This window comes from Lynx rufus, unplaced genomic scaffold (assembly GCF_022079265.1).
Source record: "Lynx rufus isolate CCGP_SWC_20201006 ecotype Redwood Valley unplaced genomic scaffold, mLynRuf1.p SCAF_2, whole genome shotgun sequence".
NCBI classification, from domain to species: Eukaryota; Metazoa; Chordata; class Mammalia; order Carnivora; family Felidae; genus Lynx; species Lynx rufus.
In genome coordinates this window covers 6,788,788-7,051,861 of record NW_025814834.1, presented here as the reverse complement: position 1 = coordinate 7,051,861, position 263,074 = coordinate 6,788,788, and the positions used below count along the sequence as shown (strand labels likewise).

The 263,074-nt window shown below is 49.9% G+C and overlaps 3 protein-coding genes, 1 long non-coding RNA gene and 2 other non-coding genes across 10 annotated transcripts; all 6 read left to right on the top strand.

Annotated features, from left to right (window-relative positions):
- Positions 1 to 45,366: 45,366 nt before the first annotated feature.
- NEU2 (neuraminidase 2) lies at positions 45,367 to 47,893 on the top strand. Its single transcript, XM_047083224.1, has 2 exons — positions 45,367 to 45,567; positions 46,883 to 47,893. The coding sequence occupies exons 1-2, from the start codon at positions 45,367 to 45,369 to the stop codon at positions 47,891 to 47,893; spliced, it is 1,212 nt and encodes a 403-aa protein (XP_046939180.1).
- A 15,473-nt stretch (positions 47,894 to 63,366) lies between these two features.
- INPP5D (inositol polyphosphate-5-phosphatase D) lies at positions 63,367 to 186,633 on the top strand. Of its 2 annotated transcripts, none has more exons than XM_047083386.1 (27): positions 63,367 to 63,634; positions 80,526 to 80,589; positions 116,282 to 116,432; positions 118,967 to 119,138; positions 123,047 to 123,187; positions 133,374 to 133,461; positions 137,503 to 137,583; positions 137,752 to 137,823; positions 138,771 to 138,894; positions 145,993 to 146,099; positions 148,248 to 148,350; positions 150,631 to 150,827; positions 151,290 to 151,407; positions 156,189 to 156,285; positions 156,810 to 156,948; positions 158,663 to 158,771; positions 158,958 to 159,046; positions 163,016 to 163,097; positions 166,600 to 166,689; positions 169,142 to 169,255; positions 170,552 to 170,634; positions 172,101 to 172,188; positions 174,837 to 174,986; positions 177,012 to 177,111; positions 179,299 to 179,565; positions 184,000 to 184,600; positions 185,486 to 186,633. In XM_047083386.1, the coding sequence occupies exons 1-27, from the start codon at positions 63,501 to 63,503 to the stop codon at positions 185,486 to 185,488; spliced, it is 3,564 nt and encodes a 1,187-aa protein (XP_046939342.1). In that variant the 5' UTR covers positions 63,367 to 63,500; the 3' UTR covers positions 185,489 to 186,633. The 2 variants fall into 2 exon arrangements, with proteins under 2 accessions (XP_046939342.1, XP_046939343.1); XM_047083387.1 differs by having other exon boundaries at positions 63,390 to 63,634; positions 184,000 to 184,613.
- A 27,506-nt stretch (positions 186,634 to 214,139) lies between these two features.
- Positions 214,140 to 262,793, top strand: ATG16L1 (autophagy related 16 like 1). Of its 4 annotated transcripts, none has more exons than XM_047086093.1 (18): positions 214,140 to 214,402; positions 218,100 to 218,193; positions 222,242 to 222,347; positions 223,078 to 223,151; positions 223,934 to 224,185; positions 228,371 to 228,436; positions 230,463 to 230,549; positions 231,207 to 231,263; positions 232,176 to 232,278; positions 235,126 to 235,231; positions 238,365 to 238,435; positions 239,551 to 239,622; positions 245,014 to 245,134; positions 245,406 to 245,511; positions 247,500 to 247,649; positions 247,792 to 247,839; positions 248,189 to 248,290; positions 262,600 to 262,793. In XM_047086093.1, the coding sequence occupies exons 1-18, from the start codon at positions 214,288 to 214,290 to the stop codon at positions 262,790 to 262,792; spliced, it is 1,923 nt and encodes a 640-aa protein (XP_046942049.1). In that variant the 5' UTR covers positions 214,140 to 214,287; the 3' UTR covers position 262,793. The 4 variants fall into 4 exon arrangements, with proteins under 4 accessions (XP_046942049.1, XP_046942051.1, XP_046942050.1 ...); XM_047086095.1 differs by lacking the exon at positions 262,600 to 262,793 and adding an exon at positions 249,068 to 250,617; XM_047086094.1 differs by lacking the exon at positions 231,207 to 231,263.
- LOC124516642 (uncharacterized) lies at positions 224,626 to 225,259 on the top strand. The gene is made up of 3 exons (XR_006963080.1): positions 224,626 to 224,713; positions 224,889 to 224,951; positions 225,073 to 225,259. It is a non-coding gene; the product is annotated as an uncharacterized LOC124516642 (long non-coding RNA).
- On the top strand, positions 233,217 to 233,491 carry LOC124516838 (small Cajal body-specific RNA 6). The gene has a single exon (XR_006963226.1). It is a non-coding gene; the product is annotated as a small Cajal body-specific RNA 6 (non-coding RNA).
- On the top strand, positions 244,265 to 244,490 carry LOC124516839 (small Cajal body-specific RNA 6). The gene has a single exon (XR_006963227.1). It is a non-coding gene; the product is annotated as a small Cajal body-specific RNA 6 (non-coding RNA).
- Positions 262,794 to 263,074: the final 281 nt, after the last annotated feature.

Here is a 263,074-nt window from a genome sequence, read left to right as displayed (position 1 = left end):
GCTGAAGTCGGATGCTCAACTGACTAAGCCACCCAGGCGCCCCTAGGTTGCTTTTTTAAAAATGGTGGTATAATTTACACACAGTAGATTTGGCCCTCGTTAATGTGTGGTTCTAGGAGTTTTGGCGAATGTGTACATTTAGTGTAACCACCACCCTGATCAAGATACAGGACACATTCTCACCCCAAAAGTTCCCTGTGTCCCACTACAGTTGCCCCCCCCCCACCACCACACTCACTGGTGACCACCCATCTGTGTACATTTCCCATTTGCCTTTGCCTGGCTGTCCTGGAGATAGAACTACGCGGCAGGGAGCCTCGGGCATCTGGCTCCCTTTGGTTGGCACGATCCACTGGAGATTCAGCCTGGTTGTATCAGTGCTGACTGCCAGTGTTGGCCAGGCGTTGTTGTGAGCTCACGGAAGCCTGCACGATGTCCAGTGAAGGGCATTTGGCTGGGAAGCAGGGGACTTGGGTTTGAATATCCATTTTCTGCTGCCTGTAATCACCTGCTTACACTGGGCAAGTATGGGCCTCAATGTCTCATCCAGAAAACGTGGGTGCAGGTGCGTGTTGTTGTGGCTCCTAGCTGGCTCTCCAAATCTGAGATCCAGGGCGGCTCAGAGAGCCCTGAGAGGGAAGCTCACGGCATGGTAAGAGCCCTGGGGTTGTTCTCAAACCATCCGTATCATTGTCTGTAAGTGGCAGGTCTCTGAAACCCTGAGAAAATGTATTCCATCTTTAAGACACACACACACACACACACACACACACACTGAAAAATTGTGGAACTCTGAAAAACAACTCTGATTCCACCTCAATTATCGCCTATTTCAGGCAATGTGTTCTACATCTGAAATATTTTTATAATGACTCCAATTCTTCTAGATCCATTAACTGCTGGAGAGCCCGGCAGCCCTCCTCCCATCTCCTCATGATTTGCTTAAACTCCTCAGTGGCCTTAAGCCAACATCTCTCTGTTCCAGGTGGCTTCAGGGTGGACAAGCATGGGGTACCTTTGTGATTGGAACAGGGAGGGCTTGTGGAGAAGCTGTATTTGTGTCATTCATTCATTCGTTCATCCACTCACTCAACTGAGCCCTGCTGATGTGTTGTTCATGCCTGGCACCTGCTGGCAGTGTTTACACGTCTTTGCTCCGCGTCTGCCCACATTTCCTTCTTAGGAAGCTCCTGAAGGACAGGATATGGTCTCTTCTGCTCAGTGCTGTCTCTGGTGCTGGGCACACACAGCACCCTGTAAACCGTGGTCATTCACAGCAATGAACAAATGGATGAATTACCTCCCTGAGGTCCACGTGCTAATTACCACTGCTTTACAGATAAGGAAGCCGCAAGTCGGAGAGCTCTGGCACCTTGCCTGGGATCACACAGCCAGTAAATGGCATGGCGAGGACCACACCCCCATCTGTCTGACTTGTTTGCTGGGGGAACCTGGACTCCATGTGATGTGGTTAAAAGATGCCGTTGTAAAGATTGGTTGAAGGCTGGCAGGGATGAATCAGAGGCAGGAGTGGGGGTTCTAGTCTGTTCTCTGTGCTAGCTGTGTGGCTTCGGGCACGTGAGCCAAGGGTGACTGTTAAACCTCCCAGCGTTAGGCTGAGGGCCAGGGGGCCTCCCCACATGAGTCGGTAGCCTGGGAGGTCAGGGCACATGGGAGACGGAGGTGGGGAGGGGAGGAGAAAGCTGGCTGCAAGCCCAGCTGTGGCAACCCAAACCAGCTGCTGGGGGCGGGGGCGATGGCACGGTGGGCAGGGGCAGGTACGTCCCCTAGACCGGGGCTTTTCAGATGCTCATGCAAGGAGTCACCTCGGGCTCTTGTTAAGACACAGAGTCTGACTCAAGACATCCAGGGTGAGGCCTGGGATGCCAACACAGTGAGTCCGCAGACCAGCCTTGAGCAAGATCCTTATGGAGGAGCAGAACTGCAGCATCTTCAGCAGGTGTGGGGGCAGGGGCCACCCAGGAGCTCAGCCCCGTGCTGCCCCTCGCTTTGGCCAGGTTGGGTCATGTCAGCTGCCTGTCGCAGACAGAAGTCTTGCTGGAGAGCAGAGCTGGGTGGGAGAGAGGAGGGGGTGTCAGGAGACAGTCGAGGGGGGAGGAAGCAAGTGCTGTAGGGAAGAATCTTCTACAGGGGTTGAGGGCATGCAGTCCATCCAGATGAGTCATCTGGGCACTTGCTCTGAAGCAGACCCACGGGAGCACCAGGGACAGCCCGGAAGACCAGGCCTGGCCTTCGCATGGCTAGTAGGGGCCACAGGGGAGAACAAGTACCACGAAGAAGAGAAGGCAAACTATGCACAGGGACGGCGGGGGAGGGTATTTGCAGGGAAGGGTTGGGGTGAGCAGCAGATCATGGGGAGCCCTGAGTGGGGGAGCTGTGCTCCCTGGTCAATCAGAACATCACAGAGGGCAGTTCAAGGTCACTGCCTGGAGCTGGGGGCAGAGCATGGGTTATCCAGCAGAAGGCCCCGGCAACTCCAGGAAGAAACACTTGGGGAGGATTGTTAGTAGGACCCCGCTGAAGACCCCACCTTGTCTTCAGGGAGGAACCCAGGGTGCTGGTGACTGTGGGGTGTGTCAGCCATCCAGGCAGAGGGTGGGAGGAGGTGGCCTAGAGGGAACAGGGCTTGAATGCCGTCACAAGGGACAGGTGGGCCTCCACGAGAACATGGGCTCCTTAGGAGGGAGGCAGGCCCGGCCTCTCCCAGGTCAGCTGCGCCATTTCAGCTGTTATTCCTGGTCCTAGAATCTGTGTCTTAGAATCCCGAGTACATGCAGTGCTTGCCTTGTTCTGTGAGCACTCCCACAACCCCACCCCCACCAGCAAAGTAGGAAAGCCGGAGAGGAGGGATTCAGGTAGTAGAGGGAAAACGATGAAGTTTCTGGTTTGGTAGAAAAGCCCCAGCAAGAGAAGGAGCTCGTAAAGCTGCCTTAGAAGACGCTCTGCGGTCAGGGTGACCTGCCACCACGCGTGTGCTCGTTGTAGGAAACGTAGAAAAGCAGAGACCAGGAGGAAGACACAGGTTGCGCTGCTGTGGACGTGCCGCTGGGAACATTTAGGTGTTTTCAGCAGGAACAAAGGAGAGGAAGGGAATGGAATACCCAAACAGAGGAGAGACGGACCCTAGGAAATTTTGAAGTGGAAATTCAGAAATTGGGGAGTCAGTGGTGGGAAGGGCAGGATCAGAAAAGTGGCAGGAGAAGGGCGATGGGGGGGGGGGGGGGCAAGGCACAGGCACCAGCCGGCTCTGCACATGGGGCAAAGCCCCAGTGCATCATGGCCGCATGGGGGCAGCACTAGCTTCAGAGGTGGTGAGGGGAGGGGTTCTCTGAGGTCCTGGTTCTTGTGGAACCCAGACGGTGGCTGAATAGGAAATATAACTGTATAGAAATAACTGAGGGGGAGGGGGATAGAAGTAACTGAGGGGAAAACCCAAACAGTCTGCTACTGGCACAAAAATAGACACATAGACCAATGAAACAGAATAAACAGCCCAGAAAAAAAACCCATGCTTATATGGTCAATTAATCTACAACAAAGGAGACAAGAACGTACAATGGGGAAAAGGCAATCTCCGATAAATGGTGCCGGGAAAACCAGACAGCTACATGCACAAGAATGAAACTGGACCGCTTTCTTATGCTGTACACAAAAGTAAACCCAAAATGGGTTAAGGATCTAAATGTGACACCTGAAACCATAAAAATCCTAGAAGAGAACACAGGCAGTAATTTCTCTGACATTGGCTGTAGAAACATGTTTCTAGATATGTCTCCTCAGGCAAGGGAAACAAAAGCAAAAATAAACTGTTGGGACTACACCAGAATAAAAAGCCTTTGCATGGCAAAGTAAAGTGTCAACAAAATGACAAGGCAATCTAGTGAACGAGAGAAGCTATTTGCAAATGACACATCTGATAAAGGGTTAGTATCCAAAATATATAAAGAACACATACAGCTCAACACCAAAAAACCAAACAACCCAATTAAAATGGGCAATTGACATTTCTCCAAAGAAGACATCCAGATGGCCAACGGACGCATGTCAAAAGATGCTCAGCATCACTCATCATCAGGGAAATCAAATCAAACCCGCAATGTGATATCAACTTATACCTGTCAGAATGGCTAGAATCAAAAAGGCGAGAAACAACAAATGTTGGTGAGGATGTGGAGAAAAAGGAACCCTTGTGCGGTGTCGGCAGGAATGCAAACTTGCGCGGCTACTGTGGAAAACAGAATGGAGCTTCCTTAAAAAATTAAAAACAGAATTAACCTATGGTCCAGTCATCCCACAACTGGGTATTTAGCCAAAGAAAATGAAAACACTAATTCAAAAAGATATAAACAGTCCTATGTTTTTGGCAGCGTTATTTACCATAGCCAAGATCGGGAAGCAACCCACGTGTGGAAGCTCGGTGACCCCAGCAAGCCCCTGTCTCTCCAGCAAGTGGAGACACGGTTTGTGCTCTTGAGCTCCTTCGCGATTCTCCCCACCCACGCTCCCTGACTTTCACATCCTAATTCCTGGTTGTCTGCTTACACCGAACACCTACTGAAGCAGAAATGGTGTACCTCCAAATGGTTAACTGATGCGGAGGGGGTACAAATAACTGAAAGAGAAGGGAGGGAGGGTACTAGACGCAATCAGCTGCCTTCTCCGAGAGGAAGTTGAAGCAGAGACCTGAAGGAAGCCAGAGAGCAAGGCCCTGGGGATGACAGAGGCAGAACTTCCAGACTGGATTTGTTGGTTTGCTTTTGGCTCGAGACGGAGAAAAGTGAAGATGAACCCTGGTTTTCCTTTAGGGCTATTGAGCTGATACGGTGGGAAAGGAAGCAGGAATTCGAGGGGAGAGTCGGGCCAGAGGTCAGGGAGAGGTGGCACATTGGCAGGAAGCTGGATTTGAACACGGTCCTTGTAACAGGGTCTGAACCCACCAGAACCTGGAAGGTTAGATACCAATTACAGTGACAGCTCATTGGGCATCGGCTTAGTGAGTTTCCAACCCAAGCAACATTTCTTTAGAGGCGAGATGAGGAACGTTCTCAAGGCCACGTAGCTGCTGAGTTCCAGCTGGGCCCTGAGTCCTCCGGAGCCACGTGCTTCCCGCCACGCCACCTGTCAGTGATACATCCTAGCAGCCCGGCACACTCGCACAGAAGACAGGAAGGGGGGTAGGTCCTGAGACAAGATCTATGCCTAAGACGAAATCGATTGTGGTGGACCAACTGTGAACAGCACTGCTTCCCTGATGATGCCACAGAAATTGGTGAAATTAATTTTAAACCTGGAAACTAGACAGTGATAAAGAGGGGTTGAGCACATTTCTTTTCCACAGGCAGTTGTTCAAATGACAGAGTGGTGAGATATTCATCTATATTTCTATCTCTCTGTCTACCTACCTATTCTGTCTATCTACCTATCATAGCTATCATCATCTATCTATATCTATCTATCTATCTATCTATCTATCATCTATCATGTACAGAATCTACAACATGAAGAAAGCCCTTGAGAGAAAAAGAAAACCAGAGGCCCAAAGGACAAACTAGACGTTCCTATTGGCAAAAAGCGGTAAATGACAAGCACCAGGAGAAGGGCCGTGGAGAACAGATGGCAGAGGCCAGAACACGACTGAACCGTGTCAGAGTGTGTGATGGAGGAAGGAGAAGGTAGTCTCGAAGGACCCCAGATGAAGAGGCCTGCGGGTGATGGCAGGCACAAGGGAGGGCAGAAAAACCTCGGCTGTTGTAAAATAAATAAATAAATAAATAAATAAATAAATAAATAAATAAGCCTTTTACTTTAGATTTCTGGAAAAGTTGAGGATGATGGAATTTTTAAAGCAGCCCTTCAAGGAACCAAAGCACTCTGAGAACAAGATGAAGTATTTAATCTTTTGGAGGTCTTCCCCATTTCTTTTTTTGTTTATTTATTTTGAATTTTATTTTTTGAATTTACATCCAAATTAGTTAGCATATAGTGCAACAATGATTTCAGGAGTAGCTTCCTTAGTGCCCCTGACCCATTTAGCCCACCCCCGCTCCCACAACCCTTCCAGTAACCCTCAGTTCTCCGTATTTATGAGTCTCTTCTGTTTTGTCCCCCTCCCTGTTTTTATATTATTTTTGCTTCCCTTCCCTTATGTTCATCTGTTCTGTGTCTTAATGTCCTCATATGAGTGAAGTCATCTGAATTTGTCTTTCTCTGACTGACTAATTTCACTTAGCGTAGTACCCTCTGGTTCCATCCACATAGTTGCAAATGGCAACATTTCATTCTTTTTGATTGCCGAATAATACTCCATTGTATATGTATACTACATCTTCTTTATCCATTCATCTGTCGATGGCCATTTGGGCTCTTTCCATACTTTGGCTATTGTTGATAGTGCTGCTATAAACATGGGGGTGCATGTGTCCCTTCGAAACAGCACACCTGTATCCCTTGGATAAATGCCTAGTAGTGCAATTGCTGGGTCGTAGGGTAGTTCTATCTTTAATTTTTTGAAGACCCTACATACTGTTTTCCAGAGTAGCTGCACCAGCTTGCATTCCCACCAGCAGTGCAAAAGAGATTCTCTTTCTCTGCATCCTCGCCAACATTTGTTGTTGCCTGAGTTGTTAATGTTAGCCATCCTGACAGGTGTGAGGTGGTATCTCATGGTGGTTTTAATTTGTATTTCCCTGATGATGAGTGATGTTGAGCATGTTTTCATGTGTCGGTTGGCCATCTGGATGTCTTTGGAGAAGTGTCTATTCATGTCTTTTGCCCATTTCTTCACTGGGTTATTTGTTTTTTGGGTGTTGAGTTTGGTAAGTTCTTTATAGATTTTGGATACTAACCCTTTATCTGATATGCCGTTTGCAAATATCTTCTCCCATTCTGTCGGTTGCCTTTTAGTTTTGCCGATTGTTTCCTTCGCTGTGCAGAAGCTTTTTGTTTTGATGAGGTCCCAATAGTTCATTTTTGCTTTTGTTTCTGTTGCCTCCAGAGATATGTTGAATAAGAAGTTGCTGTGGCTAAGATCAAAGAGGTCTTTGCCTGCTTTCTCCTCTAGGATTTTGATGGTTTCCTGTCTTACATTTAGGTCTTTCATCCATTTTGAGTTTATTTTTGTGTCTGGTGTAGGAAAGTGGTCCAGGTTCATTCTTCTGCATGTCGCTGTCCAGTTTTCCCAGCACCATTTGCTGAAGAGACTGTCTTTATTCCATTGGATATTCTTTCCTGCTTTGTCAAAGATTAGTTGGCCATATGTTTGTGGGTCCATTTGTGGGTTCTCTATTCTGTTCCATTGATCTGAGTGTCTATTTTTGTGCCACATTTATTTATTTATTTTGAGAGAGAGAGAGAGAACTGGGGAGGGATAGAGAGAGAGGGAGAGAGAGAATCCTAAGCAGGCTCTGTGCCACCAGCGCAGAGCCTGACATGGGGCCTGAACTCATGAACTGAGTGGTCATGAACCCAGCTGAAACCAAGAGTCAGACACTTAATCGACTGAGCCACCCAGGTGCCCCGGGCCTCACCATTTCTGCACACAGCAGGTGTTCAGTGGAAGCAAGCAACAAAGAATTAGGATGTGAAAGTCAGAGCGAGTGGGTGGGGAGAATTGAGAAGGCGCCCAAGAGCCCCCAGCCTATCCCCGCTTGCCGGAGGGACAGGGGCTTGCTGAGGTCACAGAACTGACACAACCAGGAACGGAACCTTCCCCCATTCCTTGATGTCCACTCCGTGTGTACTTTCCTGCTCTCTGTCTGGCCCGTGTGGGGAGTTTGAGCATTTGTCCTTTATCAGCAGGAGACCAGAGTGAACTCTTGGGTGAGGTACCCTCAGCTGTCAGCTCCCACTAAAATACCAGTGACAGGTCAGAGAAAGACAAATATCATATGACCTCACTCGTATGTGGCATTTAAGTTACAACACAGATGAACATAAAGGAAAGGGAGCAAAAATAATATAAAAACAAGGAGGGGGACAAAACAGAAGAGACTCTTAAAAACAGAGAACAAACTGAGGGTTGCTGGAGGGGTTGTGGGTGGGGGGGATGGGCTAAATGTGTAAGGGGCATTAAGTGTGAGCACTGGGCGTTATACATAGGGGATGAGTCACTGGAATATATTCCTGAAGTCATTATTGCACTATATGCTAAGTAACTTGGCTGTAAAATTAAAAACAAACAAACAAACAAACAAACAAACAAACCAGTGACAGCCACCTCTGCACCAGAAGCTGAAGTTAAGTATCGAGCTATGGCAATGCCAGCAGGCTCATCCACTAAATATACTAATTAAGATTAAGAAGCATCACCGATGACTGACTTGTACTTTGAAGTTCTTGAAAAACTGTGCACATGGTTTACAAACCAAAAGGCAAGATTAGAAGGGGAATATATAAAGGAGAAAGCTCAGAACAGGGTGATGAAAGCCTCGGAGGCTGTAGAGCAGGATTTTTCCAGTTGTTCTGGAATTGCTGCTTAGTTCTATTCAAATTTCTGCTGCAGCTTAGGGCGGCCCCCTCCCTGCACCCTGCCTTGATAAAAGGTAAGGAGGAAGTGGGGAGGAGCTTGGGTTTTGGGGGTGCCACGTTCCATGCAAAGAGGGCAGTGGTTCCCAGGTTCCTTGGAAAAATCCCTGGGCTCCTGCAAGAACGGAGGCTCCAGCCAGGAGTCACAGGGACTCCTGTGGAGCCCGTAGGCCCGCTCCCAAGTCTCCTGGGAGAGGGTTCTGAGAGCAGAGGCTAGGGTGTCTTGTCCTTCCTGTTGCGCTCCCCCTTCCCCATGCTTCTCAAGGCCTGGGATACACTGAATATGGGACTGGTGCTGCTTTCCGTCGAAGAATTTCTGAAGGCAGGGGCCTGCTGGGGGACTTCATGCTGTGAGGTTTGAGGGGAGTATGGCCTGGTGTGCCCTAGAAGATGAAGCATACTGACCTCCTCTTTGTTCTTGTGGCCTTCAGAACAGCCCTTGCAAAGAAGAGCCCAGAATTCCTTGAGGTTCCCTGGAGCCCAGAGGTTAGCAAGTGCTAGGGGTAGGGGGCCGCCCAGGTGGCCAGGTGCCCAGGGGCTGCCCAAGCTGGAGAAAGGGTTGGGAGCATGTATGTACCTCTAGGACCAGACAGACATATGGTGGCCTCTCTGGGAGGGATGGTCTCCAGTGGGGGGAGGGCGGGAAAGGGGAGGAGGTGCAGGTGAACTCTGGCCCAAGGCAACCTTAAATACCCCATCAGAGGAGGCATCAGAGCCAGGCTGAATCAGAGGGATGCCTCCGACCAGGGACACACAGGCAGCCATGGAAGGACACCTGATCCCTGCCCCCTCCCCCACGGCTGAGGAAGGGGAGGAGGGTGAGGTGGTTTCTTTAGGGCCAGTCTCCCACCCTCCAAATACCCTAGCCTGTGCTAGAAAAACTTGGAATCACGTGAAGTTGGATTTTGGAAAATCTGCACATGACAAATGGGCAAAGGCTACGAACAGTGCACAGAAACTGAAATACAAATCACTCTCAAAAACCGGGGAAAGTTTCAACCTCGTGTCTCGTAAGGAGAGAGGAAATCCAAAACACACTGAGATCCCATGTTTCACTTCTTAAATTGGCAAAAAATCAGAAGTTTGAGAAGCGATTGGTGAAGCCGAGGGGCAGGCCCCCCGAAATGGCTGGCGGGATCTTGTAGGATTCCGCTTTTAGGCAGGCAGTTTGGCAATGCCTATCAAAGCTCCCGCCTGCAGGCATTTGGCCCAAGGACCTGCTGGCACAAGTGAGGAGGGGTCTGTGCAGGTATCTGACAGCAAGTGGTTGGAGACGCTACAATGTCTCAGTAAGGAATGGGTCACGCCAATTAGAAATTTCTGAACATTTCCAGGGCGCCTGGGTGGCTCAGTCGGTAAAGCGTCCAACTTCGGCTCAGGTCATGATCTCACGGTTGGTGGGTTGGAGCCCCGCATCGGGGTCTGTGCTGACAGCCCGGGGCCTGGAGCCTGCCTCGGATTCCGTGTCTCCCTCTCTCTCTGCCCCTCCCCTGCTCATGCTCTGTCTCTGTCTCTCCATAATAAATAAAAAATTAAAAAAAAAAAAAGAAATTTCTAAACATTTCCATCTATGGAATAAGATGCAGTTGTAGAAGCAAGAAAGAGCTCTAAATTCTGATAAAGAAAGGATCCTAGGGGAGCCTGGATGGCTCAGCCAGTTAAGTGTCTGACTCAGGTCATGACCTCACGAGATGGAGCCCCAAATCGGGCTCTGTGGTGACAGCTGGAAGCCTGCTTGGGATTCTCTCTTTCAGTTTCTCTCTGCCCCCACCCCCAAGCCCCCCATGCTCTCTCTCTGTCTCAATATAAATAAATAAACTTAAAAAGAAAAAAAACAAAGGATCTAGGATATTTCAAGAAAACAAAAAGAGTAGAAGAGTATGTATGTGTGTGTTTCCATCAGTGTAGAGGGGGAAATATATTCAAATATATTTGGATGTGCCTAAAAACTTCTGGAAGGAGTTAAAAGAAATGTGTCAACAATCAGTTAGAGGAGGGAGCCCGGGCAGGTGAGGAACAGGACTGGGAGGGAAGGAGACTTTAACGTACATACCTTTTAATATTTTTTTATTTTTTTAAAGGTATGTATTCATACATTAAATAGATAAATCTTTTGAGAAGAAAAATGAATAGGATAGATCTTAGATGCAGAAATGAATCACTTCTGGGGTGCCTTGTTGGCTTAGTTAAGCGTCTGGCTCTTGCTTTCGGGTCACGTCATGATCTCACGGTTTGTGGGATCGAGCCCAGTGGCGGCTCTGGGCTGAGAACATGGAGCCTGTTTGGGATTCTCTGTCACCCTCTCTCTCTGCCCCTCCCCGCTTGCACTCACTCTCAAAAATAAATAAATAAACACTAAAAAAACAAAAAAAGGAATCCCTTCTGAAAATGGAGTCAGAGAAGTTATGGAATCTGACCAAGGGGCCTCTAAGAATCCTGCTATACAGCTGGGTAGTGAGTTTGGAGAGGAAAACTGGTAGCCATGATGGGAAAAAATAAAGCTGTCTTATGTTTATACCTTCAAAGAATCCAAATTTTCCCCCCCAGAAATCAGATACAGAAGAAATGGTTATATGCGATCTTTTAATTCTCTAATTAAAATGTTCTCGGGGTGATTTAAATAAAAGAGGCCATTTTGTAATCATTAAGCAATCTTAATACAATATAGCACATCCGTGGGTTAGTGACAAAATTGAATACCAATCTCTAAGAAAGACCTTTAAAAGTGAGACTCGGAGGAAAATCTATCATGAGAAAGAGTACTGTGCACATCAAAAAAACAGTGATGCTGGAAAACCAGGCAGGATCCTGCTCTCCTCATTATTAACATGTTTCATGGGGATTGACCAACGTAATGAGACATAAAACAAATGTTATCAGAACAGAAGTTTAAATAATCATAATCTGGGGGTGCCTGGGTGGCTCCGTCGGTTAAGCGTCCAACTTCGGCTCAGGTCGCGATCTCGCGGTCTGTGAGTTCGAGCCCCGCGTCGGGCTCTGTGCTGACAGCTCAGAGCCCGGAGCCTGCTTCGGATTCTGTGTCTCCCCATCTCTCGGCCCCTCCCCTGATCATGCTCTGTCTCTCTCTGTCTCTCAATAATAAATAAATGTTAAACAAATTTTAAAAAATAATCATAATTTGCAGGTGATATGATTTGTGCGCCTAGAAAACCCAAGAGAACCAATTGAAACTATTGAAATTACAGAGAATTCATCCTGGAGCCAGAATAGGATAGATACACTACATGTCAACAATAACAAGAAAGTAGAGAGATATCAGTCATAGGAGTAACAAAACCAGAAAACAAAGAATAACCATATTAATAAACGCAAACAACCTGTATAAAGGAAAAACTTGAGAGATACAAGGAGACTCACATCTTTAGAGAAGCATGGGTTTTTCCTGGATTGGAAAATTAAAAACATGTCAATTCTCATCAGGTTAATATATAGTTTTAGTGACATTACAATTAAAAAATCCAATTACAAAAAACCTGTTGGAATGTTTTGATGAGATGATTATGAAATTCATTGTAGGATAGACAGGGAAGATTAGCTCAAACATTTTGAGACATATATGTAGTGGAGAGAGTCTACTTCTCCTAAATATCATGAAATGCTACAATAATACAAGGAATGTGGTATTACCCCAAGGCAGTCAATCAGTGGGACAGAATGGCCAGCCCAGAAATGAATTCTTATCTATAAAAACGCTCTTATAGAAGAGGCATCACAAACATAAAAAATGGAGGGATTAAGAAAGCAAACTAAACATCACAAGAAAACTACACACCACTATCTCTTATTAGCATAGATGAAAAGACCCTAACAAAATGCCAGGAAACTGATATATAAAAGGATTATACACCATGACCGAGTAGAATTTATCTCAGGAATGCAAGGTTGGTTTAACATGCAAAAATCAATTAATATAATGCACTATACCAATGAAATAAAGGACACAAATTATATGATCATCTCAGTAGACATCTGGCATCAAAGAGCATTTGACAAAATTCAACACTTCTTCACGATAAAAGTACTCAACAAACCAGGTATAGAAAACTTCTTGAACTTGATAAAAGACATTTATGAAAACCCCACAAAAATGATCTACTGGGACCTCTGCACAGCAGAGGAAACAATCAGCAAAACTAAAAGGCGACTGACAGAATGGGAGAAGATATTTGCAAATGACATATCAGATAAAGGGTTAGTATCTAATATCTACAAAGAACTTATCAAACTCAACACCCAGAAAACAAATAACCCAGTGAAGAAATGGGCAAAAGACATGAATAGACACTTCTCCAAAGAAGACATCCAGATGGCCAACTGACACATGAAAAATGCTCAACATCACTCATCATCAGGGCAATACAAATCAAAACCACAATGAGATACCACCTCACACCTGTCAGAAGGGCCAACATTAACAACTCAGGCAACAACAGATGTTGGCGAGGTTGTGGAGAAAGAAGATCTCTTTTGCACTGCTGGTGGGAATGCAAGCTGGTGCAGCTACTCTGGAAAACAGTATGGGGGTTCCTCAAAAAACTAAAAATAGAACTACCCTACGACCCAGCAATTGCACTACTAGGCATTTATCCAAGGGATACAGGTGTGCTGTTTCGAAGGGACACATGCACCCCCATGTTTATAGCAGCACTATCAACAATAGCCAAAGTATGGAAAGAGCCCAAATGGCCATCGAAGGATGAATGGATAAAGAAGGTGTGGTATATATACACAATGGAGTATTACTCGGCAATCAAGAAGAATGAAATCTTGCCATTTGCAACTACGTGGATGGAACTGGAGGGTATTATGCTGAGTGAAATTAGAGAAAGACAAAAATCATATGACTTCACTCATATGAGGACGTTAAGAGACAAAACAGATGAACATAAGGGAAGGGAAACAATAATGTAAAAACAGGGAGGGGAACAAAACAGAAGAGACTCACAAATATGGAGAACAAACAGAGGGTTACTGGAGGGATTGTGGGAGGGGGGATGGGCTAAATGGGTAAGGGGCACTAAGGAAGCTACTCCTGAAATCATTGTTGCACTATATGCTAACTAATTTGGATGTAAAGTTTAAAAAATAAAAGATAAAATAATAATAATAGTAATAACAATAATAATAAAAGAAAACCCCACAGCTAATATCATACTTAATTATGAAAGTCTGGGTATTTTCCTATAAAATCAGGAGGATGATAAGGATGCCCATCCAATGGAAAGTCTATCCAGGATGATTAGTCAAGAAAAAGAAATAAAGGATTGGAAAGGAAGGAATTAAACTCTCTCTATTCGCAGATGCCATAGTCTCGTATTTAGAAAATCCTAGGGAATCTCCTAAAAAACTGTTGGAAATGAACAAATTCAGCAAGGCTTCAGGATATAAGATGAATATACAAATATCAACTGTATTTCTATGTGGTAGGAATGAGCACACCCAGAAGTGAAATTAAGAAAAGAATTCCATTTATGATGTCAAAAAAGATTTCAAAATATAAATTTAACAGAAAAAGCACAAAACATATTCTGAAAACTATAAAATATCATTGAAAGAAATTAAAGAAAATCTAAATACATGTGAAGACATTCCATTTTCGTGGAGCAGAAGAATGAATATTGTTAAGATGGTATTACTCCCCAAATTGATTCAACACAATCAAAATCAAAATCCCAGCTGGCTTCTTTGCAGAAATTAATAAACTGATTGTAAAATTCATATGGAGATTCGAGGGACCCATGCAAAAACAACCCTGAAAAAGAAGAGTAAAATTGGACCCATTTTCCTGATATCAAAAATTACTACAAAGCAATAGTAATCAAGACCGACATAAGGGTATATATATCTATAGGTTAATGGAATAGGATTGAAAATCCATAAATCAACCCATACATCTATGGCCAGTTGATTTTTTAAAATGTTCATTTATTTTTGAGAGAGAGAGAGAGACAGAACACAAGCAGGGGAGGGGGAGAGAGAGGGAGACAGAGAATCCACAGCAGGCTCCAGGCTCCGAGCTGTCAGCACAGAGCCTGACGTGGGGCTCAAACCCACAATCTGTGAGATCATGACCTGAGCTGAAGTTAGATGCTCAACTAACTGGGCCACCCAGGTGCCCCTATGATCAATTGATTTTTGACCATAGATGCCAAAAGTTCCAAGACAATTCAGTGGAGTAAGGATAGTCTTTTCCACAAATGGTGCTGGGGCAACTGAATATTCACACACAAAAGAATGCATTTGGATCTCTACCTCACACCGTATACAAAAATTAAGTCAAAATGGATCAAATGCCTAAATGTAAGAGCTAAAACTATAAAACTCTTAGCTGACAACATACGTGTAAATGTTCTTGACATCAGATTAGACAATGGTGTTTTAGATAACACCAAAACATGGCAAAGGATCTGAACAGACATTTCTCCAAAGAAGGTATACAGTTAGCACATGACAATTTGCTCAACGTCACTACTAATTAGGGAAATGCAAATCAAAACAACAATGAGATTGCATTATATCCATTAGGATATTGCATTATATCCACTAGGGTGGCTATAATAAAAAAGACAGATAATAACAAATACTGGTGAGGATATAGAGAAGTTGGAACCCTCATACACTGCTGATGGGAGCATACAGTGGTGCAGGCATTTTGGGAAATAGCCTGGCGGTTCCTCAAAGGGCTAAACATGGAATTACCATATGACCTAGCAATTCCATTCCTAAGTGTACTCCCACGAGAAATGCAAACGTATGTCCACACAGAAAGTTGTACATGAATGTTCATAGGAGCATTATTCATAACTGGCAAGAAGTGGAAATAATCCAAGTGTCTACCAACTGATGAACGGATAAACAAATATGATATTTCCACACAATGGAATGTTATTCGGCCCTCAAAATAAATTAAATATTGACACATGCTATAACATGAACCAAACATCGAAAGCATTTTGCTACGTGAAAAAAAGCCAGGCACAAAACACCACATTGTCTTATTTCATGTGTAAGAACTGTCCAGAACAGGCAAATGCATAGAGGTGGAAAATAGATTGGTGTTTGCCTAGGGCTGGAAGGATGGTGGGGTGTGGGGTTGAGGAACCGCTAATGGGGGCGGGATCTCTTTTGAGATGATGCAAATGTTCTAAAATTGGTTGTGGTGGTGGTTGTACTTTAAAAACCGTTGAACTGTGTGCTCTAAAAAGGTGAATTGTGTGGAATGTGAATTATATCTCCATAAAATTGTTATTAAGAAAGGAGGAACGTCAATAAAAGTTTGGAATGCTAGTAAGCAGTTTGGGAAAAACATTTGAGTTTTGATCTTCAAAATAAATTCCCTAAATAAACAGCAACAGAATTAAAGCATTAAATATTTTCTTCAAACTAGAGAACATTAAAAAAAATTGCATATGGTTTTATGACTTTTTCCTCCCCTTAAACAACTAGTTTTGGAAAATGTGGCATTCCGATGAACTAGGTATATACATCCCCCTTTTAATATTTGCATAATATTCTACGATACATCATTTCTATTTCCTTTGTTTTACTATTATTTGCTTTGTTTTCATTGTTTTTTTTTTTTTAATGTGTGTTTAAGTTAGGCTCTTTTTTGGTTAGAGAAAGAGACAGTTATTCAGGTTACTTGAAGAAAAGATACACAAGGCTGAAACTAGGTCAAGGCAGCGTGGGGACAGGCCCCTCCACCTGTCAGGGGTCAGAAAATAGAACATTTGGAGAAGGAAGTCCACGGTTTCCAAATCTTGCTATGGAACGCTGGGGAAAGCAGTATAGGCACTAAGCACCGTGGTTCCCTGGCACCAAGCAAGCATGGGCTGTCAACCCTGTTCAGTCCCTTACGGGTCGCACGGGCAGTACACGTCTCCTCCCCTTGGGCCTCCTGTTCCTCTACTGTCAGGGAGGCAGGACAGATCTTCGCTAAGTACTGGGACTAATGTGAGGATGCACAGTGCTGGCACACAATGTGTGGTCGCTGTTTTTTCTAAGAATTATTATGCAAATCAACACAGGTAATATTTCCATCTATAAAAATAACCATATTCCTACTTATGTCTCGCTCATCCAACATGGCGTAAATCAAAAAGGGGACAACAGAAAGAGGAATGAAGGAGTGGAGACATAAAACTCAATGGGGGATAAGTTTTAAAGAATTCCTATTACAAAGACTTTTGCTATGGGCGTGGTCAAATTGTGCCTAAGCTTCCTAGGAGCCAAGGTGAAAAGGGGGAATGTGTCAGTGACTCATTCTACTGCAGTCGGGGATAAAAACTGACCACGTGCTCAGGAGAAATTGCATTGGCACTAGGACGAGCTAAGTGATCTCTCTCAAGGGCTTTTATGGAAGAAGGAGCTTCGTGCAGTGATTTTTAAACTTTAAAGAGTTCCTTAAATACATGGATTCCCGGATTTATGTCCCATTTGGGGCAAGGTTCCTGATCCCAGGAACGTGCATTGTAGAGGAAGTCCAGGTAATACATGGACCCTAGTCTATTCCATCCAGTAGAGTCTCTCTCCTGGACCCACAAGGTTTGCACAGGCACACGCCAACAGGCTTAAGACTCTTCTGTGCTTCCTTTGCTGTAAACTGGTGGCTTCTCGTAAAAAACACAACCAAGCACAAGTCATTCTGCAGGGTGACGTGGTTCAGGCTTCTGCCTGAGCAGGGGAGGCTCTAGAGGGGTTTAGGAAGGAAACATGGATTCTCCGTCTCCCCCGTGGAATCTCTGGGGAAGCTTTGGTGGAATCATCTTGGGACAGAGCTCCTAGATAAGCCACATAGGGGTGGTGTGTGTGTTGCCTGTTAACTACCCACTCCGAGTAGACTGGGGGTGGGGGAGAATCGACATCCTTAAGGAAAATGAGCCCACGGGATCCCTCCAGGTGGGCCAAGATTTTCCTCATAAGGGACAGTGTTACGAATCTACTCTAGCCCACAGGCAGATAGACAATGGAGCCACAAAGCTCCATGCTGTGGCGTCAAGGCCTTGAAACGTCTGGCCTGGAAAAATTCCTTGGCAAGTGAGATGAGATTCTTCTTTTGGCCCCCATCCCACCCCCAACACCGGAGTCAAACATCCGCAGAATGTCTTGCCTTGTGCAACATTACTTCCTGGTATCCCTTCCAAGGTAAACCCTTTGTGAAATAGCCACCAAGGTAATTGAAAGAGGCGGCTTGTTCTCTGAAAACATTATCTCTAAACCCGAGACAAGGTCGGGGCAACAGCATTTACCAAATATGGCAGCGTTACTTGTGGATGTGTGCTTTCTGGTTTTAATTAGCCTGCTTCTTCTGACGTCTGTTGAGGCCGTTTTTTAGGTTGAATTCATAAGACCTTTTTGGCCAAGGATAAAAGAAAGCCCAGCTTTCTACTCTCTGGATTAGAGGGACAGAACTCCGGGTTATCCCCGCGCGGTTGCAACCGAGCGTTAGGCTAGTCAAGAAGAGGCAAGTAGTGGTTCTATTTTGCCTTTCATGGAGTTAAGAAAAAAGTATTTTTAAAAAATTTTTTTTGATGTTTTTTTATTTTTGAGACAGAGAGAGACAGAGCATGAACGGGGGAGGGTCAGAGAGAGAAGGAAACACAGAATCTGAAGCAGGCTCCAGGCTCTGAGCCGTCAGCACGGAGCCCGACGCACGGCTCGAACTCACGGACCGTGAGATCATGACCTGAGCCGAAGTCGGACGTTTAACCGACTGAGCCACCCAGGTGCCCCAAGAAAAAAGTATTTTTTAATGTTTATTTATTTTTGAGAGACAGAGAGACAGAGACAGAGTGTGAGCAGGGGAGGGGCAGAGAGAGAGAGAAACACAGAATCCGAAGCAGACTCCAGGCTCTGAGCTGTCAACACAGAGCCTGACGTGGAGCTTGAACCCATGAACCCCAAGATCATGGCCTGAGCCGAAGTCAGACGCTTAACCAACTGAGTCCCCAGGCGCCCTCCGAAAACATCTTAATATAATCCTAGAATCATTCCCTTGTGTAACCAGCACCCGCACCCAGAAGGAGAACGTCACTGCCGCTCCAGACAGTCTCTCTGCCCTTTCCCCTGCCCTGCTCCTAAGGGTAACCTCTGACTTCTAACAGCGTGGATTGCTCCTGGCCTGGTTCGGTACTTTATGTAAATGGAATAGTTCAGAATGTTCTCTTTTGTGTCTGACTTCTCGTGACATCGGCTTGTGAGATCCGTCCACACTGTTCCACGTTATTTCGTGTCTTTGCTGGAGAGTTTGTTCTCATGGCTGGGAAGCAGTGATTCTCACAGTGGAGCGGGCCTCAGGGGGTTAAAACACAGATTGCTGAGTGCCCCCCTCAGAGTTTCTGATGCAGGAGGGCTGGGGTGGGGCCGAAAGTTTGTATTTCTTCCTTTTTTTTTTTTTTTAATGTTTCCTTTTGAAAGAGAGAGAGTCAGAGTGCGAGCAGGAGAGGCAGAGAGAGACAGAGAGAAACACAGAATCTGAAGCAGGCTCCGGGTTCTGAGCTGTCAGCTCAGAGCCCAATGCAGGGCTCGGACCACAAACGGTGAGATCGTGACCTGAGCCACCGACTGCGCCACCCGGGCGCCCCAGAGAGAGTTTGTATTTCTAGCACGTTCTCAGCTGTTACCGCTGGGCACGCCTTGAGAACTACCTCTTGGGCAAATCCCCTTTCCTCTGGAAAAGGAGTCTGGGCTTGTTGTTACTGTTGTTTCCAGAAATCACTGAGGGGCAACACCGAGTAGCAGGAGGGGTGGAGGGACAGGGTGGGGTGGAGGCCGGAGCTGGCGTTCCCAGGGCCAGGGTGGAACCCAGGACACTGTCCTGAGCTGACGCTGGCCTCTGTGGTGAGTGGTCAGCTGGGGTCAGAGAGGATTTAGTTTCTCTGCTGTCCTGTGCCTAATAGGAGGCTGTTAACGATTTGAATTCTCGTGGCCTCGCCAGGGCTCTCTGGCTCCCTCAGGAGTGGGCAGGATACGGTGGGGGCTTCCAGAACATAAACTGGTCGGATACCAGAGGCCCCAGGGTCCAGCTGCGCACAGCACCAGCGGGCTCACTTTCTTCTTCTTTCCAATGTCTGCCATCGTTCCGGCTTCAGACGCAGGCGGGCAAGGCCCCCGGTGCCCTTCCTCTGTGTTGCCCCTCACCCTGCACCATGTATCATACACCCTTGTTTTTTAGCCTGGGTCCTCTGCCAGACCTTCCCACTCCTTCTCTCAGGGCCTCATCTGCTTCAGGGGCTTAACTGTTTCCCACGGCCACGCCCTCCTCCGAGACGCTCAGCCATCTGCCTGAGATCACACGGCCGGTAAGTGGCCGAGGCTGGATTCGAACCCGGGTCTTGCGGTCCCGGGGCCCTGCCCCACGGCTGAGGGGAAAGGAGTGACTGCGGCGGACACAGGGGAAGGCCAGGCATGAGCCTAGGAAGCAGCGTAGCCCTAACCAGAGAGCAAAGATCAGGCGCACGTGGCAGGAGACGAAGCCAGAAGCAAGGCCAGACCAGCCCTGTTCTCTCTGGGGGCTGGTCTATCAGTTCCCGGGGCCCGTCCGGCAAGCCCCTCGCTCCACGTGGTATGGTGGCTTCTTCATGGGGAGCCCGGGGCAGTTTGGCAGCAGGGGCTCAGGCCAGGTGCAGGGGCCCTCCCCACAGTGGCTGCGGCCTGCAGGTATCCCGGTGACGATGACGGCCAGTCCCAGGCTTCCTAGTGAGTGGGGGTGGGTGGCCGCCCGAGCAGCTCACCTCTTGTACTGCCCGGCAAGTGTTGGGCGGTCTTCCTTCTGTAGAGCCCAAGTCAGGCTGAAGTCAAGGGACCCGGGAGTGGAGGGGACCCCGAGGTGTGGCTCGCCCTGGCAGGCTCTCAGGATGGGTCTCCTTGGGCTCTTGAGATAGCCTCGATCCTCAGCTTCCCATGTGAGGGTGGGCCGTACCTAGCTGGCACGGGGTTGAACTGGTCAGCCATTGTCCTCGGTGGGTTCCATTTATTCACCCGCCGAGCGTGGCTCTGTCTGACTCTGCACTGGGCCCCGGGGGAGCAAGCGGGGGCCATATTCTGACACCTGCCATCGTCCGAAACATGAGAGCACCCCATCCTCAGGCTTCTCTCTCCCTCTGGAAACATCTCTCACTTGTGCGGTGGTAAGGCAAGCATTCAACGAGATTAGGGTGCCTGCCATCACATCAACTTGCCTAAGCGTTAGTGACACTCCCTAAAAAGGCTACACTTTTTACTCTTTCCAAGTAAAGAGTAAAGGACTGATCCACTTCTTCAAATTGTCTTTACTTTTTAGTAAAAAAAAAAAAAAAAAATTCAAGATGGTAAAATGTTTATAATTTTCAATATAAAAAGCAGGGATAGGGTTTGGAAAAAAGGAAGCAGGGGTCATCAGAGCCTTGGCTGTGTCCCAGTGAGTGAAATCTATGCCTTGTCCCTGGGGACTGGCTGGTGGCAGTTCCTGAGAGTCCTGTCCCCTCTGGGCACCTTGGTGACAGCAGTCACTCTCAGCTGGCTGGGGGAGGAGAAGGCTCAACCTACTTTCTCAAAGCCCCAGCAGCTCCTGGAGTGTTTCCTTTATTAAGAGAACTTTTACCTAATTAATGGAAGCTGACCCTCTTTCACTGTTTTCCAAATCCAGTCATCAGACAGGCTGTGAGCGAGAGGAGGGAGTGAGCTGGGGACAAGGACCACTCCTTCGGGGTGAGTGGCCTCAGCTGGCCACCGCCCTTGGCAAGCTCCCGCCCCGCCAGTGGGCCAAGGTCTGCTGGACGCAGCCAGAGGGACGCCGGCCAGGGCAGCCAGGCTCCCCGTCACAGAGCAAAGCAGACGCTACAGAAAAGTGGGCATGTCATTTCCGTAGCCAAACAGGGATATTTATATGCAGGAAGTTGCACACTCAACACTGGGTCTTTGTGGAGTTCTAGTTGTGGGGCCATTTGCATGTTGGAGTTGCTGTGAACTCATCTATCAACCCACATTCGAGAGGATTTATAAAAAGGCCTGCTAAAAATGACAAGACCGGTATTGATGTCTTAGTCAGCTCGGGCTGCCTTAACAAAATACCACAGACTGGGTGGCTTCAACAACAGAAATTTCTTTTCCCATAGTTCTGGAGGCTGGAGGTGCGGGGTTCTGGTGAGGGCTCTCTTCCTGGCCTGTAGACAGCCACCTTCTAGATATGTCCTCACATGGCCTTTCTTGGTGTGTGCCCAGGAGACAGAGGAGGAAGGAAAGAGGGAGAGAGACTTCTTCTTAGAAGGTGACTAATATCGTCATGAAGACCCACCTTCTTTTTTTTTTTTTTTAATTTTTTTAATGTTCATTTATTTATTGAGAAAGACAGACCAAGCACGAGTGGGGGAGGGGCAGAGAGAGAGGGAGACACAGAATCCGAAGCAGGCTCCAGGTTCCGAGCTGTCAGCACAGAGACTGATGCAGGGCTCGAACCCATGAACCCTGAGATCATGACCTGAGTCGAAGTTGGGTGCTTAACTGACTGAGCCACCCAGCCCCCACAACCTTTAAAAAAATTTTTTTAAGGCTGAGGACCCCACCTTCTTGACCTCCCAAAGGCCCCATCCCCAAATGCCATTACACTGGGGGTTTGGGCTTTAACATGAATTTTGGGGAACATGAATATTCGGCACATAACAACTGGCAAAGGAACAAAGGGGGGTGCGATCAAAACGGCTCCGGGGATCCAGTCCTTTTGCCAGAAAGCGGCCGTCCTTCCCTCCTGTTCTAGAACCCCTTCCTAGAGAGTTGGCTTCATCCTCAGCCCTGGAAGGGGAGGACCCTGAGTGCCCCTGGTGCCAGCCCCCTGGCCACAGCTGCCCAGAAGAGAGTGGACCTTTGACCCAGGAGGAATCAAGCCAGAGGCTGGGGCTGAGCGAATCAGATTTGCTCTCCCAGTGATGAAGATTGAGATGAGGACCAGGCCAGTTAAGCAGGGGGGCTCCGGGCTGGATGGCCATGGGTGGGGGGCAGCGCATTTTTAATTGTCCAGGACAAGTCATATATAGGTGTAGCAGTGCAGCCAATGTGGAGAGAGACAGAGACAGAGACGGAGACAGAGACAGAGACAGAGAGACAGAGAGAGAGTGTGCAAGGCAGAATGAAAGCCCAGGGAGAGAGACATGCGTGGCATTCCCATCTCCCATTTCTGGTTCCCAGCCCTCGGCAGGCTGGGTGTTAGTTTTGCCCTTCAGTTCCTTGTATTTTCCCAGTAAAATCTCTTAAAGTTGTTTTCTTACCCTGGTTTGAAGGGATTCTAATGCATCACTTCCCAGTGGTCCAACACTGGATGCCCTATCTGTGGTGTGTCTGGTTGAGGACGTGAGGTTGAGCTGGGTCCATTGTGACCTTGGGTCGCGGGTGGTTTCTGTCCACCCACACGTTAGTATCCGCACAGTGCTAGGCCCTGGGGCCCCAGCAGAGCAGGCAGCAGGGAATTCCCCAACATGGCTCATCATTCCAAGCATGACTCCTCTGGCTTCTCTCTTCCTTCTAGAACCTTCTGTCATCCGTGCAGTGCTGGAAGCATTCTAAGCGACTCTGTGTGCCTCCTGGTAAGTCCTGTGATCTCCCCAGAGGCCCGCAAGTGGGAGGGAGGTGACTCAGGCCCTGAGGAAGGTTTACCGAGGAGGTTAGGTAAACTGAGGTTTATGGAGGTGTGCACTGTCACAATTAAGACCCATTTGCCTGTGCCTGGGCAGAGAGGGGAGTAGGAATAGCCAAAAATTGCAGAATGCTAGAGGCCTGTGGAAGGTGAGAGAGCCGTGAGCTAACAGGGGCAGAAGGGCCAGGGTTTGTTTGTTTCTTTGTTTCTTCCTTCCTTTCTTTTTTTCTTTCTTTCTTTTTTTTTTTAAGTTTATTTATTTATTTTGAGAGAGCGCACGTGCACACACACATGAACGAATGTGGCAGGGGCAGAGAGAGAGGGAGAGAGAGAATCCCAAGCAGGCTCCCTCCCGACTGTCAACACAGAATCGTGAGATCGTGACCTGAGCCGAAATCTAGAATCGGATACTTAGCTGAGCCACCCAGGAGCCCCAGGGCTAGGATTTCTGTGTTGGTTTGGGTAAGTGAGTTATTCAAGAGGGAGATCTTAAAAAAAACAAAAACAAAAACAAAACAGCAATAGTGGCAGAGAAGTTGGGGGGCCTTTGGTTTCCTTCAACTATTTCTCCCCTAAAATATCCAGAGCATTGGGATGAACCTAGATAGTCCCCTGTTCTCCTTCCAGCTGCACGGGATTTTGAACCAGTGGCTGTGAGCTGATTTTTAGAAGTACAACCAAATATCAAAAAATTAATAGCTACAGAGTTGATGCACCTTAGAAAAATTCCAGTTAGCACATCAGACCTGCGATTTCATAGGAATTAATACTTAGGACGAAAATAAATAGAGAATATCCTGTAAAGCCAATCTGTGGAAAATATTAACAGCACAGGTGGTACACAGCTATGTTAACAATCGTAAACGTGCAGGGTAGATGAGCGACATTCCAGAAACACTGGATTGAAATTACCTGGATGACCCAGACACCACAGAATTCATTTGTCTTCCCACCTAAGGCTCTCTTCCCTCTCTAGTGTGGCAGGGCTTCCCAGAACGAGGCTCACTCTGAGCAGCTGCGATATCTGGGAGCTCTTAAGACGTGCAGAATCACGGGCAGCCCTGGGCAGGCTGGGGTGGGAGGGGACAGCGCTGTGTGGTGACAAGCCCTCCGGGGGTTCTGAGAAATTCTCCTCTTCAGCCTTCTGCGACAGGACCTCAGTGAGGCTGAAAGTCTTTTGAAACCGAGGGTAGGAGGGTGTGTTTGTACGTTGTGTGGGGTGGGCTGGGGCGGGGCCGTCCACGGCTTTCCTCAGGCCCCCAGAGGGCGAAGACCACCGCTCTGATGTTCCTGCACCCCGTTTCTCTGCCGCTTATTGCCGTGTTCGTGAATCCGTGCGCTTTAATCATAAATAACCCAAACCTTGCTGGGCCATCGGCTAGGGACATCCAGCATGAACAAAGTGGCCGGTGGGTACGTGGGACCTCCCCACACCAAGGAGACCCTCGAGGACCTAACCCGGGGCTGCCCAAACCCCCCAAATCACAGCAGAACTGGCTGGCGCTGTCTCCTCAGAGCCTGGGTCTCTTTGTGTTTGTGCCCCTTCCCGAGTCCATGCTGTCTGTCCGTCTGGGCTGCTCCTTTTATTCCTCCTGACAGGGCTCTGGGTGTGGCTTCCAGCTTAGACCGACCGTTGGGTCCATGCTGGTGCCCCACGTGGTCCTGCCATCTAGCTCCTCAGAGCTCTGTCCTCCAGTGCTCCACCCGAGGGCCGGGCCCACTCAGTCCACAGTGACGCCCACAGAGACTCCTGTTCATCCACTGACCCCTTCCTCTATCCAGCGACTGCCAAGCACCCACGTGCCCCTGGCCCTGCGGTAATGGATGAGTGGGTCCGATGGTCATAGCACCCGACCATAGGCCACGCTGAGGTCTCCTGGGGCTACAGCTGGCCAGCCCCCACTCCAAACTCCACCTGGCGGGGTTCTCTGGTCCTGCAGAACCTGGTACATAGCACAGATGCTCAAATCACAGACCAGGGTCTGCTTCTCCAACTCGGCCACTGCTGTGTGGCCACCCCCCCCACCCCGGTGTAATCACCAGGGTCCTTATAAGAGGAGAGCAAGAGGGGCAGAGAGAGATCTGCAGGTGCTACCATTGGTGGCTTTGAAAAGGGAAGAGGAGGCCACGGGACAAGGAATGGGGGCGGTCTCGAGAGGCTGGAAAAGACAAGGAAATGTCCCCAGGAGCTTCCAGAAGAAAAGTGGCCCAGATGACACCTTGATGTTAGCCCAGTGAGACCCATTTTGGACTCCTGTCTTCAAGAACTGAAAGGTGATGTGTCTATATTGTTGTTAAGTCACTAAGCGTGTGCTCATTTGTTACAGCAGCAACATGAAGCTAATACACTCTTTCCAAGTGGAGCCCTAAATCCTGGAGGTTCACCCACCATTGATTTCCTCAAATTCTTTCCTTCCTTCCTTCCTTCCTTCCTTCCTTCCTTCCTTCCTCCTTTCTTTCTTTCTTTCTTTCTTTCTTTCTTTCTGAGAGAGACAGAGCACGAGCATGAGCCGGGGAGGGGAAGAGAGAGAGAGAGAGAGGGAGACACAGAATCCGAAGCAGGCTCCAGGCTCGGAGCTGTCAGCACAGAGGCCGACGTGGGGCTCAAACTCACGAGCTGTGAGATCATGACCTGAGCCGAAGTCGGACGTTTAACAGACTGAGCCACTCGGGTGCCCCATCCTCAAACTCTTTCCATACCAGCAGTTACCAGACTTGGCTTTTTAAGATTAGAGCATTATGGTTTTGCCAGAAAAAGTACCTTCACTTGTCAAGAAATACTCACTGGAGGGAAATAATTACTGGGTCAGATGAGCTGAGACCTTGGGCAGGTGTACCGTCTCCCCCGTGGACAACAGGCAGACCTGAGTGGTGCCATCAGGGGAAGGGAGTTTCCCAAAGCTGGTTGGGCTCCAAGCCCTTGTAGCAGGAGGGCAGACTTGTCCGAAGACATCAGTTCTCTTTACATTTGAGGGTTCTCATGTACACCTTCATGCTGAGTGCTCAGTTTTCTATGTGAACTGATACATCTCTACTGCTTTAAGTCAACTTTTATATTAGAAAAGAGGATCTATTCTTTTTTTTCTCTATTGGGATAACAGTGAAAACCAAGCCCGATAGAGTCATCATCTCACGGAACATTCAGGGCAGTCCTAATGATCATTACTACCTTTGCCCCATGTCCTCCATGTGTACCATGGAGGACGTAGAAGTTCAGAAAGGTTAACCAACTCAGCGAACGTCACACAGCCAGAACGTGGCGGAGGCAGCCTGGCTCTGGCAAAGAGCAGGATTTCTAAACTATTCCTTGCCACCTTTAACTTAGGACATTCTGACGTGGAGCAAACAGCCTTTCCTGAGAAAACAGCCTTGTAAGATTATAGAGAATTCAGAGAGAGATAAAAAGGAGACAGTGACCCAGCCTGGGGCCAAGCAGTTAGAGTATGGCCACCTTGGCCTCCAAAGCCTGTGCCCCGCCCCCAGTTAAAAGATGCATGCACATGTACCCATGCTCCTTTATTTTGACAATTTCTGTGATATTTCTCCAAGGGATACACAAATAATAATGTTTTTCCAAACACAGCCTAGGTGGGTCTATTTATATTAGATTCAGCATCAAGATGGCTTCCTTGTGACCCCCAGCTAGAATCTCTCCGTGTCTCACCGTTGACTTGGAACCCAAGTTTGCCTAATACAAGGGACTTCGGTCTTTGCCTCTGGACAGGTTCCCAAGAGGCCAGAAAACTGCAGAAACAACGTTCCAGGGAACAGTTCTGATACCGCAGGCACTAGGAAAAATTGTCCAAGTGCCAGCTGCCTTTTCACTCCGGAAACAAAAAACCTTACCATCATTTTGAAGTTCAAAGCTAACTGCCTTAAAAAGGAACTTCAAGAAAAGAAGGCTGTCCAGCATTCAAGAATCCACCAAGGAATGTTTTTATCACTCAGATGAGAGCAAAAAAAAATATCTTCATAGACATACTCACTTTCACGAGTGGATTTAGGTCTATAGAGCATCATGAAAAATAAAGCCCATTATGCCAGGGTTTTATAAACGTAAAAATGCTTGGAAGTTTTTTGTCCCATTAGTGGGATTTAACGGGAATCTGTTTTGGCTCAGCAATGCCGAGTGAATCAGCTGTGAGTGGAAATTGGGTTTTCTTAACCTACCTGTTTGGACAGCAGTAAGGAGGGGAGGAGAGGCAGCCGAGGGGCCCTGGGAAAGGGGCAGGGGTTGTCCATCTTTGTCACATCTTAACGGCCCAGGGCAGGCGTGCAGCAGACACCGACTGGCTGAAGGCAGTGCTAACAGGTCAGTGTGGCAGGAGCTCACCGCTGGTGGCGGGGGGGGGCGGGGGGGGGATTGAAACACTGACACAAGCAGGTCGTATGAACTTGTACTCGGGATTGAGCAACACTTCCTGAGTCAGCCACAGAGAAAAACCCTTGCCGCTTCCAGATAGGACCTGGGGGTCAGGGTCCTCAGGCCCAGCTTGCCTTCCTTCCTTATCCCAGCTGGTCCCTGCCCCAGGGGATCCCAAGCTTCTCTGAGCCTCTGAAGGCATCATCCGAGATGCTTGTTCTCTGGGAAGCCTGTCCTGGAGGCTTTGTCTCTGGAGGAAGCATACTCATTAAATAATAATGAGTCAGCGCCCCATTTTTAGACTCATCAAAGACCTGGAAAACTGACGGGCAGAGCTTCTAGCCGTGGGAGACACCGGTGCTGGTGTGTGAACCTCCAGCCGAAAGTGAAGGCAACTGAGGCAAGGCCAGCTAGTGCTGGAGTACGAGTGCAGGGTGAGTTCCCCGTGGGGTGTGTTGGCCATACAGACGCCCCACTGTGATCTCCAGGAGGCTTTGGGGTCCAGGCATCGTGGGTGGCGGACCCCCTCCACCCACCCTCCCTCCTCTCCAGCACACCTGTCCTCATGCTTCACCAGGTCCACACCTCTGCCTCTTCCCATCCCATGCCCTGGGGGGCTCCCTCTCCACCTTGCTGAAACTCTGCTGTCCCTTTCCCGAGAGTGTGCTATTTGAAGAGCTTGCGACATTCAGTTAGAGTAAGTGTGAAAAAAATGACCTTATTTTCAAGTTAGAGAGCCTGCTTTATAATACATGAAACCCTACCCATCAATTCTCCTCTTGTAAATAATTAAGAAGTGATGTAAGGTTGTTTAATGACACTCAGCTCCAAGGCCACTTCTCCACGCATCCCTTTGATGATAACCCCCACCTTCATTCCCCCATCCCAAAGGGTGGGCCAGTTGAGGGAGAAAGAGTGAGACATGGCCTGACTCAGGTTCCCAGACACCCAGGTTCTTAATTAGCCACTTGAGCTATTCTCCCAAAAAACACGAAGAGATGTTCCAGGCAAACGCCCCCCCCCCCTTTTTAACATTTATCTATTTTTGAGAGAGAGAGAGAGACAGAGACAGAGACAGAGCACGAGCAGGGGAGGGGCAGAGAGAGAGGGAGACACAGAATCGGAAGCAGGCTCCAGCTCTAAGCTGTCAGCACAGAGCCCGACGTGGGGCTCGAACTCACGGACTGTGAGATCCTGACCTGAGCTGAAGTCGGCTGCTCAATCGACTGAGCTACCCAGGCGCCCCTAGTGCTCAGTCTTTTGCCCTGACCCAGTGTGGCCTCTGGGGACTCTCAAGGACAACTGCCAATCAGGGAAAGGGGTGCAGGCTGACAGTCTTCCCTTGGGTATTTCCTCCATGCCTGGAGCTCCACAGCTCCCAAAGTGGGGAAAGGTGACCCCAAGGTGAGGAGGCTGAGGGGAGGTCCCTGAGACGTCAAGGAGAGTTCCAGAAAGAAACGCCGGTAGGCTCAGAGATGTAACCTCCTGGCTGAGCACACCAAAATGCCTCTGAGCCCCACAATCCACCCCCATCTCTGGAGTGAGGAGGGTATACTGTGCCCCCTTCCTGGAGGGAGTGCCCCTAACCTGGCCTTGGGGTTCTGATTCTCCTCTGTCACCCTGGTCGCATCTGTGCCCCCAGCCCCTTTGGGAAGCCTCACCTGCCCAAGGTGCTCGGCAGTTGTTTGATGAAGGAATAAAGGAAGGAATTGTGTCATTCTGCGGTGGTGCCAGGGGTAACTCCAGGCGACAGAGCTGACTCCTTACTTGGGGAGGCAAAGGGCTCATGTGCGTGGGGGACGCTGGACTTCGGGCTGGCGGGCCCGCTGGCTGCCCAGACAGGGTCTGCAGCGGAGCCAGTAAGGCCGGGCTGTTAGATCGGCCTCCGCTGAGCCTCTGGGCTGCTTTGTCCGCTGATGTAAGCCCCCTGGGCCTCCGAGCTGAGGCCAGAGAGGCCTCCCACAGGCAAGGTGGGGCTCTCCAGGCAATTGTCTTCCTCCATCTCGGGCCACCGGGGACAAAGCTGTGGCCCCCTACTCACACTGCCTTGGTTCTAGCCCCCCTCTCCAGGGGCCGGAGGAGGGGGTCCTCCCAAGGGAGGGGTTTGCAAGACACAACACTTGGGACTCCAGGAAGGGGCGGGGTTGACAGTGGGGCTGAGGAGATGGTCTGATGTCTGATTTCCCAGAAAGCTTAGGACACCCACGGAGACACTGGTTCCCAGTGCTGTGAGCTGCGCAATGCCAAGGGCACTGGAGAAGGGGCAGGAATGAAAAAGGAAGAGAAAGCCTGAGTGAGAAACGGAGAGGGGAGGATAGAGATGTGATGGTGGGCGGGGAGGGGGTAGGCAGTTGGGACGTTCCCACCAATGGTCTCACTGCATTGACACGAGCCTTTGCCCGAAAGGCAAACACGTGTGGGCAGTCGGCACAACACGGCAGAACGGTCACGCGTACGGGAGCAGCGGGTCCTACCTGAGCTTTGCCAATGACCGCGAACGTCCCGAATTTCAAACCGAGAGACAGAATGAAAGAAACTACCCCACCACATCCAAGAGCACGGTGTCCCCAGACATTTGAGTCACACCATGCTTTGGCTTGACGCCAGACAGGTGTGCAGGTCTGGAAGTTTGGGGGGAGCGGGCCTTTTGTCCTTTTGAGATGGGACCCTGAGCAGCAGAGGCCCCGGCAGAGGGGGCAGCATTGCGATGGGCTACCACTTCGGGGCTAAGATTTCCGTTCCCAGGTGTGCTTCCTGACCTTGAGATTTGAGCCACGGCACATAGTAATCACGGTTTGTTTGGCCCTTCACAGTTTACATACACGTTTTTTTATTACGGCTGGAGCCACGAGCAAGTGACCTAGGCGGCCACACAGGGCTCTGCTCTTAGAAAAGCCCCTCACTTGGTTTAATGCTCTACTGTTGCCATTCTTAATAATTTTTCATTCTTAATTTTTGAAATTCTTAATTAATTTTGAACCTAGGGCCTCACAAATTCATTTTTCATGGGGCCCTGCAAATTATGTAGTCAGTCCTGGGTTATTATTTTTTTAATCTCACTTGCCCCCCCCCCAGAGCCATCACAGGAGAGGAGCCTGGAATGGATCATTACCCCACTTCACAGATGGGGAAACTGAGTCCCGGGAGGCTGTGGTGAAGCCAAGACTAGACTTGGTCTCCACAGTGAAATCTGGGGCTGTCTTCTCTCTTGGGGCTGTCTCTCAATGAGTGGATGGGTGGTGGCCTCCTTCCCCTTCACGCACCTGCCTGGGGTGTCTCCAATCCTGCCAAAACCCCCATTCCATCTCTTATTTCATTTTCTTTCATTAAAAATACCAAGATCATTTGCTCACCTGCCAATGAGGTGCTCCTGGGGAGTTGGGCCCCCCTCGACGACTCCTTCACCTCTCCTCTGTCTTGTCCGGGGCCCCAGAGCAAGCCGCCGTGTCCCCAGCAAGATCTGTGCACCCTCCACCCCGTCTCAGAGAGCCTGCAGCCAGGCAATTTGTCCTCTCCTGGAGAAGGCTCCCTGTGAAGCATTTCTGACCTTCAGACCCACGTCGGCTCAGAGCTGGCCCCGTGCCCGTGACAATCACTTCCTGGCTGGGTGTTTACCTTCCTGGGCTCCATGGGCCCAGACAGGGTGGAGGCTGAACACCTGGCCAGAGGATACAGGAATGCAGGTGCTTACCCATGGTCAAGGCCGGCAACGGCCGTCACCAAACCCTGGTACAAGGTAACAGGCCCAGTGGTCCCGTGGCACACCTGATCCCTCACCCCTCAGCAATAGCTAGGCAGCCACACGGCACTAGAATCTGAAGCTTGGGAATGCGCTTGGTGTCCCCCGGGGTTCCGTTCACTTCTTGCACGTTGCCATCATGCCTCAGCTTGATCACTTCCGGGTGTGGGACACTCGCCGTTTTGTGAGGGAACTTGCTCCATTATCATTCTTGCTAGCACCTACCTTCTATTCGGGGACAGGTACCGAGCTAAATCCTTTATTTAAGCACTTCAAGTAATCCTTGTGTATTCTCTATGAGCAGAGACTTCTACCCATTTTAAGAATGCCAGAACAGAGGCTCAGAGAAGTTGATCATCTTGCCGAAGGTCACACAGCTAGTAAGTTGGGGATCCAGGATTCAAACTAGCCCAGTTGGTTCTAGAACCTGGATTCTTAACCACTACCATCATTTGCCAAGTTTAATTGTCAGAATGTTCATTTTTGTAAACTCAAATCAGCCATTGTGTTCGCTATCTCTTGCTGGCCACAAATTAATCCCAGACGGGGTGGCTTGAAACAGCACACATTTGTTGTCTCATAGTTTCTGTGGGTCAGGCATCAGGGCACAGCTTAGGTGGTTCTCTGCTCAGGGCCTCACACAGGCTGTAATGCAGGTGCTGGTGGGGCTGGGATTATATATCAAAGCTCCACTGGGGAAGGGTCTCCTTCCTTGCTTAAGAGGTTGTTGGCAGCATTCAGTTCCTTGTGGGCTGGTGGGCTGAGGGCCTCAGCTCCTCACTGACTGTTGGCCTAAGGCCACCACATGGGCTTCTCTACTATGACACCTTGTCACCAGGAAGATGGAAGTCACTGTCTTTTGTAGTCTACTCACAGAAGTAACAGCCCATCACTTTTGTTGCCTTCTACTCATTAGGAGAAAGCCGTCAGGTACAGCCTACAATCAAAGGTAGGGGATTACACAAAGGCATTAATACTGGTAGGTAGGGATCGCTGAAAGAAAGAAAAGGAGAGGAGAGGAGAGGAGAGGAGAGGAGAGGAGAGGAAAGGAAAGGAAAGGAAAGGAAAGGAAAAGAAAGAAAAGAAAAGAGAAGAAAAGAAAGAAAAGAAAAGTAAAAAGAAAAAGTAGGCCATCTTTGAAAAGCTATCTACACAGCCACCTGATTACCACAAACACTGGTTTCAGTTTTGCCTCTGAAAACCAGAGAGAAGTAGTCTCATCCATCCATCCGTCCATCCATCCATCCATCCATCATCCACTCATCCATCCATTCACCCATTTACCCATCTACCAATCCATCCATCCATCCATCCAAACATCCCTTCATTCAATTAACAAACATTTCAGCAGGATACTTTAAGCCAGACCCCACATTATTAGGCTCAGAAGATATCAGAATAAATATAGTTATCCCTACTCGCCTTCACTGTCCCCCACCACCAAAGGCTCCTGGTTGGGCTTCCACATATACAGGCATTTCAGGGTGTGTCCGCCGAACCAGCTATTCTTCAGGAGGACCTTTCCTTCAACTGGCCCTTATATGCTACACTTCTGCAACTCTTTTTCTTCGTGCTCACTCTCCTTTCATTGTTGCACTTGTTAAAAACCCTTATCTTAAGCATATCCTACGTGTGAAGTGTTATGGTAGCCGGGGCATGCATGCCTGTGTGTGTGAGTGCATCTGTGTAGGGTTCCATCTGATTTTCTTGGCATGCTTTCCCCCTTCCTCATTAGCAGTTTTCTTGTCTTCCCTTAGCTCCCAAGGGAAGTGAGCCTGAAGCTTTTTGGAGACACCCCTTCTGCCACATACGCCCAGTGCAGGGCTGTGTCTGCAGTAAAGCAGACATTTGGTGGGGTGCCTGGTGAAGTGAGGGCAGGGGTAGAGCAGGAAGGTTACGCTCCTGGCTGGGCAGGGCCAGAGGGGCGCAAGGGGAACGTGGGCCCTGGCTCTACCTGCTTATGTCCCCATCTCCTGACCCTGCTCCCCAGGGCCCAGGGCTGAGTGAGTGAGCTCTTAAGAGAGATGATGAGGTCTGTGGGATTTACATCTTGAGGTGGCCAGTGGATGTCTTGGGAGAGGAACTGTCAGATCTTTCATATGGGAGACAATTTATTTCATACCTTTGGTGAGCATCTAGTAAGTATAGTCACTGTGCTAGGCACTGGGGATACCATTGGTAGCATCTTGAAGGTGAATCTGATTTCTTTTTTTTTTTTTTTTTCTCCACCACTCCATCTCACTGCTTCAGAATAGGCCTCTAGCAGCTCTTATCCTGACTAGTGCAACGTCCTTTAAACAGGTCTCCTGGCTCAATTACTTCCAGTCCTTCCCACTCCATCCCACTCCGTATGCCTTGTGAATCTGCTAACAGCCCTGATCTTGTCACTTTCTTTCTCAAAAACACTTTACATAACCTCTGAGAACACTTTCATGAGCATTAGTCTAGAAATGTTCTGTCTGTATATAACCTCTCTCTCTCTCTCTCTCTCTCTCTCTCTCTCTCTCTCATACACACACACACACACACATCTGTATTTTCCTTAGGTGGGGTCACAGCATGTTCACACTGTTCTATGTTGTCTTGGTGTTTTTCCAATTCTGCACACGTTGGAGTCCTTCACTCTTTAATGGCCAGCTACTACTTCCCGTAATATATTCTGGGATGATACTGAGTGCCATGGACTCAATGTTTGTTTCCCTCAAAATTCGTATGTCGAAAACTAACCCCCAAAGTGATAGTATAGGAGGTGGATCTGTGGAAGGTGATTAAGTCATGAGAATTTGCCTATGAGGAACCTATAAAGTCTTTACAAGAGAGATCCTGGAGAGCTCCTGTGCCCTTCCACTATGGCCATCTATGAGCCAGGAAGAGGGGTCCCACCAGACACTGAATTTGCCAGTGCCTTGATCTTGAACTTCCTACCCTCCAGAACTGTGAGAAATAGATTTCTGTTGTTTATAAGCACCCCCAGTCTATGGTATTTTGTTATAGGAACCCAAATGGACTAAGGCACTGAGAAATCCCTTTCAAAACCTGAGATGTCCTTGATCAGAAGCTTTTGTGATGTTTTCTGGGTGATAATTTTTGATAGATCACTAATGGACTTAATACTCACAAAATAATCATTTTAAAATGACTATTATAAGTGTGCATTGGCAGAAATTGAATGTTCAAGTGTATGAAGTTGAATTCCTTATTAAGAGAATTTCTTTTAAGATTATCTAACTTCCTGTGTTGAGTTTGCTCTTGGGAGTGGAGAGAGGAGAGGACATTTCAATGTTTTAAATTTAAAAAATTGTAGTGGTTATTTTAAAAATACATTTGAAGGGCACCTGGGTGACTCAGTTGGTTAAGCATCTGACTTCGGCTCAGGTCATGATCTCCCAGTTCATGGGTTCAAGCCCCACATCAGGCTCTGTGCTGACAGCTCAGAGCCTGGAGCCTGCTTCAGATTCTGTCTCTGCCCCTCCCCCACTAGTGCTCTGTCTCTCTCTGTCTTTCAAAAAAATAAATTTATTTTTTTTTTTTAATTTTTTTTTTCAACATTTATTTATTTTTGGGACAGAGAGAGACAGAGCATGAACGGGGGAGGGGCAGAGAGAGAGGGAGACACAGAATCGGAAACAGGCTCCAGGCTCTGAGCCATCAGCCCAGAGCCTGACGCGGGGCTCGAACTCACGGACCGCGAGATCGTGACCTGGCTGAAGTCGGACGCTTAACCGACTGCGCCACCCAGGCGCCCCTCAAAAAAATAAATTTAAAAAAATGTTAAAATTTTTAAAATACATTTGAAATATATAAAGGCCTGATCAGGGAAGAGAACTGAGCAGAAGCATGAATAATTACCATGATATCTATTGACCACCTCTGGGCCAGGCTCTGTTCTAAGCACTTTACACTAATTAGTTTGTTTAACCATCACTACGGTCTTATGATGAGAGAGCCAGGTATACAGAAGTTCGGTAGCTTGCCCAAGGTCATGTGAAATTTCCTGAACATACAGAAATGCTGGAAAAAAATATATATATATATATTACATATATCATATTTGATCTCAAATACATATTTGATCTCAAAAGTAAGAAAGGTAAATCTCCAGGTGCCATAAATAAATAGGTAATTCTATATTTACCTATTTCTATTTCTATTTCTATTTCTATTTCTATTTACTAGCTGGTGAGCTAGTTTATTAGGGACTGTACAGACATAGCCAGGGTATATGCTTGTTTTAAGTTCCCAGCAGTGAGGGCACAAGAATAAATACTCTGGACCTGAATACAGCAGAAAGTTTAGAAAGGAATTATGTCTCAGACGTAAAAAAGAAAAGAAGTCCCAGGCCATGGGTAGAAAGAGAATCGCTGAAAAGAAAATAGAGAACAAGCTGGGTTTGTACATGGGGTTAAAGCTTTTGCCACTTACAAAGTACAGATAACTCTAAGATAGAAATTAAGAAAAAGTTGAGAAACTGTGAACCCTTAAGACTTAGGTTGAGACAACTGTGGGGAGGCATCCACAATCTGGGGCAATTCTGGGGGCATCTCCACCACCACCCCCAAAAGATAATCCCCAATGAGGATGAGCTCATACATAAAAATTATAAAACGTTTGGGGAAGACCAATATGAAGGAATAAATGAATATAAATGATTAAAACATTAGTGTAACAAATCATAAAACATTTGAGAAAGTCCAATATGAAGAAAAACGTTCCATAAAAATGAGAGTTGACATAGGAGGAGATGAAAACAATGGAATAATATAAAAAGTGACATTTAAAAAATAAGTCTGTTTCAAGTGCTTAAAGAGGTAAAGTAGTAAACTATATAAAACAAGAATAGGAAATTAATTTTTTTTTAAATTAAGACTTCATTTTTTAGAGCAGTTTTAGATTCATAGCAAAATTGAGAGGAAGGTGCAGAGATTTCTCATTTACCCCCTGTCCCCACCCGTGCACAGCCTCCCCCACTATCACCAACCCCACCAGAGTGGTATGTTTGTTACAATAAATGAATCTTCACAGACACATCATTATTATTCCAAGTCCATAGTTTACATTGGGGTTCACTCCTAATGGTGTACATTCTATGGGTTTGGATGAATATATAATGACATGTATCTATTATTTTGGTACATTACAGAGCATTTTCACTGCAGGAAAAAAAAAATCATTTACGTTTCCCCTACTTACTCACCCCACCTCTGCAATCCCTGGCAACCACTGATCTTTTTACTGTCACTATTGTTCTGCCTTTTCCAGAATGTCATAGACTTGGAATCACACAGTGTGGAGCCTTTTCAGATTGCCTTCCTTCACTTAGTAATGCGCTCTATGTCTTTTCATGGTTTGATAGCTCATTTGTTTTTAGGGTGGAAGAAAATAATTAAAAAAAAAGTAGTGTCAAAGAAGAGCTAAATAGAAATTGTAGAAATATTAAAATGTTGCATTAAAAAATGCTTAGCTATGGAGAACCTGGCTGGCTCCGTCAGTAGAGCATGCGATTCTTGATCTCAAAGTTGTGAGTTTGAGCCCCATGTTGGGTCTAGAGATTACTTAAAAATAAAATCTTAAAAAAAAAAAAAAGCTTAGATAGACACAACTTTAGATTTGGTCATTTGAGCAATATATCTACCTTCTCTGGCCTCTGTAGCTCGTGTGCTTGCCTTTTCCCCCCAGATAGATAATCAGCACTTGGAGCTCTGGGACCTCATCCATGACCTCTCTTCATCTCCTCGGTCAGCATGGTGTTGGCTACATAGGATGTATTCGATGAATACTTTTGAACAGTTAATCAATTGATCCCTTGGAGTCAAATGTAAGTTAAATTTGAATGCTGAATCAAACCCATTTTTAAACTTTTTAAAAAAGTTTATTTATTTATTTTGGGGGATGTAGGGCAGAGAGAGAGAGAGAGAGAGAGAGAGAGAGAGAATCCCAAGCAGGCTCTGTGCAGTGAGCGCAGAGCCCATCACGGGGCTCAAACTCCCGAATCATGAGATAATGACCTGAGACGAAATCGAGTCGGACACTCAACCGACTGAGCCACCCAGGTGCCCCAACCTCATTTCTATACGCTCTTTAGGTCCTTTTAAAACCATACTTCTGCACTCAATGGTCTGGCCAGGATAGAGTTAATAGCTACCCTTAAGCCACATTTTAAAGTCTTTCATTATATTACTTACCATTGGTTTTAAGATAATACCTTTTTATTTTTTTATTTTTTTTGAAGTATTTTATTTTTTTATTATTTTTTTTAACTGTTTTTAATGTTTATTTTTGAGAGAGAGAGACAGAGTGCAAGCAGGGGAGGGGCAGAGAAAGAGAGGGAGACATAGACTCCGAAGCAGGCTCCAGGCTCTGAGCTGTCAGCACAGAGCCCGACGCGGGGCTCGAACTCACAAACTGCGAGATCATGACCTGAGCCGAAGTCAGACGCCCAACCGACTGAGCCACCCAGGTGCCCCAAGATAATACCTTTTTAAACTAATAATATTCATATGCACCTAGAGGAATACAAGGAAGTAAATAAATATCATTGTAACCCCACTAGTTAAAGTTAATTAAAATTAATTAGTTTTGTTCCATGCAGTGTGCTAAGTTTGGGGGGTAGAGCAGTACGTATTTTGATATAATTTTTGTTTATTTTTATATAGATTCTTGAGTGTACAAGAAACACATTTACAAAAGTGGGATCCTACCTTGTATGCCATGTATCCTGCTTTTTATACTTCCCACCATCCCGGCATTCTCTCATGCGTTGCCTAATCTTTAAAACATGATTTAAAAAAAATTTTTTTAATGTCTGTTTATTTTGGAGAGAGACAGAGACAGAGACAGAGTGTGAGCGGGGCAGAGAGAGAGGGAGACGCAGAATCCCAATCTGGGCTGTCAGCAACAGAGCATAACGCAAGGCTCGAATTCATGAGACACGAGATGACCCGAGCTGCAGTCGGACGCTTAAGTGACTGAGCCACCCAGGTTCCCCTTTAAAACATGATTTTAATTAACTGGTACCTAATATTCCATTGTATGGATGGATGGCAATTGCATTCACCAGTCACTATGCCTACGCTTATTAACCCACTTTTAAAACGCCTCTTCTGTGGCCCAGTGAGTTAGCCAGAAGACAAGAAGGACTTAGTGAAGGCATCAGCTTCAAGGTGATTCCCAGACTTCCCACACATGGGGTATGAGTCAGAGCTAGGAGGCTGGGTTTACTGGGCTTTTCACATAGGCTGGCCTTCGGGCGTGGCTTTTTTCAAAGAAAAGTTCAAGGTCAGACCACGACTGTCTCTCTGAGAACACTGAGAGGGCTCTAGACCAGAGCAGGACAGGGAGCCCAGAACGTGCCATCCAGGGGACACCTCTGCTGTGAGGCAGCCAGAGAGAGCTGACCCCCGGGAGAGAATGTGCCAAGGTGTGGCTGCACCTGGCTCTGAGCTACCGGACCTGTCTGGAGCTCATGGTACTGTGAAAGGACTTTGTTCAGTGGACGGAAGGGGAACAGATTAGGAAGACCTCCCTCAGCCCTCCGTCCTAGACTACAACAGAAAGCGCACCTTGAACCAGCTGGACTGCCTTCTGATTTTTCCAGCTCCTTCAGCCTCAGCCACACAGTCTGGTGGTGAGCTGAGGCGAGGTGGGTTATACAGGTGGTCCCCGATGTACGACGGTTCAGCTTAGGATTTTTCAGCTTCGAGATGGTGTGAAAGCAGAATGCATTCAGTGAAAACCCTACATGGCGCTTGGAATTTGGATCTTTTCCCGGGCTAGTGATGTGCAGCCCATCCTCTCTCGTGACGGCGGGTCGGCGGGGGCTCCTAGCCAGCCAGCGACCCCCAAGGTCAACGACTGGTACGCTGACAGCTGTTCTGTGCCCGCAGAGCCGTCCTGTCACTTTCAGCACAGCATTCGATACATTACATGAGTTAAGCGACAGTTCATTACAAAATAGGCTTTGTGTTAGACGATTTTGCATTAGACGATTAGCCCAACTTGCGGGCTACTGGAAGCGTTCTGAGCACGTTTAAGGTGGGCTAGGCCAAGCGAGGATGTTCAGTAGGTTAGGCGTATTAAATGCATTTTCAGTGTGTGGTGTTTTCAACTCCTGATGGGTTTATTGGGATGTAACCCCATTATAAGTTAAAGAAGCTCTGTATTTTCTGGCTGTGCACACGCGGATGACTCATCCTTCTGGGAATGAACTCACGGTCCATGAGTTAGGCTTGGGTATGGTGGGTGCGGAAGAAAAGGGCTCTTTGCCAGGTACTAGCACCTAGTGAGTCCTTGCCACATGCCAGATGCTGGGCTAAGAGATTTAAATGGGTTTATCTTGTATGATCTTCACGGCATTGGCCCTGCCTGGAAAGGTAGCCTCATCCGTTTGCTCGTTTGATGAGCACTGATGGAGCACCGATGATATACCAGAAACTTCTCTCAATACTGGGTTGTAGTAGCAGATGAGGCATATAGTCTCTGCTCTCACGCAGCTTGGAATCTACTGTGATGTTTTTTCTACCATTTTTCAGAGGAGGAAACTGGGGTCCAAGAGGTCAAGAAAGCTGCCTTCCTTACCCAGCTGGCCCTGGCAGAGCCGGAAAAGGAGCCGAGTCCGGCATGGCTCTAGCCTTTGCTCTTGCCCTCCCTGTACTTCCAAAGTGTCCCAGGCCTTGGGAAGCTTGGTTCCTGCTGAGCACACATTTTGCTCGTTGCAGCCATTTCAGAAGCAAGCTTGATTCAGGCTGTCCATGGCTCATTCTGATTCACTATGACTATGCAGGGACCTGGACAGACTTCCTCCTGGTTAATGAGTACCAGCGTCCTAACTGGGCCAGGGCTGGGCCTGGAAACTGGCATCGCCCTGGAGCACATTGGCAGATGAGTGGGTGACAGAAATAGGGCCTCCCTTAGATATATATAGGCACTGGCACAATAGAGGAGGCCCTGAGACTCGAGATGAGCCCAGAGGAACTCAGGAGCCCCACTGTTCTTCTGGAAGCTGGATTGCCACTGCCTCTGCTACATACTCTGACTTCCCACCCAGACGCCAGGATCTGACTTGGAACACTCTCCAAAAGCTGACCAACAGCTTTTCTTGGAACTGACCTACCTGTTCCTTTGTTAACATAAGAGCTCTTCTGTGCAAGGTAATTATGAAGTGACAGCGATATGGGAATGTCTTAGACCATGGCAGTTCTAAAGAGCAGGACAGCTCATCACCCTCAACCCCCTGTCTTGGCACCCACTCTGTTCTTGGGGAGCCCAGAGTACTGCTGGATGGGGAAAGATGTGGAGAAAGCTCTAGTTGGTCAGCTCAGGAAAACTCCTCATCCTGGCCCCAAGTTATATAGCTGGTCTGGACTTCGAGAAGGCAGCTCAGTGGTCCTATACTGGCATGGGAATCAAGAAAGCTCTTCTCAGCCCGGGGTAGGAATCCCAGCAATGCACTGGGCCCAGGCTGAGTTGTTGAACCCATTGGAAACAGAGTTTTCTTGGGAAAAGAAGCTGCTGGAACTTCAGTCTTGTGGTCCCCACATGCTTGCTTTGCTGGTGCTGTGGGCAGTCCAGATGCGGGCAGCTTCCTGCTCTTTGGAGAGCTGGTATTTCAACATGGCAGCCAACAGGCAAACATTCCCCCCAAATCTAACCCCCAAGAACAAGGGCTATTCCCCTGGGAAAAGCTGCATAGAGTGCCTCTTGTCTTGTTCCCAAAATTATTGGTTCTCTCTTATTACTAGAGGTTCCTGGAGGGCAGGGACCAGCACTTATCTGTTGATCTGTTTCCTGGCACCTAGAGGGTGCTCAGTGCAAATCTAAGCTGCCAAGGTATCTTCCTGAAGTGGGCACATGGAGGCCTCTGGATGTGAAAGGCACCCATAAGGCTGTCCTCTCAACAAGAGAGAGAAGGCAGGCCGGACTGCTTGCGTTTTCTAGGAAAGCCTTTTCGATCTGAGTCTCAGCTATGGGTCCCATGACAGCAGAGCCCCGTGGTTAGGGGTGTGGGCTCTAGAATCTGGCACCTGGGGGGCCACCCACTCCAGGAGGCCACCTCCTGCCCCCCGACTCCACTTCTCAGTTTCCCTACGTCCGAGATGGCAGCACTAAGCCAGCCTCTCGGGTTGGGTGGGGAGAAGTGAGCTTCCTTATGTAAGATGCTTTGCTCTGGGCCTGGGCCCCACAAGACCACAAGCCGTGTCAGCCGCTGGTTCCTTTGTGGGACCGTCTGAAATCACTGCAATTCAACCATTTTTGACCTACAGTGTGGTGGTTTCTCATGGCTCAGCCTGACATTGTCACTTGGCTGACTGCCTGGATGGTGGCATCTGAGGCTGGGTTATGCTGAGGCCCCCTGCCCTCCCCTCCCCCAAGGAGTCAGCCCCCGCTGGAGATGGGAGGGGCCTGCATGGTCACCTCCTATAGCTCCCTTCTTGTCAAGTGGGGAGATGGAACCCAGGGAGGTAGGTTCTTGCCCAAAGATACACAAGGAGGGGACCTAGGACTAGAATCTGATCTTTTTTACTCCTAATTCAGTTCTCTTCTCCCTGTGTTGCTCTCAAGCTGCTGCCATGATATGGGAGCCAGAGCTGGGTCCAGATGGGCCAGCTACCAACACGAGGTGCTATAAAGCACCAGAAATGTAACGAGGTGCCGGAAGATGGCATTTTCCAGAACCCCTCCCAGAGTCAGTACTGCGGGGAGTTAGAAGTGTCTTTAGTCCCACCTCTGGCACTTAAGTGTTAGTGAGCTCAGTTTCCTCATCTGTACAATGGGATAAAAAAAAAGTGGCGATTTCGTAAGGGTGTCACGGGTATTAAATAAGTGAATATTTATAAATTGTAAATACTAAAATTTATAGGGGTGCCTGGGTGGCTCAGACGCTTGAGTGTCCGACTCTTGGTGTCGGTTCAGGTCATGAGCCCACGGTTCTTGGGATCGAGCCCCATGCAGGGCTCTGCACCGATTCTCTCTCTCCCTCTCTCTGCCGCTACCCCTTGGCCCCCACCCCTTGGCCCCCACCCGCGTGTGTGTGCGTGTGAGCTCTCTCTCTTTAAATAAATAAATAAACTTAAAAAATAAAATACAGTTTATAAATACAATTTACAAAAAAACTTTTTAAAATATAGCAGAGCACTTAAAAGAGTGCCGGCCCTACGTAAAGGCCGTGTAAGTGTTGGTTATGATGATTATGAAGACATTTTTGGATCGGTGTTGTCGGTGGGCGTGCCAGTTCAGGCGGGTGCTGAGTTGCCAAAAATGAGATGAGCCCTCCAGATTCTCTTTTTCCTCCGCACCTGCCCTCCTGTGTCTGCTTTGGCTCAAAATACACATGGGGCAAAGACTCAGCCTAGCAGCCCCTAGGGGACAGGGTTAGCACATGTCTACAGCCTCCCCCTCATGCCAGGCTCTTTTCCCACAGGGGCGTGGCTTTCAGCCTCACAGGTTTTCAGAGGGCAAGGCATTGGTGGGGGCATTTGTGAGGTCAGGTACGGCCATCCCTGTCCAGTGCTCAGACAGGTCCTGGTCCTAGTGAGCACTATTTGGTATTTGGCAATAAAGTTAAACCCTTCCCATCCTCACTAGAACACAAACTCCACCAGTCCACGGATTTATTTATTTATTTATTTATTTTTATTCACAAAGCATCCTGAGTTTCTAGAACAATGCAGGGCCCAAGGTAGAAGCACAATAAATATTTGCTATTTGAATGAAAAAATTTGTCCCCACCCTAAAGGAGAGCAGGGTCTAAGGAAGGTGTCTGGAAAACAGTGCAAACCTGGAAGCTTGTAACAAATTCATCTTCTGCAACACCTCCCTCCCCCCCCCCCTCAGCAACAGTTCCCTGGGGCCAAAAGAGGGACTTCCTAAAAAATAAATCGGGTAGATCACTGCCTTGCCTAAACAAATCCGAAATCTTCCCATTGCCTCCAGGCTAAAATCCAACTCTGATGGTCAGTGAGCACCAGCTCAACATCGTTAGTCATCCCGGAAATGCAAATCAAAACCACAGTGGGATGCTACTTAACCCCCGTAGGATGGCTGTTATCAAAAAAAACACAATAACCTGTGTTGCATTGAGAGATTGGAATCTTGACATGGCTGGTGGGAATGTAAAATGTTGCGGCTGATGTGGAAACAGTCAGGCAGTTAGTGTTACCATATGACCCAGCAATTCCACTCCTAGGTACATTACCCAAGATACACGCCCAATAAACTGTTGATCGGTTTTCTGGAGAACACTGTTTACCCTGCCTCTTTCTCCCCCATTTCATTTTTATTTTTAATCATATTTGATTCTTCCCCATCTACATTTCTTTTTTTTTTTTAATTTTTTTTTTTAACATTTATTTTTGAGAGACAGAAAGAGACAGCGCGTGAGCGGGGGAAGGGCAGAGAGAGAGAGAGGGAGACACAGAATCTGAAGCGGGCTCCGGGCTCTGAGCTGTTCAGCACAGAGCCCAGACGCTCAAACCCGCGAGCCACGAGATCAGGACCTGGGCCGAAGTGGGCCGTCAGAGGCTTAACCGACTGAGCCCCCCGGGCGCCCCTCCCACCTACGTTTCATAACAAAGTTTCAACGTAGCCACCCTTCTGTCTACTAAACTCCATGTTCCTGGATGACAGTTTCCAGGTCCAGATTTTACCATGAAGACTTGCCTCTTCCGCTCACGTTTAGGCAAACACACATTTTTACCTTGTGCAGTGTTTGCCCTCATTAGTTTTATTTTGTTATTTTGGCCTAGCAATAATATTCATTGTGGATTGAATAGAATATCGGTAGATTGCACTCGTTTCCCAGAAACGTTGAATTAACTTTTAAATAGAGAATCCCCGGACGTGGTAGGAAAGGGTGCAGAGGAGAGGCTGTGTGCTGCTTACTGCTCACCCCGCTTTCCATTTCCCCTCCCCGAAGGCCTGTTGCAGGCAGGGCTCCCCAGGAAGCAGGCTCCGAAATGGACAGGAGGTTTGTGGGGGCGCCTCCTGGGGTCAGCTCGGTGGAAGGGAGGGGAGGGCAGTAGGAGCAGGCAGGAGAGGGGGGCTGTGATGCAGTGTCTGGGAAGCCTCAGTGGAGCCCACGGGAGCCCTGGAGCTGGGCTGGTCCTTGAGAGCATCCCAGGTAGGACGAGGGAGCCAAGTCTTTACGTTCTGGGCAGGCTGACTGGCAGGTGGAGCCCTTCCTGGGGTATGACCTTGGTTCTTTTCAGCTGCTGGCAGTCCCGTCCCTCCCCTGGGCTGACAGCTGAGGCCCATCTGTTCTGCAGCCAGCACTCCCTGAAGCTGGGGGTGAAGTCACCCTGAAGGGGGAACCAGGTGGCCCGGCACAGGGACCACTGTCACCCACCATCACCAAGTTACCTCCAGCTCTCCCTACCCTTTCTGGCCAAATATTTATTTTTTTTCTTTTATTTTCTTATATGTCCGGAAGACCCTTCCAGCCCGGGTGGGGTGTCAGGAGCCTCTGTCTTTCATTGCCTGCACCCCCTCCCTGCCCCGGGGGGGGCGGGGAGCCCCCATGGTGGGTGCAACTGGGCCTCCCCTCAGGCAGCCTGGGGACGAGAGCCTTGAGAATGGAGCCTGGTTTTTTTCCCCACATTTTTTTTTCTTTTTGCTAAGGCAACTTTCTAGGGCTCTGCAGTTATAAAAAAAAAAAACTCCCATGTGTCATTTTCTGGCAGCCGGACAGCTGCGGAGAGCCCCTCGGCAAGCACTCCTTTCCCACTCAGGGTTTAGCATTTGATTGATGAGTTGGGTTTGGGAAAAGCAGTTGAAGGTTATCACAAATCTGTTGTAAGGAGGTTTGTTAACTTATAATAAAAATACGGCACAGAATACTCTTTTCCGAAGACCTCGTCTCCCATGTCTCACGCATACACGGCTGCCAGGCCCTACGAGGGGCATGTGCACAGTTGGCAGAAAGGGTCTTGGAATGTCATAAAGGGGGATGAGCCCCCACTGGGAAGAAGGACAGGCCACCCCAACGTCGGGTGGCTTGCCCGCGGGGTGAGCAGCCCCTGCCTGGGAGGGTGGCCGTGGCCCCGTCTCAGGATGTGAATGCAAGAGACTCACCTGCCTGTCCTGTGCCCTCCCCCAAGCCCCATGGAGTCGTGCCCCATCCTGCAGAAGGAGAGAGTGTTCCAGTCAGGAGCCCATGCCTACAGGATCCCCGCTCTGCTGTATCTGCCTGAGCAGAAGACAGTGTTGGCCTTCGCGGAACAGCGGATAAGCAAGAAGGATGAGCACGCGGAGCTGATCGTCCTGCGCAGAGGAAGCTATGACGCATCCACCCATCAGGTCCAGGTAAGGCAGGGCGAGGCTACAAGTGCTGGGAATCCAGGGGCCATGACATGCTTAGATGGCCGGCGTCTGGGGAACAGAGGGACAAGACACGCTGAATCCCAAGAGGGGCCCAGAGACCCATCAGAGGTGGGGCAGAGAAGGTGTCCCCAGTGAGGGTGACCCACATGGGGTCACCGTGAGCAAGTTCAGCTGGCCTGGCTGCTTCTGCTTTCTTGCATAACAGGACAAGTTGGACAGGGAAACTGATGTTCGGACAGCTCCCCGCATCCCTGAAAACCTGAGGGAGGGGTAGTTTAGTATCACATAACTGGTGGGGGGGGGAGTGTATCCTTTTAGTAAAATTAACCTGGGGAGCAAGGTAAAGGTTGGAACTTGTGTCTTGAGATTGCAGCACGTAGACCAAGTATTTAATTTTGATGAAGACACCCAAGGCTGGCTTATCACATTTGAAGGGGTTAATATACTATTATCATTATTCCATGGTCTTTATGACACAGTACCCAGCCGGAGCATGGGGTCTGAAGCAGATGGACTTGGGTTCAAGTCCTGGTTCTACCACTTATCAGAGGCATGGGCTTGGGCAACTCATCCATGCTGTCTAAGCCTCTCATTCTCCAGACGGCAGACGGAGCTGGTGACACCTGTCCCCCAGGAGTCAGGGATTAGTGTTAGACGGCATAACAGACATCGTGCTCTGGGCACGGTGTCTACCCCTCGAACCGTTCACTGGTGGAGGGCTATTAATGGACGGAGATAGAGGGCAGAGCTGCTGCATGTAGGCCACAGCCTCAGGAACCGTGGAAACTCCTCGTGAGTCCTCGGTGTTGTGGTGCTATCCCTCCTAGGCTGCATTAATAGACTGTGATGTGTGGCAAATGGGAGGTGATTGTCACATTCTGCCCCGTCATGGTCAGACTGCCGGAGCTACTCTAAGGCTTTATTTTTCAAGAATGGGAAACTGGACCGGGCTGGTGAGTGGAAGGGACCGGGATGAACCTGGGAACGGCTGTGCCCGAATCCTCTTCGCATGCTACAGTCTGGCACTCTGCGGGTGCTCTGTAACGTATGTTGCTGGAAACGGCAGCGGTAGCCCCTCGAATGAAGAGTGTGCCGCCTCGGGGGGAGTACGGAGGGGCCGGGCTCCCAGCGCTCCGGGGAGACGTTGCGCGGGTGGACGCGTGCCGCGAGACCTTTGACGTTTCTCCCGTGGGATGCGCCACCTGCCCGTCTCCCCACACTGCAGTTCCTGTCACTGCCGCTGTCACCGGCCATTTCAAAGTCGTTCTTCTCCTCCTTCCTGTCTCCTCGCATTCAGTGGCACGCTCAGGAGGTGGTGGCCCAGGCCCAGCTGGAGGGCCACCGGTCCATGAACCCAAGCCCCTTGTACGACGAGAAGACAGGAACCCTCTTCCTCTTCTTCATCGCCATCCCGGGGCAGGTGTCCGAGCACCACCAGCTCCACACCAGGGTCAACGTGACTCGGCTGTGCCAGGTCACCAGCCCCGACCACGGGAGGTCCTGGAGCCCCGCCCGAGACCTCACCGGCCCCGCCATCGGCACAGCCCACGAGGAGTGGGCCACTTTCGCGGTGGGGCCGGGGCACTGCCTGCAGCTGCGCAACAAGACGCGGAGTCTGGTGGTGCCCGCCTACGCTTACCGGAACCTTCACCCCCACCGGCGGCCTTCGCCGTTTGCCTTCTGCTTCGTCAGCCACGACCACGGGCACACGTGGCAGAGAGGGAACTTCGTGGCCCAGGACACCGTGGAGTGTCAGGTGGCCGAAGTCGGGGGTGCGGAGCAGAGGGTCGTGTATCTGAACGCGAGGAGCCCCCTCAGAGCCAGGGTCCAGGCCGAGAGCACCAACGAGGGCCTCGACTTCAAGGAGGCCCAGCTAGTGGAGGAGCTCGTGGAGCCTCCGCACGGCTGCCAAGGGAGCGTCGTCAGCTTTCCCGGCCCCGGGGCGGGGGCGGACGCCTCGGACAGATGGCTGCTCTACACTCACCCCACCGACCCACGGCAGAGAGCCCACCTGGGCGCCTACCTCAGCAAGCCGCGCCCGGGCCCCGCGGCCTGGTCGGAGCCCGCCCTGCTGGCCACGGGCAGCTGCGCCTACTCAGACCTCCAGAGCATGGGCACCGGCCCTGACGGGTCACCGCAGTTCGGGTGTCTGTACGAATCGGACGATTACGAGGCGGTCACGTTCCTCACGTTCACCCTGAAACAAGCCTTCCCAGCTGAGTTTTTGTCTTTGGGAGCCAGCCGTGTGCCATCCAGGAAGGACTCCCGCCGGCCTGGGGCCCCCTTTCCTCCTGAACACCCCGAGTGAGAGGCCCGTGGGTTTCCCTCTGGGCTCTGGGGGCCAGCTCTCGGCTCCCCTCGCTGAAAGTGTGTGGAGACGTGTGCCTCTTGGCTCTCTTCCTGCTTGGATGTTTCCGTCCTTCCGAGGGATTCGGTTTTCAATCAGAAGTTGAAGGAACCTGGCTTCCCACGGCCCCTCGACAGGGAAGATGGGGAGACGTCGCTCTGCATGGCTCAGCCTGCCTGTTGCCCCCCCAGCCCCGGCTTCCGTGCGGGTCCTGATAAATGGTCGAGTCCAGCCCATTTCTTCTTGGTAAACGCTCATCATGTTCCTGGGAGGAGACGGAGACAAATTAGCAGAGGGGTGTGTGTGCATGTGAGTGTGCATGTGCATGTGCGTGTGTGTGTGTGTGTGTGTGTGTTTGTGTGTTTGATGATGCTTTAGAGCAGACAGCATGGAAGACAGCTTTGCAGGGAGGTAAGCGGGGCTAGGAAAATTAAGGTAACTCCTCAAGCTGCCGTAGCAAATCAGTACAAACTTGGTGGCTTAAAACAACAGAAATTCATTCTCTGACCGTTCTGGAGGCCGGAAGTCCAAAATCAAGGTGTCAGCAGGACCTGGGGAGAACCCTTCCTTGCCCCTTCCGGCATCTGGTGACCCCAGGCAGCCCTCGGCTTACGGCTACCTCCCTTTAATGCCTCTGTCTTTGAATGGCTTTCTCCCCTTCCCCTGTGTTTTTTTCTTCATACCTGGGTAACCCAGGATGATCCTTCACTCAATTATATTTGCATAGACTCTTTTCCAAAGGATGCCACTTTCACCGGTTCTGAGGGTTAGGACATGGATCTATCTTTTGGAGCCACCACTCAACCTGCTACAGTCATCCATCCTAAGTTATTTTTGTACAGGTGATGCGGCTAAAGGTAGGAATGAAATTCAGATGAATCAGATAATTCAGAAGAGGGAAGTGGGCAAGAGGGACTGGGCTGTTGGATGTGCATCTGTGGCACAAAGCTGCTCCGGGGCGTTCAGCCTTTGCCATGACAGGTATGCCACCATGTGGAAAGAGAGGGGGGCAGGGGTGTGCTTGTGTAGATCTTGCTGTGTAGAAAGAGCAGGGAGAAGGCCGCTTCTGGTTGTCATGAGGGTGATAACCTGAGAGGGGGCCCGACCCGGGTGGAGGGGGCTGATGCTTCTTGTCATATGTCCCAAGTCCATTCGCCCCCTCCCCCCATCAGAGCCCCTCCTACTGATTGGATCAGTCTAATAGTTTGATGGCAGGGATCGATGACAACAGTCATGGATTCTTGCAACGGAGCCGAGTCTCCATGTGGCCAGGCAGTGGTTAAATGGAATTTTCACAGGGTAGGGAGCTGGAGGTGTGGCTTTTGTTCTGGGTGTTTCCCGGCCCTGGCCTCCTATCTGGGTGCTACTTCTCTGTGTGGGGTTTTGTGAAATCCAGCTGGAAGGATAAGGAGTTAGGGCCTGCTCGTTGCTGGGGCGGAAAGTAGAGCTCCTCTGCGTTGGGGATGTCACCTGCTGTCTTCTAAACCCTGCAAAGTTAGCTATGCAGAGGCCAGAGGCCTGGTCAGGAGAACGAGGACAGGGCCACACAGGCCAGGAGCAGTGCACTAAGAGGTTTAGAGGTAGGGTGGTGCCACAGTGTGTTATTCAAATCAGGACACTTTTGAGAGTGAAAGGAGAATGTTATTAATAATTACACCAAGACAGTGGGCATCAGCCAGGACCGTCCCAGATAAACTGAGAGCTTTAAGAGAGAAAGACCCACCGAGGATTGTATCGGGAGCTGGCCTCTGTTAACTCCTCTGGAAGAGTCAATCATCTGCTAAGGGTCTTGAGATGAGTCGGGAATACGATAAGACATCCGGACACTGCCAAGCTCAGAAAATTATTCCCTTAGACTCTCTCTGTTCACAAGTCAGTGGGTCTCCATTACAACTGCTTTTTAGAATTCCCTGGGGAGCTTATAAACCGTGATGATGCCTGGGCTCCAGCCCTGACCAACTGATACAGAATCTCTGGTGGTGGCGTCCAGGGATGAGTATTTTTTTCAAAAGCTCCTCAAGTTATTCTAGTGAACATAAGGATCAAGAACTGCTAGCACAGATGATCTCTAAAGTTCCTTCTACTTCTAAATGTATGCAAATATCAAAGTCTTCTGATTTGAGTGAAAAAAAGCAATAGTTGATTTGGTTAAAGTCGGACTTATCCACTCATTGAAAAACACCACTAAGAGAGTGAAAAGAAAAGCCATAGACGGGGAGAAGATATTTATAACACACATGTCTGGCAAAGGACTTGTATCCAGAATCTATAAAGAGTCCCTACAAACCAATAAGAAAAAGACAATCCAACGAAAATGGGCAAAGGACTTGAACAGGCACTTCACAAAAGAGGATATCACAAAGGCTGCTAAACACGTTTGTCAGAGAAATGCAAATTAGAACTATGAGATATCCACCAGAATGACTACAGTGAGAAAGATCGACAACAGCAGGTATTGGCAAGGACGTGAAGCAACCGGAATTCTCATGCATTTCTGGAGGAAGCGTACCTGGTATGACCACTTTGGAAAGCTGTTCAGTAGTATCTACTAAAACTGAACATGCAAATACTCTATGACCCAGCACTTCCTCTCTGCAGTACGTCTCTAAAAGACATGAATGCATATAGCTGCCAAGGGCACGTATTAAGAATGTTTCTGGCAGCTTTGTTCGTAAGAGTCCCAAAGGGGAAACGATCCAAATGTCAGTCGATATCAGAATGGATAACCGAATTGGGCAATATTCGCGCAAAGGAATATTTCACGATAATAGAAGAATGAAGTACTGCTACACACGAGAGCGTAGGTGGTTTTCCAGACATTATATATTTGCGCGAATGAAGCCAGATTCAAAAGACTACATACTTGATGACTCTATTTATATGAAGTTCAGGAACACGCAAAACAAATCCATGGTGTATAAATCAGGAAGGTAGCTATTTCTGGAGGAGGATAGCTGTTCATGGGGAGCTAGGAGGAGTCTTCTGGGTGCTGGAAACATTCTACTATTTGATCTGGTGCAGCTTAGGAGGGCTAATTCTCATGTGAGAATTCGATGAGCTGTACACACAAGATTTGCGTACCTTAAAAGTTCAACTGAATAGTGGATTTGCTAGTTAAACCTCCAAATCAGTATATTATATTGGGTTGTAATAAAACTTTGGAAATGAATTTTTTTAATTAAAAAAAAAATTTTTTTAATGTCTACTTTTTAAGGAGAGAGAGAGAGACAGAGCATGAGCGCCGGAGGGGCAGAGAGAGAGGGAGACACAGAATCCGAAGCAGGCTCCAGGCTCTGAGCTGTCAGCACAGACCCCGATGCAGGGATCGAACTCACGAGCCGTGAGATCATGACCTGAGCCGAAGTCGGACACCCAACTGACTGAGCCACCCAGGCGCCCCAGAAATGAATTTTTGTGATAAACTTTTTTAGGGGGAACCATTTTAGATTTACAGAAAATTTGCGAAGATAGTATGGAGTGTTCCCATATATCCCACACTCAGTTTCCCCTAGTGTTAACATCTTATGTAACTGTGGTACATGTATCAAAACTAAGAGATTAACGTTGATGCACTATTACTAAACTCTAGACTTCATTCGGGTTTCACCAGTGTTTCTACTAATGTCCTTTTTCTGTTCTTGGATCCAATCCAGGATACATTTAGTACATTTAGTGAAACTGAATTTTTACTATAATTTGTGTCCATGGAGACACACACGTATCCACAGACCGATACATAGCCCCTCCCCTTGCCGTGTGAGGCCGAGGAGACGAGAGGGCTTGGGGCACGTCCAGGGCGGTCGCCTCGGAAGGCCCAGAGCCTGGCCCCGCAGAGAGGGCAGGCAGGGTGGTCTGCTCAACCCAGCGGTGCCCGTAGAGAAGATCTGCCCCTCTCAGGAGAGACTCTGTCTCTGCACAGCGCGATGAGCTGAGGGCAACACGGTAGCCACAGAGAATTACTGGAACTTGTCCATTCTTAGAGGTAAGGCCACATGTGGTGAGACACAGCATGTTAGCCTGTAGAGACGGAAGTGAACTTGAAGTCTTTTAAGTCCAGCCTCCTCACTGAGGGACGGGAGGAGGTGACAGCAGGTTCTGTGAGGTCCAATGACTTCCTCAAGACCACACAGCCCGTGGCAGGGCCGGGAAAGCAAGTGGGTTTCTGACCCTTGACCAGCGTCCCCACCTCTGTTCTGAGTTGTCTCCATTGTCCCTGTCTGACCATCCAAGGAGTACAAAGGGGTCTGTGTGTCCAGATTCTGGGACGTGGAGCTCTGCTCGGCCTGTCTCTGGAGCCTGTGCCCTTGGTTAGCCCCGGGCGCAACGCCTCCCTCGCTGGCATTGCCTCGTGGCCTCACCAGAGAGGGCGGAGAGATGCCAGCCCGGGCGTCTGGGAAGGCAGCACCTCCTGCAGAGCCGAGAGGCGTCGGAGAGCTTGGTGCTCCAAGTCCCTGCTCTGCGCTGTGAGATTTTAGAGCCAGCACCACACCACCGCCCACACAAATCCCCATCCCGTGAAGAAGAAAGGAAGAAATCCAGTATTTAAATGTGATACTTTAATCACACTGCTCACAAGGTGAGAAAGCTGACTGTACTTTTGGCAAGGTGTTTCTTTTTCAAATTCCATTTTTGTACTGTTTTTAGGGGAGGATTTCAAGGGAATAGATGCCAACCATTTGGAAGTACAAAAAGGCAGGATAAAACCACCCGTAATCCCACTAGGCAGAGGCACATTTTCTTCTGGTCTTCTATCTGTGAGATTTGCTGAGATCATACCGCAGAATCAATGTGGGATGGTGCCTTTCCTCCCCACTTGACATTATACCCGAAGCATTTCCCCCATGTTATATTCTTGCAAAAGATAATATGTCGAAGAAACATACTGTGAATTATGCAATCATTCTTGGGTATTAGAAATTGAAGGTACTTTGACTTCTTTTCTGTTATAAAAACACTGAGATGAACATCTTTGTGAGTAAACCTCTGTCTTTATCTGTGATCATTCTGTAAACTGAATCCTCTAAAAGGAATTACTGAGTCGAAGATGAACGTGTGAAATCCCTTGAGATGTGTTGTTTGCAAATGTAAAGTGCAACTCTTCATTATGAATTAAAATGTCTTGAAATGGCTTTTTTCTTTTATATTTTTCATATTTTTATATTTGTATTCTGAGCTCCTGGAAAAATTGAATTAAGTCACGTATTTGTTCCTTAATTCATAAGTCATGGTTCCTACTCTCTCCCTACATGGTTTATGATCTGGCTTAAAGACCAGTGGTAGACACACATACAGGAAATTCTAGAATCACAGAGGTAAGAAAGCCCTTCCCCGAGTATTCTCTGGTCTAACTGTGTTCATCTGATGAAGGAAAAAGTCCTGGGAAGGGGGCATGACTTGCTCAAAGGCCCCTGTATATCCCCCCACCTCCCTCCTACTGCTCTGGACCGGAAGTTCCAGGGTCCCAGCAAAAGCAGGTGGAATCCTGATGGCTGTCAGTTCCTTTACTTTTCTTCGGGCCCAATGGGTCACTGGTTGAGCATGCAGGCCCTCCTTTCTGCCCAAGGAGGTGCTAGGTCAGTGGGAGCTCAGTGACTGGTACCTGAGTCATGCTATTTCCCCGTGGGTAGCATTTTTCTCCTTTCTAGATCTTTTAATGAGAGCGTGGCTTTGTAACACCAGGGCTACCTGGTTTCCACTGAGAACCAAACTTCCAGTGTGCTAACTACTTCTACTGTTTTCTTCTCTAATCCAGCCAGAAAACATGTATCGAGTACTCATTACTCAGGCACTGAGCTGATGGTAGAAAACAATAGTGAATGTCCCTTGAGGCCTGACTGTGCACCAGGCATTATTCCAAGCCCTTTGCAGGTGTCCACTCATTTATTCCTCATCCCGATACTGTAAGGCAGGTTACTGTTATTGTCCCCATTTTACAGAGGAAGAAGCTGAGGCAGAGAAAGATGAAGCCCCTTGACCAGGATCGTACAAGCCGGTAAGTGGCCGAGCCAGGTGGTCAGGTTCCCGAGTCTGCCCTTGTCCTGTGTGGCCGAAGGGGAATGACAGCTGGGGAGGAGTTCAACCATGAACAAGTATCATAGCACAGAGCGAGAAATCCCAATGCAGAGTGCAAGTCCAGGAGGACAGGGGCTGTGTCCCCTGCTACATCGTGGGGTCTAAGACAGTGTCTGGGTGTATGGGAGCTCTCAGTCATTATGTGTTGAATGAGTGAATGAATGAATGAACGAACGAACACATCAAGGTACCAATGTGGTCATGCTGGAGCCCAGAGGGAGTGTAGGGGATGAGACGATCAGGCAATTCCATGATGGGTCTTGAATGGCTTGGTACAACCTGCCAGGGAGCTTGCCTTTCATCCTGTGATAAAAGAAAGGCATCAGGAGATCTGATCTGGAAGAGACGCAGACTCAGAGGTGCAGTTCAGAAAGAGCTTGGTAGAAATTTGGAGGACAGAGTGAGAGATTGTGTGTGTGTGTGTGTGTGTGTGTGTGCGTGTGTTTGGGGGTCGGGGGATCCTGAAGGAGGACAGGCTAGTGACAGTCCTCTGGAAAAGTCCAGGGGGCAAATGATGTCAGGGTGAACGAAGCCAGGACCAGAGAGGCTGCATCGAAGGGAGTGGATATTCCGGAGGGTTCTACAGCTGGGTGATTCATCAGATGTAGGTGGTGAAAGGAGGGGGTATGAAGACTTGGATTCTGGCTCGGGAGACTGGGTAGTTGGGTGACCATGTGGAAGAACAGGTTTTCAGCGTAAAACTGGGAAACTCAGGTGAAGTAGGGCTATAGTGCCTGTAAGAAAACCACCTGGGCAGTGGGAAGTGTGGACGAGGCTTAGGAATGACGTCAGGTCTGGAAAGGCAGATTTGGAAGCCCTTGTGGGGAAAGGGCCCTGGGAGAGCAGCAGACAGACAAAAGAGAAGGCCAGGAACAAAAGTGGGGGAAGCACCCGTATATCAGGGGATGGGGATGAGACAGCCTGGGAGGGAGGAACAGCAAGGCAGAGGGGCAGCAGTCAGGGTTCCAGAAAGGCGGCATGCCACAGCGAGAATGTTGGGAGAGGGGAGCGATTGGAATTTTGACAAGAGGTTTTCAGTGGGAATACAAGACGCTGTGACAGCAAGGACAGTTTATTCAAAAGGATCACCAGTGAAGGCACAGAATAGGGCAATACCCAGGCATGAAGGAAGCAGGTGGGGACTTGGCTCTCAGTCTCGGCCGCCCACTGGACTCGCCGGGGGTGTCCAGACCCTCCTGAGAGATTTCTCTTTAATTGGGCTGGTGTGGAGCCTTTCAAACGCACAGCCAAGGCTGGGAACCCTTGGCAGGGAGGGTTGTTGCTGATTTAAGATAGAAAAATTTTAAGCTTCCTTGTGGGACGAGGGAGAGGAGAGAGAGAGAGAAAATCTGGGGGGGGGGGCAGGGTGCCTTCAGGAGCTGGTGTCCCAGCAAGGTGACACGGGAACCCAGAATGGTGAGGATAGAGGCGGATGAAGATGCATTTGAAGGTGTCCTGGGAGGCCCGGCTACCTGGGCAGAAAAGTGAGGGGTTTCTTTTTTGATGGCTTCTGGCTTCTGGGTGAGCTGCTCTGAGGAGCATGGGGAGGTGAGGTAGGCCAACGGGGAAAACGCTGGCTCTGGGATGGCGGCCAGTGGGGAAGGCAGAGGGCATGTCTACAAGAGCCTGGCCGCCATGCAGGTTGGGAGCTGCGCATTTGTCCAGGCTGAGCTGCCTGGTAAGGGGTTTTTCTGGGGAAGGTCAGCACCCCATCCGAGGGAAGAACCTGACTGGAGGCTTTCAGGGAGGGGTGGTGGGAGGAAGGGGCGGGGAGAGGAGTTGAGGGTGGAGAGAGGCCCGTCATGGGGACAAGGGAAGGGGGGAAGGGTAAGGACTGAGGTTTGTGGAAGACAGAAGGGAGGGAGGTGGTGGTCTGAGGGGTAGAGCAAGGTCTGGAGGTCAAGATTTGGTTGTACACATTCCAGTAGGCACCGCGACAATGGACAGGCGTGGGAGTAGATGCCCCTCCAGACATGGAGTCAGGAGGGCTCCTACCAAGTCCCCAAAGGTGGGGCGGGAAAGAAGAAGGGACGAAGGGACGAAGGGACACAGGTTAATTTGGTGAGCCCGCTTAGAGTTTTTGCAAATGCAGGATTTGCAATTGCAGGGGCTTTGTTCTACGGACAGCCAGGAACCATCAGAGGATTTTCAGTTGGAAGTGGCTAGACCAAAGCAAGGCTTTAGGAAGATGACCCTGGAGGTTGTTTGCAGTCTGGGTTGTAGCCCAGGGCTTGGAATTGCAGATTTGGGAGATCAGCTTGGCCACTACTACGAGGAGAACAGGGACCTCCAGACGGGAAGGGATTTGCAGGTCGACAGGTTCAACAAGCAGCCAAGGCCCCAGTGCCCCCTACCAGGTGGTCATCACACCACACTTGAGTTCACGGGAAGAAACCTGGGGCACCTGGGCACCGGATGGTTAAGTGTCTTCATTTCAGCTCAGGTCATGATTGCACGGTTTGTGAAATGGAGCCCTGTGTTGGGCTCTGCACAGCACGGAGCCTGCTTAGGATTCTCTCCTCCTCCTCCTCCTCCTCCTCCTCCTCCTCCTCCTCCTCCTCCTTCTCCTCCTCTTCCTCCTCCTCCCCAATTTGCATGCATGCACTTTCTCTCTCTCAAAATAAAAAAATAAATAAACAAAAACAAAAAGAAACCTGGAGGGTTGAGTGTGAACCAAACTTCTGTTCTCAAGGAACGTGTTCTAATTCTGAAACTCTTATGAGCAGGAGACCAGCACCCTTGCCTGGAACCCAGCTACTCCTTCACCTGTGCTACTCCCAACAATGGGAGCCCATGCGGCTTCCACAGACAATGCAGGGGAGCCTTTAGGTGAATGGACCAAAGGCTCCCACCTAAGGATTCCAGAGTCCACACAGAATTTCAGTCTCATCCAACCCAAAGTGTGCAATGTGCATACTGGTTATGAGGTCAAGCAGACAAGAGCTAGAATCTCTGATCTGCCACTAACTGGCAGATGAATTATTTATTTAATGTCTCTGGTTCTCCATCTCTCTGCCAGTTAAACGGAGATTATAATGAGACCCCCTATGGGGTATCACGAGGAATGAATGAAGCAATTCATATGCCAAGAGCTTAGCACAGTGTCTCACACATAGTAGCTGGTAGATAGATATTAGCTTTTGTTATAATGCAGCAAATATTTAGTAGGTACTGCTATGGACCAAATCGTTTCCCTTCTGAATTCACATGTTGAAGCCCTAACCCCTAGTGTGACTGTATTTGGAGATAGGGTTCTTAGGAGGTAAATAAGGTTACATGAGTTCATCAAGATGGGGTCCAAATCCTAGAGGTTTGGTAGCCTTATAAGAAGAGGAAGAGTGGGGTGCCTGGGTGGCTCAGTCGGTTAAGCCTCTGACTTGGGCTCAGGTCGTGATCTCACAGTTTGTGAGTTTGAGCCCCACATTGGGCTCTGTGCTGACAGCTCAGAGCCTGGAGCCTGCTTCAGATTCTGTGTCTCCCTCTCTCTCTGCCCCTCCCCTGCTCTCTCTCTCTTTCTCTCTCAAAAATAAATAAATATTAAAAAATTAAAAAAAAAATGAGGAAGAGAGAGAAAGTCTCCCACCCTCCCCCGTCTCGTACAGGCCACGTGAGGAGGAAGCGAGAAGGCGGCCATCTGCAAGCCAGGAAGAGGGTCCTCAGAGGGGCATTTCAGAGACGACGTTCACACAGCTTGGGGACCTCCTCGGGGAGCAGGGATGCGGTCAAGAAATCCCAGGGCTTCCCAGCCAGGGGCCTCCGCGCAGGAGGAAGTTCACAAGACAACAGCGGGCAGAAGATGCTGATGGGAATGAAGTTAGAAGCAACAGCATGGTTTTGCTTTTGGTTTGGGCGTTGGTGAAGAGCTCTGCTGGCCGCGGAGGCAAAGAGGAAGACCGACCGAACACGAAGCCGGGAAGGAGCTGACGGACGTGTAGTCGCCGCGGAAAGCTGACGGCTGTTGGCAGAAAATGCATTTGGGAAATGCAGCGACGGGCCCAGGCAAGGGAGGATGGGGAAGCGCTCGGGGCTGGGACAGAGGCTGGAGGTGACGTGCAGATGTCAAAATCGGTAAAAACGTGAAAAAAAATTAAGAATAGAAGACAATATGGCATAATTAACCCCAAAGAAGAACGTGCACTGCCTTTGGACCCCGTCGCCCTTCTGAGGATCTATATCCAACAGACACACTGACTGGGATTTGTAATAAATATTGGAAACACTCTCAGGGGCCACCAGTAGGAGACTGGTACAGTGCATGATGCTACGGCATATAATAGTATGCTAGCTTTTTTTTTTTTTTTAAGTTTTTTTAAAAATTTATTTCTGGGAGAGCACAAGTGGGGGAGGGGCAGAGAGCGAGGGACAGAGGATCGGAAGCGGGCTCTTCGCTGACAGCCGCGAGCCCAGTGTGGGGCTTGAACTCACGAACCTCGAGATCCTGACCTGAGCCAAAGTCGGATGCTCAACCTACAGCCACCCCGGTGGCCCTAGTATGCTAGCTTTTCAAAGACTATGGTAGATACAAAAAAGCTCCATGAAATGTTCAGAAATATTGTGAAGTGAAAAAAGTAAGCTGTATGACAGGGTTAAAAGAAAAAAAAAAAAAAGATGAGGCCTTGGTTCCTCTCTCTTCCTTATGATTCCAGAGGGACATGTACCTGGGATGCAACCAGCCCAAGGGCCAAGTTGTCCAGAAAGATTTCACGCGGAACTTCTGGAACCCTAGTTGTCTTTGTGTTTATTTAATTTCTATTTACATAAAAGTCGCATGTGGTCCTAAAGGAAATCTGGGAAACTAGAAGGAGGGAAAAAAAATTGCTCGTGGATATGGCACTTAACTCAGCACTCTTCAGATTCGGTGATTTCCCAGGATAAAGTTTTTTCCACAGCTGCATTCATGTTGTATCCTCAACTCGGTTCCTGATTTTTTTTTCCTTTTTTTTTTTTTTTAACTTACCATTGTATTTTGAATATGTCCCCGTGTCCTTAACAATCTTGGCAAAAGGCACAAGTTATTTTTGTGGATGTGATTTTTCTCTCTTACCCAATTCTTCCCCCAAATCGAGCCCTACTCTCCTGGTTGCAGTTCAGGCCTATTTCATCTTCTGGCAAGGGGAGAGCTGCTCGCTGCCAGGCCTTTGGTATTCGAGGGAAATCCTTGAGCACAATGATGAACTCCGCCCCTGGACCCCTTGGGAAATAGCCTCCATCCCTACGGCGTCGTTACTATGGGAACGGCAGAGGCGGGACTCTTGGAAAGGAACAGCTCCCCCCACACAGGAACTCATGGGTGGAGGCAGGAGTTGGAGGCTCCCCCTGGTGGTAGGGGGTCGCAAGGCTCAGAATCTGACCTATTTTCGGTTATTTTTAGTTGTAGGTAAAGAGCACTTTTATAGAGTCCTCTCTTTCATACCAGGGTTGTTAAATCAGTGGCCAGCGTCAATGGCACTGGCGGCTGGCTGGGGCCCCCCAAGACTCTGTCGTCCAGCCACCGGTCAGGAGGGCCCCCTACGGGAGCCGTCTCATCGGAGAGCACCTGCCTCGCACCAGACCCTTTAGTGACTTCACAGACACTCTGTAGCGGAGGGATCTTGGGGCAGAGCTGGGGCTCAGACCCGGCCTTGCTCCTGGGTGTGTGCCTCGGGGTCTGATTTCCAGCCCTGAAATAGAATTACTAGAGACTGGAGGGAAAATAGTGTGGGCGCGCCGTGAACGGAGACCCTGCCTTCCCACCCTTCGGGGTGCTCCGGCCTCCGGGAGAAGCCCCGCCCAGCACTCAGAGGACTGCTGAGCAGAATTAATGTCTGCAGGGGCCTGGGGGGAGGATCTGGGAAAGCCACCTGAAGATGCCATAGCGGACGCGGAGCCGGAAGTCTGTGAGAAGGCAGGCAGGTGGAGCCAGGCACCCTGATAGCGCTCGAGAACCCACAGAGGTGAAGCCGGGAGAGAGAGGGCCCAAGAAGGAGGCACCCTTCCTTCCCTGCAGAGGGTCAGGGGGATGATCCTTGCTATGTTTGGAGGTGTCTCAGCCCTCAGGAGATCTCTGCTGGGCCGTCGTCTTTCACTCTAGTGGAGAGTGAGCCCTTCCCCATCTCGATAATAAGAGCCCTTGACCTTTGATTTGGGAGGGGCCGATGGGGGCAGGGTATATTCTCAGGGCAGAAGAGGGTGTCACTCTTTCCTGATGGGGGCGCTGACCCACTTGCCCTGGGCCCCCTGGCACTGGGAGCAACGCTGCTTGACCACAGGAGGCTCAGGCCTCCTGGTCCTATCCCGGTTTTCTGGGAATGGCCACCCCATCTCCTTCTTCAGCCCAAGATGCCTTTTTCTCAGGTCTGGGGGTGGGGGGTGAGGGCAGTTCACTCCTCATGACACCACCCCGCGGGCAGCCTTCAAACAGTTCCTTCTGTATTGGTCAGGGTTTTCCAGAGAAACGCCACCAACAGGATGTGTGTGTGTATGTACATATATATGAGAGAGCTTTATTTTTAAGGAATTGTCTCATGTGATTACAGAAACTGACAAGTCCAGAATCTGCAGGGTGGGCTGGCTGGCTGGCTGGCTGGGGCGGGGGGGGGGGGGGGGGGGGAACTACAGTTCAAGCTGAAGGCAATCTGGTGACAGAATTGCCTCTTCTTATGGGAGCCTCGGTCTTTTTCTATAAAGGCCTTCAACTGATTGCATGAGGCCCACCCAACATATGGAGAGTAATCTGCTTTACTCAGAGTTTACGGATTTAAATACTAACCTTGGGGCGCCTGGCTGGCTCAGTTGGCAGAGCATGCAACTCTTGATCTTGGGGTTGTGGGTTTGAGCCCCACGTTAGGTGCAGAGGCTACTTAAAAAACAGAATCTAAAAAATTTTTAAATAACATAAATACTAATCTCATCTAAAAGTATCTTCACAGAGACATCTAGAATAATGGCCCAGCCAAGTTGCAGAAAATTGACTATCACGGCTCCCTCTGTTTTTGGTGACTCAGTGAGTCAACACTTCCTTCACTCCTTCATTCCTTTGCCCTCCAGTAGGAATCAGTGGGTGACTGTCTGCCCAGGCTGGTGGGCCGTGGGGAGCCCTGAGGTACAGCCAAGGGCTTCCGTGAACCCAAGACACTAAAATACAGGGTCTGAACAGGAAGCAAGAGCCTGGATGTCACAAAAGACTCTTCAGTGCACTGACTGGACACTGAACACATAGATAATTACCTCCTCTCTATCCATTATACTAAATCTTCAATGATAAGTCACTGTACCTCACGTGGGTGCATGAATTTTATAATACAAATTTTTAGTACGTTGTTTATGCAGACAGGGGCCCCGCAAAAAATATTCACCCAGTCCCCACCCACCCGCTGAGAGGGCGGCCCTGGTCTAAGTGTTGTGGTTTTCCGAACAGGGCAGCAGAACGGCAGGGAGACCAGGAAGCTGACCATGTCAGATGGCTCAGGCAGCTGGGTTGGATGGAAGTAGAAATGGGATGGGCCTTAAAAATTAGGGAAATGCGTGTGTCATGTATGTGTCCTGTGTGTCCAAGGGAAATCACAGGGGTAAAGGGCAAAGGTGGTCCCACTGGCCCCCCGACTCTGCTGAAAGGCAGGACTCGGTAGGGACAGAGGCCTGAGAGAGGGAGTGTGGGAAGCTGGAGAAAGTGGCAGGAAGGCAGTGATAAGTGCAAGAGTCTTGGACGTGGTGGAGGGTCTGGTCAAGGTATTAAGGGGTCAGGACTGCAGATGGATCCTTCTAATGGGCCCTAAAGAGACCAAGGGGCCTTGAGGCTGAGACCAAGGAGGAGGTTGTTGGAGGGTCAGCAGGGAGGCAAGAAGGGTGCTAAATGGTGGTGATGGGAGCGTAGAGCTGGCTTCCAGAAGGCTGGAGTGTGGAGGCCAGCTCTTGTCCCCACGCCTAGCTCAGGGCCTGCCCAGAGGACCCTTGCTTCCTATGTCCTGAGAATTTGGGAGTTGAGTGGTTAGTCCAGTGGGAGGAGCCGGGCAGGGTCAGAGGTCAGGGGAGAGGAAGCTCAGAGTGGCTTAGGGAGGTGGGAGTGAGGACTGGGGAGTTCACTGAGCCGGAGTTTCCAGAAGGAACGTCACCTGGAGCCCAGAGGCCACACTCTGGCCTCATAATCAGGACATGCTTGTTCAGAATCACCTGCCGTGTGGAGGTCCATGCAGGTGGAGGTGCTAAGGGCTCTTCAGCACAGGCGAGCTCCCTTAGGGGTTATTTCCTCAAGGTAGAAAAGAGGAAACCTCAGCTGAGAGAAAGACGTCTGATCAGCTCCTGAAGCTCCGATGTAGAGCTGGGGGGCTCAGACGGAGGCTCACTGAGCTCGGGCCTCTGGAGGGGGTCTCTTGTCATGTCTTGGGGGGTGGGGCGAGGCCTGGCTGTGGGATGGGGGGGGCACCACTGCCTTGTGCGATGGGTCAGCAGCGCCCCTTGACCCTGCTGGGCCTGACCCAAGAACGGAGTGCACCCCACGAGTGGACGTCTGCTTTGGAGCCCTCAGAATCTGCTGGTCCGGGATGGTGGCCCCATGGGGGCAGCTCTCCTTTCAGCCACCGGCAAGTGCAACCATGGCAGCCTGGAGGCACTCCACTGGCCACCCTGACTCTCCTGGGATAAACGGCACCGGAAGCCACGTTCTTCATCCTTGGCCAGGTGGTCAGCCTGTGGGGAAGTGTCATTTCCGAGCATCCTGGAAAGACCCAGAGGGGAAAACCCAGCCCGCATTCTCTCTGTGAAGGGTCAACGTCCCCAAGCCCTCCACCCCCTTCGTGTGTGGCTAAGCTGGACCGCCATGGAGAACAGGGTTCCTTCACACCCACCGGCGCTTGGGGACGAGTGTAAACGTGTCACAGAGCTGTCACCTGGGCCGTTGGAGCCCTAGGGTGGTGTCCCTCAAGGTCCTTCCAGCACCCAAGGCTGTGTGGTGGTTTCCTGAGTCTCTCACATTGGGAGGGGGCTCCACTGCGCCCCTCTCCCTCAATCTCGCCTGGCCCTGGGGGGCAGGCGGTGGTCCCAGCTGAGTAGCCCCTGGAGTAGGGTAAAGCCGAGGGCGAGGGATCCGGCCAGGGCGTGGCCATCCCGCGTGAGCATCCAGACAGGCCTCCAGTGGCCACTGTCCTGGCCCGTCCACCTGCCAGGCCGCGCTTCTCCGGGAGCCGGCCGTGAGCCTCCTGACCCCGACGACGACCCAGCTGCCGCCCCGGGGAGGCCTTGGGGGGGCAGCGGGAGGGGCGGCCGGCGGGTGGGCGGGGTGGGAAGGTGGAGCGCGGCCTCCCCCGGCCGGTCTCCGCAATGAGGAAGTTCTCTGCCGCTGCTGGCTTCCTTTCCCTCGCTGAGCTCCTGAAACAGGAAGTCGGGCAGGGAGCTGGTGGCAGCAGCGGGGCAACCGAGAGGGGACCGACGGCGGCTCGCGGTGCGGGGGCCTCAGCTCCCCTCGGTGGCGTGTGGGTCCTGGGGTGGCCGCCCGCCCGGCCCGGGGAGGCCCGTGGCCGCCATGGTCCCCTGCTGGAACCATGGCAACATCACCCGCTCCAAGGCCGAGGAGCTGCTGTCCAGGACGGGCAAGGACGGGAGCTTCCTCGTGCGTGCCAGCGAGTCCATCTCCAAGGCCTACGCGCTCTGCGTGCTGTAAGTGCGCCGGGCCCACGGGAGGAGGCGCGGCCCGCCGGGGGACAGGGTGGCTTCGGGTCACGCGATGCGTGGGCCCCACTTGTGTGCTGCCCGGATTTGTTGGTGGGTCCTGCTGAGGCCCCCTGTGGGCCTGCGTGGCCTTGGAGCTCAGGTTTTTCAGCGCCGGACCCCCCAGAGCCACTCTGGGCCTGGTCACACGCGAGCGGCGGGGGCAGGGGCCGGGTCGAGGGTCTCCAGGCTCTGGGAGGCAGGCGGGAGCTCGGGGCTCCAAGGTGGTGCCCGTGTTAGACAGCGGCTGGCTCGGCTCAGGTGTGGGTCACAGATGCCCAGCCCGGAGACCCTGGTGCAGACCTCTGGGGAGCAGGCGTGGCGAGCGGGGACCCTTCTGGCGCCTAGGCTTTGGGTCCCTGGAGGACGCCGTTGTTCGGGAGCCAGAATGTGGGGTGGGTTCGCTCAAGAAGGACCTTTCAGTTCACCTAGAAGTTGCATTCGGGGCCCTGAGAGCAGAGGAAGTCACCATCACTGACGGGGAGAGCCTCTTCCCTCCTCACCCCGGCACCGGGCTGTGTCCCCCACCCATTTCGGCCACCCTCATCTACCCGCTTCACCTCACTCCCGGCTCCGGGAGATCGCCCAACGCTCTGGTTCTCTTAACAATGGAGGAACCAGCCACTTGCTGGAGGTTCCTTTTTAAAACACCCTTCTTGACCCATGTCTGAAGAAGGCCCTCAGCCCTGCAGCCCTGGCATCTAAGCACCCCTGCACGGCCTAGGGCAGCACCAGGGCACAGCAGGGGACGGGCTGTCCCCCTGCACTTCTCAGGTAGCATCCCTGGGCTTGCAGGAAGTTCCCTGTGACCAGGCAGCAGGGAGGCAGGTCACTGAACACAGACCCGTTTTGAGCATTAAGCGTACGTACTTGTCGGGGCGTTATCTCATTTCGTCCCCACGGCAACCTGAACCGCAGGTGCTGGTGTCACCCCCCTCCTTTGCAGTTGAGGAAACTGAGGCTCGGATAGGTTAAGCGACGGACGACGGTCGAAGCCAGGGCCATCTGACCCCAGAGGCTGCACCCAGGCCACCCCACTCCTCACCCTGTCAAGCTGTGAGCCTAGGTTCCGGGTGATACGGCAGGAGAAGCCAAGGTGTCTACGAGGACCAGCTGGGAGTATTAGAAAATGCTCCTAAACAGGCCTGAGTGTTGATGGCACCAGAGGCCCACCTCCCAAGGCCAGCTTCCCATGCCCCCCAGTCTCACACTCAGGGGAGGGGACCCAGGACCTCCCCACAGGCAGTGCCCCCGTGGGGACCCACCAACAGGGCCTGGGAAATAGTGGGGAGACTCCAAATTGACTCCGCTGGGCCCGCATGGACCGGTCTCCTGCCCCAGTGAGCGGCCGATTCTGTTGGGTGTTCGCTGTGTGCTGAGCCCCCGCTGACCTTCCAGGGCTAACTGGTGCAGCAGCCCTCTGGTCAAGGGGCTCTGATTGTGCCCCGGCTGCAATGCAATCTCTGACTCCATACGGGCAGCATGATGGAGGCCAGAGCCGGGGCTGAGTGGAGGCCTTGGGAACCTCTCATCCGATGACCCCTGAGTTTGCAAGTGAGCGGAAGGAGCTTCGAGAGGGTGAGGCCTATGTCTCCACTGCCCTTACTAGCTGGCGGCAGGCTGGGATCCAGGCCTGGTTTCCCGTTGTCCTTCCTCCGCTCCTCCTCCCCCACCCCCACCCCCGTCCCCTCTTCTGCATGCAATGACTCTCAGAGCTGTAGAGAGTTCGGGGTCTGCATCTTAGGGAGGGCGCCCGTGGTGCCCAGCTGTCTACTGTCCTCTTCACCGAGGCCTGGACTTGTCATCAAGTTCCTGTCCTCGAAACCCTTTCAGGTCTAGACCCCAGGGCTTGGATTCTTCCCTGGGAACCCTGCCCTTCGGCCAGGCCCGGGGCTCCCCGAGCCCCTCTGCTTTTCAAGGGAAGCCATCCTTCCCGCAGGGTCGGGAGCCACTCCAGGCTGTGGGATGCCAGGGACCACCAAACTGTCCCCAAACCTGTGAGACACAATCCTGCTGCCACCTTTCATTTTGCCAATGGAGGAGATTTAAAAATGAAAAACTGACTAAATGCATGACAACTCACTGGACCTTCCAAAGGCTCATTTCATGGAAGAAAGCATCCTTTAACACCGAAAAGCAGTAAGAGTGTACTCTTAAAAACAAAACAAAACAGGGGTGCCTGGGTGGCTCAGTTGGTTAAGCTTACTCTGACTCTTGATTTCGGCTCAGGTCGTGATCTCATGGTTCGTGGGTTTGAGCCCTGCATCGGGGGCTCTCTGTGCTGGTAGCACAAAGCCTGCTTGGGATTCTCTGTCTCCCTCTCTCTCTGCCTCTCCCCTGCTCATGTTCTCTCTCTCTCTCTCTCTCTCAAAAATAAATAAACGTTAAAAACGAAACAAAAAACCAACCAACCAAACAAACAAAAAAACAAAGCAAACACCAGTCCTTTAAATCTAATAGATTTAACCTCTTGGGAAGCAAAGCCCACTATCCTTAGTTTTCTCTGTTCCCCGTGGCCCGGTGCAGACCTTGCCCCACGCCGTCCTGTCCACGGCCTGTGGGGTGAAAAGCAACTGGGCGAAATGTCCTCGGTTTCACAAGCGACAGGCTTCGCCCCTCTGCTGTCTCTCTGGAAGTCAGCTGGGAGTACGGGGACCCAGCTGGTGCAGGTGTGGGGTCAGGGCTCTCAAAGTGAGCCAGGACTGCAGGAGGAGACCACCAAGACTCCCCTCCTGCTCTAGAAATATCCACAGAAAGAGACCTCATGGCCCTGCGTGCGCAGGCCTCATTCTGCCTGTGCCCACTGCCTGGAGCCTGTCCCCAGTCCCCTCTGCTGAGTGAGGGGACAGCAGGGGGCTTCCAGCGGCTGGTTTAGGCAGCTGTGTTCAGAGCACCAGGAACTGAGTACAACCTCCCCAGTGGCCTTGGTGCTCAGGAAAGAGAACAGGATTTGACTATTTAAATGAAACGAAGAGGGGGGTGAGGAAGGCACCAAAAGACAAGGCTGCAATTCAGTGCCACCCACGTGATGAGAGCACACGTTCACCCCAGACCTCGCAAACCCGCATTTCCTCCAGAGAGGTCAGCCCTACCGCCCACCTGCCACTGGGCAGGAAAGCTCAGGCCTCTCCTCAGCAGCTCAGAGAACCCCGCTTTAGGGAGGCCTGGAGGCCCGTCTTGGGCCCTGAGAGCCGGAGGGGGAAGGCCCCAGGCAGCTCTGCCGTCTTGGGGCAAGGGGGCTTGGAAACACAAGCGACAGTGTGCTCTTCTAGATGGGGCCTCCGTCGTGCTCACCTGACCACACTCAGTCCCACCGCAGGGGAGGCTGGAGGGGGCATCCGGCCCAGCTGGGATGGGCATACTAAGAGGCCATCTAGCTTGTGCCCTCCTCTCCGGCCAGGACAGCACCCCCACGTGGCACCAGTGCACCTGTTAGGTGCTTTATGCTACAGAAAAGAGATACATACCTTTGGGGATGGGGGTCCCCCCGATGTAAGAGCCAGGAGTCAGCAGGGCCAGCCTCCCCTGGCTCAGGCCACACAGGCAGAACCAGAACAATGGCCCAGCGTGGTTGGGAACACAGTCTGCCCAGTGGAGTGGCGTTCCCACTGTAGCACACTAGAGTTGGCTTCCCTCCTGGAGGAGGGGCAGACATGTGCTGCCTCGTCCAGCCAGCTGGGGGGGCGGGGTGGGGGGGGTGGGGAAGTAATCTCGGTTTCCTCAACACACAGCCTTCCCCGAGACGCCCAGGTCCACCCACGGCCTCCTTCCCGGGGACGGCGGCCAGGCAGCCTGGATTGTGGCCTCGTCAGCACGGCCCCAAAGATGAAGAAGCACAGGAATGACATTCAGTCACCAAAAGCTCCCTCAGAGAAGGCCGCCTTCTCGTTAGGAAGTGTGACAGGCCAGTTGGGGTAGAGCAGGCCCTAAGCCTTGCTCCCCTCACAAAAGGTGGTTGCTCACCTGTTCTGCCTAAAAATAACCGCAAGAGATTCACGAAGGCTAACTATGTGCCAGGCTTTGTTCCAGGCTCTTTACATGTATTAACTCACCGTCGCCAGCGACCTTCGGAGGAAGTCCTGTTATTATCCCCACTTTAAGGACGAGGAAACTGAGGCCCAGAGAGGTTAGGTAGCATGCCACGTTTACAGGACCGATAAATGGCAGGGTCAGGACTTGAACTCAGGCCGTTCTCAGGAAGGAGAAACAGAGGGGAGCCAGCAAGCCTGGGGCTGTGTGGGATCGGGTAGGCCCGGAAAGGGGGGACACAGAGAAGGGACTGGGGGGGGGCAGAAATGTCCAGGAGAGGCATAAAGCCATTTCCTGTGGTGTGAACGCATGGATACAACCCCCTTTCCTCCAATTCGCTTCCAAAGTTTCAGTCAAGTTTGCACTGCTCACTGATTATTTTTGTGCAATGCAAAGAAATACACTGGTTTTCGTAGCTGGTGTTGACAGAAAGTGGGGCCCAATACTGGCCCAGACGGTAGCCTCTAGCCAGGCCGGAGGACCACGGGCTCTTGAAACCCAGTTTACGTCAGAGTTGGTCCAAGTGTTCTTTTCTTCTGAGTTTTCTTTCTGTGCGCAAGACGGGAGAGAGTGGAGCGCCCGTGAAGGCCTGTGGGTTCAATGGCTCACTGGCGTCTTCTGTGCACGGTGAGGGACTCAGAACAACCTGGTGAAGCTGACGGTCTCCAGGCTTTCTGCGCCCGTGCCCAGCACACCAGGGCAGCTCTTCCAGAACCAGCGTAGGCTCTGGCTTCGGTGTGTTTTGCAAGCTGGCCTGCTTGGCGGGTTAACTTCACCTGGGCACAGACACTGGTGCCTCCCCGTCGAAGGGTCCGCTCTCCTGGAGTGTGAACCCAAACGTGGTGAAATGGCTGCGGTGCTCCTGGCCAGGCGTTCCTCGTTGCCCCAGAGATGGGCTGACAGGCAGTCTGCCCTTCCCGCCTCAATCCATGCCGTGCGACACAGTGCTTAGCGGACAGCCCTCCGTGACTGGCTGCGTTCGATGTGAGTTCTAGTGTTTGCGAGATGCTAACCTGCCTGCGCCCACCCAGCGTCCTCGCTGGAGAGGTGCCCACTCCTGGGGTTAATTTGTTTTTATTGAGGTATAATTCACATCCCATAAAATCACCCTTTGCACAGTGTACAATTCAGTGGTGTTTAGGACATCCTTAGCGTTGTGCAACTATCACCACTGTCTAACTCCATCATCCCAAAAAGAAACCCTGTACTCACAGGCACTCACTCGGGATTTCCCCACCCTCCAACCCTTGGCAACCACTAATAGACTTGCTGACACTTGCCTGGTCTGGATATTTTATGTGAATGGAATCATACAATATGCGGCCTTTGTGTCTGGCTTTTTCCACCCAGCATTAATGCTTTTGGAGTTCAGCCATGTTGTAGCATGATTACGGTTAAATAATAGTCCGTTGTGTGGCTAGGCCACATTTTAATCATCCATTTATCAGTTGGTGGACGTTGGGGTCGTTTCCACTTTTTGGCTATTATGAGAAATGCTGCTGTCAACATTCATGTACACGGTTTTTGTGGTTTGGTTTTGTTTTTAAAGTTTATTTATTGGGGCGCCTGGGCGGCTCAGTTGATTAAGCGTCTGACTTCGGCTCAGGTCATGGTCCCACGGTTGGTGGGTTCGAGCCCCGCGTCGGGCTCTGTGCTGACAGCTTGGAGCCTGGAGACTGCTTCTGATTCTGTGCGTCTCTCGTTCTCTGCCCCTCCCCTTCTCGTGCTCATAAATAAATAAACATTTTAAAAAATTTTAAGTTTATTTATTTTGAGAGAGACAGAGACAGCACAAGTGAGGGAGGGGCAGAAGGGGGGGCGGAGAGAGAGAATCACAAGCAGGCTCCACAATGTCAGCGCAGAGCCTGACGTGGGGCTCGAATGCACAAACCGCGCCCATGATCGTGACCTGAGCTGAAACCAAGAGTCAGGCACTTACCTGGGTGAGCCACCCAGGCGCCCCCATGTGCAAGGTTTTGTGCGAACACGTGTTTTCAATGGTCTTGGGTGGGATTGCTGGGTCAAATAGTAATGGTAGCTTTCTGTGGAACGGTCACACTGTTTTCCACAGGAGCTGCACCGTTTTACGTTCCCATCAGCCATGACTGTTCCACATTTTCACCAACCCCCGTTACTATCTTTTTGGTGATAATGATTCTGGTGGCTGTGAAGTGGCATCTTATTGTGACCTGGGGCTGCGTCTCCCTAAATGATTAACGACGTCGAGCTTCTTTTCGTGTTTATTGGCCATTTGTCTATCTTTTTTTTTTTTAATGTTTTTATTTCTTTTTGAGACAGAGAGAGACAAGAGCACAAACGGGGGAGGGGCAGAGAGAGAGGGAGACACAGAATCCGAAGCAGGCTCCAGGGTCTGAGCCGTCAGCACAGAGCCCGACACGGGGCTTGAACTCATAGACTGTGAGATCATGGCCTGAGCCGAAGTTGGACGCCCGACCGACTGAGCCACCCAGGCGCCCCGGCCATTTGTCTATCTTATTTGGAGAAATGTCTCTTCAGATCCTCTGCCCATTTTAAAAGTCGGCCTATTTGTCTTTCTGTTGTTGTCATTGGATTACTGAGAGGGTAAAAATGGGAGAATGTGGGCAAAATGTGTGACCCAAGGCCAGGCACACACGGTCAACACCCACTAAACCCTGGCCGTTATTTTTTACAACTCATAAAGTGAGTAGTGACATTTCAGATGCAGAGGAGTATAGGGCCCCTCTGTGGAGAAAGTTCCACAGCAGAAGGAGAGAGAGCACCGGCAGAGTGACACTTCTAGAACTTCCTGGAGCCCTGTAGGAGCCTCCGGGAGACAGTGAGCTGTCATGTGGGGCCTCCTCAGAGGAAGTGCTCAAAAAGATAAGGCAGGAAGAGCACTTGAATGGCGCATGAGTGTCCAGTGGCCGCTGGGGCCAGGGTTGAGCTCCCGGAAGCCTGACGGAGAGAAGGGTCTGGGGCATGGATGCCAGGAAGAAGCACCAGGCAGATTGAAGATAAAATCAAGGAATGGAGGCCGTCTTAAGAGGGATTGACTAGTTCCCATTTGGGAGGGAGCTACTGAGGGGACAAAAGTCCTCAGGCTCTGCAGAGGGAACCAGCCCAGCATGTGGACGGGGTGGGGATCAGTGCAGGTGGCCGAAGCGGGCCCTGCCGGAGCAGAGCGGGTAGAATAAGCCTGCAGCTCTGGGGACCAGATCTTTCCTTTCTCCCGTGCTCATTTCATACCCCCGTTGTCCGTTAATTAGAAAAGCATTGTATCGGGGTGCCTGGGTGGCTCGGTCGGTTAAGCGTCCGACTGCGGCTCAGGTCATGATCTCACGGTCTGTGAGTTCGAGCCCCGCGTCGGGCTCTGTGCTGACAGCTCAGAGCCTGGAGCCTGTTTCAGATTCTGTGTCTCCCTCTCTCTCTGCCCCTCCCCTGTTCATGCTCTGTCTCTCTCTGTCTGAAAAATAAATAAACGTTAAAAAAAAAATTAAAAAAAAAAAAGAAAGGAAGAAAAGCATTGTATTAACAAGTACCAGGACCCAAACAACTTGGGTTCAACTGCGTTGTAAAAATCACCCCAGACAGGGCTGGTCCCCAGAGCATCAGCTGGTCCGGCCTTGCACTCATAGCCAGGACCCTGCCCTCCAGAGTCTCGAGGCTTGTTGAGGCCATCACAGGCGTCAGTGACGATGCAGAAATAGATCTTCTGATAAACAGCGCAGTGTTCTTTCAAGTAACTTAAAAAAAAAATAGTGTTAAGGGGAGCCTGGGTGGCTCAGTCAGGTAAGCATCAGACTTCAGCTCAGGTCATGATCTGGCGGTTTGTGGGTTTGAGCCCCACATCGGGCTCTGCGCTGATGGTGTAGAGCCTGCTTGGGATTCTCTCTCTCTCTCTGACTCTCTCCCACTTGCTCTCTCACTCTCTCTCTCTCTCTCTCAAAAGAAATAAACTGGAAAAAAATCTTAAAAAAATAGCATTAAGCATAATGTGCAAAGAGGTATAAAGAAGGAAAGTAATCACCCAACTATTGAGAGACAAACGTGAATACTGCTAATTTGTATGTGTACCTTCTCATTCTCTTTATTCCTCTTTCTCCAGGGATGTAGAAATCTCTGTAATATTATATCTAGCTATACGCACATAATTTTGGTCTGTGTTACATTAACATTCCTCAGTTGGTTAAAAATTTTCCTAAATATCATGTTTAGCGGGCGCCAAGATTCTAGCACAACATGTGCCACAATTGATGAAATGACTTGTGTGATATGACATTTAAGTCGCCAGCAGTGTTTTATTGTTATAAATACGATGGTGATGGAGGTCTTTGTGCAGAATTGTGACGTTTCTGGGTATAGATTCCCAGAGGTGGAATTATTGGATCAAAGGATAGAAATACTTTTTAGATTCTTGATACAGAAAGACCAACGGCTCTCCAGAATGTGGTTCCACTTTGTGCTCTGGTCGGCTGTACAAGAGAGTGCCTACCTCATTCCAGCGGCCGTGTGCTGAATCTTTGCTCCTAAAAAAACATTATTAAGTTGCAAGGTGAAAGGTGGTTAATACCTGTTCATTTCTCTTTGCATTTCTTGATTGCAGTCGTGGTAAACTTGTTTGACAGGTGCGTTGACCTTCATCATTCCTCTTCCGCGAATGGTCTGTCCATTCTCTCTGACATTTTGCTTTTGAAGCTGCTGTGTGGTTTTTCTATTATCTGTTTGCATAAAGTCTTTGTATCACATTTGTTGCAAATATTTGCACTGTGGTTAAACTTTGTGATTTTCTTGACATTCAGAGACTTTTTCCTTCTTTTTCCTTTGTGATTTTTTTCTCTCTTTCTCCTTTGCTTTTAAATGTAGAGAGTCCCTCCGCTCAAGATATTCTGGGTTTTTTTTTTTTTTTTTTTTTTAGTGGGAGGCAGGAGGGTTAGGACAGGGCCTTTGGAACTTGATAGACTTGGGCTAAGGAGGACTCTGCCTGTCCAACCTCCAGCAAGTTGTCTAATTCCACGGGCCCTTGGTTTCCTTATCTGAAAACCAGGCTAAGAATACCTTTTGGGGTGCCTGGGTGGCTCAGTCGGTTAAGCATCCCACTTCAGCTCAGGTCATGATCTCACTTGTGAGTTCGAGCCCTGCATCAGGTTCTGTGCTGACAGCTCAGAGCCTGGGGCCTGCTTCAGATTCTGTGACTCCCTCTCTCTGTCTCTGCCCCTCCCCTGCTCATGCTCTGTCTCTCTCTGTCTCTCAAAAATTAAACGTTTAAAAAAAATTGTTTAAATAATACCTATGTAGTAGTGTCATTGGGTGGATTGAATTTAATTGTACATCATGTGCAAAGTATTTGGGAAAAACAGATGGAAAGATGATAAATTTTTCATTTTTGTATGTTTATTTATTTATTTTGAGAGAGGGGGAGGGGCAGGGAAAGAGAGAATCCCAAGCAGGCTCCATGCTGTCAACACAGAGCCCAACACAGGGCTCAGTCTCACCAACTGTGAGATCATGACGAGCCAAGATCAAGCGTGGGATGCTAAACCGACTGAACCACCCAGGTGCCCCCAGTTTTTTGTTTTTTGTTTTGTTTTGTTTTTTACATTTGACACTTTAATCTCTCTGGAATTAATTTAATGAGTAGCCTAAGCCAAGGATGTATGTGTATTTTTTTCGAGTAGCCAATCGTCTTTCTCAAGAACTTTCACTGAATGATTTACTTCTTTTCCTTTTCTGATTCATCCTTCACTGTATAGTAAGTCTTATATATCTCTTTCTTGCCTGTCAACCCTGTTCTGCCTATTGTCTGTTTTCTTACATCACTATCATGCCAAATGCATCACCACAATTTTATAAACGATTTTATTTTAGGATTTTCACATCTATTGTTTTCAAGTATCCTCCCAGGCAAACCAGCTAATAATTTTGTCGAGTTGGGAAAAAAGACAGTTGCACCTTCAATTAGAATTCCATGAAATCCATAATATAACTTGCGAAAAGGGACATTTTAGTATTAGTCTTAATGATAAGTATAGCTACCCCTATTTAAAATTGTGTCATTTTCTTCATACAGATCCTTCATATTTCTTGTTATGATTACTTCTGATTACTTTACAATTTTGTTAGTTTTGTAAATGATAGCTTTCCCCCTGCAGTTACCCTTTTGTGGTAACTGAGAACATACAGGAAAGTTACAGGTTTCATGAATTCACCTTTTATTCTGTTACCTTACTCCTCCTTGTTTCAAATTGCTTTTCATTTGCTTCTCTTGGATTTTCTTGATGGACAATCCTGTTGTATGTAAATCGTGATCATTTTGTGGTCTACTGTCCAAATACTTATAACTCTGATTTAGATTTCATAATTTATTACATTGGCCAGTATTTCTAAAACACTGCAGCGGAGGGTATTGGGAAGAGAACATATCTACCTCAGGAAGTTCTATGAGAATCAAACGTGACAGTTCCTGGAAAGAATTTGGTACAATACCTGCATGGAGTTAGCACTTGATAAAAGTTAGTTGTTGCTCATTGTCACATTAAACAAGGACCCATCTTTTCCTAGGTTTGTAAATAGTTTTGAATGACTAAGTATTGAATTTTATCAAATGCCTTTTTAGTGTCTATTGAGATGACACATTGTTTCCCTTATTTCAGTATAATAGCTTAATTTTATGAAGTCCCTAACATTGGAGCGCCTGGGTGGCTCAGTTGGTTAAACATCTGACTTCGGCTCAGGTCATGATCTCATGGTTTGTGGGTTTGAGCCCCGCATCGGGCTCTGTGCTGACAGCTTGGAGCCTGGAGCCTGCTTCGGATTCTGTGTCTCCTTCTCTCTCTGCCCCTCCCCTGCTCACGTGCTGTCTCCCTCTCTCTCTCTCTCTCTCTGTCTTGCAAAAATAAATAAAATGTAAAAAAAAAAAACCTTTTAATAAATAAATAAATAAAGTCCCTGACATTAACCATTTTTGCATGGTTAAAATTAACTGGTTTTGATCATGATAACTTTTGATTGTATTCTGAATTATTTAGGATTTTTGTGTACGTGTGCATAGGGGAGATCGATTTATGTGATTTGGGTCAGGTTGTGGCTTAAGAGTCATGTAAGTTTTATAAAATATGGAGACATTTATGTGGCATCATCATTATTTAAAAAAGTTGGGCAGAGGTGCTTTTCCTCAGAGCCACTTATAGAGATCATTTTTATTTTTCATTTATTTTTTATTTAAAAAAATTATTTATTTTTTTAAATTTTATTTCTTATTTTTTAAAATTTACATCCAAATTAGTTAGCATATAGTACAACAATGATTTCAGGAATAGATTCCTTAGTGCCCCTCCCCCATTTAGCCCATCCCCCTTCCCACAACCCCGCCTGTAACCCTCAGTTTTTTCTCCATATTTATGAGTCTCTTCTGTTTTGTCCCCCTCCCTGTTTTTATATTGTTTTTGCTTCCCTTCCCTTATGTTCATCTGTTTTGTCTCTTAAAGTCCTCAGATGAGTGAAGTCATATGATTTTTGTCTTTCTCTGACTAATGTCACTTAGCATAATACCCTCCAGTTCCATCCACGTAGTTGCCAATGGCAAGATTTCATTCTTTTTGATTGCCGAGTAATACTCCATTGTATCTATATACCACATCTTCTTTATCCATTCATCCATTGATGGACATTTGGGCTCTTTCCATCCTTTGGCTATTGTTGATAGTGCTGCTATAAACATGGGGGTGCATGTGTCCCTTCAAAACAGCACACCTGTATCCTGTGGATAAATGCCTAGTAGTGCAATTGCTGGGTCGTAAGGTGGTTCTATTTTTAGTTTTTTGAGGAAGCTCCATCCTGTTTTCCAGAGTGGCTGCACCAGCTTGCATGCCCATAAAAAAATTTATTTTTAAGCAATCTCTACACCCAACTTGGGGCTTGAACTCATGATCCCAAGATCAAGAGTCATATGGTCTCCCAACTGAGCCAGACAGGTGCCCCAGAGATAATTTTTAAATATTTCAGGTGCCTGGGTGGCTCAGTCGGTTAAGCGTCCAACTCGATTTCGGCTCACGGGTCATGGGATCAAGCCCTGCATCAGGATCTGTGCTGATAGCATGGAGCCTGCTTTGGATTCTCTCTCCTCTCTCTGCCCCTCCCCAACTTGCATGCGTGTACTCTCTCTCTCTCTCTCAAAATAAATAAATAAACATTTTTTAAAAAGCTTTAAAAAAAAGCATCTGTGCTTTCAGAAACCCCTATTTTTATGCGTGTATGCGGACAGAGATCCTTGTTGTCGCTTATCTTCCCTCCCTATCTTTTCTTTCTGTACTGAATTTCTCGAACTTTTCTTCCCCGTTAACATTCCCCAGGACACGAGCTGTTGTGGTATTTAGTGCTGACTCATGAACTCCACGTTTTCCACTTCTGATCACTTTTCCTTTGTCTCATGCTGCTCAGTTCTCACAACTGACTTTTCCCACACCAGCAATGCAATGGTGTGCTGAGTTCACAACCAGACTTCTCCAGAATGTCTTTTATTCTTTTCGCAGTGATTCTATGAAACATGGAGGTAACGCCTTTGAGTCCTTAGAAAAATGATGCCCTTCTTTTGAGTGGCATTATGTTTTCATATGCCTGGTGGTTTTTCTTTTCTGACAAAGAACTGTCAGGAAACGTCGAGTCAGATTCTTTTGGAGATCAGAGTGGGTTTTTGCCCAAATCCTCTTACCAGCAAAAAAAAAAAAAAAAAAAAAAAAAGGACCAGCAAGGATGGGGGTGGGAGCCCTGATCCGAGATCTAGCTGATGGGAGTAAGTGATGAGGGGTGGTATGGCCTCAAGGATAGGTGGGCTTCCTCCCAGGGGTCTCATATAAGGAACAATGTGCTGGACCCCCAGACTGCTGGGGCAGGGTGCTCAGCAGACCCCCAACAGCACTCTGGCTGCCTCCCCTCTGCCTCTCACCCGGCCACCTGGCCTTCCCTCACCTTCTCTCTTCTGAACTAATGGCTTCTTGTAATTCATCCATTTTCTTACTCTCTTTCTCTGGGATTCTTTGAGGTTCTGGTGGTGAACGGTGAACAAACACTGTTGGTTCCTAGGGCTGACCCACATTTTCCCTTGTTTCTATACGGGTCCAAGTGGCTTTTTTGAACACAAGGTTTCCACCCCTTGTTCTCCCACCCCATCTTGTCTACAACACTTAAGCAAGAAAAACAAAACATGTACAAACAGCACTAGAAATTGAACTGATATGTAACAAGAGTTACAAAGGGACTTAAAAACAATTATAGGGCATGCTAAGCCAATCAGCAAAGCGAGACAGAGACACTCATGAGGTTCTTGAATTTTAGAGTTTGATTTCTGCCTCTTTCTCTTTCTCTCTCTTTCTCCCCCCATGGGGCTCGCCGTGGCAAAGGATGTTTCTGGGTATGCTCGTCAGTGTTTATTTGGCTAGGAATAGTCATACAGATATAGTCCTGTTTATCTGAGAGAATAAAAGTGCTGTGGTGTTTCTTCCTACTTCTGTTTCCTTGTCCTCTTGCATTAAAAAAAATTTTTTTTAATGTTTATTTATTTTTGAGAAAGAGAGAGACAGAGTGCGAGCAGGAGAGGGGCAGAGAGAGAGGGAGACACAGAGCCGAAAGCCGGCTCCAGGCTCTGAGCTGTCATCACAGAGCCCAACGTGGGGCTTGAACTCACCAACCGCGAGATCATGACCTTAGCTGAGTTGGACGCTCAACCCACTGAGCCACCCAGGTGCCCCCGCTTGTCCTCTTGCATTTACGTATAACTTCTGCAACCATATTGGGATTGATCAGGAAATGCCCTTCCCGGGAAGCATCTTCCCTCTTAGAACAGGATGGGCACCTGGCAGCTGTCGGGAGTCATGCGGGAAATTTGCTGTAAGCCCCACGTCATCTGAGGTGGGACAGCCTCCTCCATACCCAGCCCAGCACCATCCCAACGTGGGTCTCCAGTGGGACTGTTGCTAACACAGTCACCCTGAAATGCGACCCACTCACTGGAAGGAGTAGCAGTCGAGGGCCTGTGTTAGCACCCTAAATTGTTACTGAATCACCCCAAAAGAGCTGGGAAGGGCTGGATGACGCAGCCAAGCACGTTGTCTGGATTGCGTTCCCGTGTGGTCGTTGTCAAAGCTGATAGAGTCGTGGAATCTTCACTTGAAACATTTTACATGTGAGATTGTGCGTGTACATGTCGGTTCCACGTCCGTATGTGGATATACGCTTGTATGTACACGTATATGCGTGTTGTGTGTGTGTACATGTGTGTATTTGTACAACGTTTGTGCATCTGGGACCGGAATGCGGTGTAGCTGCTGAGGAGTGAGGGAGACCAAGGGGTGCCCCCCTCCACCTGCCCGCGGAGCCCCCGGAGCCCCACGGCATCCAGTCTGGACCAACTCATCTCCTGTGGGCTGTGTGTGTGGCATGAGTGGTGGTGGTGGTGACGTCGTGCATTTTCCCCACAAAGACCTGAAATGACCCGGCTCCGGGGTTGGCTTGTCTGGCCCTGTGCGCTGGGGCTGCTGAGATATCACTGTCTAAGGGGAAATGTCCTCTCTTCCTATCGGACTAGCTTCTGAATCCTGGTCTGTTTGAACAACATGGAACTGAGTCTGTCTTTCGGTGTTCCTAGAACTTCTCTGAAAAGGCCATAACGGCTCGTCTGCCACACTTGATTAACTGAAGGGCCTTTCCGGTTCCGTGCAGCTGTCTGCGCCCCTCTCCTTGGGACCCTGTTCTTTTGCTTTAGGGGCTGGTGTTTTGGGCCTGCTGAACTTCTTGCACAAACCAGCTGCCCTCAGCCAAATGAGACTCTTCTGGCCCTGGTATCATTTGCATATCTACTGGAGGAAGTGTCTCGAGAGCCAGCAGTGGAAGATAAGGGGGTAGCAGGGCGGAGCCACTCTTGGCATTTGTTGCTTGCTTTGCACAGGGGGCTGAGGCTGGAGGGGATGGCGACGGGGGGCTTGGACTGGGGTCCTGGGGCCGTCCTCCGTTTCTGGGACCTGTGCGGGAGGTGACGTGGCAGTGGCCTAGAGAGTCATCCCTGCCATCTCTGATATAAGCCAGGTGTGCTGTCAGCTCAGGCTCTGGAGACAGGGTGCAGGTTGCTGAGAATTCAGAGATGAGACAAGACAGGAAAAGAAACTTCCCTGTGAGAACTGAACCAGGTGGAAGTGAAATTACACAAAACATTCTCTAAAACTTTCTTGAAATATCCATTGGTTCAAAAGCCAAAAAAGATTGTAAAATTGACCACATAAAATCGTAAAACACAGCTAAAAAAAAAAAAAAAAAAAAGTCCCATGAGCACTGTCAATGACAACTCCAAAATAGTGTAGCATCTATCAAAGTCTGGCAAATAAATAAACAAAAGATGATCTTAAAAAATGTAATTCGCAGAAAATGTCAGTTTGTAAAAAGAAATTCGCAGAAAAAGAAAGACAACTATGAAACATAAGAGAACGCGTTCAACCTCCCTCATAAAGAAAGGCAGATTAAAGTAAGCGATCATTTTTCTTTCACCTCTCAGATTTGCAAAGATTGAAATGTCTGATAACAGCCAGTTGGCAGGGTGTGGGGAAGCAGACATATCCGGTTAGTGGGAGAAAAAAGTGACACAGCCTCACGGGAAGGCAATCGGTAGTCCCTGTCTCAAAATCTAGAGTCCGTGTCCAGCTCTTCTCATGCCGACCTCCCCACAACCGCTAGTAAATGTCAGCACGTGCAGGGTTTAGCGTGCTCCAGGCATATTCAAATGCTTTTCAGGGGTGCCAGTTGGCCCAGTCGGCCAAGCATCTGACTCTTGACGTTGGCTCAGGTCATGATCTCACAGTTCGTGAGTTCAAGCCCCACGTCGTGCTCCTTGGAGTTCTCTGTCTCTCCCGGCCACGTGCATGTGCTTTCTCCCTCTCCTAAATAAATAGGTAAACATTAAAAAATGAGAAGAAATGCTTTTCGTACGTTAACTCACTTAATCGACACAGCAACAGGTAGGTGTTGTTACTGTCCCCGTTGTACTGACGGGGAGGCTGAATCTGTGACTTCACCAGTGCATGTGAGATGTAGGCACAGAGATGATAAAAAGTTAAGAAGTAACTACTCATCTCTCATCATAGGCTGGTCAAATAAATGATCACACAACCACATGGTGGAACATGAGTTGGGAAGAATTCTAAGTTTTTTTTTTGTTGGTTTTTTTTTTTTTTTTTTTGGTGAGAAAAGCAAATTTCAGAACAGCATGTATACTATGATATTATTTGCATTTAAAAAGAGAGGGACATATAAGCTTGCATGTCTGTTTAAAAGTTCCGGAATGGCTTACAAAAAGGAGTAGTAAATCTAAGAAGTGGGGCTCCATAGGAGCAGGAGAAGGAGACATTTATTTTTCATCCTTTACCTTTCTGCATGGTTTTAAATTTTTAAAAATCGGGGTATAATTTTAAGATCTAGTTACCCAACACGTATAAATGTTGAGCAAAGTGCCAGGCACCCAGGAGGGGCTGAGTAAGTGGAACTCCTGTAACGAAGCTATGTCTTGATGGGGGATTCCTTTAAATCAGACCACAAAGCTGTCAAGCACCAACATAAATCACACGCAAAAGACCCCACTGCCTTTCTTCCTAAAGTTCCTTGGGTGTGGAGGGGGCGGGGAAGGGGGCTTGGTGCAGGACTGCTCTATGTCAAGGCCGATCTCCACCTCGGTATGATCAGCTCCAAAGTTCAGAGACATCATGCCCAGATTCCTCCAGCCAGGTCAGGAATTCTCCAGAGAAATGAATTCTCTTGCATGGGTTCTGATAAAGTCTTTGGTCTATTTCAGGTATCGGAATTGTGTTTACACGTACAGGATTCTGCCCAATGAAGATGATAAATTCACTGTCCAGGTAAGCCCTTTATCAACCTAGACACCTGGCCCTGCGTGGAGCCCGTGTTGGCAGAAGTAGGTGACAAAGAAGAAGAAGAAGAGGAGAAAAGCCTGTGCCCTAGACAGCCTGGACATGAGGGCCTGGCTGAGCCTCTTTCTCCCCCAGAAGTCTGTGGTTGGGGGTGGCTTAGTGGCTAAACTGTGACCCTGCAGAGTAACCCCGCTCTGTGACACGAGGAAGCAGGCCTGACAGACATTAACTTGTGTTCCTGAGTGCAAAGGAGAATGATGGTGAGGAAGGATGCCCAGAGACAGAGGAAGGGGACTGTGGCTTGTCAATTCTTTTCTTCAGTGAGCTCAGCTGGGTGAAGGTCAGTGGGCCAGGGAGGAGAGGAGGGGGAGCTTCCAGGAGAACAGACCGTTTTTCCTGAGGGACTAGATGATTGCCCGGCGGGTTGGCGTGAGACGGTAACTTTCACTTCACAGACGCCTGTTCTGCCCAAGGCTGATGCTCATGGCATCTGGCTGCACCAGGTAAAGTCCAAGTGTGTAAAACTTGCCGTTAAATGTTAACAAAGAATCAGCTGCACAAGTCTTTCCAAGTCTGGAAAGACCACCCTACACATAGTTTGCATGACAAACACCACGGGCTCTGTGTGACCACAGTGCATGACAACCAAGTGGGGTGGAGGCCAGGGGAGCTATTTTTATCTGGCTGCTTTAAGAGAGCATGGGGGTGGTCAGAACAAAGGAGGTGATGCTCTCAGTGTCCTCAGCAGGGACAGAGGAGTCATGCTCCGTTCTCGAGAGGCACCCACAAATGGGGTGCACCTGTGTGTGGAGCAGAGCGGAGGAATAGAGCAGGGCTGGGACACCGTGTCATGTAGGAGCAGCAACGGGGTCTGTGGGTCTTTCTTTTAGTTGAAAAGAAAGTAAAAGTGGAGGAAGAGAGGTGGGGCCCTATCGTTGATTCCAGACGTGAAGGGAAGGATGCATTTTGTGCAGAACTAGATGCAGTTGTGGAAACAGGGCTGGACTAGAGGGCAGGACAGCAGGCGAGTCCCTGGGGCACAGGTCACTGGAAACGTGTCAAGAGGGAGAAGCTGTGTGGAGTGGAGCGCCTCTGGGGAGAAGCTGTGTGGAGTAGAGCGCCTCTGGGGAGCCTATTTACAGGGTCAAAGGAATCACTTCAATGAGCCACTTGTCAGAGAGTGATGTCCTAAGGGCATGCTTGAACCAACCCAGGGCGTTGTGAAGCTGCCTCCTCAGGCAGCTGGGGCTGTTTGATGCAGGGGCTTCTGGGAGATACAAGTTTGGGCTCACTCGGAATTACTCCACCAGGTAGAGGTCAGGCTGAGAGCCGCTTTTGGCTTCTTCGTCCTTTCCACATGTGCACCTACACCAGTATCTGAAGAGTATCCATCTGAAGAGTTTTGGCTAGCCTGGGGTGTCCCCCTGTCTCGGCTTGGTCACCAGGGATGAATGGTAGCACATCTAGTATAAGACTGTCCGTTCATGTCCCTGGCGGCCGCTGACCACTGGTACGGTTGTCTCTCACGTGGGCTCCTCGCCTGCAGGGTGAGGCCCTCGGGGAGGCCCGTGTGGGGCGGGCAGCGGGCCTCAGCGGCCTCTACAACTTTCCGTATGTCTAGGACCGTGTGAACTTTCCTGGCCGGGTTGGCATCCCTGACAGGTGGTTTGCTGAAAGGAGTCTACACTCTCTTAAGTTAAAAGTTGGTCAATGCTTTTGATCTTTTTTTCCCCTTGTGGTTTCTTCTTTTCCTTCAAAGGGCAGAAGACTTTAAATATGACTAGGCCTTAAGCTGGAAAAGACACAACTTTGTGGCTTCTTGTATATACAGCGGTACCCACGGCCTGTAAACACGTATAGACTGCGTCTAGTGTGCCCCGCCCCCCCCCACTCACCTTCACGCCCTTGCTGCTGGGTGGCCTGTGTGGCTGTGCGTGGCGGGGTGGCGGGGCACCGAGGGAGAAGGCCTGGCCTGGGACCAGAGGGTTTGGGGCCCTGCACCCGGGTGCAGCCTGCCGCGACTCAGCCCTTCTCTGTGGGTCCGCTCTTTCTCCCACCAACAGGTGCACTTCTCAGTTCCAGTCCCCAGAGGTAATCTGGGTGGCTCAGCCACCAACAGCTTTCTCTGCACAGGCCACTCGGGGGCCACGGGCCTGTGTGTGAAAGGGCTGCCTGAGCCACTACCTGCCCCACAGTCAGAGTGTGAGGACAGAGGGTTACCTGAGACCACGCCCAGCCAGGGTGATGGGCGGGCAGGTTCCCTAGAAGAGCTGGGGCCCCGCTGGACACGTGTGCTCCCGACCCCGGCACTGGGCCTGCGACCTCTTTGGCGGCCAACAGCAGGTCACCAGGGTGCGGGGATCCGTGAGGACTGGGCAGCCTGTGGAAGCTTCCACGCCTAAGGATACAGCTTCCTATAAAAAGACAGCACCTTACCGAAATAACGAGAGTAGCTGGCTGCTGAGGGGCTGGTTAAAGCACGTGCGCCATGAGGTGAAGTCAGAGACTCGACGGGGCCTTGGTCCCCGCCAACTGCCGCTTACTTTAACTCTGGTTCCTCTTTTCATGTCGAGGCAAAACCTCATACTCTTTTCTGAGCTGAGCCACAGTTTCTAAATAACTCACTCCTTACACCTGAGTCTGCTCGGTGCCACCAGAAGGTGAGGCTCCTAAAATAAGAATTGGGCCTGAAAAACTTGGCCAAGTGAAGCGGCAAAGGCTTTACTGGCTTTCTCGTGTTAATTGCGTCCGCTCTTCTCCTGGGGCGTCTGTCTTTTTGGCAAAACCAAAGGGCCACTCCTGGTCCATCCGTCCGTTCTTTGTAGAGGGACCTCATGATGAGTGCATCATGACCCGCAAGAGGAAGCAATTCTGGCCCTCTGTGACCTTGCTCTCTCTCCACCTTTCTCAGGCTTCCAGATGATCAGAGAGGGGAGGGAAGGATGTAAACTAACTTCGTTCAACGCCCCCCCCACCCCCACCCCTGCTGTTAAGTACGAGTGTGGCTGACGCGTACAGACGGTGGAGCTCAGACCCGGGTCTCCACCCCAAAAGCGTGTCCAGACCTGGCTGGGTGTTGGCCCCCTGGGAAGGGTGAACTCTGGCAAGGGAGGATGAGAAGGCAGGGCCATGTGGCCTCTCAGAGAGGCCTCTCTTCCTTCCCACGGTTGTTGATGACACTGGTCGTCACTGGCATTTGGGCCTTGTGGCGAATCAATGAGGCAGCTGGCACTAAGGCAGGAAAGCATAAAACGTGTAGAACACCCACCCGGGTGACCGGCTGACATGGGGGAGCCATCACCTCCGCCACTGCTGTCTTTATTGGCCGAGAGGAAACCAACGTAAGTCACTCCTACCTTATGCTCAGGTGAGGGAGGGAAGGAAAAATGGAGGAAATGAGATGGAAAGATGGGGGGAGAAAGACAATGGAGAGACAGGGAAGAAGGAAAGAGAAATGAATGAGAAAAAGAGGAAGAGGAAGAAAAAAGGAAGGAAGGGGGAGGAGTAGAGGTGGGTGAGGGTGGGGGGCTGTTTTGACAGAAGACAGCGTGGAAATAGGTGTGGGGCAGAGCCAGCAGAGAAAGGGGAGGTGGGGAGAAGGGGAGGTGGTATTCTAGAAGATTCTAGGCAAGTGCCTAAGGGTGGTGGGAAGGGGGCAGATCTTGTGGTGACCGGTCTCCCTCTGCTCTGCTCCTTGGGCTGTGGATTTCTGTGTCTCAGTTACCTCAGGGGCCTGAGAGAGGGGTGTTCAACAGCCTCTCTGCCCCCCAAGGCATGAGAACCTTCTGGTCCTCAGGGGTGGGCAGTGCTCAGAGCCCTGTGTGAGGCCAGAGGAAGGCACACCAGCTCAGCCCCTCACGCCTGAGTTTCCCAGGCCCAGAGCTTGGGTTTCTTGTAAAGCCCAAACTCCTTTTCTGACTTGGAAAGGGAAGCGACACTCCTCTGAGGAACATTGACTCCAGAATGAGCTGTTAGGCCTCTGTGGCTTTTAAAATGGCCCTCCTCCGTGGGAGATTACGGACAAGTTTGAAGCGGCACGAGTGGTCCTGATGGGCCAGCCTGAGCGTGAGCAGGGGGAGAGAGGAGGCTCACGACATGGCTCATAAAAGGCTGTCCCAAAGCCAACACCACAGTCGAAGTCCACACAGTCCTTTCAGCTGTATTCCTACAACCCCTCAACCTTTGCCCTTGTTCTGACATCCTTCCTACCAAGAAGAATAAAGCAGAAAATAAAAACGGCCCCTGGTCCCCGTCACATCAGTGTTTGCGGTGAACTTCCTGTCTTTTCTCATGGTTGAGACCGTATCCAGGATATGGACTGTTAAAGACAGGAACACGCACGAGTTTTAACGCAAGTTTAAGTGAAGACGGAATGAATTTGAAACTCTGCCTCATAGACTCTTTCGGTCTTCTTTCCTGATTTAGAAGAAAAAGCCCGGTGGCTCAAGCCGCTCGGGTGAGAGGCTCATGACTCAGTTCCTGGTCCCTGACAGTGGCTGTCATGTTGCTCTGGGCAGTGTGGCTTTTGGAGACAGAAAACAAAACAACTTTCTAAAAGTTGTTCATTCGTCACAGTGTCCCGGAGGGTAAACGGTTGAGCCATTGTTATTAAGTTCAGGAAGAGGGTGGTAGCTGTTATTGTTCTGAGTGGTCACCAAGTGCAGCAAAGATTCCATCTGAGCTGCTGGGCGAAGGATGTGGCTCTAACACACATTTCCTGACATTGCACAACGAGAGGGAGCAGAGAAGGTGCAGGCAGCAAAAGACACCCCGGGGCCATGCAGAGGGCAGTGGGCCTGGTGGGGGCCGAGCAGTCCCTTCAGGCCTTGAAGGCCACATTCTAGAAGGCTGCATTTCTTTACATTGAATTGAATTGGCTTGAACTGAATCGAATTGAATTTATTTTGTGAATTTTTAAAATTTTGCTTGCTGCAGAACGCAGGCCAGTTTTCTAAGCTTCTGAACATCTCAAAACGTCCCCAGTTGCCTTTACACTCAAAAGGAAATTTGATGGGGATAAAATTTTTTGAGGACCAACAGTGCCTTCCACTGGAAGAGGTACCCTTCCAGTGCCTTCAGAAAACAGCCCCCAGTGCAAAACCCAAGGCCATCCTGGGGCTGGTTCCATTATGGGGAATCCGTTTTTTCTAATTTCTCTGCTTGGAAGCTGGTGTGAATTGTTTTCTACCCTTGTCCTTTTCCTTTCGTCAGTAGTTCCTGGAATGTGTTCAGCCTGTTTGCTCTGCAAATTTGGGTCTGTCTTTGGCTCAGACTTCTCTCCTGTTTGGTCTTTGAATAAGCTTTTATATGCCAGCTCTTCTGACTTGTGTTTGTCATGTCAACTTCTACGTGACTGTCTTTATCTTCTCTACGCACCCCCCTCCCTGTCCCCAGACATCTTGTCCTGTCCCTGCCTCTCGTGCCCTAAGCCTTCTGGTCCACCTTGCCCCCCGAGATGGGCCCGTTTCCTCTTTGTTGCCCAAAGCAGAGCTCCCTAGGGCCATCCCCAGCTGTGGTTGACAGGCTTGGGCACGGGGATAGGACGCAATTGTAACCGGTGGAATGTGAAGGGAAGTGTTCTGTGGGGCTTCTGGGAAAGGTTGATTTGTCTTAGAGACACAAAGACGGAATGGTCCCCTTTCTCCTTTCAGAAGCTGTCATAGTGTGTGGTAGCTGGGGCTTTTGCCCCTCCCCCCCCCCCCCCCCCCCCGCACCCAAGAGGCAGCTGGAGAGAGAGGCCAATAGGCAGAGGGCAGAGCAGAAAAATGAAATGCATCTGAGGCCACCATCCCCCATGAGGCCATTAAATGAACTGAACGCAATTAGCCAACCTGGTCACCGCCCTGCGTCCAGTCTTTCTTTCTGTTCAAGTAACTGAATTAGGGTCTTCTGTCACCTGCAGCCAAAAGTGTCCTAACATGCAAAGGTTCGGGCTCCCTAAGGGGAATTTCAAAGCAGAAAACGAAAATTTTAAATTGAACATCCAGTTTCACTGCCCCACAAGCCCACAAGCCCACGACGTGTCCCATGTGGTCTCTGCCTTTCCGCTGTCCTTAGCTGCCGCCTGCACCGTGTTCCTGGACTCACTCCCCAACCCTCCCCCCAAATATTGCCTGTGACGCACCTCCAGGCCAAACATCCTGGCGTTCAGTGTCCCCTTCTCCAGCTGTAACCACAAAAAAAGCACAGAAACCAATCCGTAGCTTAGCAGCTTCTGCCCTGGGAAGGCACCTCGGCTGCGTTTTACGGCAGATGAGTCAGCCCCTCCTCTGGACTTTGCCTTTCAAGATGAGGTCCTGGGTCTAGCTGTGGCACATGCAAGAAGCCACGTAGTGTTACCCAACAGAAGGGAGTCTTTCCTCTAAGAACGTACCTCACCTGAGAGGCCTGCCCTGACGACTCCATAAAAATATCTACCCGCACCCCCGTCCCCATATCTTGCTGTATCTTCCATGTGGCACTTGTAACTACCTGATTTTATATACTTCTCACTTGATTCATGTATTGTCTGTCCCAGAACTGTCTCTGGCATGCAGTGGCCACTTGGTAAATATTTATGGACTGAATGAATTCTCTGCCACCCTTGAGAATACAGAAAGAGCTACATACTTCAGTTACAACTTGTTTTGCCCTAGCCGCACTCAGCAGTCCTAAATTGGGTCTCCACGGGATCCACTTTATCTGTTGACTACTCACTCCTGTTTTTCGTGCCCTGTTTCTCATTGCCTTCAGAATGCCAATTTCCTCTGCATTCTGGGCAGCGGCCTCTGTCCCACAGTCTCCGTTTGGCTGCCACTCCCTCCCATGTGGATTAGAAGTTCACCATTGAGTTTTTCACTTTGCTGCAAGCCTGCCTTATCTGGCTTATCTCCCTCTTTAACTGGCCCTGTCATTTGTTGGTTTTTCCCTTTGTCCTCTTCTTGTGGGTTTTCACTCCTGGGTATTAAAGGTCCCGCCTTCTACATTTGTGTGAGGACATCAGATGCTTCCCAGGGTGTTTTCCTAGTTTCTGCCACAGCATTTTCAGAGAAGGCTCCTTCCCGTCTTCTTCCCTCTACCCTCTGTTTCTTCTTCTGAAATACTGGGATAAAGGCAGTACGTGTCTCGTAGGCAGATTTCCAGGGTGGACGGAGATGGTTTATGTGAGGCACGTAGTGCAGTGTTGGATATATGTGTGTCTCCATGAATGATCGATTTACAACAACAAGGAACGGGGGAGAGAAGCAAGGAGGCCAGTCAGCTAAGCAACCCCCAGGCAGAAGCCCAGGCCTGCCAAGGGTTAAGGATGCCAGCTGCAGGGGAGGCAGAAAGTCCAGACATTTGGGGACACAGAAGACTCAGGAGTCCTGGGATTGGTACACGACAGTCAGAGGGGCTTGGGAAGAAGTGTGAGTGGCCAGGCATCCTGACTGGCCAGATTACTGCCCAGGAGCAGAGAGGAGAGGGAGGCACCAAGTTTGGGCTTCTCTGTCCTGTCTGGAAGGGGACCTGTTCGAGAACTGTGATTGGCCTAGGCCTGCTCATTCCCAGCTTTGAAGCAGTAGGGAAGACAGAAGGAGGGGGTCAGGGCAGGGGCCGGTGGCTGGGGTCCCCGCTAGGCAGCTCTCAGAGAGCCTTGAGGATACCGGAGAGGTCAGAGGGAGGGTCCTCTCACTCCCCCTGGGTCCTACCTCATCGTCCCTTCTCACCACTGCCCCCCATCGATTGAGCCCTTCTTGGAGCCAGCCACTTGACATGTGTTCTTTAGTTTAATCCTGGAAGGGAGTATCGTTATCATTATTCTCACTTTAAATACAAGGAAACCAAGGGGCTGATACTATTTGCTTGGTTCACACAAGTAGTCAGTGACAGGATAAGGCTGTTATTTGACCGGCCGTGCTCTGGCTCTGGCCAGGCCACCCTCCCTCTCTTCTTAGCTTGGCTCTTAGTCACTAAGGCACCCGGCAGCCTGGGCCTCCGGCTGGAAGGTAAGCGCCAGACTGAGTCTGCTGCTGCCACCATGTTTGGCTCTCGACCTTTGGTTTCCCAACCACTGGACTTTGGCCCTAGCAATGGAACCAGCTGTGAGTTGTATGGCATTTGAGCCTTTAACCTTCTTGAAGGAGGCTCGAGATGACCCTACTTTTAAGCCGAGTCCAGTCAGCTCTGTAGCCATATCTCCTGACCATATTCCTTAATGACTTGTCATTCCAGAATGACTTAGCTCAGAGATGCCCCATTCGTACATCTGCTTGTTCACGCAGCAACTTCTGGTTGGGCGCTGGGGGTACAATAGTTAGCCAACTTCCTAGGCATTGTTCCTGCCCTTATGGAACAGATGTTCACCCCAGAGACTGATGACAAGCCATCATCAAGATTGTCCCCTGGACCGAGATCTATATCGCTTGAAGTAGAGGTGTTTCAGGTGTTTCTGTAGCAAAAGGAGCCCGCCCCAAATGGGAGGAGATGAACGACCCGACCAATGCCCCTAAAATATCATCACTCCCTCTTCTGTGCTGCCATAGCACTCCCCCTTTTCCCGCTACCGTGCCCTCTCCGTGTGGGTGGTCCTCAGCTCTGTTGTCTGTCCCCCCCCCCCCGCCCCCGCTCTGGTGAACCGTGGGTGCCTCATGAACATGTGTGAGGGCTCGTTTGGTTCTGTGCTGCCCTAGAGCCTGGCACAAGACAGAAGGTTCATAAGCATTTGTCCAACAAAAGGCCCGGTTGGACTTAGCTTGAAAATGGTGCCTCTGTTTACCACTCAGGGCTCACAAAACCTCTGGAGGTTAATCTTAATCCCCCCATTTCTTGGCAGAGGTGTGCCCTACTTTGAGCAACCGCAAGAAGGAAAAATCCAAATTTCTTCCTAAGTATTGAATGACTTAATAGATAACCCGTTAGTCATTTTTACAAAGAAATTCACCATAAGAGAGTAGGAAGATCTCAAAGTCCCTTCATTTCTTCTCCTCCTGACAGTCCAAGTCGAGAGACCCTCAGTGCCTGCCCGTCTCTCCGCCACACTTATGCTCCTTCATGACTTGGGGGGAAAGTTTCTGAAGTTTTGAAATGAAGAAATGTGTTTTCCAAAATCCAGTATCTCTGGCAAATATATATACTCTTAAGACCCTAAGAAGAGGCCTTAGTACCTCATACTAGGACAAGGAGAGGACACAGGGACACAGTCCCAGGCTTTAAGGAGGGAAACCAGACATTCAGACAAGCAGATTTCAAGGTTACTCAGAAGTCTGCAAGAAAAACCATTGACTGCTTGGGAAACCGGACAACAGAATGGCTCTCTTTTTGTGGGAAGGCATCAAGGAGGTAGTAAAGATAGTTACTTCTACCAATACCAAGCTCCTTCCTGCCCCAGGATCTTTGCACTTGCCCTGCCCTCTGCCTGTGACTCTGTCCCTCTAGATTACCATGTAGCTAACTGCCCCAAAGTTACTCCCAGGTCTTCCTGTCTAAAGTCATGCCCTGCCCTGACAATCATTCTATTTATACCCCTTTCTTCATAGCCCTGATCACTGTCAGCAACCGTATTAGTTTCCTTTTGCTGCTGTAACAAATAACTGCAAATGTAGTGATTTAAAAACAACACAAATGTGGGACGCCTGGCTGGCTCAGTTGGTAGGGCATGTGACTCTAAATCTTGGGGTTGTAAGTTGGAGTCCCTCGTCGGGTGTAGAGATTGCTTAAAACTAAAATCTTTAGGGGCACCTGGGTGCTCTGGCTCAGTCGGTTAAGCATCTGGCTCTTGATTTCGGCTCAGGTCATGATCTCACAGTTTGTGGGATCAAGCCCTGCATCAGGCTCTGTGCTCACAGCATGGAGCCTGCTTGGGATTTTCTCTCTCCCTCTCTCTCTCTGCCCCTCCTCTGCTCACACACACACACTCTCTTTCTCAAAATAAATAAATAAGCATCATAAAAAATAAAATATTAAAAAAAACGTAACACGTATGTGTTATTTTACAGTTCTAGGGGCTGCTAGCCTGAAATGGGTCTCACTGGGCTAAAATCAAGGTATTGGCTGGACTGTGGTCCTTTCTGGAGACGTAGGGGGAAATCTCTCTTCTCGCCTTTTCCAATTGCTGGGGGCCACCTGCCCTTCTTGGCTCACAGCCCATTTTCCCATCTTCAGCGTCAGCAGCAGCCAGTCAAGGCTTCCTCCCCATGCCATGTCTCTGGTTCTGACTCTCCTACCTCCCTCTGTCCCTTCTGAGGACCCTTGGAATTTGACTGGGCCCACCTGAATAGTTCAGGACGCTATCCTTATCTCAAGGTCAGTACATCAGCAACCTTAATTCCTTCTGCATCTTAATCGCCCCCCCCCCCCACCTGCCCCAATGCCATGCAAGAAAACCTATCTATGGGATTCAGGGGTCTGGGATCCGGATGTGGCCTTCTTTGGTGGGTTGTTGTTCAGCCCACCCCAGTGACTGTCTTTGTTATTTACCAACTCCCCTGTTTGTCCTCTGTCTCCACCATGAGGATATGAAACCCACAGGGGAGCTAAGACCTTGGCCAGCTTGCTCACCACTGTATCCCCAGCTCTTAGGAGAGCGCGTGGCACATAGGCGGTTCACCATAAATATTTGCTAAATGGCTGAATGAAGGGGTCAATTTGTAACATGAGTGTGGGAGGAGACGCCTGCATTTCTTTACCTCTCAGTGGAGGGGAGTGGGGTAGGGACCATCAAAGGCCTCTGTGCTCTAAAAGTCTACGATTCCTTCTGTATCAATGACCTCAACCAAGGTTTAGGAGAAGGGGTGCTCGGAGCAGCTGTTTCATAATCTGTTCCGGGGTGTGGCGGCACACCGGGCGTGGCAGGCGCTGGGTCTGGAACAAAGTGAAGGCAGCAGGGGAGTTTGGGGGCGAGCAGCGGAGTTCACTAGGGAGCTGCCCCAGGCGGCGTCCCCCCCAGGCAGCTCCTCTCCAGGCTGAGGACGCAGAGTCTGTCTGCCAGCTGTCATTTCTATCTCCCCCGGAGCACCTTGAGAGCTTCACAAAGAGAAATGAAGCAAGCTGGAAAGAAGACCATCTCAGGGACCTGTAATTAAGGATAAAAATATCCCTCCTCGCCTCCCAGGAGCGGAGAAACAGAGAATGCCCCCGTCCCGGGGACCCGGGGAACCATGTGGGGTTTGGAAAGATCATGATTAGCACAGGTTGTTGGTATGGATGAGCTTGTACAATTAGAAACGCCACCTATATCCAAGCAGTGCCAAAAGACATGTGGTTAACTTCCTGACGGGGAGGACTGAAGCGTGAGGCGTGTTAAATACAGAACCTTTGCTTGGGGAGGAGACAAAAGGGGAACTGGACACAGGGAAGGAGAAGATGGGCTTCCTTCTCTGCAAGCGTCAGAGGGAAATGGCGATTCCGAAGGCGAATGTCGAATACTGGAGGTGGAGGGGGACGAAGAGACCCCCGGCAGCACCCCCGCCTTCCCCTGCCTCCCGGCCCATCAGTCTTGAGCTGGACTGAGCCAGACTGCGGAGCCCACGACTGTCCTGGGCCCGCAGGTGCCCCCACCCCAGCCCCCTGCCCCCCTCAGCCCCACCCACGCTTCCCACCTAAAGGACGTACCCCTGCTGGCGCGGGTGAACACATTTGGACCCCGTGGTGAAAATGGTTGTGCAGGCAGGAGCGGAAAGGTAAATCAGGAGCACGTCCTGAGAGCGATGTCTTCCTGTCTTCCTGCTTACACAGCCCGGCTAGGACCACTCGATCACTCTGTTGGCTAACTTTTCTTTCTTTGCATTCAGAAGGATTACTGCGGACCAATGTGTGTTATCTCTGCTTTTGCTCTTAGCAAAGTAGTAAGTGACGGTGAGGAAGTTCAAACCGAAAATACTAAGCAGAAATGAAATCCCCTGCCCCTGAGCCATGCCTTGCTTCCTGGGAAACCGTCCGTGTAACTGTGTTTCTCTAAAATGTAACTTTAGAACCTGTGACATATTTGCCGTCTTAAAAATAGTCTTAAAAGTACTTTGAGTGCTCATTAACGCACTCTTTAAATGGTGACACTCCTCCCATACGTGGGGGAGAGATTTGCAAAAATTTGGCAACGATGGTGTTGTGCCCGGTCAGCTAGAGCAAACACAATTTTAAGTGTGCTATGATTCCCTTTAAAAGTGGAAGTGGTCAGAAGGTGCACACTTTCAGTTATAAAATAAGTAAGTCGTGGGGAGGCAACGTATAGCATGGTAGCTGTAGCTAATGGAACTGTATTGTACATTTGAACGTTGCAAAAAGTAAGTATATGGCAAAAGCTCTGATTACAGGGGGGAAAAATTGTAACTGTGGTGCTGAATGTTAACTAGACACGTGGTGATCATTTTGCAACACATATGCTTATATCCACTCATCATGTTGTACACCTGAGCTAATATGTTGTATGTCAGTTCCAGCTCAATGTTTTTCTTTATTTTTGAGAGAGGGCGCAAGTGAGCGAGGGGCAGAGAGAGGGGGAGAAAGAGAGAAGAACCCCATGAGAGAGAGGGAGAGAGAGAGAGAGAGGGAGAGAAAGAGAGAGAATCCCATTTAGGCTCCCCGCTGTCAGCAAGGAGCCCGATGTGGGGCTCGAACTCGCGAACCGTGTGATCATGACCTGAGCCGAGTCGGATACTTAACTGACTGAGCCACCCGGGGGCCCCTCAATTTTTTTAATGTAAAAAAGAGTTTATTGGAAATGTTGCCTAGGAACAGGTCAGTGATAGTGCTGGTAGTAATAAGAGCATCATTGCTTGAAGTCCTTATGCCATCTGGAGCTCCTGCTACTGTCAGTCCTGAGGCAGCCTCAGGCCACACTCCCTTTGGCCAAAGAATGTTCCCACTAGTGCCTCCCGAGTGCCCTTCCTCTGCCTCCGCCCCATTCGCCCTGTGCTGTCCCCTGGTTCCCTCCCTGGTAGAGCCCAAGAGGTTCTCTAGTTCTGGGGAATGAGGCAGCCGCTGGCCCCAGGAGGACATAAAGTATTTGGGTTGCAGCTGGTCTGAATGGAGATGTGCAAAGTGAGAAATGCACACCAGATTTCAAACACTTAATACAAAAAAAGAAAATTGAAAATTTTAAGAGACAAAGAAAAGAATAATATATCTCATAGTGATTTTTTTTATTGCAGATTGAAATCCTCCTATTTTGCTCTATTGGGTTGAATATATGCATCAACTTAATTTTACCTGATTTTTTAAAAACCTTTTTTTAACTTTTTTTTTTGTAATCTCTGTGCCCAATGTGGGGCTCAAACTCACAACCCTGAGATCCAGAGTTGCATGCACCACCAGTCAAGCACCCCGTAAAATTCTTTTTTTTTTTTTTTTGAGAAAGAGAGAGAGAGAGGGAGAATCCCACAAGGGACAGAGAGAGAGATAGAGGGAGGGAGAGAGAGAGAGAGAGAAGCGAGGCTTACCCAAAGTGGGGCTCCAACTCGTGAACTGTGAGATCATGACCTGAGCCGAACTCAGATGCTTAATGACTGAGCCACCCAGGTGCCCTTAAATTTATTTTTAATGTAAAAAAATTCTTTCTAACGTAACTACTAGAAAATTTAAAATCATATATAAGGCTCGAGTTGTATTTCTATTGGAGAGCCCAGAGTGTGGGCCAAAGACCAGCGTCACCTGGGAGCTTCTTAGAAATGCAGAGCATCAGGCCCAGAGGTACTGATTCAGAAGCAGCATTTAAACAAGATCCTCGGGGCGCCTGGGTGGCGCAGTCGGTTAAGCGTCCGACTTCAGCCAGGTCACGATCTCGCGGTCCGTGAGTTCGAGCCCCGCGTCGGGCTCTGGGCTGATGGCTCGGAGCCTGGAGCCTGTTTCTGGTTCTGTGTCTCCCTCTCTCTCTGCCCCTCCCCCGTTCATGCTCTGTCTCTCTCTGTCCCAAAAATAAATAAACGTTGAAAAAAAAAAAAAATTTAAACAAGATCCTCAAGCAACAGCCAAGTTTGAAGACCATGTGTGTGGGGGGGGAGGGGGGGATGGCAGTTGGTCTCACACACGACGGGAGGGAGGGCAAATCAGCAGTATCCAAGAGCACAGATAGTGCCTGGGCCCGTGAGGATGGCTGAGCCACCGAGAATGCGTCCAATAGGTCACATGGTCAGAGATACACACAAGGGCGTTCACTGCAGCCATCCTTACAAGCAGGGGACCAGGGAGAACGGCAGACAACCTGACTGTGATTAATAGGGAACCGATACGTGAATTGTGGCCTGGCCAGTGGAAGATTTTGCAGTTATTTGAAAAATTAAGGCAGAGTTGTGCACAATAAGCTGGAAATCTCTCCAAAATGTTAAAAAAGTTGCAGGATGATATGTATTCTAGTACAATTGCTTTGTTAGGGGATAGATTATATACACAAAGCTACGCATGCATCAGAATAACAGGAAAGATGTCTGAGAAACTGTTCACGGTGGAACGAGAAGGGGCATTTTCGGGCCATCGGGGGGGTTACCAACAAGAGAAAGGGATTCTACTTTCCAATTTACAGCCGTTAGTACCATTTAAATTTTTTTTTTAACCATGGCTGAGGTGGAACTCCCTTAATCATTATTTTTCTTTTTAATATTTCACTTCTTGCCTTTATTTCAAAATTATTACTACAGGAAATGGGATCGTGTCAGAAAATCTGGGGCTGAGGTTGCTGTAGCTTGGGGTCCCAAACGGGAGTCCCCATAGAGGTTGGGGAAAGAGCCTGAGACCTGATTGAGGAAGGGCTTGAATGCTGGGCTGGGGAGGTCAGAGACCGTTCTGTGGGTAGGAGGGAGTCATGGAGGGTTGTTTGTAACTGATGTGAAATTCCCATCCCACGAAATTAACTGTTTTGAAATGAACAATCCTGTGGCATCTGGTACATTCACAATGCTGCATGACCACCACCTCTGTCTAGTTCCTGGACATTTTCATCATTCCAGCATAAACCCCCAGACACATAGAGTAACCATTTGAAAGTGAGTTGTTGTTGTTTTTTAAATTATCATTTATTCCTTACGCCCGTTTCCCTGACATCAAGACCCTTGTAGGGAAGTGCTCCTGTTCTCTTTCCTTCCCGTTCTTTCTCGTTTTCCTGCCCTTTTTTTCTTGTTTTCTTTTTCAACCCAAATGAAATGTGAATATATCTTTTAAAAAAAAGTGTTCAGACAAGGGCACCTGGGTGGCTCAGTCTGTTAAGCGTCTGACATCGGCTCAGGTCGTGGTCTCACAATTTGTGAGTTCGAGCCCAGCATCGAACCCAGCATCCGTGCTGACAGTGCGAAGCCTACTTGGGAGTCTCTCTCTCTCCCTCTCTCTCTGCACCCCCCCATCTCAAAATAAATAATAATTTAAAAAAATACTTAAAATCGTTCAGACAAAACAGAAGCACAGAGAGTAGAAAGCAAAATTCTGCCCTCATCATCGCCATACCCCTCTCTCCTCTGTGGGGGTAACCATTGCCAATGATGTGGTGTGCATTTACATAGAGATATGAGCTTGTACAAATATATAGCTTTTTAAAAAATAAATGGGGGGCGCCTGGGTGGCGCAGTCGGTTACGCGTCCGACTTCAGCCAGGTCACGATCTCACGGTCCGTGAGTTCGAGCCCCGCGTCGGGCTCTGGGCTGATGGCTCAGAGCCTGGAGCCTGTTTCCGATTCTGTGTCTCCCTCTCTCTCTGCCCCTCCCCCGTTCATGCTCTGTCTCTCTCTGTCCCAAAAATAAATAAAAAACGTTGAAAAAAAAAATTAAAAAAAAAATAAATGGGATGATGTGGGCCGCCTGGGTAGCTCAGTCCGTTAAGCATCTAACTTTGGCTCAGATCATGATCTCATGGTTCATGGGTTCCAACCCCGTGACAGGCTCTGTGCTGACAGCTCAGAGCCCGGAGTCTGCTTCAGATTCTGTGTCTCCCTCTCTCTCTGCCCCTCCCCCATTTGCAGTCTGTTTCTCTCTCTCTCTTAAAAATTTAAAAAAAATTAAATGGATTATGCTGTACATATTGTTGCCCAATTTGCTTTCTTCTCGTAACACCTTGTCTTTGAGATCTGTCCATTCAGTTCACGTACCTCTGTGCTTTTCAACCATTGTACCATACAGTCCATCCTTCTGTGGACAGCCATTTACACACTTACACTCACAACAAGTGTCCTTGTTGTCATTAGTACAAAAACCAAGTGGTGCAGTCAATAGGCTTGCTCTGGCCTCTGTGCACATGTGCAAGTTTTCTTCAAGATGGTATCAGTAGGTTGAAGGAATGCATATTATCATAGATACAGTCTGCTCATCCTGCCAGAAACTGCTACCAAGTGGCCCTCCCACCTGATGTCACTTGGTGCCCACCAGATGCCCACAACTTCTCAATACTAGACATCAGTGTCTGTAATTTTCACCAAGCAAGGGGTGAAACATGCAATCTCAATATTTTATTCTGCATTTCCTTCATTAGATATGAGGATATGGGGCACCTGGATGGCTCAGTCAGTGAAGCATCTGACTCTTGATTTCAGCTTGGGTCATGATCCCAGGGTCATGGGTTCAAGCCCCGTGTTGGGCTATGCATGACAGAGTGGAGCCTGCTTCAGATTCCCTCTGTCCCTCTCTCTGCTTCTCCCTCACGGTCTCTTTTTCAAAATAAATAAATAAACATTAAAGAAAATAAATGAGGATAAACATTTTTTCCTATGTTCACTGACCATTCATATTTCTTTTCCTGTAATTGCCTATTTATAGTTTGTCAGTTCTTTTTCCTTTTAAAAAATCCTTCTGGTTAAAAAAAAACCTCTTTATATGTTTTGCATATTAATTTTTGGGTTAGTTAGTTATGATGTAAATATTTTCTCCCAACCTGTCATGTTTTAAAAACTTTGTTTGCGGTTCATTTGTCATGTGGAATTTTAACAACTTTTATGCAGTCACATGTTTTCACTTATGTATTCTGCGTTTTGTGAATTATTCATTTCAATATTATTTATCCAGGGAAAATACTAGTTTTTCCTAACAGTTTCATGATAAGCTTTTTTTAAAAGTTTAATTATTTTGAGAAAGAGAGAGAGAGAGCGCATGTGAGCATGAGTGGGGGAGGGGCAGAGAGAGACGGAGAGAGAGAGAATCTCAAGCAGGCTCCACACTGTCAGCACAGGGCCCAATGCAGGGTTTGAACCCACGAACTGTGAGATCATAACCTGAGCCGAAACCAAGAGTCGGATGCTTCACTGACTGAGCCACCCAGGTGCCCCCATGATAAACTTTTATGTTTATCTCTTTATTTTTACACTTGATATAAAACAGGGGCAGTAACCCCATCCTCCGAATGGATAGCTGTACCGTTTGTTAGACAGTATTCACCCCATCTTATTACACACTAAGTCCCACATCCCGCTAAAATGCTTTTGGGCTCTTCCTTCGGATGCGCGGACTGACGAATCTATTCTTGCCCTGGTTCCGTCCCGTCCGCGTGACGTGGCTTTGCTCTCTGTGCTCCCATCCGGTGGGCTAACTTCCTATTTATCGAGCTTGTTTTTATTCCTTGGGGGTTTCTGTACATTTTCTTTCCCAGATGAATTGTATAATCAGCTTGCAAAGTTCTTCTGAAAAATCCGTTGGCGTTTTCATGTAATTACATTGAATCTATAGCTTAATTAGAAAATAATTCGTACCTTTCCACTACTGAGTCCTTCTATCTGAGAGCGTAGCACCTCTTCCGTTTGTTCAGGTTTCCTTTTATGTCCGTTTTGTGCTGTCTTTTATATTTTCTCACTGTAGTTCTTACGCCTTATGTTCTTACATGTAATGTAGTTTGGTTACCTTGGCAGACAGAATCCGTCCTCTTCCGTGGTTTTCCGAGTGGGCCTTGTCGATGTCTAGGGAAGTTACGGTGGTACTACTCATCTCGTTTCTGATTTCCGAGGACGTTTTTGCTCCAGATGGAGGGTGCGAATCAAAGACAAGGAATAAAAAGGGGGAGGCGGAGGGGAGGGTATCAGCCACACAGTGCCCAAACGGGAAAGACGCAGCGGATGGGAAGCTAAGCTAAGCAGGGCCAGGTGGTCGGTGCCCAATGGCCTTCCGTCTGACTCGCCCACTGCCTCAGATCACGGAGCTCTGCTTCCACCTGCTTCTGTCTGGCACCCAGCGAATCTGAGAAGCCGGAGGGCTTGGAGGTGGCCACACGTTGGTGAGCCCACCACCCGGATCCTAGTCTGAATCACTGGTGTAAACGAGGAGGAGAGCCCAAGAGCACCAGAGGCCATGCTCAGGCGGACGGGGATGTTCTCTCATCCCAGTCCATATCCCTCCACGTAGCTCTCGACAAAACATCATGCAAGAATATCACAATATGTTTTATTGGAACTATGTATGTTATATCGAAGATCACAGACTGGCACACAGCCCCTGCTGTGTTGGATTTAGTGTTCTCCTTGCCTGACATATGTTTTTAAAAATTATGAACCAGCTAAAAGCAGTTTTAGGAATTCTGAGATTTCATAAAATATCCTGAATTTTTCACTTTCCTTGAAAAACTTGAAGATCTGGTAAGCTTAGACCTGTCTTACCCCCACGGGAAGTTTCCCCCTTTTAATGAGGCGTTTCTCTTTGACGTGACAAGGTCCCCACCTCTCCCTACTGCCTTGCTTCCCAGCCTGTTCCCCTTGTTTATACCGGCTGCCTGGCCTCGGTGGGCAACGGAGCTGTGACCTCTATCAGATACAACCAACGATCTAATGCTTTAGGCTAGCAAACCTACATCAGCCTTCTGTGTAAATAAAATAAGAAAAACAGGTTCACCTGACCTGGTCTGGTCCCAGCAGACTCCTGCCGGCTCCCAGCATCTCTCCTTGCTCCGGCACGTCTCACCAACCCTGCCGTTAGTAATCTGATCTAGAATCTTGCCCAAAACGAGCACAAAGCTCACTCAATCAACTGTAAGCTACAGAAGAACCCGCCTGACCCACTGTGAAAATCACAACTGGCCTGGCCTGCCCGCAGGCATCTGGCCTTCCTCTCTGCCCTTCCCTCCAGCTGGTCAGTACCGTGTGGTTGACTTCCCACCCCGATTGCACTTCCTCCCCTGGGGGAGGCTTGGATTCTGCAGAAGCAGGTATGGCTGTGTTCCCCGTTTCCGTCTGGGGCTTTGGACCCGTGATGTACAGGTGCTTATATCGGTCCCTCAGAGCCAGCGGGAGCCTGCACACGGTGACTTTCGGTTCCTCTGCAGAGCATATGTTTACCCTAGGCTGCCCATTCACTGCTGTTTACCTAACCTGAGCCTCTTACCCCCCAGAAAGGGGGCTCTGGAGGGTTCATTCATCCCTGCATCTGGCCGACCAGAACATTTTGCTGCCGTCCTTTGTAGACAATCTCACCTCCCCAGCAGGCAGGTGGGAAGCTTCCTGATTTGACCTGGATCTCTACCGTCTTTAAGGGAAAAAGTGCTCTTCCTCGCTGAAAGGTCACCCCCCCCACATCCCCCCCCCCCCCGACCCAGTAAATCACCAGCCATCTTCTGTCAACGATACTGTTTCCTGATCCGGTGTTGCTTCCAGAGGTTGGGGGCCGTGCGGCGCGAAAGGCAGGTGCGTCCGTGAGGCCTCTAGGAATTGAAGGGATGATTTTGCCAAAGCTGTGAATGTCGCCGGGGCCCATGCAGTGGCAAAGACAACAGGTTCTCCAGGGAAGAGGACAAGATGCCGGTTTGCAGTGCTGGCCAATTCCTGTGGTGTAAATACGCTCACCGTGACCTCACCATAGTGGCCACATGTAATACCCAGCTCTTGGGGTTCTGGGAAAATTGGGCTTTGGGCCGGTATGAGTTGGCACAAGCTGGCATGAGATTATAAATGTATACCTGCTCCTGCCCTGGCCGAGTCTGCGTGCCTCTGGGACAGTAGACGTCTTTATTAGAGACTCCCGTGGCTTGTTAGGGGTCAGCCAGATTAATAATCACTTCTGCTTTACTTAAAGTCCTTTTAATCCCCAAACCCTTATTTATACGTTATTTTAACTCAGTTTCACCCATTCCTTTTTATCGTATTTGGGGAAGATACTTGTTTTTCTTTTTTTTTTGAGAGAGAGAGAGACACACACACACAGACTGTGAGCGGGGGAAGGGCAGAGAGAGACTCCCAAGCGGGTTTCATGCTGTTAGCACAGAGCCCAGGGAGGGGCTCGATCACAACCTGATCTGAGATCAAGAGTAGCACACTTAACCGACTGAGCCACCCAGGCGCCCCACTTCCCTTGAATATTCTGAAGTTCTGGCAACTTTAGGCCCATGTCACCCCACAGGGATATAATCGGAGCTACACGAAGCTGGTCCCTTCAGAGGGACATTTTTCCATTGTGCCACAGTCCCCACCTCTCCCTAGCGCCTCCCACCCTGCCTGCTTCACTCACATCAGGCTTCAGATTTTGTGCTTTTACCTACAGGCCGTATTGCTTTGTGACTAACAGTTACTTCCCCTTGCCCCTTTCCCTCTCCACTTGACCAAGAGAAAAACAGACACAGAAGGTTTAGGTAATTAATTCAGGTCAAATCAGAAAGGCCACAACACAGCAAAGAACCCACCTTTCGCTATCAGGCGTCACGATCAAAACCGCAGTGCATTCTCGCTATAAAGTAATGTCTTACCAACGGCTTGGGTCCCTTCTGTCCCCATATGCACCTGCATACCCTTCCTTTAATAGGCAACCACTTGAGTGGGTTGTCTTTTTATTTGACTATGCTCCTGTGAAATGTATATTGTCGTTCGTGTACAATTTTAATTTGCTGAGACGATATCGTAGCGCTCAGTCTATTTTCTACTTTCTTCACCAAAGGATCTTCTTAAGACCCTTCCATGTTGCCTCTGGCTGCTGTGTGACTCCTCACATGCACTGGGACTGCACTTTACCTCGTCCACTCTCCCAGTGCTGGGCACCCAGATCTCTGCCGCCGCCGAAGTTGCGATGGCCATCCAAATAGGTGGCCCACGGTGACGCTCGGGGCATATGCCCAGGGGTGAAAACGCTGTGTCATAGACTATACACATGTTTACAGTTGCGTCTGATGGTTCTGCAGAACGGGCGGGCTACCTGGATCCTTTATAAAACACAGACGCGGAGGGAAGGGTAGAGGGAGAGGGGGCTGTTAAATATATATTATCCGTTAGTAAATAAGGACTTTTGGATGGAGTTCAAAACAGACTTGCCTCGGGGCGCCTGGGTGGTTCAGTTGGTTGAGTGCTGACTCTTGATCTCAACTAAGGTCATGATCTCGCGGTTTGTGAGATTGAGCCCCAACCTCTCTTGGGATTCTCTCTCAACCTCTCTCTCTGCCCCTCCCCAACTTGCATGCTTGTGCTCTCTCTCTTTCTCTCTCTCTCAAAATAAGTAAAGAATCTTTAAAAACAAAAAACAACCAGACTTGCCTCCTACCAAAGGAACCAGAACACACAGGCAGAGAAACTGGAGGGTAGCCCCCTTTCGGAGTGCAAGAGCACAGAGCCTGGAGTAAGGGACCTGAGACCTGGTTCAAGTCCTGGTGCTGCCTCTTACGAGCCAAGTCACTTGGCCCTTCTGAGCCTCAGTTTCTTCCTCTGCAAAGTGGGAAGACCAACAGAAACTTAAGGAAAGTTGTTTGGGTACTTGAAACATAGTCATCCTTCCTTCCTTCATTCTCAGCCCTGAAGTAAATACGTGATGCGTTTTGTCACCCAAATGCTGAGTTTCTGAGTGCACTCAGTCTCATCAGGGCATTGAGTCTAGCTGACTCAGGGACTCACGGGACCAGAGGCCCAGCTACCAAGAGGGTTTTGGACTAGTCTGCGCAGAAGGCGAGGCAGGGTGTACACGAGAGTGTGCTGAGCCCCAGGGAGGGGAGGAGGGAGGGAGCAGGGAGGGATGGTAGTGGTCCTCATGGGCAGCCATGTTTGGGGGGGGAGAGGAAGCTAAGGGCTTCAGGTCTGATCAGTTCCTCCATTAAGTGGGGGGGGAGGGGGCAGGGTTCCAAATTCTTTGCTGTTGGCCGGGGGCCTGGGTGCAGGGCGTGAGGGAGAGTCCTTGGATCGGCTGTCGAGGGAGGGCTCAAGATGGACAAGGACCCGGTTGGGGAGTTGAGCCTTACAGGTCACATTCTCCCAGAAGTACACCCTGAGCTTGAGGACCAGTGATGCACTAGAGAAGAGCTCCCAGGAGAAGCCTGGAAGGCAGTGGGAGATGCAGGAGAGAGAAGGGGTGAAGGCAAGTGGTGCAGGTAAAGCCTGAGACCCAGCCTGATCCGCTAAGAGCTCTGGAGTGTGAGTCACATCTCGGGTGTTGTCCCACACGGAGGCGAGGAGCTGGGCTTTTGACACCCACCCCAAGCACATGTCAGCCACCTTGGGTGGGCACAGGGAACGCAGAGTCTCTCCCGAATCTCCGTGCGAGTGAGGTGGCTCCAGCGCCCAAGCGGAATCATCTGAGGTTGCAGAGTCAGGCCTTCAGCAGCAAAGCACAGAGCCCCCAGGAGAGTGGGGACGGGAGCAGAGTGGTGAAGGGATCCTGGGAGAACGGGGCAGGACACCAATAGCGTTCCGTTTAAGGACCTAGCTGTGATCGAAAACCATAATTTGTATTCACGCAAATACTTTGCGCGAGCCGCTCCCTCTGCCTGCCATGATGTCCCCCTCTCTTCGCCTCATCAACTGCCATCCACCCTTTGCACCCCAGCCCAAGTGTTGTTTCTTTGAGAAATAATTCCTGACCCACCAGACAAAGTCTCTTTGTACGATCCTCCCAGGGCACCACGGTCTTCTCACAGCCTCTGCACCTTGGAATTATTTACTTGTTTATTGTACCATATGTCACTTCTTTGCCAGACTGTGGACAAGACCAGCACTGGGTCTGTGTTGGTCCCTGGTGAAAGCCTGCGGCCAAGTCCTGGGTGGGCCCCACGGCAAGAGGTTAACAAATGTGTGTGAGTGGCTCCACGAGCTTCCTGGCTCTGGTTTACTCCAGTCGTGCTCAGGTACAGAAGGTGGTTGGGTTGCTGATCCTGGACAGTGGCTTGGATGGGCAGGGCCTGCAGAGGTGTGGGGCGGGGGTGGGGGTGGTCCCATGGTGCTAGGAGCTCTCGTGGCCACGGAGGGCTGCAGGCTTGTTGGAAAGATGGTGGAGCCCAGAGGGGCCTGAAGGCCTGCGCAGAGGACAAGCTTGGAGGCTGGAGAGCAGACATTGTGGGAATGAGGGCATGAACTGAAGGAGTCGTCCCTGTGGCAGGTCCTGGTGATAAAATAAGTTGTGTCACAGTGGGCAATTGACCTAATCTCTTGGACGTTCAGCTTCCTCCTGGGTAAGTGGAGATAATTCTGCCCTGAAGTTTCAATAAAAGGAAGACTCTCAGGAAAAGTTCATTCTTCCCTTCAAGCTTGTATCTGTCAGTGTTTGCTGCGTAACAAACTCAGAAAAAAATCTCAGCAGTTCACAACAAGAAACATTTCTTTTCCGGTCCTGGGCCTGCAGGTCAGCTGGTTGGCTGATCTAAGCTGGGATCTCCTGGACTCAGCTACGCTGGGCTGGACTCCACGTTTCTGATCAGCTCCGGGTCTGTTCCTCATGCCTGTATCCTTAGCCCACGCTGAAGGGCCAGAGGCTCCCTAGGGCACGTCATCTCATGGCAGATTGCAGGGGTCCAGGGCGGGCAAGCAGAACCCCACATTGCCCATTAAGCCCTGAACTTGGAACTGGCACTTTTGCCTACATTGCGTTGGTCAAAGCAGGTCACGTGGCCAGACCCAACATCGGTGGGCAAAGAAGTAAATTCTTCACACTGTAGTGCAAGGTGTTGCAAGATGCCATGATGAGGGGTGTGGCTGTGAAATTCTGTAGCAGGGAAGGGCCACTCAGCCTCAGCCCTCCTTCCCAAGTAGAGTGAAGTCCGGGCTTCGGTTTATGTGAGATCCTAGAGAAAGCATGAAACCTTTCCCACAGGGCCTGGCAGCCTAACTGGGATGTTGGGTATGACGCATAGTTTCTAGCTGTCAACTGTGACTATTGACAAAGGACCCAGCCTTTCCCAGGGTCTGCACTGTGGGCCTGAAGTCCCCAGATGGGGATTCCCCCATCGAAACACCCAGACCACATGCTGGCAGGCAGAGCGTTGTCATTGCCTGACCCCTGGCCCCGACTGTGGTGGCACCGACGGAGACGCATCTCAGAACTGTCATTTCAGAACCAGCCAGAGGCACCGCGTTACCATTCAAGCTGCAGCTCCTTTGATGTGAGAGGTTCAAAGCACTTTATAAGCTGTTCAAGTCTGCGAGGAGAGCGCGGGGCTTACTCCCCCTGCACAGATATCAGAGAGCGAGAGGCAGAGATTTGGGACCTCGTGATCTCAAATCCCAGTGGGGATGCCAGCTCACGAGCGATAAAGCTGAACGAGCTGCTGAATGCCTGGTGGGCGAGGGCTGTTGACCCGACACCCGGGGCTTCCCCGGCGGGAGAGTGCAGTGGGCAGGGCCGTTGGCAGTGTCGGTGAGGGCGCGGGGCGGTCTGGGAGGGGGCTGGCTGCTACAGAAGCGGGAGCCGGGAACCGAGAGGCGGAGGGTTCCCAGCCTGAGGAAGGGGCATGGGTTGAGAAAGGGAGATGTTGGCTCGGAGCGCCGGGGAGGGATGTGGATTTAGAAGTAAGTGCAGACTGGCAGGGAGCAGAACTCATGCCAAGTCGTTCTGGGAAGTCTGCCCAAGACAAGGCAAGAGGAAAGCCAAAGAACCCAGCTTCAGGAAGCGGGGACAGGTTAGAACAAGGTAGATGGGAGACCCCAGCTTGATGGCCGGGAGTGAGACAGAGCCCCCCACCCCATGCAGTCCCGGGCTCACCGGACCCAGTGGGCAGCCTGGTGCCCGCCTGGGAGCTGGGGGTGAGCACGGCGTGAGCTGGGAGCCGTGCGCCCTGCTGGCTGCAGCTGGTGGGTGGGGCTGGGGCAGGCTTGGCCGTCCGCCCTTTTCTTCCTTTGAGCTACTTGCCTCCTCACAGAGCTGCCACATGTGAGACCGAACCAGCCTGGCGTTGGCTTTCATGCTTTCGGCTCCTTCAGACATGTGATCGGGGTGGGGGGGGGGGTGGTGCTGCCACGGGGCAGGTCCATCGGAGACAGAACCGTGCCCACGGGTTGCAGATGCCAGCCTCCCCACCCCCATCGCCGCCCATCACAGCTCGGAGGGCAGGCCCGCTGCCACCCAGGATATGAGCTTCTCCCACCCGCGGGGTTTCATACCACCCAGCCAGCCCATTGCGCCGCTGGGGGCTGAAGTGTGCCAGGGGATCTCCAGCCACCTGGTCCCACCCCGAGTTGGCAGCTCCCTGTGTCTGCTCTCCTCCTTCCTGTCTAGCTAGAAAGTCCGTGACACCCCCCCCCCCCCGCCTCTCTTGTCTTGAAACTTTCCCTTGGGTGCCGTTCTTCCAACGGCGTCACCCATACAAGTCGCTTACCCACTCTGAGTCTGTTTTCTCAGCTGTCAAATGGGGCAACGGCACCCACCTGTGATATTAGGTATACTGTAAATTAGACAACATACCTAACATACCTGGCCCGGTTTCGGTTTCTTCCCTTTGGGGAGGGTGGGGTCGTCACCCCAGAGAGGTTCCAGGAGATCCCTCAGAGGGACCCCTCCCCTGCCCCTGGCGTAGGACGACAGCAGGCAACGGTGTTCTTGCTACCACAAACTTATCTTCTGTCTCCCGTGGCCAACGCCTGGACTGTTCACGGCTCCTAAACGAGGAAAGGTGGCGTAGAGCCTCTCCCCTGCACCTGGAGAGTCCTTGTTCCCCACCTGCTCCCTCCCTCCCCTCCAAGTGCTCCGCAGCTCCCACCCTCCAAGCCCCTTGAGCTCACAACACCAGGCTGTTTACAAAACATGGCAGCTCCAGGGGCGCCTGGGTGGCTCAGTCAGTTAAGCAGAGGACTTTGGCTCCGGTCGTGATCTCACGGTTCCATGGGTTCGGGTCTGTGGGTTCAAGCCCCACGTCGGGCTCTGTGCTGACAGCTCAGAGCCTGGAGCCTGTTTCAGATTCTGAGTGTCTCTCTCTCTCTCTCTCTCTCTCTCTCAAAAATAAGTAAACGTTAACAAAAATTAAAAAAACAAAACTTGGCGGCTCCAGTTTCTTGTGACTGCCAGAAAGTGGTGCCCCTGAAAGGTCCCACAAATAGTTCTGAGACCCTCGAAGACCCCTCAATGTGCCCTCCACCAGCACCGAGCATTGTCCCTTTCTCCTTCATCCGCTCCCGCTTGTGAGGGGCTGTGGCAGGGGAGGCCCTTGGAGAAGTTTGTGCTGCCCTTTGGGTACCCCGAGGTCACCAGGGTCCCTGCCCCTGCCTCTGTCCGCTCGTGCCGTGTGACCCCCTACGGTTGTCTTTCCATTCTTGGTATGTTAGTATTATTACAGTTCTGAGTATCAAAGATGTTTCCAAGATGTATTTTTTGTACACAAGCCTCCAGAAACGTTTTTACCCAACTTTTTCAAAATCTGGCACTCTTAGACAAGATGCCTTGTAAACCCCTCTCCTCTGTGTGTGTCTGCTTGTGTGCACGTGTGTGTGTTAAATGGGCTAGGTTACAAAAACAGATTTTAAAATCTATTTAATTACTGCGTATAGCTCAAAAAAGCGTTTACATGTGACCGAGGTGCAGAGTAAGATAAATTAATCTTAAGATAAGTTGTAAAGTTACCATCCTTCCCTTTATTTATTTATTTTTTAAAGTTTATTTCTTTATTTTGAGAGACTGAGAGAGAGACAGAGAACGCCGAGGAGGGGCAGAGACAGAGGGAGAGAGAGAGAGAGAGTCCCAAGCAGGCTCCACACCATCAGCACAGAGCCCGACACGGGGCTCGATCCCAGGAACCGTGGGATCACGACCTGAGCGGAGATGAAGCGTAGGTAGTGTTATGGACTGAGCCACCCAGGCGCCACACAAAGTTACTCTCTTTGCCTTTAAAATTACTCACTATGGGGGCGCCTGGGTGGCGCAGTCGGTTAAGCGTCCGACTTCAGCCAGGTCACGATCTCGCGGTCCATGAGTTCAAGCCCCGCGTCGGGCTCTGGGCTGATGGCTCAGAGCCTGGAGCCTGTTTCCGATTCTGTGTCTCCCTCTCTCTCTGCCCCTCCCCCGTTCATGCTCTGTCTCTCTCTGTCCCAAAAATAAATAAACGTTGAAAAAAAAAAATTACTCATTATGTTATGAGGGTACATTTTGGGCCACTTGTACACCCCATTCCTCTCCAGACGCTCCCGGCTGGCGTCAGCATATTTAGCGTCTGTGCGTGCTTGCCTGAATCTCTTGTTACTGTGGTGGTTGGCAAACAGTGACGACTTCCATCATTCCTTAAGCAGTTATTAATTGGCAGTCTCCTGTGAGGAAGAGCGTCTCCGTCTCATTTGTTTCCATCAGAACAGACTCACCAAGTGCGCGTTTATTCCATGAATTATAATTATTGTTAGTATTCGTTTTGCTGCTCAAACGGAGCTCAGATAATCCTCTTTGTTTTCTGAGCATTTCCTTATTTTCTGGGACAACAGATGCCCCAGGTCGATCGCAAACCCTTCCTGCCGGGCCCTGGAATCGGCCTTCTCTCCCGGGAGCCCGGCTCTTTTTAGCGCTGAGTGGTGTTTAGCGACCGAGACCTGAGCTCCGGGTTTACTGACTGCCACTGCGGCATCTGTCGTTGCCTCCAGGCTGCGTCAGCAGACAGAGCTGGGACGCGTGTGGGTACACATGCACGCTCACACGGGCATCAGTGTTTACCTGTAAACAGGTGAACTCGCCCGGAGTTCACCCTGATACGTCCCCGTCCAATACGACACTACGGAGTTCATTCTAGCCCGACTCCTTTGACAGTGAGAAGCTCTGCTCCCCTGTCTGTGTATTTCTCGCCCTTTATCCGTTTCCCCATGCATAGCTCTGTGCCCCTGGGCCCCCGTCAGACTTCCTTCTAAGGTCCCGGCCACTTCCTTGTCCCACCTGTGTCTTCTGCCTGCTGGTCACCTCCTTGGCCCCGGCCCCCAAAGCCCTGCTGGCCCTGGCCCCTTGAAAGGGAGAGCAGGGAGAGGAAGCAAACCCATCAATATGGTTTATTTTAAGTTTCTTTATTTATTTTGAGTGAGAGAGATAACACAAGTAGAGGAGGAACAGAGGCGGGGGGGAGAGACAGAGAGAGAGAGAGAGAGAGGGGGGTAGAGAGAGAGAGAGAGAGAATCCCCAAACAGGCTCTACACTGTCAGCACGGAGCCCGATGCGGGGCTCAAACTCACGAACTGTGAGATCATGACCTGAGCCGAAATCAAGAGTCAGATGCTTAACCCACTGAGCCGCCCAGACGCCCTCTGATGATTATGTCTTAAAGAGAAGTAAAGGGGCACCTGGGTGGCTCAGTGGGTTAAGCCTCTGACTTCAGCTCAGGTCATGATCGCACAGTTTGTGGGTTCAAGCCCAGCATCGGGCTCTGTGCTGACAGCTCGGAGCCTGGAGCCTGCTTCGGGTTCTGTGTCTCCCTCTCTCTCTGCCCATTTTTCTGCTCACGCTCTGTCTCTCTCTCTCTCTCTCTCTCTCAAAAATAAACAAGCATTAAAAAAAAAATTAAAGAGAAGAAGAAAAGGGGAGGGAGGGAAGGGCAGGGCTGACTGGTTTTTAAGGAGACACATCCTGGGGTCCCTCCTAGGCCATATAGTTGAAGAGGGATTTCTAGATCTGAAGTTGGCCTCCAAAGCTCTTCCCAAACAGGACTATCCCCTCCTTTTTCCTCATTAAGGGACACTGACATCAACCAAGTTACTAAAACCAGAGATCTGGAGCGTCCTTCCCGGCCCCTTGTCCCTCACCGACCCTTCCCTGGCTGCTCCGGGCACAGCTCTGGCTCCATTCTGGCCCCTGGCCCTCCACCGCACCTCCCCCGTTTAGGCACCAGAGTGGGGCTGCTAGGCTCCCCGCCCCGCAGACTCTATCCTGCCCTACACTAACTAGCCAAACTGACATTTTCAAAAATGTGAATCTGATCAAGTACACACGCACACACTCTTAAATGTCTTTGGTGGCTCCAAATCAGTTTTAGAGCAAAATCCAGACTCTGCAACGCCCCAGAGGTCTCTCTGCTTCCTCCTTCTTCACCCAAGTCTGCAATTCTTAGGAAGAGGTGTTGAGAGAGAGAAGGTTGTAAGGGATTGAGAACAACCCCGAGGGCAGAAAGAAGCCAAGGAGAGAAAACAGAGGGGAGGCAGAGGCGGTGGCCAAAGGGAGGTGGGTCCCAGCTGCAGCTGGAAGCAGAGGGGACAGCGGTGTCCAGCCCCTGCTGAGCTCCTCTCTGAGTAGACGAAACACTGCTGGACCTCAGAGGTCAGGAGGTGATGCCCCAGAAACGGAGGCTGGGCCTGGACGTTACCCCTCCCTCTGCTCCATTGGCACGGTGCCTCAGGGGATGCGTGGGAGCCCCGGGTCTGGGGGGGGCCACGAGGCCTGGGCTGAATCCAGCCCTGCCCCCACTGCCCCTCTGAGGCCTCCAACGCCTCTCCAGCCTCCAAGGGAAAATGGGGACAACAGTGACACCGGCCCCCCCACAGCCCTCCCGGCCCCTTCTTCACAGCAGCCAAACGGTATCGTCACCTGCTCAAGAACCTCCAGTGACTTTCTCCCTGAACTTAAATGAAATGCTTTGCTGTAGTGGGGTAACGAACACGGTCTGGGGCTTCTTCCCCCGCTCCGTAGTACTTTCTCGTCCTCTGCACGGTGACTGCATATGCTTGTTAATTTAAAGCGATTGTATATGCTTGTTAATTGGCGGAAGCTTGAGGAGGGGGCGCCTTTCAGCAGTGGCTTGCTGGCTCCGCCGCCGTCGGATCCCACTCTGCTCCCTGTGCTGGCTTCCTCCTGTGTGTTAGGGCTCTTTCGGTTCCCCATTCAGAGATCCCAGACAGTGCTGATGTTAAAGTTACCCCCTGGGAAAGTTTAGCCCATCCAGCGCTCTGGCCTCCCTGCCCTGCTCGCCCTTCCTCCGGAGGGTGTCTGAAATTCGCAGTTATTTCTGGACATACCACATTTCTCAGAGTGCACAGCCCTGAGTCTCCAACAGACTGGATATACAGCTGCCCTTTGTCGCAAAGACCCTGGTGGTGGTCTCTTCCTGAGCCCTGGCGCTGGGGCTGGCCCTCTTCCCTTGCTGTTCCTTCCCCAGGAGCACTGTACCTGGGTGAGCTCAGGGGCCAAGTGGTGGGGGAAGAGGCCTTTCCCTGCAAGGCCCAGCCTGGCAACCCGCATCTCTGTTTCCTTCTGCAACTTTTCAAACGCGAGGCCTGTTTTATGCCATGAGCACATCTCCCCAAACAGAGGTGGGGCGGGTCATTACCCTTGAAGGGGCTTCAGGGACTGTTTGAGGCTGAGCCAAGCAGGGTCCCTTTCCTTCTAGGACTTAGAAACTTGTGGGAAGGCAGGCATCGCTGGGTGTGGGGACGAGGGCTTTGTGGAAATGCTAGTGCTGGAAAGTGCCTGGAACATTCCAGAGACGAGATTGTAACGGAGACAGAAGAGACCGGTGTTTTGTTTCACCATCTGAACTACCCCCTACCATATTTTTTCCGGTGTGACTTTTGGTGATGAACATAAATTCATGTCCGTTCTGTCGATCCCACAAATCCCGAGAGGCGCCTGTCTGCTCTGTGCCCACACGCCGTAAGCTGACAGGCTGACCTAGCGCGGGAGATGCTTCGCTCTTTGCATTTTCAAAGCCGAGCTGGTATGTGCTCTAGGTGTCTGCCGAAGAGGGAAGGAACTCACTCCTGGTGGCAGGGGAGTCGCCACAGAGCGGAAAGCCGACCATCCATTGGCAGTACCCTGGGGAGGGTCTATAATCACGTGGGGCTCACGCTCTCAGTGCAAGTCTAACGTGGGGCTTCAGGGTTTCTCTGTTTCAAAATGACTTGATAAATCTCCTCAGGAAGGCAGTGGCTGCGGAATGCGGAACAAAGTCTGGAGGCCCCAACAGTCAAGGATGGAGGGCAGCCCCCCTTCCCCGAAAGCGCGGCCGGTTCCCTCTGCCCACGCGAGCGCTGCCTTCCCACTGCTTCCCTGGGGGCCCAGCCTCACCGCCTGCATGTGCCGAGGCTCTTCTGGTAGAGCCCACCTTCGCTCCCTCCCCAGCCCTGGTTTCCAGCTGGTGGAGGGGAGGCACAGCCACGTGAGGGTGCAGGACGGCCTGTCCTGGCCACAGAGGGCCACAGCTCCTGCCGGACAGCCCTCTTGGGGTTCCTACACCTGCCCCGCTTCGTGGGTGGTGCCACAGGGCGGCAGCTGCTCCCCTGTTGCTGGCTCCGGAAGGCTGTGCCCCTCTCATTGGTATCCCTGCACCCCCATCCACTAAATTCTCCCCCAAGGCCCTGATGTCACGTGACATCCGGCTCCTGCCAGGACCTGAGTGATACATACAGCAGACTTCTTGTCAGCATTTGTAGGTGCAAGTTGTTGGAAAGGCAGCACTTTTGAGGGAGGGCTGTGGTCCTGGGCGGTGAGAGGGGGGACCTCCCCACTGCCAACACCGCCCCACCCCGTTTCTTCGCATCCGCCTGCCCCGGACCCACATCGGGTCCTCTCTGACCATCTCTCCTGGCTCCAGATACCCGGCTCCTACCCCGACTCCACCAGAGCAAGTCCATCCAGCCACTAGTTGCCGGGACCTCCCACTGTCAGGGCCCCCAGACCTGGCCCCTGTCCACAGGGTACGTGGTAACGTGGATATGAACGTGACCTGGCCCCTGGCCCCGAGGGACCTCAGTGTTCCCGCTGGCCCATGGTCAGCGCCCTGTTCACCTGGAAGCCCCGACAGCTGACTCCCTGCTCCTGTCATTGACTTGACAGTGTTTGCTAGGTGGCCCCCAAGTCTGGCTCTCCTCTGAGCAGCCCCATCCCCTTGCTGGCCACACCACCCCACCCTCTTGGCCACCCTACCTGAGTGGAGAGCCTTTCTAGGTCCGGCTGAGGAGCAGGAAGGCCACAGCTGGGCTGCCCCTTTCTGTGCCTGCCAGGTGGGGACGCCCACCTCCTGTCTGCGCTGCACTCCTCACCCCTGCACCCCACCCTCAGCCTGGGCCAGCTCAGGAGCTTATAGAATCCTGGGCACCCTGACCTTTTTCTCTTCCTGTTGCCGTTCTAGAATGTGCTTTGAACGTAAGTTATTCCAGGAGTCTCTGCGAACCCCTTCAAATCTTAGTGCCAAGAGCAAATACTGATGAGAGCAGTTCCTCCTCCGGAGAGACCCTGACTTTGGCCTAATTGGCATCCTGCCATCCACGTTTCCTCCGCGTCTGTGCTGCCTGTTGAGACAGGCTGCTCCCTGTTGACCCACACGTGCACAGCGTGTCTTCACTCCGCGTGGGATCTGCTGCGTGTAGACCTGCCCCCTGGCGAGCGCCCCATGCCTTTCCTGGGTGTTTCCCTCTCAGGAGTGGTGGGGGAGGTGCAGGAAGGCATCCCCTCCCCCCAGGAAGCAGTGTCTTTCAGTGACCATTCACTGGCTTGCGCGCCCGTCCCCGAAGACAGTCCTTGAGGCCTGGGCTCAACCTTCACCGTCTGCCTTCCTGGGTTTGCCAGGCCCTGGCTCCCTGGCCTCCGTGAACCGTGCAAACACAGGCAGGGTCCGGCATGTCTGTCCCACCAACAGCACTCTGCGTCTGCTTCTGGCTGCCTGGTCCTCCCGCCTGCCTCCTGCCTCACGGCATCTGTAGGGATTAGATTCGTGTTAGGGGGCCCTGTTCCTCTGCATGCTTAAGACACTGTATTTCATCCGTTCTAAGACGCTTATTTTGTCACATGAAACATTTCTGAAATAAAACGTGTCCATGCTTAATGGCGGATCATAGTTTACGCGTTAGCCTTTTTAGGGCTATGCGTAATAACGTGTGTCTTAGCATCGATGCCTCTTAAGTCCCACCTCCAGCGTGCCCCCCTCAGACACACATTCCTGGCAGAGAACCCTCTTCCACACTCGCATATGAGCCGTTTCCCTTTGGCTTTCTTTGGTGGTTTCATATCCTCGTTCCATACGCCTAAAAGCTTGTCGTCCATTAGCTGCAAATTCTTTGGCAAGGTGACACTCACCACGGCCGCTTTAATGGAAGTGAGTTCATTGACCTTGCATCATGTCAGATTATTGTTGTTATTCTGCTCATTTTTGGTTTTGAACCTATTCTTGTTGCTTTTGAGAAGGTCTGCTGCTTAGAGATTTCTGGTTCCATAATGTTTGAAAGAGATTGCTTAACATGGGGCTTTGTGACAATAGGGAATTTATTGAAAATAATCTTTAAAAAAAACCCTTTGTTAAACTATAAATTTACTAACTGGCTTAAACAGCACAGTCACACACACATAGCCTCACGTACAGATTTGCATGCGTCTGGTGCAAATGCACAAACGAATACACTTGGAGAGACAGAGAGGCCACGTGGAGAGCCAAGGTGAAAGTCAGGTGGATTCTTGTTGAAGGCAAATGCATCCTCACTACAGCATGGGGTTAACCACCAGAAGCAGGGCCTCAGGGACAGGTCTGAGTCCTGGTATGTTCCCAGAGGTCTGGGTCTGTCCCGGTCTGGGTCATGCTGCTTCGTCTGCTATCCCAATCCCACTTACCTATAGCCCTTCGTGAAGACCTCCAGACCAAGCAGCCACCCCCAGCCTCCCACATCAGTCCCAACCATGCTGGAGTAATGGGTACCTGACTTGGAGGTGGGCAAGTCAGGACGGTCCGGCCACACTAAGCCAGACCCCCTGCGTTCGCCCACCTGGCAGGCTTTCCATCCCCCACCCTATTGTCCTGTTGGCCTTCCTTCCCACCTGTGGTCAGTCCCAGCCCCTTCAGCAAGAAGGCTGCTGGCAGCCCCCAGGGGAGCATTTGGACCTCTGGTTTCAAACTCCAGTGATGGCACCTTCTCAGCTTATTGTAAAATTCCATGACTGCCAGCGGGCGCCTGGGTGGTACAGTCGGTCAAGCACCCGATTCTTGATTTCATCTCAGGTCACGATTTCACGGTTCATGAGATCCAGCCCGACATCAGGCACTGCGCTGACAGCATGAAGCCTGCTTGAGATTCTCTCTTTCCCTCTCTCTATGCCCCTCCCCTGCTTGTGTGCACTCTCTGCCAATATAAATAAATAAACATTTTGAAAATAAACAAATAAAATTACATGACTGCCGTGGACAAGATGGGTGTTATGAAAACGCAGGTGAACTTAGTGTTAGGACCCAGATGGCTGTGCTCTGACTCCAGGGAAGCCCCGCCCAGAAAGGGGCGTCCTTTTGTATCATCCCTGTGCCCACCAACAGCCTGGTCCCTTTCCCCTGTCCAGCTGCACCAAGCTCACTGCTCCTCCCCAGAGCCCGGCTACATCTCCCTCCTCCACCCAGGGCAGCAACCCCACTCAACCGCTTCTTGGCTGGATCCGGAACACCCGGCCTCACACTGTCCACGTTTGCCCTCTGTGCCAGAGGGAGGGAGAAGTCCCAGATGCCTCTGGGTTTCTGGCTATGCCAGTGGGGACATGATGCTGCCATTCCTTGAGACAGGGAGCACGAGGAGAGGCAGGCAAGGTACTGGACAGGAAGGGCGGACAGGACTCGGGGACACGGTGGGTTAGGAGGGTAGGGTACTGCATTCAAGAGAAGGTGAGTCTCCTTGCGGTTCTCACATCCAGCCCCGCGCCGCCTGATAGCTTCTTGGTATGGGCGGGGCCTCAGTGGGTGGGGCCTCCATTAGCAATGCTGGCTGCCCAAGGCCCACCTTGAATTTTTTGCCGGAGCCACTGTACAAGCAAGAGGAAGGAGACCTGGCCCCAGGGCAGTTGAACAGCACTGCAGAATCACCTGCGGGCTCCTCTGTCATCAGCAACAGAGATATAAATCAGGGAAAAATACTGTGCTGCCTCACCATTTTTCTGAGTTTTGATAAAACAGAATTTTAACAAATGAAAATATTAAAATTAAAGCAAAACAATTGCCAGAATAGATTGCCTTGTGTTTAAAAATAAATTATCTTGGGGGGGGTTGAGGAGAAATAAAAATAATTCCCCAACAGAACACACATATACACACAGTCTAGAAAAACTTATTCCCATGTATTAAAAGTAGGTCTAGGGTGCCTGGACATCTCAGTTGGTTGAGCATCCGACTTTGGCTCAGGTCATGATCTCATGGTTTGTGGGTTTGAGCGCCACATTGGGCTCTGTGCTGACAGCTAGGAGCCCAGAGCTTGCTTCAGATTCTGTGTCTCCCTCTCTCTCTGCCCCTCCCTCACTCACACTCTGTCTTTCTCTCTCTCAAAAAAAAAAAAAAAAAAAAAAAATTTAATTAAATTTAAAAAAAGTAGGTCTCTTGGGGTTTGGGACTACAGGTGAGTTCTTTTTTAAAAAAAGTCTGTATTTTCTAATTTTGCCATAATGAAAATGTATTACTTGTATAACCAAATGCTTTTTAAAATAAAAGTTAAAAAAAAAACAAACAAAAAGAATCTTTAAAACTGTCCTATTTGTGCCTTTTGCAGACTGGCTCTTGGGGCTGCTGGTTCCAGGATGTGAGGGTGTGGGCGTGGCGGACAGACACTGCGTGGGAGCCCAGGGCTTTTTCTGGATCGAGGTCACTCCCTCGGCCTTGTTGCTCTCTGCTACAGGTGGCCTTTGTGGTTAGGTGATGTCCCAGCCAGTTCAAATGTGTTTCTGTTTGGGGTTCTGTCCTCAGGCGTCCGAAGGTGTCCCCATGAGGTTCTTCACCAAGCTGGACCAGCTCATCGAGTTTTACAAGAAAGAAAACATGGGTCTGGTCACCCACCTGCAATATCCGGTGCCCCTGGAGGAGGAGGACGCAGGTGATGAGCCAGAGGAGGACACAGGTAGGAAGGGGTGGAAGGGAAGGCAGGAGGGGAACAGGGACCCTCTAAGCACTATGGGGGGAGAAGCCCCGGGAGGTTTCTTTCACTACAAGGCCTTGTAGATTAAGTGAGTCTGATTATCAGAGGGAGAGAGGGTGACGTGGTGGCTAAGGACGAGCTAGCAAGGTAGCTCTGGGGTCAGACAGACCTGGGTCAAACTTCCTGTTCCCGAGCTTCATAGCTGTGTGACCTTGGGCAAACTACTTAACCTCTCTGAACCACAGACTTCTCTTAAAGAGACAGTAAAAATAATATGTGCCTGTCAGGGTGTCACCAAATGAGTCAATGAATGTAGCACACAGTAAGCACTCAATATATGCAGCTACCATCCTCATCAAAATAACTAGCTGCATTTCACTGTAAAGAGAATGGATGAGGAAATACTTGTAACTAACTGGAAGGCCTGTGAGAGAGGTGTTTCTTTATATCATCTCTAAAAGGAAAAAACAGTAGAGCCCCTGAAAAGTCTGTGAGAGTCAGGCCTCCCCTTAAAACCGTGGAGGGCCACGGACCAGTCAAACAGGAGCCCGGCAGAGGACCCTGCAGCACAGAACCCCACCTGGACGGCACCCTTTTCGCCTCAAAAGTTCGCTCTCTGGGGCGCCTGTTCAGCTTAGTCAGTTAAGCGTCCGACTCTTGATTTCAGCTCAGGTCATGATCTCATGGTTTGTGGGTTCCAGCCCCACACTGGGCTCTGCACTGACAGTGTGGAGCCCGCTTGGGATTCTCAGTCCCTCTCTCTCTGCCCCTCCCCTGCTCGCGCACTCTCTCTCTCTCTCTCTCTCTCTCAAAATAAATAAATAAACATTTAAAAAAAAAAAAAAAAGTTTACTTCCTAAAAGAAAACCTGAGATAAGTAACTGAGCCCTTCAACTGGTCAGGGTTCCTCCTAAGTCCCAGGGCCTGGAAACAGGTCCCCTGGACTTGCCCCCCCCAAGAGGGGGCAGGTTAGACCAGAGATGCTGAGGTCCCTGGGCTGGCTCCCACCCTGTCCCTGCAGGCTGCTGCCCGCCATGTGCTGGGCGCCCTTTTCACCCCACTCCCACGGGCTGGCTTATGGGCCACGGGCCCATCTTCCTCCTGACTTCCTGGGGACCCACTCTGAGTGGTTGCACAGTTCATAGACCACCTCAGCAGAGGGTAAACTCTGAGGAGCGGAGTTCTCTGCGGAGGAGGTGAGGGCCAGGCAGAGTGTTGGAAAAGGACCGAAGCTCCGTGGAGACTGAGACGAGGCCCAGGCAGCCCATGTCCCTTCTCACCTCCCTCCGCTGAGTAAGAGGTGCCCTCATCTGAAATAGCCCCAGATGACGTGTTCCCGGGTGAGCCCAGGGTCACTCACCTGCTCCATGCCACGGCCACATGTCCCCCGGCTGTCCCCAAGGCCTCGGCCTTGATGCTGAGAAGCCGTCCTGCAGAAATGCCCTTCACACGCTGGTGTCCTCACTCCCAGCACACCTGATGGCTTTCCGGGGATGGCCGTCTAGAGAAAGACCCCGGCACCCTCACTAGCAGCTGGGAAGAGAAACCCAGTCTCAGGCTGGCTTCACTTCCCCAAAGGAGGCGCAGTTGTGGGCTTGAACCCAAGCAGTGTGACAGTCACCCCCTCCGCCCGGTCCAGGGGTCTGATTTGGCTCAGGTCTCAAGGTGCTGCCAGTCCCCCAGGGCTCAAAACGCATTCATATCACCGCAAGAACCCCAGGCCACGGAGAGTGTGACGAGCTCATCCTTTAAAGATAATGTCCCCGGGGCAGCCCTGTGGCAGGGGGCCCTGGTGTGGCCATTCGGTGTGGGAGGAGGCCCCAGACAGGAGGTCTTGGACCCGAGGGGCTCGGATCCCTCGTCTATTTGTGCTGTGCACAGGAGAGCAGTTCCCCTGAGGGTGAATGTGCAGGAGTCCTTTCTTCCAGGCCAAATTCAAGTTGTTTGTTCTATACTTCAGTTCTCTGGGTGAAGGAGGCCCTCGCTTTCTTTATTTGCCTCCTAGGGTATGGTGGGGAGAGAAGGAACAGCAGAAGCTGGAGGGAAAGCAGAGGAAGGGAGGCCGGGGTGGGAGAGAGAGGAGCCGGGCCTGCTTGCTCCCCACCCTTGCGCCTCCTGTCTGGGGAACTGGGCCTGTGCCCCATCCAGGGCCCCTGCCTCAGCCCTGAAAGCTGGCCTTCCCGCTGAGGCTGCTGGCTCCACCTGTCCAAGGCCAGCAGCCCTGCCCGGTGCCCAGCTGGCGGGCGTTTGCTGAGCGCCTCAATGGGCCAACCTAGCCGCACGGCCAGACTTCTAAGACCGGGCCCCTGCCATCAGCAGGCCCCCCATCTAGTCAGGGAGCAGAGACAGAGGGGACCATGCAGGCACAGATGGGGTCTGTAACTGGGCGCAGCGGCCTGGACCCCCCTCCCCGACACGGGAGGGGTCACTACGCCAGAGACCCTCTGTAGCGGGGGGTGACCCTGAGAGAAGCGAGTGCTCAGACCAAATGGCGTTCCTGCTCTTCTCTTGAGTAGAAGGTGTCCTGTCCCCTCCTGAGCTGCCACCGAGAAACATCCCTTTACCTGCCGGGCCATGTGAGGCCAAGGAGGCCCCTGCTTCCAGCGAGAATCCGAGAGCCACCGAGGTCAGCTGGTCGAGCCTTTCCGAGCTATTGTTTCAGCGACTGCAGAGCATAGACACTAGTGGGTGAGTCCCTCCACCACGTGGCTCGCGTCTCAGAGGCCCGCCTCCGTCCCCACCACGCCCGGCTGCCTGGCAGGAGCTGGTTATGGACGGACGAGCGGTCCATATGCAGAGGCCTGGTCCAGATGTCAGGGGCCTATGCTGTGATCCCCTGCCCGGGGCTCGCCTTGAACCGCACGTGGCATCCTCTCGCATCACAAATATCGCGACTGCCGTGGGGTCCATGGAGTCCGATGGGCCACAGAGGGTTCACTGCAGGCTGGACCTGCCATGTGGCCCTTTCCTGCTCTGGGCCCAGCTCCAAGGGGGCCACCTTGGTCACCCGTACATCGGCCAGATCAGTGTCTCTGTGTATGGTATGGGCTGTGATCTACACCGCACGCCTCTCCTTTCTCCGTGGGACATGCAGTCATTCTAATTCTTTAGAATCTCCTTGATCTGAGTCCAGGCTCCCGGGATCTTGTCCCGTATGTAGGCCCACACTGGCTCCTACGGGTCCGTGTCGATGAGACCCTGCAGCTTCCTTGCTGTGCCCTCCTGTGTCTCTCTTAGCAGGCCCAACACTTCCCCTGCTGGGTGGTGGCAAGTGGGGGTATCGCGTGGGAGGGGTGGGAGTTGTCTTACAGGCCACAGGCCCTTGAGTACAAGACCGGCCAGGGCGGGTGGCTTTAACAGGAGGGAGCTCTCTGAGGGGAAAGATGCCCCAGTGCCCAGCACATTGCCTGGCACGGAGGAGGACTGCCCAGGTGGTGCTGAATGAGCTAATAAGTTAGTACGCGGTGACTTCCGTGCATTAAGAATCTTAAAAATATGTTTTTTTGTTTGTTTCTTTGTGAGAAAAAGGCCCCCTCGAAGAATATCGAGGGGCTGATGCAGGGCTAATTAGCTTCAGGGCTAATGCAATCTCTCTAGCCTGAAGGATCAGTGAGGACAGCTCTCCCACCATCCGATTTGGCAAAATACAGAGGAAATGCCTGAAAGTACACACGAGCCGCCTGGTTGCTAAGCTACCTGGTGTTGTTATATTTCCACTTTGAATACCCCTGGATTCTTCTGTAGGCCCACCAGGTCACATCCTGTGTGCACTCCTTGAATGACTTGTGTTGTCCCTGAAATAGCTAAATCCCCAATGTTTTCAACCTGTCGAGGTGTTATCACCCCTACTCCCTCCTTGTGTGCACATAACAACTACTTAGTAAACCATTCCGTATAGAGCCATCGTGCAGTTTCCACGAGGGTCTGTTTCTCTCCAGGGTTAGATGCTAAATGGACTGAGCTCCTTGGGGAAATAGGCTCCCGACTCCCTGGCAAGTCCTGGTCAGTCCCTCCTCTCTAGGGACAGGTGCTCTCTGGGGCCGCCCGGCACAGTGACACAGGACGAGGTGTGCAGCCTCGAGAGAGAGGGCAGGGGGCGGCTGGGGGCTTGTGTGCTCTCTGTTTCTGCTCCTCAGCTAACACATGGCAGTGGGGCCCTCCTCACACTTCTGCTGGGAGCTGGGGCTGAGTAAACGGAGCACAGTGGCGGGACCACAGAAGCAGTGACACAGGGCTTGTCCTCTGTGCTCTTCTGGGTCGTGGAAGACTGAGATTCTGCCTTGTGTTTTAAAGTCAGTCTGTTTTAGGGCGCTTGGGTGGCTCAGTCAGTTGAGCGTCCGACTTCAGCTCAGGTCATGATCTCGCGGTCCGTGAGTTCAAGCCCCGTGTCGGGCTCTGTGCTGACAGCTCAGAGCCTGGAGCCTGCTTCGGATTCTGTGTCTCCTTCTCTCTCTGCTCCTCCCCCACTCTCGCTTTGTCCCTGTCTCTCTCTCAAAAATAAAATAAACATTAAAAAAGTAAGTAATAAAGTCAGTTTGTTTTGCATGGAAAATAGCTTTTTACTTGAAGGACTGCCTTTTGATTATTCTTCGCTATAAGACAGCCTGCACAGTCTTTTGTGCAAGTTAATTAGATCTAATCAGGCCATAGTTAATAGTTATTATGAGACTGCTGAGTGAAATCAGGCTTCTCTGATAAACAGAGTTTGCATCTTTATGTGAACACTTTCCTACAACAAACGTCCTAACAAATACAGCTTCCTATAACAAGCACTCGTGGTCTCAGAATTATGAGTCCGGTAGTCTTTGGAACCGTTAAAATACATACCTTACTGCCGTGGGAGTGACTTTGTCCTTTTCAGAGACAGACTCAGGCAGAAACTGGATTTTTATGATGTCAAGACCCAGAATGAGTGTAGATTAACCTTCAATGTGATGACAGCCGGTGTGTAAATAGTTGCTGACTTCTCACTCTAAGTCAGTCCGAATGGCCAATGGCCGAGGGCCTTTCCAGCTTTAAGGAAAGCTTAGGAGCAACAGCTTTCCAGTCGTTCAAAGATCCTGTGGCACCAACTTGATTATACGTCAAGGCTGGAACAAAGATTTTTAAAGCTTGTAATAATTTTTTCACACAGGCAGATCAACAACCTTTAGTCTCAGCTTGCTCATTTGTAAAATAGGAATAATAACAATAACAATAATAATAATAATAATAACTGCCTCCTAACATTGGTTTGGAGACTAACAGGGAAATGGGGCATTAAGTGCTTAGCAGAGTGAGTGCTATGTTACGCCCAGGAAATATTTGCTGTGATTATGATTTGAATCATTGCAGGAACAAAGACTCTAAAGTAACCCAGGAGCGCCTGGGTGGCTCAGTCGGTTGAGCGTCCGACTTCGGCTCAGGTCATGATCTCGCGGTCCGTGAGTTTGAGCCCCGCGTCAGGCTCTGTGCTGACCGCTCAGAGCCTGGAGCCTGTTTCAGATTCTGTGTCTCCCTCTCTTTCTGACCCTCCCCCGTTCATGCTCTGTCTCTCTCTGTCTGAAAAATAAATAAACGTTAAAAAAAAAAATTAAAAAAAAAAATAATAGGGGCGCCTGGGTGGCGCAGTCGGTTAAGCGTCCGACTTCAGCCAGGTCACGATCTCGAGGTCCATGAGTTCGAGCCCCGCGTCAGGCTCTGGGCTGATGGCTCAGAGCCTGGAGCCTGTTTCCGATTCTGTGTCTCCCTCTCTCTCTGCCCCTCCCCCGTTCATGCTCTGTCTCTCTCTGTCCCAAAAATAAATAAATGTTGAAAAAAAAAATTAAAAAAAAATAATAATAATAAAGTAACCCAGGGCGGGGGCAGGGGGGTGGCAGGAGGGGGAATGTGCTGGGAGAGAGGATACAGAGGGACCATTAGATTCACGTGATGGACCTGGTGCCACACAGCCTGGGCCCTGCCTCTGCTGGGCCGTCATGCACAGTGAGCGAGTCCTGCCTGCATGTGCGTCGCCCAGAGGTTGAGGGGCCTGGAGCCAGACCCGGGAGGGCGAGGGCAGGGCACTGAGCCGGGCACCCTATTCCCAGCCCATCACTCACCACCGAGACTTCCCCTTGGAGCCCAGCACAGCTCAGAACATCCTAAACACAGAGCTCCAGGTGGCCTTTGACTGTGAATTTGGAGTTGGGAGGTAAGCTAGAACCATTTGCCAGCTCTACACTAAGCATCACTCAGCCCCCAGGTGCTGTCTTTAAAGGCAAAGGAGGTAGGGAAACAAGTCAGCTGTACATTTTCCAGTTGTTTTGTCTCCTTTTTAAAGGATAAACATGTTTATGGAAATGTTTATTTCCAACCAGTATCACTTCCTTCCAAGTATGGGCTTGGGAAAAAGCCTTTATGGCAGGGTGAAGAGGCATCCTCCCTTGCCGACCCTTAAACTTGCCCAGACCTGCTTCTCGACCCTTTCCCTGAGACCAGGGGAGCCATCCAGGAGTGTACACATGTTCTGAAGGACGGCATCTCGGCCGAGATGCAGAGAATGATTTCTTCCTTTACGGTTGGGCTTTGCAGCTAAAGGAACAGAAGCAGCAAGTTTCTCTTTCTATTATTTTCAGGCTTCCCGAAGAGCATCTTAAAGCCATCCAAGATTATTTAACCACTCAGCTCGCCCTGGATTCTGACTTTGTGAAGACAGGCTCCAACAGCCTCCCTCATTTGAAGAAACTGACCATGTTCCTCTGCAAGGAGCTCTATGGGTAATGGCTCCGTGGGTGTGGCCATCCCCCAGGGGCGGGGACAGTGGGGACAGTCCCGGGGAAGAGATTCAGCTCATTAGAGTGAGCCCGGCTCTCCGCCTGGCTGTCCAAATACCTCAGCTGTACTCAGAATAATAGGGCAGAGTTGGCAGAGGTTAGAAACCTTTGTGGTTGTTTCAAGGTTTTGTTTTCATGGTATTTATTTTTTTTTTTTAATTTTTTTTTTTTTCAACGTTTATTTATTTTTGGGACAGAGAGAGACAGAGCATGAACGGGGGAGGGGCCGAGAGAGAGGGAGACACAGAATCGGAAACAGGCTCCAGGCTCCGAGCCATCAGCCCAGAGCCTGACGCGGGGCTCGAACTCACGGACCGCGAGATCGTGACCTGGCTGAAGTCGGACGCTTAACCGACTGCGCCACCCAGGCGCCCCTTTCATGGTATTTAAACTGTGGCCTTTTTTTTTTTTTTTTTTTTTTAACTGAAGTTAATTTGAGGCCAGTTGCTGTGGGAAGGGGTGAGTGGGAGCCCTTTCACACTTGCTCAGGATCCAGCAGTAAGACTTTTGCACTGTCCCTCCTTGCTGCAGCGAGCACCTCGGACAAGCACAAAAGGGCTCTGACAGGAAAGAAATTAAAGCCAGCCAATCTTCTGCATGGGTGGGGAAGGCCCAGGGTCGCCAGTTTGTTTTTTTTTTAAGGGAGCCAGGTCTCCAAAGCTTTCATTCTCCAATATTGAATTCATTGAATGACCAATTGGGAAAAATTCTGATTTCTTTTAGATTTTGAAAATTTTATGGTTTAACTTAATGTTAAAATTAACTTCAAGCTTCAGTATATTTTAATTGTTAGAAGTACAAAATTAAGGCTGCTGTGCTATCTGAAGAATTGACAAAGGGCTATTTTAAATACTTGGGAAAAAAAAAAAACAGAAAATACCATACACAAGATATCATAAGGAGCCAAAACAATCCCATTTTAAATGAAGGGTCAACACTTTGGTGGGAAAAATGGCATTTCATGTGGGTGAGTCTTTTTCAGCCTATACCATTTCCTGTGTATTTTATTATAAACTTACAGCAGCAGCTCCAGAACTCTCCGGTCAATTTCTCTGCTGCCATATCCATCTTAGCTTAGCTAATATGCCAAAAAGAATCTTTCATCATCAGTAATCAAATTGAACTTTCCTCTGAAAGGCTCTTAAAAGCACAGTCAGTACATTCGGTAAATTTAACAAATAATTTTCTTTGACAAATGGAGCACACTCATCAGATTGGCCAGTCGGGCTTTTGTTTTGGTGAATTGGCTTTCAACTCATGTAGTTTCAGCCAAGTGGACCTAGAACCATTTTTATAGATTTGCTTGGAGAGATATTTTTCCGCTTGATACTGTTGTTATAAATCATGTCTCACTAGGAAACACACACACACACACACACACACACACACACACACGGCACTTTTTCTTTGTAAGAGACACAGATTCATGACGACTGGGAACAAGCATTTATTTCTGTTCCAGAGGAGATCCTGTTCTTTGCTGCTTCCTTGTGTGGGAGGAAGTACATCTCCAAGTCTCTCCGCTGGCTACCCACCCCCCCACCCCAGTCACTTCTACACCTTCCCCACCTCACTGCCACCTGCACTTTCCTGGATCTGGGTTGCCTCCCTTTCCGGACACAGCAACTTCCCCGGCGGGCCTGCCTCTCTGTGCTGGTGGGAAAGCTTCCTTGGGCTTCCTGCTTTCCCTGTCTCTCTTCACTGAACACTTAACCCGGCTAGAATTAGAGACACTGTGATGTATCTCACTGCACACCTGTCTGTCTTCACCCTCAGAGGCAAAAGCATTGGAAGACTTGGTTAACTGGGGGATGGAATTTTAGAAAATCTTACACAGTAGCAAAGTTATGTTTCCCCTTCCACACCTCTGAACGTGTGGGTTTCAAACTGCTTTGTCTGGAACAGGTCTTCAGTTCATTCATTCTGTCAGTCAATCATTTACTTAACCAATGTGTGTGGAGGGCCCCCCTCTGAACTTCTGGGTACTAGGAGCCAGTAAAAACACAATGCACAAGCCTTCTGTTCTTTGAGACCTTGTTGGAGCTGACGTCTCAGGAGCACCATAGTAGACTAAGTCTGTAAACAAAGATAATTTTAATAAGCATTGTGACAAAATAAAACAGGTAAAAGTGACAGAGACATTGGGTGGGAGGGTGTCAGTGTCCTTTGGGGTTAAGGAGGCCTCTCTGAGGTGGTGATAGAGCTGGGACCTTGGTGACAAGGGGCAGTTAGCCACCCAGCAATTTCGTGGAGGGATGTCATGAAGAAAGGTCCCGAGGCAGGAATGAGGCCAGCCTGCGAGGAACAGAAAGTCTGTGTGGCTGGAGCACGATGAGGGAAGGAAAGTGTTAGCGGCAGAGGCTGGGGACAGGTGGGTATGGGGTGGGCCAGACACAGGATGAATTTTAGTTCAGTCTGAATTTTAGATACATCACAAATACGTTTTTAGTGTAAGTATATGCCATGCAGTGCTGGGATATACTCATTCGAGTAGATTATCCATTATTTATCTGAAATTCAAAGTCAACTGGATCTCCTGCGTCTTATCTGGTGGCGTTAGGCAGGAGCCACAGCAGGTACACCTCACAAGACTCTCGAGGTTTTACAGGATTGTGCCATGATCTGAGTTCCGGCTGCGGAGAATGGATCTCGGGAGGCTGACACAAAGCAGGAGAGCAGTTCCAAGCTCAGGGGCTGTGATGCGAGGGCAGCTCATGAGAAGGGAAGGCAGAGATGTGTCTGGGTTGCTTCCTGCTGAGTCCCGGGGTTTGGGACAATGCCTGGCACGTGGAAATGGCTGATAGATGTTAGTTTAGTATGATGACCCTGGACGTGGGGGTGTGCAGGCACTGACAGTAGTGTGACCTGGGGCATGTGTGGATGCTGGGGCTGGTACACATTTGCTGCCTGTTTGGATGCAGGATCGGGGGAGAGGAACGGAGGGCGACCCCTAGATTTTTGGTGTGAGCAGCTGAGTGGATGGGGATGCCAGTTACTAAAAGTGGAGGTTGAGGAGGAGGGTGTGGAGCTGGGGGGGGGGGACCTTTCTCAAGCTGCAGTGGGCTTGAAGCACTATTAGGCATCCCGCCAGCTGAACCACCAACCTTGGAGTTATGCCAGAAGCTTAGAACCCGGGAGACCTCAGGGCAGGATCTACATTTGGGACTCATTAGCGTGCAGTTGGCACTTAAAGCCTTAAAGAGACAGGTGGGGTGAGGTCACCACAGGGGGAAGGTGCATGGAGGAGAAGGGGACCCAGGTTGGACGTTTAGATGTGGGGTATAGGAAGGAGGAGCCGGAAGAGGGACTGAGTGAGGGTAGCACCGAAGATGACTGGGTCCATCCACTCAGACGGCCTGGCCCGACAGGAACGTCCCTAAGTGGGAAGGTGACAGAGAACTGAGGAGTGAGAAACAGGGCCAGAGCCTCCCCTGCAAAACGTCATGCTGAGTGTGCGCGTCTGAACGTCAGCGGCACAAGGGCTCGAGGGCGATTTGTGACCCCAAGTTAGATTCCCTAGAACCAGACAGAAACTTTTCCAGAGAAAAAAAGAAGAGAGAACAACGTCACCAGAGTCTGGAAATATTTGGTAATGCTTAAAATGGAGAAATGAGAAGAACTCCAAGTGGAATTTTAAAGTAAAATGTCCAAGTGTGGAAGAGGGTATTTTATCTATTAATGAGAGCAGGGTTAAGATTTTAATAGACAAATAAACCCGAAACAAAAATACGTCACCCGCATTACAACTGCTTCATTGGAGGCCATAAAAATAAACCCATAGTTTTCTAATCAAATCTGAAAAATCACAAAACAGCAGAATGTCAGGGAAGTATATATAGAAAACACGGGAGAGCTAACTAAGCTTATAGAAAGAATGTGTGATAAAAAATTGTGATAGTCTTTGGAAAGAGGGCATTCATAGAGATTCAACTTAGAGCTGGTAGGATGGGCTCTCGAAGAAGCAGGAAAAAACAATGCATAATCAATGGCTAAGTATATAAAAGAAAAAAGTATTCCCAGGCTTATAAAGGACCTAAATCCAGGTATTGAGAAGCCTCATAAAGATCCAATTAGCAGAACAACCAAATAGCACCATCTAAATCTCTCTCTCTCTCTCTTTTTTTTTTTTAAACATTTATTTATTTTTTGAGAGAGACAGACCATGAGCAGGGGAGGGGCAGAGAGGGAGGGAGACACAGAACCCGAAGCAGGCTCCAGGCACTGAGCTGTCAGGACAGAGCCTGACATGGGGCTTGAACTCATGGACTGTGAGATCATGACCTGAGCTGAAGTCAGATGCTTAACCGACTAAGCCACCCAGGTGCCCCCCTCTCTCTCTTTTTTTAATGTTTATTTATTTTTGAGAGAGAGAGAGACAGAGACAGAGACAGAGACAGAGCGTGAGCCGAGAAGGGGCAGAGAGAGAGAGAGAGAGAGAGAGAGAGAGACACACACAGAATCCGAAGCAGGCTCCAGGCTCTGAGGTGTCAGCACAGAGCCTGACGTGGGGATGAAACCCACGAACCGAACCATGAGATCATGACCTGAGCTGAAGTCCCACACTTAACTGGCTGAGCCACCCAGGCGTCCCTAAATCTCTTCTTACAAAGTTTCCAAACGACAAGGGAAGATGAATTCAGAAAGTAAATAATTATAAACAGCACCCTTACTTTAAAAAATGGCAATATGTAATATCATTCCCACTGCCTGATAATACAATATAAATTCTGAAGCAGTATCTCCAAGGAGAAGATTACTGACCTGGAATTAATGGAACATAGATGTCATTCAAGAGCACAGGGAGTCAGGGTGCCTGGGTGGCTCAGTCAGTTGCACGCCCGACTCTTAACTTCGGCTCAGGTCATGGTCTCACAGTTTGTGGGTTTGAGCCCCGCGTCGGGCTCTGCACTGACAGCACGGAGCCTTCTTGGGATTCTCTCTTTTCTTTCTCTCTGCCCCTCCCCCGCAAAATAGATAAATAAGCTTAAAAATAAAAAGAGCACAGGGAGTCTTTGCAGATTTTAAAAACTTGTAAAAATGTTCTAATCACATGTGTTTCCTTTAAAAAGGATCTGAGAATTTTTTTCCAGAAATCTTAGAGTGCTGGTGGTCCTAAAAATAAGAGCCCAGCAGCTTACTGAGCAGCTGGATATGAATACACCCAAAGCAAAAGTGTTCATTCTATACTCCCAGAACACAACATGACAAAAATAGAAATAAATAAGAAGACTAGCCACAACCACCCAACCATCTGCACACTTTCAGATAGCCTCTTAAATCACAGCTAAATTAAGGAAAGAACCGACACGAGGGGTACCCTTTATGGGTAGTGTGGGGGCACTGAGTAATCAGACCACCGCGTAGGAGAACTCTGTACGGCACAGCCAAAGCACTACTTGGAGGAAAAGCCATAGCTTTAGATGCTCTGTTAGGAAAAAGGGGGTAGGATGAGTCAAACACACAAACTGAATCCAGACTGTGAGTCTCTTGAAGGTTATCGTGGGTCAAGTCCTAATAGCCTTGCTGTTTCCCACATCCAGCAAAGTACCAGAAACATGTGTTTACTCAGTGCTCATGAACGGAGATTGAATGCGTGCTGAGTATGTGTCATGCACTGTTCCAGGGATGGAGACACAGCAGTGACCCACACAGAGTCTTTTAAGAGGTCTCTGTCTAGCAAATAAACAATAACAACAACTGTTAGAGGGGGTATGGTCAAAATAAAATCAGAAATAAATTAGGAAAACAGTCAGTTACCATTTTAAATATTAGATGGGCGCCTGGGTGGATCAGTCGGTTGAGCATCCGATTTCAGCTCGTGATCTCCCAGGTCTTGGGTTGGGTTTGAGCCCCACCTTTGTGCTGACAGCTCAGAGCCTGGATCCCGCTTCGGATTGCGTGTCTCCCTCTTTCTCTGCCCCTCCCCCACTCGCTCACGTGCATGCTCTCTCTCTCTCAAAAGTAAATAAACATTAAACAAATTTAAAAAAATTTGGAAGCATAAGAGACTTAGTAATCTGCATTAAAGATTTGCAAATCAAGAATACAGTGCACGGGGATGGGACGCCTGGGTGGCTCAGTCAGTTGAGTCCGACTTCGGCTCAGGTCATGATCTGGCAGGTTCCTGAGTTAGAGCCCCTCATCAGGATCTGCGGTGACAGCTCAGAGCCTGCTTCAGGTTCTGTGTCTCCCCCTCTCTCTGCCCCTCCCCTGCCCACACTGTCTCTCTCTGTCAAAAATAAATAAACATTAAAAAAGAAAAAAAATTTTTAATTAAAAAAGAACATGATACACATTGACATGGCTACAGATCTTCATATTATAGTTAAATGGAACAAATATTTTACATACAATATGAAACATAAAAATTACCATGAGTGCCCTCCTTTGAAATTTCAAGAAGCAAATGAGGACCATAATCTATAAATTATTCCTGAATGGCAAAAATCACCTCATTCAGTCTTCAAGAAAAATACAATAGTCAAGATAGCAGCCTGAAATAAAACGGTATCCATTTATTAATATAAATGTTTAATATTTCAGTAATGTTTAAAATTTTTTTTTTCAACATTTATTTATTTTTGGGACAGAGAGAGACAGAGCATGAACGGGGGAGGGGCAGAGAGAGAGGGAGACACAGAATCGGAAACAGGCTCCAGGCTCTGAGCCATCAGCCCAGAGCCCGACGCGGGGCTCGAACTCACGGACCGCGAGATCGTGACCTGGCTGAAGTCGGACGCTTAACCGACTGCGCCACCCAGGTGCCCCAGTAATGTTTTAGTATATATAATTTAGTAATATGAAAAATGGAGGCTTGGATAAAGAGCTCACTTCAAAGAAAAGTCAACATAAAACACCATCATTTAGTAGATTAAAAGATGAAAGAATCATTTGCATAGTATCCTAACAGATGTGTGATTTTTAAAAAGTCATTTCTGGGGTGCCTGGGTGGCTCAACTCGGTTGAGCATGCAGCTCTTGATTTTGACTCAGGTCACAATCCCAGGGTTGTGGGATCGAGTCCCAAGTCTGCCTCTTCTCTGAGCTTGGGCCTGCTTGAGATTCTCTCCTTCTCTCTCTCTCTCACTCTCTCTCCCCCTCTGCCCCTCTCCCCCACTCACTCTCTCTGTTAAAAAAAAAAAAAAGTCATTTCTAATTTTAAAGCATTTTACAAATGGAATAGAGGGCTACTTCCTTAGTAATGCAATAGGTGTCAATGTAAAACCAATTACACTCGACAGGGAAACAGTAAAATCATTCTATTAAACATTCTAACGAAAGAGGGGCACCTGGGTGGCTCAGTCAGTTAAGCGTCCAACTTTGCTGACTTTGGCTCAGGTCATGATCTCACAGTTTGAGTTCAAGCCCCGCATCAATCAGCCTGTCGGTACAGAGCCTGCTTTGGATCCTCTGTCCCCCTCTCTCTGCCCCTCCCCTGCTTGTGCTTTCCCCAAAATAAATAAATACTAAAAAAAAAAATTTTTTTTAACAGAAGAAAAAGGTGCCCTTTATCACCTGGTTTTGTGTTGTATGGGAAATTTTGGCCAAAGTAAGATGAGAAAAAGGAGGGACCCTAACCAACATTTCTAGACACATCTGGGAGCCAGTCAGATTTGTCAAGATTTTACAGTTTAAAAATAGAAGGAAAACCAGCATCATTCTTAGAAAACCCTAAGGATTCAGCTTGTGTATGTGTATTTGTGTTTTTAGGAAAACATTTTTAAAAAGGAGAACAATGAGGGACATCTGTTTGACGTTAAAACATGTTCAGAATTAGTGCCTTGGAAATTTTTTTATTTTAACCCAGAATTCTTGTATGAAAATGATAGTTTAAAGGGAATACTGCTGGGGCACCTGGGTGGCTCAGTGGGTTAAGCCTCTTCCTCTTGATTTCTGCTCAGGTCGTGATCTCATCGTGGTGGGAGGTGGGATCCAGCCCGTGTCAGGCTCCACTTGAGATTCTCTCCCTCTCTCTCTGCCCCTCCCCTGCTCACGTGCGCTCTCTCTCAAAACAAATACATAAATATTAAAGATAAATAAAGGGAAGACTGCTGCATGAACAGATGAATGAACTCTGGCGGAGGGGTTGGGGAAACCCAGAACCTGCCTGCCCAGCCTTCCCCTCTCTCTGCTTTGCCAGTCAGTTCCCTCCACACCCTTCCTGGTCCCTGGAGTAGACCCACTTGTGATGCCTTCAAAACCAGCAGGTTAAAACACCATCCCCGAAACTGTGAGACGTTGTAAATCTGCCATCTTGGCATTGCCTGGTACACATGCGGAGCTCTGGATTTGTAGTTAAATGAATGATATGGAGCCTGGAAACAAATCCTACCATATTCTAGAAGAGCTTATATGCTCGATGAGCCCAAAAGAAGTATGTAACACAGAGCAAGTGTTGTTGAGTGAAACTGAATAGTAATACGGAGAAAGATGAACCTAGTTCCACCCCATATTTAAAAAAAAAAAAAAAATCTAGGGGCGCCTGGGTGGCTCAGTCGGTTGAGCATCCGACTTCGGCTCAGGTCACCATCTCGCGGTCCGTGAGTTCGAGCCCCGCGTCGGGCTCTCTGCTGACAGCTCAGAGCCTGGAGCCTGTTTCCGATTCTGTGTCTCCCTCTCTCTGTGCCCCTCCCCCGTTCATGCTCTGTCTCTCTCTGTCCCAAAAATAAATAAACGTTGAAAAAAAAAATCTAGATGAGGTAAGGGATTAAAAAATATAATATCGACAAGAAAAACCCATATGTAATGTAACTTAAAAAAAAGTAAGTAAGAAACCAAATTAAAATGAGCTAATAATTGCTTACTAGTAAATACTGATGATAAATTTTTAACTAAGGGAAGCAAAGAATTACCAAGGAAAAGATGAAAAATAGAACAACAAAAAATTATAAAGCACTTTGCAATGAAATCCAACCTGCCCAGGATGAAAATAACAGAATGGGGAAAAAAGTGCAACATCCAGGTTAAATAAAAAGCAAAGCAGTAGGTAACGTTTATACCAACGTCCAAAAATTCTGGCAAAATTCCCAACAGAAAACTGACAAAGGACACAAACAATTTATACAAAAAGAAATACAGTAGAAACCAACTATGTAGAAATATATTTAATGACAATAAATTAAAGGTATGCAATCAATGCATCAATATTGAAATGCAGTGTTATATCCACTAAACGAGAGAGGGGAAGAAAATCCTAGAATGAGGACAGCACATCAAATGGGCAGGCTCAGACAGTGCCCCTGGCCCGTGATGGGTACCATCACTCAAAGGCTTAGCAATACTGCTCAAGAGACACAATCTCTGTTTATCATCAAATTTAATTGAAAATAAGAAAAGAAAGGGTATGGGAACAAAGCTGTTCAGAGCAGCCTTTATTTGTAATCGCCAAGATCTCAAAATAACCCAAGTATCTAGCAATTCATTTTGGCACGTTTACTCGATAGAATATTTCAACACCATTAGAGCGTTAAACATGTAAAGACATGAAGTTTGGGGTGAAATAACGGAGAACTAGAACTCAGAATTGTCTGCCACTGTGCTTAAAACAATGTGAAAACAATAGAAAAAGACAGGAGCAAAGAATGGGTAGGAGTTGTCAAGGAATTAGACAATGAAAAAAATCTCTCCAGGCGTCCGTCTCGGGGGCGGGGAGGGGATTTGAACTAGAAGGCGCAGACGACTGCTAGCACAGGAAGCCCCTGGGGCACGCATTTAAAATGCAGATTCTGGACCAAATCGGGTTGGGGCCCAGAAATTTGCATTTTTAACACCCGGGTGTGTTTGCAATTCTTCTAAACACTCGAGGTTGGGAACCAGGGATTACTAAGTGATTTCATAGTAGTTTCGCGATCCTAGATTCGAGTTATCTGCAGCCTGTGAGTATGGCTAACCAGAGGTAAATCAGATCTACGGATCTACGCATTGCGACAATGGTTTGGCCCAGGGTGGGCGACAGGATGGGAAGAGTGGGGGTCTTGGTGGGGGGAGGGGGGCCCGCACTGGCAGGCCTGGATCTTTGCCCGGGCTTGTCTTTTGCCAGACTGGGTGTGGCCATGCCTCTGGCTGGATCCTGCCATGCCTTCCCTGGGTCCTCACTAATCCTTGACCTTCACCTTGTCTCCTGCTCCCAGCGAAATCACCCGGACCCTCCCCTCCCTGGAGTCTCTGCAGAGGCTGTTTGACCAGCAGCTCTCCCCTGGCCTCCGTCCACGGCCTCAGGTAATGGCTCTGGGGTTGGAAAGAAGAGATTGATAAACTGGGGTGGAGGTGAGGGGTGTGGGGGGGTAAGGTAGCCCGAGTCCCCAGGGCTCAGAAGGGAGCCCCCCATCCACTCCCGCCCTGAGTTGGCTGGGGGACCAGAGCATGGGGTGGCCGGTGGGGGTGGGAGATTCAGGACCCTGTACCACCAGTAAGGCATTTCCCTGATGCCTGATTTTGACTTGAGTAAAGATTTCAAATTACATACTCAGCAGAACTGCCTGTTAGTGTTGAATAAGGGAGTACGCACGGCCTTTTCTCATCATTGTTCATCGGAAACTATTAGAAAGAAAAACACGAGGTGCCTAGATGCTTGATCCTGCCTCTTGCCCCTTACGGTGAAGATGCTCCCTGCCCCCATCCGCACACAGGCTCACAGACTCGCAGGAGCCAAGGCCAAGTCATCTAGGGAGCAAAGATCTACATATTGAAAGGTGTTACCAGCAGAGTTAAAAAGCAAAAGCAGCATCTCCAGAGAAAGTACTTGCAACAAATATAAGGGACAAAGGATTAATATGTTAAAAAAAAAAAAAAAGAAAGAAAGAAAGAAAGAAAAACTTCTTACAAATAATGAAGTAAAAACAACCCTATTTTTAAAATGGGGAGAGGTTATAAAAAAAGGCTTTCTTACTAACGAGGGGTGGGAGTGACCAATATATATACAAAAACTTGTTTAGCCTTACCTCATTAGTAACTGGCAAATGACATTCATAACCTTGCCTATCAGATGAGCAAAAAGTTGATTGGTGAAGTCAGGGCTTGGCCGGGCTTTTGGGGTCAGGGACTCTGCGTTCATTGGTGTGCAGCTGGGAGTAGAAACGGGGTTTCTGAAACATTGTTTATCTGCAACGACCATGTTAATTGCACACATCCTTAAAGCACCCGGTTCTATATGTAGGCAGCTGTCTTAGGGGAAAAAAGCAAATGGCAAAACAATATAAACTACGAGGTACATCTATATGTGGAAATCAGACCAGAAGGATTTATACCCAAAGGGCTAGTCTAGTCACCCCCCAGGGGGGATGGACAGAGGGAGAATGGGATAGGCCAAGGGGGACTTTGGGTTTGACCATACTGTTTGCTAAGAGTGTTTGCTAAGAGGTTTTTTTACTGAGAAAATGTATATGTGCTATTTATACAGCTTAAGAATTCACCAGAAATTTAAAAAGGTGATTTTGCTTTCCTCGAAGTGAAGGATGATACGTTAATTTCTGGGAAAGTAAAAGCAAATCCAGGCAAAACAGGGGCCCTGCCAGACCCTCACATTTACATAGTTCGAACCGAAGACCATGCCCACATTTTTGAAATGGACCAGAAGAGGTAGAGGCCCCCAGGAAGTTAAGGTGACAGCAGTCAAGCTGGGGTGCTGCAGGACAGAGCTGGGACAGGATGGAGAGAAACCTCAGATGAGGTTGGAGAGAGGGGGTTCTCCTTCCCACTCTCCCTTAAGAGACCCTGACCCACAAAGAAATGCAGAGAGGTGGTTCTTGCCTTCAGAAGTTCACAAATGGAGGAGGAAGTTCCAAGGCTGCCAGCAGTAGAGGAAAGAACACTCAGAAACAGATGAGCTCAACATCTGACGGGCCCCTGGTGGCCCTTCGTTTCCTTATCTGTGCAATGGGTATAGCGTGTCTGATACTGCAGGGTTTTTGAAGGAGTAAGTGAAATGTTTGTGCGAGATCACATGACACTAGGCCCTTCTCCTTGGGTAGGCGAGACCTGCTGGGGACACCTGGACCCGTGTGTGGAATTTAGTTGAAAACTGATGGGAGGTGCAACGTTACTAAAATGACTGCGGACTTCAGCGTTAGGAGAGACCTAGCTTTGCCCGGGGTGAGAAGGGAGAGTCGTTAACCCTGGAACCCACATCCTCCCTTTAAAAGGGCAACTAAAAAGCAAAGTAAAATAACTGGGCCAGTTATGGGAACCCGCAGGTATCACTCAGACCAATTCGCTCACTTCTAGGCTAAGCTGTGAATTATGTCCTCAGCCTTGACGTTCGTGACATTTGGGGCCAGATGATTCTTGGTTGTGGGGGACTGTCCTGTGTATTGTAGGATGTTAACGCCTTCTTGTTTCTACTGACCAGATGCCATTAGCATCCCCCAGTTGTGACAACCCAACATGTCTCCAGACATTTCAAATGTCCCTTGGGGGGCAAGATCACCACCAGCTGAGAAACACTGGGCTAGATCTACTTGAAAGTCTCAGGTCTATACTGGCTGTGTGACCTCGGACAAGTTGACTCACCAACTGTGACTCAATTTCCCGTCCGCAAAACAAGGGTTAGAAGAATCAATTCATGCTAGGATTAGATGAATGGATGCGTTTAAAATGTGCTTGGCAGCAGCAGAACTCCTCAGATTCTCCCGTATGTTCTGCGGGCTGGGACCCACAAGTGCAGGCATCATGCTAATCCCTTCGGTCCTGAGAACCAACCCCCAGTTTGTCAATAGCTTTGTTTACACTCGGTAAGTTTCTGCCGAGCCTGCCTCATAAGAGACAGGAGAGGGGAAGAAGACAGCAGCCTAAATCCACAAGGTGACTGCCCCGGGAAGCCAGCAGGTCATTCCAAGTGTCCAAGAAGGAGAGAAGGAGGTCAAATCTGTTATCTTTTAAATTTTTTATGAGAAAAACAACCCGGAACAAAGGGATCCTGAATTGTCCCTCTGCTGATCAGCTGGTCTGCACCACCCCCACCGATGCCCCTCCACCCCACCCCACCTGAGGCTTGACCTTGAGCTTTGTTAAGGAGCAGGGCAAAACCAAAAGAGAAATGTTGACAAATCGGATGTGTTTGAGGTGTTGACAAAGTCCTGAGGGTTGTGGGGGGTGATGAGGGTGGTTGGGGGCAGTTGTGATGGCCATGGTGGGGGTGGTAGCCGAGGTGATGGGACAGGTAGTACACTAAAGTGGGGGGGGGGGTGGAATTGGATGTCAAACAAAAGTGTAGGGCGGCTGACTTCCTAAGCAAGGGGTGAGGTAAAAGGATTTCACCTGGTTGGCGATAACCCTCGTTCCACTCCATACACATGTCTGATTTTCTCCTCCAGCTTCTGGAAGGCAGGGATGGTATCATTAATTCCACATGTGTGACTGCACATCTGGCTCAGAGTAGATGCTTTATAAATGTCGGTTCTGGGAATAAACGCTTGAGACCGTGGATTTGGTCTCAAGACGGTCATGGATTCAAGTCCCGCTCTGCCATTCACTGGCTATGTGACTTCAGACAAGGAACTTCGGCTCTCTGGGCCTCCTGTACGTGTTGACCAACTTCACGGAGCATCTTCTATGGCCAGGTGCTAGTCCTGCATGCCATGCTCATGGCCCCAGTTCTCACAGAGCTCCCGTTCTAGCAGGGAAAACACAAGGAACAGATGAATGACCTAGGTGATTGATATGGAACAAAGCAGAGTGATTTGAGAGAGATGGTCATCTTTAGCTAGTGTGGTCCACGAACACCCCTTTGTAAATCTGAGACATGAGTGAGGAGGTGGTCCTCCCAGGTGACCCCCACATCTCTGGGAATTCCTCGGGGAGTGTAGCTCAAGGCCACGCGCAGGTCACAGGTGAGGAGGAGAGCGGCTGGGGGTGAAGGGTCACCATACAGAGCCTCAGAGGGCAGGGTAAGGAGTTCAAATAATTTTCTCCCGGTGGTGGGTTTTAAGCAGTGAGATGGCTATATTTTGGAAGTAGAGGAGGAACACCAATGCTGTAGATGTAGGGGGAACAAAGGTAACAATCAAGGCCAATCCCGGAATGTTTTTTGAGCAACTTGAGGTGACAGGAAATTGGAGAAGCAGATGAAGGTTTATTCTTTGGCTACGATAATGTTGAGGTGATGCTGCATAGCTGATGTTCTTGTCTGCGAAGGGGGGTGATAGCACTTAGGGGGTTGTCGGCGGGGAGAGCAAAATGAGAGAGAGCGTGGAAAGGGCCCAGCGGAATGCCTCTGGATGGTGACACTCTGTGACTGCTGTCCCCACTTGCTCTTTTCCTCAGGCGCCTGGTGAGGCCAATCCAGTCAACATGGTGGCCAAGCTCAGCCAACTGACGAGCCTCCTGTCCTCCATTGAAGACAAGGTATTAGGACATCCCGGGATGCGGCTTCTCTGGGCTTCTCTTTGGTCCTCTCTTCGCTTAGAGAATGCCCCAGTGTGCACGCTCTCTGCTCCCTTTCACTCTGTCCCCAAAGACGCTGCTTTCCCTGTGCCCCCCAACCTGAAGAGCCTTGTGCATTCATGCCCACAGGTCAAGGCCTTGCTGCATGAAGGCACTGAGTCTCCCCATCGACGTTCCCTCATCCCTCCGGTCACCTTTGAGGTGAGTGGCTGTGTGCCCTTGTATTCCAGGAAGCCGGGGGCCGTTCTGGTCCCTGTGGAAGGACAGCCTTTTGGCTCAGCGGTATGAAGGCAAGGAGCCCGACACTGAGAGTGCTGGTTGGCAGGGCCACGTGTGGAGCTGGTACCCAGACAGGTGTGCGAACCCCCTTCAGGGAAGGCTCCCCAGGGGAGAGCTCCTCGGCCCAAGATGCTTTAAACTGTATCTTCCAACTCGTGGCAGTCAGTGACATCAAAAAGGGGCCCCCGAAACTGGCAGCAAAGTAGTGCCTCAAGAGAAGAGCAGGAAAACATACAATTTCCATGGTTTCCCCGAGCGTGACTTACATAGAACCTCCGAGCTCAGATACAGAAATTTATTTTTCTTAACGATCCACACAGATTCCGGTGCAGCCAGCCCATCCCTGGTCCCACATTCCAAAACACAGGACGAGATGCGCCCCAAAGGCCCTTTCTGGCCCTGATGATGATTCTGTATTTCCATCTCCAGCTTCTGAGCATGCCTAGGCAATTGTCTTTTTCCTTATTGTTATCAGTAAATGTTAAATTGTTGGTTGTAACAAGGCCCAGGAGCTTAAATCTGTTATGAACATCCTTTCTGGGAATAGATGACACATCAGATTAATGAGTGTTGTCAAATTAAGCAGTGAAATGAATCAGTTTCCGGTAGTTCACCTGTTCCCTCTGCCAAACCTGTTGGCAGAGCAGCTGATGTGCACACGACGCTCGCCAGGTTCTCGGGGGCTGCCCGCAGAAACATGGACTGGGGCTCTGGGGCGAGGGACGCTGGGAGGTAGGAGCCCAATGGCACCGACGGGACACCAGGGCTGGAGCGGCCAAGGGCTGTGCGGCCCCACGGACAAAGGGCTCACAGGCTCCGGGAGAGTCTGGAGAGAGAGAGGGTGACCCACGTCTCCCCTCTCCTTGCAGGTAAAGTCAGAATCCCTGGGGATTCCTCAGAAGCTGCAGCTCAAGGTCGACGTGGAGTCTGGGAAACTGATAATTAAGAAGTCCAAGGACGGTTCTGAGGACAAGTTCTACAGCCACAATAAGAGTAAGACCCCCTCCCACACCCGTGACGCTCCCCTTCTGCAGGTGCCGTTACGCCTGGCCGGTCAGTAGCGGACCGCCAGAGAGGAAGTCCCACCAGGCACGCCCACCCCTGTGCCAGGATGCTCACCACCCCTCACCCTGCCTGTGGGTCCCCCGCCCGGCTCCGAGGCCCACCTCACATGTGCCTCCTTCACGAGGCCCTCCGTCTGTTCCACTGCCTTCCACCAAAGCCTGGGGAAGTGAACTTACATGCTCGGCGCCGGGCGGGGGCCGGGGGGCACTTCTTTGTGAATGTGCACTTCCCCACTAGGAGCCAGGCTGTTGCAAAAGGCCACGGCACGGTCCCCGTGCAGAGCCCTGCACGTGGAAGGGTTGCCGGACCAGTCAGCATCTTTTAGCGTAGCGTAGACTGAGACCCAGTTTAGCATGTGCTCAAGCATGTGGGTTCTGGAACTAAACTGCCTAAATTCATATCCCAGCTCTGCCACTCAGCAGCTGTGTGACCCTGGACGCATCGCCCAACTGCTCTGGGCCTGAGTAAGCATCAACAGAGATGGCAGACGCAGCATCTCATGGCATGTTTCACGTGGATCTCTAGACTTACCCATCAAGAACACTCACCTGAGCTGTCTCTTCAGATGGCAGATATTTGGCTCGACAGCCAAGCCCTACGGCAACATCCCCCAGAGTCCCCTACGGCTGGGCCTGCAGACTGGCAGGAAGGGAGATTCTATATTCAGTGCTGGCTTGGTGCCACACTGTGCTGGGCACAAGGGGACAGAGAGGAGTGCGGGTAGATCAAGGCCCTGCCACTTGCTAGTGATGTCATGTTGGCCTGGTTACTTATGGCCTCTGTGCCTCATTTCCCTCATCTGTGAAATGGGAATAATAGTAATAGTAATAACAATAATGGATTTCTCCTAGGTTTGTCATGCGGAGTAGATGAGCTGAGGCATTTGAGAGCACTTCCTTTGTGCCCAGCAGCAGCACCGGCCCCATGGCAAAGTGCCCAGGCAGAGGCCAGGGGAGAGAGGTCAACCCCACGTGGGCCTGCTCGGGCCTGCAACCTCTTGCTCCTATCTGGGCTGTGGCACCAAGGTCCAAGGGATGCTCTCAGGGCAGCAGGTGGGGTGGGAGTCTGGGGACCAGCCCCATGCAGGAAGTGGGGTGCAGGGAGGGGAAGAGCGTAGATGGCGCAGGGGAGACGGTAGAAGCCCAGCCTGGAATCCCAGCTTGGCCACTCGTGACCTCGGTCTAGTGCCTCTCTCCGTGTGCTCTTGTCATAAGGATACACATCCTGTGGGGCTGCCACAAGTCTTAAAGAGATCAACTTATAGTAAGTAGTAGGTGCTCGTGAAAACACCGTGGCTGTTCTAATCATCCTTCCAAGGTAAGGCAGAAGATGGAGAGGGCAGGATACAGCAGTGAGGAAAGACCAGGAAAAGAAAGTCCCTAGACACGGGGGTGTCGTGACACAGACACAGACACGGGCTGTCATGATCATGCAGAGTGGGGGTCACAGTGTTGAGGCAGGGCCAGAGACACGGGGCGTATGAGGGTTTGAAGTAAAGATCTCGAATTTCTAGACTCGAGGGTTCTGGGAAGCACTGTTCACCCTTGTCAGTTTAATTCAGTGGACGTTTTTCCTTGGAGTATCTTCCACGGACCAGTCCCGAGTATAGTCCTCCCTCAAAGATGTAGCAGTTTAGAAGGAAAGTTGACTTGTGAGCACGTATTAGAACGTGTGTCAGATGCAAGGTTAGCCTGGAAGGACAATTGATTAGCTCTGTTGTGGGATATATAGGGAGGCTTCATACTACAGATGGCTCTGTCTAGGGCTTTGAAGGATGAATAGGAGTTCACCAAGCATAAGGTAGGAGAGGGCACTAGGACTGAGTGGCATATGTCGGAGCAGGGTGTTAGGGAAATCTCATGTTACTTGTGGCCCCAAGGGGAGGAGCAGTGGGGCATGGGGTCCCAGAGTGGACAGGGCCCTGACTGCCAAAGTAAAAGTTGGAGACGTTCTGTGGAACGGAGAGCACTGATGGATGGGTTGACCTCCTAGAGGAGTGAATATACCCCTTGGGATTATGGGCAGTGTGAGAGTTGCCGTCAGATCAGGGATGGGTGAAAGAGCCAAGCTGGAGAAGAGCGGCCCTGGGAAAACCCAGCTCGTGTCGAGAATGCACTGTTACAGTGGAGGTTAATGAGCCTTTGAAGGAGAAGCATGGATGCCCAGAGCCTGCCGGCCCAGACTGCCTGCGGGCCGCACCTACCTGGTCCCTGTCCTCTCAGTCCGTGGAGCCCAGCTCACCCTCTGTTATGGCATCTGTCAGTCACATCAGGACACAATTACTTGTTCACAAGTTCCCTCCCTTAAGTGGGCCAAGTCCCTATCTTACACCCTCTGAAATCCTGCACAGGACCAGGTACCCAGCAGGTGCATAGTCAGGGATTGCCAATTGACTGAGGCGCTTGCAATGTTGCTCATAAATTCCCACCCCCCACGCCCGCCCACCAGAAAAATGTGGTCTCCACAGAGGCCAGGAAGTGGGGCTTTTTTGTTTACTGCTAAATCCCCAGAGTTTACAGCCACACTTCCACAGAGTAAGTGATTGATAAATACATACTGAGTGAATCCCTGAGTGGGTGAATGAACAAATGAGTTCAAGACCATTGCGGTAACACAGTCCATGGGGCCGCGTGTTTAGGGACTTGTCTATAACTGGCACCGGAGGCGGGGTGCTTCAGCAGCGAGGAGCTCTGGGTAGACTGGATTCACATACTGTGTCTGCATCCTTGCTCCACAGCTTGGTAGTGGTTTGACCTTGAATAGTGGCTTTACCACTCACACTCCATGTCCATGGCCATGAAACGAATTCCTGTAGGGTCATTGTGAGCGCTGGTGGGATAAGGCGTGTCTTCAGCCGGTCCTGGCACAGTTTCCAATCATGGTTCTGTAAAGTGCTGATCATTTGAAGGAAATCTTCGGCTGCAGGTGTTGGAGCTTCCTTGCCCTGCTCCAGTCACCATGTTCATGGGTATCTTTGGCATTGAGCTCTTCTGTACGTAGGAAAAGCCAGTTGCTGTATGAGGAAACCATAATGTATTCACTCACTGAGCAGTTACTAGGTGTATTATGTGTCAGGTGCTGGGGATGCAAAGGTGAATAAGCCGGGGCGGGGGGGGGGGGGTCCTCGTTCTTAGGGAGGTTCCATGCAAGTAAGGGTCGAGGAGAAAATAACCAAGTACACAAATATATAAACCAGTAAGGCGTCAGGGAGTGATAAGCTCTAGGCTGGGAATGTAAGCAGGATGATAGGACAATGATGGAGGGGTGCCATTTGAGCTGCCACCTGAGTGTCAAGAAGATGCTGGCCATGCAGACACCATGGACAGCAGCCCTTGAGCAGAGTTTCCAAGATGGGAGCAAGCTTGGCGTGTGCGAAGGCTGGAGTGGCTGGAGCGCAGACGGTGCGGAGATTGGGCCCCTATCCTGGGCTTGGTGAGCCGGGTATGTTCTAAGGGCAGTGAGCCACTGTTAGGAGATTGGAAGAAAGGGAGTAGTGTGATCCCATTGAAGATGAACTCTGGCTGCTGTGCTAAAAGTAGATTGTGGGAGACAGGGAGACAGACCAATTAGGAGGCCTTGACAGTCACCAGACAGGTGCCATGGTGGTGGCTTGACATGTTGAAAGATGGACGTTGGGAATGTTCTGAAGGTAGAACTGCTCACACCTGCTCATGTGTGGATGTAGAGGGGCAAAGAAGAGAACCACAAAGAGCTTCCGGTTTTATTTAACTAGGTGTGGGGACAAGTGGGCCACATACCAGGCCTGGTAGAGTACTAATCCTGATCGAGCAAGATGTCCCATCTTGGAAGCAGCCACACAATCCTGCATATGGATGTCAAGGAAAACCAGGAGTTTGGAAGGAAGGAGACATGGCCTCATAGTAGCGGATTAGGAAGAGTCTGAGGGGATCCCACTTGGTAGCAGTGGGAGTCACACCATGGGGTATTTACGGTGCCGACAAGGGATTTCTGAGCATACAGGACATCCACGATTTCCCTTGGGTGGGATTTCCGTCAAGATGGCCGTTGAACATACACTTGTCAGTTCCCTCCTAAAAGCAAAACTCGCAGGGACAAAGAGACCAGGTGAGAAAATGATGGCAACAAAATTCTAAGTGCTGAAAAACAGATGGATAATGATAACCAACTTATAGGAACCAAAACTCAATTTTAAGCATGTAGTAGGAAAAACTGAGACACCTGACTCATACCACAGAACCCACAAAGGGTACAGGAATTGATACTGTGAGGGGCCCCTAGAAGTGGGGGTGAAGGTGAGATTATAAACATCAGGATTGGAAGAAAATCTCTTTTAAAAGAGTTAGACCCACTAGATCTTTCTCCATTCCTCACAGCCTCCCCTCTAGGTCCCCTCACTCATTAGAAGACTGGATGTTAGTTCTCCAGAGAAGGTAAAGGCTGGGGGGACACCAGGCCTGGTAAGGGCCGAGGAACCCACTGGAAACACAGGACTAAATAGCAGTTACTTCTGAATGTTGATCCCACAGCCTTCATCCCTGCCTGGCCCGGATGCTGCCAGCCAGGTCCACACGCTGTGGGCAGGAGGTTGAAAGATTCTTCTCTAGAGCACATGACCAGCCCAGGGGCAAAAATCAAGAGGTTTCCCCAAGAGTCAGCCCATGAGACCACCCAGTACAGAAGCCCAGTGTGACTCTGTCACTGTTGGAAGACACAGCCAAGAATCACCAGACATTGAAGGGAAGCCTGGGATGGGCAGTGAGACTCAAGACAAAAATAAGCAAAAAGACCAAAAACTTGGAGGGAGCAAATTATGAAGTTTGAAAGAAATTGGACCATGAAACAAGAACAGAGTGCTATTTTAAAAGGAACGTCCAGAGAACAAAGTAGAAGGAGGAAGGAAGAGAGGGGAAGACGATAAGGAAGCGGAAATTAAAACATTACAGCAGAAAGTTTTAAAAATAAAAACAGAATGGAAGGGTAAAATGATAAAGTTGAGGAAGGCTCCCAGAAGTAGAACAAAAGAACAAAGTGAGGGGAAAATAGAAGAGAAGAGCTTATTTAAAATTAGACCAGTCCAAGATGTCCAACACCAAAATAAGTCAGGAAGAGAAAATGGAAACAATGAGAAAAATTCTCAGAGCTGAACACCAGTTTCCAAATTGAAAATGGCCCACAAAGTGCCCAGCATAGCAGAGGAAATTTGTTCCACCTTAAGGTGCACACAGCATTGGAAATTCTTAACAACATTCGTGTCAAAGAAAAGATCCTAAAATCTTCAAGGTAAAAGATAGATTACAGACTGTGTCAGGGTTCCCCCCAAGTCTATCTCTGGGTTCAGTGTCTCACCAGGAGACCTCCCAGGACTCAGCATAAAGTCATACAGCTATGCTTTATTACAGTGAAAGGATTCAAAGCAAAATCAGCAAAAGGAAAGGGCACATGGGAAGAATTCCATGGGGAAACCGAGCACAGGCTTCCAGGAGTCCTCTCCCAATACAAGTCACAAAGGGCACGCTTAATTACTCCCCCAGTGAGTTGTGACTATACATGTGAAATGTCATCTACCAGAGAAGCTCATTAGAAAGTCAGCACGCAGGATTTTTACTGGCGACTGGTCACATAGGCACCCTCTCTGCCTGGCACATACCCAAATTCTAGACTTCCAGGAGGAAAGCGGATGTTCAGCATAAACCATACTGTTTTAGAAACAGTTTGGGGATAGTGAGCTGCTCTTATCAGTCAGGAGATGCTGGGACCCTTCCCAAATCCATGTTCCCAGATGCCCTTCAACAACCACCTTGCAAGCATCTTTCCAAGGATGGTGGTCAGGCCTCCCAGGTTAACTCTTCTGCAGACAGGTATATCCAAATGACTTGGAGTTTGTCAGCAGCAGTGCCCAAAACTAGACATGATAGAGCAAGTTCTCCAAAGGGAGAGTCCTGAGGAAAATTATTCTGAAGTGTGAAGGTAGGGTTTTCAGGCATGCCAGGCCTCCAAAAGTTATTACCCATTCCCTTTTGGAAAACTTTTAGAGATGTTGCTCTACCAAAACTTGGGCATAAAGCAAGAAAGAGGAAGACGTGATAGCTGAGAAATGGGATCCAGTACAAGAGAGACAAGTGAGTGAATTCCTGAATGATGGAGAGGGAAGTTCTAAGGTAATGGCTATGCGTGAGGCTTAGAGGTCCCCAGCCCAGAGAAGAGAGGGCCCAGAGGCTCTGGGAGAGGCTTTCCCAGGATGGCAAACCTGCTAAAAGTGTTTAATTACAGGAAAAAGAGAGTTACATACTAGGAGGGTTAGGACCAATGGAAAAAAAAAAACATGGCAATTATTAACTCCAGGAAAAACAAAGTTGTGTAGGAAAAGGCAAGCAGTGGAAGATGAGGAGGGGACTGTAATTACGCATTAGTAGGGGGAGAGGAGTGTGAGAAGGGAAACAGGTTGAAAGAGATCTAAACCTTCATCTTCTGTAGTGGGAAGTCGATATGCAATAGGAAATATCTAAAACTGAAACACCAAGACGTAATATAAGCATGTTATTTAGAGACAGTAAAGTTCCCAAAGAATCCATTAAGGGAGTTGAACGTGGCTGCCTGTCGGTAGGAGGACATTGGAGGGAGGTGGGGTGGGGGGGATACTAATGTTTGTAAAAAATCTTGTAGAACAATTTGAGTCTTGGTTGTTGATAGAAGTGAACAATTTTAATTTAGACACTAAAAGCAAAGCAAAAGAAGGAAGGAACGGAGGTAGGGAGGAGGAGAGAAAGCAAAGGAGGAACATGAAAAGGTGACACTTCATACTGTCTCTGCTTTGGCCAGGCTGCCTCTTGCTTGTACAAAGCACCACCCTTCTCAAGCATGAGCCCTTGTCCAGAAGAACAGCCAGGAGCAAAGGGAATTAGGAGATTAGGCATAAATTTGGTGCTCACCTGGGGATGGGAAGTCAGGATTGTTGTTGATCAGGTGGCAGAATATAGCGTAGACTGTACATATTGTAGTGTGATAAGTGGATGAGTGAATAAATTCACTTTCATTTCTCTTAAGTCCTGCAGCTCATCAAGTCTCAGAAGTTTCTGAACAAGTTGGTGATTTTGGTGGAAACTGAGAAGGAGAAGACCTTGCGGAAAGAATATGTTTTTGCTGATTCCAAAGTGAGTGATGACAAACTACTTAGATGGGTCAGGAGGGGAGTGAGGGACATGTGTCTTTTGAGGCTTGCTTGTGCCTGGAAATTTGCACCATTAGCTCACTTGGTTCTCACAGCCCCCTTCCCACCTGGGAAAACCAGTCCCGGGGAGATTGGGACACGTCCCAGGTCTGCTGGGATTTGAACAGCTTGCCCCCGAGTGGGCGCGTCCTTGATCACTTGTGCCTTATCCCACCCTGAGCCCCACTGGGAGACCTTTTCTCTTCTCTGGGCTGGACTCAGAAGCCCTCTGGGGCACCTCAGATTTAGCTCCAAATACCAGCCAGCACTCCTTCCGTGTCTGCATTTTGCCCCACTCTGCAGGAGTGAGACGTCCCACCAGGACTGGCTCCTGGAACAGGAGGTGGTGCCGGCTGATGGAAATCCTCAGGGTCTTTGGGCATTGCGGGGGGCCTCTGTGTAGCCAGAGTCCGGCTTCCGTATGATCTGATCCCTCTGCTACGACATCGCACCCAGGGACTGAAACCCTCCACGTTGGCCTTACTGTTCACCCGTTAATATATGGCTCACGTGAGGCAGGGCACAAAGTGCTCTAATCACATCAGATTGTTGGCTGACTGTGTGTTAGCACCACGGGAAGACAGAGGGACAAGGGCTCCCAGCTTAGCTTACCAAGTGCCAGGACCTGGCTTCTTTCACGTGCCCCGTGGATGAAGTGGCAGGGGTGGGCTGGTGGGAGGCCAGTGGGAGGCCCGAAGGTGCCCAGAGCTGGCTGAGAGGGTGGGAAGAACTCAGAGGCATGACAGTGAAGGGGCGGGGGGAGGTGGAGAGAAAGAACGCGTGGCTGGGCGTCATTCTGCGTACGGGGACACAGATCCCAAAACCAATTCTGCCCGTTGCTGCAAGCTCAGGATTGAGACACAGCAGTAAACCGAGGCACCAAATTTGGAGCCATTCGTACGTAACTAAAGACAGGTTTCCATAATGACAGTCCTCACAACGTCCTGTGAGCTGGTTTCTTCAGAAGTGATTACCTGGGATTTGCAATTATTAGGGTGAATCGAATGAAATTGCCATCTCTGCAGGTGTGAAACAGGCACGTATTGGTAATTTCATATGGTATAACCTGAAATATGTGTGTGTGTGCTTTTTCAGCCTGCCCTTGACAGCACGCTCTGAGAGAGCTGCACTGCTTTGTCCCCTGCTGTATACCCAGGTACCCGGGACAACTCAGTGAAGACTATGAAGGAGACTCTGACAGCTTTCATCTGTTCTTTTCTTGTTAGCTTCCTTGATCTAAATTTTCCTTCATTAAATACGTAGTCTATTCTTGGGGTGCCTGGGTGGCTCAGTCGGTTAAGCATCTGACTTTGGCTCAACTCACGATCTTGTGGTTTGTGAGTTTGAGCCCCACGTTGGGGCTCTGCTGTCTGTTGTTTCTGCTGTCAGCACAGAACCCGCTCAGGATCCTCTGTGCCCCTCTCTCTGCCCCTTCTGCTGATTCTCTCTCTGTCTCCCTAAATAAAGAAATAAACTGGAAAACAAGCAAATAAATAAGTAATCTATTCTCGTTGGTGGAAAAATAACAAATAAGCAAAACATTTAAAATGAAAACACACCTGTGCTACTAGTAGACTTTGGACTCTGTCTTTCTGGATGGTTTTTGTTTGTGTTTTTATAAAAATGCAACAGTGCTATTCATACTGTTTTGTCAACTGACTTTTCCCACCTAACAATATAGTTTGGACATCTATGCTTGTTGAGAAAGTATTTCTGCACCAAAACTTGTAAACCCTACGGTATTCTATCTGGCATGTGGATGACTCATAATACGATTATTAATTTGCTTCCTAGGATTGGACACTGAGGTCGTTTGTAATTTTTTCTGTGTTGAAGTGCGCGCTACGGTCCCCGTGACACAGTTGGGTCTTTGCACGTTTCCTGGTGGTTCTTAGAGTCAGGTCCTTGCAGAGGAATGGCAGTCAGAAGCCACTTCCTTAAGACTTTGGACCCACATTTCCAGATTGCTCTCCTGCAAGTTCGTACTGATTTGCGCCCCTCTCAGTTTTCTTGAAGCTGACCAAGCCCTTTGAAAGTGTAATGTGCAGGGAGGTGGAGGCCTTTCTGAGTCTGTCTGCCCTTCCATCCCTAGAAGAGAGAAGGCTTCTGTCAGCTTCTCCAGCAGATGAAGAATAAGCACTCGGAGCAGGCGGAGCCGGACATGATCACCATCTTCATCGGCACCTGGAACATGGGTGGGTCCACATGCCCCCCACCCCCATCCGCTTCCTCCCATCCCCTCCCTCTGGGTTCTGCTTTGCTGCCTCGGGCATCTGCAGATGGGTGGGGGACACCTGTCCTCCTCCCGCCCCCACTCCCCAGCCCATCTACGCAGCCTCCTTTCTAGGGAATTGTGGACTTTTCCCGAGACAATGGATGAGAGAAATGAGCTCTGGGATTCTCATGCCCCAAGAGCAGCTGGGCTGGGTTACCTGGCATGTCTAAGCTGGAAAGTGTTAGGGAAACTGCATATATGGGTGACGGGGCTCTTGGGCACCTGCCAGCCTTAAGCAGCTCGCCAGGGGGCCTCAGGCCTGGAAGAGAGAACTCGCTCGTCAGATTTACTGAGAGGAAGAGAGAGCTCTGATGCCCAATTGCATTTGAATTTCATATAAACGGCACAGTTTTTTAGTATTGGTATCTAGGTAGAAATAAATACATACTAAATATATATTATGCTAAATATATACTATATATATTTATATACGGATACATATTATATGTTAATATATATTATACTGAATATAGGTTGTACCAGGTAGTGGAAGTATTCAGCTAGAAATAAGTACTAAATATACACCAAATATATAGTTATAACCATGTACTGTATATTTATATACTAATATATATACACTAAATATATCACACTAAATGTAACATATACTAATTACTTAGTGTAAGTATTCAGCTAGAAATAAGTACTAAATATGCACCAAATATATATATATATATATATATATATATATATTTACTAACCATGTACTATATACTTAAATACTAATACATTTATATACTAAATATATCACACTAAATATAAGTCATACTAATTATTTAGTGTAAGTTTTCAGCTAGAGAAAAACTAAGTAGGTACAGGATGTCTAGTCAATTTTGAATTTTAGTTGAACAGATATTGCCTGGGACAGACTTCCTCTAAAAGTTATCTGTTGTTTATCTGATATTTTAATTTAATTGGGTGTCTCTCCTCCCCGCACTGTCCAGAGCGGAGTCAGCCTCTGCCATCTGACACGGCTAGTAGTCACCTAGCAGTGTCCTCTGGGAGGAGTAGGGTGAGTGGCAGCCCTTCATGGAGGGACAGGAAGTGATCTGGAAATGAGAACGTAATTTGCTAGTCCTGGACTGTCGGCTGAGTGGAGAGTGGGCTAGTCTTCCAACAGGGAAGTCAGGAGAGTCGCTGACCCAGATTCCACAAGCCACCAGGCCTTCATGCCCAGATTTTTTTCCAGGGGCCAGAGTAGCCCTGAAGTAGAACTCTGGCCCATTCCTGGGGACCTGTGTCCTCTTCTGTCCTCTCTAGTATTTCTTGCTGGCCGCCTGATTCTATCAGCTCTCCGCTCGGGTTCGTGCATGCGGGTACGCTGTCCCTCTCGTGTTTCCTCTGTGAGCATGGAGGTCTTAGATTGGCTGGACGTGGTTAAGCCCATCCTGTTCCCAACTGGAGGGAGTGCCCTTCACACAGAAGACAGTGTGGAAGGAGCTGGCTGGCTGGCTGGGTGGGTGGGTGGGAGGCTTTCCCCAAGCAGAGACCACCGGCCCCGGGGTCTACAGTCCCACCACGAACCATGGCAGAGAACAGAATGATGGCAGTCAGGTCACGTCGGTTCTTGGCACTTGTGAGCCAAGAGGGTTATCTCCTTGGGGGAAAAGTTTACTCAATCTTGAAGGGTGTTTCGAGGAGAAATGTCTTTCATCGTTTCTTTATTGAGTTGCTTTGACTCATTTTTTGAAATGAAAATGGAGGAGGTCTCCACACTCTTCCTGTTTCTTTGGCTCTTAGTTTTCAACTGAGATGTCTCTGTTTTGCAAGGAAGTCCCTGTTGTCTCCCAACCCTGGGCTAAAAGCCCCCATCCCAAACCTGCCAGCCTGCTGGGCTGTCGTTGCCAATGGAATGTACATTGCTCAAGGACTGTCTCAGTCACTAAGTTAGCCCCAAAGACTAGGACGGTGTTTGACATCTTGTGCCACTCGTTCAAGGCACCATATGGCATCTTCAGGTACTAGTTCTCATCTTTAAAAGTTCATGTTCTCTTTACAAAGAAACGTTACTGCACTCTGACCCTACCTGACATCCTGGGAACAATTAGTACCTAATTCTCTATCTACAGTACTTTGTTGGGTGACCCAAATGCTTTTCAGTGACTGTGTGAACTTCCTGCCCTGCATACTTCCCCCACCTGTGTTTTGAATTCTCCTGATGTGCCTTTGACTCACTTGGTGTTGGGTTTTGCTGTTGAAGGTAACGCCCCCCCTCCCAAGAAGATCACGTCCTGGTTTCTCTCCAAGGGGCAGGGAAAGACTCGGGATGATTCTGCCGATTACATCCCCCATGACATCTACGTGATCGGCACCCAGGAGGACCCCCTGGGAGAGAAGGAGTGGCTGGAGATACTCAGACACTCCCTGCAAGAAATCACCAGCATGACTTTTAAAACAGTGAGCACCTGGCCAGGGCGCTGGGTGGGACTCAGGGGCAGTGGGCTTTGCGAGGCTGGCCAGGAGCATCTCAGAGGCAAGGGTGGGCTCAGCCTGTCTCCTCTCTCAATTTCCAAAGATGCCTGAATGTTCCTTGGTCGTTCTCCACCACCACCGTTACCTTCCAGGGCCAGAGAGGGGCACCTGTTCTGAAATTGGGGTCCGTGGGCGTTGCTGAAAATCACTAGCACGTCCCTTCTTCCCTGCCCCTGCTTGTAGGTCACTCTTGCTTCACTGAAATCTTACCAGTCCTGGTTCTTCAACTTTGTTGCACCTGCAAGGCATCATTAGGAGGCTTCGTGAAGCTTGGGGGTCCTAGACAGGTTCCCGGCACCTCGGGGGTGAGGGCTGGGTGGGAATCCCTTGCCGGGCGGTCAAGCACCATGCCCGGGCCAAGGGTCACCATGTTGTGCTCCCCTCCAGGTTGCCATCCACACCCTCTGGAATATCCGAATCGTGGTGCTGGCCAAGCCGGAGCATGAGAACCGCATCAGTCACATCTGCACCGACAACGTGAAGACGGGCATCGCCAACACGCTGGGTGAGCAGGGAGTGGCCGCGCTCCCCCGCTGCGTGTCCCCGGCTCCACTCGTGTGCCCATCCCGTCCCCACCAACAGCGACATCCCTGGGTGGAAAACTGAGCCTCACTTCCTGGGATCCCCTCGGTCCCGGGCAGCCGGAATGGTTGATTCCTCCAGCCTAAGCCCATCTGGGGTCTACCCCAGAGCTGCTGGGGATCTGGCCAAAATGCAGGCTCTGACTTAGCAGGTCTCAGGCGGAGCCTGACATTCTGAGTTTCCAGCCAGCTCCCAAGTGGTGTCATGCTGCTGGCCCCAAAGACCCCCACCTTGAGAGTCCAGGACCTAGGACAGGGCTTGATGGACTTGCTGTAAAGGGCCAGATGGCAAATGTTTTAGGCTCTATGGGTCCGTGCTGCTCCTTACCCCTGCAGCCACGACACAAAAGAAACCGTGGGTAGCACGAACTTGAATGGGAGTAGCTGTGTTCCAGAAAGCTTTGCCTACAGACACAGGTCGGGGCTCAATTTGGCTCACAGGCTTTTAAACAAATTTTTTATTCCTACGTTTTTTTGAAATTTTTTTGACGATTTTCATTTTTGAGAGACAGAGAGAGACAGAGCACGAGCGGGGGAGGGGCAGAGAGAGGGAGACACAGAATCCGAAGCAGGCGCCAGGCTCTGAGCGGTCAGTACAGAGCCCAACGCAGGACTCCAGTCCACAAACCGTGACATCATGACCTGAGCCGAAGTCGGACGCTTAACCGACTGAGCCATCCAGGTGCCCCTCTTATTACTATTTTTTTTAATTTTTTTTTTTTTTTTGAGAGACAGAGAGAGTGTGAGTGGGGGGAGGGGCAGAGAGAGAGGGAGACACAGAATGTGAAGCAGGCTCCAGGCTCTGAGCTGTCAGCACAGAGCCCGATGTGGGGCTCCAGCCCACCAACTGTGAGATCATGACCTGAGCCGAAGTCGGACGCTTAACCGACTGAGCCATCCAGGCGCCCCTGCCCACGGGCTTTATGTTTTCAACCCCTGGTGTAGTTCTAGAAGGACTCAGGTTGGATGTGGAAATGCTGGTTTTAGCGGTGAGCCTGTGGGGACCTGTCAGGGCACCTCAGAGAATTGAATTAAGAGCCGGAGACTTCAGGAGTGTGTTTGTGAGTGTGAGTCTTCGTGTGGGTGTAAAGGTGTGATTGTGTGTGTGTCTATATGTACGAGTCTACCTCGTACGCAAGTCTGAGTACGTGTGTGTGAGTGTACATGCGGGTCTATATGTGTAAGTCTGTGCTTGAGTGTGTGTGCAAGTCTGCATGTTCGAGTCCGAGTCCGTGTGAGTCTGTGTGTGTGAGTGCACACGCAGGTCTGTTCGCAAGTGCATGTGCGAGTCTGTCGGTGAGTGTGTGTGGGCAGATGCACCCACGCGGGCCGTGGGTGGAGTTGAGGGCAAGGCTAGTGGTTTCTGGTGGTTGGAGTCAGGGACAGGACAGAGTCCCAGAGACAACAGGATGTTGAGAGCTCTCGGCTTTTCTGCTGACAAACCGCAAGCTGCCCGTGTCCACACCCACTTGCCCCCTTCCTTCCTGTCTCCGTAGCTGCCCTGTCAAAGCCCACGCCCTTCTGCTGCCCAGGAACCTGTCTTTCCTTGCTGCATCCTGCCTGGGCTGCCCGTCTCCCTTCCCCGGCCCCTTCCCAACAGACCTAAGGTGCTTGGACCCCCTGCTACAAGATAAAACCACACCTCAGCCAGACCTCGCCTCCGGCTGCTGCCCCAGCTCTCATTCATCACTACAGAGCTGACACCGTGTCCCCCAGTGCGGTGCTATGCGCTGGGCAAGTGACCACGCAGACAGCAGCCTGCTTGCATGGATAGACAGACAGTAAGATGGTTTCTAGGAGTAAGCGTGCTGGCAAGGTGCACAGGGCAGTGAGGCCCCAGTTCTACTTGAGATGGGGGTGGGTCCAGGGGTCTCTCTGAGAAGGACTCAAGTCCCGGGGGTAAGGAAGGGTCAGTATGGGTAGTGTTCACACAGCAGGAAAAGTGAAGCAAAGGCCCTGAGGCCCCTGGGCCGCAGCTCTAGTGGATGTCGGGGGCAAGGCCAGAGAGGGAGGTATGAGGTCTGGGCAGAGTCCGAGCTTCGTGGCCATTAGCGGGTAGCTTGGAGGCCAAGGGGTTCCTATGCACCAGCTCCTCCCTTCCTCCCCCAACCCTGGGGCTGGCCTCTACTCTCTCTACTGCTCCCCTCAAATGGTTCCCAGCCATGGTCAACATGGGGCAGAGCTCGGGGAATGCTGGTTGGCTAATGCTGGTGGACGTCACCTTAGAAGAACTAAGGCCTTTTTGAGAACGTACATGTTCATGGCCAAGAGCTAACTGCTTTATGAGTATTATCCCATTTAAGATAAATGCCCTGTGGGGACAAGGACTGTCGTTGGACCCATTCACAAGATGCTGGAGGCTACAGTGACATTTCTTAACCTGTCCCTAGCACAAGGGCAGGAAAGTGATGAGCAGGGATTTAAGCCCAGGCCACACTGCAGGATGGGGAGAAAGCTGGAAAGAGAGGCTCCCTGGGGGGCAGGGGAGCTGGGCCACCCATCGTGGTCCCACGATGGACCCAGGGCAGACGCCGGTCCAGAGGAGGCAGGGCGCAGGATCTCTGAGGTTCTTCAACTTGGGCTCCAGCCAGCGCTGTCCAGCCCGGTCAGAAGGTGAGCCGTGTAGGTGGTTACGAATTTGCCAGGAGCCACATTCAAGAAAGTAAAAGGAAACGGGTGAAGTCGGTTTTAGTTAGCATTTTATCAAACCTCATTCACTCAAAATATTACCATTTCTGGGCACCTGGGTGGCTCAGTCGGTTATGTGTCCGACGCTCAGTTTCGGCTCAGGTCATGATCTCTGCACTTCATGGGTTCGAGCCCCATATCGGGTTCTGCGTTGGCAGCGTGGAGCCTGCTTGGGATTCTCTCTCTCTCCCTGTATCTCTGCCCCTCCCCAACTTGGCTGTCTCTCTCAAAATAAATAAATAAATTAAAAATGTACATATATTACCATTTCCATAGATAGTCAATATGAAAATGAGTAATTATTTCATATTGTTTTTCTTTTTTTTTAATTCTTTTTTAAGTTTTATTTATTTGAGAGAGGGGAAGAGAGAGAGAACAAGTGGGCGAGAAGCAGAGAGGAGGAGAGACAGAATCCCAAGCAGGGTCCGCACCACCAGCACAGAGCCCGACACGGGGCTCGAACTCACGAACCGAGAGATCATGACCTGAGCCGAGGTCAAGAGTCACTTAACCGACTGCACCACCCAAGTGCCCCCTACGTTCTGTTTTTCTTACTGAGGCTTATAAATTCCAATGCCTCTGTTGCATTCAAGCCCACCTCAGTTGGGACCAGCCACAGTCCAAGTGTTCAGTGTGTGCACAGCTCAAGCCTACGGTATTGGCCAGAGCAGCTTTTCAGGCTTCCGTGTGTGTTAGAATGTCCTACAGCAGGGGTTGGGAAACTTGCCTCTAAAAGGCCAGACAGTAAATATTTCAGGCTCTGCAGATCATGCCGCCTCTGTTGCAACTACTCAGCTCTGTGGGCATAGCTGTGTTCCAATAAAATGTTCCTTATGGACTCTGAGATTTGAACTTCGTATCATTTTACTGTGTCACCAAATCTTTTGATTTCCCCCCCCCCAACTCTTTACAAATGTAAAGATCATTTTCTCTGGCAGTGGGCTAGCGTTTGCCTACCCCTGACCTACAGGGCTTGTTTAACCCAGATTCCCGGGCCCCACCCCCAGAATTTCCCATTCGGCACGTCCGGGGTGGGGCCTGAGAATTTGCACTTCTGACGGTTGTTGGCGATGCTGCTGTGGCTGTTTGGGGAACACACTTTGAGAACCGCTAGTCTAGAATAGATTGAAATTAAGAAAAAGAGGTGGGGGCACCTGGGTGGCTCAGTCGGTGAAGCGTCCGATTCGGCTCAGGTCACGATCTTGCAGTTTGTGAGTTCGAGCCCCGCGTCGGGCTCTGTGCTGACAGCTTGGAGCCTGGAGCCCGCTTCGATTCTGTGTGTCTCTCTCTGCCCCTTCCCTGCTTGTTCTCTGTGTCTCTCTCTCGAAAATAAATAAACATTAAAAAAAAAAAAAATTGAAGAAAAAGAGGTGGTCTCAAGTTTTGGTCCCACCAGGAACCTGGAAGGTCAGCCCCCCCCCAGCCCTGGGCTCTTTTTTCTGAATCTTCCCAAGGCTTCTTTCTGGGGTAACTGATAACTCCCCTAGAGGGAGATACCCGGACAGCTCAGACCAGCAGCCTCCTCCCTGCACTGTGCTGAAATCTCTCAAGGCTGCAGGCCATTTACCCGGTTTTCTTGTCCTGGAGGAATGTCTTGCACCCCCCACCCCCACCCCAGTTCCTGCCACCTGCTGAATCTCCCACTCCAGATGGAGCTGTTCTGCCTTTGTCCATCTCTTTCACACACCTGCTTCTCTCCCTCTTTATTTTTTTTTAAATGTTTTTATTTATTTTTGAGACAGAGAGAGACAGAGCATGAGCAGGGGAGGGGCAGAGAGAGAGGGAGACACAGAATCTGAAACGGGCTCCAGGCTCTGAGCTGTCAGCACAGAGCCCGACGCGGGGCTCGAACTCACAGACCGTGAGATCGTGACCTGAGCCGAAGTCGGACGCTTAACCGACTGAGCCACCCAGGCGCCCCTCTCCCTCTTTATTAAGAATATTGCTTCACCTTGATTTCCCGCCACTTGGTAAACTTGCCTGTGTGACTGACTTCTTCCCTCTCCCCTCCCTTTAGGGAACAAGGGAGCCGTGGGGGTGTCATTTATGTTCAACGGAACCTCCTTGGGCTTTGTTAACAGCCATTTGACTTCTGGAAGCGAAAAGAAACTCAGGTAATGGAGCTCCTTTCCCGGGAGGCCCAGGCAGACCGCACATCCCTAAACGCCAGAACTACTGTTCAGCCCTCGGCTTTTCCCGTAACTGTGGCACAGGAGTGACCTCTCGTGTGGGTGAATTTTGTCGGGAGGATGGAACACACATTTCCTTACGTCATTCATCTGATAGGTGCCTAAGTCCCGCTCCATTTCTAAAGGGAAAAGCCTCATCCGGGCATCCTTACAGACAAAGCCCATGCGGCTCATTTGGCCCAGGCACAAAGACAGCTATTTAGAATAATCATGATCCCAGTTCCCTGCTGAAAGGATGCTCCGGGAGGCCCCCTGCCATGTGTTCCCATTTCTGCCTGAAAGGCCCTTTGCATCCTGGCTGTGCCCCACCTGCACGTGCAGGTGGTTCACTGCAGCAGGGGCCGGAGAGTTAAGGCTCAGTCCCCCCAAGCTCCCTCTGATTTCCTGTACCGTGGTGACGTAAGGGACCAACGGCCTCATGCTACATGGCTGCTTTTTCATTTAAATAGGCGAAACCAAAACTATATGAACATTCTCCGGTTTCTGGCTCTGGGAGACAAAAAACTGAGTCCTTTTAACATCACTCACCGCTTTACGCACCTCTTCTGGCTTGGTGATCTGAACTACCGTGTGGACCTTCCCACCTGGGTAAGGAGCTGCCCACCTGGGGAAAGAACTGTCCACCTGGGGAAGGGGCCACCCGCCTGGGAAGGAGCTGCCCATCTGGGGAAGGAGTGGTTCACCTGGGGAAAGGGCCATCCACCTGGGGAAGGAGCTGCCCACCTGGGGCTGGGGCTGGGGCTTCATGGGACAGAGGCTCCCTTGAGTGAGCTGAGGGCATGGGGCCGTGGAGGCACAGACTGAGCTGGGCCAAGGCAACTACTCCCCTTCTGGGACTCGGCACTCTTCTGCTGTTCTGTCATGGAACCCCTGCCTTTCTTTACACTTTACCGCTGCTCACACTTAGTTCCCACACAACTGCCCCAGCCGTTCTGGTCCTCCAGTGGCTCGGCCAAGATCTCCAGGAACTGTTAAGGTCTGAGGAGACCAGCACAACTTTCTGCCTAGATGCTGGTCACTGGCCAGCTAAGGAAGAAGTTACTTACGTTGGATGCCCAGGCACGGTCCACTGAGCAGTGGTCAGAAGGGCCACCTAACACAGACATGCCTCGCTCGCTCAGGCAGAGCAAAGTGTTGTCCGGGAAGGTGGGGGGTGCAGGCCTGGGTGCAGAGCCGTGCAGTCTGCCCAGAGACCTTGGTTACAGCTTGAACGTCCCCGCCAGGGATGGAGAACCTTCATACCACATCCCGTGAGGGCAGAAGCAGAGAGGCAAGAACCCTGGGGCACCGACAGGCTAAGAAATAGCCTGGAGTCAGTTTCTGACCAGTGGGAGTTGGGATTGAGCGCAGACCTTCTCACTCCTCTTCCCCCACGTTTCCCCAAGCATCTCGCCTCTCCCTCTTGCTGCCCCAGAGGCTCGGCAGAGACTGAGGAGGAACCGAGGGTCTGTTTATGCCCCTTACGTCCCCACCACTCCCTCCCTCGTGGCAGACGGGAGAGGACTAGGAAGGAACCCCACAAGTTTCCTCACCGGGAGGTCTGCCAAGGGCATTCACCAGGGCAGAGGTAACAGTCTGGGGAGAAAGGACGGCTGGATTCCATCCCACTGATGCCGCGCTGACTCTTGGGAGTTCAGGCCCGGATCAGGGAGTCCCGATGCCCACAGATTCAGGGGCTGGGGTTTCAACTCCTTCCACGGCCTCACAACAAGCTGCCTCGGTTCCCATAGACAGCAAGGGAAACATACCTACCCGCTAATGAAGTGTTAACAAAAAGAATACTAAAAGTCCGTGTGAAAAAGTAAAATGTCCCTCTACAAATTTGGAACGGCCAAAGCTTGTATTATCAGGTTGACAGTTAACTACTTTTGTGGAGTTTTCCTTATAAACAGTTGAGTGCCAGGGGCACCTGGGTGGCTCAGTCGGTTAAGTGTCTGACTCTTGATTTCAACTCAGATCGTGATCTCGCGGTTCGTGAGCTTGAGCCCCACATCGGGCTCTGTGCTGATAGCACGGAGCCTGCTTGGGATTCTCTCTCCCTCTCTGTCTGCCCCTCCCCCACTCGTGCTTTTGCGTGCGCACGCGCTCGCTATCTCTCTCTCTCTCTCTCTGTCTCTCTCAAAATAAATAAACGTTTAAAAAAAGCAAAAAACAGTTGAGTGCTAAGGAAAGCCAACCGGGCTGCCGCAGGACCAGGGTCTGGTGCAGAGTCCGCGGCTCCAGGCAGGTGGGTGGGGATGGGCCTCCTCCTGTTTGGGATGGGGGACGTGTCACCAGTGGCCCGGCTGTGTCCTTGCTCCAGGAGGCAGAAACCATTGTCCAGAAGATCAAGCAGCAGCAGTACGCAGACCTCCTGTCCCACGACCAGCTGCTGATGGAGAGGAAGGAGCAGAAAGTCTTCCTGCACTTTGGTAAGAGCTGCGGCTCTCTGTTCCTGGGCCCTCTCCAGCCATCGCCGTCTCCCCTTTTCCTGGAATATCCTCCCGGGGTTGGGGGTGGGGTGGGGTGCGGGGAAGGACTATGCCTGGAGAGGAAGGCAGTGTGGCCAGATGTGAAACAGGGATCACAGCAGAAACCAAGGTTTTGTTTGATTTCAGAGGAGGAAGAAATCACGTTCGCGCCCACCTACCGTTTTGAAAGACTGACTCGGGACAAATACGCCTACACTAAGCAGAAAGCCACAGGGGTGAGTGAGTTCTCTTCACAGGCGTCACCCTGACCCTCCATCACCACCCCCTTGCACATCTCTCCCCTCTTGTGTCCGTTCCCACAAAGACGAGCAGGGAACCGTTGAGCATCCTCGTCCGCTAGGCAACAGGAAGAAAAGGAAAATTAGCAATCACGTGTTGATTGGCATCACTGAGCAAAAACCTCTTCTAAGGAGAGGCTGGGCAGCCACACTTGCCGATGACGAGGAACCGGACTCGTGACACTGAGGATTTACCTTCTGTCCAGATAGTCTAAGATTCTGAGAGGGTTTAAAGTATTTCTATAACTGGGTCCTGAAGCTCTTTCCAAAGTTCTGTGATCAAATCTATTTGCTCATCTGCCAAGTGAATCATCAGTAAACAAGCTTCTTTGCTGCAGGACTTACCAGAGCCTTTACAGGTTTGTGAGCATTGTGGTTCTCCGCAGTGAAATTTGTGTGCCAAACTCAATTGGTCATGGAATACCAATTATGTTATGAGGCCCCTCGTGTTCCAAGGAATGGTGTTTCAGGGAAGCTGCAATAAAACCTTCATTCGTTCTTGCTCAGCAGATACTTACTGATGACCTGTGATGGGCTAGGCACTCTCCTAGGTGGTAGGAGATCAAAGATGATGAGACAACACACAGCGACTAACCAGAGATAGAACATGATGTTGCCAAATGCACAGAGGAGCAGTCAGAGAAGGACATGACCTACCGGGCAAGGAAAGATCAGGAGAGGCTTCTCCAAAGGGCCCAGGGCTGGTGCCTGAGGGACGGCTTGGATTTCCAAAGTGGACAGGACAAGGGATGAGGCTTATTTCCATTTGAAAGAATTGCTGGGACAGATAGGGAGACAGGAAATTCTGGCCTCCATCACCTTCTGGGTCCTGACCGAGGGAAGCCAGCGCCCTGGCCAGGCCCTGAGGGGTTACAGGTGCGGAATGGCGTGTTCCCCAGTTTCTGGGGTTACTGGAGACCTAAGGAAGTGGAGAGCAGTTCAGAATGTTGCCAGAGGGCTCGGGGCAAGAGGAGAACTTCAAGGGGGAGGGTGATGCCAAAACAAAGCAGGAGCCAATGGAGGAAACTAGACAGAGGAAGAGAGGAGATCCAGGTCCGCTGCCAGGAATGAGGCCGAGACCCGCAGGGCAAGACACCTGCTCGTGAGTTGTCCACTGGCTGCTGTGTACCTGCAGCCCCCTAGCACTGTCAGGGCAGGTCCGTGGGGACGTGGGGGGGCAGTGAGGCCGTGTCCAGGTTGACTCGAGCATGCGGAGAAAGAGACGGGGGTTTAGCTGGGGTGAGGGAGGTCCTAGATGCCAAGTTAAAGTTTTAATCTGTTTGACGGGCATCAGGAAGCCACTGAAAGTTCTGCCGGGGGCTGGCAGCATGGCAGCGACCTACAGCACAGGCCGGTCTGCCTCTGTGTAGAGGATGAGAATACAGGGAACCAGCGAGGAGGCCGTATGGTCCTTCCAGCTGAGCAACCGGGGCCTGAGTCAGAACCGGACCATGAAAAGCAAGAGGAAAGAAAGGACGTGTTGGCAGATCTGATTGCCATTGATAGAAATGAAAATCAGAAGGCGGAGCAGGCTTGGAGGGGTAAATAGAGCTTGTCTTCAGACTTAGTGTGTGATATTAGCCGACGATCTCAGAGGAAACCTCTGGAAGACAGTTGAGAATAGTAGATGACGCTGGAGACACAAGGACTGGGTCATAGATTGGGGAGTTGTGCCCGCAGAGAACATGGGCACAGCCGTGGGGGTGGGTGAGTTGTCGGGGAGTAAGTGAAGGATGCAAAGAGAACAACCATGGGCAGGTTTGGGGGCCACCCGTGTTCGAAGGCGAGAGGAAGAAGCAGACACAAGGAAGGAGATGGGACATGAGTGCTCGCGTAGGTGGCCGGAGGACCAGCCAGGCATCTCAGCACCACAGAAGCCGGGGGTGAGAGACTGTCAAGGATCAGTGGTGGCCAGTGTGGAGTACGAGTCTGGGAGAGCATGTGCCCTGCACGTGAACCATGCCCGAGGAGCTGGCTTTGTGGCCCAGAGGGTTTACTGGACTTGAACAACAGTTTGCAGAGTCTTGGAGGTGAAATCCAGACTTCAGGAGGATGAGGGTCGCTTTTTACCAAGTGGGTGCAGAGGACTCTGGTGACGCTTTCCAGAAATGCAGCTCTCTGGGCCTCATCCCCGGAGGCTCTGATGCAAGAGCCCTGGGGCAGGCCCCGCCTTCTGTATCTTTGTAAAGTTCCGCTAGTCATTCTTGAGGCAGCCAGTGCTGAGGACTGTAACGCTAAGAGGAACAGTGTGGCAGCACCTATGAAACTAATCTACCCTGTGATCTGGTAATTCCCACTTTGGAGTAGTACATTTGTTTGTCAAGAGGAAGATACAGGAATGTTTATTGCAGCTTTGTTCACAATGTCCAAATACTGGGAACAGCCCTATTTCTGTCAGTAGTAGAGTAGATAAATGCAGTATGTACATACAGTGGAATACAACCACAGCAGTGCAGCAAATAAACTTCTACAGACAACAGTATAGGTGAAAGGAGCCAGACATCAAATGATATGTACTGAGTGAATCCATTTATAAGTTCAAGTTTAAGCAAAATTAATCAGTAGAGGCATTAGTCACCATAACGTTCACCTCTACAAGGTGGTGGTATGGATACAGAGGCACATGAGGGAACCTTTTGAGATGATGGAGATTTTCTATATCTTGATCTGGGTAGTGGTTAAATGGGTGTGTACAAATAAAAATTCCTCAAGCTGTATACTTGAGGTTAGTACCCTTTACTGTGTGTAAGTTTTACCTCAAGTTTAAAAAACTAAATGGGTGGTCCAAAAGCAGAGGCAATGAGAATAGAACACTCTTGAAAGAAAATTGATAAAAAGAGGAAAGTGATTGAAAGGGATGGCAGGGGTAGGCTCTTGTATGATGAGTACCTTTACATTTATAGGCAGAGCAGAGGGGCGCCTGGGTGGCTCAGTCGGTCGGGCAACCGACTTCGGCTCAGGTCATGATCTCGCGGTTTGTGGGTTTGAGCCCCGCGTGGGGCTCTGTGCTGACAGCTCAGAGCCTGGAGCCTGCTTCAGATTCTGTGTCTCCCACCTCTCTCTAACCCTCCCCTGCTCACGCTCTGTGTCTGTCTCTCAATAATAAATAAACATAAAAAAAATAAAAAAAATATATAGGCAGAGCAGAAAGGGCTAGAACTTAAAGGGATAAAGGATATTGCCAATGTGCCTTGTCTGTCACACCCAGTGAGCATCTCGCTTGCCAGTGTAGCCCGGGAGAGGGCTTGTCTTAATACATTTTGTTTGACTGATTGGATGGTTACATGGATATGCAGATGGGTGGATGGATATGTGAATGAGTAGGTAGGTGGGTGGATGGGTAGATGGGCAGGTAGTTGGGTGAATAAGTAGGTGGCTGACTGACGGGATAAGTAGAGAGGTGGATGGCTGTGTGAAAGGATGGATGGATGGATGGATGGATGGATGGATAAGTAGATGCTTGGCTGGCTGGATAAGTAGAGAGGTGGATGGCTGTGTGGATGGGAGGGGTGGCTGGAGTGTGTTATTAAAGTAAGGAGCTGGAGAAGATAAGCAGAGGCTGCGTTGAAAGTACCCATGTGTGGGGTTCACCTGAGTCAGAAAAAAAAGAGAAGATAAAAACAGGAACTTCTGAAATAATGCGGAGGATAGGTATGAGCACATGGTCAAGTGAGTCGATCTTCCAAAGCAGGAATCCAAGGCATCTGACGGTGTGGGGGCAGCAGTGGACTCAGGACTTAAGGCAAATGAAAAGGCTTGAAGGCCACCTATGGGGAAAATCTATAAAGCTCCAACAGCACGTGAATTCAAGGATTACAGAGGCCACATGTTAATCTTTTCTTTTACTGACTTACCTATTAAATAGACTAGCAGGCATCTCACAAAACTCGTGCCTGTGATTTACAGATGAAATACAACCTGCCTTCCTGGTGTGACCGAGTCCTCTGGAAGTCTTACCCGCTGGTGCACGTGGTCTGTCAGTCCTACGGTGAGTGACAAGCTGGGAGCTTCGACTCCCTGAAACTAACGGGCTGCAGTCCGTCTCTGTGAAATGGGAGAAGTCCCTGCAGCCCTGGTCAGGTGACCCGAAGGAGCTGACGTATCCTCTCGTGTCTCAGGCTGCAGCATGACAAGTGTCTTCTGATCTGGGAAACACCAGAATTAAGGAGCCCCTCTTAAAAGAAACCCAGACTTGTTCTGAAAACGCGTTAGGTTTGAACCACACGAAAGTGGTATTTTTGTAGGTCAGAAATAGTCAACTATTGGAAATTCATATGGTTCAACCTAACATATACCATGGGTATACGCGTATGTATTTATGGAGATTTAAAGATAAATTGAGTTACATTGATGAGAAAGTTATAATATGCAATATTAAAATAAATAATTATGAAAAAGTTAGCAAAACAATTCAATAATTATTGACTCTAGAAGTTTAAGATATACTGAAGGAATTCATAATTGCTTGAGTGCTCATTCTTAAAGGCTACGTCTTAATTCCCATTATTTGGAACTCTTCTGCACTGTGTACTTAGAAATTCAGAGCAGGGGCGCCTGGGTGGCTCCGTCAGTTAAGCGTCTGACTCTTGGTTTCGGCTCAGGTCATGATCTCACGGTTTCGTGAATTCGAGCCCCATGTCGCGCTTTGTGCTGACAGCTCAGAGCCTGGAGCCTGCTTCGGCTTCTGTGTCTCCCTCTCTCTCTTCCTCTCTCTGCCCCTCTCCCGCTCACGTTGTCTCTCAGAATAAATACAAAATAAATTTTAAAAATTCAGAGCAGAACTACCTTGAACACTTCACTGACTGACCATTGTGATATTATTTTTGAAACATTGCAGATTTTCAGGCAGTGACATCCAAAGGAGGGCCATCCTTGTTCCCATCCCAAGTCACTGGCCTGAGACCCCTGGTGGACTGTTGATGACCTCACCCCTACCCCACCCACCAAAGGGAGGTTCTTGCTGCTGCCCAGTGGCCACCCTTGTGGCTCCCATCCTCTCTCTGGGGACCAGCAAACACCCGTGTTTAAGTCCGGTCCCAACAGGTTGAACTGATTTCCATTCCTTTTTCTTTTTTGCCCATGCCTCCTGATGCCCAGAGGGGAGCAAAGCGACTACCCTGGGAAGGAATGCACCCCACAGTCCCCTAGCACCTGAGCTCTGTCTCCCAGAAATGACTTCACTAGACAAACTTCACACTTTAGGTGTGCAGAAAAGCATCCCACCCCCATAGCCACAGCCAAAGAATTATTCCGCGTTCAAGACCAATGAAGACTCCTATCCCACCCGTTGTCAATCATCCCATTTCTCAGTGGTGCCTCTTTCCTACATCCTGCAACTCCATGAGTCCTGCCAATTCTTGTCTCTAGGAAGATGCCACCGTCTGCCTTATTCAGCAGGTCTCTGTGGCGATTCGGGAGAAAGTACTGGCTTGTAGCATTACTGCGCTTTGAAGCTCTTTAAGCTTGGCGTCCAAAAAACTCCATAGTGGAGATTTTTAGGAAAACGGAGGGAGATTGGTCTGGAAGTGGCATTGAGGAGCAAAGGGGACACACCTTCCCACTTTCTGGACCCACATATGGGACAAAGCAGACAAATAGCCCTTAGTTGAGACGCTGTGGTATTTTCCGAGGAAGGACCAGGTATAGAATGTGAAGGGAAAGTTGAAGACGTAGGGAATTTTGCTAATGATATTTCACTGAATGCCGGAGGGTGTGGAGGAAGAGTTTAATGATTTGGGACTGAGCAAGAAACTAGGAAAGAGAAGGGAATGAATGTCCAGAGCTCAGGAAATGGGGGTCAGCTGGGAGCTTGAGTCTTATGGTGATTAACATAAATAAGATGTATCAGTTAATCTGCTGCGTAACAAACTGCCCTAAAACTTGACAGCTTACAGTTCTCTGGGCTGGACTTGGGACTGTTCCTCTCTGCTCTCTTTGGTGTTGGGCGGGCGCACTCAGGCCAGGAGCCCACCCAAACTGGGGGTTGGTTGGCTGGTTAGCTAGCTGTCAACAGGGGCGATGGTGGTAACTCGGCTGTGTTCATCACCCAGCAGGCTAGTCCAGGCTTCTTCCTGGTCCCGGGGGTCCCAGATGTGGAAGAGCTTTTCGAGTCTCTGCTTGTCTCACATTTCCTAATGTCCCGCTGGCCAAAAGAAGCCACAAAGCCAAGCCCAGACTCACTGTGGGAGGGGGGCATACAGTGTGTGGTTACAGAGAGGCCACCCAGGTAACCATCGCCCTCCCAGTTTTCGGGGCACAGGCATCTCATACTGCTAGTGCTGTTCTGCTTGATACGTATGTAAATATTGTTAAAAACGCTGGTCTACCCTCTAACTTGTCGCTAGAACACCCCACGCTCGTCCTGATTCCCCCGCCTCCCTGCTTCACACAGCACTGGACCCTCCCTGACTTCTTCCTGTCTACATCCAAATGTGACTTAGGCTGGCACCCTTCCTACCTTTTCCCTTCTGTCTCAGAGAAGGGGTGTCCTCCCCCTCTCCTGGCCCCTCTCCTCCATCCCTTCTTCCTTCCCCAGACCAGTACCCCCGCCTTCCTCCGTGTTCTCTTCTTTCATTCTGTCTCGTTGTTTCAGATGGTTGTTAGCAAGTGAGCATGATTTTCCATGTTCGGTAGCCATCCGTATTTCTTTTGGAATTTTCTGCCCGTGTCCTTTGGTGGGTTGAAGGGTGAGCTGTTGCCCTTTGTCTTGCTGATTTATTAACACTTTATAGGAAAGGATGTAAATCGCCTTCCTGCCTTCTTGGTCTCCTGTGCTATTTCTCTTTGCCCATCACTGGCCGGTGTAGCTTGGGCCTCCTGCACACCTCCCCTGTGGAGCCCAAACATCCTCATGACTTCTGCTTCCACCCAACATCGTGACTCCAAACCTAAAGATAAATCTCCAGCCTCGAGTACCCAGCCGGACAGCTCCACGTGGCTCTATTATAAGCACTTAGAACTCGGTATTTCTAGAGCTGTGTTCTTTCCCTTACGCCCTCCAGACATGCCTCACTGGCATGTCCCTCCAAGCGCCATGTTCCTCAAAAGAGTTGTCTACGCTCTGTCTACACTGCACGTTCCACTGTCTCCCAATCCTACGAGGCATTGTGGGATGGGGGAAGGCACCAAGTCAGTTGCTGATGAGCTCGGTGACCTGAATCCCCGTCCCACACTGGGCCGTGAGCTCATCGGTGCAACAAAGTGCTGAGACCAGAAAAGTCCGAACGCTCCACGATCTATTTAAAAACTCGTGTGTCTCGAGGAAAAACTAGCACAGGCCCATTTTTGCCACGGAGGAGAGAGTGTCACCTACTTCCACTGAGACTTTTGAGCGTGGTTGTGGAAGGCCAGTGGACTAACAGGTATAAAATCATGAAATTTCTGGAGGCTTCCATAGGTACAAGTTGATTTCTACCATGGGTTTGACCTCCTTGGTTTGACCAGAAAGGAATTCTCCTTCCCTGCTCAGAAATTCCTTCCCTCCCCTGCAGGCAGCACCAGCGACATCATGACAAGTGACCACAGCCCTGTTTTTGCCACATTTGAGGCAGGAGTCACCTCCCAGTTTGTCTCCAAGAACGGTAAGTGGTGGATGGTGTCCGTCCCTCTGTCGTCCTCGATGACAAGAGGCTTCGGGCACTCATCTTCTGATTGCAGCAATCTGTTGTCCGTGGTAGATGGGGGCTCATCCTTCCAGACGAGTCCACAGTCCATGTCAGGCCGTATCATGGTTTCAGTGCAGAGCATTTGCTTGTTCTCTTTGGCAGATACGTCAGCTTTCTGAGCCTCAGTTTGAATCCAGTCCTTAACATTGAGTAAACGAGGGGCACCTGGGTGGCTCATTCAGTTAAGCCGCCAAGTCTGTCTCTTGGTTTCGGCTCGGGTCATGATCCCACGGTTCGTGGGTTTGGGCCCCCATCGGGCTCTGTGCCGACAGCCTGGAGCCTGCTTGGGATTTTCTCTCTCCCTCTCTCCCTGCCCCTCCCCTGCTTACTTTCTCTCCCTCAGATGAATAAATAAACCTAAAATGTTTTTTAAAACAAAATTTAAAAAGTTGAGTAAGTGAATGTTTATCCAAGGTGTGGCATGTCCACCACCAAAGGCCATTCCGAGTGGGCCACGGATGAACATTCGAGAGTAATGCGTTTATTTTGACATGTTTTGCATCTGTCTCTTCTGTGTAAAGGCAAGCCATGCTGGCTTTTCATTCAGTCTCGTGGTGTCCTTTCTTACTTAAACATGTTTGCCTAAGTTTAAACAGTGAGTCTATTTAAAGAAAATATTAAGTCAGCATTCACGTGGGTGCACGGTGGGCGGAGATGGTGAACATTGTAAGGGTGGGATGTGGTGACTGAGTTTGGGAAATGCTAGAGTAAATAATACTTAGATCTGCAGGTAAATTTTCAAGTAATCCAGCTCAGCCCGGCTCACCAGGCCACCGTTATCCCAGCAGGGGTCTGGTGTTCTCTGTGGTGCATCCAGCCTGGGCCTGGGTGACTGGGGAGCCATGTTGTCACCTCCTCTGTAACCCTCCCCCACCCCTCTTCTGTGGTCAGCAGACAGTCCGGGCTAATTTAGGAAGGTTGAGTGGGGGGCTCAATGCAGGTAGGAATAACCTGTATTACTGTGTGTCCTTCATGCCATGAAGGATGGTGGGCATGACTGGAGTACTGTCTTTCTGGGACACTCCTCTCCATGCTGTTGGGTCTAACATCTACTCTAGCAGCGTGACCTCCCCTCTCCACACAGCCTTAATCCACCACCCTGTCTCCATGCTAGCTCTGAGCACTGTCTTTCCAGAACCTTCCATGTCTCCCAGGCCTCTCACCCATCTCCCATCTCTCTGAGTTCCTGCAGCTTTGATGGGGTGGCTGATGCCATCACACCCTCGGTGAGGACCCTCATCACATCATCGGTATCAGGCTTGTCTTCCCTCCACTGGCACCCAGTACACAGAAGACACAAAGGCCATGACCTGGATTGAGCATAGGTTGACTCTTCCTAAGCAGAGCCTGGTCTAGATGCTGTGGGATTTAAGAACATAAAAGAAAGCTGAGTGAAATAAGCCAGAGAGAAAAAGTACCATAGGCGTATGGTATCACCTCTACGCAGGATCTTGGAAGAAACCGCCGATTTCGTAGAAACAGTAGGAGGGTGGTTGCCAGGGGCTGAAGGGAGCGGGAAATGGGGGAGATGGAGGTCAAAAGGTCCAGACTTTCAGTTACAAGATGAGTAAATTCTGGGGAGCTAATAGCATGATGACTACAGGTAATAATACAGTATTGTAAACTGGAGATTTGCTGGGAGTAGATCTGAAGCATTCTCACCACACACACACACACACACACACACACACACACACAAACCAGTTAATTATGTGGGTGACGGATGTGTGAATTGTCTTGATCTTGGTAAGCATTTCACAGCGTATATGTGTATCAAAGCATCACGCTGTACCCTTTGAATGTGCACAATCACGTTTGCTGGTTATTCCTCAATAAAGCTGGGGGAAAAGGAATGGAAAGGAAAGAAGGGCGCACGGGTGGGACGGAGGACCGGGATGTCTGTCCTTGCTCTCGGGTGGCTCAGAATTTACACGGAAGGATGGACCTTGTTCAAAGCCAGCCTGAGGACACTTGCAAACACAATCCCTTCCGTGAATGCCATGAGGAGCCAACTGTGGATGAGGGTAAAGAAGGAGTGGAGGGAGGTCAGCCAGAGGCAGAAAGAGCAGGGAGCCCTTGCTACCCGGACCTAGAAACGACACAGATTTGGGTGTCGACCAGAGCCTTTATACAAGCTCTCTTTGCCAGAACAAATGGGGAGACTGAAGCACTGAGGCTAAGGGCGTCGGGCTCTTGGCTCCTTGAAGTCTTTGCTCTTCCCACCCTGCTCTCCGCACATCAGAGAGGGCGTTCCCACCATTGCGGTTGCTCAGTGCATGTGGTGGGATTCAGGAAAACCTCTCCTTCACCTGGACCTCACCTTCTCTGGGCACATTGTGGAGCCACATCTCTTTGTCACCTGTTCCAGGCCCCGGGACCGTCGACAGCCAAGGGCAGATCGAGTTTCTCAGGTGCTTTGCCACGCTGAAGACCAAGTCCCAGACCAAGTTCTACCTAGAGTTCCACTCAAGCTGCTTAGAGAGTAAGTGGGTGCCGAGCTGCTACCTGTTGGCCGTGCAGGCAGGACTCTTTCTCTTAGGTGCCTTTTCATTGGTGGCGCCTCGCCCCTCTTCTCTCTGGGAAGGATTCACAGATGGGCCTCACGGGGGTCTGCAGGGGGAGCGTTGGAGTCTGTGGTTACTGTAGGGGCACCCCCCAGCGGCCTGTGATCCTGCCATTGCGGCCTCAGAGGCAGGGACAGTCACTGAAACACTGACCTGTCGTCAGCCCTTGGAGGTGACCGGGCCGCTGGCTCCTCTCCTTGCCTCTCGAGTGTAGCCCCCGAGGGTCCCTCCCCTCCCCAAGCTGGGGCTCTGACTCAACCCGAGGGTCCTGGGCGGAGGTCCAGAGCTCGTGGAGGCCAGTGCTGGGCCTGACCAGCCGCTGGTAGCCACCTGTCCTTCCTTCCGGAGTCCTCTGCTCCTTGGTACACGACGGGCATCGTTCTCAGGTGTTCTGGAGCATCTACAGGCAAGCGAGAGACGGACGGCCTGCTCCCAGCCAGCAGCAGTTAGCACAAACTGTGTTTAGCAAACACCATTTCCGGGTGACATTTCTAGGCATATTGTCTAAAGCTGTTTTGTGGCAAGATCTGGGTGGTTTCTAGCTCCCCTCGCCGAGATGGTCTGGAGGGGGGGGAGGGGGCAGAATCAACTCCATCGAAGGAGGCATTTTGGGACAGGATGACGGCTGCTTCCAGAAATCCAGAAGAGGAGTTGCCCCACTCCCCTCCCTTCCTTCTCCCACTGAGCCCGGGCTCAGTCTTGCTGACAGACCTGCCTTCTCCGCGAAGTTTCCAGGTCCCGAGTCACCAAGCAGGGGCAAGGCACCTCCAAAAATGATGAGGATTTTTGTGCGGGTGTTTTTAATAAACTATCGAGACATTTGCATACATTTCTATGGAAACAGCATATTAGGAAGCTTAAATTAGCATTTCGAAAGGCTGCTATCTTGAGTGGCGTGGGACAAGCTGTCATGTTTCCTAATCTCCTTGCCTGTGATGTGATGATTTCTTTGTTGCCTGGTTTGTTGCAAAAAAAGAGCTGAAAAGGAGGGAAGTCTCTGAGTTTTTCCTAAAAATAATCCAACCGTGTTGGCAAATGACCATCCCCTGCATCAAAACAGAATCCCCCACAAGCCTGACTCCTAAGCAGTGCTGTTGCCCCTATAGATGAAAGAGGGAGAATATCTTCCTCGATCTGGGTGGGGCGACCCTAGGAGTCTTCTCTGTCTGGTTCTTGTTTGTTCTTTGAAAACCAGCCTTCTTATCCTCTGTCAGGTTTTGTCAAGAGTCAGGAGGGAGAAAATGAAGAAGGAAGTGAGGGGGAGTTGGTGGTGAAGTTTGGCGAGACCCTTCCAAAGGTAAGTCAAGAACAGGATGTAGCCGGGGAGAACTTGGCATTCACCAGCCCCTGTGGCCCCAGCATTCCTTAATGGATCACGGAAGAGATCCAGAGATAGATTTGTCTGACCATGTGACTTTGCAAAGAAGGAAACTGAGGCAGATCCCAGAGAGGCTGGTTCACAGTCACACAGCCACACAGCTGCAATGACAGGCCCCAGGCCCCGAGGTCCTGATCCTCCTGCAGTGGACTTTCACCTGCTCAGCCCAGCTTGGGGGATCAAGTGAAGGGGCAGAGAGGAGTTCATTGCTCCTACCTGAACACTAGGTTCAGAAAGAACTTGACGTGTCCATGGCCCCGTGATAGCAGAGGGTGGAATTGAAAACACATAGACCGACCATACTGGCAACACTTTCCTCTTTCTTATAGAAAAAAAAAAATTGGTGTTCTACCTGGGACCCAGAAAAGCTTTTGTGACGTTGACTTGACGGTGGCCACGTCTGGGTGTTCACGCTGGGTGCGCGGCGGAGTAGGACCTTGTGGGGTTTTCTGTCACATAATGAGGAAAGGGTATGCAGAGGGGAGTTCAGGCCAGGCAGATCTGTTGTATGCGGCAAGAGTCCCAGGGGCTCTCCTGGAAGGTTCCCTCAGAGGTGACACTCAAGGTGAGCTTTACAAGATGGCCTTAAACAGGCGGAAGGACCCATCCTCTCCTAAGGCTTGGGTGGGACATGGGCAGTTTTGGGGGGCTGTTAATTGGAACCCGTTCTTGGGCCACGTCACAGAGTCTCCTAATTGCAGAGCACTTCTGATCGGGGTCCTCCACAAGGCCATAGCTGTCAAAAGTCCTCATAATGGGGCTGTTTTCAGGTACCTGAATCCCTGTGGCTTAGGTCTCCAAGGTGACATCCTGCCTCAGCCACCCACCCGAGCCTTCCGTTCCTCCCCTCCCGGCTGCCCCACACGGCAACCAAATGGCCCATCTCCTCCTTCGATCAAGTTGTGAAAGATGCCAGCGTCCCCGTCCATATAACACATGTACCCCCGTCTGGTTCAGGGGACTCCAGGGTACCCTGGCCCTACATCCTCACTGCTACCAAGACCTGCTCTTCCTCCTGCCTCTGTCCCTCCTCTCCACCTCACTGCCGCCTCCCTCAGGGTCTCCGTCCCACCCGCCTCCTTGCTGAGGCATCCTGAAGCCTGATGGAACTTTCTGGAATGCCTGTCTGGTCCTGGCATTCCCCCTCTTTATCTAGTTGGCTCCCAGCCCCCTCCTCACTCTCCAGCTTCACCCGCTACCCCCACAGCACCTAAGGGGCCCCCTGACCCTCCACCCATCCCTGTCACCTGACGGCACCCTCTCTGTACCCTCTATAATCCCACCAGGGCACCCTGACAGAAGCTCCCTGCGCTCCACCATCACTCCCACCACGATGATCGTGTCCCCTGGGAGTCAGCTCTAACCCTGTCCCCTTCTCTGTGCAGCTGAAGCCCATTATCTCTGACCCCGAGTACCTGCTGGACCAGCACATCCTGATTAGCATTAAGTCCTCTGACAGCGACGAATCGTATGGTAAGGGTCCCTGGAAAGGTTGCTGCACCTGCTGTTAGCCGGTGGCCTCTCATGTAAGGGAGGCACTGGCATCTCCGTTCCAGAAAGCCCAGCTCCCGCTCCCCATCCTGTTCTCCTGTCCCCCCTCTCCCCCTCCCAGGGCTGCCGGAGGGACAGTTACTGGGAACTCCTCCTTCCTGCCTTGTCAGGCTTCTGGGATTAATAGCCAGCAGCCACAGCCCCTCTCGTTTATGTAGTCTTTCCTGCGTCAAGAGTCTGTGGCAGGTGCTTTGCAGGGATCATTTAATCCTGACAAGACCTTATAAAGCACGTACTATTCTGTCAATCGGTAGGTGAGTAAACTGAGGCTCAGAGAGCTTAAGGGACTTGCCTAAGTCACAGGTAGAAACTAGCTGAGCCCTAATTTGAGCCCATGTCTGTCTGGCGTTGGTCAGTGCCCATACTGGGCAGACACCAACTAGAGCGACGTCATCTCCTATGACATTTTCTTCAGCCAGTGCATGGCTCCAGCCCAATGTCAGGTTCGAACTCCGTACACTCATTGTGGTTGGAACACAGGGATAAGAGGGGCAGGTGGCCAGAGCGAGGCTGGAGGCAGAAGCCAGATCAAGCAGCTCCTTGCAAGAGGCAGACAAACAAAAATGAATCCTGGTCCCAGGAGGGTGTTCAGTTTTCAATGGAAGGAATTTGAAGGCGTTCAAATGCTAATCGGGGGAAGTCAGGAAACAAAGAGGCCGAGGACACAAGGGTGTCTATGTGTTGGTGGCCTACTGTCCAGGCTCGCCAAAAGCCCTGGAATGTAGGTACAACGGCTACCTTAGCTGCAGAGGTGAGGAAATGAAGTGACCTGTCCAAGGTTACTTGTCCTTGGCCACGGAGTGACTTTGACAAGCTACCGTGTGACCTTGGACTTGAACCCCGGCAACCCAGCTCCAGAATCCTGCCCGTCACCCCCTCCTAGCACAGCACTGGACAGAGGGTCCCAGAGCCAGGCCAGGGGTGGCCAGAGCCTGAGGATTGTACCGGCCCTGGATGGGGGAACCCCCATCCATCATGTCGGGGCAAAGAGAACGGATCCACGTGGAGTCCGAATGTTTGAAGTTTTGGTGGTAGCACACAGGAGCACAGGAAGGATGGCTCCGTTTTCTTGTTCAAATACTGTCCTCTTCCTTTGTTTCTGCCTCTTGGTATTCACACAAACAGCATATCGCAATAATAACGGGAAAAAAAAGCCAGCCCACAGTCTCATTCCCCACAACGGGAACCATGTTTATTTTGGTCTCATACTTCTATCCTCATACATAGGCGTACATAGATTTCTATATTTACAACCACCACAGAGGTGCCATTTTTAATTTTCTTTCTCCCCCGGTGATAGACATGTCAGACGATACACGTTTTCGTGATCATCCTCCTGTGCGGCCTTCACGACGGCTGCATTTAATGGCTTAATGATACCCTGTGATCTGTTGCTGATACCCTGTGAGACCCTGCTGTTGATTATTCCTGTCCGTGTTCTGAATAATGCTGAGATGGATGTCTTTGTGAGCATTTTTGATCCTCCTTCAGCCACATTTTTATTCTTTCGAATCCTCTCTTTAGGATAAGTTCCCACGTGTGCCGGGTCAAAGGGCACAAATACGTTGGTGATTCCTGACACTCGTTATCAAACTGATTGCTGTAAAAAAAGTCTTGCCATGTTGACCTCGCCATGTCCAAGGGTACGGGTTTCCCCAGATCCTTGCTGGTTCTGGGGATTCTTTTGCTTCCTTCCATCTTGTACTAATTTCCTGTCTGTAAGAGAGTCCCTTAGTGCTGTCTTAATTTGCATTTTTTTTTAAATTTTTTTTTCAACGTTTTTTATTTATTTTTGGGACAGAGAGAGACAGAACATGAACGGGGGAGGGGCAGAGAGAGAGGGAGACACAGAATCGGAAACAGGCTCCAGGCTCCCAGCCATCAGCCCAGAGCCTGACACGGGGCTCGAACTCACGGACCGCGAGATCGTGACCTGGCTGATGTCGGACGCTTAACCGACTGCGCCACCCAGGCGCCCCTTAATTTGCATTTTTGATGGCAGGGAAGACTGAACTAGTTTCCATTCATTGAAATTAACCAGTTACAATTCTTTTTGTGTGAAATACCTGTTTGGGTTATATGCCCAGTTACCTGCTGGGATTTGATTTTGAGGAGTTCCTTGTGGGGTTCACGAAGCCATCGGTCTCTTTCACATTTTCCTTTCTGTCTCTGTGCAGAAGTTTTAAGGTTTTATATCTTCTTACCTGTCGGTCTGTTTTGTCATTTCTTACATTGCCTCAAGCCCTAGGAAGTTATCATTCGCTCCCGCAATCAGATTAGTGGTTAAGTCTGCTTGTCTGCTGGATTTTCTAGGATTTAATTCTTTTTTTTCTTTTTTTTTTTTTTTTTACATCAACTAATCCACGTGGAGTTCATTCCACTGTAAGGTTTGAAATGTTTTTCCCAAATTGCTGAGGCGTTGTTCTAAAAGCTTTATTCGATAATCCCCACCTTGGACATTGTTTTGAAGGATCATCTTTGGACGGTGGAGTTAATCTCCAGGCTGAATGCATGGTGTTTCTCCTGTGAAACGGCTCTTGACATGACTGTTGTTCTCCCCACCTGCCCAGGCGAAGGCTGCATCGCTTTACGGTTAGAGGCCACGGAAACTCTGCTCCCCATCTACACGCCTCTCACCCACCACGGAGAGATGACAGGCCACTTCCGGGGGGAGATTAAGCTGCAGACGTCCCAGGGCAAGACAAGGGAAAAGCTCTATGGTGAGTGGGCACGAGCCCTCCCCTGCTCACTCTTCAGTGCTGCTGGCTTAGGGATAGGAAAGACATTTCTCTCCCCTCAGCCATTGCGTGTTCTCTCTGCTGTGGCCTCAGAACAGAAATCCAGCATCACAAGGGATGTCAGAGACCATCTGGCCCGATTCTTAACTGACTCAAGAATGTCCCTACAGAACCGCAACATCCCACGGCCGCACGTCTTCGTTCCCTGACCCCAGTCACCTTCCATCTGGAAGGATGGGAAGCTCGTGAATTTTCCAGATGCTCTGCTGCTCTTGTCTCCTGTTAGTCTTTTAGGCCTTGTCACTCCCAGTTAGCACCTCCACCAGAAAGACCAAGATTATACAATAAACCTGCCTGATTCTGAATAGTTCTTTCCAGGCTGCAGCTCACACATACATACCTACGTAGCTACGCCCTGCCCTCGTGGTGCTGGCCAGGGCTTCTGGGCCTTCCAGATTGCTGTCACACACCCTGTGCGCTAAAAAGCGGCCCCATCCTCGTACTTTGCACATTTCCTTGGCTTCTCCCTACCTAGGCCCCACCCACCGACCAAAACAGCGGCATCTTCTCCTCTGTTCCTTGGCAGGGTCCCCCAGCACCTCTTCCAGCTTGACCTCAACTCTTTGTGTCCTGCAAAACGACACTTGCTTCTTTCTGCTGGCCGTCAGGAGGACACGTTTCTCGTGGCTCTCAGAAAGGACACTGTGCAGCCATGCTTGGGAACAAATGCTCATTGACAGTGTTTCTTCACCCCACGTGATGTCCCAGCCTTGGGGAGTCCTCTCCTGTCTGTCCCCAAAGGAGACTCCGCTGATTTCCATTAGGGAATTGTAGATGCCTCATCTCTAGATAAGAATTGTCACTGCTCCTCTGGGAAATATTGAAACGCGGCCAAGAGACCTTAATAGCCGGGAACACGAGGACGTTTCTAGACTCAAATCTGTAATTTTCTCAGAATCCTTCCCCAAAATTTTAAACTTGGAAACTAGCATGTAGAGTCCTCAGTAGTATCCATCACATTAAAACGTCTCTGCTTGAAATAATAAATGATTTGAGGGATACAGAGCTGCTCAAAATGAGTTAATCAAGCATTTCTTGCTTCCCACACAAACAACAGGTGGTTTTTCCTTCCTTTTGCCTTTAATTCCTATTCAAAAGCACTCTAACAACAATGCCTAAAATGAGTTGGACTTTAACTTGATGCTGGATAATGTGGGAAACGATGGTCTTATGAATGTCATCCCATTAATGCCTTGCAGTAGCCCTGACAGCCCGGTTTCGTCCTTGTGTGGTAGATGGGGAAACTGAGGCGCAGAGAAGTTCAGTGTTTGGCTGAAGGTCATATATCTAGCAGGCGCCTAGCCCAGGGTGAGAGTACAGGTTCACAGGGTGCTAAGGTGGAATTCATAAACCCCACGGGGGCCTGAGTCTCACATGGATAATGAGAGCAGGACTCACCGTGTGTAGATGGTCAGCACTCCCTGCTTCTGGGAGGGCTCTGGGCCCTCAGGGGTACTATCTCCTGTGGATGGGGCTCCCTCTTCTGCCCTGTGGGAGCTCCTTTCTCCAGCAGAACCACAGGCTGCGGGGAGAGGGACTTGTCTCCTGTGCAAGCACAAGCCAGAGTCCGAAAGGAAGATGGTGTCCCAGTTCCCCTTTAGACGAACTTGGCTTTGGTCTCAGATGCTCTTACGGAGCCACCTTGTTAATGTTTGTTTCATTCGGATCTGCCAAGAAATGTTTCCCTGCCCCTTGTGAGACCAATAAGTTGGACATGTCACATGATAAGACAACTCTGGGTGTGGACTCTTCTCCCCGTGGAGCGGGGGCACGCATCTTTCTTCGATCACTGAACTCATGTGAGGCCTCAGAATCTTGCTTGGCCCACCTCCCAGACAGCCACGGTTGACTGTCCCGCGTCGGCTGCCAATGGAAACTTCTATACCATCCTGGCCCATGCTGGGCGCTCTGGCCCTCACGTGCTGTTTGCTGTATCTCACCCTGCAGACTTTGTGAAGACTGAGCGAGATGAGTCCAGCGGGCCCAAGTCCCTGAAGAGCCTCACCAGCCATGACCCCATGAAGCAGTGGGAACCTGCCGCCAACAGGTAGAACAGGGGGGGTTGCCAGGGCTTCCCCACCAACTAATGTGATTATGCAGACCCAGGACCCAGGGGAGGGTGAGTGGAGCACAAGGAAACCAGGGGCCGGGAGGGAATGAGAGCTCTGGCCAGGGAGAGGCGTTGTCCGGCTGCCAGCCCCGGGCAGGTGGGTGTGCCTGTCTGTGTGCGGCCTGGGAGACGCTTCCGTGTCAGAGAGCAGTGGACTTCACTGACATTGGCCGAGCCCTTGGCGTGTGTCAGAGTCCAGAGAAATCAAGGCAAAGTAGGTGAGCCCCTGATTTGGGAACTCCCGGCCTAGCAGCAAGATGGCCAGTCCAGGGGGAAGCCACTGCAGAGGTGACTACGGGGAATGGTTCCCGCGTCTCCTGGGGACCCGTGACAGCAGCGGCTCTGTGGTCAACAAACCCATCCTGCTGCTAAGGGGAAAACAATCACTGAGGAAAGTGCACACAGGTTGCTCTTGGCAGAGCCTGGACTGGGAATCACACAGACATTAAAGTCTATGTGACCGGGGGACAGGAGTCCCCACTGGCAGGGCCGCCTCAGCTCACTGCTGGGGTCCCGAGTCCTAGCATCAAACCAGACGGCGTCGTCATGGTCCCTGTGCCCGCTTGCCTGCTGACGGGGTGAAGCCATGCTGGTTAGCCAACGCGAAATCCCAGACGCCGCTGCAGAGCCCGGCTTAGTCCCCTCCTTCGGGCCCCCAGACCACTGTTCCTCCAGCCCTTGTCCTCGCACCTGCCCCACCCATGCACCAGGTCTCCCCTCTCCCAGCCAGTCCCTCGCCCACTTGCAACTTCTGACCCTCAGAGCCATATAATGTTCCCTTTCGATCTTTTTCTTCCAATGTTATCCCATCAATGAATGTATCCTAACTCTCAGATGTCTGTTTGGTTCCAGAATCAGGATCAGTGAGGGTCAACAAATTCTTTTTCCATTTGGCTAGTATTAGAACTAACGCTTCTCCTTCTTCTTCTTTTTTTTAATTTTTAATGTTTATTTATTCTTGAGGGAGAGAGAGAGAGAGAGACAGCCTGCGTGGGGGAGGGGCACAGAGAGAGGGAGACACAGAATCTGAAACAGGCTCCAGGCTCCAAGCCGTCAGCACAGATCCCGACGTGGGACTCGAACTCAGGAACCATGAGATCATGACCTGAGCCAAAGTGGGAGGCTTAACTGACTGAGCCACCCAGGCGCCCCGAACTAATGCTTCTTAAATAGGCATTGACGGATGGGGAAGAGATAGACTGAGGCTGGTTGAGCAGATGAGAGCTGGGAAGCCTTGCTCGTAACCCGTATACTCAGCTCTCTACTAGTTGGTTCTCATAAGAGCACTCTCTCACAAGGAAGGACGACACTCTTGTCGCCGAGAGGCAGCACGGTGTGTGTGTCTCCCAGGGTCACCTCAGCCAGTTCAGTGTTCAGCCCTCCACAGTGTTAAGCTGACTCCCCCTGACATTCGAGGTTCCGGCCTTGACTTCTGTGACCTCCCGCCCATCGTTCCAAATGCCTGCGTGGCCATCCCCATTCTGATGTCTCACGCAGTGGTGCGAGCCGACACATTCCGGATGGAGCCAGCCGTTCATTTACCACCCCCTCCACGGCCCTGCCACCCCCCACCCACGCAGCCTGACCTCGCCGGCCTCTTATCCATTCTCCCCACTTGCTCACAGCCCTTCAGGACTATGAAGCCCCTCCTACCAGGGCCTCCCACCCCGTCTCCCCTCCCTTACCTGCCTCCCAGACAGGTCTTCTCGGCTCGCCCTGTGCCCAGTTCATCCCAGCCCTCCAGCTAGTCTGTCTCTGCCTCCTTTGTTGCCCTCAGACTTCAGCACTACGTGAACACCGTGTTTCTTAGTCACTGTGTTTTTGTTTTCTTGCCTGTCAGACGTGGATTTTATGAGAACAGAGACTGGCTGCTCTGTTCACACCCATATTACCTTCTGGCCCAGGGCCTGGTACTTACTAAGCACTCCATAACTATTTTGCTGTAGGAATGAATGAATGAATGAATGAATGAATGAATGAATGAATCCACTGTCCAAAGAGTGAAGGAATCGCGGAGGACCTGGGGTCCCCGGGGGACATCAGAGGATGCTGGCCTCATGGGGTGCTGACCTGGAGAAGGGAAGGGAGCCCTGGGGTGTGACTTTGGGCGTTTTTCCCCTCCAGGGTCCCTCCATGCAGTGGCTCCAGCATCACAGAAATCATCAACCCCAACTACATGGGGGTGGTGCCCTTCGGACACATGAAACAGTCCTTGTCCCCTGACCAGCAGCCCACAGCCTGGAGCTATGACCAGCCACTAAAGGACTCATCCCTGGGGCCTGGAAGGGGAGAGAGCCCCCCAACACCACCGTCCCAGGCACCCATATCACCAAAGAAGTTTTCGTCCTCCACAACAACCCGGGGCCCCTGCCCCAGGACACAGGAGTCAAGGTGAGCGTCCGTTTCATCAAGTCCTCTCCCTTCCCTGGGTTTTCATCACCGGGAAACCTGACCCTAGAATAGAAGCTGCATGAAGCTAGGGTTGTGTGTCCACTTTGGTCATCGACTCATCCTCAGGGCCTAGAACACAGTAGGCACTCAATAAATGCCTATGAAATCGCCATGTCCTACCCTATTGGTATAAATTGGAAAGACTTAAAAAAATAGAACATTTTTTAAGATAGTGCCCCAAAAAACAACTTCCCGTAAAAACTACATTTATTGGAAAATATGTTTCTATCACCAGTGAGCCTTCATGCAACCTCTCAAGGAACAGGTGGGGATTTCTGAGTTCCCCTGCTTCTTCAGCCACAAGGGTCCTGTTCCCATCCACAACTTTTCCATCTCTCCTTTTGAGGCCAGTAAGAAAAAGCAGTAGCTATGGGGTGGGGGGTGGGGGCATGGATTTTGAAGGGTGGGAGGGCAGCCGGCCTGCAGAAGGAGTTTGGCCAAAAAACTTTGGGAAAGGCCAGGAGCCCAGAGAAAGCTGGCCTGCATCTAGAACTGGGTCAGGAGGACAGAGCCAGGAGGAGCTCAGGCCAGGCAGCCAAATCTCCATCCACTTCTCACTTGTGCCACGTAACACGTGAACCCATCCTTTAGCACCTCGTGGAAATGCCAGAGAGGGAGCCCTACGAGTTTTCCAGTAAGCACAGGATGATCGGAAAATTAGAAGTGCAGATCCCGATTAACGATGATTGGAGATGTACAAAATATCATGAGCACCGTCTTTCCTTGGTCGCTGTCTTGGTAATGACTTCAGGGGGCTGCTTCTGGACCTCTCTTCCCCTCTGAGGTCCTCTGTTCCTCAGTGGTGTCTTCCATCATTTATGAGGAGCCAGGGAAGGGACCGTCGTCACACATCATCGTTCTTGCTTAGCACACCTGGCCTGGCAGGAGCTTCCTTTGGATTGAGGGGTACTTTACAGGTTTGCCTCTCAAGCATTTTTGCTAAAAACAAATTGGACAGATGCACGGAGGGGAGGAGGATGTGATAGGACAGGAGCAGTCGCGAGGCCCCTGAGCCTCACCCTGTCTCTCTGTGGCCCTAGTCTTCAGGGTTTGTTGATAATATTTTTGGACTGTGGTCATCCTGTAAGAGCCTTGGAAGAGGTTTCTCCCTGAGAAATGAAAACAAAAGCCACCGTTTGACGGGTGCTGAGGTCCCTCTGTGGCAGTCCTGATTCTTTAAGTGTAATGATTTTAAGTTGCCAAAGTCAGTGTATCTTTGTACTTAACAACTTGAACACAGCACATAGCCTGGAACTGGGTGGGGATGTATTCTCTTTGGTTCCACGGGTGACAGCTTCAGAACGGGCACATCTGTAGGGAAGGGGTCCCCAGGGTGGGGTTCTAAGCTCACTTCGCACAACCGAGGTGATTCTAGGCAACAAGCCAGCAGCTCCCATGCCTGGCGGCAACCCTCTCCACTACTCAGACCCCCGGCTCAGCCTGAGTGAAAGGCTGGGGGGGGTGGTGTCCCCAGCACCCTCTGTTCCCTGCCACCTCCACCCCACACCCAGGTGGAGCGAACAGCCGTTTCCGTTTGCTCAAGACTGTCCCCATTTCAGCACTGGGAACCCACGTCTCAGGGAACTCTTGAATCCTGGGCAAGCTGGGACATATCTCTGGGCTGAAGTCGTGTGGTGAGGAAGGGGGGCCCATCTCAGACCCCGCTCAGTGCTTCGCTTTAGAAAGGAAGATTCTGGAATCTGACAAGTGGGGTTATTTTGCCCCCTGGATATCGGTTCACTCATTCCACAGCCATGGCCTCCTCTGGAACTTGGTTTCTTGTAACCTGCGGTCAGGGATATAAGACTTTTTGAATTTCTTGTGGTTTTCCCCAGTCGCCCTGCCCCCACCAGACCCCTCTCTCGGAGTGACAAGAGCCCCCTCAGGTGGAAGTCTTAACTTGCCTCCTGCTCTCTTCCCAGGGAAGGAACTTTGGAATCACCAAAACACTCACCCCCAGTGGCCTCTTCCCGGCCCTGCCCCTGATCCTCCTGTCATTTCAGCTGCCAGGAATCAGGCCATGCATTTTTCTTTCCAGCTTCTTGACTCTATCAGAAATGTCTGGTCGATGCTGCTTGTACCTTCCTGCACCTTCCTCCCTGCACCAATTCATAGCCAAGATCTTTGAGGATCCAGCAGGGGTACAGAGGGTGGCCTGACGTGGAAGGGCAGCTTTCAAAGTCTTTGTTCAAGGCCCCAACAATTCTGATTATGCAGCTGCTTCTAAGTCTTTCCAAAGGGTAATGAGCAAAAACCCCAAGTCAACAGTCAAGCCCCCTTTGGCATGTCCCCGAGGCTCGCCTCCCCCACACCCGTGGCCTCTCGTCTCATGAGGACCCATGTGAGGGTGACATCTCGCCTCTGTCCCTGGAGCCCACGCCTATTCCCTGAAGAGCCTATTAGCCTTGGCCTTTCCGCGACTTTGGAACAGTGTTTCAGTGCACATTCCATCAGTAAGAGGCGTCGCGGCCTCAACACTTCATTGGTTTCCTAGGGACCTGCTTGTTCACGACAGCTTCCCCTTTCTGCAGAAAGCAGAACCCAGAACACTCCCCCCCCGCCCCCCCGCCCCGGGAGACTGTGCTGTTGGCCAGAAAGTAAAACGTGTTCCCATTCCGGATTATAATTCGCTCAGCAGGAAATCACCTCGAGTCAAAGCAGCAACAATTCAGGAAACACATCAACACAGGCAGCTCTTCCCTCCTTGCAGTTGGAACCCGGAGTGTCGGCGCTGCCGAGTCAGACAGGCCTGTCCGCTTGCCCGGCGCTGGCCCACGTCTCTCCCGGTTCCCTCTGAGTTTCGGCACGGCCACCCCATTTTTCTTTCCCTCTTTGAGTGAAGGAAACCACACTCACCAGGAGCTCTCCAGGGAGAGAGGGCTGTGTGGTTGGGAAGAATGCTGCGCTCATTGGGAGCATCGGTCCCCTGAGCACAGATTTTTGTCTGGTTCGTGGCCCCCTCCTGTGCCTGAGGCAGCATCCCACACACTGGGGGCCCCTGCTGTCTGTTGAACGGAACTCCTTGAGCTGGGGCCCTGGAGCAGCACAGATAGGTCGCTGAGGGGGTGCGGTCCCCCGCAGGCTTCTGTTCTGAGGGTCTGAATAGAATTTGCTAGAGACAACATAGAGGCTGTGGGGTTCTTATGAGGGGAGTCCAGGAAAGGAGGTCCGTTAGCTGCTGTGAGGCGCGGGGGTGTGGAGGGCAGGCTTCTCTGACAAGGACTGAAGAGGTGCCTTTGACATTGATGGTGCCATAGAAGTGAACTCCTTCTTCCCTTTCTCCTATGAAACCTTCAGCGAAGCCCCCACCTTGCTCCCTAGTGCTCCAGTGTGAGCAGTGAAAAGGTCTAAGGCAAGAGGTGAGCTTACCTGTGAGATCATCAACAGATGAGCAACACGGCACCGTCTCCTCTCATTTTTAGATTTGTTTAATTGAAGTGAAATGCCCATAACAAAATTAACTTTTTTTTTTTTTTAAAGAATAGAAATACTCAATTTTGGTGGCGCCCAGACTCGTGAGTTTGGGCCCCACTTTGCATTCTGTGCTGGACAGCTCGGAACCTGGAGCCTGCTTCATGTTCTGTGTTTCCCTCTCTCTCTGCCCTTCCCCCACTTGCACTCTGTCTCTCTCAAAAACAGACATTTAAAAAAATTTATTTTAACGTTAAAAAAAGAAATAATCAAATTTTTTCTCATCGCGGTCAAAATTGAAGGAAATCTTTTATATGAAACTCCAGGAAAATCATTGCTGGATGCTTCTTTTTCTTTCTTTTTTTCAATTTTATTTAAGTTCTAGCTAACATTTAGTGTAATACTGGCTGCAGGACTGGAATTCAGTGATTCATCACTTACATATAATACCCAGTGCTCAAGACTGTGCCCTCCTCGATACCCACCTCCCATTTAGCCCATTCCTTGCCCTCAGATTAACCATTTTATTGTTTATTTGTTTTGTATGTTTTATTTTTGAGAGAGAGAGAGAGAGCTCACGCGAGCAGGGGAAAGGGAAACGGAAAGGGAGAGAGGGAGAAAGGGAATCCCAGGCAGGCTCTTTGCTGCCAGCTCAGAGCCCAGTGTAGGCTGGAACCCACCAACCTTGAAATCATGACCCGAGCCAAGAGTTGGAGGCTGAACCGACTGAGCCACTCAGGCATCCCCCAAATTAACCATTTGAAAATGAACACTTGCGCTCGCTTCAGCAGCACATATACTAAATTGAACATTTCGGGCGCATTGGGAACAATCACAAAGTTGGGCAACCATCACCTCCATCTGGTTCCAAACGTTTTGATCCCCGCAAAAGAAAACCCCGTCGGAATTAAGCAGCCATTGTTCACACGTGCTTCTCTGTGTCTCCCCTCTGCCACCCTTCAGGCCCTGCGACATGGGCAAGAACTCAGCAGAACCTTCCCCTCAGGAGGACCCGCAGCTGACCAAGCCTGAGATGTTTGAGAACCCGCTTTATGGGTCTGTGAGTTCTTTCCCTAAGCTGCTTCCCAGGAAAGAGCAGGAATCGCCCAAAATGCTGAGGAAGGAGCCGCCACCCTGCCCGGACCCGGGAATCTTGTCGCCCAGCATCCTGCTCCCCAAAGCCCAGGAGGCGGAGGGCACCAAGGGGACAGGCAAGCCCGCGCCCGCGCCCTTCCTCAGCCCCACGCCCCGGCTCCGCTCCTTCACCTGCTCGTCCTCCGCGGAGAGCCGGCCCGCGGGCGGGGACAAGAGCCAGGGCAAGGCCAAGGCCCCCGCCGGCTCCCAAGCCCCGGTGCCGGCCAAGAGGCCCATCAAGCCTTCCAGGTCCGAACTGAGCCAGCAGACCCCACCCGCGCCGGCGCAGCGGCCGCCCCTCCCGGTCAAGAGCCCCGCCGTCCTGCACCTGCAGCACTCCAAGGGCCGCGACTACCGCGAGAACGCCGAGCTGCCCCACCACGGCAAGCACCGGCCCGAGGACGCGCCGCTCGGCCGGGCGGCCATGCAGGTGCGCGGTGAGGGTGCGTGTACGCATGCGCGCGAGACCGCAGCCGTGCCTGGGGGCGTGCCCAGGGAGGGAGAGTGGGGGGGGGTGTCCCCGGCCCCCCTGTGCCTGGGGGCGTGCCCAGGGGTGCCTGTGCATGCCTGTGATAAGACAGCAGGCCCCTGTTCAAATCTCAGAATTTGAACCCAGACCTCCAGTCCCTGCTCCAACACTTAAAGGGCTAAATAAGGCTCTGGGGACAAACTCTCTGAGCCCTCCTGTGTCTGGCCTTCAGGAACTCAGGCTCCACAAACACAAAGACCCCGGATCGTTTACATTTCACTGTCACCATCATTAGTGTTAGTACTTAAATGTTTCCCAGTATTTTGGAGACTTCAGATGCGCTGTCCCCTTCCTTCCTATAAAATAGATTTTTTTTTCTTTTTTCTTTTTTTTTTTTTTTTTTTGAGCAAAACTAATAGTGGTTAAGAACTACCTCAGGAGCCAGACTGTCTTGGGTTTGGATCCCAGCTCTCCCACTTTCTGGCTCTGTGCCCTGAGCCTCAGTTTACTCATCTGTAAAAGGGGGCTATTAATGGAATCTGCCTCATAGGTTTATAGGGAGGGTTGCATTTTATTATATGTTATTACTATGTTATAATTTACATATTAACTATATATTATACATTACATATTATTTCTTCCGTATACTATAATGATCACATATGCATATAACATATGTGCGTATATATTAGAAATCAATTACATAAAACAGTGTGTTGGCTCTTTCTAGCACCATGTTAAAGGAAGCCTGATCTAGCCCACCTTGTGTAAGGACGTGGGCACCTTCAGTTAGATCTGGCCTGGTGGAGATTTTGGCACTGAGAGTCTTCTGTTCTTGTCCCACAGTAAAGCCCCCGGTGAACTGCCAGCGAGACAGGAGCCCAGAGGAACAGCGTGAAGCCACTTGGACCCTCTCTCAGGACCCCCTGTTGACTCCTCCTACCTAGCTTCCTGTGCAAGGCTTACTATTTTTCAGGAGAGGGCCTAGCTTCTGTGTGGTCACAGAGTGCTCTGGCTGTGAAACTTGGCACCAAATGCTAAGGTTGGAAGGGAAAGTGTACTTGGGCCCCCAGCTTGATCTTGGTACTTGGGACCCATGAGCCTTGTTCCGGTCATCATTTTGAAGAAAGGAACTGAAGCGCTGATTTGCAGGTGGAGATATAAAATAATAATATTAATATTAATATTAATAATAATAATGGCTACATGTATGGAGCACTCACCACATGCTAGGTACTGTGCTAAGTGCTTTACAAACATAAGTTGTGTCTTCTTCAGCCAACCGAAACCACATCCCAGACCCCCAGTTCAAAACAGTGTGTTCTGAGTGGTTTGGACAAAGCATTAAGAATTAAGGCCAGTGCCTTCCTGGAGCGAGACAGGGCTTGGCCTTTAGGGGGCTGAAGAGTGAGTGGTTAATTTAGGGTACAACAAACCTGGCCTTGTCTAGCTTCAGTGATGCCCACTGCTTTCGCTAAAGCCCTGGGGGGTCCAGTGGAGCTGGCGCCGAGGGAAGGGATCTCAGTTCTTCAGTCGGAAAGGGAAGGAAAATCAGCTCCTACTCTACGGTGGAGACATCCGGCTCCCACCTGTGCTGGAGACACCCAGGCCCTCCTCGAGGTGGGCAGCTATCACCAGGCGGTGGGCTGAGCCAATCCCCCCAGCACTTATCTCATCGTGCTAAGAGAAAAGTCTCTGCCGTCGTTCCCAAAGCCGAGCTCTCCTGCCTGGCTGCCAAGCGAGGGTGATCCTCTCTGTTCCAGCTCTCAGGACAGCGTAGCCATCTCCTCCCGAACTCCGTGGCTTCTGGCTCTGCTTCCTTGGTTACTGGGAGGGTAGGTTGGTGGCGTCTTTTCTTGTGTTGCTTTTTTGACATACAGAATTAGTGTAGGAAACCGAATCCAGAAGCGTGAGTACAGGAGAATGGGTACGCACCCCACGTCCCCGTGTGTGTCAGTCTGTGTGACCAATAAATTGTGACTTTCTCACTCAGATCCCATCTGTGTGGCGTTTTTTCCTGACATTCAGCCACAGACATGCTCCTAGGCTGCTGGGGCTGCAGAGCGGCCGGCACGGGAGGAGAGGAGGTTGGGGTTCGTGGTGGTGACGGGCACTCATTACCCTGACTAGAGGGGACTTTGTAGCACGGGGTTGAAGTTGACCAGAGACCAGTAGATGTTACACGGCTTTGTGGGTTCCAGGCCTCGGGCAGCCGTCCAGCTTCCGCCAGTGTCGTCCCCCCCCGCCCCCCCGCCCCGGACATACCACCACCACCTGCTGTCCTGCAGCCGCCAGGTCCTGCTGGCTCTTGTAAGTGTTCGTGGCTGAGCTCCGGAGACCGTGAACACATGTAAACAGTCCCCAGGTTGTGGGCCTCCAGCTCCCTGCATTCAGGGAGGGCCAGTGTGGGTGTGCTTGACCCCCCCCCCCACCCCCCCCCTTCCAGGGTGCTCTGGCCCGGGGCTGCTGTCCCCACCACCTCAGGCTACCCAGCCTCTGCTCAGGTCCACGGACACCAGGCCTGGAGCTGGAAGGAGTGGTGTTCTCAGCAGCCGTGGAGCAAACCATTTGCTGCCCTGCACCCGTGGAGCGGGAAAGCCTATCCCAGCTGTATCTCCTTCCCGCAGTCAGATGGGACCCCCTTGCCCTGCAGGCTCACTTCCTGCTCCTCACACAGAAACACCGGAGTCCCCAGGTACCAGCCTTTGACTCGATAGGCCAAGGGCCAAGGTGGAAGGACAGCTGGAGACACCCAGGCATCCTTTAGGGCAACCCCCCCGTCTAGCCATCACCCCACGGCTGAGGACCTGGGCATGATACCTGTGGCTCCTGGGGACCCACTGGCTGCCCGGATGGGTGGGCCTTCTGCGAGCCACCTGTAGCTGCCCACTCAGAGGAAGAGCATAGACCTGGAACTTACACCCCCACCCAGGATGGACGTCCAGGCCCTTCCCACCATTTCTGAGGCTTCCCAGGGGAAGTGAGTTGAGGACCAGCAGTGGGGGGTGTGCTTTGGACTCCCCATCATCTTTGCGTTCTAGCCACTGCCTGAGCAAGTGCAATGCCCCTCATGCGTCTCCCCCAAGTTCCGCCACAGGCTGCGCGAGCACCAACCAGGCTCTGTCAGCTGATGGGTAACAGAGGCCACTGATGTCTGGGACTGGAAACTGAAACGTAAGCTTCACCCTTGTCCTCCCGGCCACTCGGCCCTGCGCCCCCCCCCCCCCCCAGGGTCCCTGACCACCTTCTCCCTGGGCTCTGTCCTGCCACCGCTTTGGGGGACCACTCCAGCCAGAGTTCTCTGCCGCGTCTGCCGTGCTCCCAAACAGCCGACCCCCGTCCATCTGGCAGGATGATTGGGGACCCAGAAATTCCCACCTCTTTGTCACTTGAGTAATTGACCTGTGTTTAGCTTCAGCTAGCCTTCACCAGGCTCCCTAACCGAGAAGACAGGTTGATTAACACGCTTTCCTACAAGGGTGCTCCTACCCCGAAGATGCATCCTGTCGCCCTCTGTGATGGCAGAAGTTGCTCCAGCCATTGTTGTTGAAGAAGCAAAATTTTCCTTCCTTGTGTGATTGTATGAAAGCTGGTTCAAATGGCAGAGTTTATGCTGACGGGAAGGTATAATCACAATGGATATTCTCTAATGGCAGTTCACACCCAGCATCGCCACCCCCAGCGCGGCCTGGGGGGCACCTGCTGCAGCTCCGTGCCAACCCCCCTTCCCGACCCCCCTGGCGGGGAGGGGGTCAGCCACACTGCTCCTCCTTGTTCCTGGGTTTCCGTTCTTTTTCCATGCCATTTTTTTCCACCTCGATAAGAGGGAAGTTAGTGAGTCATTCAGAAAAGCTCTCTCCCACAGCTACCTTCCCTAACCCCAGCCTACAGGTCCTCATCTTCGCTGGTCCTTAAAATAGCTCCTTTCTCTCTGCAAACTAATTTCCATGGAGATCCAGCCATCTGAAGGCCTGGGAGGCTTCTACAAGGCAGCAAACGCAATGGAAGAGACCTTTATAATGCAAATGCCTGGTCTCACCCCCACAGACAACCCCACCCACAGTCCAAGAGGGACATCTCCCACCCAAAAAGATCTCATTTTGGGAAATCTGCACTGCTCCAGAACGACACTGGCAGGTTTTTTCCTGTTCTTTGCTAATTGAGACCCCTCTTCTCAGGTCACCGCAGACTCATCTGTGAGTGCTTACATGCTACGTGTGCACAGCTCATGGCCTGCCTTCGTTCCCCCAGCCACGTAGGTGTTGGTGGCATGTGCAGGGCCTCGGGGGTCAGCACGCCTATTAAAGGGGACCTCAAGGGGGAGGGGTGGTCAGACAGAATGGAGTTTAAATGTCTTCCGTTTCCTAAAAATATGATCTCATACTGGGCCTTAGCCTTTCTGAACCTCGGTTTCCTTGTCCATAAAATGGGGAGGACGCCATCTGCATGGTGCAGTTGTGCAGATTCGTGAGCTCAGCTCTGCAGAGACTCAGGGCCCGCCCTGGTGTGGGTTTCACTGAACATTAACATTAGCCTCTCCCTCTTTCTAGGAGACCAGACAGTGGTATGGGAGGGCTCTGGAGAGATCACACTGGGGAAGCAGGCCGAAATCAGGGAGGTTGCTGAGCTGGGCTTCTTGGGACTATAGGAATGTCCTAGAAGGTGGTGGGTAAAGGCCTCCAACATCTGGGCAAGAGAATGACTAGACAAGCAAGGCGGGGGGTAGGGAAGCCTTGAGAACGGGGCTGGCTGGGGCCAGCTGGGCTAGATGAAGTCAAGGAAGGGCTAGTCGAGGCCAGGGCTCTGGTTGGATTGCTTTGGCTACACAGACCAGAGTCACTCAGACCGCCTAAGCCAGTGGAACAGGCCTCAAGGACACGAGGACGTCCCTGTGCGGGCACCCAGCCATACCTCACAGGGCCGCCCTCCTTTCCATCTGGGACATGTTGGCAGTCCCAGTGGCCGCATAGCCTGGGCCGTTCTGGATCGCCCCGTCCCATGGAAGACTGCTCCAGCCCTTCTGTTTCTCTCTCATTTGGCTTCTTCCTCCTTCCCTAACCAAGTGAATGAGTCACAGCCCATGCTTCATCCTGCAGGCACTGAGGGGCCACAGGGACTCAAGCAGACAGTGACGTGCTGCTCACGTGTTGAGGCAGGTCAAGGACAGAGTAGAGCAAGTGAGGCTCCTGGGAGTAAAAGGTCAGGGGCATTCACTCCCAGGTGGCCACCTGAACTTGCACCACCTGAATGTAGCGCCCCAGCACCGGTCTTGCCTCTGCCCGGCCCCGGCCTTTGGAGCAGGGGGGGGGGGCGGGGGGGGGGGGGGTGTGAGCACTGCCCGTGGATGCCAGGAGGAGTGATGGTCGGCAGTGCTCCAAACTGCGGCCCCAGCAGGGGCCTCGGGGAGGAGAGGGAAGGGGTGGAGAGGCAGGCAGGAGAGGCTGTCCTTGGAATTCTGTGGAGTCATGTTTTAGTGCATGGGATGTCAATAGAATGTTCACGTCTAATTTTGAGCATATCCCCAGACACGGTTTGTCTTGCTTCGGTTATTTTACAAACCAGCTTGCGGTATGGGCAGTGGCTAAGAGGACGGACTCTGGAGCCAGAGTGCCTGCATATGCCCCCAGTGAGCCAGGCGCCATGCCAGGCTGGGAGGACCCCCAAAGAACGAGGCAGTGCTCCCAGCTTCGAGCAGAGGCACGTTTGCGGGCTAACAGCTATATTACCACGCGGTAAGAGGTGTGTGGACAACAGACCCGTGCTCTGAATTTCCTTCAGGAGTTAGCTGGGGAAACATTTTGCGACTTAGCACTTAGAAAGGCCATGACCACGGTGGTGAGGATCTCGGGCTCTGGGGTCACACCGCTGGTCCCACTGCCGCCCCACCCACCGCATGACCTTGACTAAGCGCTTCACCTGGCATCGCCTCCTTTTCCCCACCTGCAAAAAGAGAGTGATGTCATGCACTCGGGCTGTCGTCGCGAGGGTGGAGAGGCCTAACCGTGACGAATCAACCGTGGCTACGTGCGAAGCCTCAACGAACGTCTGCTGTAGCCGGAGTGATGATCTGACAAAAGCAGGGTAGGTCTTCGTGTTTCCATTTCAGCCTCAGCTGCCAGAGAGCCCACTTGTGTGGAAGCTGCCGAGTTTTTGCCCCTCACGACCGCTTCTCCCGGTGACTCCTTCGATCCCGGGTTCTTGGGCCAGGTCCTGGCTCCGGATCTGACGAACTTCATGGCTTTGGCCTGGTCACTCCCAGGGCCACACGTGTCCGTGACACCTGGGACAGGAGAGCTAGTGGCCTGGGCCCGTCAGCAGTGGCGTGGGGCCCGTGCCCGTGTTCCGGCTCCCGGTGCCAGCGAGGCTGCGTCCACACCAGCCCGCTCACCCTTTCTCCTGGTCCTCCCACACTTTTCCCGAACCCGCTCGGCCCTGGATGGCCTGGACAAAGCAGACCTGGTGCGAACAAGCCCCCGTTTGCAGGCTACCTCCTAGGGGAACCAGCCCATCTGGAACTAAAAATAAAGATGGCGGGGGGGGGGGCGCCTGGGTGGCTCAGTCAGTTGAGCATCTGACTCTTGGTTTCAGCTCAGGTCATGATCTCATGGTTCGTGCGTTCGAGCCCCACATGGGGCTCTGTGCTGGCAGCGCAGATCCTACTTGGGATTCTGCGTCTCCCTCTCTCCCTGCCCCTCTCCCACTCATGCTGTCTCTGTCTCCCTCTCAAAAATAAATGAACTTAAAAAAAAAAAGATAAGGGCTGCTCACCCTAGAGCAGTTTCTCAGCCGTGGCAGCACTGACACTTGGGGCCAAATCAATGTTGTGGGGCCGTCCTGGGCGTCGTAGGTGTTTAGCAGCATCCCTGGCCTCTGCCCTCCAGATGCCAGGACACCCCGCCCCCTCCCCAACGCTGCTAGATGTCCCAGTGGGTGACGGGGGAGGGGCAGAATCATCCCCGGAAGTGAATAACTCCCGTACCACACTTCCCCTGAGAAAGTTATTCCTTCTGGGGAAGATACGGACACACTTTCTGACACCCAAAAGCAGCAGACCCGGAAGGAGGCTCTCCCCACACATCTGCAGAAATAGCACCAGGCCAGTTGGGCTCCTCCCCTTCAAGGGACAAAGATGTGGGGGTCACCTCAGGGGATGGGGTCTGGCACCAGGGTGTCTGGAAAGCGAGGAGGCTTCACAGCCGTGCCTGGAGGGAGCAGGAATGGCCGTCGGGGTCCGAGCCCCGTGTGAGCCCAGGGTCAGCCCCGGGGCCCCAGTCCTGAGATGCCATGGGATGCCAGCCACCGTATTCACCACTCTGCTGCTTCTTGTCTCTGCTTGGCCCACGGTCCTAGCCCTCGCTCAGTATGTCCTACGTCTAACACTCCCAAGAGCTTCATTTGGGGTCCGCTAACCTCCCCTGTCTTAGCAGTCTGGGTTCCCCAGAAACAGTCTTTGTGACAAAGTAGGGAATTAAGACCAAGGAGGGAAGGAAGCCAGTGAAGGACGCCGTGGGAGCAGGCAGCCCCTGCGACCAGGTGGGACTTATTCTGTGGGCCCCACGCCTGCATCATCCCACCAGAGGAGAGAGCTGGGGGCTTTCACCCCGGCTCCCATGAGCCTCGGTGAAGGGCCGCCTCTGGAGGTGTTAATGCCTCAGCTCTTCTGGCCCGGGCAGCCGAGACAACTCCGGCGGCCAGCGTGTCATGGTGGGGCACCAACGTACCTGCTCCACCAGCTCCACTCCAACCAGAGTGCCCGCCGGCCTCTCCTGTTTCTACTCTGTGCTTTTGGGCTGATAGTCCTGAGTGCTCAGAGACACCGTCTGAAGAGATACTTAGCGTACGTGTGTCCCGAATAATATAACGAGAGGCTGAAGGTACAGACGGCGGTCAGACCATACATGGAACTAGAACTCTGACCCGCAAGCTGCCAGGAAGCCAAGCCGTCCTCCACAGTCACCGGCCCAGGGGGGCAGCCTGCAGTCTCTTTGTGACAGTCCAGCCAGCCCCCAGAGATCAACAGCATCTCTGACAACTGGCCCCAAATAGCCAGGATTCGATTAATAACCGAGAGCTTCCCTAATTTTTGTGCCTGCTTCCAACTTGGGACCAAGCAGAGAGCCAAACATGCCCCCCACAACCAGTCCCATAGCCACTCGCTTCTAGTTAGCCCGTCTCCAAGCTTCCCTGGGCCCCAGGCTCCCATCGGGGCACACCTGCAGACTCCCCGTCTCCCCTGTGAGCTCCCCCACTCCCCTGCCTGCCTTTGAGGCTCTGCTGCAAGGCAGGGACTGTGGCTGTCCCCCTCGCTCTAGCAAATTCTGAGTGGATAGCCTTGGTCTTTCTCATTTGATCGGTCTTCACTTATTTCTACAGTTAGTCCGTCTCAAATAATTCACACTAAAAATGTATGGGTTTTTTTGTTAGAGAGAGAGAGAGAGGGCACACAAGTTGGGGAGGGGCACAGGAAGGGAGGGAGGGAGAGAGAGAGAGAGAGAGAGAGAGAGAGAGAGAATCTTAATCAGGTTCCATGCTCAGCACAGAGCCTGATGCGGGGCTTGATCCCATGACCCTGGGATCATGACCTGAGCTGAAATCAAGAGTCAGACGCCCAGCCAACTGAGCCACCCAGGGTTTTTAAAATCTGATATTAAAATTTAACCGGGTATCCTGAATTTTATTTGGCAACCCTAGGGATGTTCCATCTATCTGAGGAGCCCATGAAGACTCCAAGACCCCGTCCCCCAGAGCAGGAGGACTACCGTGCTTCCACAGCCGGAATGAGGCACTTCAAATCTCTCAGGTACACGTCTGTAGCAAGCAAAGAGGAGCAATAGGAAATAACACTCACTGCAGACTGGATTGTAAGTTCTGGTTTCCCATCAAAGAGAACCAAATCAAAGCTACGGGAGTGCTTGTTTTAGGGTAGGATTCTTTTTGTTTGTTTTTAAATTGTTTATTTTGAGAGAGAGACAGAGACAGAGACAGAGATCGTGTGCACACACGAGCAGAGGAGGGGCAGAGAGAGAGGTGGAGAGAGAGGATCCCAAGCAGGCTCCATGGTTGGTCCATCACAGAACATCCTGGCCAACAACTTACAAATAACTATGAGACGTGTTTGTTCTTTTTGTTTTTAAGTTCATTGATGTATTTTGAGAGAGAGAGCAAGAGAGCAGGGAAGGGCAGAGAGAGAGAGGGAGAAAGGGAATCCCAAGCAGGTTCCACTCTGTCAGCATGGAACCTGATGCAGGGCTCGATCCCACGAACCGTCAGATCGTGACCTGAGCCGAAATCAAGAGTCGGGCACTTAACCCACTGAGCCACCCAGGCGGCCCTAGACAGGTTTGTTCTTACAAGTCTTCAGTTACCCGGCCACCAGCAATTTTTCCCTGATCTCCTTTCCCCGGGACCCCCTGCCCCCACACTTGCCCTCCACGATCTTCCCGCTTTGTCCTATTGGGTAACATGTTCTGCATCTCGTTCAAAGCCCATCCTGGCCATGCCTTGGGGGTCAGCACCTCACAGTAGGCATGATCCTCCAAGATGTTCTGCTACAGAAAAGTAGTTTCCTCTCTGAAAAACTCCAGTACTAGCTTTTAAACCCATTTTCCTTCCTTCCTACATACAGATAACACTGTGGAGCTGTCTCCTGGCTCCCTTCTCTAGTAAACGGAGCAAATGAGCTGCAGCGCAAACCTGCATCATCCACTCGTCCAGGTCCTGAGCCAAACAAGTGCCTTAGAAGCATCAAAGCTCACCCTTACTGGCTATTGGTACTGAAGTGTCCCCTCTGGGATCCCACTCCCCATCTGGCTTATTTGCTCATCCAAAATATCAATTTATGAAGCACCGCCTACGCGTTGGGCACCCAGTGTTTGTCACATACACAACCCTCCCTAAGAAGGGCTTTTCAGAAGCCTCCTTAGAATATTAAAAAAAAAAAAATCCTAGTATCTGCTATTTCTCTGTATCATCTCCTTGTTACTGACAAACACAGGGCCACCTGAAGGCCAGTTTAAAACGCCCAAATCTGACTGTAAAAACTTTGTGCCAGCCATCTCTTGCCATGTAACACAGCACCCCAAAACCCAGTGGCTTTGAACAACACTCATTTTGCACACAAATCTGCAATTTGGTCAGGGCTGGTTGGAAACAGCTGGTCTCAGCTCCCATCACCGTTACTGGGTGAGCCTGAAGGCCGGGGGCCAGACCCATTGGAAGTTCATTCGTTCACAGGCCTGGTGGCTGATGCTGGCTGTCGGCTGGGACCTCAGTGGTGTGGGAACGTCTATGGCCCAGGCTCTGAATTGCTGTGCTGCATTCCAGGTGAGGCGAGCCCACATTCCAGGAGAGAACCAGGCTTCACCTTCTGTTGGGGGAAGTGTCAAAGAACTCACTTTTTTGTTTTTAATTTTTTAAAATCTTTATTTATGTTTGAGAGAGAGAGAGAGACAGAGTGCAAGCGGGGGAAGAACAGAGAGAGAGGGAGACGCAGAATCCAAAGCAGGCTCCAGGCTCCGAGCGCTCAGCACAGAGCCCGACACGGGGCTCAAACCCACAAACCGCGAGATCATGACCTGAGCTGAAGTCGGAAGCTCAGCCGACTGAGCCACCCAGGTGCCCCTTGTTTTTGTTTGGAGAGACAGTGCACAAGCAGTAGAGGGAGAGAATCTCATGACCCTGAGGTCACGGCCTGAGCTGAAACCGAGAGTTGAACGCTTCAACAACAGAGCCCCCCAGGTGCCCCTCACAGACATGTTTAAAACCCCACAGCCTGGAAAAGAAATGTTGCTGATAACTGGGCCGCATAATCCACAGGAAGCCTCTTAACATCCTCCTTGCCAGTTCTCCCCACAGATCAGGGCATCCTGCTGCTTCTCTCCTCCCCTCCCCCTCCTCCCACCAGGACTGACGCCCAGTCTTCCTCACTCTGCTCTCTGCAATTCCTCTTACACCAAGCTACACTTAGATGCTCATGTTTTCCCTTTCCCTGTAATCCACCTCTGGCAATTTCCTCAATGGAACCAACGAAGTCTTCCCGCCTCGGGAAGGGGGGAGGAGTGAGGCTAGGTAGTCACTTTTAGTATTTTTCGTGCTAACCCTTGAACAGCACAGGTTTGAACTGCAAGAGTCCACTTCTACATGGATTTTATTTTATTTAAAAAAAATTTTTTTACATTTATTTATTTTTGAGAGACAGAGAGAGAGCATAAGCAGGGGAGGGGCAGAGAGAGAGGGAGACACAGAATCCAAAGCAGGCTCCAGGCTCTGAGCTGTCAGCACAGAGCCCGACGCGGGGCTCGAACTCACGGACCGCGAGATCATGACCTGAGCCAAAGTCAGACACTTAACTGACTGAGCCACCCAGGCGCTCCTACGTGGATTTTATTTTTATACAGAATATACTGCAAATGTATTTTCTCCTATGATTTTTAATATCATTTTGTTTCCTCTAGCTTACGTTATTGTAAGAGGACAGTAGGTAAGACATGTACAAAACAGAGGTTAATCGGTTGTTTATGTTATCAGTAAGGCTATTCTTAGTTGAGTTTTAAGGGAGCCAAAAGTTATCTGCCGATTTTTGACTGCATGAGGGGGTTTCGTGCTGTCACCTCCTGCATTCATTGTTCAAGGTCAGCTGTATATATATGTGTGTGTGCGTGTGTGCGTGTGTATGTTTTAAAGTGAATCCAAGAGTTCACACAGGAATTGTATTTCCAGTTAAGCCAGTAATTGGGATAGACTGGACCTCTTTGTGAGCACATAGCTGTGAATATAAATAGATACACCTGAACGTATAGGGAAAAGGCCATGCCCAAGGGATACCTTAAATGAGACCCTGTTTACAGAGACTCGGGCAGAGTGGACAGAGCCAGCAAGGGTATTGAGGCACCCAGGGACCAGCCACAGGAGGAAGACACTACCTCCCTTAGACCACTTACTATCTAAGGCAGTGAGAGTTAGAGTCAGAACGAGGGGTCCCTGCTAGAAGCTGTAGCCATAAAAGAAACCAGGAAGAGCAGAGAAGGACATGGCTTAAAGGCACCCCTCCCTCCCTTTTTTCCTTCTCTCTTTTCCAAGTTTTATTTATTTATTTTGAGAGAGAGTGAGCAGGAGAGGGGCAGAGGGAGAGAATCCCAAGCAGGCTCTACGTGCAGAGCCTGACGCGGGGCTTGATCTCAGGCACCATGAGATCGTGACCTGAGCTGAAATCGAGAGTCAGACGCTTAACCAGCTGAGCCCCCCAGGCGCCCCTCTCCTCTTTTATCCCGCGCTGGTTCTTCCGTTGCCCAAGCCCAAAGCAGAGGCCAGAAGGCAAGGAAGCTCGGGCGGCGACACTGTCCGTAGGGGGGTCAGCCTCTGGATAGGGAACACACCGAGAAGCGCAAAGAATGGAGGAGGTGAGCGGACAACGGCACCAAAATCAGCAGCAAAATCCGCTACAAAAACGGATAAGATCACCTTTTGCCAGCAACTCTTCCAAACTAGACATACATTGGGAGTAAAAGATGGTGGGGGGGCACATATTTAAACAATTAATAAAACTAGACAGTGACAGTAATTGGCATGACAGCCGCTCTTAATTACATGAGCTAATGGAGTGGGATTCCTGGCATGACTTACTCCAAAGTAATTTATATTTGGCTTGGAAAGCAGAATGGTTTTTATAACAGATTTTCCTAATTATGTTTTGCTTCTGTTAATACGAGGATTTGATTCCTCAAGTAAATACCACCTGATCACAAAGCGGGACGGCTCAAAAGCACACTGAGCACCAGGTGGAAGACAGCCTGGGGTTTCACAATTTGCTACAAACGGCGCAGAAGTAAATGGCAGGTTTTGCTTTGGTTTCCCAGGAGCTGCTCTCTCCAGCTGGTTTGCAGAAGCGTGAAGGGCAGCTACTCTGTCTCAGGCTTCTTCTGGATTCCCCCCCCCCCAAAATAATAACACTCAAAGTTTGCCATGGGTGAGGATCGCCTGCCCAACCTGCAAAATGCATGTTCCCAGGCCCACCAGAGTGCAGGGTTCCCTTGGTCCGGATGATGCCTAGGAATCTGAATTTCAGTGGGGAGCTGCTGTTCAAACTGCTGCACATAGTCATGCACAAAGGAAGCAAAGTGGTGTAATAAAGCGGGGGAATGGTTTGGGGTCAGAGCTGGGTTCAAATCCCAACTTTGCCATTGATTAGTTGAGACCAGTTTCCTTCTCCTTCATTTGCGAAAAGGATGATAGATACACATGAGTAAATATACATAAATATACATATGCTTGGAAGTGATAAATGAAAAGTGAAAGTCATGATTAATACATTGGTGCTCACTGTTTGTACCCAGAAGCTTCCTGATTGAGCCTTTCTCAAGATAATTGGGTTCTGGGAGTCCTACCTTACAAGACCCATGAGGACGGCACCTATAGGGTGTGCCGGATCTGATGGCCAGCACTATGTCCTTGCATTCAACGGACATCACTGAGACAGCATATTTCATACATTTCAGAGTTTTCGAGGCTCACTCTTTCCTTGTTTCCACTCAGGAAATTATTATTCATCCCGCAGCATACGGACAACAGGTTTTTACCCAATCTCTCTTGCTGCTGGCATTATACCATCCAACAATATGGTGTTAACAAAAAATATTAAAACTAGCCATCTTAGATTTTTGGTTCTGGTTCATAAAGTAACATAACGAAAGGGAAAATCTTTCGCACAGTCCCGATGGTGCAGAACCATTTAGAAATGATTCTAAATATAGATTCCCAGATGACAGAAGGGTTGTTTTATGTCATTCTGTGATTTCTTTTTCACAGCATGTTCTATGTGCTGGCATAAAAGATTTTAATGAAGTCAGAATGCTAAATTTAAGTGAACCTTTGCTCTCGTTCATTGCAAAATACAGCTCGTTGCCATTTAATTGGCTGTGCGTCTTGGCATCAGACCCACAAGCACCAAAACAAGAATCAGACCTCATAATGCAACCGTCTTGATTGTGCCCAGCTCCTCTAACTACCACTGTGGGACTTTCCTGATCTTTTATGTAACTGACCTTCAGTGAATACATGCAAAAAAGAGTTTCCAATTGTTCCTCTTAAATCACCCTAATTGGACATGAGTACGTGATCATCTATGACTTGAATAGTTTACATAATCTAACTACTAATCCTTGATGATATATGATAAGCTCCAATTTTTTTGGTCAATAAACAGCCTATGAATACTGCGTATTATGGGGAATAAATTTACACCGCAAGCTGTTCAAAGCAAGCCATTCAAAACGTTCACTTATAACTTAGGGACAACATCGACAGTAACCTGTTAGTGACTATAATATCTGAAGTGGCTCCGCCAGAACCATTCTTCCCAACTTAGGAGTGCATAAAAATCACTCGAGGAATCCGCTTCAAAATGCAAGTTTGGGGGCCACTCACAGAGAATCTGATTCAGTAGCCCTTGGGGACAGGGCCAGGTGAAACCAGGCACATGCATTTTAATCAACTTCCCAGGTGATGCTGATGTAACTGCTTGGCTGATGTAGCAAGCCCATTTGTCCTGGGGGACCTGCCCATTCCCTCACCTGGGGGCAGACTCCTGAACGTGGCATCCTCTCAGCACCGGGCTGGAGGCAGGTGTGTATCTAGGATTAAGGACCGTCCTTCGGCTCTTGAACTTCTCTTGGCCTGGCCACATGACAGTCTAATCACAAACAGGGTAAATTTACGAACATCTAGCGGGTTACCTATCTCAGGATTGCTAAGAGAGGTTCTAATACTAGTTGCCTTTTTTTTTTTTTTTTCTTCAACGTTTTATTTTATTTTTGGGACAGAGAGAGACAGAGCATGAACGGGGGAGGGGCAGAGAGAGAGGGAGACACAGAATCGGAAACAGGCTCCAGGCTCTGAGCCATCAGCCCAGAGCCCGACGTGGGGCTCGAACTCACGGACCGCGAGATCGTGACCTGGCTGAAGTCGGACGCTTAACCGACTGCGCCACCCAGGCGCCCCAATACTAGTTGCCTTTAAGGCCAAATAAAAATACACAGTCATACGCGTTCTTCGGTTGATCCTCACTACTCAGTAGGGTGAGTCTTGCCCATATTTTATAGAGAAGGAAACTGAGGTTCAGGGAGGTCAGGGCACTTGGCCAAGTCCACAGAAGAAAGGTGGAGAACCAAGTCTTCAAACTGTCTTCAGTCTTCAAATGCATGCTTTCCAACTCCTTGTCAAGCGTTCGGTTGTATTGCTAGGATACGTAGAGGTGGGTTAAGCATTTTACAGAAAAAATAAGCTAATTACCTCTCGGAATTAATTTTCTATGCAAGAGGAGACTATTCTGCATTCGCAGAACAGCAGTGACACAGGAAATGATCAAAATTCTAAGAAAACTTTCCTTCAGTCTCTATCTTCAGACCTTTTACAATGCTTCCATCTTTTGGTTAGGAGTGAAAATAGAAAAGCAAGTTGAGTCCTGGTTTGCCTCACATTTTCAAACCCACTATCAATGGCCCGGGGTGATGGAACCGCATCCCGGCGGGATCAGAAGAGTAATCCTCACAAACCTACCTCTAGAATTTCCCTTCGTCTTTTGCAGTTTGCACGATTTTGTAGTTTTGACGGTCTGCTCCGACTGCCACGACAAAACACCATACCGTTCAGTTTCCGGTGACAGCCCACTTCCTGGTCCCCAGACGGCAGTTTTCTCAATGTCTGCACGTGCATGGCAAGAGAGAGGAAAAAGAGATCTCTCTCCTCTTCCTCTTTCTATAAGGCCAACATTCCTATTGGATTAGGGCCCCACACTTATGACCTCATTTAACTTTGTATCCTGAAAGCCCTGTGTCCAATTATAGTCACATTAGGGGGTTAGGGATTCAGCACACAAATTTTGAGGACGACCCAAGTCAGCTGATAGGAGATGGAGTCAGTCATTTTCCAGGAAAGCAACTTTGGAAAGGTGCAAGTGGGAAGCTTTTCCTAATGAAGACACAAAGTCCTGTCTGAGAAGGTACCCTTCCAACCCTTTGGTGCAGAAAGGGATGGTGTAACAGGAAGTCAACATGCGGGGTTTCCAGCCTTTAGGCAGAGCATGAGAAAATTCAGAACTCTGAATCTGGTTCCAAAGTGTCTCAGGCAGAGTTGTATGCAAATGCATACATAATGGTACATTTCCCGGAGAGGTTTTTTTAACCTCGACGGCTTCCCTGCTGGTTTTTGGACATATTGGGCAAGCTCTGGCCTTAGGGCTGCCTTGGGCCGGGTTCCCTAGAAGCAGAGCCTGAGACTGGGGTTCTCGTGCAAGGGATTTATTGAGGAAATGCTCTCAATCCAAGCATCAGGAGAGGCGTTGAGGGCAGCAGGATAGGTCAAAGAAGTTAGGCAGAACTGTAGTTTTAGAAGAAGTCAAGCCTAAGCCTGTCCCCTGGGCAGCTTGGGAAGGGACGTACATCACACCATGGAGATTGTCCTGTGCAGAGGTTAGGGCACTGGACACCTATGCCGCCTCCTATCAGTCAGTCATTGGCCACCTCCCAGGCATCTCTAGGAAGGGAGGTCAGCCTATGGCAATCCTCCAGAGAAGGGGACGAGTGTGAGCCTTTAACAGCCAACAGCCACTACAACAGGGGGCCGGGGGCACAGGCTGCTACAGAGCATTGGGTGGCCTCCAACTGCACCTGCTACGGAGCCTGCCCTAGCTGGGCCCTCTGCCTGAATGCTCTCCCCCTAGATAACCTCTTAGCTAACTCCTTCACCTCTTTAAGGTCTTTGCTAAAATCTAACCTTCTCAGGGTGCCTGGGTGGCTCCGTTGGTTAAGTGTCCAACTTCAGCTTAGGTCACGATCCTGTGGTCCGTGGGTTCGAGCCCTGCATCTGGCACTGTGCTGACAGCTCAGAGCCTGGAACCTGCTTTGGATTCTGTGTCTCCCTCTCTCTCTGCCCCTCTGCTGTTCGTGTTCTATCTTATTTAATGTTTAATTAAATAAACATTAAAACATTTAAAAAACAAAATCTAACCTTCTCAGTGAGGTCCATCCTGGCCACCCTATCGACATGCAAACTATACCCCTACCCCCCACCATCATCCTTACTCTGCTCAACTTTTTCTTTTTGTCCATAGCTCCCATTGCCCACACGCATACATAATTTGCTTCTTTCACATGCCCAGGTTTTTTTTGGCTTGTCTCTCCCCATTAGAATGGAGACTCTTTAAGGAAAGAAATACAGGTCTAGCCATCGCACCTAGAATAGTGCCTGGCACATATCAGGCATTTAATAAATACTTGCTGAATTCACTAATTAAGTCTCAAAGGGGCCCTGACCCAAACAAAGGAGGCAGTCAAGAGCCTAAGGAAGGAGATGATATACAAGGGCTCTAGCCAACCCACTGGGAATGTAGGCCCTATGCCTCTATACCTCTCCACCCACTGGGACCTGCAGGAGGGGTACCCCGACTTCCAGGAATACATGGATGATATCATTTTTGGGTCACCATTACAATATGCTCTGGGTCCCGCCCAACACAGCTGCTGAGCTGGAGGACTTCAGCTTCTACTTACCCTTCTGAAATAACTTGGTTTTCACTCTCCCTCAGAAGTTGCAACTCGGGGAGTGCCTGGGTGGTTGAGTATCTGACTTCGACTCAGGTCATGACCTTGTGGTTCATGAGTTTGAGCCCCGCATCGGACTCTGTGCTGTCAGTGCAGACCCTGCTTCAGATCCTCTGTCTCCCTCTCTCTGCCCCTCTGCTGCTCTCTCTCTCTCTCTCAAAAATAAATAAACCTTAAAAAAAAAAAAGAAGTTGCATCTTGGGAAAACTGTGGTCCCCCTGATAATACCTTACTTAGCAGAACTTCTCATTCAAAGATACGACAATGCCTCATAAACAGGAAATGAGGAATTTTCACACCTTCCGGGGAGGACGCTTACCAAAGTTAAGTGACCAGGCCAATAGCCACGTTCTACCTGCCTGATAAAAAAAGCTATCTTGGACAAATCCTGAAAAATATATATATATAAAAAAAATCAAATCTTTCCAGCCATCCCCCCAAAGAACACATAGGTAATTGTCTACCCCTAGCCTGGGCAAAAGGGGCAAAGAATTTAGACAGATATTACCCAAAGAGGATGGATGATGAAGAGAGGAATTGATGAGAAAATGTTTAATGTTACCAAAGAAATGCAAAGTAAAACAACAGTTGGATGTGATTATCATCTATCAAACTGAGAAGATTTTTTTTTTCTATTGTACTACCCAAACTGGTGAAGATGTGGTCACAACGAACATTCTGCAGCACGGGTGGAAGGTGCAGTGGTGAAGGCTGATGGAAAGTGCGTGGCCAGCTGTTTTTAGAGACTTTGCTGTCTTCATCATCTTTAACCTACTAGAGTCAGAGCCCTGCTGGAAACCTGTTCGGTAGAATCTGAAATTCAGATGGTGGAAGGCAGGGAGGCCTTTTGAAACCAGCCATTCGGGTTTCTAGCAGGACTAAAATGGCAGGAAGAGAAAGGGAGAGAAGCAGATTACTTGCGTGAGTGGGCAATAGATTCCCTAAACGTTTTCTTTGGCCTCACTTTCTATCACAAGGACAACTTTCTTTTCTTTTCTTTTCTTTTCTTTTCTTTTCTTTTCTTTTCTTTTCTTTTCTTTTCTTTCTTTTCTCTTCTCTTCTCTTCTCTTCTCTTCTCTTCTCTTCTTTTCTCTTTCCTTTCCTTTCCTTTCCTTTCCTTTCCTTTTCTTTCCTTTCCCTTTCCCTTTCCCTTTCCCTTTCCCTTTCCCTTTCCTTTTCTTTTCTTAATTCTATTAGGAAATTATACTTTTGGGCACCTGGGTGGCTTAGTCGGTTAAGCGTCTGACTTCAGCTGAGGTCACGATCTCACAGTTCATGAGTTCAAACCCTGCATGGGCTCTGCACTGACAGCTCGGAGCCTGGAGCCTGCTTCAGATTCTGTGTGTCTCCCTCTCTCTCTGCCTCTCCCCTGCTCACACTCTGCTTCTCTCCCTCTCCAAAACAAATAAACATTAAAAAAAAAGAAATTATACTTCCGGGAGCTCCTGGGTGGCTCAGTCGGTTAAGCATCAGACTCTTGATTTTGGCTCAGGTTATGATCTCATGGTCTGGGGTACAGCCCTGTGTTGGGCTCTGTGTTGGGCGAGAAGCCTGTTTAAGATTCTCTCTCTTCCTCTCTCTCTCTGCCCACCCCCCTTGTGCTCACTCTCTCTCTCTTAAGAAAAAAAAAAGAAATTGTACTTCTGGTGACAAACATGTTTTCAGGTCTCTCAGACATTTTATAAATCCTCAGATAAATGTGCGACCAAAAGGCCATTTGCTCTGTCAAAAACATTCTATTTACTCAGGCTGAAATGCCATTTGTACACATTTTCTTCATATAACTTGACTTTGCCCCTGAGTCAGATAATAGAGCTGAATCCAGCATCAAAATATGTAAACCCTTCCACCTGAGATGCAGACGCCAGCCAGGGCAGAGACGGGCTTCAGAAAGCATAGTGCGTGAGGGCGTCGTTTCGAGTGAGGGTGTGTGCGTGTGTGCACAAGGACAACTTTTGTCACGTTTACCCTGTGGCCCAACAAATACAGGAATTTAGTCTTATAATTGGAATTGTTGATTTTGTGTACTTTTGACAGCTGAATCATGTTTCCCATAGTTCTGGAAACTTCCGTCTGCACATGGCTTTTCGTAACCTGGAGCCATGTTAATAACTGTTTTATTTTCAAAATTCAATAATTCAAAATTCAAAATTCTCCCCCCAAAAACATTTTCTGAAGTCTCTTCATATTCTTTCTCTTCGAACTTCACTCACTAAAAATCAACCAAAATTGGAGTTTTTTCTGTCTCCACTAGAATAGACTCATCAACAATGGATAGTTTATTTTTCAGGGAAAACATTCACTGATTAAAAAAAAAAATAGCTTGGGGCGCCTGGGTGGCTCATTCGGTTGGGCGGCCGACTACAGCTCAGGTCATGATCTCACAGTCTGTGAGTTCGAGCCCCCCATCGGGCTCTGTGCTGACAGCTGAGCAAGCTGGAGCCTGCTTCGGATTCTGTGTCTCCCTCTCTCTCTACCCATTCCCTGCTTGCTCTCTGTCTCTCTTTCTCTCTCTCTCAAAAATAAGAAACATTAAAAAAAAATTTTTTTTTAAATAGCTTTAGGGGCACCTGGGTGGCTCGTCCGACTTCAGCTCAGGTCATGATCTCACAGTTTGTGAGTTCAAGCCCCGCATCGGGCTCTGTGCTGACGGCCCAGAGCTTGAAGCCTGCTTCGGATTCTGTGTCTCCCTCTCTCTCTGCTCCTCCCCAGCTTGTGCTCTCTGTCTCTCTCTCAATAATAAATAAACTTAAAAAATTATTTTAAAAAATTATTAAAAAAATAGCTTTAGTCCATGAAACAGGCACTCACCGAAAATACAATTTAAGCTTTTGTTTTTTTAAGTTTTAGCAGGAAAGCTGCTTACAAGGTTGCTGGCAACTTCCAATTTTGGAAGGTGGTGCTTCTGTAGCAAAAGATTTCCCTTATTACTTCCTAAAAATATCCACCCAGACTTCATTTACTTTGGAAAAATTAATAGAAATGCCCTGTTTAGTCCCCGGAAGGTAAAGCAAATGCCTGTCCGTCTATCTTAAGGATGCTGTGAAATCACCACAAATGGGAATACGGACTGCTGGGGGGAGGGGTGGAGAAGGTTGCACTCACTTGGATGCAGGAGACCTGCCCCCTTGGCCTTGTGAGAGAGAGGTCACCTGGGGTGTGGCAGGAAGGACAGGTCCCCCTCCCCCACACACTGCAGCATGAAGGGCCTCACCTCCGTGGTCATGGTCACGAATCAGAGCCTGAGAAAGGGCACAGAGAGGCCCCTCTCCCTCGGTCCCAGAGTCTTTCCCTGAGGGTTTCCTACCCTAAAGTTCTCAATTTCCCTTTCAGTCAAGGTTCTTTGCTTACAAGGAAGAGAAACTAGCTGCAGATGGAGAGCTGACGAAGAGCACGCCCTGGTGGTGGGAACAGGGCTGTCCCGCAGAGGGCTGCCCCACCCTGGGCCCTGCTCTCTCCAGACACTTCCTTTGCCCACCTCTTCCTTGCTCCTGTCCACAGACGGCTCTTCTGCCCATTCCTGGTCTCCCTGGCTTTGCTTTGTCTTGGCCTGGCTGCTCAGACCCCTGAGGCCCAGCTCCCCACTCTAGGACCCCTGGAAGAGGAATTTGGCCCAGCTTGGGCCAAAGGGCCATTGCTGGTCCAGAGAGCTGAAGGTCCAGTCACATGGTAGAACCTTAGCCACCAGAGCCATGATGTTATCAGAGGAAAAAGAAAAGTGGACTTGGGAGGGACAGGACGCCCCCTCTGAATGTCTACAGCAGAAGTGGTAGCTCCTTCCCTCCCCAGTCTTCTCCCGGTATTTGGGTTCCATCACCACCTCCTCTGGTTCCAGGAGCAGCACATGACGAGGAGGACTTGATGTAAGATATTTATTGAGGGAGATGCCTCTGGGGGAAGATGGGAAGGTCACGGGACAAGGCTGGTCCTCTCCGAGATGTCCGCTCGGGCTGCAATAACAAGATACCATAGACTGGAGGGCTTAAATAATAGACACTTATTTCTCATAGTTCTGGAGTCTGGGAAGTCCAAGATCAAGCTTCCAGAGGTTCTATGTCTGGCAAGAGCCTTCTTCCTAGTTTGCAGACAACCGTGGGGAAAGAGCGATCATCTCTCAGGTGTCCCCTCCTAAAAGGCACTCATCTCACTTATGAGGGCCCCACCCTCATAACCTAATCACCTCCCAAAGACCTCCAAATACCATCACACTGGGGGTTAGGGCTTTAACATGTGAATTTCAGGAGGATACATTCAGTCCGTGACAGTGCTCTGGAGGCAAAGTCGGAAGAGGGGTCTCCCATGGCTCAGGAGCTGCCCTGCCTCAGCACGCCTGCAGTGTTTGGTCACCGGCCGGGGGATCCGTGGGTAGTGCGGACATGGTCTGGACGTGCTGGTGGGTTCAGAGTGCAGCAGCCGGGGCCGTTAGTAGATTACATTTTCCCAGTAGGAGAGCTGAGAGGCACAAGTTCAAAGGCCAGCACACAGGCCCTTCTTGAGTTTAAAATGCAAAAACTACTTAACTTGAAGGCTGTACAAAAACAGGTGACGAGCCGGATGTGGCCCGAGGGCCATCTTTTGCTGATCCTTGGTTTAAATTACGGATTAAGGTTTCTGTTGCTCACAGCTGAAATCCTCCTAACTTCCACAAGAGGTAAGTACGGCTGACACCAGAATGCTGATGTAAGGCTGCTTGCCGTTCTAATTCCCAGCGTAAATTCATTCTTGACACTCAGGCTTACAAATATGCAGACCGTGCCTCGCTTTACTGCTTGCATAACTCGAGGGTAAAGTAACAGGTGTGGAGTGGGGGGTAGGGCTTCTGTAAGAGACCTGCAAGGGGAGAGGTACTCTTAGAGTTTACCAAGGCACAGGAGACTCACTACCAGGAATCAAGATCTGTTAGATGCTTCCCTGGTACCCCAATCCCAAACACAGCAGAGGGGTCATTTACTCTTGCCTCCAACACACACACACACACACACACACACACACACACACACATTCCTAAATGAGGATACAGAGCTGAGAATGGTTGAAAAACAGCCTTCACGGGGATGGAGGTCAAGTTGGGCCCCAAGGAGATGGGGCTTTGAGAGAAAAGAGGTAAAGAGAATGAAAGAAACTGGAAGGAGGGAGGGAGAGAGAGACAGAGACAGAGGGAAAGAGAGTGAGACAGAGAGAGATTGTGGAAGAGAGGGTGTGGGCCACTTTGCCCACCAGGGTGTGATCAAACGGTGCATCCCCAAGGTCTAGGGCAGGGCCCAGGCCCACGGGAGATCTCAGAGGCAAGCTGGAAAGACCAGAGGAGCCATTCCTGAATCTCTACCTCCATGCAGACTCTGTAAGAGCTGGACTGGATCACTTGAACCTGTGAGGAAGGATGATGGAATGTTTTCCAAGATCCTACATGGACTTCACAGGCTAGATCATTCTGCCCTGGACTGGACTGCCCCACACACCCCCGGAAACAAGGACTGTGCTGGAATTACCCAGGGAGTTGGAGAAGCCATTTATCCATGTGCAGGCTTTGACAAGATTAAGGGAGCTTGGCAATTTCACTGTGGGGAAGCTTAAGAGACAGAGGCCCAATGCACACGTTGGGATAGAAAAATTTGCTTATCGGAAAGAAGAGGTTCAGGACAAAAAAGCTGGAACCCGTATGCGTCATACACCACAGCGTGGCCAGTCCTGTGCCCCGTCTCTGTTGGACACTGCGTCCCTGGCTCGTTCCTTCTTATTTGGGGCTCTGCCTCCCGGAGGTGAAGGGCCTGGGCATTCAGATTTGCAGAGCAAACCCAACAGACTGCTGTTTCAACTTTAGACCTTTTTGAAGACAAAAGATCCATTTGATACCTCAGCAAAGAGCCATATCTCATGACATGCAGGATTTACTTATTTACTTAGAATCGTACTCCACCGCTGTCTGCTTTCTCTGTGGTTCTACTGCGATGTTGGTAGGCGCTCCACAGAGTTATTAATACCCCGTGAGTCACTCCAACAGTGCTGCTTGAAATGGTGTCCCTTCACTTTCCGTTGAGGGGGAAGAGAAAATAGTTCTAACATATGGCAACAGTATTTTCCCATATTCCAGGTCTATTCTAATATTTCTAACTGTAACTTCTGGGTTATTAAGATTTTCTCTCACCGGCAGATACTATTACTTAGAACAGAGCTTAACTCACTCAAAAGTTTAGGAGATCTCAGATCTAGACCCTCTTCCCCAATAAGTCTGGAAATGGGATGCCGATTAACACGAAAAGTGCATGGTGAGAAGAGAAACGTGTTTGTCAAGATTGTAAAAGGGAAAACCCTCCCTTAGTGCCCACCTTGTGTGTGTGTGTTGGGGGGGACGGAGTACCATTTTGCCTGCCCAGCCCTAGTTTTTTCTTGGGCTTGCCTGGTGTATTAATCAGGATTCTTGGATGGCAAGTGGAAATAAAAACCCAATATAAACCAGCTTCAGTGAAATGCGGTACTGTATTGGCTCAAGTAACTGGACTGGGAGGACAATAGGGCTGGGCTAGTTTCAGGAGTGGCTGGAACCAGGGACTCCAATGGCATCAACATTCTTGGTTTCTTGTCTCCTCTACCCCTTCTGATTGCCCCAGTTGTTTTTTTTTTTTTTTTTTTTTCAGATTAAACTTTTCATGAGACACAGCCACTAGCGGATCCTGATGCATATCCTCAGACTTTCTACCCAAAGGAGAAAAGGGGCCCTCTCTCCCAGACCCAGGTAAAAAAATTCCTGTGGAGGACAGTGATTGGCAGGGGTTTCTATGCCCATTCTTGGGATCGATTTGTGGTGTGGAGGGGCAGGGAAATACCATGAATGTAGTCAGGAGGGCAGAATGTGTCCATAAAAGAAGAGGGGGCTGGGCAGTCTGAACAGAAGATGTGTCCTATATCTTCCTTCCTCTGAGAACCGTCCCTTTCCTTCTGTCCAGAGGGAGGCATCCTGGAAGCGTCCTTCCCCAGGAGTTTAGAACTGGGGCTCGGAGGAGCCAGAGCAGTCTATGGCTTGCTTGTACTGAGAGGCTGTTGGAAGGGACATTTCTTCACTTTCAGTGGGAGGGCGGGGGTGGGGCAAGGAGCCGGGGCACCAGACGAGAGGAAAAGGAAGCGGCAACTCACACAGGGAAGTAGACACCAAGGGCTGGGCATTCTGATGGGATTTGCATCCTGGTTCCAGTGATTCCTGGTGTCCAGCCACATCCGTGGTGCCAACTCGATGCAACACCCTTTCCCTTAAGGAAGCACAAATTGCATTTCTATCGCTTGTAATTAAAAGCACTCTGGGGGCGCCTGGGTGGCGCAGTCAGTTAAGCATCCGACTTCAGCCAGGTCACGATCTCGCGGTCCGTGAGTTCGAGCCCCGCGTCGGGCTCTGGGCTGATGGCTCGGAGCCTGGAGTCTGTTTCCGATTCTGTGTCTCCCTCTCTCTCTGCCCCTCCCCCGTTCATGCTCTGTCTCTCTCTGTCCCAAAAATAAATAAACGTTGAAAAAAAATTAAAAAAAAAAAAAAAAGCACTCTGATCTCCATCTCACCCTAAAAACCAGCTACAACCCTGATGCGTTGACATATGGCACAACAGCATGATTAAACACACACGTGTGTGTGCATGTGTGTGTGTGTGTGTGGGGGGGGGTCTGGCATCGGTTTTCCTCGAATGAATCCAAATTCTGCCTCGTACTAACTCCGTGACATCGCACAAGCCACTTGACCTCTGTGCGTCAGTTTCCGCACCTGTAAAAGGAAATATTAACAGCACCTGCGATCGTGTAGGGCGGGGAAAGGAATGTTAAACCATGTAGAGCACAGTGCCTGGCACGCAAAAACCACTCGATATTAGCTGTTATTCACAGTAGGGCACCGTAGGGCACAGTAGGGCAGGAGTGTCTGGGAGAAATGTAATCATCTCTTTGAAGATCAAAGAAGCAAGCCACGGGAGAGTAACTTCCCACAAACACACTCTCTAGCCAGGGATCATATTCCCAGCTTGTTAGATGTGCCATGTTGAAACGACCAGCCACCATTTCAGATGCTTGGCTGCCAATATAGACGAGGGATAAATTTGTCCTAAGAAAATTGAGCTTTGCTGGAAAGCTCGTATTGGAGTATGAGGATGACACTCACCTCAGACACTGTCATATTTAAAATATGACATCTGAGTGTCAACATCTAGAGAGAGTAGATGACCAGACCCGCATGTGGCTTAGTCTGGGTACAGAATCTAGAAATTCCTTATAATGACGTTTTCCTGCAGTGTCCATACATAGGCAAACACAAGCAACACATGTCTATAAGGGAGCATGATTATTGTCATAAAAAAGGCGGTATTTGGAGGGATCATCAGTATGTCTGAAAGCCTATGTTGGCTGGCTTCTTAACCATCTTTTGGTTAACTCTAGGAGCTTCTATGTCTATACAGTAGACAGTTAACACAGTAGCATGGGTAACTTAGCTTACTTTCACTTTTAGTGATCTAATTTTGGGAAGAGCTGGAAAGGAGTGGAAATAAAGAATCACCAGTGTTTCGTTTTAACGAGAGATTGTATTTTAGAAGAGAGTAAGAGCAAGAAGGAAAAAGAACGGGAGAGAGGCAAATCTCCCCGGCACTGCCTTCTGGCCAGCCCACTTTTACTTTTATTCCTTACAGTTGGAAATAATGCACCTTCACATCTCCCTTCCTGAAGAGCGAGCCCTGTGAGGTCAGGATCCAAGCCTGGGCTGTCTGTCCCCCACATAGGACTCACCTCTGTGCCTGACCCACACTAGGACCCAACTGTTTGCACTTGCTGATTGAAAGATAAAGGGGCTCGGAAAGGCCTAGAGGGGAAGGAAAGAGTAAAGAGGACAGTTGTCTGAAAGTTGGACTTGGAAGTCCTCAGGATTGGGGCAGCACTAGAGGACCTCCCAGGTGAGGTGTACAGGCTGATGGTTAAGGTGAAAGTCTCTGCAAAGGGTTTTTATTTTTGTTTTTGTTTTAATGTTTTTTGTTTATTTTTGAGAGAGAGGGAGAGGGAGAGAATGAGTGGAGGAGGGGCAGAGAGAGAGAGAGGGAGACACAGAATTCGAAGCAGGCTCCAGGCTCTGAGCTGTCAGCACAGAGCTCAACGGGGCTCGAACCCACGAGTCCCGAGATCATGACCCGAGCCGAAGTCAGGCACTTAACCGACTGAGCCACGCAGGCGCTCCTGCGGGAAGTTTTTAACAGTGGAAATGCTGTTACGTTAAGTCTAGTTGTACTTTCCTTCGGTGATACTAAACCTCACACAAAGAAAGTTCTTCGGTGAGTGATGCCTCTTCCATTCCGTGAGCAAATATGCGCTGCTTAACACACGACAAGAATCTTGGGATGTTTTACATACACCTTGAGGAAGAAATGGTTTTGTACACACGTGTTCATTTCTATAACTTTTTCTTGCATACGAAGTACAGGTGTAATGTGGAATAATTAGAAAACACACAAGACATAGAAAAAACATACTAAAACAAAAAATGTGTCAACTATACTCAAAGAAAAAACAAAAACACCAGCGATGCCACTGCCCAGAGCTAGTACTCTCAGCATTTTCATGTATTCCACTCAATGATTAAACAGCAGTTACTGAGCACCGAATACATAACAAGCTTCCTGCTCTTGCTGGCTATGATGTTGAGCAAAAAGAGACACAGCTCTTGCCTCAAAGGTTACGGTCTGGAAGACACGCCTTCGTCAAGTAACGATATAAATATGTATCATTATATAAAAAAGCTCCAACTGTGATCACTGCTGTAAAGGAGAGGTGCGTGTGTAGGGAGACCTGACCTGGTTGTGAAGGTCTGTTATTAGAAGTTTGGGGCAGTGATTACTGAGCTGAGGATTAACTCCTAGGAATCAACTCAGAGAAATCAGAAGGGAGGAGTGTGCATAACACGAGCGCCATAAATCCAAAGGCCCTCCTGTGGGAGGAAGTATGGTGATGGCAGGCTGAAGTGTGTACCAGATAAAGCTGGTGAGTTAGGGAGAGGGCACACCTAGCAGAGCTTAGTATCCTTAGTTTAGAAATTATACCTTCTACGCATTTGACAAGTTTTGCCTGTGAGGAGCCAGGGATGCATTTATTTTACATAGAGCGGATTTATACCATTCACTGTTTTTATCAGGGACTTTTTTTTAAGTTTATTTCTTTTGAGAGAGAAAGAGTGTGCATGCATGCATGATCAGAAGGAGGCACAGGGAGAGGAGAGAGAATCCCAAGCAGGCTCCGCACTCTCAGAGCAGAGCCCGACTCAGAGCTCGATTCCACGAACTGTGAGATCATGACCTGAGCCGAAATCAAGAGCCGGACGCTTAACCAACTGAGCCACCCAGGTGTCCCAGGGACATTTTTTTGAACAATAAATATACACTTATTTAACCCAGCTCTTGTTGTTGAAAATACAGATCATTTCCAATTTTCCAGTTATGAACAATGCTGTGAAAGATGTTTTTATATATGGACATTTGTCCAAATATGTAACACAAATTTCTACAAGTGGAATTGCTGTTTCTGCAAACTTGTCAACATGTTTTGATGAGAATCTTATCTGGAAAATAAGCACATTCAACTGTCAAGATTTGATGCTTTGTGATGCTATGGTCTTTTGAGGTTAGTACCACTGTTACATTTGGAGGCATTTTTGGTGACTTTCAGAAAACTGCTCTCTCATTTTCCTCAGCATGTGAGAAAGTTCCTTCTATTTCTGCTTCTTCCTTGTCCTTTCCACAAATTCAGATCGCTCAGTGCTGACTGCCGATGAAGTATCTCCAACAAGGCTGTAGAAGCCTGAGCTACTCCCGGGCTCCACAGGAAAGGCTTTTGTATCTGTCTCTGAAGGAGCTTCCACTGGACTTAAGACATTGGAAGAGGAGCCCGGTTCTGATACTCCTTTCCTCTCCCCTGGCCTCCTATTTTGTCCAATTCCATTTCATGCAGTAAATTCACTAACTTGTTAAAGGCAAATGAAGCTCAGACGATTCTATTACAGGCCATTTCCATTCTGAGTTGACAGACGCCATCTTCTCAAGAAACTGTCTTCCACTGACCATTTTCAGTATCTACTGGCAAACTGGCCTCTTCCTCTTGTTTACATTCCGCACCCTTAGCTTATCTTCTAAGAACCCATTTACTGTTAGATCATAGATAATTTCTAGGCTTCTAATCTTTAACATAGCCAATCTATTTACATTTTTCTTTAACCGTTCTTTGCATTCCATGTCTTCGTTGTAAAAAAAAAAAAAAAAAAAAAAAAAGAAAGAAAATAAAGTTCCCAAGGGCAACGGGACACGCTTGCTAAAGTCTAGCGCAGCCAGACTTTGGGTAGGCCTTGGAAGATACCGGCGGTCTAGGCGAAGTTAGGCTTGCAATATACCAGGCACAGTACGGTGCACACTGTATTACATAGGTTATTCCTTTTAATCCTCACGGCAACCCTGTGAGGTAGATATCAGCAGGGTCCCCGTTTTACAGATTAAGAAATTGAGGCTTAGCGAGGTTGCCGCTCATCTACAGTCACTCAGCTACTAAGTGGGGAGTGGCTCCCACTTCTGCTTGTAAACGACGCGATGAAGAAAAGGGAGGCAGGCCAAGAAAAATATAAATCGCGGGGCGGGGGGGGGGGGAGGCAGAGAAGTCAACTTAAACTGGCGGGCGGCACCCTCCCGGTCTCCTTCCCGCCCGCAGCTGAACTTCTAGCGTAGCCCGCACGCCTCCCAGCGGCCGCTTCCCTGCTCCCTGCTCTTCCGGCCTCGGGAGGGCGTCAATACCCAGCGCCTCGCGCCGCCATCGGCCTCGCGCGTGCGTGTGGCGTAAGGCGTCGGGTGAGGAGGCGGGTCTTCCGGCCCAGATTCAAACCATTTCCTGCAGGAGCCGGAAGACCGTCCCGGACGGCGTTCGGGGCGGCCTGTGTGTGGAAGCGAGCTCCGGGCCGCCGGCCTTCCAGCGCCGGCTAGTCGCCCCATGCCGCGGGCTGCGGCCGCCAGTCCCCGCTCGCATTGGCGGTGCTGAGGCGCCGGGGCGACAGCGCGCGAAATGTCGTCGGGCCTCCGCGCCGCCGACTTCCCCCGCTGGAAGCGCCACATTTCGGAGGAGCTGAGGCGGCGGGACCGGCTGCAGAGGCAGGCATTTGAAGAGATCATCCTGCAGTGTGAGCGGCGGGCGGGTGCGGGGAGTGGGCGGGCGGGGCCCCGCAAGAGCCGGCGGGAAGCCGAGGCCGAGCCCTGGCGACGCCCGCGCGCCTTGTGGCCGCCCCAACCCTTTTTTGGATCTTATTCTCTTTCACTGTAGACGGTTTCCCTACTAAACCGTGTGTTCTCCAGGGGCAGGCACCGTTCGTGCTTGTGCTTGGAAATCCAGCAGCCGCGCTTTGTGTACTTGAATAGGCTCCGGAAACGGCCCGTTTCGGGCCTCGTGTTATGAAACGGTCACCGACTTTAAGCCTTAACTCGCACAAGTAATGTTGTCCTCTTAGTGTAATGAAATGTTCAGCCTTGGAGTCCTCAGACCTCTTGTCTTTACTCCACCTCGGTGTTCTTTAACTGTTAGAGGTTTTGAGTCTTACTGTTTAGGTGGGACGTTGTGGTCTTTACTATTACTGAAAACTTCAATATGGAAGAGGTGGATTCCTCCTCTCTCCACCCCTCTGCACTTTGAGGACAAAAGTGTTTGTACCCTTAGATGAGTCCTAATGAGCGTTTCTTTGCCCCCCTTCCCAATTTTACCTAACTGATGACACATTTGGGGGAAGAAATGGGCCCTTTTCAGTCCTATGGTTCCATCTGCCCTTTGGAGAAAAGTCTGGAGTTAATGTCGATGATGAGGTTCAAAGCAATAGGGGTATTGAATTCTGACTGTGCTAAATCAGTGGTTCCCTATCTTATGTGCATGTTGGTATGACGTGGATCTTTTAAGAATTAAAAAGCCCAGACCAATTAAATTGCAGTATTTAGGGTGGGACAGGGGTATGAGTGGTTTTTGGTGCTCCCCAAGTATTTCTAATATGTGGGCTAGTTTGAGTGCTGTGGTAAATGTGTGGTATGTGTTATTTCACTTTATCTTCTTGAAAATTCTATAAGGCAGGTCCTAGTGTTGCCTTAGGAAACCCAGGCTAAGAGAGATTAAGTATTTCTTTGGGGAGGCATGCAGATTCGTGTTGGAGTCTGGATTTGAACACGGATGTGATGGGTCCTAACTTTTGCATTAAAAAAAAAATTTTTTTTTAATGTTTATTTATTTTTGAGAGAGTGAGACAGAGCATGAACGAGGGAGAAACAGAGGGAGAGGGAGACACAGAATCTGAAGCAGGCTCCAGGTTCGGGGCTGTTAGCACAGAGCCCGACGCAGGGCTCGAACTCACGAACCGTGAGATCGTGACCTGAGCGGGTCAGATGCTTAACCGACTGAACTACCCAGGAGCCCCTGCATTTTGTTTTTCTCGCTGGAGCCCCCAAGAAATGACCCTTCCTCGCTTTCGCTGAATCCACCCTCTTAAAAAAGATGGGAAGGAAAGAGAGGTGATGTGCTGTTGTGCGAATTCCTTTTACTCTAGGAGATGTGGCCGCCAGAAGCACAGGAAACCCTTCCAAGGCAAATGCACGTGGGTTACATAAATTCAGGCGGTCAGGTGTTTATTGAATGCTTAATCTTAAAAGCTAACACATACCGAAAGTCACATTGGACTGGAAGTCTGACTCCACACCTTGCTGAACTTTTCACTTACCTTTCTGGGTCTGGTTTGCTGCATCTATAAAATGCAGGTGAAGCTTGCCCTGTCTGCTTCATAAAAACTGTGTGTGTGAGTGCTTTGAAAGCCATCTACATAATAGCCCATAAACAGAAGTTGCTTGTAATTGTACTGACAGAGATCGAATGGTTTTTCTGCATTGACAGTGGACATTTCGGTGGGGTGGGGAGGATGTAGGAGGAAAGTCGGAAGGAGACCATCCTGGAGAGGGAACCCATCATTAAATAGCTGTAGTCAGTAGCGCATGCCTGAGGGGCTAGGAGCCCCGACTGAGATGAGAGGTAGTTCGAGGGCTGGAGAGCAAGACAACCTTTGCCTGTTAAGTTTTTCTCTTGGACATTGGGGAGGTCACTTCCAGTTTGCCTGTGGAACACCTTCCACTCCTTCTTGCCTTCCCAGGCCAGTCAAGTTCAGTTCCTGCCTGAGCCTAAAGAGAAAGATGAAAAGAGACTGTAGGGACAGGTGGCAGCTCTCCCTCAGCTGGATCCTTCTCTCTTTTTTTTTTTTTTTTTAATTTTTTTTTTTTAACGTTTATTTATTTTTGAGACAGAGAGAGACAGAGCATGAACGGGGGAGGGTCAGAGAGAGGGAGACACAGAATCTGAAACAGGCTCCAGGCTCTGAGCTGTCAGCACAGAGCCCGACGCGGGGCTCGAACTCACGGACCGCGAGATCATGACCTGAGCTGAAGTCAGCTGCTCAACCGACTGAGCCACCCAGGTGCCCCTGGATCCTTCTCTGTAGTGCGAAGAACTTTCAAGCAGGATCCCTTTGGAATGCCTCCTGTCCTTTTTAAGACCTGATGATCCCAGGGCACCCAGCTCTGGTGTGACACTTTAAAGACCTTATTAGAGCCCTTTGATGTGAGTGAACACCCAAGGTTGCAATCACATTTCCATGTTCTGTTGAACTGATGGATGAAATTAATCTAGACCAAGAGTATTTCTGTTTCTGTCCAGGAGTTCCATTTTCCACATGTAAAGGAGAAGTGGGGCTCAAGACTCTTTTAGAAGAAAGATAAGCCCTTCCGACAGGAGTACTCACTGGCACGAACCCTATCGAAATTTTGTTCTAGAGCGGTTCTGATCTCACACTTGTAGGATTTGTGACAACCCCCATCAAATGTAGCTATTCTGCAAGTGTCCCGTGATCAATCTCTTGTTCTGCTCAGTGCCCCTTCCCCTCTTGCTAGTCCCCGTGGACTGTCATTCCTAACTACTTGTCATTTGAATTCCTGCGCCATGCTTCCTGTCACTTTTGTTACTTTTCAGAAAGAAAACTCAGTTTCTCTCTTAAGTTCTCCACTCGTGTGTTCTTGACACGTTAGCATCTTGCAGCCAGTCACCTGAGCAAGGAATTTCAGGATAATCTTTGACTTCTTACTAGTAAATCTCCATTCGTGTCACTGCCTGCTTTTCAAATCTGTTAATTCACCACTGCCAGTAAGAAAAGGTCTGAATTTTTCATTCTGCTCGTTCATGTGTTGGCTGGCTCCAAGTTTTCATTTCTAGCCACTTACCAGATGACTGCCTGCCCTCCTGCCTGGACTCCACCATCTTCACCTGTAAAACCACCCAGGCAAATGAGGGAAGATCACTCTTCTGTTCCCTTTTATGCTTGACCCTCTGTTATACTTGAGCTCCTTGAGGTCAAGGACTTTTCATAGTTGTATCTCTAGTGCCCAGATCTAAAAATTAAATTTTCCAAATGTAATAATACGGTAAAGCTGTTTCGCATTGCTTACAGGTGTGTAACGTGTCATTTTTCCATTGTATTTGGTTGTGGTTTTTGTCTCGTTTTATTTTTTTACTCCTATGATTAAAAATAGGTAAGTGGGGGACATTCTTGCAGCGAAGTTTCCACGGGTTCCTTTGACTGGGTTGCTCATGCTCAGGCCAAGAAGCATCGAAGGAGCGTATGTTCCTGGGTGTTGGACGGTTGCTACCTTTGCTGTCAAAGTGTAGTACCTAGGACTTTGAGGCCTCTTGAAAATGAAACCTATCTAGTCTTCTGGTTGTTTTTTTGGTCCAGATCTTTATAGGATAATAAGTAGTAATAAGGCGTGCACCGTTAAAATTTTTTTTCTTCTCTTTTTTAACAGATAACAAGTTGCTAGAAAAGTCAGATCTTCATTCAGTGCTGGCCCATAAGCTACAAGCTGAAAAGCATGACGTCCCCAACAGGCATGAGATAAGGTATTTTGGAACTATCCTGTATCGCTTGTGTCTCTTCAGCAGAAACGTGTCTGCGTTGAGTTGTCACTGTTCGTTTAGAGGCGAACAGAATACCGCGTCTGTGCTCCAGTTTGTGTCTGCTCCTTTCAAATACGAACTTCTGAAGCCAAGTACCTAAAATTCTTTTCTGAAGGTATATGCCCACCCAGAGGGCTTAGCAGTAGGTGCTGTGAGCTTGAGAAGTTGCTCAAGGCAGGTAACTGTGCCAATTCCTTCTTCAGCCTCGGGGTCCACTTTCTCTGAATAATCACATCAGTAAGCATTCTTGAGCAGATTTACACGAATCTTGTTAATACTGGATTATATCCTGGTGCATAAACATATAAAGTGCTTCGTATATAGTACAGGTCTATTTGATCCTTTTTAGTTCGGTGGATTTCAACATATTTTAGTAGAGTGTGAAATTAAGCTAGCTGGTGGCAACAAGCTTTTTTTTTTTTTTTTTAAGAAAGATTAGGAGAAACCTGCATTTTAACAGAAAGGGTAAGTTGTTTCATTAAACATGCAAATATGTGTTCACAATGGGAAGTTTGATATGTTTACTTGGGTTATTCATGTAAACTGTATTTCTTTTTGGGGGGTAAGGTCCAAGAAAATCTAATAGCCAGACTTAAGCAAAAGCAGTTTACCATAGAATCATTCTGTAGTGTTATTATTTTTTCCATGTTTATCACGTTTGCATATTACATATGAGAGTTTGTATGGGAATAGTTCCCATTATTGCTCTAAAATCTATATACTTTTTTTGCCTATCCGTTAACATTTACCAACAAAAACAAGTTGGTAGTAATTCAGCGATTTTTTTAAAACCCAGAAATGTGAGGTGTGGCTGAATTTATTTATCTCTGTAGCTAAATCTGCTGTATAACCATCTGCCATCCATGTTTCCTCATTTCACAAGATGGTCTCCCAGCACACCAGAGTGGGCAAGAGGAACAGATGGCCCAGCCCAGGGTTTGTCCTTGCTTAATAATAAATTCAAGAGATCCTGCCTGACTGTGGCCGGGGTGGGGGGTGGGGGGCGGGCATGAGCGGAGGGGGGGCTACTGTAGTATTTAAAATATTAGTTGCAGTGTTCTGGTCAATTTTAGGTGTAGAAAATGCCATTTTACCTTTTTCATGTAAATTCAGTCAACTGAAAACTTGTAATACTTTGTTTCTATGTAGTTAGATTCTGGGTGATTATACTTCTTTATTGGTCAGCCAAGCTTATTTGTTTGGAAAGGTGCAATAAACAAATACACAGTAATTCTTTTGACTATCACTGGAGTGGTAATTTAATTGGAGGTCCTTCCTTTCCTACAAACTTGAGCCCCTTAATCAGGCCTCTCCTCCTGACCGCCTTGTTTCTATTAATGGTGTTCTTATTTTCCACAAGTCATCTATGATTCCTTTTTCCCTCAGTATCCTGCCCCTCCTTGTTGGTAGTCACCCACTCAGGCATGCTCATTTTTCACTCACAGCCTCTTAATGCATCTGTCCCTTCATCCGGTGGGGAGACTAGCTCAAGGGGTGTTTGATGGTGTCGTAAGGGTGTTTGCAGAAGATGGGCCTGGTTGTTTCCTTCTGCCTTCTGTCTCCTTAAGTTCTGCCTGTCTCATCCTAGTTATTCTTAAAACGCTACTGCCCGTGCTTAAAAAGCTTTATCTGGATCAATTATCTGAGTCTCTTCTGAAGTGTTTTAATCCCTTTGCTTTCTGAATAGGTCAACATTAAACTCCTCAGCCCAGAAATCGTTCAGTCCTGTCTTTGTGTGTGTGTATGCTTCCTGGACCGCAGCATCTGGCAGAATTGTTAGAAATGCAGAATCTTGGGCCCCCGACCAGACTTACCGTTTCAGAAACTGGGGGTGCAGGGATGAGGGTGGTAAGGGCCACCATAATCTGTAATTAGGTGGTCCTGAGAACCACTGCTTTAGACCATGGCTGCCCAGGAGTCCTTGTCAGCTAGCTGCACCACCTGAGGGGTACAATGAGTGGCCTGATGCTAGCGTCCTGGAAGAAGGGACTAGTTTTACATTTGCATATTGCACATTGCTTTGCATTAAAATAAGAGGATTTAGTACAAATAATTTCTAGTCTTTCTGCCTAGTTTAGGATGGTTTCTTGTAAAGCGTTCCACTTTCTAATCTCTTGGCTTCGACTTCATGGGCTAAAATTGGGGAAGGATTAAGTTGCCTCAAAGGATGAGGTATTAGGATGTGCTTAGAACATGTGATAGAAATAGCTTAGACATCAAGGGTAAAGTTAGGAGGGACTGTCATGCTGCTGCTCCCTTTTCCCTCTGGTTTGTTACAGGGCAGACAGAGGAGGCTGTTCTCCCCCCTCCCTTTGGGTGCTGGTGTCCTACTTTTCCAGCATCTTCCTCTTCTCCATCTTGTGCTTTTCCTGGGTGATGGTTTAAACGTCTGACTATCATCTGATGGTTCTCATCTGTAGCTGCAACGGAGACCCCAGCCCTGAACTGGAAGCCCACAGTTCAGTCATCTGCTGTTTCTGAGAGAGGATGTAAACCCTTGTGAAGTCTCCAAAACCACATTGACCCTGAGAGAATCTGAACTCAGTTCTGTGGTTTCAGATATAATCTGTTTGCTGACAGCTTCTACTTGCTCTCTTTGAGCTTGGACCTCTTTACGTGACGTGCAGACTCTGACACCCGGTTTCCACTCCACACACCAGCTTGGGTGTCCAAACCGCACTCTTCAGGCCTCCCCCGAAGCCTGCTTCCCTCCTAGTCCTAACCATCTCAGTAGGTGGCACCTGTGTTTTATCAGTTGCTCCCAACGCCTTGGAGTCCTCATTGACTGCTGTCTTTCTTGTAGACTCCACAGCCAAGTCCAAGGCAAATCCAAGGACTCTCTTTGGAATGGATCTAGGATCTGACCACCTCTCACTCCCTCCGCTGCTACCACCTCGACGTGAGCTGGACTGTGTAACAGCCTGCTAACTGATCTCCCTGTTTCTACCCCTGCCCCCCTGCAGTCAGCAACCATAGCTGTGCTTTTAAAGCATACGTTACTCTTCTGTTCACAGCATGACAGTGGCTTCCAGTCATGCCTAGGAAAAGTCAGGGTCCGAAGAGGGGCCTGGGAGGCACTGCATGATGGCCCCACCTCCTCCCTGACCGTCTTCTCTACCCTCCTGCACGCGGGGCTCCTCTCACACTCTCCCGAGTGCACCAGTTGTGCCACTGCCTGCGAGCCTTTCCAACACTTGACGTTTCTTCTGTGCATCAGGCTCCAGCCCCTGGGGGCTGCATAGCTTGCTCCTCACTTCTTTCCAGTCTGCAGTCATGTGTTGCCTCCCAGAAGCCTTCGAGTGCCCTATATAGAACAGGACCCCTGTTGCTGTGTTCCCCTCTTTACCCTTAGTTTCTCTTCACATCTGACCATCTGACTTCATGTATTTACTTGTCTGTTGTCTGCTCTTAACTGTTTATCAGTTGCACAAGGGGGCGCCTGGGTGGCTCAGTCAAGCATCCAACTTCGGCTCAGGTCATAATCTCGGGGTTCGTGGGTTCAAGCCCTGCATCGGGCTCAGTGCTGACAGCTCAGAGCCTGGAGCCTGCTTCGGATTCTGTGTCTCCCTCTCTCTCTGCCCCTCCCCTGCTCACGATCTGTTTCTCTCTCTCAAAAAAATTTTTCACTCACATGAGAGCAAAGCTTTGTGTTTACTTCCTTCTTCCAGCTCTAAGGTCAGTGCCTGGCATAAATGGACCTTGTCTTCTCCATATTTACCTAAACTTCATCTGGAACCCATGCTTTGTTCCTGACACGACCAGTGTTTGGGTTGTGGCTGGTTTATTTTACCAAGTGTCTCATGTTTCCTGCCTTCTAGAACTCCATTGCTTGGAGGAACTGAACTGCTTTACTGGCTACGTTGTCATGTGCAGGTTTGAAATTCTGAAGTTACTGTTCACTGCCTGATCGAAGAGGTTTGAGGTCTGATTTTTTTTTTCCTTTCCTCTCTTTTTTGCACGTTCTCTTCGTCTTCCTGGTTTGGGGATTTAGTCCTGGCCACGACGGTGCATGGAATGATAGTCAGCTACAAGAAATGGCCCAGCTGAGGATTAAACACCAAGAAGAACTGACTGAATTACACAAGAAACGTGGGGAGGTACCGATAGCCGCTCCCCATCTGTCTTCTGCTCTGTGCGGGCCCTGTGGTGGGGGAACAGGTGGGCAGGCACACTAGAATTAGCAGCCATCCCAGCTGCCTGTGGCATCGGCCTGTCTCTGAGAACGCAGCATCGGGAAAGGTGAGGTCTTCCCCTCCACCAGCAGAAGGGTGAGCCCGAGGGATAACTGCTGGTTGCCACACTCACAGGTGGCATGACAGGTATAAGTGGAGAAACCTCGAAGGAAAGAGCTTGCTGCTTGTTCTACCGAAGGTCTAATACCTTCCTAAAGCATTTGAGAGTGAACCCTGCAATTTCAGAAAAGTTCATTAGAAAGAATGAAAAAGTTCTGGGCTGTGTTTATCCTGGGTGGTGGTCTGATGGCAAATTGTAAAAAGAAAAAGTTATCAGTTCAGCTCAGTTGATCATTTTATCAGCTGAAGGGTTTGAAAAGGTGGCCAGCAGGGGTGGGGGGTGCAGACAGGTGTCCTCAGAGGGAACCTGTAGCACTTCTCGTCTGCCCACGGCTGCTGTCGGCAGGCGGGGAGCCCACAGCGTTCCCATGAATGTCCCCATTGACCCCTCTGCTCCTCGCTGCCACCTAGCTCGTTTCTTCTTGGTGCCTGGGCTGAATCCCACGGGCATGTTTTCTAGAGTAACCCACTGTTGTTTAGTTTCCAGCTGAGGTCCTGAAATCTCTCACTGATGAAAGTGTTCTTTCCTCCCCAGTTAGCTCAGTTGGTGATTGACCTGAATAACCAAATGCAGCAGAAGGATAGGGAGATGCAGATGAATGAAGCAAAGTGAGTAGAGGCGACCCTTCTGGGACTGGTCATGGGTTGCACTTGTCCTTTTACTGTCGGCCGGTGGGCGGGGCCGGCGGTGATGGCTGGTGGATGGAAGCCACACCGGGCTCAGCAAGAGTGTCATTTCTGTGCATGCACAGCCTACCTGCTCTAAGGGAGACAAAGGTAAGGACAGTGCCCTCAGTCTCCCAGGTTCCCAGCACACCCCTGGGAAGTACCCTTGGCCCTTGGAGTGTTCCTGAAGCATTCATGGCTCTCCCTGTGGGCACTGCATATGGCAGCCGGTGTCTTCTGTGGTGGAGATGCGGCCAGCATATGTGAGTGCGTGGCCCTTGGGAACAGGGATGAGTCTGTGGGCAGGACTATTCTTGATCAGGGAGAAGCCTGGGATTCCCAGTCCTAGGACGTTTGAGCTGGAGGGGAGCCTGTCTTTCATCTGTGCCTTTTTCCCTTTCTCTGTAGACAGGGGTCTCCAGAGGCTTAGAAAGGCATCTTTGCTCCATGAATGATAGAATCAATAGAATGTGCAGAATTTCCAGCCTCCTCTTAAGCCCCCACTTTAGGCATCAAAGCTCCCTCTGGGGATCCTGCTTTTGTAGTCATTCATCATCTGGATGAATTTCACCCTACATATTTCCTCTCCTAATGGGCTTGTCCTGGAAACCACTGGGGCTGGGCTGGGCTGGGCTAAGTAAGAGTCCTCCATGGCACCAGGTGTGCTGGCTGAGGCACAGGGCTCTCGCGTGGTGCCATTCCTCCTCTCTGTGTCCTGCTTTCAGAATTGCAGAGTGCTTGCAGACCATCTCTGACCTGGAGACAGAGTGCCAAGAACTGCGTGGTAAGCTTCAGGACCTCGAAAGAGCCAACCAGACCCTGAAGGATGAGTATGATGCCCTGCAGATCACGTTTACTGCCTTGGAGGAGAAACTGAGGAAAACTACTGAAGAGAACCAGGAGCTGGTCACCAGATGGATGGCCGAGAAAGCCCAGGAAGCCAACCGCCTCAATGCAGAGAATGAGAAGGATTCAAGGTGAGACATCAGTTCACTGTTAGTGGTTTCCGTTTTGGGGGAAGTAGAGCCTAGTTCTCTGAAAACAAAAAAACCTAAATCTGTAGCTCTGATGATGGGGGACAGGATGAGACAGTCAGAAAACACTAGTCAAATTAGAAATAGCAGTGGTGGATATAGAAGAGATTTGCATTTATAAGAACACTTTTGTGGCTGAGCAGAGGATTACCTTCCAGAAGGGTTTTTGGCCTGTTACAGTTTTTGCCAGTTTCTTTCAGTTTTCTAGGAGAAAAGCTGATTCATTCTTTCTTTTTTTTTTTTTTTTTTTTTAAATGTTTATATTTGAGAGACAAGAGTGTGAGCAAGGGAGGGACAGAGAGAGGGAGACACAGAATCCGAAGCAGGCTCCAGGCTCTGAGCTGTCAGCACAGAGCCCGATGCAAGCCTTGAACTCATGAACCATGAGATCGTGACCTGAGCCAAAGTTGGATGCTTAGCCAACTGAGCCACCCAGGAGCCCCAGAAAAGCCAATTCTTGAACAGTATAAGGTAAAGCAGAATTCAAAAAAGATTGGAATTTCCCCCACCCCTAACTTCATAAAACTGTCCAGACCCATATGAGGTTCTGGCTAGTATACAAGAGGGGTACGATCTAATCTCACATGAATATAGATGGGAAATTCCAAAGTCTCAAATTTCACTGGTACTTTTTTTTTCCTACTAGGATTTATCCCAGGAATGAAAAGATGGTTCATTAGGAGATCAATTAAGTCTATCACCTTGCATGGTAAACAGTATGACCACTTTAGTAGATCCCCAAAATGCCATTTGTTCAGACTCAGTTCCCAGTCCTGATAAAAACCCTTAAACTTGGAACAGAAGCTTTTAATAAAAACACCTGTCTGCAGCCAGTAGCTGATGGTGTACTTAACGGGGAAGCCTCCCATCTCAGACCCCAGGAGTCCGTCTCAGTGGAGGGAAATGTGTGTTGAAAATTCCCGCAGAGTCCCTAACACATCAGAACCAGGACACGGAACGCAAGGTACTAGAAGCAGCGGGTGGGGGTGGGAGAGGGGTCATGCTGATCCACCTAGAAAGCCCAAGAAAATCCCCTGAGAAAAACTAGCGCTTAGTGTTCACCAGAGCTTGGAACATACGATTTTAAAGCCCTGGGTCAGTAGTTTAGAATTTGAAAACCCCCGTTAATAATCTAAAAGAATGAAAATAGGAAAAGGTCTTAAAGAGTAATAGTGATAGTTACTCCTACCAAATAACATATTCAGGTAGATTTCAGAATCTATGTAAAAACTGAAACCATGAGGTAGAAGTAAAAAAACCTGGTTATCTGCTATTGTATGAAAAATTCCTAAGAGGACTTTCTAAACATTAAAAGTAACAGAAAAAGTGGACTGTGTAAAATTTTCAGATTTCTTAAAGTCAGAGAACACAAAAGCAATCAATGGGACATGTGATTGTCAAGTAAATCTCCTGATATGGAATTGGATTAAGGAGTAGGTGAGCCCTTGCACAGGTGGGAAGTGCAGGGGGTTCGCAAAAGCACGAGCGCATGTGGTCCGTCCATCTGGCCCCCACGGGCTTGGGAAGGAGACGAAAAGCACCTTCACGTTGCTCGTGGCGAGCCCGTTCCACCACCTCCCGAAGGGCACCCGGGCAGGACCCGAAAAGTGTTCCCACTTTTTGGGCTTCATCCTAAGCTGGTACGGAGACTTGGTCACGGATGTTGTTTTGTGACGGCACATTACTCATAGTGAAAAAGCACTAGAGCCCTTGGGGGAGAAATAAATAGGGATATTTTCCTCCAGTGGGATTTTACAAAGTCATCTAAAAATACATGTTTTAGGAATACTTAGTGATGTGAGAAAATGGATAAAATTAATGCAACTAAAAATAGGATGGGAAGTGTTTTCATAGAACATCTAAAATTTGAATGAAATCAGATGATTGAAAGGAATTATGTTGTTAATGGTGTTTAGTTCTGGGTGGTGAGAATGGGGCTTTCGTTTTCTCATTTTATACTTTTCTGTATTTTCTAACTTTAAGTTTCTGTTGCATTAAAATTGAGCTGTCCTTTTGGATTCTGTCTCATATACTTTTTTTTTTCCTGTAAGATTTTATTTTTATTTCGTTTTTATTTTTTATTTTTTAATTTTTTTTAAATTTTAACTTGTTTTATTTTTTATTTTTTTTTAAATTTACATCCAAATTAGTTAGCATATAGTGCAACAGTGATTTTGTAAGATTTTATTCTTAAGTAATGTGTACAACCAACATGGGCAACACGAGGCTTGAACTTACAACCCCAAGATCAAGAGTCACATGCCCTGCGACTGAGCAAGCCAGGTGCCCCCGTGTTCACTTTAAGTAAAATAGCTCGGCCTCTGCTGTGGAGTCCTTAGGCAGCTTCAGGGTGGTGAGCTCCCCTGGGATGCCTGGAAGTCATAGTGTTGCCTGTTGAACACCTGCCCAGGGAGAAGCAGGCAGGATGAGGAGCTTGGTCATCACAGCGGATGGGAGAATAATACAGACTTCGGTTGAGAGTGGGATGAGAGCATGTTACATGTGTGCTCTAGTTCCTTCCTTTGGAATGTCCTCCTGCGAATATGCTGTCGGGGGTATTACCATCTGATTGCGTAGGCAGGGCCTGGGCTTTCTTTTCATTACTTTGCTTAGACTTTACTCCTTAGAAATTTTCCCTCCTTCCTGCCAATCCCCAGGTTAGATGTCCTCCTCCTAGCAGCCTTTGTTTACCTGATAGCGTGGCCCATTCCATGTTCTGACGTAGCTGTTCATGCTCTGCTGAGGTCTGTCCTCATGGTCAGGCACAGCGGCTGCCGTGTCACACACACTCGGGGGGTATCCAAGGAGGACGTTTCTTTTTGGCTCCTCTAATGAAGGCCGGGCTGCTGGTGTTCTCTCCTCCCTGTGACCCTCAGTCTGTCCTATGTCCCTTGCTTGCAGCAGGTGCCTTTCCAGTAGAGGAGGGTCACACACCCCACCCTGACATCCCAGTTTCCCTCAAAGGTATCTCTTCCAGCTAAGAAGAAATTATTAAAGTTTGTCATTTGTCCTGTTCTCGTCTTCCAGATAGAAAATTAAGAGTGTGATGCACTTTCTTAAGCTGCAGCGTCATCCCTTCCCAAGATTCAGATATGCTACCTAGGGAACTTTTCCCCGTTTTGAGAATTAGCGCTGTGATCGAAGCTTTACAAAAAGTTCCAGCAGAATTCTTGGCTGGGGCTTGATAGCAGTGCTAGAATTCTGCATTGGGGGATCTCCACATAAAGGGTAAAAACCACTAGAGATGAACTTGCCGTGGAAAAGAAAACGAGGCCAAGGTTAAAAGTTAGGGAGATCTTGAATTTAGGACTTGGGGAAAGACAAGAATTGTTCTGAGAAAAGGAAATAGTGGACTCAGCTGCTGACCACATTAAATTTTGTCTGCAGCCGAGACGTCTTGTGTCCAGCCCTGGTCAGTTGAAGCCATGTGCGTTCTGACAGTTCAAGAATCTCCTACCTCAGTTTCCTTATCTGTAAAATACTGCTTAATTTCAAAGCATTGTTAATGATTAAATGAGTTAAAACCTGGAAGTAATAATACCAAGCCAAGCAGAAGTAAATTCTAAGTAAATCTTAACTGTTACCATTCGTGCTCTGGGTACATTGCTGCAGAAAGCCAGCTCTAGACCACCACTAACCCTGCATAAACCTGGTGTGCCTTTATGTCCTGAGAGGCCCCGGGTCATGACAGGCAGGCTTCTCCCTTACTAGTTCATTCACTGCTTTCTCTAAGAACATAATCCCTCTTCTGGGCTTTGCTCTGGAATCCTTTAAGATAGGGTTCCTTACTGATGTTACTGGTGTGGGCTTGGGACTTTGGTAGCTTTGCCCAGGGCAGTTATGTTACTGTATTTTATTTTTGAGTTTATTTATTTTGAGAGGGAGAGCGAGAACCCCAAGCAGATCCTATACTGTCAGTGCAGAGCCCGACGCAGGGTTTGAGAACGTCAGATCATGACATGAGCTGAAAAGAGACGCTGAACAGACTGAGCTGCCCAGGTGCCCCCCAGGGCAGTTATTTTAAATGCGCTGGATATTCAGATGTGTCATTAGAGCTAGAAGTTTATTGAGAGCCGAAACCCCATGCTTTCTTCAAGCAGATATAACCAGTGGGCTTTGTTTTAATAGGCGGCGGCAAGCCCGGCTGCAGAAAGAGCTTGCAGAAGCGGCAAAGGAACCTCTACCTGTTGAACAGTAAGTAGAGATATTCCCGTCAAAACTGTGCTGTTAGTAATTTGATTCACTCTTTTTAAATGACTTTGTAATGTTTTTATTTCTATAAAACCGTGTTATGGATTAGTGGAAAGAAAACTAAAAGATTTAAGGGAGCCGATAAAAACCTACTCGTTACCTCCCAGGAGGCACCTCTAGTGTATGCTCCTCATCAGCCATGAGCGCGAGGTCTGACTTCCCTCACTCTGAACAGGTGACTGCTGCCTGCCTGCTGCTTTCCTCTCGACACTTTGATCCATTTTCTACCCCTCGTCGGGCCTGTTGCCCTGTATTGCCGGGCTGGGGTTCTATCTCTTGCTCTCCGTTCTTGGTTGGTGACTCCTGTAGGAGAAAGGTGTTCATACCGAGGCCCTGCTTTAGATTTAGAATATGTACATTTCTTCTGTACTCCCAGATGTGGAAAATAAATCTGCAGTGTATTTTCCTGAAACTACAAAAAAATGATTGACCTAGAAATGACAGCTTTTCCGGAAACTACAAAAAATGATTGACCTAGAAATGACAGCTTATGGAAGCTGTTTATGCTGCCTCCTGATTGCAGCATAAAGAGGTGGCTGGGCGTGACACGACTCAGGTCCCGCATACTGCCCAGGATCTCACAGAACAGAGCTGAGCAAACCTAACCTAGGGGTGTCTGACTATAGAGGCCTGTTCTTAGTCTCTGTGCTTCCCACTCAGTAGGATTTCTGGGTCAAAGGCCGTGTCTGTCTTTGAAGGGTTTCGATTACCAGTTGCCACATCCTGGTGTTTTCTTAGGGCCCTGGGCCTTTGCACCGTCTGAGTGTCTTCACGTTGTAGTATCTGAAAGTGTTCACATAGGGTCAGCTCACGTTTGCTGCTCTGTTGTCGCCCTTGTGTGAACACAAGTGACTCCCCCAACCCACAACCTCGAAGAAAAGAAAGGCCAGCCTTGTTCTCTTTCTTCAGGCCTGCCTTTGGTCTCCCGACATCCCTGCCAAGACTGGGGTCAGTTGCATGGAGTCCTAAAATCAATAGCCAAGGAAAATGAATTTACTTTGACTTGGTTTAATTTGCTTGGTAACAAGTTAAGTATATATTTACATAATCCAGATAATCATGGAAAAATCTTGCTTTCAAGTTCTAAGGAGTCCAAATATTAGGTGATAAAGTCTTGGGTTGTTAGTTTTATTACTTTACTTCTCCGTGAAGATTGCAACTCGGCAGGAGGTCATTAAGACCAAAATAATTACTTGCCTTCCCCTGAACCAGGAAGGGGAGGGGAGTGCCTTCCAGAGGTACTTTGTATCCAGTGGGATAAACAGCAGTGCCTTTCTGTGGTTTGATTATCTTGTGGGACATGCGATAGACTGACTCCCAAGATGTCAGAAGGACCAAGTGTTTGAACACAACCACAAAATACCCAGAGTCAAAAATGAATTGGGTTTAGATTTTGCTTTCCCGTTTTTTAGTATGAAAGCACTATTTGAACCCGATAGTAACACAGCTGCTGATTTCATTGCTCTTCCAGTAGTCCTTCGTGTCCCCCTGGGCCTCCTGCCTACACTGCCCTTTTCTTTCTTGTACTCCATACCTGCCCCGGCCGTCCTCTGTGCCGCTCAGCCCATCTCACGGGACTGTATCGGGAGCACTGCAGTTCAGTGTGCGGGAGCCCTGCAGCTGTGAGCCAGACTTCTGGAAAGACTGTCCCTTGGCACGCCATATTGTTACAGACTTACTAAACCATTGTCGTTGCCTGCTGAGTGAGAGCTGCGTTCACACCTCACAGGATCAAAAGATCGCTTTTCAAGTTATTTCCAGCTGCAATTCTGGATTTGATTTCAGCAGGTTAAATGTTTCTCTTAGTACGTTCAGAGTGTGGCCGCCCCTGGTCCTCCAGATAACCCTTGGCCGTCTCTGAGGCGCACAGGCCGTGACTAGGCGATGGTGATGACATTCGTAGAGCGGACTCGCCTCGGAGCTCCTGGTGAGCAGAATCAAAGACTCTGCCCCTTGCCTTTCTTTCCAGGGATGATGACATTGAAGTCATCGTGGATGAAACCTCTGATCACGCCGAGGAGACTTCTCCTGTGCGAGCCATCAGCAGAGCGGCCACGTAAGTGGATGGGGTGGGCCGGGAGAGGAGAGCTCGAGCCACAGTCTGACAGCACATTTGTGGCCAGGACATGAGCAGCCTGATGCATCCAGGGCCCTCGCTAGAGCGCCCGGCCCCCCGTCCTAGGCATGGAGCGTGCGGGCTCCTGAGTGTCCCCGTCTTCCTCAGGTCACCTCTTAATGGGAGACAAGCTGTCCCTTCGTGCTGCCACTAGCTGTGAGGGGAGGCAGAAAAGAGTGTAGTGGCTTTCTGCAGGAGGGACAGGCACACCTTGTTGGGCAGATCAGACTGCTTACTTCTTACTTGGGTTCCAGGATTTTTTCTCTTTGCTAGAGCAGAACTGAAAGGGTGGGGATTGGTTATTTACAGACCCCTTGAGGTCAGATTAACTGTGTCCTTGTCTAAAGCACGATTTCCAGGACAGTTAACTTAATGTGTGGGAACCTTGTTTCTTTTAAAACTTGGAAGCTAGGTCCTCCCTCCTGCCTTCCCACTGTTTTCTGGTGGTTTGCTCCTCTGAAGGGTTTCTCAGCTGGGGTTTGGGGACTCCATGGGAAACATACTCCCAGATGTCTATTTTTGTGGACTGTGTTTTATTGATGAATGACTTGGGCAAAATGTTTCTAAGGTTTAAACCTATGCTCCCCTCCTCTTTAGTAAGCGACTCTCGCAGCCTGCTGGAGGCCTTCTGGATTCTATCACTAATATCTTTGGGTAGGTTAGAAAACCTTCACCTTTCCTTGTTAAATGTGTGTGGATATTCATAAGTATTATGTAGGATTTATCACCATTTTAAATGTACACCAAAATTTCAGTGGTGCTGAGTAGACAGATGCTTTAATTTCAGCTTTTCACTTAGCTTCTTCCTTTTCTCCTCCATTTTCTTTATCTTACTCCCGCTGCGTGCTGATCTCTGGCCTTTCCTTTAGTCTGTCCGAGTCTCCCCTTTTGGGACATCACTCTTCTGATGCTGCCAGGTGAAAATACTACCCTCTCTTGGCCCGGCATGCGAGCGTGGCTCCTTGATAATCGTAATCGTGCTGATCACCGCTTCACCATCCCCCACCGCCCACCCCTCCCCGCCATGGTCGGATGTGCATGTGCACCCAGGCCGCTGTGCATGCTCCTAGGAGCGCTTCACCCTTTTGAGCAGGCGCTAGGTTGAGCTCTTTACCCAGCAGTCACGCTCTCATCCCTCTCTCCTTTGGCATGCATTCGACTCCTCCTTGGCCACGGTGTACGTTGAGGGTGATTATAAGTAGGCATAGATGTCACCTTGAAGTCATCTTATAAAAATACAGACGAGCTCCCTCTGAGCGGGCAATTACAATATGTTGAAAACGTTTCGTAGCAGTTTATTGACTGGGAAGCAATAGTTTGGGATTGCTTTTCGGTGTTGGGTTTTGGAGTCCATGAGTTAGCAAGCCGGAGAGTACAGGTATGTGCTGGAGATCTGTCCGGGTGTCATTTGGGTGAGGGTGCTTCTGATCGGGTGCATCACTCTGTGGTTTGGAGAGTCTAGGAGGGAGAAGAAGCTGCCAAAAGTCGTCTGTGAAGCCCTTCTGGGCGTTTGGTGGACCTTAAACCCTGTGCAGTCCTAATAGTTTCCTTTATGTTACTTCTTAGGAGGCGCTCTGTCTCTTCCTTTCCAGTTCCCCAGGATAACGTGGATACTCATCCTGGTTCTAGTAAAGAAGTGAGGGTGCCAACGACCGCCATATGTGTCTTTGTAAGTATGGTTTAACCCCACTCCCAGCAAGCTTTGTATGGTAACAGAGCCTGACAGTTAAAGGATCCATTCTGTGCTGTAGCTAAGTTTACTACCATTTTATTTGTAGCAATAGCAAGCTCTTACGCCTGTTGGCTCTGTCTGAAGGAAGGGATTGATACATTTTGCTTAGGTTCAGGGGGCAGGATTTATTGTAACCATTCTCTAATATAGGACTGGCTGAGAGAAATTGGTAACATGAGAGATGGGAAAAGGGAGAAGTGATTAGGGTTGGTGAGAAGTTACAGTCATGCATGTAATTGTCATCACCAGTTGGCTTCCATCTAGAATGGAGATTCTGGTCAGTAGTCTGTTTTAGAAGGTTGATAAGGGCAGCTATTTGCTTCATGAATCTGCCCAAACCCGTGTGACTTGCGATTGTTAGGAGGAGTAAGGTTGGAAGCAGGAGACTGTCCTGGGCAGAGGCCACTCGATAGCCGGACTGTCAGCTGGAGTTCAGAGCTGGGTGCTAGTACCGAGGAGTAATTAGGTCCCCACTGGGGTGATTGAGTAGCACTGGGCCCAGCTTGGAGAAACACAGAGTACCTGGCTCAGGGCCAGCAGTCAGGAGGCTGGTGGGGATCGAAAGGCAGAGCAGGGCCCAGGTAGCTGGGCTGACTCTTGGATTGCATGGGGTGAGTTAGAGGAGCTCGCTTTCAGGGTAGAGAAAGACTCGCTGTCAAAATGGGATGAAATTTATATGGGGGAAACTTTCAGTTCCAGGCATAAGGAGGAACTCGGGAGGTTTCCACACCGCAAACTGGTTGAGTGGTTTAACCACCTTGTATGTTGTCAAGGGAGTCACCCTCTCGATGAGGAGTTGAACTGAGACAGTCAAGACCCCTTCGGTTTCTCCTCCACTCCTGTGATTCCCTGACAGGCCCTAGGCACCCTGCGGAGGTCAGTGATGATTGGTAAAAGGTCTGATTGCACTAAACATCACAGCCCCTTCCCTGCCCTCACCTCCCAGCAGCCCATTGTTTCCTCCTGTCACATTTAAGTCATGTGTACGGGGTAATGGAGCAGCTGATAGTTTGGGATTCTGTCAGTGTGTGTTTCTGAGAGTGGACAGTTCACAGCTGACAAATATCCGACAGAACCAGCCGTGCAGGAGATTGAAGAGTGGCAGCTATGGGTGTGATGGTGCATGATCTCAAGTTTTCAATCTGAGACCTCCCAAGTAGAAAGCATAAAGAAGGAAAAGGAAGGAAGTCACATGGAGGCAAAAAAGATTGGTCCCCCTACAGCTTTTCAGCAATTCAGAAGGGCTGAGGTGGGGGTGTCATCACCAGGGAGAATAATAGTAAGACAGTAATAAAGTGATGTTTCTATCGCCATCAGTTAATGGTCATGTTTCTGATAATATTTCAAGCATCTTTTTCAGTCCCAAGCAAATGTGACAGATTCTGTCTTCCCAAAATGATGTTTTCGGCAAGTGATTAATGACTTGGCTTGTTTGTTGGTTGTTTGGTTGGTTTGAAGTTTATTCATTTATTTTGAGAGACAAAGGGGGAGGGGCAGAGAGCGAGAATCCCAAGCAGGCTCGGTGCTCAGTACAGAGCCCGACACTGGGCTTGATCTCACGACCCACACGATCGTGATCTGAGTCCATATCAAGAGTCAGATGCTTAATTGACTGAGCCACCCAGGCACCCCAGTGATCTACTACTTGTAATCCGTGTTTTCCAGTCTTTTTTTTTTCTCCCTTTTAATTATAGAGATTTTCAAATCCAGAAAAAGAACTTCCGGTACCATCATCTGTCAGGCAGCTCTAGTTAGCCACGTTTGCCAGTCTTACTCTCTCGCCCACACACTTTACCGGAGCACTTTAAAGCAGATTGCAGACATCGTAGTTCATCCACAAAAGTTGCAGCGTCTGTAGTCTTTTAGTGAATCTTCTCATATTCTTTTCTTCCATCTTAGGAGAGGATGCTTTTTACTCCGCTTCCCTTCCCATCCTGAACACAGAAAACATGCCACCTTTTCAGATTATTTGTTCTAGTTTGAATGCCAGTCTCAAAAATTTCCCTGTGAAGAATTTAAATTCTCCCAAAGTAACACCTATTTTATTGAAGGCCTTCTCGAGGTCAGGCACGGTCCTAGGTCACAAAACCTGCGGAAGTCTTTTCCTGTATATGGGCAAACTGAGGCTTCAGGAAGCTAAGAAACTTGGCCGAAGTCACCCTGCTAGTACACATTAGAGAGCCATGTTTCCAGAACTGAATAGAATCCCCCTGTTACACTGATGTGTGTTGTAGCAGCAGGAATGGCATCCACTCGTATCAGGACTCCAAGTTCAGATTACTCCTACAAGGAAAACCATAAAGGCTTTTTTTTTTTTTTTTTTTTTTTTTTAAATCATGAGAAGTCATGCTGTACTTCCACTAGATAAAGAGTTTAGTGTGTGGCGTTAATATAATCTGGACCAAAAAAGAGGCAGTTAAATCAGAGGCTTACTTTTAAGCTATGAAGATCATAGAATATAGATTGAAATTGCATTTTTCTTAAGAAGAAATAAAATTAAGGCAAAGACAAACTTTAGGCGGTGAACCTACACAGATTTTGATTCCTTTTTAAGAAGGTTGCTCTGTATTTAAAAAATGGAACTGTAACTTACAAGAATAAAATGGTAGCAGAGTCTCGGGGAACCCTAGGCTAGGAATCCAAGTTAGTTTATGAGTGATCTCCTTTATTTATGGATAAATGTCTGACACCTTTGGTTAGGCATCCAGAATGTTCGTTTGTATTGGGCTCGCTCTTCTCAAGAATGACAGTGATTGGGGTTGAAGCAGGGTGCTTGTCTTGCAGGACGCTCATGATGGGGAAGTCAACGCTGTGCAGTTCAGTCCGGGCTCCCGGTTGCTGGCCACAGGAGGCATGGATCGGAGAGTTAAGCTTTGGGAAGTGTTTGGAGGTGAGACCTGAAGAGTGAGAGAGGGAGGCTGTGTTGGGGACATCTGGTTGACCTTGCTTTCAGGCAATCTTTGAATTGTTCATCTTCTCAAAATATACAGTATTTTGTGTAAGGGATCATCTGACCAAAGCAGCATTACCATCTCAGACATTACAGCCAAGTGGCCGTTGCTCTGAGTTTTTAAGTAATGACTAGAAAATGCTGTTAAGTTACAGATACGTTCATGTTTGCATTTTCTCAGATACGTGCTAGAATATTTTCCAAGATAGCACAGGTTTTAGAAGGAAAATGAAAAGTCTTAAAGTTTTAGACTTTATAATTAAACTACGCATTGAGCTAAAGTGTGTGCATTTAAGAACACAAGTGGCCTTGGCCTGGGGGAAAATGACTGAGGTCATATCTAAGCTTGGGAAGAAAAAGAGGGGTGTATCTCCCAGGAAAAAATGTATTTAACGAGCAGCTTATCATCAAGAGCCCAAAGATCAACACCCAGTCTCTTTGATTAGACCTTGTTTCCGAAGTGACCTCTGAGTACTCAGAAATGCAGTGGCATTAGAACAGGAAATGGGGCTTAATGAAACCATCTCTTAGACTTCTGAAGCTGGGGATAGCTCAATTTCAGCATTTTGAGATTTAGTTAGCTACTCCTGGTTTTTTTTTAAATAAAGCAAGGTCAAGGGATAAGGCTGAAGGTGTTAGTAAGAACCAGTTTGTCAAGTTTCTGCAGTTGTAGCACACGCACGCTTGTTGTCCAGCGGTGAGTAGCTCCAGGATGCCCTGGTCTCTATCGTTTCCCCCGATCCTCACAACAGCCCTGTGCAGTTTGAAAGGTATGTGTCGCCCCTACTTGACAAGACGAAAACAGGAAGACTCAGAGACCCTACTTGATTTGCGTTGTTGGTTTACATGGCTGATAACTGATCGGTGAGGCAAGGGAGGGTCACAGCCGGGACCTGACCTGGGTCCTGTGACTGCGGAGCCCTCGCTCTTCCCACTGCTGCCTCCCTTTAGCTGTAGAGCTGCTAAGCCTGTGTTGCTGCTTTTAGTGTGTTCAGAGCAAGAGCAATCTATTGATCCCTTTGGTTATAACAGATTATCAATAAAGCACCAAACTTGTGTGCTCTGCCCCCCCACAGGAAAGTGACTCTAATTGAATTCCTGGCAGTTACAGCTATTTGAAGGCCATCAAGATTTGTGCCGTTTTACCCAGAAACACCTTATGAATGATAATTGCGGGAACTGTTGGGAAGACAACAGTAAAGCCATAGAGTAATGATGGAAATTTTATGAGATTTGGTTTTTTAAAATTTTAGGTAGATAGCTGTTTTTTGTTTTTACTTTTTTTATGTGTATTTATTTTTGAGAGCAAGAGACAGAGTGCGAGTGGGAGAGGGGCAGAGAGCGAGGGAGACAGAGAATCCGAAGCAGGCGCCAGGCTCTGAGCTGTCAGCACAGGGCCTGATGCGGGGCTCAAACCCACGAACTGTGAGATCATGACCTGAGCCAAAGTCGGATGTTCAACTGAGCCACCCAGGCGCCCCAGTAGTCTGTTTTGATTGTGCCTTGTGATTAAATAAAAATCACCCTAGAAATATTTTTTACTTCTGAGTCAATAAGAGCACCTATTAGAAAATGAGAACCAACCTTTAGTAACAGTGTTACATTTTTGCTGCCAAAGAGGAAGTAAACGCTAATGGAAATTATGAAATAGTTTGAGGGGGTCCTGTTTTTTACCCTTTTAAAATATCACAATAACTGCAGTTTCTGCCCAGTAGGAACATTTGTCCTTGCTCATTCTATAAAAAGCACAAGCTCCATTGGGAATTATTTATATAAATACTGTTGACATAGCGTCCCTTGGTGTCTTCTAGATAAAAGAGCTTTGGTAAGGTCTTTTTGGTCATTTGAGATCATGTAGAATAGCATTTATTGATCCTTTCTTACATTTTGGCCTGTGTCAACTGCCAGAGAAGTAGACCGATATCTTGGGCATAAGCCAAAGAGATATTTCTTAGAATGTACGGTAATATTTTTGTAAAGATCTAATCTAAATAAAGACCTTAATTAGTGGATGTTGGCCTCTTTTTGACTTTTGAAAATCTAATGAAAGCTGGGATCAATAAAAGGCATTAAATGTGCTATACAGGTATCTTGCAGATAAATTCAGAAGGAGGGATTCGCGAAGCCCTCAGTAATCCTGACCCTAAATATTTGACAGCTCCAGACCAGTATTTATATCATAGTTTTTACCAGTAAGAGAAAAGGCTGTTCTTTGTAATGTTCCCTATTTTGTGCTCCCCTTTTATGAATTTGATTTGAATGGTTCCCTAATTGTTTCTCTGGACTTGTCATCATTAAGCTGCTCTTTAAAAAAGGAACTTAGTCACATCATCTTGAGACTCGTACTTACACGTTTGTGCCTGCATCATTAAAGTTTCTGCGTGGGTGGCCAGAGCTGTGTGAAAGCAGGACCCGGGCACGTGGCTGGGCCTGTTGGTGAAGGCGGCTGGGGAGAGGGGAGCATTGACAGGCAGTGGGATTGCCAGAATCTTAGGTTCCCGGAGACAGAGTAAGCATAAGGAGAAATTCCAGAAACTCCAAACTAGCTTTACTGGCATTCTGAGGACTAGCCAGTTACACAGAACTAAAAAAAGAAATTCTTTTCAGCTCCGAATGAGAATTATCACATGGATCCTGAAAATTTAGTGGTCAGCTTCTACAGAAGCGATAGCTCAATTGACGCGAATACTGATCAAACCCAAAGACGTATTTATCTGAATTAGAAACATTTTACTCAGAAGTACCAGAACTAAAACTCAGTCTCTAGGTGCATTGACATGTCTTTGAAATTCCCGCATCTACCTCTTTGTAAAGGGAATTAATGACTCTGAATTTCTTGAAAAGACCAACTGAATGCATGCGAACTGCTAAGCTCTGCGTCCATGTACACATGCATCGTCCTTCCAGCTGACTGTGTATTTGTCCTGCTATTCTTAGACTCTGCGTCAGTGCAGGAAAGCTGCTGTTATGAGCCTGTAATTGGTTTCCATTGTGTTTCAGGTGCCCCATTGTAACTTCAGTATTGGCTTTACTCTTTCTTTCATTTCTTTCCTCAATCTTTCTTTTTTTCCAGATAAATGTGAGTTCAAGGGCTCCCTGTCCGGCAGTAATGCAGGAATTACAAGCATTGAATTTGACAGTGCTGTAAGTATATAGTATCCGGGGAAATGGGTGAGTTTAGAAGGTCTTAGAAAAAATGTAAGACATCTGGTTCTTGGAGTTTAACTCAAATGGTTTGTCTGCTGTTCTCTGTCTTAAGTGATATCAGTGATAGGTCAGGATGCATGTAGATTATCAGTTCTTTGCTGGCACAGCAGCAAATTTACATTTCCACATTACGTTCTTTCTTAGTCCAAGGTTCAGTTTCAGAATATTTGCAGCAGGAAACCCTCACATTTCACATGAAAGTCTCCGTGTTCCTGTTCAGAACAGGTGCCTTGGGTACGTGTCACTTTTAGCTGAACTTCAGCGATCCTGACACCATTGTATAAATTGTGTTTGTTACGGGCTCTAAAACTTAATAATCACTTCACAGAGTATAGCTGAAAGTAGGACGTAGGAATGCATATGGATGCACTTAGGACAGCGATCATAACCAGGCTGGGAGACAGGTGTGAGAGAGAGGGAGAAGGACAGGTTTGGACGTGGAGGGGTTTGCCCTGGAACCCAGAGTTGCCAAGAAGTTGCTTGGCCTCCACAACAATGACTATGATGAAGATGTGGGGGGGGGGGGGGTCAGGTCTGCTGTGCCCCAGCCTGTCATTGTCTCTGCAGACTTGATAAAGGCCGTGGCTGAAGTCCCAGCGGTGCAGGTGGAGGGGAGAGGGGGTCTGGCCAGATGTATCAGAGATGCGTGGGTCTCCGAGGAGAGTAGTTAGGAGATTGAGGGAGGGGAGAGCCAGGGCCTCTGGGCTCTGCAGCTTGGACAGTGTGTAGAGAGCATTGGTATTTGGGGTTACTGAAGGGGGGGTGGGGGCACTAGTGAACTCAAGAGGACAAGTTCCAGGCTGAGCTGGAGGGTCTGCAGCATTCTGATGGGATGGGATTGAGCAGACTCAGGAGAAAAGTGGATTTACCAAAATTGGTGGGTTGACAGAATCCTGGGGATAACGGTTGGTATTCCACATCAGGTGTGCAGCTTTTAGGCATCTGAACCTTTCCTGGACCTGATTCTTGGGGAATTTGTATTGTGTGGACTGAGATCTTCTAATTCGTCTAAAATTTGTCTCCCCCCTCCCCACTCTCCCTCATTCCCATAGGGATCTTACCTCTTAGCAGCTTCAAATGATTTTGCAAGTCGAATCTGGACTGTGGATGATTATCGGTTACGGGTAAGACTCAATTAAGAAAGCTAATATCTCCAAACTTCCATGAGGTTCTCTAGGGACAAAATGTAGGAAATGGCAGGTTGATTAATGAGGAGAATCGTGTTTTCCTGAAAATCATACTTGATTCCCTCTGCCCTTTTCCCTTTCTCCCTTGGGAAAATTTACATTTCCACATTACGTTCTTTCTTAGTCCAAGGTTCAGTTTCAGAATATTTGCAGCAGGAAACCCTCACATTTCACATGAAAGTCTCCGTGTTCCTGTTCAGAACAGGTGCCTTGGGTACGTGTCACTTTTAGCTGAACTTCAGCGATCCTGACACCATTGTATAAATTGTGTTTGTTACGGGCTCTAAAACTTAATAATCACTTCACAGAGTATAGCTGAAAGTAGGACGTAGGAATGCATATGGATGCACTTAGGACAGCGATCATAACCAGGCTGGGAGACAGGTGTGAGAGAGAGGGAGAAGGACAGGTTTGGACGTGGAGGGGTTTGCCCTGGAACCCAGAGTTGCCAAGAAGTTGCTTGGCCTCCACAACAAAGACCAAAACTTGATGGTTCTATCACTTTTGTTCTTTTTTTTTTTTTTTTTTTTAAGTTTATTTATATTTGGGAGAGAGTGAGAGAGGACAAGCAGGGGAGGGACAGAGAGAGAGGGAGACAGAGCCCGATGCAGGGCCTGATCCCACGAACCGTGAGATCATGAGCCGAAACGAAGAGTCAGACGCTCAACTAACGGAGCCACCCAGGCGCCCCTGTCTCACTTTTGTTCTAATGAAAAACAAGTAGCTTAATTTGGAGACGTTCCGTTTTTCTTCTTAAGCTTGAAGCAGTTTTCACATGAGCTCATGAAAGGCTGTTGACAGGTAAGGTGGAGGATGCACTTTTTATGAAGAAAAAGGCTTGATTCAAGCTTTCGTATGTCAGCCCCCATGAAAAGTAGGACATGATGTTAAAACCTCAAGATAAATCGCAGAGAGGTGGGGAGCTGCGGCAGAATGGTCCATTGGGTAGGTGCCGGTCGTCTGATTTGAAGACGCAGCCACGCGGCGGGAAGAATCTTCAGAAATGCACGGTTACCGTATCACGCAGGCTGTCCGTTTTCTTTAAGGAGCTGTATGGAAAATCCCCAGTACTAGATGGTAGTCGGGACCTCCGGGGTGAGAATTCGTCATTCTCAGTTGAAAGAAGACCCAAGGCTGCACGTGCAAAGTGTGGGATGTGAAGGTGACAGAGATGATGTTCCCTTGTGAAAGCTGGAGAGCTTTCAGGCATGTTCTCGACTGAATGGAAGAACAGGGAGGTGGGCAGCTGGGCGCCCGTGGACGGGGCTGGACTCTGCTCAAGCAGTGCTCACTGCCGTTCAGGCATTTGAACAAGCTTTTAGTTCAGGCCCTATAGTTCTGCCCCCTCAACGCGGCCTAGCCTGTTCTCGTGGCAGCATTGTAATCCACATACCGTGTGCTCTACTCTGTTCCCTGTCGATCACTTACTGGACATTTGGGACAGGGTTGAATACCTCTGGAGTCCTTAATTTGCCTAAAGGAAAAGGGATCTCTTCTGGAGTGGCTCTTACGTGTTAGGCCCAGCACTGAGATATGTTATATACATTACTGCTTTTTAACTGCCAGGGGCACAAGGTGAGGTGAGTAGGTATGTGAGGAAACTGAGGCTCAGGCCCACAAAATTGCCTAAGGTCACACAGTTAACAGATGAGAAGATGCGAGTTGGAACTGAAGCCTGTACTCTTCTCTGTGTTTGATTGACCTGGATTATTCTAGTACCTCCGGAGACTGAGGTATAGCAAAACTGTCTAAGAGTGAAGAGGGACATACAGTCTTCCTTACATTGTAGGCCCTTGAGGAGAAAAGCAAACAGTTGAGTTGTCAGCTAGTTGCGTAGGATGATATTTTTCATTGGTGGAAGAGTTCTGCTCAGGTGGGCGGAAATAAGAAAGGGACTTGGAGGCAGGAGCTAGACCTGGAAGACAGAGGTCACGATGTTGGCACACTCTTTTCAAGTGAGCTAGCTTACAGAGGTGGGCTGGGTTCCACTGGAGAGATGCTCACGGTGCTGGGGCACCAAGCCTAAGCTGGGGTTGCTGACAGGTTGGGGAGCTGGTGCCAGGATGGTTAGCCTCCTTCGCTGAGCTAGCTGGCTTTGAAGGCCTCTGGTCAGCTCTCGGTAAATGTGTGATGAAGATCGGGAGGCCTTTTTAAGGATTGTCTGTGCCCAGCAAAACCACATGAAACTCTTAACCACGCTCCAGGAAATAACGGGCTCCCTGTTGTAGGAGGTTCTGGCTTCTACATAGATAGACCCTAGTTAACAGAAGATATCGGAAGACATGAATGGAGGGAGCCCCACGTTCTGAAATTCAGGATCCAGGCCTTGGTCGGTCGGTATCTCCTTAGCTTTTATGATAAGGGAATGGTGTTTAGGAGAGACCAGAATGCAGGGAGCAATTGGTTGAGTGTTTACTGTAAAATCCTTGTAGCAAGGGTATCCCAGAAACAGCCTGGTATTGAAAGGAGTCCATGACAGAGGACTCCCTTGAACCAAGCAGATGTTTTAGACCCCCTTAAAAATCCGGAAGGTCACTGCAAAACTTCAATGTGACTTGAGCAAATGGATTTGAAGAACCCACCTGTTCGCTTCCCTAATGTTGACGTGGGAAAGTAACCGCAGTGACAGGACTGGCTTTGTTTCAGGACCTCCCTCCTCAAGGTGTGCGTTTTTCTGGGGTCCGGTGCCGGCTTGATTGCGAGTCCGCCCTGAGGCACAGAGGCGCCTGGCAGAGCCCTTGCTCTGAGGGAGGCTCAGGCTGCTGTGACATCTGAACCCACTGCCCCATCTCTTAGGAGTCCCTGTTGAGAAGAGGATGATAAAAGCTAAAAGTGTTAAAATTTTTTTTTTTTAAATTTTTTTTCAACGTTTATTTATTTTTGGGACAGAGAGAGACAGAGCATGAACGGGGGAGGGGCAGAGAGAGAGGGAGACACAGAATCGGAAACAGGCTCCAGGCTCTGAGCCATCAGCCCAGAGCCCGACGCGGGGCTCGAACTCCCGGACCGCGAGATCGTGACCTGGCTGAAGTCGGACGCTTAACCGACTGCGCCACCCAGGCGCCCCTTAAAAGTGTTAAAATTAATGAAAAGAAACATCAAAAACACCGAAAGGATAAAAATTCTACGTAAAACTGATCCATTTAAGAGAAGGACGTTTTAAGTTATGCAAAAGAGCAAATGCTGTAGGAAGCTACATTCCGTACCCCGGAGAGCATGGAGATGTGGCCTGTCAGCTGGATTTCCTCCAGGAACGAGGCTTGCAGCGGGCCAGACTTGGCCAACCTACGTATGAAGAGCCAGGAAGTAACAGTATCCCTTTTCTTTCTTCGAGGAGTCCATGAGTTTTATTCTGGGAAATTAGGGGAAAGCTGTGTGCTCGTAGCCATTCGTTGCAGCATCGTTTGCGATGACCTCGCGACTTCTAAAGTGATTCTAACCGTCCCGTGTAACCGTGAGCACTCTTCGGGGGTGCGGAAGGGATGAGCGCCAGGGCCCCCGGCCGTGGGGCCTTGTGCTTAGGTCACCTTGTTTGGTCCTTACCCGGACAGCGTGAGGAAGAGGGTGGTCTCCCGGCTGTTCCGGCCCCCGGGTGTTCAAAGCCAAAGCGTTGTGACCCCAAAGCCCATGCACCTTCAGCTGTCAACGTGAGAAACTGCTTGCACTATAATGTGAAAAGAGCACTGGGTAAACTTCTAGGAGTACTTTGACATGAAATAGAAGAAAGTATTACAAACGTGGAGTTCACAAAAATGGGCGCGCTTGCACAGCCCATTCGTGAGCAGGGTCTCTCCTGTGTTGGCGAGCTGTGATTTTACTTCTGTAGTAAGAAGGAAATCAGTGAATGTGCCCTAAACTTTGGGTACTTTGTTGAAATAGTTCTTTGCTAAGAACTTAATTTCCGTAGTGTGAGGAGGACCTTCCCGAGTGTTTTGTCTCCCCACGATTTGTACAGACGGGATGGTGTGTGCTGAGTGGCGCCGTCGCTCCTGAACCGTAGTGAATGGAAGCCTGGTTGCTGGAGTTGTCTTGATCTTACGAGCAGGATCCGTGGGAGGTTTTTACACAGCCGCAGCCACAGCACAGCTGCCCCCTGGCTGGCAGCAGTCGTACGATGCCGTTCCAGCCTCAGAGTGGGAGAGAGGAGTCTTGGAATCCGTGCCAGGTTCTCCCTTCCTGAGGGAGGAGGACGCGCGGGCCTGCGTCTTCTGTTCCTGGGCTGAAGTGGCGCCGCTCCGCTGAGCAGGGAGGGAAGATTGGTTTGAAAAATTCCAGCACTAAATGTGTAACACAAAACTGAGATCTCCTCCTCGGGAGTTGGGGTTGAAACCCAGTAAGTTAGTTACCAGTTGTAGTAAGCATATTAAAGCTTTTCTTTTCTTTTCTTTTCTTTTCTTTTCTTTTCTTTTCTTTTCTTTTCTTTTCTTTTCTTTTCTTTTCTTTTCTTTTCTTTTCTTTTCTTTTCTTTTCTTTTCTTTTCTTATTAGTTACATGGTTAGAAAAAAAACCAAAAACCAATGAATACCCAGTGAGCCTTTGACAGTTTGCACACATAAGCATGTGGCCCACACTGAAAAGAGGTCACCGATGAGTCGTGAACAGTCAGACTCCCCGGCTCCCCTCCCCTAACCCTTGGCCTCCCGTGGGGCTCCGGATAGTGCTGTGATGGGCAGGGGGGCTGCTGGACCTAGGTGAGGCCTCAGTTCTGGGCTCCGTGGCCGGCACCCGACAGCCAGCCACAAAGGGGTTTGATTGTCGGGAGTGCTGGTGTCTGTGGTTCCCAGCTGACTTTTCAAGCTGAGACCTCTGATTGAAAAAACCCCCCAGGGGTTTTAATTGTTTATTTAAAGAGTCCTGATGTTTCCTTTTGTAAATTATGCCTGCAGGGAACCTGTCCTGACTTTAAATAGGGTCTGGACTTTCAGAGGCACTGGGTAAAACCGAGGCTTTTAGAATTTTGTAATTTGATATAAGCCAGCTTTACAGAAAAGCTACGAGAGTACTGCGGACTCGTGGCATCTGTCCCAGGGCTTATGTCAAAAAGGTACTCCAGCTGTCTGTCCCATTGTTTTGAAGATGGAGGCGTGTGACGTTTGCGCTGCTTTTGTTTTGTCTTGGAATGTGCTGGGAGATTTCTCTTCTTCCTCTGGATACCTCACCCCTGGGCAGCACCGAAAGACAGACTTTCTGGATGTTTTGCCGCACTCCATGACGTATCCTTTGGTCTGAGTGTTCCTGACCAGATCTCTGGGTGTTTTGAGAAGCTGGCTCTCCCGACGTGGTGCGTGTGTCCCCCAAGGCTCACCCCTGCTGTGTTCTCTCCCCTAGCACACGCTCACAGGACACAGCGGCAAAGTGCTGTCTGCCAAGTTCCTGCTGGACAACGCGCGCATTGTTTCCGGAAGTCATGACCGGACCCTCAAGCTCTGGGATCTCCGCAGCAAAGTCTGTGAGGAAATCAGTCTCTCTGAATATATGTACGATTAGACGTTAACCGCGAGGTGTTTGTTTCCACCCGAAAGCCTGCGTTTAGTGTGATACAGTTTGAATTGCAAGTCCGGTTTCATACTCAGAGTGGCGTTGAGGTAGTGACAGCTTTTCACGTTTGAGATTTTGTTTAAATGAGGAGCTCTGGCTAGCTGGGGCGAGAGGGCAGCGCTGCTATGCGCACGGCCACCGAGGGGCCGCTGCCTGATCACTAACGTATGGTTTTCCCACAGGCATAAAGACCGTGTTTGCAGGATCCAGCTGCAACGATATCGTCTGCACAGAGCAGTGTGTGATGAGTGGACACTTCGACAAGAAAATTCGTTTCTGGGACATCCGGTATAAAACCCGAGAGCTCGGTGGAGGCGGCTGAGGGGAGGGTCTGTCTGTGGTGGAACTCTGGTGATGTTTTGTGTCTGGGTTGTGTTTTTTAAAGTCCCTGGAAGTGGCAGAAATGAGCTCCGAGTGCACACTTACCGTAACAGTTCCATAATTCTTTACCATGAGGCAGACCGCTGCGTTCAGCGGTCACTTACGAGCGTGCCCTGTGCACTCACTGGGCCCTTTACCAAGTGCCGCGTAAGCGAAGACGGACAGCTCGGTGGTTTAAAGCTGACACGCAAGCCTGCAGTGTTCTGAAGTAGAGCTGGGCACCTCTGTCCAAGGATGTGAGAAAACACCGGTCAGGATGAGTCTGGAGCAGTGAGCAGGCGTCACATGGCAGAAAAGCTCACTGGCAGACTCTCCAGACAGGACAGCGGGACGGCCTGGTGTGGCTGAGATGGCAGATCGGGGTGTGGGCAGACAGGACCAGCAGGTGGTGGGTTGGGAGCAGATCAGTGTTTGTAAATGACTTGAGCCTCTGAGCCATCGGGTGTTTAAGGGAGGACTGCTCCTCATGCGCACGAGTGAGCAGACGGTGCTAGTGCTGTCTGGACGGTGTCCTGGGAACGGGGACCTCCTCCAGCAGCGTGGGAGGCAGGCGGGGGAGTGGATTTGAGGGAGAATCTGCATTTGGGGGGTGAGGAAGGGGAGAGTTGAAGCCACGCGGGGAACAATCGACAGATTCTATGTTCAGATAAGGACGTGACGTTTGTGCTTTCCAAGGGACATTTGGGTAAACCGAAGCAGAATTTTTGGGAAACGAGTCCTCGCGGGAGGACTCCAAAGACGTGAGGACAGAGTTACTCAGCGGTGGCCCGAGAAACAGGAGACCGCGTTTTAGGGAGCCACCGAGGCAGGGTGGTCACAGATGGGGAGGGAGCTGGAGGGTCCTGTTGTTGGGCCACGGGTGGGGGAGCAGAGGAGTCTGAGGGCGAGGGGAGTCCGGTGGGACGAGGCCGGTGGGTTAGGAGGGAGGTCGCTACTGGTCCCAGTGAACGCAGGACAGTTGTGGAGGGTGGGGACGAGGAGCCTGTGCTTCTAGATGATGCTTAGGAAGGCCTGGTGTGAAGCTGGCACCTCCTGGGCAGCCCTTCCAAGTTGTATTCATACCCCCTGGTTAGCCTCTTTGAACCTGAAACATGGCGTGTTAATGTCGAACTGGGTATGGGGAATCTCCTGGTCCACCCGTTGATTGGACAGATGAAGACAGACCCTGAGGTGCAGGGAAGGGCATCGGCTTGCCTCCAGCCACATGTTTAGCGACGATGAGATCAACACTGTTACTTAGCGTGGGTTTGGGGTAGGACATCATTTCATTGAAAGCCTACGCCAAAGTGACTACAGAAGGGTCCACACCTCCTTTGGCTGTATCACCTGACAGGGCCTTGCAGGATTGCCGTTCACAGCCCTGGCCGGGGACTCCTCCCTGGAGTCCAGCTCCACACCTGGAATCACGCAGCCGGACTTGGGGGTCCCGGAGCCGAACTTTGTAAGGCAGGGAGCCCGTGAGAGGCCACACGTGCGTCCACGCACAGTACAGCATCCCGGACCCACCAGAGCAAGTTTCTGAGCCCTTGGGTTCAGCAAAGTGTTATCACTGAAAGAGCCTTAAATACATGATAGCCCTGCTCGGTTTGTGCCGATCCGGAGCTCTGATTGGCACTCACATCATCCCCAAATGAGCAAGGAAACGAGTTCTTCCCAGATTCAGAGTTCTGGTACTTAAAATATTACTGTAGAATTTACTGACAGAAAAAATAACAAAAGCAGCCACTGAGGCGATTTCTATAAGGTTGGAACACATTCGCTGTCCTTGAAGAGTACCGCGGTCCAGTCGAATTATCTTCTCCCCACTTCTCTGTGGAACACGGCATCCTGGTGAAAATGGGCAAGTTCTGACACTTCGGTGTCCCGTTTTCTCAGACTTCCCTTCCCTTTTGTAGATCGGAGAGCATCGTCCGGGAGATGGAGCTGCTGGGCAAGGTCACTGCCCTGGACTTAAACCCGGAGAGAACCGAACTCCTCAGCTGCTCTCGCGATGATCTTCTAAAAATCATCGATCTTCGAGTAAACGCCGTCAGACAGACGTTTAGGTAACTGGACCCGTTGGTTTGGGGTTGCATTTGAATCTTGCCAGTTTCCTGGGGGGGTCACGTGAACACCAGAGGCCCTGGCCCTGCTCATAAGTCCCGAGTGCGGTGAGCTCTTGGGGTAACAGTGCTTTGTTGGTTGCAGCGCCCCTGGGTTCAAGTGCGGCTCTGATTGGACCAGAGTTGTGTTCAGGTGAGTGGTGGCGCTCCTCCCGCCTCGACCCTCGTCCCACCCCCCACCCAGTGCATCCCCAGGGGGCCTTTGCACACCCTCTCACCCTGAGGGAGTGTCCAAGAGTGACCTGTATGTAAGCTCATCACTAGGGGTCATTATCACCATCTCCTTCCTTTCTGGTATCCTAAGAACTGTTTGAAGGCTTCCGGGGAGGGTGGGCGACTCTCCGGGACAGCGCCGGGCAGGCTCTCTGGAGAAGGGCAGCCCCTTTGCCTAGCTCTGGCTCTGCCTGTGTGGCGCTTCTCCCGCAGGACGCTGAATCGGGGGTGGGCGGTTGACACCTTATCTGGTCTTCCGTGTTCTCCAGCCCTGACGGTGGTTACGTGGCAGCGGGCTCGGCTGAGGGCTCCCTCTACGTCTGGAGCGTGCTCTCGGGGAAAGTGGAGAAGGTCCTTTCAAAGCAGCATGGGTAAGGTGAACCCTCTTAACCCCCTGCGGTCGTAAGCAGGTCCTGTGACTTCATCCCAGGGGTCCTTTCCTCTTCGGGCACGGACCTGAGTCAGCCCCGTGAGGGCAGCGTGCGCTCGCTCGCTCTGCCGTGAGCTGGGTCGGTGGAGAGAAGCTGGGGCCATTTGTGCAGTACAGCGGAGGGCGGCGTTCTGCTTATTGGTGTCACGGGCTGTTTCGGTTAGAGCCGTTCGAGTAGTGGCTGCCGGAGAGAGGTTGGGGCGACAGTCTGCCTTCCTCGTTAACTGGCCCCTCCTCTCCGCCTCTCCTCCCTTCTCAGCCCCTTTGCACAGGAAACTGACTGCTCGTAAACACTGATTTTCGCGTGCTATTTTTCAGTCTTCCCCCGGCCTCCTTTATGTCTTAGCTTTGTTCTCCACCCAAGCTCGCTGCTAGTGAGACACCGGGCTTTCCTCCGTCACCACCTCTCTCCGCCCCCAAGAGCAGTGGCCACTGCCCGCCCCTCAGCCCCCTGAGGCTCTCGTCTGAGGGTACGAGCTGCCCCCTTGGGGTAGTAGCCTTGATAAGGCCTGGCTCCTTTCATTCCTGAACCGCTTCCGAAAATACAACGCGGGGTTCCTTCGGGTTTTTTGGCACGTTAGTAAGGGCCTGCCTGTGAGTGGGAGCAATACTGCCAAGTAAACCAGGCCCTGGAAAAGGCCTTGCTCCCTGAACATGAAGGGGACCTAGTGTTCAGTTCACCGAGATCTCACACATGTTCCGACCTCTCCCTTTGAAGCTCGTCCATCAATGCAGTGGCGTGGTCCCCCTCCGGCTCCCACGTGGTCAGTGTGGACAAAGGAAGCAAAGCTGTGCTGTGGTCAGAATATTGACGGCACCTCCTCGAGAGAGAGCAGAGCCGAAGCCGGAGACGCACGCAGGCTCCCGCAGCTCTGTCCTGGCGGGGGGTGTGTTGGGTGTGGCTTTGACCGCCAGTGGAGAGCCCGAGCCACGTGGTGCAGTGGCTTCCTTTGCACGGGATTTCCGAGGATTTGGGCTGAGGTCTCTACGGCCTGAAGGAATAACAGTGCAAGAACCTGACCCTGTAGTCACTCAGCAGAGGTGCGGGTTCTTGCCCTGATTCGGTGGGAAACACTACTGGCTCTGATCTTCCATACCTCAGTGGGGGGAGCGGGGACATCTACTGGTTTCCTCGCAGGCCGGCAGTGCCGGGAACACCCCACACGCCTGGGGTCGGTTCTCCCTCCAGGCTTTCTCCCGACCTTCTACGGTTGGTTCTGGCCGAATGCATGTCCTGTCACCCTGGGGTCATTTTCCTGGTGAACTCGCTTTAATCATTGGATTAACAGAAACCCAAACAGGATTACCCCTGTCCTCGGCTGCGGGGGCTGCCCTGATTTCTGAGGAGACAGGACTGTGGTCCCTCCCCGTTGGTCTGTGTCATTATTACGAGGCTCTCACTCTGATCTCATCTGATTACTGTTGGAATTTCCTTAGCTCTCCCAGACTGTTCTTAGAAAGCCTCTGTTCTTCAAAGCTTTGAGCGTCCTTTCTCCCCAACAGTGCTATATACTAATTTCTCAGTCAAGAGAGAAATCCCAACTTGGTTAAAAAATACTTTTTGGAGGCGGGAGAGGAAGGGTGCAAACCTTCTTCCAGGAAAGTGTGCTGCAGGGGCAGAGTGTATTCCTGTGTCCGTCTGTAGACTCCCAGAAAGTGGGTGCACGCCACCTTCCCGGGTGCCTCGCTTCTACCCGCGGGTGACGAGGGATTGGAGGCCTCGAATGTATTCGCCTGGAGCCGGTAGTTCCAGGTCACTGCCCTTTTGCCAAGCCTACGTGCAATAGCCCCTCGGTGCTTTAGTGCGAGAAGCCCATTCCAAGAAGCATGGGAATGTCATCTTTAGGTTTCAGGAGTTATGAGCAAGGCCGGGGGCAACTGGCCTGTGGCTTTCTTTTTTGTTTGTTTGGTTTTTTTACACATTTATCCTTACCATTTTACCTGTGTATATCATTTTAGTTTTTGAGTGACTGAAACACCAATACTTTTATCACCTTTTAATTTGCACTTTATATTTTTCCTTCTGCACTTGTTCTCTGGACAGCTGTGGGTGACGAGAGCTGGAGCTGGGTGAGGAGGGGGGCCGCCGCCGTCCTCCCTCTTTCCCCGGCCCTCCTCCCCCCATTTCAGCTTGCTCCAAGAGCTCAAGGGGAGGTGGAATTCATAGGCCAGGGCGCAGCTGTTATTTATTTAATTATGTTGCCCAACAGAACTTGATTGTAAATAAAAAAAGAAATCTGTTCTATACTTTTCAAACTCTGTGTCTCTTGGTGGTTATTTTATTCTCTTCTGTCCTTAGGAGAAAAAGCTGTTTCTTTTATCTCTTTTCCTGGTGTTTGTTCATTTGTAAATAACAGCTAGTATTCTTCTGGAATCTCTCCTTGTCATTCAGCATTTAAGCCCAAATTGCCACTGCCTGAAAACCAGCATTCCGGTTTCACGTCACATGTGAGTCTTAACCCGACAAAAGGTCTCCTGCCTCTGGGCATCTGTCCTTCCAAGAGCCCAGCGCGCCGACGAAACTCCCGCCGTCAGCTCAGTGCTGTGGCAGATGTGAGCCTCCAAGTTCCTCACCGGAGACCTTGCCTGTAGGATTGGCGACGAGCTATACCTGTCTCCTGCTGGTCTCTGGCCTCTTCTTTGCTGAAGGGGCATGAGTTACCTCACAGAGGAGTGATTTGTTCGTGGGCACTCTGGTCTCTAGCAAGCAGCCTAGTGCTAGGACGAGTCCTGACGTTCCGGAACCCTCCCTGAGAGACCGCCGTCCGGTCCGCTTACCGCTGCATTTACTGAGGGGCCTGCCAAAGTCCATTTAGCCCAGCAGCTGGGCTTGGGATTCCATCACGATCTGAAGTCTCAGAGGCAGCCGGCAGCCTCCAAAGAGCTGAGAGAGCCCTTTGTAGCTCTTTGTACTCACTTTCAAGGAGGTGAGTCATTCTCAGAAGAGGCCTCAAGTAAGCATTGCAGTAGCCTCCGGTTATCCTGTTTTCTTTGAACTTGCAGGGAAGCTTGGCTGCTCTCTACTTTGAACAGAGATGCTTCAGTTTGAGGTCCGTCCACACTGTGAAGCGCTCTTCGGGTCCCTTGACTGCCAGGGCTGAGCTGTTCAGTGTGCGGGCGCCCACTGCAGTGGAATAGGATTTGCACCCAGTTCACGGTCCTGATGCTCCCATCTGTCAGGTCTGGGGCCCTGCCCCACTGCTGCGGCTTCTGCTGGCAGGGGTGTGGGGTGGGCGCAGTTTTCCCGTTTCCCAGGTGAGTCTGGGTGGTCGGAGCTGGTACGCTCCTGTGGAAGCGGTGTCGGCTTTGACCCGGACATTAACATACCTCAGAAGTTGATTGTTTTGACATATTTTTTAGATGAACTGTTCCGTAGGTCGTTTCCCCAAACAGTGTGATAAATCAAGCTCGGCGCCTTACTCGTGAAGCACATACTGTGTACACGCTAGTCTTTGTCCTAGAAATCTTGCAAAGCCCCCTGCGTCTTTCACCTTTCACGTCGTGGCTCACAGATTTTGTATGGATGCCGGCGTGAGTGGGCGAAGCTGCTCTCAGCTGGGAGGGGCCTGCCTGCCCCCAGGGGTGAGCTGCTTGGGAAGTTCCACATTGCTGAGTGTACCAGGGTCTTCACATGCGTAGCACGTAGCACGACCGTGCTCTTAGAGAACTGGACGTTTTGAAAGGTGCACTTGAAACTCCTCACCCTTGTGGGCACCGGGAGAGAGAGCAGCCATGATGAAACGCCCCACACACGAAACCACAAACGTTTCTGGATTTCTGCGAGATCTTGGGTGGTCATAAGGAGCCTGTGGCTCTCAGATCCTGTGATCTCCCAACCGCATCCCGTGTCACAAGTCGGGGCGTTTCACAGCTTGGCAAGAAGCTGTTCTAGGGTCCTGACCCCTAGTGGGCGCCATTGCCTGCAACCTGCCTGCTCCTCCAGGCCCGCGGGCTCGGCCCCAGGCTGGCCGAGTTGATGCCTTTCCTCCACTACGTCTCTCCTCTTGTGCCCTACTGTAATTCCCACTCGCTAGAAATCCCAAATTTGCAAGCCAATAATAAACTTTGGAAATCTTGAGTTAAGTGAAATGTTCCCATTTGTTAGAAAATGGAGGGAAATTGGTGCGATCCAGTAAGATTGGTCTCTGATCAGAAAAATTATTCTTAACCTGCTTTATCTCGGCAAAATTTGATTTTCGTACCTCAGGAAGCTCTGGCTTTCATAGCACAGCCCTACTGGTTTCTGTCTGTGCCTCCCAACCCCTCCCTGTCTTCCTTCCAGATACTTTTTCCATACTGTTTGTGCTCTAGCTGGGCTGTGCTCCTCGAACACTCCCGTCTCTCTCAACTCTGCCCAGGGCTATGCGGCCCTCATCTAGCCCTGACTGACTGGCACAGGGCACAGTGAAGACACCCACGTCCGGGTGGATGCAGAACCTGATGAGGCTAGAAGAAGTCCCGGTGCCCCTCCCCTTGCCCGTCCAGCAAACTGAAAGCATGTCATTTTCCCCATAAATCAGCATGCATCATCCCAAGCTAACCAGGACGCTGTGCCGTAAGTTACACCTCGTAGAATTAACGGGAACTCCATGTCCCTGACTATCCAATCTATATTTGAATTTTCCTGGTTGTTTCAACAATGGGTTTCTTACGATTGGCTTGTTTGGATCAGGATCCAGTTAGCTTTCGCTGCATAACAAACCACCTTAAAAAGTAATGGCCTGAAACAACGATTCTTTCTCCCGATTCTGTGAGAGGGCTGGGCCGGCCCAGTTGAGGATGAATAGTAGAGGGTGGCCTCACGTCTGGCGGGCAGCTAGGAGAACACGGGTGACGCACCAAGTATGCATGCGTCAGTGTGCAAGCACTTGTCACTCTGCCTGGGTCGCCTTTATCACATCCCATTGGCCAGAGCAGATGGCACAGGCATCTGCCTGAGTGTGGGGCGCCGCATGGGGACAGGAAAGGGAATTGTCCACAGTAAGGCCACATTCTGTTCTCCTCTTTGGTCTTTTTTATTCCAGAACAGTATCTGTTGCAGACTTCTTTCTATGCCGCATGCTGGATTTGGTTGACTTTGCTCATAGAGGCAGTACGTGTGTCCCACGTGGGAACAAGCAGCCCTGCATGTCGCTGTGTCCCAGGCTTCTGTGGATTTGCTCTGGCCCTAGATGTGGAGAGGAGGGCAGGTGAATTTGGGCTCTGGGCTTCCTTCTCCCAGAGAAACAGACTTAGGAAACCACAGTTATGCTTGTAAGTCAGGCCAGGCAGCACGCAGGCTGGACACAGTCTGGTTTCTGGTCGGGAATCAGAAGTGTGTTGATCCCTAGAGGACACGCCCAGATGGTTCCAAGAGCCTGTGAGTAAAGTCTCAGGAGCAGCCGTATCCTGGACCCCCAGGCAGTGCTTGGCACAGTGGGCGCTTGGTCGCGTTTTTATTTAGTAGGATTGAGTCAGCAAAAAGCAAACCAGACAGCCCCCAAAGGGGGGCCAAGGGGACAAGAGAGGGGGAGGGATGGAGAGTAGTTAAAATCTAGGAATAAACCACAGAGGAAGTGGAAGTGTTGTGTAGAAGCCGTTGTGTGCATGTAGCTGTAGGTTTGGGGTCACAGTGCAAAATGTGTACTGTTTTTAGATGTATTGAAATTCACATAAAATGAGCCATTTTAAAGCGGATTCACACTGGACAACCACCACCCCTGTCTAATTCCAACCAAAAAAGGGGGCATTTTTGAAACCAGGTTCGTGCTTTTTTCCAAACTCTTTTGATCTAGAGCAGTTGATCTACCTGAAGAAAAGCGTGCGCCCTTGTCTTAGCTCAGGTTGCTTTAAGGAAACGCCACAGACCAGCTCAGACAGCTCAGGCAACAGATACTCCTTTCTCCCACTTCTGGAGGCGGGAAGTCTGAGGTCAAGGCACCGACAAGGTGGGTTCCGTCCTGCAGCCTTAGCTTGCAGGTCACTGCCGTGCACCGCGTGCTCGCCTGACTTCCTGCTGCACTTGCAGAGTGGAGAGTGGGTGTCTCTTACAAGAATGCTAATCCTATCAGATCAGGGCCCCACCCTCGTGGCCTCATCCAACCCTGATCACCTCCCAGCGCCCCATCACACAGGGTGGGGGGTGGACACAAACTCAATCCATAACAGTACTCCCCTCGGAAAGGCGTCTTTCTCCGTGCGATCCGCGTCACGAGGAAGCTGCTCAGTTTGTGATCGGCTCCAAAATCTTGTGTTGAGGCAGCTTCATGACCCCTGAAGGACCCTCTGGTGTTGGGACCCACGTGGCGTGGTCAGGGTGAAGAAGCCCCCGAGGCACATGTCATTGGCCTCTCGTGGGAGAGGACAAAGGGAAGTGTTGGCCAGGATCCCCCTGCCTCCACTCTGCACGGGACTCTCCTTCTATAGGACTCACCTGCACATTTGATGCATCTCCCCAACTCTGCAAGTCAGGAGTCTGTAGGTGGCAGGCCGAGGCCCAGCTACCTCCCCAAGGTCGCAGTGGACCCATCCGTAGGCCACAGAGCCCAGGACTCCAGTCTGGGGCTGTTTGTACCACATGTCTCCTTTACATGGAGACCTGGAGCGCCAGGTACCATTCCCTACATGACGCCTCAGCACGGACATTCGAAATCTGCGTAAGGGTGGGCCTCCGGCATGGTGAGAGGGTTTCGATGCCCATGAGGAATGACCATCTGTGTCCTGATCATGAAAAGAGTCACACGTAGAAGATACTGGATTAATTTGCAGCAATGAAGAGAGGTGGAAGGGAAGCTGAGTCCTTCCTAACAATTTCCCCATGGGTCACACACAGTTTGAAAGAAAGGTGGTAATGATTTCCCCATCCCTGGAAGCATTCAGCCACTTCTTATTGTGGATATAGAGTAGAACCAAGCTAGGGGTGGAGTGTGGCCTACATCCTTTTTTTTTTTTTTTTTAATTTATTTTGAGAGAGAGTAAGCAGGGGAGGGGCGGAGAGAGAGGGGGTGAGAGAATCCCAAGCAGGCTCCGCACTGTCAGCACAGAGGCTGATGCAAGGCTTGAACTGACGAACCACGAGATCGTGACCTGAGCCAAAACCAAGAGTCGGACGTTCAACCGACTGAACCACCCAGGTGCCCCTGGACTACGTTCTTTTCCGAGGTGTCTGCCCAAACCCACAGGATTCCATTTATGGTTTCAGATGCTCTAAGCCAGCCTGACCTAGAACAGCTATCTGTTCTTTAGGTCAGTTGACCGAGAGGTGCATGTTGGAATTAAGGTGGCTTTTAAAAGCTCTTGATTCCCTGGCAGTCTTCGTAAATCCAGTAGACCCCAGTCTTCTCGGGTCCTCTCTGCCTCGGTGAAACCAAGGCAATGAGGACACAAGGTTTTCATGTTGTAGTTGACGTTTAGCGGAGTATGCCAGTGTTCCTTGCACATGTGCCCTCGTAAAACCCTAACACGATAACCTAGCCCCAAAGCCCATAAGCTTCTTAAGCTGAACATCCCCAGCCTGGTGCTGCGTCTGGTACTGGGAGGGGAAGCCCAGGGCTTGTAGCTTCGTGGCACCGGACGCCGACTCCAGAGAAGCTGGCATTGCTGTCGCCAGTGGTTCCCATACGGCGAGCGTTCAAAGAGCAGTCAGTTTCCAAAATAACCAGAGAAAGGTTGACAACTTTTTCTTTGGGCCAAGTAAGGATGTTTTTTTTCTGAACTTCCATCTACTCTAATCTTTATTTTATGAGAGAGAGGACATTTTGTTCTTACGCTTAGCAGCTGCATTCTGAAACATTTATGAGTAAAGTGTCATGATGTCTGCAGTTTACTTTCAAAGGGTTCCAAAGGAACAAGGAATAGACAGGTGGAGCACACACAGGGAAGTGTTCGTTGTCAAAGCCCAGCGTTGACTGTGTGGGTGTCGCTTGTATTATTCCAGCCTTTCCCTACATTCTAAACAATAGATTTCACAAAACGCAAAACTCACGGCAGATCAGTGGTTGCCGGGGACTGGGGAGGTTGGTGGAGAAGTTGACTGAAATAGGGGCCAGGGAACTTTTGGGGGTGATGGCAATGTTCTGTCTTGACCATAGTGGTAGTTAAGCTCCTCGAACGGCACACTTTAAAATGGGCAGACTTGGGGCAACTGGGTGGCTCAGTCGGTTAAGCGTCCGACTTTGGCTCAGGTCATGATCTCGTGGTTTGTGGGTTCGAGCCCTGCATTGGGCTCTGTGCTGACAGCTCAGAGCCTGGAGCCTGCTTCAGATTCTGTGTCTCCCTCTCTCTCTGCCCTTCCTCAGCTCGTGCCGTCTCTCTCTGTCTCTCAAAAATGAATAAACAGGGGCGCCTGGGTGGCGCAGTCGGTTAAGCGTCCGACTTCAGCCAGGTCACGATCTCGCGGTCCGTGAGTTCGAGCCCCGCGTCGGGCTCTGGGCTGATGGCTCGGAGCCTGGAGCCTGTTTCCGATTCTGTGTCTCCCTCTCTCGCTCGGCCCCTCCCCCGTTCATGCTCTGTCTCTCTCTGTCCCAAAAATAAAAAAAAAAAAAATGAATAAACATTGAAAAAAAATTTTTTTAATGGGCAGATTTACTTGTGTGTAAAGAATGCCTCAATAAAGAGAGAGAGAAAAAGGACATTTTAATATCCAAAAGCTGAGAACTTCATAACCTTAGGATAATTTACATTGAATGCATTTGGCTCCATGACAAAACTTACAACAGCGCCCTTCTTTTTCTCATTTTTCTGCCAAGCAGAGAAAAATTCATCACAGACCAGAGGCTGGGAACGACTACCAGAGACTCCATTTCCCAAAAAATGAGGTCTGGTATCCGGCCCACCCCCAGTTTTTTCCACCTGCCAGGCGTCGGCAGGTCAGTAACTGAAGTCTGCTGATCTGCACCCTCCCAGCAGCCTGGTGCTAAGAGAACGGGCGTCCCAAGAGCACCCACAGCTGCAGGCGGGTCCCAGGTGCTGCGGCCACCGCTCAGGGCAGCCCTTCTGATGCAGACGCTAAAAGAAGCACCCTGGTCATTTGCCTTTCTCTTATGTGCGTGGTTTTTTTTTTTTTTTTTTTTAATTTTTTTTTTTTTTTTTTACGTTTATTTATTTTTGAGACAGAGCATGAACAGGGGAGGGGCAGAGAGAGAGAGGGAGACACAGAATCTGAAACAGGCTCCAGGCTCTGAGCTGTCAGCACAGAGCCTGACGTGGGTCTCAAACTCAGAGACTGCGAGATCATGACCTGAGCGAAAGTCGGACGCTTAACCAACCAAGCCACCCAGGCGCCCCTATGTGCGTGTTTTTAAGGGGAAAAAAAAATCAGAGATTCTTTTAAATTTATGACAGTGTTATATTTTAACCATTCCGCTATGGGAGAAGTAAATGACTCTTGGAGAAAAAATTTTTAAAACAGGTGAAACCTAACATACCCACCACACAGAGACCACTGTTAGTTCCTTGTACATATCCTTTCAGATTCTGCATATTAAACATGCATATGTGTGTATACACATATAGGTACAAGTTTGCATAGGTGCATAGGTGTGTATTTGCAAGGTGTGATCATATTACGCATGCCATCCTATGATCTTCTTTGTGCAGTCACTAGCTCTCCCTTCTTATTCCAGATATTTCCGTCTTACCTGCCACCTAGACCATATCCAGATTTTCCCAGTAGACCCAAAATGTCCTGTAGATCCGGTTTTTCCGATTGGAGATATGCAGTCTGGGACCACACGTTGCATCTGGAGGTTGGGTCCCTTAACGTTTTTTGATCTAGTACCTCCCTTTTCTGTGACATTGACTCATGAAAAGACATCAGCCACTTTTCCATTCATCTAGTCACTCTCTCGTGCCATCTAGCTCGTTCCTCTCTTCCCTGCATTTCTATAAACCAGAAGTGATGTCTGAAGGCTTAATGGATTCCAGTTAACCCAAGGTGACACGTGACATCTGGTTGGCATCATTGCCAATTCTGAGATTGACCATGGACCATGCCTGGTCCCCCCAGTACTGTGAGGCTTGCACCTTGTGATAAGCCCAGGATCCAAATGCCATCACTTTGGTGCTATAGGGGCAGCCATTTCCCCATCACCTCTTCACCTGAGGCCTTTGACTCCAATGAATAATTGTCTGAGTCAATCATTTCATCAGTATTTGATAGTAACTTTCACTATCATTCAGCCACGGTAAGGCCAACAGATCAGGAGACAACGGCCACTGAAAAGATAATCTGTTACAGTTCCCAAAAGGAGGGGACAGCCCATGCCACGTGGGGCCACATGGGGAAGCACCAGATTCCGCCAGGGGGCAGAGGGATGGAGGGGAAAACATGGGCAAGAGTCTCTGTGGTTTCCCCAGGAAAGAGCTGATGAAGCAAGATATGTGGGTTGAAGATTGGGAGAGTTTGAATAACTTCTTCTGGCTCTTTAGTGATGGACTCTCTCCAGTGTCTGAATCCTGGTCTGGGGATAATTGGGGCAGGGCAGTAGTAGCTCAGTGTGAGAGCCTGACCAGGGAGTAGCTCAGTGTGAGAGCCTGACCAGGGAGGAAAGGAGGCCTCCAAGGTGTGTGGGCTCTGAATTGGTTACTTTGCGTATGAAAGGCTGTCTCTAGGAAAGGGCTAGCAGTCTCCAGGGGCCGCAGAGCCCCAGATGTCAAGGCAACAGAAATAACGGAAAATATGGGGCACCTGGCTTGCTCAGAAGAACAGGTGACTCTTGATCGAGGGGTTGTGAGGGGTTGTGAGTTTGAGCTCCACAATGACTGTAGAGATTACTTACATACTAAAATACAGAAAATCAAAAGGCATGGCTGGCTAATGGAATCAGAGTTTGTCAAATGATGTTTTTCTAATTCTGTCATTCCTTTTGCCAGCTACTGCTGGCATTCCTCTGGTTTAAAAAAAAAGCAACACAAAAAAAAGCTTTCCCCCTTAGAAATTTAAAAAGTTTCTGCCAGCTATTACACTGTTGCAATCCAGAGACTCATCGATGTGCTGCTTCAAGGCTAGTGAGATCCCTCTTCTAAGTGCTGGAGATGGGATAGGTAGTCGGAAGTCGCTATCCCCCCTGGAGCATGCATTCCAGGAACGATGGGGCCGGGGACAGACAGGAAAACAAGGCACACAGCTTCTCCTGTATGTGAGACAGTGATAAGTGACAAGAAAAATAATGCAGAGAAGGCTGCAAGTTCTGGGCGAGCTGGTACGTTATAGGCTGTGGGGTGAATGGGGTGACATTGAAGTAAAGACCCAAAGGAAGCGACTCTCTGTGAGAGGAGTGTTCCAGAACAGGAAACAGTTAAGCGCAAAGGCCCTGTGGCAGCTTTAAAGAAAAGCGAAGAGACCAATAGGCCGGAGAAGTGGGTGAGGTAGTGAGAAATAAGCCCATCGGCCCACTCAAAGGAGGGATGTGGAGACTCAGCGCACAGGGAAGTGAAGTGAAGTGAAGTAGTCTGATTGGGGCAAATGTTCATTCCCTCCTCCCTTTGTTCTTTGACGCATGTTCTTTGGCCTCTGGAAATAAGCGCTCAAAAGGGAGAGGGGAAGAAGAACCAAGAAGTGAAGTGTGTAAGGGTTTGGGACTCCATTGGGGGGGGGGTTTGTACATACTTCCAATAGGTTATAAACTTGTTAACTAGACAGTGTAGCTTTTATTTGGTATTTCTGAAAATGAGTCATCTCCCTTACTTCTCACAAGAGGTAACAGGGGAGCAAATCTGGGAGGGCCTTGCAGGCATTGTCCAGACAGAGGCGGAGCCCCCGGAATGTTTCCATAGATGCTAACACCCCAAAGTGTTAGAACATGCTTTTTGCTTAGACTTGGCTTCATTCCCGGACACAAGGTCAAGTCCAATAGGTAAATGTGTCTGCAGTGTCCATGTGTTCATTCCCTGAGTGTTCTTGTGAGCAGCTGTCGTTCTAGGCACCGGGAACGCAGAGGTGAGGGAAACAACAGGATGGGTGCCTGCCCTCCTGGAGCCAAGAGTCAAGTGAGGGAAGAAAGATCATAAAATAACCACACAAGCCTCAAATGCAGCTGTGCCTCCAACCCAGCCCCGGAAGTTGGGAAGGCTCCCTGGACGATGGGACTCCTCACTTACAGCACGAAGGGTGAAACGAGTCAGCAAGTTGAAGACAGAAGAAGAGGATTGTTCTTTTTTTTTTTTTTTTTAATTTTTAAACGTTTATTCATTTTTTGATAGAGACAGAGCAGAGCGTGAGTGGGGGAGGGGCAGAGAGAGAGGCAGACACAGAATCCAAAGCAGGTTCCAGGCTCTGAACTGACAGCACAGAGCCTGACGCGGGGCTCGAACCCACGGACTGTGAGATCACGACCTGAGCCGAAGTCGGACGCCCAACCGACTGAACCACCCAGGCGCCCCGAGAAGAGGATTGTTCCAGGCAAAAAAGAACAGTGGGGTGGGGGAGTGGGGGGAAATGTGGTACAGGACAATGAGGAAAGCAGGTAGAGATTTCAAGATGGTGCCCGTGTCCTGACAACAGTGGGAGATACTAAACGGAGGGGACAGGTCAGGGTTTGGGAGGCCCCTCTTCCACTGCAGACAAGGAGCCGGAGGCTGGCCATGGAGGTAGTCAGACGGCAGGAGACATTATGGTCCAAGGAAGCAGAGGGGGTGGTGTGGACTCAGGAGGAGGCTCCGGGGATGAGAAGATGCGGACAGATTCCAGAGACAAGGGGGGAGGAGGGGCGCATGTGGGGGGAGGAACAGACAAGACTGGGGACAATAATCAGGAGGGCAAGGGGTGGAGGGGAGGCACTCATCTGGTCTGGCTTGAATAACACCAGGATTCATCTTGAGGTTGACATTTCTCCTTGACCTTTTTGTTTCTATCCCCACGCCCAAGGTTGCATTAGCCACCTGCTGAGTTTAATCAAGTTTGTCGAGCACTCGAAAATCCCCTGTCCCGGTGATACTGGGGGTGAAGGGCTAATGAGTCTATTTCCAGAACCCAAAGAGGGTTAGGATAAAAAGCAGCTTTTCCTGAGCTATCCTCCCCCGCACCACGCCTTCCCCACTGGCGCTCCTGCACCTGTGAGCCCCTCTGGACGGAGACTCGTGCCTTTGCCTAATGCTTAGAACTGCTGAAACCACCAATTCGCCCGTCTCAACCCTAATCCCTTCTCCACCCTGCTCCTTAAATGGGATTTGGCTTCTAGACACTGAGACCCGGGTGTGGGCACCCTCCCCAAGTTCCCTACAAATTCCCCACGCACATCAGCCGGGGACCTCGGTGGGGTCATCTGGTTACACAGAGCCAGGGCCGGCTGCTCACCCCAGAGGGACAGAGCCCTTCTCCTCGCCTCCCGGGCCCATCTGGCTGCACAAGGTACATGACCATCCCCAGCACAAGGCTTCTCGGAAACCCGGGGCAAGCACAGGGAAGAGCAAGGGTCAGGACGATGGGCATTTTCATGTGGTCAGTGTGTCCCAGGTTTGCCTTCTCCGTGTGGTTTCAGGGACTTTGCTTGCTAAAGAGGCTCAGTTCACTGAGTTCTGGACAGCTAAGATGGCTTTTCCACTGTGCGTAAAGCTGGGGAGCAGTGAGAGAACAGGATAGGAAAACAGCTGAGTATGAGTTGCTGGGCAGAACTTCTGGGGACTTGGGGCACCTGGGTGTCTAAGTCAGTTGGGCGTCTGACTTCGGCTCAGGTCATGATCTCACAGTTTGTGGGTTCGAGCCCCGCGTTGGGCTCTGTGCTGACAGCTCAGAACCTGGAGCGTACTTTGGATTCTGTGTCTCCTCCTCTCTCCGCCCCTCCCATGCTCATGCTTTGTCTCTCTACCAAAAAATGAATAAACGTTAAAAAAAAATTAAAAAAAAAAGAACTTCTGGGGACTTGACATAGTTTGAAAATAATATTTGTGAAGTGGTTATATAGTGGTCTTCAGGAACTTTCTCTATTCTAATTACCATAAGACATTGTGAGGATAGAATTTTAAATCCAACCTGGCTAAGTGTTATGATACCAAAGGCTAATCAGGAACTAAAACCTTCTCATTGGAATCTAGCTGGGCTTCTGAGTGAGGTTTTCTAAGAAATGTTTGAGGCTTATCAAGAGAAATAAAACACATGTTTTTAAAAAAGCACACCACTGTGTAATAGAAACTAGACAAAGACCTTATTTAATCAAACATCGATATTCAAGCAGATCCAGAGAAATGTCTGATGGATCCACAGCATCTCACAAGTTGGTTTTATACCAAGAATGTCCTTGACTGTATATTGAGGATCATTTTACCTTTCCCCAGCCCTCTAACACCTGACTTACATCCCGCGGTGGAAGAAGCTTCCAGGGACAGAGAACATGGCGGCCATCGGGAAGACCGGCAAGGCTGCACCAAACCACGTTATCTTCAAGAAGATCTCCCGGGACAAATCGGTAAGTGGTACAGAAGTGAGCAACTTGATGCAGTTTTTTTAAAGGAGCTTTTTCAAGAATAGACATGGGGATGGGGATACCTGGCCAGCTTAGTAGAGCATGCGACTCTTGAACCTTGTGGTTGTGAGTTCAAGCTTCACGTTGGGTGTAGAGATTGCTCAAAAAAGAAAAAAGAAAAAAGAAAACAAAAAGAATAGACACAATCAACATCAAAACCCTGTGAGGTTGAGGAAGCTCTTTGTCTGTTTTCTGTCTCTATGGATGACAATGAGATATGGATGAATGAGTGAATTGTACAAATACAACTTCTTTTCAGTCTCATCAAGAATTTAGTCCTGAGACCT

Bases quoted from the DNA above. Each gene is read 5' to 3' on its own strand.
- ATG16L1 (XM_047086093.1), top strand. From the start codon at position 214,288: ATGTCGTCGGGCCTCCGCGCCGCCGACTTCCCCCGCTGGAAGCGCCAC. The intron at 224,186-228,370 runs GTGAGACATCAG...TTGTTTTAATAG, and splicing joins GAGAATGAGAAGGATTCAAG to GCGGCGGCAAGCCCGGCTGC. The intron at 230,550-231,206 runs GTAAGTGGATGG...CCTCCTCTTTAG, and splicing joins GCCATCAGCAGAGCGGCCAC to TAAGCGACTCTCGCAGCCTG.
- NEU2 (XM_047083224.1), top strand. From the start codon at position 45,367: ATGGAGTCGTGCCCCATCCTGCAGAAGGAGAGAGTGTTCCAGTCAGGA. The intron at 45,568-46,882 runs GTAAGGCAGGGC...CCTCGCATTCAG, and splicing joins CATCCACCCATCAGGTCCAG to TGGCACGCTCAGGAGGTGGT.
- INPP5D (XM_047083387.1), top strand. From the start codon at position 63,501: ATGGTCCCCTGCTGGAACCATGGCAACATCACCCGCTCCAAGGCCGAG. The intron at 148,351-150,630 runs GTGGGTCCACAT...TTGCTGTTGAAG, and splicing joins CATCGGCACCTGGAACATGG to GTAACGCCCCCCCTCCCAAG. The intron at 179,566-183,999 runs GTGAGCGTCCGT...GCCACCCTTCAG, and splicing joins CCCAGGACACAGGAGTCAAG to GCCCTGCGACATGGGCAAGA.